The following is a 280217-nucleotide window of genomic DNA, read 5'->3' on the forward strand; positions in this document are numbered from 1 at the left end:
GCTAGTACTAATTCGCGGGCCCTTACGACTACACTAGCGATAACCTTCTATACTAGGTACTGTGCCGACTTGCCTAAGTAGGAGGTCCGTAGTCCCTAGATGTATAGGTCGATCGGCGGTATAGCGGTCTCGTGCTTAAGTATCCTCGTTAGTGTCGACTTATATACCCCGGTGACCTTCCTTAGGCATTAGTTTTAGATCTTCGCTAGCGGCGCGACGAGTCCCTTCGATAGGTAGTAGAGGATAATATAGTTTTCGTAGATATACTACTATAGAGATAGAGCCGTCCGAGGACGAATAGCGATCTAAAGGGGGGAGTAATATTACGGTTTACTACTACCGTAACGTCGCGCGCCTTAGCGTTTCCTTATATATCTCGCGCGCTTCGCGCTTCTCTTTTATAGCCTTACTAAACAACGCTTATTTTACGGCAACCCTATACTATCGTCTTATAGATCACTACCCGTAATATCGGACGAGCGGTACTTACCTTTAGCTTCTATAGTAGAATAGGTAACCTTATTAACATTATTATCTTCTAATAGTATCTTAGAGTCTAATACGTCTTCCTAGGTCGTATAGGCCCTTATAGGCTTCTTACTAGAGGAGGCCTATTACGGGCGACCCGCGCTACTTTACTACCGAAGCGTCGGCCCGGCTAAACCGCGGACCTTCCGTATCGGGTTAGCGCGGCTTAGCGCTTCCTTATAAGCCCGCCGCGCCTCGCGCTCCTCTTTCGTAGCTTCGTAGAACAACAACTATCTCAATCAGACTCTATAGTACGCGCGCCCTTATAGTTTGTTCTACTACCCTACCTAGATTACGGATTTAGGTAAGGGACGCGTAACAATAGGATAGAACTCGAATCGCGAGAGCGCGATACTCTAGAACACGGTAAGGCGTATTACGTATAGATGCCTAGAGAGCGTAACGCGGCGATATTATTAGTAGGTAGTCGCGCGTTAGTAAATAGTTAGGATATAGGCATCGTTACGCCTCCCCCGAACAACCTAGACAATATGACCTTATAGACAGATAGCGGTATACCGCTACCCTAGAAGCCTAATTAGAAGGGTAAAGGCAAGTAGTAACGCACCTCTCTTTTCCCCGACCTCTCCTCTTTTAGTTAGAGTTAGACATAGGACGATAACCGGCGTGTTATAGTTAATACCGGTGTCGCGTTATAGTAAGAGATTGACGAAGTATACTAGAAGGCTATCGACCGAGTAGTAGCTAGCGAGATTAACTTTATAGAACTGTTCGAGTTTAAGCTCGAAGAGAACCCTAACGACCCCGACGAACTAGACGAGGTGTATCTGTCACTCGACGAGGCAGAGCATATCCTCGTATCCGAATACTAGAATGTCGATCTAGACAAACTCGCGAACCTCGATTCCTAATACCTAAAGACTACCTACGATTTAGTGCTATAGGTAGTCAATACTATAATCACTAAAGGCTAGTAACTCGATATAATAGAGCGAGCTAATACCGTCTAGAACGACTAGTACACTACGCTATATACCGAGTACGACCGTATCTATAAGATGCTATAAAGCGAAGAGGCTATAACGTAGAGAATAGCCGCGGACCTTAAGAGCAAGAAGGATTACGACCTAGCCAAGTTACAAGAGGTAGAGAAGAAGTATAAGGAAGCTAACAACTTGTATAAGCAGTTTAGTAAGATCTACGAGAAAGAGAAGAAGAAGGCATAGGATGCCGAGGCAAAGAAGTAGGACGCTAAAGCAAAAAACCTAGCCCTATAGAAGGAGATCGATGACTTAAAGGCTCGACTCGAAGCTATAGGCACTATATAGAACGAAGGAGGTAATCGAGGCCGATCTAGTCGCCGACCCTCTCGTTCCCGCCTACGTTAGACTTTACTCGAGTAGCTAATACGTAAGTACCGCGAAGCTACTAGTAGAGACGGGGGTAGTAGTAGTAGAGATGACGATAATAATAGTAATAGCGGAAGACGTAATAACCGCCGCGATGATCGCCTACGCCTAGATAACCGCGACTCGAGACTACGTTCTAGTCGTATATAGACACTACTTACGGACCTCTCTAAACGCCTATTTACTATCGACCGTACCCTAACTCGCGGTATAGAGATTAGGAAAGGCGTACTAGATCCTAGACACTTCAAGAACGATAACGATCTAAATTTCGATAGCTAGTATAGTAGCGTGCTCCTAAAGTTAACTATAGCTACTTTCCGTATAGAAGTAGATAGTCTACGCTTTGTATACGGATAGACCTAAGGAGATCCCTAGCGAAGTATTAAGCCGAGGATCCCTATACTAGGGCAATAGTCCTTTAATAAGTTTAAGACGGGCGAAGAACTATTAGATTAGATAACACGCTAGTATAGCACCCGTAACGAAGGAACTAAGGCTATAGTTAATATCGCTACCTATAAGTAAGAGTAGGGCGAGACCTTCGTAGCCTTCTACGCTCGCTATTCGAAGCTACGTGCCTAGATAGAATAGAGCGATAAGACCGAGCTTATACTATTCCGTAACCGACTAAACCGTAAGTACTTTATTAAGACCTTCGGTGACCGCGAAGTCGACCGTCGACTATATAATATATAGGACGTTATCGAAGAGTACACTGCCCTAGACGAGAGCTTCTACGAAACAGACCGCCTATACCCGTAGAAGGAGCGTCCTCGTAGTAACGGTAACGGCGGCTAGAATAACTAGAATAGCTTAGTAGCTACTAGTACCGCTATAGGCGTAGTAGGTGCCGTAGTCTAGCGTCCTCCGTAATACGCCGGCACTAAGAAGAAGGAAGGTCTGCCCGTTCAATTGTAGAATCTACTATAGCTTAACCGTAAGTAGCGCGAAGAACTTAAGAAGCAAGGCAAGTACTACCGCTACCGTATAGGCTCGTATATATCGACTAACCCCGAGTGCCCGATGTACGGTTACGATAGCGACTATCGCCTACCGCGACTACGAAATAACGCGAACGCCAATCCGAACCTTAGCTCCCTTACTATAGACCTATAGTAATAGGGAAATAGCACGACTGCTACCTAAGCGTAGTAGATAGCGGTCAACCGAACTTCCTAGGTCAGAAAGAGTATAAGATTAAGAGACACAGAATGTAAGAGGCGGACTATAGTAAGGGCGAGCTAAGATTGTTAGCTTGTGTACTAAAAGGACAATAACTAGATATATATCCTTATATAGTACTACTAGTAATAATATAATATAAAAAGGCTCGAGGCCTATTAGATTCTACGAGTACATCTCTCTTTCTTAACTAGAAATTTATACGCAAACATATAATACCCCTCTTCGAGCTAGTAAAAAGTAAGAGGCTTACGCTAGGAGATAGAAAGGTAAGTATACGGCGCATTACCTACGTAGCCTTAATCGACGTAGTTATCGGTAGTCATTACGAGCAAATAATATGCTACGTAACCGACCTCGAGTACAACATCGTCCTTAGACTACTATAGTTAAGCTAGTACAACCCTAACATCTTCTAGGCTATAGGTAAGGTGGCTTTTAGATCCGACTACTACTTTAGTCATTATCTACCTAACCGGACATCGACAACAGTATAGTCCCTAAACTACCTTAGAAGGTAGGTATAAGTATAATACGGACTAGAGCCCTTTACTAGAACCTCCGGTAGGTTTATAGTAGGAGGGGCGGAGTTGAATGTCTTATCGTTTAGTATAGGCGACGAAGAAGAGGTGGACTACTAGGGCGTTTCTTAACGCGTATAGGAGATGTACGCGTACCGGCCTAGAGCTAAGTGCTTCTATATCTTACCTACGGGACGTAAGGACGAGGGCGGCGACCTAAAGCTAAGTGCTATAGCGGCTAATGACCTAGATTAGTTCCTAAACAAGTAATTCAACCACAATCCGAAGGAGAAGCTCCTACAGATATATCATAATATCGCGGACGCCTTCTCGGCGAAAGATTATAAGGGACTCCTACCTTATCGACCCGGGATAGATCACGAGATTTATATCAAACCGGACGGGCCCTAGGAGCCACTATATCGCAAACCCTACGGCTTAGCTAAGAAGGAAAATGAAGCTGTGAAGAAGTAGATACTAGAGCAATCCGAAGAAGGCAAAATACGTAAAGTAGGCCAAAAGATAAGTCACTCGCCTACGCCGGTCCTAGTTATAAGGAAACTAGGTAGAGGGCTACGAGTATATATCGACTACCGCGGCCTTAACGCTATTACGATTAAGAACAGATATCCGATTCCCCTAATATAGGAGACGCTCAACTATATACACAGTAAGAAGTACTTCACGAAGCTAGACATTATAGTAGCCTTTAATAAGTTACGTATTATAGAGGGGTATAAATAGTTAACGGCGTTTACGACACGGTACGGTATATACGAATGCCTCGTATTACCCTTCGGACTATATAACGGCCTAGCCTCGTTCTAGTCTTATATTAATAAGGTGTTATAGGAATATTTAGATAACTTTGTCTCCGTATACCTAGATAACGTGCTAATCTTTAGCGATATACTAGAAGAACACATCGAGTATATACGTAAAGTCCTTATTAAGCTTAGAGACGTAGGGCTGACGGTAGACATCGATAAGTACGAATTCTATTAGTAGCGAGTCAAGTACCTAGGACTAATTATTACGCCTAACGGAATTGAGATAGATCTAGAGAAGCTCGAATGTATATAGACATAGGAAGCACTAACAAACCTGAAAGATATATAGGCCTTCCTAGGCTTTACTAACTTCTACCGCCGCTTTATTAAGGCCTTCTTACGACTAGCCGTACCTTTGACCAATCTGACAAGAAGCGAAGGACCTAGCAATCATAAGAATCGGAGAATCGACTAGACAGTAGATTGTTAGCGCGCCTTCGACGTATTAAAAGCTACGTTTAGCAAAGCGGGTATACTCGCGTATTACGTTCCGGGTAGACAGACCGTAGTAGAGACGGATTTCTTAGACTTTATAAACGTAGGAGTGTTATTATAGTATAATAACGAAGGCGTTTTACACCCGGTAGCCTTCTATTCGAAGAAGCTTAGTCCGTAGGAGTATAATTACGAGATTTATAATAAGGAGCTCCTCGTAATTATTAAGGCCTTCGAGGAATAGCGACTAGAGCTAGCCTATAAAGCAGATGATAGTAGCGAGCTAGTTAAGGTATTCACGGACTATAAGAACTTAGAATACTTTATAACGACGAAGTAGCTAAATCGTCGGTAAGCACGGTAGGTAGAGTTCCTATCGTAATTTAACTTCTAGATTATATATCGCCCCGGGGTATAAGGAACTAAGCTAGATAGCCTAACGAGACGTAGCTAGGACCTTCCGTAGGGGGTAGACGATCCGAGAAATTAGTACTAGCATCAGACATTACTTCCGCCGGAGCGATTCCTTAAGATCGACTCTATATAAGCTACCGTCGAAGATACGCCCGAGGAGGAAGACACGACTCTACTGAACCCTAAAGCCGTAGAGTTCATTCTAGAACCTAAGCTAGCACCGTAGTTAGTATAGCCTACGTATAAAGTCTAGATTGAAGCCGAACTCGAATACCGTATAACGACCGCTTACGCTTTAGATAGCGAGCTCAAAGTAGCTATTAAGCTACTATAGAAGGATAGTAGTACTATCCCTCCTTTGTTATAGAAGGCGAAGATACACCCTACGTATTATAAGGTGGATAGCGACATATTATATGTCCGTAATTAGTACGAAGGTTAGAGCCTATAGGTACTAAATGACTAAGCTCTATAGACTCGATTAATTAATATGAACTACGATGCTCTAGTAGTAGGACATCTAGGGCGGGCACGTATATACGAACTCGTAGTACGTGAATTCTACTAGCCTAGGCTAGTAAGATCCGTACGTAGATACACCGTAAATTACCGTACCTACCGTATATCGAAATCTCTATATACCTAGCTACTAGGATTATTGCACCTACTTTCTGTTCCGGACCGACCTTAGAGACATATCGTAGTCGACTTCGTCGTCGAACTTCTAGATAGTACCGTTAACGGCATAACTTATAACAATATTATAACCGTTACGGACCGACTGACTAAAGAAGTCGAGTTGATTCCTATCGGAGCTATAATAGTATAGAACGCGGCAAGACTTTTCCTTAAACACCTCTTTTACCGTCGAGGCCTACCTAACACTATCACCTCGGATAGAGGGCGGTAGTAGATCGCGACTTTCTAGAAGAAGCTCTATAAGATATTACGTATTAATCGTAAGCTAAGTTCTTCCTACTACCCTAAGACTAACGGACAGTCTAAGCGTACGAACTAGGCTATAGAACAGTACCTACGTATATTCGTTAACGAGGCACAAAGTGATTAGGCAGACTAGCTTTATCTAGCGCAATTCGTAATTAACAACTATATCTTAGAGACCACTAGCGTATCTCCTCTCTATACTACGCTTAGCTATAATCTAGAATTTACGGAGCGTATCGACGTATAGGTAGGCAAAGACCGATAGATAACGACACTATAGCGATTAGATAGCAAATCTGCCGAGACGTTTATTAAGCGACTATACAGCCTATATAAGAATCTATAAGAGAATATAAGAATGTCGTAAGCGCTATAAGCTAAGGCCGCGAATCGCTATCGAAGTATCCTACTAGATTACAAAGTAGGCGACATAGTATACCTTAGTATAAAGAACATCCGTACGATACGGCCGTCTAAGAAGCTCGACAGACATTACGCTAGTCCCTATAGAATCACTAAGGTAATGCCTACTAGACTCTCGTATAAGCTAGACTTATTAGATATAATAGTAGGGCTCGACAACTGCTTCTATACCTCCCTTCTATAAAAAGCCGACGACCTAAACTTGCCTCTACTCGAAGACTAGTACCTCGTACCGCCGCCGCCGGTAGTTATCGAGCCCGATACGGCCGAAGCTAATACGATCGCCGACGTAGTAGCTATACCTACTTCCCCGATATACGAAGTAGAGAAGATTCTAGATATATATACTCGTAAGCGAGTAGGTAAGGTGAAGAAGGGACAGAAGCGTAAGGTAGACACTTAGTACAAGGTGAAATGGCTAGGATATTAGAATAAGGAGGATAGTAAGACCTAGTAACCGGCTAAGGATATATTTAAACACGTAGCCGCCGCTATTATAGACTTTTACTATAACCGGCCGGAGTTGTCCACGCCTATAGGTTTCGTAGCTCTATCCGACTAGTCTCTACTAGCTACTAAGGTGCTTAGGCTCAATACGATTAGGGTTACTTAGTAGAACGACACCGTCACGAATAAGTCGCCTCGAACTATGCCTTTAATAGAATCTACTCCGTATATATTTACTACGTACCGCTATACTAGCTAGATTACGGGAAAGCCTATCGTCGTAACTAGGGTTACCGGTCTTATCTACCGCCCTTAGCTCTACGACAGTACTAGTAGTTATACCGATGCTCTAGTAAGACCTATAGAGCCTACAATAATACCTAACCTTAGCTATAAGGATTATACGCGAGTACTAGCCGAAGACAGACTTAGGTCTAGGGCAAGCTAGCTAACTAGGTAACATATTTCTCGAAGGAAGCCGGTCGCGGATAGGCTAAAGGATAAACTAAAGGTGGATTTGGAGACAGAGGTATTAATAGATAAGAACAAGGCTCTAGAGGATAATTAGGCTTTCGCGAGACTATAGAGCAGTATAGGCAAGTAGCCTTATAAGATAGATAACGCTTAGAGGACTAAGGCATATTTTGGGAGGGGGGGTACTATTACGAGCGACCCGCGCTACTTTACTACCGAAGCGTCGGCCCGGCTAAACCGCGGACCTTCCGTATCGGGTTAGCGCGGCTTAGCGCTTTCTTATAAGCCCGCCGCGCCTCGCGCTCCTCTTTCGTAGCTTTATAGAACAACAACTATCTCAATCAGACTCTATAGTACGCGCGCCCTTATAAGGCCTTTAGCTTACGGCTCTCCTTTATCTACTTTATAAGGTCCGTTATTACCTTAAGGATATCACGAAGGTTTAGTAATAATGACCTCCTACGAGGTAGTAACGGTTATCTCTTAGTAGGGTAGGTAACCCTAGCTAGTTTGTCCTTATTCCTAATAGCCTACTAAGCTATAGAAAGGTATAGGCACTTGCTTATAAAATGGTCACTATTATAGAGATAGTACGTAAGCTTGCCCTAGAAACCCTTCTTAGCGAACATAGCTATCCCTTAATAAATTATTAATTCTTACTTCTCCCTAAGAATTATAAGATTGTCTTATAGTAAGAGATTTACCTAGGCATTAATTGTATCGCGAATTGAGCCAAATAAGTCTAGTAGAGCTACTAAGAGTTACTAGATCTTTCTGTCCTTAGTCTTAATGTCTTAGAACTAAGGCGAGATTGAAACAGCCCTCCTTATAATTAAGCTAAGCTCCTACTAGGCGTTATCTATTAACTAGTCCTCTATTATTACGAAATTGGTGTATTGCTAAAGCAAACTTCTTCTAGTAGCGAGAAGTCTTCTCTTATATTTAGCTTTAGCCTATTCCTATAACTCCTTCGTATACTAGATCTCGTATATTATCTCTTAGTTATCTATCGACAGACAGATATACATCTTATATAGGGCCGTTATATTATGCCGTCTATACGATGCCTTCCTTATCGCTTGATCTAAAGGAAGGTATAACTCCAATAATATAGAGGGTGTTACTATAGATAGGGTTATAGCGGGAATGTCCGTAATAATATCTTCGAGGACCTAGTCAATCTACTTTAATACTAGGTGTATTCTTATTAGCTTGAACTATATTTTGTAGTTCTCTCTTATTAGAATAGGTACTACTCTCTTTCTTATAAACCTAGTCTCGTTCTCTATTTTTTATAAGTTAAGGGACAGGTTAGCTACCCTTAGGTAAAAGGATATATTTGGTCGTACGCGATCGGATCGAAATAGGATAAACTAAACGCGAGGTTAATGGCGGAGAGGATAGCTATCCGCCGGGAAGAGGAGGAAAGTCGGTCGGTAAGGATCGTATTAGTACTAAGACACTATATCGTATTAGTACTAAGACACTATAGCGTAACTCTCTTAGTAGAGGGGGTTTCTAAGACACTACGGCTCTCTTAGAATAAACAGTTAGTCGATACGAACGCGATGTCCGGAGAGCGACTCTTCTTAGTAAGCTCGCCTACTTATCTAAGGTATTAGTATAGGCTCCCTAACTCGGAGTCTAATAGTGCTTTACTAGGCTCTTTTACGTCTTATATATACCTATAGCACGGCTATAGCTTCCTATATAAGGCGAGTACGGCCTCTAGTCTACCTTCCTTTTGTTCTAAAGAGGAATAACTCTAATACGACTTTATCGAGGGTGAAATACCGAGTTACTAACCCGGGCTTATAACCTATTAAATAGGTACGAGTTACGTAGTAGTAGAAGACGGCGGGTTATACGAAAGACAAAGAAGGACCTAATAGGATAGCGTGTATCTATATATAGTATCGCTAGTATTAGTATAGGTAGATGCTAGGTATCCGGATGTTTACTAGCCTATAGGCTAGTAAACCCTAGTTACGTAATCTAGTTACATAACATACCTACACCTATATACTTGTCCTACGGCCTATATGTTCTTAATAACTACGAAGTAGCTAAATCGCCGATAAGCGCGATAGGCAGAATTTCTATTACAATTTAACTTCTAGATTATATACCGCCTAGGTATATAAGGAACGAAGCTAGACAGCCTAACGAGACGTAGCTAGGACCTTCTGTAGGCGGTGGACGATCCGAGAAATTAGTACTAGTATTAGACATTACTTCCGCTAGAGCGATTCCTTAAGATCGACTCTATACGAGCTACTATCGAAGATACGCCCGAAGAAGAAGAGACGACTCCCCTAAATCCTAAAGCAATCGAGTTTATTCTAGAACTAGAATAGGTACTATAAACATAGCTAGCACTAGCTTAGGAAGTATAGACTACAAATAAAGCCGAAGTCGAAGCTAAACTCGAGTACCGTATAACGACTACTTACGTCCTAGACTAAGAACTTAAGGCGGCAATTAAGATACTACGGAAAGATAGTACTATCCCTCTACTCTTATAGAAGGCGAAGATACACCCTACGTACTATAAGGTAGATAGTAACATATTGTATATACGAAACTAGTACGATAGTTAGAGCCTATAGGTACCCGATAACTAGGCCCTACGGACTCGGCTTATTAGAATAAATCATAACGCTCTAGTAGTAGGACATCTAGGACGAGCTCGAACCTATAAACTCGTAGTACGAGAATTCTACTAGCCTAGCTTAGTAAGATCAGTACGTAAATATACCGTAAATTACTATATATACCGTACGACTAAATCTCTATACTCCTAGCTACCTAGATTGTTATACCTACTTTTAGTACCGGACCGACCTTAGAGGTATATCGCGGTAGACTTCGTAGTCGGACTTCCTAATAGTACCCTCGATAGCATAACCTATAACAACATTATAACCGTAATAGATAGGCTAACGAAGGAAGTCGAGCTAATTCCGATCGGAGCGATAACTATATAGAATACGGCAAGACTTTTCCTTAAGTATATATTCTCCCGACGCGGATTTCCTAATACTATTACTTTAGACCGCGGTAAATAATAGGTTACTACCTTCTAGAAGAAACTTTATAAGATGCTTTGTATAAGTCGTAAGCTAAGTTCTTTATACTACCTAGAAACTAATAGACAGTCGGAACGTACTAACTAAGTAATAGAATAGTATCTCTAGATATTTACTAACGAGGTATATAATGACTAGGTAGAATAGCTTTATCTAGCTTAGTTCGCGATTAATAACCACCTTTCTAAAACTACTAGTATATCGCTATTCTACGCTACTTTAGGCTATAACCCTAAGTTTATAGAGCGCGTAGACCTAAGCGCTAGAAAAGAGGGAGGACTAACTACTCTCTAGCGACTAGATACGCGATCGGCTAAAGCCTTTATACGCCGGATTTACGACCTTTATAAGCACCTTTAAGAAAACATACGGATATTATAAGCTCTCTAAGCTAAGATAGTAAACCGCTAGACTATAAAGTAGGCGACTAGGTATACCTAAGTACTAAGAATATCTATACGACTCGACTATCTAAGAAGCTCGATAGAAGATACGCTAGTCCGTACTAGATTATAGAAGTTATACTAGCTAAGCTCTTATATAAACTGAGATTATCGGACGCTATAGTAGGACTCGACAACTGCTTTTATACCTTATTACTTTAGCGAGCCGATCATCCCGACTTCCTACTACTCGAAGGCTAGTATCTAGTACTACTACCGCTAATAACTATCGAGCCCGATACTACCGAAGCCGATATAGTTACTAATATAGTCGTAACACCTATATATATATATAAGGTAGAGAAGATCTTAGATATATATACCCGTAAGCGAGTAGGTAAAGTAAAGAAGGGATAGAAGCGTAAAGTAGACACTTAGTATAAGGTAAAATGGCTTAGATATTAGAATGAGGAGGATAGTAAGACCTAGTAACCGGCTAAGAATATATTTAAATACGCGGCCGCCGCTATTATAGACTTTTACTATAGCCGGCCGGAGTTGTCCACGCCTATAGGCTTCGTAGCTCTATCTAATTAGGTCCCCCTAAGCATTTCTTAAAGGGAGCCGGTCGCGGATAGGCTAGTTATAGATAGACTAGATATAGATATGTTACTAGACGATAACAAGGCATTAGAGGATAATTAGACTTTTATACGGTTATAGAGTAGTACGGGTAAGTAGCCGTATAAGATAGATAACGCTTAGAGGACTAAGACGCGTTTTAAGAGGGGGGGTACTATTACGGGTAGCCCGCGAACCCTTACTATAGCTACGTCAGCCCGGGTGAACCGCGGACCTTCCGTATTAGGTTAGCGCGGCTTAGCTTTACTTTATAACTTCGCCGCGCCTCGCGCTCCTCTTTCGTAGCTTTATAGAACAATAACTCTCTTATTCGGACCCTACGGTACGCGCGCCCTTATATTATTAGACAGGCTATCTAAGAGGAGTACGAGGTACGGAAAGTTAATATATAAGCCGAGGTATACGGGCCGGCCCGTACTAAGTTACGTAACCGACTACTATTTACTAGACGTCCGCCTAGGCCCGTAATACTACTTTTAGTTACCTATTATCGTATATAAAATATAGTACTAGAGAGCTAGTAACCGTCTTAAGGGGAGGCGTAAAGGGTATACGCCTATATCGATAGCGCCGTATTACTAATACTTCGTAGCGTAACCTTTTAACGTCGCTCTTTCTAACTAGCTCTATTTTGAAGCTATAATATCGCTATCCGTATTATCGTATTAAGTATAAGGTAGCTATATATAGATTTTAGAGTTCTTTACCGAGAATAGGTCTAAATCTACTAGCGGGTATATACGTAGCTAATTATAAATTTCTAGATTCTTTTTAACTAATAAGAGCGTACGCTCTAAATTATCTCTCGACCCTATATAGGCGAGTAGCTATAGTAGCTACCGCTACATTTTAATCTCGTTATAATTATAGATAGATAGATAATTCATTTACCCGTTATAGTGCCCTCCGGCCTATACGAGTTTATGTCTATATATATTACTATATAAGGTAGGAAACCTGTTCCTAGGTAAAAACCTCCTCTCCTTCTCTAATAGCTTCCTTACTATAAGTTCTTAGTTTTCCTTCTATTAGGGTGCACTAGTATCATAGTAGTTAGCCTCTGACTACCTTGTCTACAACCCTAGAGTTGTCCCCCTCTTCCTACTCTCCTCCTCCTTCTTTCTCTCCTTAATCTATCTCTCTATTTCCCTAGTTAGAGAGAACTACTCTAAAAATCCTTAGTAGATAATCCACCTTATAATTCTCTAGAGGTCTCCCTTATTACTAATTATAGCTTAGAAGTTTCTGTTCCTTGCCCTTACCCTCTATTCACCTCTCCCTATACTCTATTCTTTATAAACTAGAAGTCTATATTCGATATTCTAGGATAGATAGCCGTATAGGTAACTCTTGTCTTCGATACCTAGGACTTTTCTCTAATATAGGTATGCCCTAACTCCGATGTGTTTAGAGCGGATTTGTATTGCTATACTTACTTTCGTTATAATTATAGTTATCGCTACGGGCGCTTTCTAGATACCTTCGCTCGCTAACGTTATTAACCTACGGTCGTAAGCTCCCTACGGTATAACTAGCGCTCGCTCTCGGTACCTTCTAAGCTACCCTTCGCTTAACTAGACCTCTATACGTTTTAATATATAAAGCTTATTTAGCTAGCGGAATTATAATAAATACTAGCTCTAGTGGTATTTAATATACGCGCGAGCTTTTATACTATATTCTATAGCGATAGTAATAGTAAGGCGCGTCCGACCACTTTTGTGTATACAATCGCTAAAGGTGCTAGATATGACCTCGAAAATGCACCGAAAGGCGCGGAGAAACACCCTCGGCATAAAGTTTGCCCGATCAGCTGGCTTGCCGAATCAGGAAGGAGCTGATGATGGCCTGAACTTCGGCATCAATGATGTCTCCGCCTATCGACACCACGCGGCACGTACCTGAGGTGGAGAGCTATGCATCACAAGTGCGGTTCGGCGTCTTGCATCATGCCATCCCGCTATGATTTGATACCATAGAACATTGGTAAGCACGTAAGGTACTCTTTGACTTGTATCCTACACAACCCTCCCCTCTCAGTACACCACAGCAGCAGCAGATCCTACAACACCGCTCGAACCATGGGCGGCGGACCACCGAAAGACCATCTGCTCGCAACTCTCCCCTTCCCCGAGCCCAAGGACATCTTCTCTTCCCTCCAGAAGAAGTTCCCCTCCCTCACCATAACCTACCACCAAACATCCTCCAGCAGAGAAGCAATCGAGCTCTACAATGAGGTTCCCAAACACCTTTGGCACACTGCAACGATCCTCGTAACCCTCTTTACATTTCCTCAGGACGCGGAGGAAGTCCCCAATCTCGAACTCGTCCACCTTGTATCGGCCGGGAGCAACCTACTCCAAGGCCAACCGTTATGGACGGATAGCGATGTCACCATCACCACAAGTACAGGTATCCACGGCCCACAAATCGCGGAATGGGTCATCATGACCGGGCTAGTGGGAAGCCATCATTACAAACAACTCTACGAATTGCAGAAGGCACATCGATGGGGGGGTGGCAGTGACACAGGCTATCGCACAGTAACGGACAAAGTCGGACAGAAAGTGGGGATCTTGGGGTATGGGAGTATCGGACGACAGGTCGGACGAGTCGCAAAAGCTATGGGTATGAAAATACTAGCTTTCACGGCGAGTGAGAAGGACACAGCGGAGAAGAAGAGAGATAATGGATATGTTGTGCCCGGGACTGGGGATGTAGACGGCAGTATACCAACAGAATAGTATCATGGGCTGGATAAGGAGTCACTACACAACTTCTTGAGGCAGGATATCGATTGGCTTGTGGTTTCTGTGCCGCTTACGGACCAGACACGGCACTTTCTAGGGAAGGATGAGTTCAAAGTGTTGAGTCAGGACAGCAAGAGACCAGCTTTTGTCACGAACATTGCGAGGGGGTCGATCGTTAAGCAGCAGGACTTGATCGAGGCTCTCAAGGATGGGACTTTGGCGGGTGCCGCGCTGGATGTAACGGATCCGGAGCCGTTGCCAGAGGATAGCGAGCTTTGGGGTCTTGAGAACGTAATCTTGACACCGCATATCAGCAGCAGTAGTGGCGCATACACGAAGAGGACGTTTGATCTGCTGGCGAAGAATTTGCAACGGAGGACTAATGGTGAGAGGCTTATAAACGTGGTGAATAGGAAACGGGGTTATTGATCATGCAGGAATGTCGAAGGTATGGTCGAGGTTTAATGCTGACTGCATTGCACTAGCCCATCTTATGCAGGTACGGTATAACATGCCATGACCCAAACCCCGAAAGCACATGCGCCATCCGCTCAATCAGGCAGGAGTCACCAGAACAGTTGCACAACGTATCGCTCAGCCTTCGCATGCCCAGGCTTCTTCCCGAGCTGAGAACATATGTACTGTGCTATGTCCTTGCCGCACGTAATGTTGTCGCCCCATACCACGCCGCGGAACTCACATACATGACAATGATACTAACTACCTTTGTTACTTACTTGATAGCCCTATCACTCACCAGTGCTCTGGACCATGACAAACCCCCCACAGCGTTATGGACATCATGCTCCAGCTCAAGCGACGATGCCCTGACCTATGGCAATACCCCTTGGCCAGACCTCCCAGCATTCCTCCACAACGCAACCAAGCCTCAACATATCTCAACCACCGAGCAAATCCGCAACACCCTCGCTCTCTATCCACTCACGAGGGCTGATGACAAAGTTGATTGTCGCTGAGCGCTTCGACTCACCATTGAAGCTCAGGCCTTTGCTTCAACACGCTGGCACGTAGCTGAGTAGCGAGGTCCGATTGAAGCAGTCGAGGGTACAGCGCGTCGACATATTTTGAATTCATAATATGCGTTTCTCTAGCAGCTCTCTAGAAGTGAAGTTGACAGAGTTGTGGCGGTAACATACCTCGCCACCAGCCCTCGCTCATCATCGACGCCAAAGCTTTCGATCAGCTCGATCTCAGCTTCACAGGAAATGTCATCGCCAACTACTCTAAACCACTCGACGTTTCCTCATTTCTGTCGGCTGTCAGGGCGGGTGTTGCGCTAGGTCTGGCCTCTGTGGGAACGCAGCATAATTGCGGGACGTAGATTATCGATATATTTGATCCGTGTTCGGCTAGATTGGTGACTTATGCTACTGCTACGCATCTTGGGCTGGGAGAACATGAGTGGCAGATCTTGACGGCGTGTATCCGGCGTAGAGATGTGTGGATGTTGACTTGGGAGGGTTGGGAAATCAAGGTAAGGACGGTGGTGTATATGGTAAGTGTAGAGTGTTGTCATCCCAAGATGTTGTCCATGCAGACTAGATATAGGGATCATCTATTAGCAACTTTCCGATCTTCTCGTAGGAACGACGCCTCCAGTGCGCTTATCTTGTTCGCTAATCTTTGGTATGCACCAAGACATACCCGTAGCACGTTCAGATATCTCCCGTCCTTAACTTAAGTAGCGTCTTAACCTCGAACCAAAACATACCAGAGTACATCAACACCATACCCCCCAAGAACAGCACCGCCATCCACCCATCAGCTCCAAAACGCCGCCAACCTCGCTCACTCCTCACACTCTTCCACCATGCCCTTATCTCAGCTTTGTGCGCAGGCCACGAGTCCACCCCAGCGGCTTCCAGGTCCTCCTCCGAGAGCTGCGGCACAACCACCACCTCCTGATCGAGTACCGGAACGTACAGTACTAGCCCGCTGTGGAGGAGATACTTGACGATGAGACCCACGAGGACCGGGAATGTCACTAACGTGAACGAGTCAATAGATTTGAGTATGGTCAGTGCAAATTCAAACCATGTAGTGGTGGTCGCGAGGCTGTAGCGAACAATAGCTGCTGTGCAAATGGCGAAGACTCGGCCTGACCAGATTGCGCGGGTGTGGTAGGTCTCGACCGATTGGAGGGTGTGGTCGGTTCGGATCTGGTCGTGTTGCTCTGACAGCATGGGCGACTTCTCAGTCATGGTCGTGGTGGGCGTTAAGATGCTTTCGCCCTGTGCTGGGGGGTAGATGCTCGGCCTTCTTGTTGTGAATATTGTGGACTCGTGTGTAACGCAGCGAGGGCTGTAGTCTGTGATCGGAAAGCGATCAAAGAAATGGTCAAAAGATGTGCGAAAGTCAATATTCTAATCCCCAGTCGAGGGCACCGGGTACCATTATCGACCATACCAGTGGTCATGTGTTGCGCCGTCCACTTCGGCGACATGATAAATGCATCCAGCACTCTGTACCCATACGGCAAACAATAGTCCATTCACCTCCTGATCCTCTCACCTCCTCACGTCCCCAAATGCACTCTCCCATCCTCCCCTACCCTCCCAGCCTGCTCCCGCGCAGCCTGTCCACTCTTCTTCCCACTCGTATCATGGATCGCATCCGGCACCACCTCCTCCACCTTCGTCTGTAAGCTCTGGGCCACTCGCTCGGGGACTATACTGTGGCCTTTGTCGTGGGAGTATTTGTCTGGGTTGCCTGGGTTGATGCTTTAGCAATGAAGGAAGGGAAGGAGAGGAGAAGGGGGGGGGGAGGCAGACCGGTATCGTGGATGTTGTTGGGGAGGGCATCTTCGACACTTTCGGGCAGGGTTGCTTGGACTTTTGGTGGGAGGTTGGAGGTTGTGGCGGGATCGATGGCGTGGGATTGGTTTGAGGTGTTGGTAGTGGTTGACATGGTTGTTCAGCTTTGAATGGACGTGTGGTAAAGTGGTTGAGGCTTTCGGCGCTTGTATGTGCTTGTGCTTGGTGCTGTGTCCCAGATCTTTGAGTAGTACTTCGTGCTCTGTTCTTTCAAGATTCCAGAGTAGTTGCTGTACGAACACAATGACGTTTTGCTGATAGATATAATCCTTGCATACAGGGATTGTATCCACCATGATATCGCGAAGCATGCGCGACCTTGATGGACACGCGCTGAAGCATTGAAAAGGCAAGACATCTGCAACTCATCAGACACTACAACATATACACTTTCGACTTTACAGCTAGAACATTACAATGCCGCCCATCTCGAGCATATTTGCTCATCTTCGCCAGAACATCGTGCAAAATAAAAAGTCCACCCACCAGTCCTCTAGCTGTTATGTCGGCCGTCAAGGTGAAGGAACAAGTAGAAGCACTCGTCGTGGCAAGCCGTTGATTCTATCATCTAGTGAGAATGACCATGATCGTCGTGCGAGTTGTCATTGTTCTGCTGCTCAGGCGGGCAGCAGCTCTTGCCGCCGCCGCAGTTGTCGTTGCACTCTAGCAGACAGCTCTTGTCCATGCCGCGCATAGAGCCACTTCGCGAAGCGTCATTCGAGTTCTCTACGTTTCCGCGGCCGTCGTCACTCTCCGAATCGTGGTGGAACTCTGGCTGGATGGTGAAAGAGTGGATGCCGTACTCGTGAAGGCACTCGCGGATGGCGGCTGCAAGCTGCATGTATCGTTGCGATCCTTCGCCCTTGAAGTTGAAAGTGACTCTGACATGGAGACTGGCAACGAGCTTGGTGTCGCTCAGCTGCCAAACGTGCAGGTGATGACAGCTCTCAACACCAGACAAGTCCTCTATGTCATCCCGGATGTCATCGACCTCAATGCCATGGGGAACGGCCTGGAGAAGGATTCTCGAAGCGGCCTTGCAAAGTGGAATTGCTGATGCCAGAATAATGCAGGTGATGACAAGCGAGATGGCAGGGTCGAAGTAGTAACGACCCTCAAACTTGGTCAACCAGATGATGAGCGCAGTTGCAATGACACCGATGTTGCCTAGAGCATCGCCCACGACATGCAAGAAGATGCCCTTCATGTTGAGATCGCCGTGCGAGTGACCACCGCCTCCCTTGCCGGCTTCTCTTGGTTGCGAATGCTTGTGGTCCTTGTGCTCGTTCGACTTGCGTGGTGCAGCAGAGACACCACCATAGCTGATCTTCTGGGCAGTTCCAGCCATCAATGGCTCGTATGCACTAGTGGATTCCACGCCTTCACGATCTGGCACGATCTCGGGTTCGCCCTCGTCAGAATCGATTGGTTCCATGTTGCTTGCGGCAATGATTGAGTTGCGGAAAGCTGCTGGACCAGGGTACTCGTCGTAGTTGATGAAGCCCTTCGAGCCTGCTTTGCTGTGTCCGCGCTTGCGCGGACTCACATCGGCTACAGCAGTAGAGCCACTAGCGTCTGTACCTGCCTCGCCGTGCGAGTGATCATGAGGCTCGTCTGTGTATGGTTCGTGGACGTGTCCAGCATGTCCCTCTTCAGCATCTCTTGCATCATGGCTGTGACCCGCTTCCGGACCGTGACTGTGTCCTCCATGGGCGTGGCCGTGATCGTGGAAAAGCGCGAGGCCAACGATATTCGAAGCAAGACCCAGGCATCCGACAATGAGCACGAGCTTGGGGTTTGACACGATCTGTGGCTCCACAAAGCGCTGAATGGCATCCAGAAAGATGGTCACGCAAAGTGCCACTAAGAAGACACCGTTGACCAATGCTCCCAATGTCTCCGCGCGCTGGTATCCGTATGTGTACATCTTCGGCGCCGAAGTTTTGTTTGCCATCTTGACTGCCCAGAGACCGACACAGAGGGAGAGGACATCGTTAAGCATATGGAAAGAGTCGGCCACCAGGGCCAGAGAGTGTACGGCATAACCGGTGATGAGTTCGAGGAGGAAGAAGGCGCTGTCGATTACCAGCAGGATGATGATTCGCGTCGACTTGGAGAGGGCCATGTTGGTGTCGTTGGCGACCTGCTGGGTGGTATGCGCTGGCAGGTGGTGGTGAAGAGGTTGCCGAAGAAAAAAAAGGGCTCCAAGCTGGAGATGGAGGTGGAGGTGGTGAGAGTCGTATCGCAGGGAGCAGCTGTGTCTCTTTGTAATTTGTTTGCCCCCTGCTGTCGTGTTTTATCGAAGGACAATCCTGCTGTCTGCGTCAATGGTTGTTCCCGGTACCATGTTTTACAGAGCCACATACCAGTTTTTGCAGAAACTCAAATGCGAGCGCATCGAACGACTTCAAACGGCTCCGGAGGCGACCTGCCGGTGTCGCTGGTGACTGCCGGATGACTAAAGCTGTGCAATGTGCAGTCTGAAGTCACGATTCCAAAGCATTTGATCGTTCCACTCACTGCATTGAATGCTCGGTGTAGAATCTTCGTCGACATTCACACGCCTGCCGCTGACAGTGTCTTGCCCCACCAAGAGCGCGTTCAGCAGCTTGCCATCCCTTTCAAAACTCATCCGCGCTTGGCAGTTCGTCTACTCTGCAGGGATTCCTGGTATAGCGACAGTCCGAAGGTTCTGATTGTACAAATAAGCGAGCAGCTCTGTTGACACTCTAATCACGGAAACCTTCAAAGGGCAATGTTGCCTGCTCTGCGACGCAAAAGTCGACGTTGACTGGATTGCGTGATCGTGTACAACACTTGAACAACACCTTCACCAAGAATCGCCATCCAGTACGCTGCCACTAGTCACGGATGATACCGGCTTCTGCCTACCACAGACCGCTACTAACACGCTGAGTACAACCTCAAGCATGGTTCTTATGTTTCCACGTTCTCCAGCCAAGCTCGATACTGTAGACTGTCCCACGGTCTTTGACCGAACATCGGATAAACTCCATCGCACCGCTTACCGGCACGAGCCCTTGCATCAGTCACATGTAGAAAGATGTCGTCCGCGGGGAGCAGCAGGCCGCAAACGGTGCACCTCAGGCGTTGATGAAAGTGAGGGAAGGAGCATCACTTCGAAGAACATCACGACGACCACCGGTATGAATTCAGCATCGGCAGTAAATACACCTCCATGACAACACCACCACCACCACCACCACCACCATGGAGCAGCGACCCTCCCAACAGATCTCCGGAGACGCAATAAGACGAATTCCAGAGCCAGAACCAGTCCACATCCCCGACGACGGACGAGAAGCAATCAACCTCCCCCAAGTCGCGGGTCCCGGATCCAGACACAAGAACAATCCAAATCCACCATCCGCAGACATCGCCGCTCATCAGCACTGGTATGACCTTGTCCGCAAGTTTTGGAGGAACCATGTACGACTGTCTGTGCCTCACGTCGATTGCAGAGATCACCTAGGTAAGTGGCCGTCATGGTTATACTCAGCGCTGCATCAGGAAGGTTGCGAGCCTTCCGCAGCGGAAGCATACACACTGCCTGCCTATGTCATGACTTGCTTCGGTGAGCATTTCATACGTTCAATGCTTCTACTGGTCTGTTCTCAGCTGGGGCATCAACCATCGAAGCCCTACATATAGGCTATAGCGCCTGAAACGGACTCGCGCCCGATCCTGGCATGGCATCCTAGGCCATCGACGGACGAGTTTCAGCATGGCAGGCAAGCGACTCCTCGCCCCGTCTGCAGACTACAGCAGACTGTCTTGGAACTGCAATGCGCGAAAACTCGAATTGAGACACCAGGAGCGCCTTCTCAAAATCCTCCCTCGAAGTAAACGCCAAGCTCAAGTCCAAGCACTTGCTACTGTCGTAGCGTCGACATCTGAGACAAAAGACCATATCCCTACCCATAAGACGGACTGCACTCCGTTGCTTGCACCCTCACACTACATCCGGGACTGCACTCCTTTACTTGCACATCCACACTGCATCCGCCTCCTTCACCCGCTACTCCCTCATCAAAATGAATCAACCGTACTAACACCTCCCCTCCCAGCCAACGAACGCACCTTCCTCGGCTACCTCCGCACCTCCGTAGCCCTCTCCATGCTCGGCGTAATCGTCGCCCAACTCTACCGCCTCCAACACCACCCGTCCCCCTCTCCAATCTTTGGCTACTTCATCCTCTCCAAACCCATCTCCGCCATCCTCCAATGCTCAGCCCTCGGCATGGCGATCTTGGGCGCCATCCGCTACTTCCGCCAACAGGCCGCGATGGCACGCGGGAAAGTTCACGCAGGCGGTTGGGAAGTTATGGTGATTGTGGTGTTTTCAAGCTTGGTAGGTCGGTATTGGTGTTGGGTGGTTCGAAGAGAGTTTGGACATTTGAAGTGACATGGGAAGCTAATTTGCATGACTTGCGCTTTTAGTTGTTGCTTGTGCTTTTGGCGCTGCATGTTGCGGTTGACATTTACAAGGCGGGATGATACCGCTAGGGTATTGGAGTACTGCGGTGCGGTCAGATTGGATGGTCGATTTGGTTGGATTGAGGGTCTCGGGCGGTACACTGCAGGTTTAAGGTTGTCATCAATCAAGCATTGACTTCATCCTTCACTCGTCCGCGAGGAGTTGCCCTACAAGTGTTCCAGCGTCATACTCTTGATCTTTGCGACGAGCTGTGCCGATCTTTGGCGTCAAGCAGGATTGCAACGGTCAACTGCATTGTTGAGATCCAGGGAGAGCTGCAAACGCTGACTTTTGGCGACAAGAAAGATGTCGGTCCAAGGACCAGTCAGTCCTCCGGAGCTCTGATAAAGACCGCCGCAGCAAGTCATTCGTCGGTTCATGGACTGACATCACGCAGCCGTGGCAGCTTCGTCACGATCGATGGCAAGAAAGAGCGAACTGGACGACAATGGTATTGGATGGTCCGGGGTCTCGCAGCCCTATCTTGTGGGTTGCAACCAGATCCAGTGCCGAGGGAACGGGAGTCGGTTGACTCCAACGTGTATCAAGGGAAAGCTCCAGTGCTTGGGCGGAACGACAACGTTGTTCTAGCCAGTGCGATGATCAATGCTGCTTCTCGTGCAAGCCCCGACGCCTGGGTGTACAGTGCCCAAGTACCAGCGATTGACTACTCGACTTCGGCTGTTGCATGCAGGCCAAGCTCTGTATGCCGCGTAGTTGGATATGCATGGCATAGCATCAGTAGGACATGGATCTCAAACGATCCAGGAAAGCCTCACCTTGAGCAACGAATATGCGTGTCATGGCGGCATTCAAGGCCGAGTTTAGGCCTGATTAACATCCACTCGTCACCGATGGAGCCTCCTCGCTTTTCGGTCCATGTGTATCGTGCCGTGGAAACACCAGTCCGCAGACCAAGCGCAAGCGATAACGTGATCGTCATCTTGCCGTGGTGGAGGCAGTGGAGGCACCGGGGAACGACATGGATGCGCATCCTGGGAAAAAGTTACCTAAAGTCGGACACGATCGGTCGACGTCTGTTGGGCTATGTGATTGGGAGAACGAGTGTGACGAGTTGTGTTCTTCGCCAGCGCGTAGAAGACTGTTGTAGCCAACGACGTATGTTGCATATTGAACATGACGCCGCACAGTGCAATTACCGAGACAAGTGTCTGCACGGCTTGGACGTTGTGTTGCATGCAGTAGTCATCTTACCAAAACTGGAAACGTGTTCCTTCGTGCTTTAGTGGCATAGAAAAAGTGAGGCCTTCCCGGGCCATAGTCGCCAAGTATATTGAAAGTCCTGGAAAAGCTGTTGTCGATAGTTGCCATGCGATTTGGACGTCCTGAAATTGACGATGAAGCGTTCAAGGCCGATGCCCAACTCAGCCAGTACGGCGCGACGTAGTCATTCTGCAAGATCGATTGGGACTTTGGAAGGACGTGTCTGGCACCAATATGAGTGCTTATAGGGCTGCAGGAGCAGCTATTCGACCACGCGAGATTGCGCTAGGAGCACGTTAGCAGGCCAGACAGCTCAATGTGGCGTCACTCAGGAACGCGACAGAGGCAATTTTACCCGCCATGTCAAGGCGCGCACAGCTGGTGATGAATTTGGCGTGTCGACGACTCAGCGTGCATGTTGCGGATGCGCTTCGATAACGCTACAGAGTACAACATGCCTGCTTGTGACGCGCTGCGTTTCCGTGAGACAGCCCCACCTGCTGTGAGAGGCATGTTTGGCATACGAAGCTGGTCCGGATGTGACACTGGATACGATCAGACGCACGGAGGTGCCAAATCCTTTTCGCGTGGAGGCCTTGGGTGGGCGTGATGCGTCAAGCATTATCGTGGCTCGGTAGTCGCAGATCGAGCCGCTCGACGGCAGCAGCAGCGTCTCTCCAGATCTCATCAGCGGCGGACGCGGCAATGCGGAAGTGTAGGCGCCTGCGTGCATTTGCATGAGGAGGCTGCCTGTCACGACGGACGTCGAATCGGGATGTCCAGTGCTCCCGAAAGAGACGTTCGAATGAGAGGTGCCAGTTGTGTTTTCTTCGGAATGCAGGGATTGATCCTAGCGCCGCACGCTAGAGCCTCGGCATTGGCAAGAACGCTGAGTGGCTGCGATCACGACGAGTAAAGGTCCGACGTGGGCAGTTTTGCGTGTGGCCAACATGGCTTCGCACTCCCCCTCTGCGTCAACAAGGGTCGTGTCGTCTTCACAGCTCGACTGGTATGGAAACACAGTACCTCCCCGTCCCGTCTGTCTGGGCCCTGCGGCGCGGTCTCATCCTGCTAACCCATCGCAGCGGTGGCAGCGACATGGTAGGTCGATATGCTCCTAGTTTGTCGCGTGCAGGAGGCGTGCTGCATCCATTGAGGCGGCTCACATCACTTCCTCTGCTCTTACTGACTGTCAGCTACCTGTCGCTCGCTGAACGCATCATACTGCCCATTCCCTCTCACGGTCCTTCTTCAGCTACGCTCGTCGTCTGCTCAGACACCACCTTCCTTTCTTTTGGGGTCTTGCAGTATCCGTGTTCTGACCATATACACCCTGCGGTCCTGACCGACGCTTCATTCGACTCCATCCCACGATCTGTAATATCTGGCCTACGACCCTGGACCTCGCCATACGATGGACGATTGAGAACGAGTTCGATAGACTGGTCTCCAGCGGCGATTGAAGATCCGGATGTGACATTGGCTGACATCAGCACTTTTACAGCTGGGCTGGATCATAAGTCTGACATCGCACGGGAGTCCAGTTGAAGGCTACGGGCCGCGCTGAGGCTGGGAGCTGAAAGCACAGGGTTTGGCATCAGCATTTTCATGAGTCGACATGGCGCGCAACTCGACCGTGTCTGATCTTTCAGGCAACTGCGTTGCGCCTTTCTTGGATGCCTCGAAGTTTGGTGACAATGGATGTAAGTATTCATTGGGAAGTAGCTTGGCTCAGGACTGATCATCGAAAGTTGTATCCGGACGATTCTGCGCCACGATAGGCGAGCTAGCAGCATCACCATCATGCTGTCTACCTTGTCCAGCAACCGAATGGGCATACTCTACCAGGTTTCATACCTACGGCATCGTCTCAGAATGGCTCAACGTGGTCGGCCTTATACTTCTGGTATTCATGCTGCTATCTTATGCCTTCTTGCCAGCTCAGGAGACACGGAAACACTACCTCAGCGTCTGCTTGGTCATTGCTCTAGCGATGATCGCACTGGGCTTTACCATACCACTTAGCGCAAAGCCCGATCAGTGCTATGATGAGATAACACCCAACGACATGTACTCATCGCTGGAATGTGCGTGGTCTGGTGCTTTCATTATAGCCGGAGGCCTCACGGCAGGCATGTGGATCTTCCTTCGCGCGCTATCAATGAACTTGCAGATCTGCTGGGACATTGTTCCCGGACGCAAGTTCTTCTATGCTTCGCAACTAGCTGGCTGGGGCATTCCAGCGGTTCTCTTCGCTACTACTATAACGGTGACTGGAGTCAGCTTTCGCTTCGGATCGGCATGTCATGTCAACCACAAGAACTCCATGGCGGACTTCTGGGGACCTTTGCTGGCCATGGCAGGTGGCGCCGGGTTGTTGCAGCTCTACACCTTCGGCTACTGTATTCATGTCTACCTCAAGAACCTCTGGTCCGACCAGGCCGACATGTCCACCAATGCATCTAGCAACGGTGGTACGTCTCGCGTCGGGAGTGTACGCGCGCAGACTGCTCGGGCCGTCTATCGCCGCCTCAAGAAGGTATTGTGGCTACAGTGGCGAGGCATCTGCATTGTCAGCATCATCCTGATCGACGTCATCTTCTTCTCCATCGTGTTTGTCTATCTGGACGGCATGCAGCAGAGCGCCGTGAACGACCTGGTCAGAGTCAGGCCATGGCTTGTGTGCTTGGCGATCAACCCTACGGACAAAGACAAATGTCTCCATCTCGTGCAAGGTTGGCTGGTCAACGAGTCGGTGGTAGCGGCTGTGTTGTTCATGCTTGCGCTTGCTGGACTACAGGCCTTCGTCATGCTGACAAGGCCAACAGTATTCGTGGCCTGGGTCAACTTCATTCGATCGAAGGTCACGAACAAGAGACAGGAGTTCGTGAGCCTCGATGCGAAACCCGACATCATGCGCAGCAACTCCAAGCATCAGCTCCTGCGCCTACAGCGAGGCCATCAAGCGACCACGTTCGAGATACAGGGCAAGCCAGACCATGTGATCACGATGGACGAGCTGGATATGAAGACCTTCAGCCCGATTAACTCACCCGACGAATCGTACAAAAGTCCGATCCACGGCTACCGAGACTCACCCTCTCTGGACGAGTCAGGGCCATGGGACAGCAGTCAGACGATGTCATCACATCAACAAACGGCACGAGGGCAAATACCATCACAATATGTAGACCGCATAACACCCTCCCCAGCTGGCAACGGCCCGCCCAGCCCAACTGCTGCAACATATTCCTCACGACTCGACGTTCAACGAACACCACAACACAACGACTACTTCGCACAGAACACAAGAGCGATACCGAGCGAAGGAAGACGCTATAACGCACCAAACTCAAGCTTCTCAGCACCCAACGCTCCTTCAAGAGCAAGCAGCACGAAATCCGTAACCTTCGAGCCGAGAGAGTACTACTACACCCACGACCTAACCCTCAGTCCACCCAGCGAAGCAGGCGAAATCGAAGACATCTCCTCGCAAGGCTTTCCCATACGTCGAAACTTCGAGAGGCGGTGATATAGATTACACCTAGACAGCGCATACATGATACGATAACGTTCGAAGACCGAGAGGATCTACCTGTCTGATCTGTGCGAGAGAAAAAGGAATGGCTGTCACGATTGAGCGAAACCCCGAAAGTGTGCATGTACCCCAGGGGATGTAAGCAAAAGGTGGGGGCGACGATACACTGCACATATTACGATAGGAAATGGAGCAATCCATGGAAAAGGAAACGGAACGCGATGGAGGCATAGAACTGGGCAGAGCTATAAGGCAGGGCAGGACTGAACATGTTGGAATAGGATAAGGATGGAGCTAAGAGATGATTGAGATGTTGATGAAATATGATACCCCTTCATGCAACAACGCCAACGCCACCAATTGTTTCGGCTATTTGTAGATTTTCCCAGAGATCGAAACGAAAAAGTATCCTTCAAAATCACAATCACTTCACACTTCAGCTTGACATACAGCATAGTACACAGTTCTTACAACCCCTGTCATCCGACTTTACCCTTGCGAGTACCAAAAAGCTCGCTTCAGTTACTTGAACAGGTATAGCAGCACGACAGGGGCTGTAAGATCTCTGCACTGGACTGTAAATGAGCAATCATAACCTTGAGAGGAGAATCTGTATTGCATTACACATCCAAGCAAGAAACGACACTAACGTACACATCCATCTTCACACACACACGCTCAACTACACCTCCTGTCATATGCATGCATGCCATAACAACCACCCCGTCGCCTCCTGCGCCACATACTCCGCCCAGTGCAAAGTAGAAGAGCGCCCATATAGTACCACTGAGGAGTATCTTCTGTATGTAATAAGACATGAGTAGTCGCCACTTGCCATCCTACTCGAACCCAATCGAGCGGAGAAAGAAGCCTCGGGCGTAATATCCGTACATGAAGGGACGCGCTTTTTTCGCCATCTGCACAATTTTTCCTCGTGCGCAGTCGCTGGGTATAAACATCAAAAACAGAGCATTAGACAAGACTAAGCTGTTCAAGGCTTCTTCTCGCCATCCTTGCCCTGTCCTTGCTGGCCTTGCTCGCCAGATTGCTGCTCGCCGGATTGCTGGTTGGCCTCACCGGACTCCTGACGGGCGCGGTGCATCTTGTCGAAGAGAGTGAGCGATGCGCTCTGGAGGTCATCGGTCTTCTGCTTCATCTCCTCGGCGGTCACTTCGCTCTCGCCAGTCTGGGTCTTGGCGATGACCTCACGGAGTGCGGTGATCTTCTCGCGGATCTGGTCAGCCTCGGTCTTGTCGATTCTGTCCTCAAACTCCTTGAGGGCCTTCTCGGTGTCGTTGACGACGCTGTCGGCACGGTTGGCGGACTCGATAGCCTCCTTGCGGCCCTTGTCGGCGGCGGCGAACTTCTCGGCGTCGTTGACCATGTTCTGGATCTCGTCGTCGCTAAGACCAGAGCCAGATGCGATCTGGATAGATTGGTCCTTGCCGGTAGACTTGTCCTTGGCGTGTACGTGAACGATGGAGTTGGCGTCAATGTCGAAGGTGACCTCAATCTGAGGCACACCACGGTGGGCAGGTGGAATACCAACAAGCTGGAAGTTGCCGAGAAGCTTGTTGTCGCGGACAAGCTCACGCTCACCCTGGAAGACCTTGATCTCGACAGCGGACTGGAAGTCAGCGGCAGTGGAGAAGGTCTGCGACTTCTTGGTTGGGATGGTGGTGTTGCGGTTGATCAGGCGGGTGAAGACACCACCAAGGGTCTCGATACCGAGAGAAAGTGGTGTCACATCGAGGAGGAGAATGTCGGTAACCTCACCAGCGAGGACACCACCCTGGATGGCAGCACCAATGGCAACAGCCTCATCTGGGTTAACAGACTTGGCTGGGTCGCGGCCGAAAATGCCCTTGACGACTTCCATAACCTTTGGCATACGGGTCATACCACCAACGAGGATGACGTCCTGAATGTCCTTTGCCTGGAGGTTGGCGTCTTTGAGTGCCTTGCGGACAGGGTCGACAGTGCGGTCAATGAGAGGTCCGACCAGGCCCTCGAGTTGCGATCGGGTCATCTTGGTGTTAATGTGCTTTGGTCCAGAAGAGTCGGCAGTGATGAAAGGCAGGTTGATGTCGGTCTGCGATGAAGACGAAAGCTCAATCTTGGCCTTCTCGGCTGCCTCACGAATACGCTGGATGGCCATGCGGTCACTTGAGAGATCGATGCCTTGCTCCTTCTTGAATTGCTGGACGAGATGGCGGACGAGGGTAATGTCGAAATCCTCACCACCGAGGTGAGTGTCACCGTTCGTGGCCTTGACCTCGAACACACCAGCGGAGATCTCGAGAACGGAGATATCGAAGGTACCGCCACCGAGATCGTACACAGCCACGACTCTGTCGTCCTTCTCAAGACCGTAGGCGAGGGCTGCAGCGGTAGGCTCGTTGATTACACGGTGCACGGTCAGACCAGAGATCTGACCGGCATCCTTTGTAGCTTGTCTCTGCTGATCGTTGAAGTATGCTGGAACGGTGACGACGGCGTCCTTGACGTTCTTGCCCAAGAAACCCTCAGCAGTCTCCTTCATCTTTCCAAGAACGAAACCACCGATCTGCGATGGAGAGTATTTCTGGCCGTGTGCCTCCAACCACGCATCGCCGTTTGTGTGCTGGACGATCTTGTATGGGACCTGCTGGATATCGCGCTGCACCTCGGCGTCCTTGAACTTTCGTCCGATAAGACGCTTGGTGGCGAAGAGGGTGTTCTCTGGGTTGACGACTGCTTGTCGCTTCGCGGAGATACCGACGAGACGCTCGCCCTCTTTGGTGAAACCGACTACTGAAGGTGTTGTTCGTGCACCTGTTTGCCATCGTCAGCCATCTGTTTCTTCCATACAAATGTGATCGCCTCTTGCTTACCTTCCGAGTTCTCTATTATACGTGGCTGCTGGCCCTCCATGACTGCCACAGCAGAGTTGGTGGTACCCAAGTCGATACCGATGATTGGGCCCTTGACCTTCTCGCCGGATGCATTGGTGTCCTCCGCATATCCTCTTCGGAACTGCGATGTGAGAGGCGCTCGGTATGCTGATGATCGGAAGGTGGATGTGGCGCGCGGGACAGCCTGTTGATCAGGTCAGTCTTGATGCTTCTTGCTGCTCGCGTGATGGAGCTGTGGTGGTGTTTGTACTTACGTTCCGCATTAATCGTGACGAGAGCATGATGGCGGTATTAGCACACTATGATACACACAACGAAGGAAGGATGAATTGATGGGCGCAAAAGGTTGATGGAGCGCAAAGGGAGATGGAAAGTGATGAAGCGACTGACGCCGACGAACTTTTACGAGCATCGTCAAGGAGCTGCAGCGGAAACACCCGGCACGCCAGTTCTCGGCTTCGGCTTCCTTGCCACGACTTCGATGGTTCTATGAGTTTCTTTGCGCTCGCTCCGTCGCAGTCCATCACAACATCATTGCAGTACTAATGCGCCGTCGCTCTGGACACGATATACCACTGGTGCAAGCATTTGGCAACACTGATTCACAATTAGCTCAGCCGTGACAGCGACAGCGACATCACATCTGCTCACTGCCGGGAATAATGCACCGGGAACGATGCCGAAAGACCTCTGATGTTGTCTTCTGCAAGGCATATCGAACATGACCTTCGCTAAATGGCCAGGTCTCATTGTAGAAATGAGGCTGTACCAATCCGGTACTTATGCTGCATCAAACAATTGTCGTCGAACAGTACATCGAACGAGTCCTCGCCTCCAGACTGTCCTCTCTTCCAGGCCCTGTATGTTCTTGGTCCAGGGAACTGCGAGACCATCGAAATCGTCTTGCCGGCCACCCTCTGGAGTGTAAGACCTTTTAAGCAGTGTTGTCTCGCCTGCAGCAGCGTTCTGGAAGTGGAGAACGTGGAGGCGACCTTCGTCCCAAGAGATTGCAGCGATTCTCGGATCGTCAAATTTGTTGAAAGTGAGATCTTGATGATACCATTGCTGCGCATGGTAAGTTTTGAGCTTTTCATGTCGAGGAGAGAGTCACAGAGGTGGCCCGTGGTGCTCCTTGGCGGTAACGATGCTCTTGCTGCAACACAGAAGCAGGCACTCCGAGCATAACCAATACAGGTGCAATAGTCATACGGCAGCTCGCTTACTCGCCTTCGAGTGCACTTAGAAGCTCGTCCAAACTGCTTTGTGATTTATGGTGGCAACCACAGTGGCTAAGTGACTGAATGATGATATTCTGGCTACCGTGAATCCATACGACCCAACGCTGTCCTACCCCATAGTCAGATCGAGTGTATTTACCTAACACGACGCCGCCACCATGTTGTGGCACACAGCAGCTTCGAGCTCAGCTATGATGTACCGAAGCACAAGCTCAAGCTCTAGACGGTGATACCACCCGTGGCTCACAAGCCTTGCTTGTAACTATCGAGAACAACCTGTTCGCCACTCTCCCCCGCTCTTCCACGCTCCTCCTCAGGCGTAACATCCCCCAACACCTCCCAATCACGCCACTCGTTGTCTACCAACATAGCAACCCGCAAATCCCCCTCAGCCTCAATCCCAAACACAGCAGAATGGCCCTCACCCCAGCTGACAGCCTCTGGCGGACTAGCAAAGTCCGAGCCAAATTTATCCCAGGCGGTCCAATGATCCCCAGCCCAGTACTTGTGGTAGTAAGAACCGTTCGACAACCCGAAAAGATCAGTGTGACCCGCGGACCAGTGGACCGCTTTCGGAGTCTGGTCGAAACGGATGTTGTCCGTGATATTCTCCCACGGGAAGAACTGATTCGCAGGAGCGCCTCGCCAGAAGGTGTGGAAGAGGGAGCCGTCTTCGGCGAGGGCCCAGAGGTCCCAGGATCCGTCTTTCCAGGTTGAGGCCGTGAGGGAGGAGTTCTCTTTCCAGCCGCCTTCGGGCGCTTTCCAGGTGAGCTGGTCCCAAGAGCTGTATTGCTCACCATTCCAGTAAACGTGCACGATCGTGCCGTTCGAGAGTCTGCCGACGAACACATCGAAATGGCCTTCGGCGGGAGCGATGATGATAGGATCCGTCTCGAAGGTGGTGGGACTGTTCCAGGGGTCTTCCCAGCCTACCCATTTGTCTCCGTCGAAGTTGGGGTAGTAGTAGAGGTGGAGATACTTTCCCTTTGGATCTCTTGAGACGACGTCGATTGTGTATGGGCGACGACTCGCGGTGGCGGGTGCTCCTTTCAGGTAAGTATCTTCATCCAGCCCCAGATCGGTCCATCCCATCCACTCGGTCTCGCCAGGGTCCCAGTATATGTGTGACAGTATCCCATCAACCGTGGCGAATAAGTTAAGATTGTCCGGGCCCCATGAGAGGGAAGATACGTCCTCGTAGGAGGCTTCAGCGTTGATGGCAGGGCCGGCGAGGCTTTCGAGTTTGTTATGATGAGGTTCCCAGCCGCCGTGAGGTGTATAGAATTTGTGCCAGTATTCCGAGTATTCCTTTTCCAGTGGGTAGAGGCCGAAGACATCAAGGCGTTCCTCGCCCCATGATGTCGCTGTGAGAGCAAGAGCGGAACGTATGGCGGTCAAGGAGAAGATGGTGGTGGTGTATGGAGACAGCATTGTGCTAGGGAGGAAATTGAGATCGAAGTGACCTACCGAATGTTTTACCAAGGTGTACACGAAGGCTCTTTGTACTCTTCATGAGTCCTCAATGCCCGCGAGGCATTCATCCTCCGCACAGGACGCCCTGAAGCTATGGTGCTCGAGCTTATAGATCTGGTGACACGACATGATCGTGGCGTGCCTGGGCGAACCATAACCAGCAACGATTCCGAGCAAAGCGCACATTAGACCTCACCGCAGCTTTGTCGCCTGCCGTGAGCTAGCTGCAGCACCAATGCTTCGCAGTGTGGCTCCTTTGGCTTACTGCACCAACATTATTATGGGCTTCCAGATAAATCAGTACATCCCAGTTGAGTGTAGTGCACGCCCAGACTTGAGCTATAGAAGTCGAGCTGTGCTGGAGATGCTCGGGATCATTCGTCGACACTGAATGTGCTGCCAGTCTCCACTGTGAAGGCAGCCACCATAGGCACCTGTTGGACCGAGAGCTAAATGGAGTGGTTCATGAGCTATCCAACATGCAGCTTCAGACAAGGACTACGCAGGGTCACTGGACCTGGTGCGGGGAGGGTGGCCGCAGGGAACGAGGACTATCAACACCGTGAGCACGAACACGTTACGTTATGAACAGCAGCTCTGTCGGACAGAGCTTCGCCCCTCACGGTGGAAGGAATGGGATGTGGGAGGGAAGGGAAGGGAATTGGCAATCAAGCCTCACCTGCCGTGAAGCAAGATGGGCGACACCTGATTGGAAGCAAAGCTTTCCATTTGCTCTCAGAGCACGAGCTATCTGCGGCATTCGTGCAGCGACATCGTTTGGTCGAGATGCTAGTAAACGCCAGAAATGCGCGTCGTAATCGTGGTCGCGTGGTGGAGAAGCAGTCGCTTAAGTGCGTGGGTTGCGGTCGTTGAAGCGGCGAGGACGCTCTGCAACCTGCTGCTGCTGGACTGCCACGACGTTGACTGGGATGCTGTCGAACTGTGGGGATTATTAGCCATTGACCTCGGATCGCATGTTTTGTGGTTGTGTGCACTTACGCCAAGCGACTTGAGAAGGTCCTTGGTCTCCTGGTCGACGTCGAGCTGGCCGCTCTCGCTGTTCTGGGTGAAGTCGAGAGCGGACACCTCTGGAACGTACTGATCCTTCCTCTCACGCTCCTCTTCTTGCAGCTTGAAGGAGATACCGCGGACTGGGCCTCGCTGGATACGCTTCATCAAGTGTGTGGTGTAGCCGGCAATCTGTACACAACCCGTCAGTATCCTGTCCTCCTCTGTCCTCTTTGTTGTGTGTGCCCACCTTGTTGCGCAGACGCTTGCTGGCGATAACGGCGATCTCATCGCAGATACGCTTGTTGGTCTCGAAGTCGAGGGTGAGCTTTGGGTAGTATCGCTCAATGATGACCTTGGCGGACTTCTTCACGGTCTTGGTACGAACGCGACCCATTTTGGCGGTGTTTCTGGTTGTCGAGGAGGGAGTTGGCGGAGAAAAGACTTGTCGTGTTGCTGAAGCAGCAAATGCGTTCGAACAATCTGAGATTGGAAGAATGGGAAGGTGCGAGCGGCCCGCATATGCTTGGCACCGAAGTTATTCCGGCCCGAGGCAGAAACTCGACCACTTCCGCGATCACCAACAACACTGCTCCATCATGACAATGCTCTGAACACCCCGATATGCGAGCGATAGACCTTTTCATGCTCAAGAAATGAGCATTCCTGCAGGAGCGCCGCCAACATCGCCTCACCAGGTTGTCCCCACATCGTGACTATCTTAAGCGCTCCCAGCGGCACAGCCAGCGGTTACACAGAAGAGACCACTCACACGCATACCAGAACCTCTATTTCCATGCGTGTAAGCGGCAAAGCAGCGCCAAACGTTTCACATGCTCCTCGAAGGTCAATGATAAAGCAGTCTGAATGGTAAGCCACTTTCCAATCACAATCCTATCCATTCTCTCCTGCCGTGCACGACTCTCCGGCTTCCTTCCTGTCCATACCATTCCTTCTCTTCATACAATTGGCTGGCCCAACTATGATACCAACATGCTCTTCAAATACATCCTCTACACTTTTCTCTCGGCAAGTTCAGCAGTAGCCAGCCTGGCGCTCGGCACCTTCAACGATGGCGTACAACAAGTACCGATTGGCGACGAGCTTGACGAACGGGAGACCCTTACTTTCACTTTCACAACCACAAGGACAAGATTAGAGTTTGAGTCCCATACCAAGACAAGAACAAGAGAATATGTTGCCACTGCAACGGTGGAACCCACGGCGAAAGCACAACCTACTCCTGCTATGAGAAACTTTCCCCTGGCTGCGAAGATGCTGCAGGCAAAGGAGAGACAGAATACGTGTGATGAGACGGCCTGTGCGGTGTGCATGTGGTACTTTCAGTGTGGAAGGGGTACTCCTGAATGGTATGTGATCATGTCTGGTCATCTTTGATAAGCACTGATGTGTTGCTCAGTTTTCAATGCGACACCAAGCCGTACTGCGAATGTGGCGAGCCCTGAGATATCGGTCATAGTGCAAATATTGCATGTCGCGCATACTTATACACCACAAGAACAAGGGATGGCTCAATATCGCTTGCCATCATGGTGCTTCTGCTTCCTTCGCCTTTTAACTGATCCCGCAGACGAAGTAGAAGTTCGCTTCTTTGTCGCTGGTCTGTCGGCTGTAGCGTTCTGGGCATCATCGCCGGGTTTTGACTGTATGTTCGGGTCGCGCATGGCCAGCGGCTGGCTTCCTTCAACTTCTGACATCGTCAGACTGCCTATCGACTCTGTATCCGGACGTCTCTCTGGCGCCGTCAGGACAATTACCTGTGGAATTAGTTGGGACGAGATGATTCTTTCAGGCGTGTTAGTGGCACTTACCAGTCGCCTCCATATTTGTGTTATGTTTTGAATGGCAGCTTCCCACCTGGTGCACTCGCGCCCATCTCCATCACGCCCTCTCCAATCGGGATTATCTCTCTCCCACGCACGCAGAGCTCGACCCTTGCGCGAGTGGTCTTCATTACCCGAATCCGAGTCGTCAGTCTCTTCCTCTCCTTCCGATTCGAACTCACCATCGTTATCTTCAGCCAGGCCGGCGAAAAATTCGCTGTCGATAAAGTCATCGAGACCCATCTCGAAGCCCGCACCAATCTGCTTGCCCTCGGTAGTGGCAAAGTCCACGAGCACTATTTTCTCTTCACCGTTGGCCTCGAAGTTGCCATAGTCGCCGTGACGATCTATACGTCTTCGACCAAACTTCTGCAATTCTATAACGCCAAGGTTAAGCGTGACATTCAGCTGCAAGCACAGCTTCTGCAACTCGCCCAGCAGGAACCGCTCCCCAGCAGGTAGCTTACCAGGTTCCGGAACGACCTTGCTGCTGTAGTATCCCAAGGTGTGGATGAGCGTTCGAGACATGGTTTCACTGTCTCGCTGCTGCTCCACCCACTTCGTCAAGCAACTCTTCAATCGTGCCTGTTCCTTGGCAGCAATTGGGGCTTGGCGACTGGGTTGCGGCACATCGACATCTACATCGTAGATGAGAGAGCAGTAGAAGCCGCTTTTGACCGACTGTAGTTCACGAAGCACTCCAGGTCGCACTAGTTGGAAGTGGACAATGAACTCGGGCTTCGGATTGGTCGCCTTCCAGGCCCATCCTTCGTGGACACTTTGCCGTATACCTGCTGCCCTTTGACATGGTATGTCAACAATAAGCGTGAAGTTCGAAACAGGACAGGTCGTGATGAATGATTTCGAGACCACCTCTAACCCTCGGAGCTTGACAGATCGCAGTACGCTCTGCCCCAGGTTCATCGCCGAGAGCATGTCGGCGGTGACTTTCTGAAGCCTGGTATCCCAGGCCGGGCTGTGGATCTTGAGTAGCTCTAGATCGATCTGCACGGCTTCACCTCCAGCACTGTCGGCCACAGGTTTTCCTTTCTTGCTGATGCAACGGGCTTCCCTGACAGAGATGGGACTGCTGATGATGCCCAGCCCACGTATCTCTATTATAGGATTGGGTAAGTCGGTCATATTCCATGCTATCACGGGCTCAATCCATGTCGGCACACGCTCGAGTTCTTTCTCGAGTTGGAACTTGAAACTGGCCATGCAAAAGTTGCTCAGCGCGTTGGCGTAGCCATCTTGTTTCGTGCTGTTCGTGGATTGGGCTACCGACAATGCCTCGATCCTCGATTCGATCAGCCTCCACAAGCTGCGTGGCGATATGTGCTTCGAATCTACGCCGTCTTTCGATTGTACCACATAGTGAGGATTCTTGTCGCGCCAATGGGTCACCTGCCTGCCATGCTTGTTTACTAGCTCTCTCAATTCGTCTGCACGATGATCTTCGAAGTCGCCTGAGATTTCTACCGTGGTGTTCGCCAACGCTTGCGTATGCAATGACATGCTGAACGTAAGGCGAGCAGCTTGTTGGAAGTTGTTGTGGACAAGATGAGTGCTGGAAGTCGCGCTGAACGCGCCGACAGACTTTGAGAAGGACCGCGCTATCAGGTGACGCTGTGACCAGGATCTTGCGTACCATTTCGCACAGATGGAAGGGTATAATACACTATTTGAACATCTGTCCAGCTCTTGATGGTCCAACCTATGATAAAGTAACGTGTACACAGTAGATGCTGCCCTTGTCCGCATCAACACCTCCATTAAGGTAGCTTGCGCCGTTGAACTCCTCCTTGGCGGTCTCGATCCAGTATTTGCAGAAGTCTTGTGCTAGGTCATCGCTGGTGATCTGTTCCAAGCTCTGTTAGCTGTTGATCACGTATGGCACCGACATCTTCCTCTTGACTTACAGCACATGAGCACTTGCCCTCCTCGCAGTGAGCATCGCCGAATCTCCTCATCGCCTCGGCCTGGACAGCCTCATTTGGTGTAACGTTCACACCCTTAGCTCTGATGGCTGGAGCAGAGCAAGGCTCCTTGCAAGCATCATCCGAGGTGCACTGTGTCGAAATAATGTATCAGCTTCCTGTCTGACTGCCAGTGACATGAGATGTCCGTACCGTTCCTCCCGGCTGCTGGCGCACGAAGAGACCGCTGGCGAGAGCACCACCAGCGAAAAAGACTTGAGCGAAAAGGCGTGCTGAAACCATGTTGACTGATCAATGTGGGTACGGGAGTACCTGTTTGCAGGATCACCTTTCCACGAGCAGAGAGCACCAGGCTATCTATACCAGTTCATCTTTCCCACCGCCGTTCAATCGACTTCGAAGCCATCGCCGAGATTGTTCAGGCTCATCAAGGATGTTGTTTCGTTAGGCCTTTGAGATGCCTCTCTGAAGTCGAGCTGTGCTGGTGCCTGAATCGGAAGAACTGGAAGGCTCAATGGCCCTGGCAAAGCCACGAGCGGACTTCGGATAGTGCGTACACCTATAAGACCTAGTGGCGTATGTGGTATAGACGCTCTCTGTATAGACTTGGCCAGAAGAAATTTGAGACATTGGGACTGGCCAAGTCGCGTGCACTTGCGTTGGCATCTTGCTCAAGCGGCCTTTGCAGTACCAAGAACAAGGTAGAGTCTTGCTGTTGCACAAAGGCTGTGACCTACTGTGGAGCATGCCGAGCATCTTTCGGTGCAAGGCCGCGCATGATAAGATGACCTTCGTGGCACCACGGAGCGAGCCCCTTCGGTACCTGTGCCGACTGTTCTCTTCGCTTGCTGGCGACGCAGTTCTCCCCGACGCAACCACCCAAGACCCAGACTCTTGTCACAATGCATGCCAACAGGAACGTGATGATTCTCGCAGTGTTTGCAAATGGTGTCGAGGCAGGGCTAGGAGAAGGTTCTCGATTGATGTCGGTGACGTCGCAATGGTTCGATCATGCGGCGTGGAGTAAGAGAACCGAAACATCGCGGCGGGAGCGGTGCGTACCGAAGCATGATGATGTGGACGTTGGCCATTGCGCACAAATGTCTTACAGTAGTAACAGTACGTTGAACCACATCCTGATTATGTGAACGTGCATCAGCGGGACCAAACACGAAGCATCGACCGACGTTCGCCAGCACGTGATACCGCGTTTTTGCCAGTTCACTTCCCCGTCAAAATCTTCATGTTTTCGTCGCTCATCCTCCAAGATCGTCGATGCAGCCTACCGTGGCACTTATGACTCCAGCCTGACCACATTGTTGCATTGTGTGAGTCGTGCTCGAGCTCGAGAAGGTGGTGGGGCGTGCAGAAAGTGCCATCAATGAGATGCACGCTGGACTTGCATGGCTAGGACTCGCACCCAAAACGGCCAGACCGGCCAAAATTTTCCAGTCTTGTACGCGGATCGCTGACTTTAAAGTGCCTCTCGGCCATCCAGTCAGACAAGCTTCCCCCATGGCAAGCTCATCGCAGAATGTATCCGTGTCAATCCAGAGCAATGGCGACGACAGGACGTACGAGGTGCGGAACAGTGGAAGTCGATCATGACCCTGGCTAAGTATGACAGCAAGCAATGGCAATACTGGAGAGCCGTCGACGGACTAACAGACCCTTGACGTCTGCTGATAGTGCACCAAAGAATCGCGGCGTGCCCAGCAAGGTCGGCATGGCAGAATGGCTCAGTGCATTGGGACATACAGTATGAGATTGTTTTTGAGTACTATGGCTGGCGCTGACCCGCATTCTAGGAAGCCGATGTGAATGCTCTCAGCATAATCCATGTGGCCGGTACAAAGGGCAAAGGAAGCACCTGTTCGTTCATCGAGTCCATGCTGAGAGCACATGCATCGCGCACCTCTTTTCCCAGGAACATTGGACTTTACACGTCGCCACACCTCATCTACCCCGAGGAACGGATCAGGATTGGTTTCCAGCCTCTGTCCCGGGATCTCCTAGCCAAATACTTCTTCGAGGTCTACGACTTACTACCGCAGCTGGCTACGGAGCTGGACATTTCCAAATCACCAATAGAGCGTGGGCCACGGTACTTGCAACTGTGGGCCTTACTTGCGTTTCATGTGTTCATACGTGAAGGCGTAGATGCCACTATAGTAGAGACCCACAGCGGAGGCGAGCACGATGCTACAAATGTGGTGTCGAAGCCTGTCGTGACAGCGGTAACCTCACTAGGCATGGATCATATTGACATGCTAGGTCCGACGTTCGAGGACATTGCATGGCACAAGGCTGGCATCTACAAAAAAGGCGCGGTCGCTCTGTCCACTACTCAAGCACCTTCAGCCCTTGATGTTCTCCAGCAGCGGTCGAAACAGGTCGAAGCATCCCTAATCGTGGTAGATCAAGATTCACGGTTACCAGCTAAAGCTTCGCAGCTCAACCCGTCTGTGCAGCGTAAGAATGCGAGCTTGGCGGCTGCGGTTGCTCAAGCGTTCCTTGAAAGAACTGCACCTGCTGGCCAAGGTGAGCTCACCGTGGAAGACGTCAGGATGGGAGTCGAGCAATGGAGCTGGCCGGGAAGATACCAAACTGTTACTCGCGGACAACATACCTGGTTCCTCGATGCGGCACACAACGAAATGAGCATCGCATTAGCTGCTCAATGGTTCGAAGAAACCAGTTTGGACTTCGCTGGACCGGAGAGAGGTGTGAGTCGTACTGTCGTCTTCAGTCACATCAATGAGCTCCGAGATGCAGATGCCTTGCTCGAACAATTAGCAGCGGCGCTCAAAGCCTGTAGCGTGGACGTGCAACATGTTGTCTTCACCACCTATGCCGACGCTGTCGAGTCCGCAAGCAAGGTATCGGAGAGCTCGCTATACTTCGAGACCATTTGGCGAAGGTATCTACCGAACACCTTAGTCACGCACGAACCGACCATCACGGGTGCGGTTAACCGTGTGAAGACATTCGCGGCAGAAGATCGTGTAGCACACACGCTGGTCACTGGAAGTCAGTCTCTGGTCGGTCCAGTCTTGCGTCTTCTGCAGCACGACCATGCGGTGCGAAGTGCTACCGATTGACGCTGTGAGCCTCAGGCAGGCTGCGCCCAACTACAATGAGCGAGCGTCTGCGGGCAAGGCACTGAATCATTATGTCGGTACGGTGCCGTTTGGTGAGGTCTCGTCGAGCCTCGCGACAGATGTACGAGCGTACACTGACAGACCTCAACATGGACGCTGTGGTGCCCGGCACTCGTCTTGGTCAGCTGCGATACATCTTCGCATTCCAGGAGCTCTCAAGATGGTCCCATGTCACCGAAAGCAAAGCGAGTTTATACTGACGTCGCCGAGGGCCGGCTAGTTGTCCCTCGGGACGATATCGAAGGCATCATCACAGTAGGACTGCTGCTAACGCTCTGAGCACTTCGTGAATACCAAGTGTAGCTCGAACATCAGCACGTTGTACGACAACCTCGTCGACTGCGAAGCTCCCGAAGCGGGCACATACGAATGCTGCAACATGGCGTCTGGACGAATTCGACGCTTGGATTGGCTGCGAGAGCATAAGAAATTCGCTGGAACAATTCATGCCGAGTGCCGAGGCTACATCGTCTCGGTTGTGTACTAGCAAGAGCAGCAACTACCACACTGTACGCCGTGGCTCGACATACCGCAGCATTCTGTTCACCTTCCCACTTCAGTCGCTGCACCGAGCCTCAGCAAGGGTCCACGCAGCACAATCGTGACAATCTCACTAGCGCATCGCAGACCGTCCGTGCTTGGTGCGGGCTGGGCCGCACGGCTCTGCTACACTTGAATTCAAGCAAGTCTTTCTCGGCCAACTCGAGCCACTGACCTCACCAACAAGCACGCACAAGACCCCACCTTAGCCTGCATAAGCTCCGCCGAGCACAATGTGTGCGCGATAAGGGCTGTTCGATTGGCTCGTTCCTGCTTTTGTGCTGCGACTGTGCCTCCAAGCGGTGTCGCGACGACTGTGGTGCCACGTTCTAAAGCAGATGTGCAGACGAGTCGTAGATAAAGTATAGACGTCTCCATCGTGTAGCGAGACTCAGCTTCGTTATTACTTTTGTGTTCTCCGATCCCGCAGAATAGGGTACCGATTCGTGGACTGGACGTCGCCAACAACGATCCGAGCACGCAGCAGACCGCTCTCCGCGATGTTGTTCAGACTCATCGCGGCGGCAGCACTCTACGCTGGCCTGAGCACAGGATGTGAGGACCATGACTGGACCACACCGGTCATGGGAGGCTACCTCATTCACAATCTCATGGCCAGAACGCAGCCCGGAGCTTTGGAGACCTTGCCACAGCAGATCAAGGACCTTCACTGGGGCCAGATCAACTTCCTCTCCACGACGGATACCCATGGTATGTACTGAAGGATAGGAGGCATCGTTTGTCTCAGACATGCCTGGCGCCACCTGCTGAGACATAGCCACGGCGTACTTGAGTACAGCTAACATTTTTTCTCTTTGGCAGGATGGTTGGCAGGTCATTTGTTGGACGAGAACTACAGTGCCGACTATGGCGATTTTGCCGACTTCGTTAGCAAGATGAAGGCAAAAGCCGATGTCCTGGGAGTAGACCTTCTTCTTGTAGACTCTGGTGATTTGCACGATGGCACTGGCTTTGGTGATGTGGTAAGGACAGGTCTTATTTCTGCGTCATCGAGCAGCAAAGCTGACAACCAGACAGACTACGCCCAATGGCAAATTCACCCTGCCAATCTTCAAGCGACTGCCATATGATCTACTATCTATCGGCAACCACGAACTGTACACCACTCAAATCGCAAATGATACATATCACAACTTTGCGCCGAACTGGGGAGGCCGCTATGTGACCAGCAACGTCGACATCTACGATGGCGGTGTACAGAAGCCGTTCTCCGAACGATATGCCTATTTCGAGACGAAGATGGGAATCCGCATCATGTCTTTCGCGTTCATATTCAACTTCACTGGCAACAGCAACGCCTCCGTGGTCACTCCAGTCGGCACCGCAGTGCAGCAGTCTTGGTTCACCGAGCAGGTCCAGAGGAAAGATATCGACCTCTTTCTAGTCTCTGGCCACATCACCCTTCGTGACTCTGCCGAGTGGAACCTCATCTACAATGCTATCCGCACCTATCAGCCAAATACTCCCATCCAAATCTTCGGTGGTCATCGCCACATTCGTGATGCCGTTGCGTGGGATGCCGCGGCTATGGGCGCGGCAGCTGGACGATATTGCGAGACTGTAGGCTGGACGTCGATAGATGGCCTGCCATCCAATGTGACTAAAGCAAAGTCCCCGATGGGAGCAGGCGATATCAAGATCACTGCCAGCAAAGCCACGAACTCCACCGGAGGTGTCAGGATTAATGCCACCAGACTTGCATCGTCAAGCCTAACCTACAGCCGCCAATTCCTGGACTTCAACAGGCCAACCTTCGAAAAGCACACCGCATCCCTCAACCAAGGCCTCGACACACCCTACGGCACAGGAATCACGGCAGACATCACCAAGAACATCTCCTCCCTACCACAACTCACACACCTCATCGGCTGCGCCCCAGACAACTACTACCTCAACTATGTGCCCGTAACCTCCTCCAACAACCTCTTCAACTACCTCACCACCAAAATCTTCCCCGCCGTAGTCTACGCCCAAGACCGCAACGACACGCCCCGCATCATCATGACCAACACCGGCGGCTTCCGCTACGACCTCCTCAAGGGTCGCTTCACAGTCGATAACGCCTACCAGGCAAACCCATACACGAACGGCTGGCAGTATATGACCGCACCCTGGTCCGTAGCGAAGGATATCCTCGCAAACATGCAGACCGACACAGTCTATAAGCGTCAGGAACTGCCCGAGACGACGTACGATAATGCCACTGGCTTGTATGAAACTGCTGGCTATGTCACGAAGGATGACTTTGGGACTGAGGGTGATAACACTATCCACTACAACCAGGGGTACTACAGCGCGCCGCACTATGTCGCTGCCAACGTGTCGACTGCGAATATTACAGATGACTCGACCTTGGTGGACGTCTATGTCACGACCTTCTTCGCTGCTGCGGCGGCGAAGTACTTACAGGGCAACACCACGAATTGGGTAAATGTGACAAACAGCACTGGCGGCGTCTTCACGAGTTATGCGACGATTCCAAAGTATGCTGAGTTGTATTGGAGCAAGGACTGTTGATTGTGGACCCATACTCTAGCATCCAATGCACATTACATATACATCTACGTAGCATCTCGAGACAACGGCATCGGTACCATATCTTCTTGTACATCATACGTCGTCGAAATAAACATCTATCCATCCTGCACCTTGATGGACGACAACACCAGCGGCGAAACCCAGCCTGAGCTCCACCTGGCACGGCTTCACACTAACTGACCACCGTTTGCACCCTAAGCCGGCATGAACTGCCCACAATCCCTCACCGCACGAATTCGAGTCGGAGAGCGAGTCTGCAGACTCCAGTCGTCCGTTCTCCATAAGGTCAGGCAGCAAGACACGCCAAAATTGCCACAGGAACGACCATGTCATCACCCTGTCGAACCCGATCGACTTGAATGCCACGAAGAATCTGCTGCTAAATGCACGCCCAAGCGGCCACGATCAAACATTCCTCAATTCACTACAAACCACCTCCCCCAGCTACACAAACACAACACCAACCAGCCAGTGGTATACCAACTCCAACCCCCTCAAATCCTAAAAATGAATCATCAACATCCCACGCCAAAGAACGCCCAGCACGAACCAAGTCAAGTCAAAACAATTCAAGAGACAAATACTTTCGGCACTCATCTACCAATCATCATCCCTCTTATCATTGTTCATAGCCTGCTGCCGTGCCTTCAACGCAGCAGCCAAACCACCCGCCAACCCGGCACCACCACCTCCACCTTGCGGTGTCGCCGCGCCGCTGTTCCCCCCTGACGCACCTCCATTCGTGCCATATCCACTATCTCGCGGTGTTTGTGGTGCTGGCGCTGGTTTCCTTCCGGCGGGCCGTTTCGTTGGTGGCGCCGGTGGGACTTTCTTGCCTGCGCCGACCACGCCGTTGGTGATGCCGCCATTGGACAGCGGTGGGCCGGGGGGCGGTGGTCGGCTCTGTGTTGGCGGGGGTAGTGGGGGTGCTTGTTTGACTTCTTCGAGGTATGCGGCGGGTGTCCAGCCTGAGCCGGAGCTGTCTAGTCTACGGGCGAGCCACCAGCCTAAGGAAGAGTCAGTAATTGAGTACAGGAACGTGCTGTGAGATGACTTACCGTTGCCCTCCTTCTGTGTCACCACAATGATCTCACCTGCCTTCAGACTCATCTCACCGTTGGTCTGGCCCTGGAAGTCATACAAGGCCTTGAACTGATCCTTCGGCGCCGCAGCAGCAGCCGGCGGCGGAGGTGGCGGGGGTGGCACGCGCGCTGACGAGGCCGACTCATTGCGCGAATGACCATTGGGAATAGCTGCAACAGGCTGTGGGACAGCGCGAGGTTGCGGTGTCGCTACTGGCTGGAACGCAATAGGCTGAGGCACCACACGTTCGGCGGGTCGTGCATTTGCTCCAGGGAGTGGCTGCGCTTGAGGCACTGGTCGGCCAGACCTTTGCGCCGCTTGTTGAGATAGCTTGCCGCCAGTGCTCTTCTTGAGGAGCTTGCCGCTCGTGATGGCCTTTCCTGGCACGCTTCTGCCCTTGGGTGTTGGCTTGCTGACAGAGTTCGGCGGCTCACCTGGCCCGGTATGGATCGTTCCACTCTTGTATAGATCGTCTCTCGGTACTTGTGGATCCTTGACAACTTTGATGGTGGCTGGCTTTCCAGGCTTCTTGTTGTACTGTATGGTTTCGGCGAGCTGGATTTGTGTGGCGCCTCTCGTTACCTGCTTCAGCTGAGTGAAGAACTCGGTTTTGAAGACACAATTGAGAAGAGGATCTGGTTCCTGGGGGCTTCCTACCCCAAGCGCAAACCAGTCATCCTTGAGCGTGCTCGTGCTGACGAATTTAATAGCTCCCACAGGTATCGTCCGCTCGGCCACGATCTGCAGTTGCTTGTTGACGAGTGCTTGCTTGACAATGTAGACTGCTCGATTGGTGAGTACCAGGAATCGTGACTCAGGCTTGCTTGATCGTCCGAGCTTGACGACGAGAAGTTCTGCTCGACACGAGAAGTATGTCTTCTCGCCACTGCCGATTCCAGCATTACTGCGAATGAGCGAGCCAGTGCCTCCTTGGTTGTCGATGCCAAGGTAGTCACCCATAAAACGTCTGTAGCCGACCAAGGAGTACCGCCTGCGTTCTTTGCGGCCTTGCAATGTTCTGTGACCTTCGTCCCTAAGCTCGATGAACTCCCTGCCGCCCGTCTTCTTTCGCCAGAAGCGTTGAATCCTGGTTGCGACTTCCGCACGGTAGCGCAAGTAGTTTCTCCAAGCTCGCTGAATTCGGATAGCCATGTTGTGCCAGTATCGATCTCTCATCGTTTCCAATGCGAAAAGCGTTTCTGGCGTTTTGATGAATGCCTTCGAGACACCCATCTGCCATTCTTCGGCAGGGATTGAGGTGTCCTTGAGAATCTGCTTGACACCAGACTTGGCATCGCCTGTCCAGGTATACTCACCAGCGTAGCTACATTTTGGCGAAAGCAAATAGAAGCGCTCGACGAACTTCTCAAACGTTTGTCGATAGGCGAAACCCGCTCTTCGAATTCGAACGTTCTCTTGCAGACCAAGGTACTTGATTTGATGCAGCACGTTTGGCGAGTTGTATTCGGTCGGGCTCTTGTTCTCGTTCGGCTTAATCGTTCGGATGTAGCTGGGCGTGCACTTCATGAGAGTAGCAACGAGATCGTTAGCAGACGCCTTGATCTTATCACCGGCCGTTGGTGGCCTTCTCCTGTTGTCCTGGTCCACCTCGTGCGGGAATATGGTGTGCACAAAGTTGTTCCCACTTTGTCCAACCAGGTTCAACAAGTCCTTCAGCAGCTGGTCTTTGTTCTTGTCCGTCATTCCTTCCACGGCGTAGCTCACATCACCGGCGTAGTGCTTGATGACGAACTGACCTTGCCTTGGCGCGAAGTTGGGGTTGCCCGACAAAGCGTTCAACCTTTGCACGAAAGTGCCGTCTGCAGCTGTGGGATCCGCGTGCGCCGTCGCGCAGGCATCGTTCAAGGCTGCAAAGACACCCGGCGGCCTCTTCTCCTCAATAAGCTCGCACACCACCTTGTTGTCGAAGTACTTGATCGGCGTCCACTGAATTTGTTCCCTTGCATACTCTTCTTGTTCTGTCTTCAACGTCAACTGAATGAAGATCTGCTGTAACTTCTCGTTCACGTAATTGATGCAAAGCTGCTCAAAAGAGTTCTTCTCGAAAATCTCGAAGCCGTAGATATCCAGGATTCCCACGCTGTGTGACATGGCGCCTCGAGCTTTCAAAGCCTGGTTCACGCGCTGCACGATCCAGTCGAACATGTTTGTGTATATGGCCTTGCTTAGGGCATCCCTGACTGCGGTCGCTTGTGCAACGTTCATCGGCGAGTCGTAGACCGAGCCTCTTCGCCCACCTCTGCTCGTCTCGATGATTCTCGTTGTGAAAGCCTTGTTGACATGTGCGTTATCCACTTCCAGCAAGTATGCCACGAAATCGATCACCGACTGGTCGCGCACTGCTGCATTGCCTTGATCGTCCTCCTGGAACGAAACATTACCGATCCACAGGATCGCAGCTAGCATCCGGAAGATATCGTCCTGTTCCGCCTTTGTCATGCCGATGACCTTCATGGCATCGGTCGTGTCCTTTAGATCTGCCACATCATCGATGCCTGGAACATCATAACACTTGCTCTTTGCGGTGTAGGAATATGTCGTCGGTTGCTGCACTCCGAAATTTGTCCTGTGCTCTTGACTCGCTGCTTTCGTAAACTGGTAAAAGATGTGGAAGTTCCTCTCGTCTTTGATCTGCCCAACGACTCTGCTCTTTTCTAGTAGGTAGTTGTTAATGTTCGCTCCGACCGGCTCGCCCTGCGCGTTGAACTGAATCTCGAGGTACTTTCCGAATCGTGAAGAATTGTTGTTGCGCAGCGTCTTTGCGTTACCAAAGGACTCGAGGAGGGGGTTCGTGGCCAGCACCATGTCCTTGATCTCCTGAATCGACGAGTTGCTGCCTCCTGAAACGTTTGCAATGTACTGCATGATCCGCTTGGCTGCCTCCGTCTTTCCAGCTCCGGACTCTCCGGAAATGATGACACACTGGTTCTCGTTATATGCCTTCATGTTGTAGTATGCGCTCTCGGCGATCGCAAAGACATGAGGCGGCATCTCCAGCCTGTTCTTCCCCTGGTAGCTCGAGAGCACCTGATCTGTATAGATACCCAGGTCTCTGAAAGGGTTGACAGACACCAGCACGTGTCCGATGTAGGTGTATATCTCGGCATTCTCGAATCGCTGCTTCAGGTTGTCGTTGATGGCCTCATTGCTAATCTTGCTTATCAGCGTCAAGTCTGAGACTCCGGCCTCCTTCTTCTTGTTCGTCTCGTAGGCAGCCTTTCGGATCTGTGGTTGACCGCCAGCTTGCGGTTGCGCCTGCGCTGCATCCTTCTTGCGCCCAGCGCGTTTTGTGACGGGCTATAGCACTGTTAGCAAATACCACATCGCTCTCACCATGACCCCCTTGCGCACCATGTTCGCGGGACAGATGTGTTTCGGGGAGCCCTTCTACTGGGCAAGCTGTTCCACCAGCACCAGTCTACGAGGCTGAGTCTGGTCACCCGTCGTGGAGGCAAGAATGCGCTATGAGAACAAACAAACGCTTCCCAGCGGCAAAAATAGCACAGACAGGCAAGAAATGGTGTGTCAGAGCAGTGAAGGCTGTTGCATGGGGCAGTAGTCATTCTACCTGGCGAACGACATCATCCTCTTGGCGGAACAATGCCGGTCTTCCCTTCTGTACCGCCACATCAACGACCGGACGCGCGTAACCTTCAGGCTTCAACATTCTTCACTGCAGTGGCGACACACGGATGCATTCAGCGGATGCTCGTGGCATTGCCTCCGGGATGGCGCAGTCTGGAATACATCAACCATCTTCGCCCGTCCAACTCCACGCCTCCAGATTCGCATCCACACCCTGCGCACCTAATCTCAGCCTATCAGAACCCCTGACGCAAGCTCGCTTCGTTGCCCCATAGGAACAAGTCTAGGCTGTCATCAATCTCCAGCGAGCCAGACATCTTCCGCTTTGGCGCTCATCAGCATTCTCGTTGATCCTCGAAGGCATGCATCCACAACATTCCTTCTTTCGGACATTGCAGAGGCCAGAGTTCTACCAAGCATCGACTATGACGAGGCAAGTGATCAGTAGGTATTTTGCGTCTGTTACCTTCACCTCGTCCTTCTCCTTCACTGCACTCGTACGCTATAAACCAACAGTGTGGCGAAGAACTGCACACTGATCGATCGTTCTACGCCATGCGCACAGCAATACCAACAGCAGCATTGTACGCTGTTTCGGCTGCAGCACCTCCTCGACCCGATGCTTCCACACAGCAGCTAGTAAATGGAAACGACTTCGGCCTTCCACGACGCAACGCGACTTACGACTATGTCGTGGTCGGTGGTGGCACAGGAGGACTTGCGATCGCGTATCGCCTGGCTGAGGATGGCACGAAGTCGGTGGCTGTGGTGGAAGCTGGAGGATTTTACGAAATCGAGAACGGCAACATTTCAGTCGTGCCGGCTTACAACATGGAGTACAATTACATCACGCCAGATTCACAGTGGGACAATCCTCTTGTCGATTGGGGTTTCCTGACTACGCCACAGGCCGGCGGTATGAATCAGCAGTTTCACTATGGCAGAGGAAAGATGCTGGGAGGATGGTAAGTGCGGGAGCATGCAGATTCGGAAATAGCAGCTGACTTCGAGTTAGTTCTGCCGAGAATGCCATGAACTACAACCGACCAACTGTCGGCACCCTCCAGGCATGGGCTGAAGCAGTCGACGATGACTCGTACTCGTGGGACAACTTCCTCCCATACTTCCAATCCTCTATCGACTATACTGCCGCCAACACTTCACTCCGTGCACCAAACTCTACAGTGCCTATGATCAAAGGCGAGATTGGCTCTGCGCCACTTCAAGTCTCCTACCCACACTGGGCCTCGCCAATGTCTTCGTGGGCACAACTTGCGTTCCGTGAACTTGGCATTGAAGACACAGACGACCAGATCAGTGGTGATCTAATTGGATCTCAATACAACACCTTGACCATCAATCCGAAGGATCAATCGAGAAGCTCTTCGCAATCAGGCTATCTGGATGCAGCACTTCACAGCCGTAGAACAAACCTCAAAGTCTACACCCACACCCTGGCCAAACAGATCATGTTCAATCCCAACAAGACCGCGACCAGTGTGCGAGTCCAAAGTGGCGCATTACCGACGTCGTACTTTCTAAACGCTAGACGAGAAGTCATCCTGTCTGCCGGCGCCTTCCAATCCCCACAGCTACTCATGGTCAGTGGCATTGGCCCGGCCTCACAACTTGAGCAGCACAACATCTCGGTAATCGCCGATCTACCAGGTGTTGGGCAGAACATGTGGGACCACGTGGTCTTGAGCGTAGGACGCCAGGTAGGCGTCGAGACCTACGGACGTCTTATGAATCAGACTGCGGCAAGGAAAGCAGAAGCAGACTATGCCAGTCCACCACATACCGGCATCTTGACAAACGACCAGTCTGACTACCTTGGCTGGGAGAAGATTCCAGCTTCGTATCGATCGAACTTCACTGCCGCCACAGCCTCGGCCCTCGACGAGACCTTCCCGCGAGACTGGCCCGAAGTCGAGTACGAGATCTCCATATCACCATTCGGGACACCCTCATTCTCCACGCCCGAGGATCCAATCGATGTAGGCTACATCCAGCCTGTCCTCATCGCACCGCTATCGCGTGGCAATGTCTCGATCTCCAGCGCGGACATGTCCGACCCGCCCATCATCAACCCCAACTGGCTTACAGACCCCGTCGACCAAGAGGTCGCCATCGCAGCTTTCAAGCGAGGAAGAGCTTTCTTCAATACTTCCGCCATTGCACCCATCCTCATCGGAGACGAGCTCACGCCTGGTCAGGACTTGCCTGAGGGTAGTAGTGATGCGGAAATTCTGTCGTACCTGCAGCAGAACATCGGATTCAATTGGCACGCGAGCTGTACGTGCAAGATGGGCAGGGAGCATGATCCGATGGCGGTTGTGGACTCTCGCGCGAGGGTGATGGGGGTGCAGAGGTTGAGAGTAGTAGATGCCAGCTCGTTCGCTTTGCTGCCACCGGGACATCCGCAGGCGACGGTGTATGCATTGGCTGAGAAACTTGCTGCGGATATTCTGGCTGGTCGATGATCTTGAAAATGAACAACTCTGACACTGGGGCCAGCACAGACTGGAAAGTAGTAGGTAATGTCAGGTTCTTACGTCCGGTAAAGTATCGCACTAACGATGAACAGTGATCGTCTGCTCTTCGGCCAAAATCACAACTCCACCATCTTCACGTATGGCTTGGGGTATAATCTCCGCAACAAAGAACTCCTCCATATTCCCATCCCATCCCTCAACGCCTCATCAAGGCCCATGATAATAAGGCGACGCACTCGCCGGAACACCCGCCGGCCACCCTCCCGTCCTGTAGCCCTCAATCAGAAATCTGTTCATTCGGTCGCCTAAATGACAGCATGGTGGCCATCGTCGTAGGTTTGCTTACCAAGGACCAGCACTACGGAACGCCCTAACACACAGAAAGCACACCTCAGCATCGCCATCCATTTCGCAGTAAAGCAAGAGCAGGAGGGTGATGATCTACCTTCCAACAAACTCCCCAATGTCCACGTGAATGTGTACATTCTGCCAATACCAACTCGTCAGAACAGGCACTGGGTGGCAATGATTAGATTAGGTGGATCTAGATACCAGATGAACATAGGTAAAGCGACGGGGAGGTCTTGATTCTGATCCGGTGCAACGGAAAGATCAGAAGTTGTTTCTTTTTTGCCTGGAAGGAGAAAGAAGATGATTGACATACCTCATAACCCATACTCATATTCCTCCACATGGCATTCCTCTCCCTCCTCATCGCCTCGGGATCCTCATCTAGCTCCGCATCCGAGGGACCCACGAAGACGCGTTTAAACCAGCTTCTCGAGGATTTATTCGACTTCCCCGTTGCGCTGCTGGAAGCTTCCCGCGAAGCGGACTCAGTCGTGCTCGTGGTCCTTGTCGACGTCGCTGATGATGAAGGATCGTTGGAATTCCGGCTGGAGGAGCTTAGAGATTTCTCATCGTATGCACATGCACCTCCAGAAAGACGGCCATAGTCTGACATGTCTTCCTTTTTGTGTTTGCGGGACCATTTGGAGCGTTTCGATGAGGAGGAGGTGGTGGTGGTGCTTTTCTTGGAGGACTTGGAGGAGGAGCTGCTGAAGGGTTGATAGCTTTTGATGGCGGAGGAGTAGGAGCGGCTGTAGGCGGGTGAGAGCGGTGTTGCGAAGGACATTTTGTTGCTGGTGTGGGACATTATGTGCTATTGTTGAACAACCGAGAACGAGAAAAGTCTTTGGAGGAATCAGAGAGTGAGAAGTGTATGGTATGGTATATAGGTTGACTGATCAAGCAGTGCGAACAACACTGCGATCTTCGGTCAGCAACTGTACAGGTATATACCAGGCTCTCAGCCCTGGCCCGCATGGTTAGCAGCGACATCTCATGGTTCTACCCGGTTGGGTAGCACATGTCAGGTCTCCAACGTGCTGGCACGTTCCGGTCCCCGGAGGATTTCTTGCTTGGATGCAGATCCAATCCTCGCATCTCGCACGTTGCGCGGAAGCAGCACTGGTGCTACTGTACTGTGCTCAAATCAGCCTGCTCCGGCTCCTTTTAGATCTACAATACTGTAGCATGGCAATACCCACCCAATAGGGATCTCGAGGAGGATGGGGGCCATGTGTCAGCCGCAGTGATCGACAAAAGTCATCTCTCAAAGGCTTGCACGCTTGCTGACCAAGAGCAAAACACACCTCACACTTGCCAGGGTATAGCATGACACTGCCGGAACCTTGTACACAGGAACTTCCCGAAAGCTTCTCTGATTCGTCAGTTCTCGTCTTTAACCAACAACATCCTAACATCCCGGACCCTATTTTCCGATCCTGCGCCATCGTTCAGGACCAAGCGCACAAAGTCTCTTTGACAGCAGAGTTGATCCTTTGGGGTTTGCAGACCTCACTCGCTCAACTTGGAGTGATCGTTGGAGGAGGACTGTCTCAAGCCACTGCTTCCTCCACGGCGCCTTCCAGGAGCTTCTTGTGAGGGGTTGAATCCTCAGCTTGTCGTGCAGCGTCGTTCAACATTTTCATCGAGTTGCAAATCTGTGTGTTCCACCGCCAGAAGGCCCATCTCTTCCATCATTGAACCGAGACACGATACTCGGTATCGCGCGTGCGAATCCGAAAGTTGCGAATTGCAGTGGCATGATTTGGTATAGTAACTTAGTAAGAGCACGTTGGGGTAAGACCAGCGCCGACGATCTCGGATTTCCACGCGTGCGCGCCACGCTGTCCGGGTCCCAGTTTGATTGTCGTCTGACTGCTGATCATCAGCCACGACAGCACAGAGAAGACTGTAGTCTGCAGCGAGCAACGCTTACAGATGAGGCAGGTACGGCTGGCCCTAAAGGCGCTAAAGTGCCTCGTCCGTGCCTATGGGAATGCTTCATGATGTTGTTGGATGTAACGTTTGAGGTCCAATTGGAGACTTCATCCTTTCGACTTCTTTGTTGTCTGTTTCGCAAAGCGGACATGGTCGAGTCTTGCGTCTCGTCCATGTCCTCGTGGTCGCAGCGACTCACAACGTAAAGCGTTGCACTAAGACCTCCATCTTGTACTGTCCTACGATATCTGCCAGCGCTTTTTCGACAACCTCGCACCTTCCTGCTTGTCAAGACCCAGCGGCAAATCTCGGATCGGAAGCAGTTCGCGATGAGTGTGCTCGAGGCTCCAGGGTGGGCCGGTCTGAGGATCATGCTTAAGCTGGAGTAGTGGTGGGAGCAGGCTTGAGAGGAGTGTGGCTCGCCTTCGATGCGGAGGGAGCAGGAATCAAGGGTGAGGGTCCCTACAACGCGATGACTGGTTACTGTTAGTCGATGATGACGGAGCAGGGTCTTCGTGGAGGGTGGAGGGATAGGTAAGGCGCACCATTGTGCTCAGTGGCTTGCATCCGCAGCGTTACGTTCGAGCCCTCATCAGAGCCGCCATGCGTGACGGAACCTCCTTCGCCAGACTCTGCTCGTAGTCCTGCCCATTACGGCTCCAAAATCTGGATAGAAAGGCGTGCGATGATCAAACAGATTTCGTGTTCGTACTGTCTCATGCTGCAGGCATAGTATCTGTCGCTTGTGTCCGCGCAGTATGCGCACACTGTCCATCCAGCGTACCTTCAAAATGCAGTCCCTTGGGTATCTTTCGCGAGACCTGCCTCGCATCCTGTTTCATGTCCCATCCCCACCTGAACGCCTTCGCTATGCAGTACCTGGTAGTCCGCGACCTATGCACATCCGCCTGACCTCCCAATCATGATGACGCTGCCGCTCACCTTATGATCCCTCGACCTCCTTGCTCCTCTTATGCAGGAAATCTGCCAGCCATTCAAGCGGCTTCTCGGGCTCATACACCGCCAAGTACTTCATTCCTTCCAGCAAATGCGGGGTGATGTTGCTGTTGAGGTATTGCCTCGTTGGCCCACCGTGCGCGACTGGCTTGTCAGGTCTGGCTGAAGGCTGTGGTGGCATTGAGCCGGGTCTGGCAGAAGCGGTGGATGCCACTGGCGGTGTCGCAACCGCTGGCGCGATGGTGGAGAGGTGCTCAGGTTGCGAGATCATGGCTGGGTTGATGGATTGTGTTGCCTGTGGAGGAGGATTTGGGTCTGTCGGATCCTGCTGCTGTGCTGGCGCCTGTGCTTGTGTGATGCTAGATAGTGATGTCTGGAAGCCGATGAGCATCTCGTGTAGGCGAGCGGCATAGTCGGAGGGTATTCGTACCTCGTTCGGTTCTTCTTTCATCTCCACGTCAGCATTGTTAGCTGTGCCATTCGTTCCGTGTGGTAGATCCGCCATTGTGAGAGATTTTGCATGTGATGGTGTAGAAAGTGAAGCAACAGCCGAGATCGCGTCGAGGCTTGGGAGCGCGTCGCGGGATGTCTTGGCAGGAAGCGACTTCACGCTCCGCTTGCATCGGTCTCCCCCTTCTTCTACACCTCACGACACGAATGCACGATCAATGTTCCTATTGAATGGCCGCGGCGCGCTCTATCAATGCTCATAGCTGTGCCAAAGCTTGCCGTATTGTACCGTTCCAGGATCTGAAATGCCTTTCCGAGAAAACGTTAGAAGGGGACCCTATTGGCAGATGATACTAATGCCAGGACGTCTATCGAGATCATGACATGCCAGTCAAGCAGCATCGAAAGATGACGACTTGTTCCACAGTCGTAGGAGCAAGCGGAGGACTATCACTCTTTCAGAGCATGAACCAGCGGAGTCGCGCCAGACTATCCGTACACATGAAAGGTAGGACATCCAGAGGAGACGCCAGACATGCAAAAGAAAAAGCATGACTTCATGTACTTTATGTACAAATTGATGGTAGCCATCGAGGACTTCGAACAAGCCGACATCTTGCCCAGAGAGGACAACGACTTCAGCTGGCTAGTGCAGCTCTCAAGTTGAGCTTCAGGTTCTGCTGGCTATCGTTAGATCCCACCACTTTCGTTGACGCAAAGCCGCTCACTTTGGCTCACTGAGCAGACTCTCTCGTCACAAACGCTGCGAAACCTCTCCAAGATCGCTGCTCATTGGTCCCATGAGCGCGAACGAGCAGTCACAGGCTCACTTGAAGCCTAACATCAAACGTGTGAGCTTGGCTACGCTAACCTTTCCACTTGGATCTCCGCTTGCCACCTCTCCATCGCACCTTCTCCACAATACAGACACCAACCGCGCACTGATAGCGTAGTGTGTTGACCACCTCCATTGCTCTACGGTAAGCACCCTACAGCACAACAGACTTCAAGAAGCACAACATATCACTGACCATGCTCAAGTCACTACCCAAGAAGTCTCTGGCGTACCAGATTCAACAAAACGTTCTCTCCAACCGCACCACTAAGTCGAACAGCTCCGCCAAGATGCCGCCAAAGGACGCAAAGGTCAGTCAGCTGCATGGTGGCAGCAACGTTCGCTCACACTTTCACAGAAGCCGAAGCCTGCGAAGGAGGAGCCCTCCACTCCCGAGAAACCCAAGGCCAAACCGAAGTCAAAGGTAGAAGCTCCAAAGGTAGAGACTCCGAAGAAGGCCGTGAAAGCCAAAGACGAGACACCCAAGAAGCCCGCGAAAGTCAACGATGAGACGCCCAAAAAGACTTCGCAGAAGAAGAAAGGAGATGCCAAGCTCGACACGAGTGAGTTCCTGGTACTGCAGACCGATACCACTGGTGGTGCGGTCCCTGTCGAGATCAAGATTAGCGGCGAATCTCTCCAGGCCGACTACTACGAGAAAAGCAAAAAACACACGAAGATTTTGCAGATCCGCGGCGAGGCTGGCTTCGCCTTCACCAAGACCGTAAGCACACTCTCCACCGTTGTGGAGCGTTCCATGCCGCTAACGCGCTCTCCAGGTGATGCTCACCGAGGGCCCGTATGCCGGTCACCAAGCTATCTTGCTCCGCCCCGCCAAGGCGATGGAGTTCCTCAAGTTCCCCGACGAGGTGCGCAACCGCATCTATCGCCACTACTTCGCCTGCCAGGCTGTTCAGAACGAGGAGATTGTCCTTGATGGCAAGCGCAAGGAAACGAAGGAGTCCTATGCCACGTTTTATGCCAAGACCTACTGCGAGAAGCAGAAGGACCGCGTAGCGCTGTTGCGCGTGAACAAGGAGGTGAGTATCTGCCACTTCTCCCACCAAACATTTACATATGCTCAATGTTATACAGGTCTACAATGAAGCGCTTGGCGTCTTGTATGCCCAACCCATCAAGTTCGAATCCACGCAGTCTGTCAGCGACTTCATGAGTCTCGTGTCCAAGGACGTCTCGCCGCGCTTGCGCCGCCTTGAGATCGTCAATTACAAAACCAGCTCAAGCCGTAACGCCTGGCACTTCCTCGCCGAATGCAAGAACCTGCGACGCTTGACCATCCACTCCGGCGTCTTCGCCGAGGGCGACCCAGTCAAGGCCGCGAAAATCTTCCACGCGGACACCTACAAGTTCTTCGCCGCTATCGGCACGGCTAAGGGCGACAAGGCCGCAGGTGTTGATCTTCTTCACTTCTCCAAGGGCGCCTTCACTTATCGTGACGAGAAGAAGGTGACCAAGAATTGGTCGGAGGAGATGGTGGAGGAGTTCAAGGACAATCTCAAGAAGAAGCTGAAGTGAGTACTTTTTCTTTCATGACCCCCGATCGACGGGCACCAGACTGATCGAGGTACCTGATCACAGCCCCAAGCCCATCGCCCCCAACAGCTTCACCTACTTCTCCAACCTCGAGGCTGAGGTCAAGGATGAGGCCAAGACTGTCACACCAGCACCTACCACTCCCATCCCAGCTCCACCTGCACCGATCTCGCATGACGGCAAAACCCCTGCACCAACGTCACCAGACTCCACCTCTGCATAAGCTAACCAGAACGCCACCACAGCTTCTGGGCCCTATCATACTGGACCTGCATCTGCGGCTCCGAGGATCCTGGCCACGTGTGCCAGGACATCATAGGCGAGCGGTTGAAGCAGGAGCGGGATAGAGATGCGTTGAAGCCTTTTCATGAGGGTGCTTTCCGACAGAGTCAGATGCTGGCAGTTTCCTAGGCCATGCATGGCTCGGAGTTACATGCGAATCATGGAAGATTAGACGGAAATTTCAGCGTAGCAGCTGTCTGTGACAGGCTGGAACGGCAAGAAGCCACTGTGGATAAGGAAGTCTACCAATTATGGATGTGCTCGAAAGGCTCCTCTGCTTCGTTGTCGTTGACCGTGCCACGCGGTGATGCGGCATCATCTCGAAGGGCGGTTCTTAGCCGGGAGGTCAGTCAGCTCGTTTCGAGTCGCACATCGGAACACTCGTGTGAGCTTTCTCTCTGGTATGCGGTCTACTTCCCTGTTGCCCACGAATCATGGCTACATGCCCACGCATTTGACACCTGCTCGCTTTCGAGTGCCATGAGAAAGCTTGGTGGACACAAGTTCTTGAGATCAATCGTAAGGGCCTTTCCAAACACTCCTTGCTTGCAACCCACTACCTCGGTCATAAACATAACATATACATGCTCTGATCGTCTTCCTCAGAAGCACAACAGGGGAGCGTTTAGTCCACAAAAGGAAATGCTCCTCTCAACGCCATGCATCGCTTCCAACCCAAAAAAATGAAAAGCCCCAAACCCTTCACGAGCCGAGCCTGTACACGAAAGGTCATAACCCATCCAATACCCGCCTCTTTCACTAAGAATGAAACGCCGCCCTTTGGAAGCTCTCCACCGGCACGTCACCACCCTTTCCAGGAGGTAGTGTGGGGGCCTTCTTGATCTCCGCCTTCTCTTTATCCGTAATCTTCATGCTGTTCGCCCGACTTTGCGCACCGGCGGAGTTTGTAGTCATGATGTTGAGTCTGCTTCCCGCTTCGCTGCCTGGCGCACTCTTGGCCGCGATCTGGGCCTGCTGCGGCCGCCTTTGGATTGTCTCGAGATATGGTGATGGGAGATATCCTACGCCCCCGTCTCTTGCTCTGCAGCGCCACCATTCTGAGGGCTGACCCATTGGGTCTGATTTCGAGAGGACTGCGACGAGGTCTCCTTTCTTTACTGCCAGGTCGATGCCTTCTTGGAAGGGCTGGCCAGGCTGGGTTTGTGGTGTGTAGTCGTAGATGACTCGGCAGAAGTCGAGCTTGCTGGGATCGAGGGATTGAGGCTGGCCGTCTGGACCTATCAGTTGGCCCTGCTGCTGTTGCTGAGCTTCCTGCGAGGCTGCAAGGGCGCGGATGAGCTTGCCCATGAGCCAGGGTAGGCCGAAGACGGCAACGACAAAGAAGATGAAGGGTTTGCGGGAGGGCTTGAAGGCTGGCTGACCATCTGGGCCGGGTGCGCCGCTGAATTGGGCGAAGTTGGCGGGCGTCAGCTCTTTCGACGATGCTGGTGGAGGCCGACCGGTGAGCTTAGCAATTGCTGTCCGGATCCATCGCATTATCGTGAAGATGCCGAGGACTGAGCCGAGAGTCTGCTTGAGGGTGCCAAACTGCTCGGCCACACTGACCATGGCGAAGAAGGAGGAGTGGGTGGCCATATATGTGCTCTCGAGCATTTGCGCAAACCCCCCAAAGGCGCCTACTATGCTCTCGATCATCTGGAAGGTCGCTTGGGTGCTGTTGCTGAAGGTTTGCGTGAGACTTTGCGGTTGACCATCTGAGCCTACCATGCCTGGCTGCCCGTACATCCCACCGCCGTATCCTCCCATACCTCCGTAGCCTCCCATTCCGCCGTACATGCCTCCCCCATACATGCTGCCCATGCCGCCCATGCCGCCACCAAACCGGCTGTAGAGCGAGCTGTAAGACGACATGCCGCCGTATCCACTCATTCCGCCCATGCCATAAGGCGGAGAGTACGCCGACGACATGCCGGGTCTGCTGTATGGAGAGGAGTAGTTCGACGCTGTGCGTGTGGCGACTTGGTTGAGGGCGTCGGTTCGTGCTGGCAAGACTGGAGCGCCGGTTGACGATGGCGCCGCTGCCGTCGCAGTGGTGGTCGATGTCGGCACTGCGGCGGATGATGTGGCACCTCCAGCGGCTGCTCGTTCCCACGGTTTGGGCGGTGATGCCATAGTTCTGAGCGATGCTACAACATGTCGCGTCGTGGAGAGATGGAGATGTGGGCGTGAAAGATGCGATGAGTGATGCAGTCACCGTCAACGCCCTCAATGTGACCGAAAGCGACCGAGCCTCGGCAAAGAATGAAACTCGAAAGTCTCTCCAGCCACAACACTGTCAACACACAAACACACGCCTCTATCATCACAACAAGGCCGAATCAACGCCCTCAAACAATGATGTTGGGCACGATGTACTGTCCAGAGCGCAGATTGCACGTCCCGGAAGAGCGTGTGCCAGGAAGCAGACATGTCCCATCGATCGTCCACCACGACCAACAACGAAAGCGAAAGTACATTACGGATGCTTCGTAGACACGCAGTCCTGCCCTCAACAACGCCCGTACATATCACAGTCATCACCTCTTGCTGCCACGAAGGTTCGCGCCCGAGACTCTACAGTCACAGGTGGCCCTGGTTCTGCACAGCGATGGCCGGCAGAACATGCCTGGGACATCTTCCTGATCTTCTCTCACCCTTGCCAGTAAGTCATGTCACTAAATCTCCTTATCGCAGGTAGCGAAGACAAAAGACATGCGACACGCCGCTCCCGATGCGGTCTTGCTATCGGCTCACGATGCTGCTGTCCGTCCACTCGGTACTTCTACTCGGCACAATCGCGAGCGCACAGTTTCCGAAGAAACCAGATGGCCTTACTTTACTTCGATCTCGTTTCAACGACAGCGTAACAATCAGCTACAAAGAAACACACATCTGCGAAACGACACCAGGCGTGCGGTCCTTCGCTGGCTATGTATCCCTACCTCCTAACACGACCACCGAATTGGGCATCAACCAATCTTTTCCCATCAACACTTTCTTTTGGTACTTTGAGGCCCGCAACGATCCCCAGAATGCACCGCTATCTTTGTGGTTCTCCGGCGGTCCAGGCAGCTCATCGTTTACAGCTATCTTGTCCGAGAACGGACCATGTTGGGTGAACGCAGACTCCAAGACGACGAGGTTGAATGAATGGAGCTGGAACACCGATGTGAATATGCTGTACATCGACCAGCCCGTTCAGCCTGGCTTGAGTTTTGATGGACTGCACAACATCACGTATGATTTGCTATATGACGAGACTACTCTCTTGAACGACACATCGCCGATCCCAGCGCAAAATGCAACATTCGTGGTGGGCACTGGGCCGAGTGGGAATGAGAATAAGACAGCCATTGGAAGTGTTGCTGCAGCTGTGCACGTTTGGCACTTTCTACAAGTCTGGACCCGGGAGTTTCCAGAGTACAAGACGAGCGACAGTCGCATCAGCCTGGCGGCAGAATCATACGGCGGTAAACACGGACCAGAGTTCTTTTACTTCGTCCAAAAGCAGAATGAGAAGATCGCAGCAACCACGTGCAGCACGATATGTCCGCTGCAGATCCTCAATCTCGACACTCTGCTCATCGTCAATGGATGCGTTGGCGATGTGCAATTGCCGTCGTTTCCGCAATTTGCATACAACAATACTTACGGCATCCAGGCAGTCAACAAGACTACGTACGACAACATGACATTCAGCTACACGAGGAAGGATGGCTGCAAAGATCAGGTGGAACAGTGCCAAATGCTCTCTATCCAGTATGACCCGGACTTAGTGGGCATCAACGACACCGTCAACGACATCTGCCACGACGCTTACATCTTTTGCGAACAATACGTAAAAGCTCCTTATCATGACTCTGGACGCAATTGGTACGACGTGACTGCGTTAGATCCAGTCTCGATGACCCCGCCGTTTTTCCGGGGGTACATGCAGAATCCATTCGTTCAAGAGGCCCTTGGAGCGCCAATGAATTAGAGCGGTCACGCCGACCAGGTTGCCTATGCGTTCAGTGCCATGGGCGACGCTTATCGGCCTGGTCATCTCGACAAGCTGGCCTACCTCTTGGATCACGGCATCAAAGTTCAATTCATGTATGGAGACAGGGACTACATTTGTAACTGGATTGGTGGCGAGACGGTCTTGCTCGCCATCGAGTATACCGATGCGGCAAAGTTCAGTGCTGCCGGCTACGAGCCCATACAGACGAACGATTCCTACGTTGGAGTTCAGGTCCGCCAGTAAGGGAACTTCTCGTTCGCCCGCGTGTATCAGGCGGGCCATGCTGTACCCTTTTCGCAGCCAGAAACTGCATACCGGATCTTCTCTCGCGCCCTCCGAGGTCAAGTCATAGCTACTGGCAAAAGCTCGGCCAGCGTCGATGGAGAACCATATGCAAGCAAAGGCCCGAGCAGCACCTGGCAGTTCAAGAATGATCCTCCAGCGCAGCATATCCAGGCCGTCTGCTACACATGGTACGCACCAAAGACTTGCACAGATGAGCAACTGTACAGTCTCGGTAATGGTACTGTGCTGGTTCAAGACTATATTCTGGTTGACAAGAATGCGACGCAGCTGTATCCAGACATTGTCGGAGGTGGCGATATAAGAGAAACCGGCTTCATGCGATAGCTCACAGGTGAGCGAGAGCAAACCGTGGTGCCGGTTGGCGATGCTCGAATGATTAGTCAGAGTCACACTGGAGTGATTTGCGACTACTTTGACATTCCAATTGCAAAGCTTCTTACAGTACTGACCAACTAGTGTAGCGCACACATCAGTGGTCGCGGACGGCAATGTGTGCAGCGATCGACAAGCCTGTAGCTGGTATAAGAAGTACGTCCGCCGACATGATACCTTCCTAATTCAGCTTTGCGGGCATCGGAAATGGCATTCGAGGCTTGAGTCGTTTGCTCACGCGCAAACATTTTCTGTCGAAACTGTGTCCAGGCAATGGCATCATGATGCACATTGAACGTCTACCAAACCTGCCCGGAGTCGACGGCAAGACGCAAGAGGTGGGCGTTGTGATCAGAAAACCTTTGTGGAACGGCAACACAAAGCGAGTACTAAATTGAAGCTTATGGAGCCATCATATGGCGTTCCGAGGGACCACCAATCATGCTTATAGGGCTGATATTCCTCGTTGCGTCCAAGCCCTAGCGTATGCACGACCGAACTATTGCTCTGATGAAGTCGCCACCTGTGCGACCAATCACAGCCAAGCTACGCACAACACACCAGATGTGGCTCAAACATTTGCTATCTCGCTGCCGGACAACTACTATCATGGCAAACACTCTAAAGAAGCAAGATCCATCGGTTCCTGCGGTTATCGGAACGTTGGCCGCTCTTCCTTGCCGCCAACGCTTGTCCGATCACCTTCCATGACCGTTGACTGGCTTGCACGTGCTGCACCGTCGACTACTGTTCAGCAGCAGTTCATTGCGACCCACAGCGGATCGAGTCCTACAAGCCATCTAGATGCCAATGATCGCCGGGTCGACACTCAGGAGTCCAGAGTCTGCACGGTAGTCTACCAAGCACGAGCTGCTCTTGAACTGGTAGACACACGGCTTGCATGCATTTCATTTCGGCCTCATAGTGTCCCATAGCGAGTGCTGCAGCCACGACTCTGCCTCAGCTACCTTGCACCGGATCATGCCCAGCCTCGGCCGTGACATCGGCCTGCTGGTGGTGCATGCTTTGCAAGTGTGGACTTCTGCTGATGCCGTTCAGCAGACCTTGACTATCGCCATGTGGAGACAGGGGACTCCAACAACTGTATACATAACTGCTCTCACATCCGCTTGTCAGTATGTGTTTACAATCTTCACCACAGTCTTTTCTTCATCACTTTCGTTAAAGCTCCTTGGCCAGGTTGCCAATCACGCATACAGCTATGCATTCGTTCTTCACGGCCATCTTGGCAGCGACCTCCCTCATCGGCAGTACCTTAGCAGCACCTGTTGTGCACCGCGCTGATGATGCTATCACACCAGTTAGCCCCGGAGGCGTAGAAGATCTCGTCATCACGGCAGAGAACACTCTCAATGCCACCAACTCACAGCCCATCACCAACTCAACCACTGGCGCAAAGCCAGAGGAAGACATAATGAGCATCCAGGCCAACCAACGCCTGCCCCTCGCCCTCGTCAACAACATGGGCGGCGCAGTCAATGCGTACGTTACCGGTCTCGATCCCTCGGGCAAAGTCGTCTTCGTCCAAGGCAACGGACAATTCTACTACCCACCCTGCGACTCCTCCTACACCTCCCCCAGAGAAGTCAACGGCCCCATCGCCATCCCTCTCAACACCGCCCAAGGCAGCACCGTCACAGTAACCCTCCCCGACTACATCTCATCCGCCCGAATCTGGTTCGCCCAAGGCAACCTGCACTTCTACTCCGTCTGGAACCCAGCTACAAACTCCCCCAGCCAAGTCCAGCCCTCATTCGCAAACCCACAGGATCCCTCCGCCGGCATCAACTGGGGTTTCGTCGAACTCACCAACAACCAAGGCGGCCTCTACGCCAACCTCTCCTTCGTCGACTTCGTCGGCCTCGCCCTAGGCATGTCCATGCGCGCAGGCTCCGGCGCCACGACTACAGTCCGCGGCCTCCGCCCAGGAAGCGTCAGCACAATCTGCAACGCCCTCCAAAGCCAGCAGCGCGCTGACGGACAGCCATGGGGAAACCTCTGCCAGGCGGGCGGAAACGGACCTCTCCGTGTCGTGGCACCGAACATCTACGTGAGCTCCGGCAACGGTGCGTTCGGCAACTACTTCAACTCTTACATCGATCAAGTCTGGTCGCGGTACACCGGTAATACCCTCTGGCTGGACACCCAGAACAGCCACGGCAAAGTCGCCTGCCGCGTTAGCGGCTCAACTCTCTCCTGCAATGGCGATAACCGGGTTTACAACAAGCCCACCGCGGGCGACATTTTCGGCTGCAACTCTGGCCCCTTCGCGATCTGGGGGAGCGACAACGACGTCCATCGTGCTGTGGTGCCGCGTTTGTGTGCTGCGTTCAACAGGGGGACGTTCATGGTTAACGGGGGTGATACCCAGCCGGGGCCGCATGCTGATCAGTACTATACTACTTCGCCGAACAACCAGTATAGCAAGATTGTGCATCAGCAGGAGGTTGATGGACGGGGATACGCCTTTTCGTACGATGATGTGAACCCGAGTGGAGGGGTTGATCAGAGTGGTACGCTGGCTGATGGGAACCCGCAGTTGTTGACGGTGTTTGTGGGAGGGGCTTAGATGGTGTTGACCATGGATTGGGGTGTGGAGGATTCTTGGATATAGTTTCGTAGTAGTGTAATGCTTTCTTGTCGCGCAGTGCTCCTCGTGTCGTCGTCATGTTCAATTATGATGCTCTCGTGGCCGATGCTGAACATTCACCTCAAACCGCGCAATATCCGAAATTTTCAGATAAGGCATGTGATAGCCTATCCCTTGCCATCCCAGCGCAAGGAGTAGATGTTCCTGTGCAACACCACCTTACCCAACAGACAAAACCAATGAACTGAAAAGCAGTCGCTCATCGTCAATCATGCATGACTTGCTCCAAGTTACCTCTTTACCAAGATGTCTTCTACCAGAACAATCATCGTCCCTATCCCGAACCAGCACTTCCAACGCACAGAATCGTTCCACACGACAATTCTCCCCTTCACTCTTGCGAATGCAGTGGCACTGTGTCTCATTAAGCGTAGCGACCGAGCGCTAGCCACACCGGAGTACGAGCTTGCGAGTACGTAGGTGAGGCGTCAGCGAGGGAGTGAAGCTCTATACCAGCCCTCAACTAGCCTTGGCGCCCGCTCTGATTGGTCAACTTTCAAGTTTTCGGGTCACGTGACCTACCGCACTGTGCCTGTTGGCGAACTCGCAAACATATACTCGTCGCTAACGCCTGTGTCGTCGTATAATAAGCACTGTACGTCGGGTAGCGGTAGCGTGGATCGCACGCTACTTTGCAGTCTAGAAGGGTTGGTAGAGAGCTCCACTCCGCTACGCTTACCTTTGGAGGTTCACAACCGCCAACAGCACATTTTCTGGCAATCGCAGGGAAAGCCGGACGGACCCGACCCCAGGATGAAAATTCTGGTCCCAGCGGAACCTCGTTTCCGCCAAGACGGCAGCAGGATTCACGCCACCGCACACGGCCGATAATGAGCCCCAATAATGTTGAGCTTTATATTCAACCAAGCACATTGTGCCTCAAACGAGTACCTCGTTGCCGGGGTAGCTCAATCGGTAGAGCGTGTGGCTCTTAGCTACTATAGCGAGATCACCTCAAGGGTGTGTTTTACCACATCCTGCGCTTCTGCAGACTGGATGCTAACGAATGACGCAGTCGTGGTATGTTCCTACATTCATACGATCTTATCCAACCATGCACATGCTGATTATCAGATCAGGGTTCGAGCGTAAGCATTAACCGATGTTCTCCATGATTAGAGCATGTTGTTAATCAAACTCTTGAAGCCCACCTTCGGCTATTCCTATACAAAGTCTTCTGACCTTGACACTTTTTTGCGCTTTTGTTGTGGAGTTTGAGAGGTGTGGAGAGAGTGATTGTGTGGACGATGATGCTTTTCCTTTTGGGACGGGACAAGGCGTGAAGTTCGTAAAGGAGGCTTTGAGGCGAGGCGTGAGACTTTTCGCAGCAGTAAGCGCCACGGAACATGAATTTATCAAGTCAACAATCAAACCTACACATGGCGAGGAGAAGAACTTGACAAGGATATCTTTCGAGAGTGGGAGATTAATCTGAATCGTTCCTTTTTGATGTGATATGTTGGCATGGATACGCAGCTGGGGTTTTCAGACGACTTTGGTCTATTGACAACCATTCTGGGTAGGTGTGCTTCCTACCCCGGGCGAGATATCTCAAAGATGCGAGTTTCGTACATCGACGGCGTGCCTCTCAATGATCTGAAGAGCCATGTCAGGGCATGGTTGCATGTACGAATCACAGAGACTCAAACAATGTTCTTCGCCAACCACTCCTCCCAGTCTTGCTTGCTGCTACTGCTGCCAATTCCGTTCTCGACTATGCCCTGCAGAATTGTGAGCGACAATACCTCACTGTCGTCGATGCACACTTACATTGAACAGTACTGTCGGCGTTACATGAATACCCTGCAAGCGGTTGTGCTTTACGAGAGGCTTCAAGTCGTTGGTGACACCATTGCCGACATTCAAGCTACCGTCCTTGCCTGGCTTCGTGGAGATTTCGAGCTTTGAGTAGATGGTGTCTGAGTCCACGCCAACGGTGCCAGCAAGCTTGGCCAGTCTTTCATAGGTCTTGTTCCTGGTCTCGTTGACGACATTCACATCGAAGTACTCAGTCTGCTTGTCGAAGAGAGCTTTGGAGAATTCCCAGAACTTGTCCGGCCTGGTCTGGAGCACAGCCACGCCAGCCTCGTGGACTAGTGTAGACGATGGATGCCATGGTTGGATCTGTTGGCGGAAGATGAATTGCACCTTGTCTGCGTACTTCGACCTTGCCGCTGGGAGGACATCGTGGTAAACTCTGTCGAACATCTTTTTCGAGAACTGTCATCGTTCCCGTCAGTCATGTCATCAGAAAGATGCTCGGATCGAGCATACTGGGCAGACATAGTCCAAGACTGCCATCGTCGCATCAGCACATGTCGAAGGGCATATCAGCGACACATGTGTAAGACATACAGAGCTCGAGAGTGTGCAGCGTTTCTGGGTTGGCAGCAGCAACCCACTTCTGGCCTGCGTACTTTGGTGCGAGCGCCATGGTGAGTTGTCGAAGATTGGATTGCAGTGATTGATGAGATGACAATGTTGTTGTTCTTCCCGGATGGATTGCACCATCCTACATGTAAGTTGTAACATGGATGATTGCATGATGGTTGAGTTTCCGGATGGCGTCATTTGGCTCGGATCCGAACCCGAGGAAGGAGCTTGGGAGCGCGTCTCGACGCGTTCCATCTTCTTTTCTACCACGTCCACGCCGCATCCTGGCGATATGGACATTTCTTGACGAGTACTCATCACCTTCGATACGGTTGCCACATCACTCGCGCAAAAAGACTTCCCAGGACGATGACAGAACATCACGATGGCCATCGAAGCGCTTCCGCAGACCACGGTCAGGGCGTTGGGAGCCACTCAGGTACTGACTGATCCAGCGGCTGTAGTCAAGGAGCTCATTGACAATGCACTCGATGCGAAAGCTACGTCAATCGCGATTGAGATCCACAGCAACACCCTTGACATCATCCAACTTCGAGACAACGGCCATGGCATTGCACCTGAGGATCGTCCGCTGGTGGCGAGACGGTATTGCACAAGCAAGTTGTCCCACGACGATGAGCTGAAAGACATTGGCGGCTCTTCCCTTGGCTTTCGAGGCGAGGCACTCGCAAGTGCTGCTGAGCTGAGCGGCACACTCACCATCAGCACCCGCATCGAGGGCGAGCAAGTGGCGGCAGTGCTGAAGATCAACCAGCTCGGCGAGGTTGCTAGTCAGGAACGAGGATCGCTACCCATCGGCACTACCGTCAGGATCACGGACTTCATCAAGGCGAACCCTGTCAGGCGACAGGTCTGCTTGAAGAACTCGGACATCACTTTGAAGAAGATCAAGCGCACCCTCCAAGCTTATGCCTTCGCTCGACCAAACGTCAGGCTAGCATTGCGTGTGCTCAAAGCGAAGAACAGCAAAGGTGACTGGATGTATGCTCCGAAACCCAATGGCAACGCAGAGGATGCCGCTTTCAAGATCGTAGGCGCGGCATGTGCTTCGCAATGCACATGGTCTGTTCTCGAACATGAAAGCTTCACGTTCGAGGCCTTCCTCCCACGTCCAGACAGCGACCCTGGTAAGGTCAAGAACATCGGCTCCTTTGTGTCTCTCGATCGTCGTCCAGTCTCAACCGCAAGGAATACTTTCAAGCAGACTGCAAAGATCTTCAAAGAAGCGCTCAAGAGCTCGAACACGCACTTTGCTGACATCAAGGATCCGTTCCTGTATCTGAACATCGACTGTCCAGTCGCTAGCTACGATGCTAATCTGGAGCCGGCCAAGGACGACGTCTTGTTTGAGGATCCAGGCAAGGTAATCGAAGTGGCTAGGCTGCTATTCGCGGCAGTCTACACCCCAGCCGTCGAGTCAGAGAGAGCACAGGACCAGAACGCTCAAGAACCTGAAATCCCGACGCAACATGCTGGAATGCTCGATGATGGATTTACCACGTTGTTTGATCAACAGCCAGAAGAACAGCACAATAACGAAGTTACTCAGCATGATGGTCTGCCGATTGCTGGTGAAGAATTTTCAATCCTGCTAGCAACACTCAATCAAGAGGCTCTTGATGAAGGGGCTGAGCAGCCAAGGAGAACGTTCCGATCCAACATGTATGGCTGCGACGAAGAAGATCTGGATCATGTCGATGATCGCCCACCTACTGCGCAGATGGAGGCTGACCTGGAAGAGCTTCGGCAAGCAAGGAACGATGTCAATGCCTCAAACCCATGGGTACTTGCGAAACTGAACTCCTCAACGCGGAAATCCTTCGGACAGGAACATGGTGAATCGACTACGCCTCAAGCTTTTACTAGCATCAATCTCTCCAGTCCACCGTCGAAGCGCCCAGCAGGACCCAACTGTATTTCAGGCCTTCCAACGCCTCGGCCGTCATCTCCTCCACTGAATGCAGAAGGGTTTCATCCATCGAACCATGTGCCTGACTTCCGCTTAGCCAGAGACGGCCGCGTGATCGGATCGTCATCTTTACCTCCACCACAGCTTTATACGCCGATGCCATCTAGCGATGTTCGAGCTGTGGAGGATGAGCCATCGTCTCTTTCGCGACGAGGACGACTAGAGGAGTATGACCTAGGTCCGCACGACCCGAGTGGCACTCCACTGGAAGCAATACCGGATGTCAGCGCGAAGCGGCGCCGGCCAAGGGAGCAGCCTGGACACGGAGGCGTCAACAAACCCTTCGTGCCTCCGATGAAGAGCCGGCAGCCTGCTGAGCAGGTTTGGTTCGATCATCTTCAGGACGTGGACAATCCACGACCACCTGCGAGCAGCAAGCGAAGGCGCCAGAACGTGGATGTTCCTGGCCTTGTGTCTCAAGGCGAGCTCGGTGATCTTGTTGATGATCCAAGACCGATGACTCCACCACGACGCAATCGCGACATTCGTGACTTTGCGCAGCGACATGCAACGGACTCTGTCGCTGCTATGGTTGAGGGACGAAACTACGGACGTGCTGAAGCTGCAGCTCCAGCTCAAGAGAACCAGACTACACCTCATCCTCGCGAGACCGGTCTCCTACAGCGTCGCGGCTTCATGCCCGCGAGTGAACTTGCTAATCTTGAAGCACATCTCGGATCACCAGAGAAGCCATCAGTATCTAAGGCCAAGCGCCGCAAGACCGGTGAGAGGCCAGCTCTGCAAGAGCTTGAGCCTAATGCTCCAACATCGAACGCTACTCGCGATGATGTTGATGAGGAGTGGCGACCTGCTGGAAATGACCGAGCACCCTCACGCCGAAAGAGTTCGGGAAAGCTGGGTCGCACGAAATCGTCAAAGGTGAGTGATCCACGCAGAGCCAACAAGAATCTAATACTGACTTGCAAGTAGCTTCCACTGGAACGTGTCCCTGCTGGCCAAGGTACACACAACCTTCTCTACAACAATAAGCTATCTCTGACGGGCATATCGCGTCTCGCCGGCAAGCTCGACGAAAACACCTCGTTACTCGGTTACAACCAGCCAGCACTCGACCCACCTGGCATATTCCAGTCCGGAACGCTGAACATACACGATCTTACGAACAGTCTTCACGACCTCCTCATCAAGGCAGGTTCTGATGGCGAGCCTCCTGCTCTAGACAGTCTGTTCAAGGAACTGCAAGCTGCTTTTTCACGGCACGATACGACAGGGATTGAGGACGAGGTTATGTCCTCTGCATAATTATGGCAGCGTTAGTACTGTTTGTCATTGCTTTAGCGAAGGCGCTGGAAGAGGAGGATGATGATACCCATGCTTGCTCGATTTTGCTGAATCTGATCTGTAGGCGTCGATGGCACGATGTAGCTAGCTTGCTTACGTCGTACAAACAATATCCACATCTCCCGATCAGGCTCTTACCTCTCAAGTAACCTGAAATCGCCAGTCTGACCGTCCAGCCCGCGACCTGCATCTTTCGCGTCTTCAACATCACTCCCTAGCCCGCTTCGCCCTCCACCACTTCTTCCCCACCCTGATCTTAGGAACAACTCTCCCCCCAGCACTCTCCAAGCGATGCCTTCTCATGTTCGCCTCCATCGTCCCTACCTCCATCGTCTCAACCTCCATCGTCTCAACCTCCCCAACACCCCCTTCAATCCGGAACAAAGCCTCTTCGAGCCGAACCCGCCCAGCGTTGCGAACACTTTCTTCCCGAAGCCGGACCCTGTACGCGCGACAGAAGGGCGTCGATAGCGAGGCTATGGGACCCCATCGATCGAATTGCAGTTCATTGTGTAGAGCAGTGGAGTCGTCGATGATGTCTCTCCAGTATCGGCAGACTTGTTGGCATGTGCGCAGATGGGAACGCTCGCTTGTGCCGAAGGTGCTGGGGAGATGGAGGAGGATCTGCTCGAGGAGCTCGTAGGTCTCCAGGACGGCTTTGGCGGCTGGGGTCATGATGGGTGAGATGCTGTTGTTTGTTGAATGGGTGGTATGTGGACAGTGCTGTGGGTTGGGTTGGCGTTTGATGATGGAGTCTGTCGTCGCTTCGAAGGCGTTGTCGTGCTGCGTGGAAAGGTAGACTGGCGAGGGTTGCCTGAACGTTTAATAGTCTTCCGACTTTCTTCCAAGATGGCTACATCCTGCCGCATGTTTCGCGGAGCAAGTATTTACCCTCAAGACAATACCGAGACATGCTTCCTATCGAGCACTTTCCACCAACACTTCCCTGGGTTCGACCCTCCAGACATCCACTTCCACAATAGTTCCAAGAGACTGTCTTCCGAGATTTTCTTCAAAAAAATCACTGTTTAGATCCTTAGTCAGTCGCTGAGATGTATCTTATGCACGTCGTCCTCCACACCCATCACCCCAATGGCCCAATTAAGTCGTGCCTGGGCTTTCTTCTTCACAAGCCGTCTGTCCGTATCATCCATTTCGTTCGGCTGGGCGTTGGGGTCTAGCCTCTCCCAGCTCCCATTCAGACGTGGGTCATGTGTGAATTCCTGAGGTCGAGCGATTCTTTCGTATGGTGGTCCTCTTCCTGCTGCGGCTGCCTTGACCCAGGCAGTTTCGCATCCATTCGCAATGAGCTCCGCGCTACCCCAGCCGGTCCGCTTCGCGATGCTCCATATTCGTGTTACGGTTTCGCGCCGTTGGTGAGGATCTTGGTATTGTACTGCTGCGAAGAAGGAAGGCATGCAGCTCTCACACAGCGCTGCGCCCAAGCTTGGGTTTAGGGCTTGCTCAGGAGGTCCCGGCACAATGCCTGCTGCTATCCTGCCGATCTCGTTTGCGAAGAATGCTGTCTCATGAGCTGCGATGGCTGCCGCGACATGTGCTGCCGGAGGCATATGTGGGTGAGCCCGGATTGCAATGATGACGGCCATGTTGTATAGTGCCCACATGCAGCCAATGTCGTAAGACCGATAGACCAACGCTTGGCCGAAGGCGGTCATTTCGGGTACATAATAATCTGGGCCAAGCGGTTCAAAGTCCTTGCCGAGACTCGTTTGGAAAGTGTGCAGCGCAGCACGAATACGTCCATACTCCTCCAATGCGGCTGCGGTCTGAGCTTGGAGGTCGCCTTCGAATGGGTCGTAGGGACGGGCACTCTGGGGCGAAGTCGTCGGCTGGGTCGGCCTATAGACTGACGGCATTTGGACATTTGCTCTAGGTGGCGGGGCCATACCGAAGAATTGTGGCATAGCAGGCGGTTGAGGACCTCCAGGGGGACCTCGAGGCGGTATGGTCGTGCCTGGCATCGGAAAGCTGTTCGTGGCAGAGACAGGCGTAGGAGGGACCGAAGGGTGTTGTGGCGGGCGTGGTATGTTCATCTCTGGTGCTGGCCTCCAGTTGCCGCCGTTGGCTTCCATCTGCTTCAACTTTCGCTCGCGATCTCTTGACGAAAAGTCTGCGATTCTTCCAAGCAGAAGAACAAGGTGATCAAAGGTTCCATGAACGGCATCTCCTCGTCCAAGAGGTGCTCGCGGAGGACAATTCGCCCACCGACTGAAGTCCATGCTGTGCAATGTCAGTGGATCTGCTTCTAGCACGAGGAATCCAAGGTACTCACAGGAGATGGTTGCCGCTCACGATGCTCTGGATCACATCTTGCTTGCAGTACCACCAATAAAGGTCCTTCAAGATCTCGAATTTGCTCAGATCCAAACCAGGAGGTATATTGACACGAGGTGTCTCAATACCACCATGATCGTCATATCGGACTTCTTTACCCACCATATGGCTCACCACCCGCTCATCGACATCCATCGTCTGGTCGAGCAGGTCGTCCTGCATCCAAGGCTCTTCCGAGCTATGTCGCCGCAAGTGCCGTGTAGCTTTTCCACGCTTCAGTCGTCGGAACTCCTTGGTCATGCTAACGAAGTCTGTGTCGACAAACAGCTGTTTCGACCCTGCCAAGTGAGCGTTCCATTTCATGTGATCTGCGGTCATCACTTCGTAAAACCCAAGCAACATGGTTGCTGCAATGGTTGTGACCTTGAGTCTGCCTTTCGGCGTGGCCACAGAGTTATGGATACGCTTGAGGGCCCATGCATAATGTTGCATAGATGGCGTGACCGACGCATTCTGCAGTCGAGCAATGTGCAGGCTGGCAAGTGCCAACATCGCATGCAGCAAGCCTTGGTTGCGGAGAGCCGCCACCGGCAGTGTGTATGTCCATAACCCTTGTTGTGACAGCGGTATTGAGCTCTCATTGAACATCATCGAAGTGTTTCTTGGGTGCCGCTCGAATATCGAAAGGCTTGGCCCTGTCGCAGAGATGAAGTGTGCGAATACCCTCGCAGTCGCCGGATTTTTCAGTGGACTCGCCACTTCTTCTACCTTGTATCTGGCCAGTATTCCGGCGTATATGAAAGTATCATAGCGGCGCATCTGCACATCGTGGATGCTGATCTGGTTGAGCGCAAGAATCCTACTCAGCTTCCTCTGCCGCTCAATGCCATACTCTGGAGAGGCATTTGTATCCACATCCATCTCATCATCTTGTTCCACATCGTAGTAATCGTCATCTTGCACCTCGACCGCAGCGACGTTGAGCATATATGTAGGTGTCGCATACGGAGCAGCGTGTGCCTCGTGCTCGTAGTACTCCGGCGTAACATGATCTCCATTTGCGGAAGGTTGAGGTCCGGAGAGGCTTGGGCTCGTCTGATGGTAGTGGTTTTGCTCAATGGGAGGGGCGTGGTCGATTGGACGAGCGACCTCCGGCTGAGGAACGTAATGATTGTTTTCCCTTTGTTGCCTCACCGCCACGGCAGGTGTCTGGGAGAAGGACAGCGTTCGACTGGACGTGTCTGACACGGGTGTCGGCACCACGATGTCCTGTTCGGTGCCTAGAGGCTTAGTATTCGACCATACTTGCATATGAGCGCGTTCAAACTTGACATTGTGATGAGGGTCGACGGGCTCATGTGCTGATCTATAAGCATCAGAGATATGTTCAGTAGGCATCGTCACTACGGGTAACATCTGGCCGTTCTGTTGGTTCGACTGGTGAGGACTGAATAGTCCGGCTGTCGCAGCCACAGACTGCAAGCTTGCGGTAGCGTAACCGTTGCTGAGTTCAACAGCTGGTGCAAGACTTGGTACGTTGTGTGCAGCTTCTTGTGTCGTGTCCAGATACTGTGCTCTGAAAGATGGCTGCTGGGCCTGGTTGAAGGGGTGAGCCGCGGCCTGCGGAAAATGAGGCAAATGCTGGCTGTGACCGTGTGGTATCGGGGGCTCCATGTGCGCTATGATCTGCTGACGAGGCTGCTCTATGGTAACGTATTGCTGGAGTTGCGTGTCGAATACTTGGATGTACTGTTGGGCATGTTGTTGCTGTTGCACATGTGCAAATGCCGATGGGTCAAAGCCTGGTGGGTGTATGTCTGGGTGTGAGCTCGCTGGGCCTGCCAGAAATCCCGCCTGGAAGGTAATGTGGGCACCGCCATGAGGAGCTGGTTGGTAGTCGAAGGTCGGCTGCTTGAAGATAACACGCTGGTTGTATCCTTCGCAGAGCCGTTTGCTCTTGATACAGTTCTTACACACCGGGCGTTCCTCGCCGCACTTGATGCGACGCTTGCGACATGTCAAGCAGCCCGTCTTGGTTCGCTTCCGGGATAGCTTTGCCTTCAATGCGGCCTCAGCAGCCGAAGTGTCAGCTGTAAGAGGTCGCCCATTGTCGTAGGCGAAGTCTTCCGACTTGATGTCTGGAGCCATGCGGTCGGCCTAGCAGGAAAGTAAGCCTCTATATCGCCTGGGTCCGCTCATGGTCTGGTCTGAGGAGGTGAGTAAGTGATTGTTTTGCAGGAGATGTTGTAGGCTCAAGGTCGGGACGGCAGCCGGAGTGAGATGCAGTTGACACGACAAGGTATCTAGCCGCCTTCGACAGGTCGGGTTCGTCAGCAAGAGACTAGCAAGGCTGTATGTGGCACTATTTGTCAAGGATCTTCGTGAACAGTCCTGGTCGGAGGAGATCAAGACCAGGTTGAGCTCCCAGGCGTGCTTCCAAGAATGGACCCGAGCTGTCGGAGACGCTCGCGGGCGGAAGGGTGCCGAGAGGTGCAGAGAGGAGTTTATCTTGACGACAGCAGATCTCGCAGCAGTGTGTGTGTCGCGTAGCAGTGGCAGAAAGAGGGAAAAGCAAGCGATGAGGCAGGCGCCACGCCGATTAATGACTCTGAGGACGGTAGAGCCTCAATGCTGCCACTAGCGAGCGGGTGGACACTGCAGGTCCGACGGTGTGGAGTGTGTCTTTGACCCCTCTCTGTGTTTGGCGTGTTGTTCGCTGCGGGATGCCGTGAGCAGGGCACGGCGGGGTGTGTGCGCGATGCCGCGATACCAGAGATAGAGCTTGCTGCTAAGGATAGGTGGTCACTGGTGGTCAGTGCCACTGGTCACTGGCCGTGTTTCTTATGGCCGTGCCTCGTGGCCGCTGGGTTGTTGACTTGTTTCTAGCCGTCGGCTGCGTGGCAGAGTCGTCGGGAAGGGTGAGCGTGTCTGTAAGAGAGCAGGGCGGCGCCCAAATGGTCGTCTGCTGGGCCTCTTTCGGCGGCGTCAGACCTGGCTATCGTTACATGTGTTTCGATTCCGACGGCTCTGTTCCAGGGACCGGGCCAGCCCAATCTACTGGGCTCCTTAGCTTTGCCGTATGCAGAACACAGCTGGGGCCGGATATGCTGGCCCAAGGTGTTCCGATTTGACAGAGACTCAGGCGTGGATGGTGGACTGCCTCGGCCGCTGAAAAGCGTTGCGGCCTTGGCTGGAGGTCAAGGTCGCGGCGATACTCGGTTGGGCAACAACAGGCAGATACCGCACGCATCGCCCGCCAGCTACACAGTGATAGTACGAGCACACACGCACTACACCCAGCTGTGATGCGATGCTGTCGCGACTCTTGTCAAGGTTCGAACCAAACGCAAGGATGCCACGCGCTGCGCCGGCTAGTAGATAGAGGATTCGTGATGCCAGGAGGACCGCAGATCAGGGCCACGAGGGAGACGCCTCGTGGGCTTTGTGGATCCCGGACAGCGTGGCTGGCTGATGTACCGCCGGGCGGAGAACTCTCTTTTGATGACTCTCTTTCTTTTTGGGCCGAACCCGATCTTGCCATCAATCATCACACATGATCACAGTCAATGCGAGCTGAAATGACGCACCGGCGCACGCTTCTTCGTCTTCGTGATGCGCTGGCGGACATCTGCGATCGCAAAGCACATCCACCGCGCATCACTACTGGCGCTGCGTTCATTCGCGATGTTTTATGCAGACGATATGCAGGGAACGCCCGGGTAGGGTGGCGCTCTGCACGCTGGAGCGCTGGGATCGGGGCGGCTAGTGCAATTGGCAGTCGCCGCGAGAATTGTGAGAAGTGAGCTGCGCGAACGTGGTACAAGAAAGGCCAGAAGAAGAAAGTACACCTATCTGGAGGGCAGATCTGAATCACACATTGCGCCTCGTATCCAGACCATCGGAACAGAGTTCTGTCTTCTCCGCATCATGCGCCGTCGAACGCTTAAGTGCAAGGCTGGTCGCACACTCACATGTATCTTGTACCACGGATCAAGGCCTGGACGCCCTTTTGTTGGTCGTACACAGTGCCAGCTTCCGTGCTGACGGCGGTGCTTATCGCTGCGAGGATGCTCGAACGGCATGAACTGTGGATGCGAACCATCCAGATGTCGACCTCATTGACCTCATGATGACAGGAGCGATTATGATCAGCATCTTTTTGAATGGACTACCTCGTATGTCGACGTCTCAATATACAACAGTCAGGCGCATCACATCACTGTGAAACGACGTGCATCATATGCGAGGAGCCAAAACCGGGAGGGAATGCCCATGTCAGACTCTGCTGAGCCCCTTGAAATTCAAGACTCCTTGCTCAGTCTGATGCTAACATCAACCATTGAACAGTCGCAACGTAATGCCCCATCGTCATCCACCATCCCCCGGCTCCCATTCTGCTTTCGCGCCCTCGAAGCTTCTGGCAGTCTTATAATGAAGATGTCTTGTTCCACTCAGGTCGTCTTGGTAGTCTTCTGCGGTCCTTGACTGTCTTGCTCCAAAATCTTTCCATCCTCGGAAGTTGTCTTCTTGTCCGACGACGTCTCAGCCAGTGCTTCTTTCTGCATACCAAGCGCATTCCCAGACGTTTTCGATGGCAGCTGGAATGTCCTAGAGAATTCCTTGAGATCGTCGCTAAGCACGCTGCGCTCTCCGGCCTTGTCCGGCCTGGGTGTTTGGCTCCATCTGATCTGCGTTGGTTGGCTGCTCATACATCGCTGCAAGGCCTCATCGCTGGCCTGCTTGGGTGCTTGGTAGGCTCCATGATTGTCGGCACAGTGGTTGGTAGGTTTATGTCTTGATTATTGCATGAGCAGATTTTGTGGGTACATTGAAAGGAGAAGAGAGACCGGCAGAATTTGAGAAAGGATTTGAAGTGCGTTGGGGCAAGTCATGGATACTACCTCGATATCATTCGTCTAATGTTTCAAGACTCTTGTTGACTTATGCTGACCAACTTCCACCACAGAAAATACCTTGAAGGATCTCTGTCACTTAGCGTTGGCCCCATTCCACCGAAGTAGGCTGTACTCGAGCCTGCCGTTGAGTGGGCTGCAGGATAGACGGCAGCAATCTGCACAGGATATGGCGACCTTCCTTCCCTTGCGCACAGTAAGGCTCCTCAATGTCCTTGCTGTTGAGAAGCCGCCCGCCCTTGTGATAATGCTTTGTGTCATGGATGTAGAATGAGAACATGATTGGCGCTCTTTCAGTCCAACAACATTCTCAATCTCGGAGAGATGACCTCAATGCAGTCGGCTTCCATACCTAGGAAACTGGGAAGGGTATCGACATGAACGCTGCAGCCCGCTTCCCGTACGAAAGGACAGCACTTGTGGAAGGCGCCAGTGAATGTTGGAGCCTCAGGCAGGAACGGATACGTCCGCCGCTAGTCACGTGTAAGACCTGGGACTCTGGGAGTCAAGTCACTCTTCCGGCGTGGGAGCCAACGAGTGCAATCACGCAAATACGTCCACGCTCTTGTCCTGCTCAGCGGCAGCGGCATACTCTTGTACAGTCGCATTGCGTTCCTCTTGCGCGCTTGTGGGAATAGCTTCAGAGTGCGCCGACCATGGACTCATCAGCGCGCAAACGCAAAGCGTCCGCGTCCAACGCGACCGCATCCGAAGGGGCATCGTCGAAGAAGATCAAGTTGCTGGTATGTAGTCGCCCTCATTTTCTTCCGCAGTGGCGTGCCTAACCATGGCGGGCTCGGTGACGCGCACGAGATGCGCGCCTGGCAGAAGAACATGAAGGTGCAGTGCGGATGTTGGGGCGGAGGTGTCGCATGTTGTTGTTGGAGTTGGGAGGGAGCTACGCGACGGGTGAAGTGTCGAGCATGGGCGGCGGCACCATTTCAACCCACTTGCAAAGCACCTCCGTCATCGCCAGGCCCTACACCGCACTGCATTGCACACCAAGCCGCCAGCCTCGCTGCCAGACCGTCGCTAACAAGATGCGCCGCACCGCAGAACTCCAACCCGGCATCCAAGCAGAACTCAGCACCGGACGTGCAGCAGGTTGGCTACAAGCTGCTCGAGTACCTGGGCAGAGCTACCGACAAGACGTATGTTTCCGCCCCGTTTGACGAGATGGCAACACACCATACTGACTGCCATGCAGCGGCCATGCGATCGCAGGCGCGTTCCTCGTACTACCACCGCGCGATGAACTGCCAGACTACTATCAACAGATCAAGCTGCCAGTGGCACTCGACATCATCAAGAAGAAGCTGGATCAGAATGCCTACCCAACCGTCACCACCCTCGAAAGCGACATGAAGCGCATGATCCAGAACGCCAAAGACTACAACTTGCCCAAGAGCGAAGTGTATGAAGATGCAGAGAGGATACGCAAGCTCGTCTACAACTACATGAAGCAGCACAATCCTGCATACAACGACCCGTCTTACACTTCGTTCGCCACTCCCATACCAGACGGCCCACCGCCGCTGCCAACTCTCAAGCTCACGAATGGTGCAGCACGGCAGACTGAGCCTGTCAAGCATGAACGCGAGAGCAGAGACGGTAGTGTCAAGCCCAGGCACTCCACTGCACCGAAAGCATCCGAGCCACCCTCAGAGAGAAAGTCCTCAGTAGCACCAAGTGCGGCGCCAACCACGGGTGACGCAGATGATGAGAGCATGGACTTCACAGGCAAAACTTTCCAGGAAGCACAGGAAATGATCATTGCAGAGTGCATTCGCTACACCGACGATGAGTATGTTGATTCGTCCGTCGCTTTGTCTTCTCGCCGTACTGACTTCCGTAGGGGCGAGGCCATCTTCTACCCTTTCGTGAACCTCCCCTCCCGGAAGCTCGAAGATTACTACAAGGTCATACGACATCCAGTCTGCCTTAAAATGCTTCAAAAACGAATCAATGGCATCCATGGACGTGCACCTCCAACCGGCGTGACGGACTACAAGACATGGGATGCATTCGAGGAAGAGACCAGCTTCATCTGGAAGAATGCAAGAGTTTACAACGAAGATGGTAGCGACATGTACACACTCGCAGGAGAACTTGAAGAACACTTCAAGTCTCGACTTGCTGAGGCGAAGGAGAAGGTGGAAGAGCCAGCAGCAGCACGAATCAGGCTTGGTGGTCCAAAGCCGCCACAAACAACAGCAGCACCCAAGTCTGGCATCACACTTAATCTGGGTCAGCACCGCAACTCGCCAACACCCGGCGTGAGCGTGGACAACGAAGCCTTAGCACGACAGCGGGCAATGGTGTCAGCGGGTGTCAACGGCCAGCAGACACAGTCGCGGCCTGCTCCCCATGTCAACGGCATGGCCAGATCATCCTCACAGCTATCCAACACAGATGCGCCACGGCCTGCGAGCAACGCCAATGCGACCAGCCCCTCTGGCGCCAATGTCAAGTATGAGAAGATGTCCACACTGTCGCCAGCGCCAGCACAATCGACCGCGGCTGGGGCCATACAACCCATCACCAATGGCATGATGCCACCACCAGTCCTGCGACCCACAAGCAGCAGCCCATACCCGACGGCGCCAGGCTACCCGGGTGTGACCAGCTATCATTACACTGCGCCGGCACTACTTCCCCCGACGCCAGTGCGATCGTACCCAGCATCTGATGCGTTACTCCCTGTTGTCAGCATATCAACACATCCACAGCTCTCGAAGGTTCAGTACAGGGAGAAAATTCTGCCACATCCAACGCTCTCGCACCAGAGCACGACCATCACGCTGCCTTCAACACACTATTGGCTGCAGATCGCACCTACGATCTCGCGCGAGCTGTCTATGGGACGTGCTTACAAAGTGTTTGTGAGCGTCAATGGAAGTCGTATGACTCAACGGGATACCCAGTATCATACGGATGACGGCACGCGGACGCATATCTACGAAGGAAGCTTGGCATCGGGTGTAAACAGGATCGAGGTCGAGGTCGTGGCAGCGAAACCCAACGAAGAGAAAGGGTTGGACATTGAGAAGGTCACTGTGTTTGCCAATCTGACTCGGCCATAGTGATTGACTTAGAGCGTCCTATCGTGAGTTTTCCACAGATAGAACCGCATATGTCTAATGCCAACGTTCTCAGACAGGCGCGCTGCGACATTTCGCTAGACAGGACTCCATCCCGGTTCGTGCAACGCCACATGAAGCAGCGACCTGCATGAATCCGCAACCGCAGCGAGGTCGACTCCATTCAGTGCGGATAACCATAGCCTGAACGTGTTGAATCCCTCGTGAATTGGAATGTGACAGGACGAATGAGACTGGCGCTGACGGTATATGATCCTTGTCGTGCATGCTCACTGCCGCTAGCGGCCTGTGTCACGACAACGGCGCCTCTTGCGGCAACCATGCAAATACTTCCACTTCAACCTCACTTCCCTCTTCTACGACAATCGACTACCTCAAGCGGGCACTATGGCACCGAAAATACCACTGACTGGTCGCTATGCGCGATACAAAGCAGGGACCAAGAAAGTCATGTCATGGCTTGTCACCACTGCCAATCACTGCTGCGACATCACGAACATCATAACCTCGCTGCGGACCACGAAAGATCAGAACAAAGCCACAGCCACAGCCAGAGCCACGGTCGATCTCAAGACAGCAGAACTTGTCAAGCTGGCCGAAGCCATCGCCGGAGCCGATCCTCGAGTGCCAATCCCTGCCGACATCCTCCTGACCTGTAGAGATGTCATCGAAGGTAGACAGAGAAGTGCGGACCACCACGTGGCATACGCCTCATACAAAGGCATTGCGCTCACCGAAGAAGACAAGAATCACCAACACTTCATCGACGCGCTGCAACGAATCTTCCAGGTACTCGAGTCGGCACGAGCACCAGACGATCCCGCGGAGGAACACTTTTGCCCACAAAAGGTCGCCAAGCGTGGCAAGAAGACTAGGAAGACTACAAGCACCACGAAAGCGCCGCTACAAGCCAATCCGTTCGAGACACTCACCGTCGAGGAGCCAACGCTTATCGAGGACTGTACTGGCAGTGCTGAACCACCGACAAAAGTCTCCCTCGATCTTGGCAAAGCCGAATTCAGGCTCGAGAAGGAGGTGGAGGATCGCGCCTTCGCTTTGTTGTGCCATCTCCAAGACCTGGACGACGTACGCCTTTACGTGCGCGACTCCTGGATCCAGTACAGCATGGGCGACATCTCCTTCGCGCTAGCGAGCATGACTACGGAGGTTGCTTTTGGACTCCTGAGATGTGCTGATGAAGAGTTCGCAGCAATGTGTCCTGAACTTGACGATTACGACAAAATTCTGCAGTTTCTGCACTTGGAGATCGTTGCCTTTGACAATGTCCCCGTGGCGTATGTTGTCAATACTGAAGCAAGGGAAGTCGGTCGTGATGCTGCATCTTACTTGAACATTGCGGGGCTGCTCTTCCCCTTGGGCGCCACGATCTTGACCATCCATGGCGACAATGCCACGCGGTTTGTCCGCAACGAAGCTGCCGCAAAGAAGGGGAGACCGCAGGAGTTGGAGCTCGCATGCGCCAAGATTTGGGCAGGTGCTGACGGCTTTATCGATGTCATCGTGCGAAGTACGTTACGTCTTCTCATGGCCCAAAACGCTCAGCAAGACAGGATGGACGACTTTGTTCGGGGGCTCAAGGTAAGCCGCTGTGTCACCAAGTCATGCTTCCAGAATGGACGTGTTGACCTTATATGACAGGAGATGCCGCAGTCTGGAATCCGCCGCTTGTGGCTCGCTGTTGCTTGTGAGATATACGTCGACATCTTCGCCATTCTAGGCGATCACGCGCTGATCGGGACACAGTCGCTAAAGGATACGATACAGTCGCAGCTCGACATCTGTGACTTGATACTCCGCCGCCATAGTGATGATATCCAGAGACGCGTGGGTGTTATGGACGAACGTGCCGTTCAGTGGACGGATTGCATAAAGCATCAGGCCCCGCGGGCACTGAGAGAACTTGACCTCATCACCAAGGACATGGACCGCCACGTTCATGGTGCGGCATTCGAGGCAGACCTCCAAAGGTGGACACGCGGTCGAAGCCTTTATCTCAACGGCCTCGAAAGTCGGTTCCCTGTTCAGGCTGGTGGTTGTGCTTTCTTGCTCAAGCTGCAGCTGGCAGATGCTGAGACGTACATCGTCAACCACGGCCTGTTCATCCATTCCATGGCGTACCTATACAAGGCTGCACGGCACTTCGGTCTATTACACCACGAATGGCACGACGTGGATTTCGTCATCCGCTCGCAGGCACCAAGTGGCGGCACTCACGGTCCTCTGGTGCCCAAATTTCGTGCAGGCTGTAAAGTCAGTGCGTACGCGATGGAGTTTGCGAAAGCATGCGGCATGGAGTCAACGGCCGAAATGTATCGCAAGCATGGCAAGCCTAGTTTCAATCTGTGGGAGGAGGGAAAGCAGATCTTCCTCTGCGGTGAGTTTCTGGAGGCTTTCATACGCAGTATCGATCCCAAAGAGAAGAACCAGCCTTTCGGCCGAGGGAATCATAGCAAGATGATCGAAGTCATGCTGCACAAACTCACCTCAGAGCATGCGGCTCGGCAGGGGCAACGCACCTCAGCACAGCCATCATCACAACGGGAGATGTTCAACCCTCTCGAACTCCTTACAACATTCGAAAAGTCCTTCAAACAGGACGAGCCTCTTCTAAACTTCCCATATGTCAGGTTCTGGTCGACATGTGCGGAGCTACTGCGAGCTTGTTGGGATGCGATCAGAGACGAAATGCCAACTCAATTCCAGAGTCTCAGCATCCACAATGGCTACCTCCACGCCGTAATGGTCTGGTTCATGCTCGCTCAACTCGGGAAATTCGACGACAACCCCAGAACCTCTTACATCAAGAGCACTGCAGACAGCATGCTCGCGAAAGCCGCCAAAGCCATCGAACCCTACATCATCTCGCACGGTAAAGACTTCAGCGAAGCCGCCTACGATAGATCCAGCGGCCGGATACCCAAACATCTCCGTCCCGGGTGTTCCACAAACTACCTCGAAAAGCTCGCCACCAAGCGAGACCAAGCGACGACCCTCGAACGCGCCGGTACAAGCGTCGCATTCTCCGGCACTCTCACATCTCTCTACCACCCTCACTTGACCGCCCTCGACATCACAGCCGCAGTCAAAGCCTCCCCAGAAGATATCGGCGAGTACGCCGTCCCCTTGCCCGAGTACATGAAGCACGGCGGGAACTCCGTCTCTCTGGGAGATTTCATAGCGCCTGCGAAAGTCTGGATACCGGAGTATGACGATGAGGCTGAGCTACGACGTCGGCTAAAGGAGGTGGAGGAGTATGTGAGGCAGTGTGAAGACAATGGGGAGGAAGAGAAGATTAGTCAGGAGATGTGGACGAGGCTTGAGGATATGCAGAAGGTTGTGGCGAAGGTGGAACGTGGTGGGACTGTGGGTGCGGAGACGTTTGATGCTAGGACGAAGGAGTATGTTGATACTTATTGTCCGATGATGTGAGGAGTTTGAGAGATGGTGGCGGTCGGGCTGGTGGGAGGAGTGGTTGGATGATGCGAGCAAGCAAGCTTGTCGACGAAATGGTCTGCACGATAGGCTACAGCAGTGCAGATGCCACTTTGATGGGAGTAAATAGATGGTCAATTGAATATCTGGAGTACTGGTTCCTCATCCCATCTCAACGCTCGCTATACACCACAATCCGTCGTCTTCCTCACACCCCAACCATCTCCTCCTCATCACTACTCTCCCCCGCCACCCTCTTCTCCGCCATCACCACATCCCGCTCCTCCTCGGGAAAAGACCACCCAGGATGCCACACATTCAACACCACACTCGCAATCGCGCACATCACACTATCCAACCCAACAAACAACCTCTGATTCCTCAAAATATCATTCTGCGGCCCCCACCCCTTGGCCAGCTCCGCAAGCCTGTACGCACACCGGATCAAAATCACCGAATACGCCAGCCAAAGCGCCGCGCAGAAGAGCTTGAACTTCATCTGTCGCCTCAACGTCGCCGTGGCAGGGTTGAGGTGCGCGCGGTTGCGGTAGATGGCGAAGCAGTAGTCTGCCGCGAAGAGACCGAAGGCGAGCATGGTGGCGACCTGAGTCGCGAGCCCGGCTATCATGATGTTATCGCCGATCTTCAAGACTTTCTCGTCTTCACTCGCGGACGCCGTCGCGCCTCCGGCAGCTTGCAAGACGATGCTGAAGACGTCGCAGCTGATGAAGACCCACGTGTAGAGGCCGGGACGCAAGCGGCTGAAGCCAGCGCCGAAGGTTAGGCAGATGTGCTTGAGGGTGTAGTAGATGCCAGCGGAGTAGAAGGCGGGTGCGAAGGTTAGGAGGACTACGCTCATCTTGAAGCCGGCGTCCGAGAATGGGTCCTTCCAGAGTAGCATTTTGGCGACGTAGCCGAGGAGTTCGCTGAGGCAGCCGAGGACCATTGCTGTGGTGAAGAAATTGGTTTTGGTGAGGATGCCTTGCCAGGTGTAGATGAGGCCGGAGAGGGTGAAGAGGATGAGGAAGACGAGTGTTGCGGCGAGGTTGGGTCTGTAGCCGTAGACAGATTGGGACGGGTCGCATGTTGATACTGTGCAGCCTTGGTTGGGGTTGGCCCGGGGGAGGAGGTGGAGTGATTCCATTGCGAAGGTGGCTGTCAAGACCAGTGTGTTGATGATTGATCGCTTGGGGTCTGAAGTGCTCGTTGAAGGAGTACTCTTCGCCTTGTAGTCGCCTTGGTGTCGGGAGGATTCTTCGGCCGTAGAGCATGGCGAGCTCGTGGCTGCTCGTGCGTCATTAGCCTCATGTGCTTCTTTGTCTTTGCGGCAGGCCAAGGAGCGAAGGATTTAATGCGCTATGCGGTTCGGGCATTGAATGCGAGGTCTTTGTTGTTGCACGACAGTACCACTCCCAAACGGCCGAAAACTGAGATGCTGTGCAAAATCGGGATGGGCTCAGGATGTAGACTTCTTGCTATTGTGACTTTGTGTGCTCATCGCATACCTCCTATTGTCTTGGACGTCCGTGCTCAGAGTCCAGGGATGAAATCTTTCGACGCGATTCACGCGTGATCGTTTCGAAGGCGGTCCATCAGTGAGTGAAGACGGCTCGATATTCTGCCAGCAAGAGCATTGCTGTCGTCGCTGCCGCGTCTCGAGGTAAGGCGGAGTCGCATTTGGGTGTTTCTGTCTGTCAGACTTCGTGGAGCTCCACCAACTCGCTCTTGCGGTGGGCCAGACGGCGCGATGTGCTGCTTCCACATCTTAGTGCAAGGCTTTGACATGGCGCTGGTCGCGAAATGAGAACAGTTGATGTAGCTTGTTGAACAAACCACACCTTGCAACAGAAACCACGATACGCAGCTGACTTTAGCCGCCGGAACGTCATTGCCCGATCTACCCACTTCAGCGGCAACAATCGGTCTTTGATATGCTCGCAGAACATTGAGCCAGAAGGTTGAGCGAAAGTAGTCTTACCTACATCACGAGTTGACACTGCCACAAAGCGCATGTTGAGTGAAGTTGAGCAGACTGACAGTCGAATTGAACGCCCGAACGACAGATCAACAGCTAGATCAGCAACAGAAAGAACACCAACAACATGGCTGACACCAAGCCCGTCATCGGCTTCGCAGGCCTTGGAGCCATGGGAGGTGGCATGGCAAAGAACTTGGTCCAAAATGGCTTCACAGTCTATGGCTACGACGTCTACCAGCCTCTGGTTGACAGCTTTGTGGAGGCAGGTGGCAAGGCAGCAAAGACGCCCAAGGAAGCTGCAGCCCAGGCAGACTTCTTCGTATCGATGGTGGCCAATGCAGCACAGAACTCAAGCCTGCTTTTTGAAGGCGAAGATGCTGTCATCAAAGGTCTTGGACAGGGAAAGACTTTCATCTTGTGCTCGACCACCCCTCCAGCTTTTCTACACGAGCTGAGGGAGAGACTCGATGAGGAGGTTGGACGATCCGATATCAAGCTACTGGATTGTCCTGTATCTGGAGGAACGATTCGAGCAGCAGATGGCACGCTGTCGATATTTGAGTCTGGGCCAAACGAAGATCTTGATAACGCGAAGCAGGTACTTCAGACCATGTCTGCTAACCTCTATCGCATGGGTGGCATCAGCTTCGGAACGAAGACCAAGACAGTCCATCAGCTTCTCGCAGCCACCAACATCATCTCAGCATCCGAAGCCGTGGGTCTGGCAGCGACCGTAGGCCTAAACACCCAAGCCGTAGTAGACCACGTCAACACATCCGACGGCGCCAGCTTCATGTTCGAGAACAGAGCACCACACATGCTCAAAAACGACTGGCACCCCTACTCAGCCCTCGCCATAATCTGGAAAGACGCCGCCATCGTCACAGACACAGCACGAAAAGCCCTTATCCCCACGCCGGTCGCAGACACCGCCGAGCAAATGTACATCAAAGGCGGCCAAGCGGGCCTAACCAAAGTCGACGACGCAGCCCTCGTCCAACTCTACCTCCCCAAATCCCAACCCCACCTCGTCAGCCAAATGACCTCCGCCGACGTCGCCATGAATTCCTCCCACAAAGTAAGCAAAGACACGATCGTCGACCTCCTCGCCGGCATTCATCTCGCCGCCTCGATAGAAGGGATGGCGTTCTGTAAAGACCTAGGCATGGACCGCAAGACGTTGTACGAAATTATCTCGAAAGCAGCAGGTTGGAACGCGATGTTCACAAAATACATCCCCGCCATGCTTGAGAAGGACTCCTGGACCCTCGCGGACTGTCCTGGGGCAGCTGAAGTTGGGCAGAAATTGGCCGACGCTGTGCAGAAGGCGCAGGCGATCAAGTACCCGACTCCCATGGCGTCGAGTGCGTTGCAGCAGTTTTCTTTTGCTACGCTTGTGGATAAGAGTGTTAGTGGGCAGGATCGGCATAGTAGATAGAAATTCGACGGCCATCGTCCTAGGAAACGCCTCACGCTGAACGCTACAGAAATACACACCAACATGGATCTCAATTGAATCCAATAATCCCCTGTCCAACCACCGCACGATCCTGCACGAAAGAAACCCTCCTCCCAATAACCCCATCCCCACCAACCCCTAAATCCAGCACCGAAGCCAAAAGAAACGGCACCCTATCCCTCGCCACAGCCGGTAACGCAAAGCGATGCAAGATCGACCCTTCTCCTAACCCTTCAGCCCGGAGATCTCCATCGCGACTACACAAACCATCATCATCAACAACAGCCTTCATAGTCCATTCCCTCCCGATGCTGCTACTACTCACTGAATAACAAAATGACTCCCCCGCCAACTCCCCTCCAGCCCATCAACAATCGCCATCGTCCCTCCATTCGCTGCGTCGGAGGATAAGCGTAATGAGAGTTCTCTCCGAAGCAAGGGGCGGCCTGAGGATGAGGATGAGGATGAGATTGGTTTGAGGATAGCGACGGTGCCGCCTTGGCTGGCTCGGCCGGGGTCTCCGTTGCACATTGTGCTGCAACGATTGTGGTAGTGTAGATAGATGTATGGGATAGGTCTTGGCACGATGGGCGCAGAGGCTGAGGTCGCTGAGTTTAATGGTATCGAATGTAGTATAGAGATATTATTCGCTGCTGTGAATGACGTCGAGGTTACTGCAGCATACCATGAACAGCAGCCATCGAGGTTATATCATCAAGGTAGTTGTAGTCAACGTTGGTCGGCACGTGACCTGATTGTCTGCTCAAACTTACTCAAAAACATGCTCACTGAAGCTCTCACATGATGTGCATGATCCCACTGATTGCAGACACAGCCATTTCATCACAACATCTTCTTTCTATTGTATCATCTTGCAACACTACATGATACTACACTCCACTCCTCTTGACACCTTAAGTGTTGAATCTCCTTGATCCATCCGTGCCATGCCACAAAATATCGCCAGGTTAAATTCCTCCCCGGTCTCTCCAGTTGAATGGGGTATCTCTGTAAGAAAGACTGCTAGAACGCCAATAATCCTACTTTTTGCCGACTTCTTGTTGAAGAAGAAGTCGTGCTCACTCGTCTCCAAGTGAGCTTTGAACGCCTCGCTAAATGCGCACGAAACACCCTGCCCATATGCTCTATCATCTAGTTCTTCAGCGGGCTGTTGGAGGCCGCTTTGTCCGCACCATTGACGGCGTTGTTACCGTCTGGGACCCCGTTAGATTCTGGTAGGGCGCCATTTGTTTTGGGCTCGTCGTGATGCCCGTTGACCCCGTTCGTGACCCCGTTCGTGGCCCCGTTCGTGACCCCGTTCGTGGCCCCGTTAGTTACAGCGTTTCTGGTGGCGGTATCGAAGCCAGGCACTGTGAGGCCCTTGAACAGGTTGAAGATGCCATTGTTCTGGCGGAAATCGTTGTGCACGATGTTGACCAAGTACCAGTTCTGGGTGATGTCCTGGACCAAGCTTCGGCTGACGCTGCCATCATCGTAGCACTTGCTCCACTCCAAACCGAGGTGGTAGAATTCGTCTCTCCAGGCCAAGAAAGAGACGGTCTCAACGATGGTAGGCTGGACAATCTCCTTGCCAGGGAACACACCCCAGGTCACAGCGTTCGGGCCGCCGTCGGTGGGTGCGTTCGTCTTGAGCTCACCAGAGCAGTTGACCGCGTAATATGTCACATCTGGGTCGCGGTTCATGCGCTCGACGACTTCGTCGATCAGCTCTGGGGCCACCAGGACTTCGAGGTACTGCTTTTGATAGACATATCCGTTTTGTGGGCCCCAACCGTATATTGGATGGTTCGACTTGGCACCATCGACTGCAGGCTGAGAGTTGATGGTGAAGATACCGCGGCTGTTGAGGTCGACGAGATCGTCGACAAGCGTGTTTGCCTCTTCATTGATGGGAGACTCCGACCAGGGCAAAGTCTCAACTTTGCCACGCACGTAGCCGACGAACAAGTCTGAGATCTCCTTCAATGTCTTCGGCTCGCCCCACAGTTTACGGTTGTGCTCGTTGGTTCCCTTCAGACCAACACCATACTCGTCAAGGCTACCGAAGGCAGGAGATCGACTGTCACCCCAGCGTCCGTTGGGAAATTCATCCCAGTCTTGCGTACGTGCGACGTATGCTCGGTTGCGGTTCCGCCAGAATATTGGCCGCACGTTCTCGTCTCTTCTGTTCTTGCCAAGCGATTGTCGCCATGGAAGCGGCTTGAGGTCTGGGTTCGCACTTGTAGCAGCTGGCAGGAGATCCAACTTCTCAAGGACCATTTCTACGGCTCGTGACAGGTTCATGGTGTAGAAGTGCAGGTGCATGATACCGGAGTCCATCAGCTTTTGGCAGAACTCCACGATCAGGTCACAGCCAACCTCCCTGACCGCGCCATCGTCATTCTTGATTGGTTCGAGGGCCTCGTGCCAGTGAGGTGGGATTCGACATTGTGTCCAGTTTGCTCGTCTGATGAATGCTGCGTGTGTTGAGATTGGCATGATTCCTGGAATGATCTTTACCGACTCTGGAATACCAGCGGCACGGCACTTCTTCACCCATTCGATGAAAATATCTGCATCGTAGCACATCTGCGCTACAATGAATGTGCCTCCAGCATCGACCTTTTCCTTCAAGTACTTGATGTGCTCATCTGCACTTGTCTCCGGGTCTGGGCCTTCTGGGTAGCCTGCAATGCCGATATCGAAGTGGTCACCATACGTCTTTTTGATATATTTGATCAGATCTCGGGCATATCTGAATCCTCCTTGCGTTTCCACCCACTTCTCTTGCTCTCGTGGAGGGTCGCCTCGTAGGGCAAGAATATTTGTGCAACCAGCATCGTATGCATCTTTCAGGGCACCGTCGACCTTGGTGAGCTCCATGTCGGTACACGTCAAGTGCATGCATGTCTCGAGACCGTACGCAGCTTGTGCCGTCTTGACCATGTCGACGGTCAGATTTGAGTGACGTCCTCCAGCCCCCCAGGTGACATCAATGAAGGCAGGGCCAAGACTGTGCATCATGTCCATACGATCGTACAAGTTCTGTACACCTTGAGCGGTCTTTGGAGGGAAGTATTCGAATGAGAAGGTCGGCTGACCCTTCCGGTGGGCAGCGTCCAGCTTGTGTGTGATATGCATGTTGGCGGTAGCGATTGTGCTTGTAGGTTATGTCGTTCGTGTATGTGTATGTGTATGAGGTGGCGTTGAGGGAGATACGTAGGAGAGCAGCTGCGGAGTGAAGTGGTTAGCGTAGTGGTCGGAAAAAGCCGCAGTATGGTAGATTATGCATTGGCGCTGTACTGTTCATGCTGGCAGCACAAGCTTGCAGCAAACAAGAGAACAGGGGAGATGCTGTCAACGCACATTGTCTCGCACAGTGCACTGCGTGGGAGGGTGCAGCGTGGCTATGGGCTGCTTGGGATTGTTGCAGTCCTTTGATAGTGAGAGTTTAACAATGCTCCGAGGATGTTGCTTTGAAGTCTACCAACTCCTGTCCGTTGTACAATGACATTACGCCAGGTACGGCTACTAACACAGGAGCGGGTGAGGGCGTGAGGTTGCAAACATATTCGGTTGAGGATGTAAGAAGGAAAGCTTCGATGATCTGCTCGACTTCTGAGGTGACACAAGGAAAGTCCACCCCCCACTTCGGCGATGACGGACCCTGCCAACTGCGGAAGGATCGACCGGGAGGTTTCAATATACGCCGAGAACAATACATATCCGGTCGAACACTATCGTTCGATCGCAGTCATTAACATTATCATGCTACTACACTTGACCATCAGGACACTTCCTCACCACAGACAACAGGCGGTGGCATTTTCAAGACGCTATTGCGATGCACGTGCAGTCAGAGCGTACCTTATGCTCTGGGCTGCAAAGCGGCCCGAGTGCAGCTCTTGAAGCGTGTTCGGCCATCAAAGAGGCCTTCCTGTGGCTACGACGGTCCGCGAGATGCAGAGCGGTGCTTACATACATTTCACGCATCGACGTGAGGTACCAGGAGGAAGCATCGTGTTGTAAGCTTGGATAGACGGCTTCGTGGCATGCTCAAGCTTGACCGGCGTCGTGATCCTCGACAGGGAGCGCCATATCGTCAAGACTCAAGAGCGACCGTCACCAGCTGACACGAACACTACGATAGTTCGGTCTGGGCTGAATCGCTGTGTTAAAGACCAGCCATCTCTCGCGATCTGCTCAATAGTCTCTCATTCTTGACATCCACAGACCAAACTAACAAAAACAGACGTCGACAAGACAGCTTTCGAAGCTACTTGGACAAAGTCGTCCGCAGAAGACCCGAGAAGCCCTCACTCGGAGCGGTAGCGGAACAGCGCTGGAGCGCCTGCATTGCAAGAGGCGGTATAGATGGTATTCACGGCCCAGATCAGGTCATCTAGATGCTCATGAGGCTCATCAACCATACACGTCTTGCTAATGTCCACATATCACCTTCACCCCCTCCTGTCCTAGTCGAGCATTCATTCTCTGCTTTTCAGACGCCTCGTATGTCTCTGCTAGGACTCTCTGAACCAGCCATTCGCCCTGCCTATGTCTCAGTTTGGTGCTTTGGTGCAATGTGTATACGCGTGGGCAGATGATGAAGTAGATCGTCGGCGTTCTTCTGTAGCCCATGTATGGTGGTCTGTATATCTTCCTGCTCTATACGTTACTCGTATCATCTACCTCTTATGACCTGAGCATGTGGCCGGCTATCGATCGCATCGCCCACATGGTGGAGATCCATCATCGTGGGGTCGAGTCTGGCAGCACTAGAGCTCCTGCGAGTACGCGTTACCTGCTATCAGGATTGTACGCGAATATACTTCCAGAAACCATGATGGACATCGCGAAAGATCATGCTCATCAGCAAGTTGTCACAATGTTTTGTGCTTGAAGGAGGAAAGGAGAGGGAGGGAAGCGGCCGGAAGAACTTTCTTCAAGACCGACAGATCTTGCCAAGTGAAAGTAACACTGCCCACTACCAAGAAGTTTCTGCATGCCCACAGCGCCATGATCCAGACATACTTACGATTTGTGAGCTACCGGAACTACACTGCTCGCAGGACGGAACGCATTGGGCTGGTTTTGAGCAAGGCCTTGGCAAAGAGGGGCTTTCACAAGCAAAGCTCTTTCGGCCTCATTTTCATTGAGTCATAATATTCACAAGCAAGAATAAAGTTCTCATCAACACATCCGAATTGGTGTCCGATATGGTCTAGTGGCTAGGTAAGTGTTCAGTTGCACCTTGTCATCCACGACTTGGCCGCTAACATCTCTCAGGATACCTGTCTCTCATTGCTTGCGTTGAACGCATCCACCGATAGCCCACAGGTGGCCGGGGTAAGCAACGCTCTACAATAACCACCTTCTGGTCCATCACTAACATCCGCAAAGGTTCAATTCCCCGTGTCGGAACTCTTTTTGCTCTGCTCGGGAGATTCAGTATGTCCACGGGGCATGGCCGTTGTTTTGTGCTATTGAACACCATATGCAGTCAGGAATGTATATCTATACCCAGACACCTTTGCTCACTTTTTTTGAGCCTCGGGCTCTTGATCGAATGACCTGTGCATATACCTTCTGTGTGGCATACAGTATACAATTATTAATATTGAGACCTGGGGACTGTACACTTGATATAGGCATCAGGGTAAGTTTTGGGAGTAGGCATCATTCCACGTTTCCAGCAAAGCCAATGCGAGTAGCTAACCAGTATTCGGACTCGCACGATAGCAATCCAACAACTAACTCTCTAGTTCACTCGGTTCTCGTGATGTTTGCCATGGAGTGCAAATCGCCCATGGACTGGTCACAGATGGCATATTGCAACAAGAGACGGACAAGTCGACCGCTGACCTCTGGGAAACAAAGGCAGACCTTTGATCTGCACGGCTCCACGCTCGTGGGGATGCCAGACTGGCGATTTACTGGGTCATATTCGGTGACATACGTGGCACTCCGGACTCGAGCATCGTTTCAGGCTCGGGCAGAGCACGCCAATCAGGCCAGTTCAAGAGTTGCTTTCTATTTCTTCTTCGTTTGTCTTGGTGCTTTGTTTCCAGCAGCTCGAGGGTATATTCCACAACTTTGAGCACGATTAGACAGCTCTCGTATAAGACCGACTTACTGCTGAACAGATCACTTCTTCGTACGACAGCAGTGGACAGTTCGCTCGCTTGCAAGCCAGACCGCCACACGTTCATCCGGGAACTCCCAGAGCAAGGTTTGCTACGGCAAGCACTGGCCTTTACTGACCTTTGGAGTGATGGGCACTTTTCGAGCATGGCCGCTGCGGTCTGTAACAGACATCTTGTGCGAAGCATAGCTGCTGGATAGAGGTAATCTGTTGGGACTTGTATTCTCTGATGGGATAGTGTACCTCGTGGCGTCGGCGTCTGGCGGCTCATCAGTTTCTATACGAAGCCAGCTGCATATTACGCCGAGATGAGCCCGGGGTGTGCCATGGGGAAATGAGGGGTGTTCGTTTTTGTGTTGCAGGCTTCTCCAGATCGAATGATGATGAGAAAACAATGGCGGCACTTGTGTGTTGGTTCTTCGTCAACGGGCAACGTCGCTGCCTCTTCCAACGATGGCCAAGCATTGTCAAGAGATCCCCTCTCCACACGCCACGACAGCCATCAGGTCTTGTGCATCACCACACTTCCTCTCTTCGCTCTCCACACTACTCGCTGTTTCACCAGGAGGGTGCGGGTCTTGTGCGGCGGGCAAGAACCACCGACCGCGAAAAGCCAACATGAACTTTGTTGATACTTTGCTGGGTCCACTGACCTTCTAGAAGGCCTGCTCACGACTGACGGAGCCGTCCTTCCCGCTCTCATTCGTCTGGAGTGCATGGGCAGCTGCAAGCGCTCCATCGCACCACATGGTGAGAGTAGTGGCGCCCACACGCTGGCCGACAGCACGACGAGGGTGATGGAGGTGCCCCTTTGGCGAGAGATTTACAAGCCACCAGCCCGGTAGGGCGTCATCGACTCTGGTTCGTCCTCCCCGCAACGGCAACCACAGATCGTGTACATGTCATCAGCTGCTTCATCAAGCCCAGGTATCCAGATCGCGCTACACTGTATGGCCAGACTCCACGCCTCTTCCCCGCCTCGTGACGATCAGCAGCAACACGGCACGGCTCTACTCTATCGCATCCTGTGGTGCCTCTTCGCTTCACAGCAGCGCCCATCTTCCAACAACCACAACTTCTTCTTCCAGCTCGCAGGACGCTTGATGTTGGCTCAGATCCCAAGTGCCGCTGTGCAAGCATGTTGCGTGCGATCTAGCAAGGACATGGTGCTTACGCGCACCTATTACCGTCATTGCAAGCGAGCTGGCAGACGGGCAATGGCCGAGTGAAGGCAAAACTCAAGAGCAGGAGCGGCGTTCCAAACTCTATGCCACATCTATTCGGGCCGTCAGCGTGTCCAGACAAGCTTCACCTATTATTGCTTAACACCACGCCTTTTAGTGCTTTAGAGCTTCGAGCTAGACGAGCTGGCCTATCAATGGCTTTAAAGTCCCCTCTGCTGGTGCACCATACCGTTGCAACGGTCCTTCGACGAGGGTAAGCACATAAAGTCGATGCTCGCCTGGTAAATTTTCGCCCCATCTCGTGCTCCACCTCGAGAACCTCAGATCGTCCTTTCACGATCTTCTTTGCATTGAAGATTGTTCACACCCACCATGCCTGTCGTCATCAAGCCTCCGCCTGGAACGCCTGGCAAAGCATGGCCGGCCATTGCAGTTGGCTTGTTCGTGGCCTTTGGAGGTATGTTTCGCTTGCGAGACTTGACGACGCTTGCTGATAGCTCGGGAAGGTGTGTTGTTTGGATATGACACTGGAACGATTGGTGGCATTTTGGCGTAAGAAGCTATAGTATAACTTGGGCTTAGCTTTAAGCTGATCAAAAACTCAGGATGCCATATTGGCTTAAGACGTTTTCTACCGGATACACCAACCCAAAGACCGGCGGACCTGGTATCACCTCCAGCCAGCAGTCAGAGATCGTATCACTTCTCTCTGCCGGTACATTCTTCGGCGTGAGTAATCCTTTGGGGAGTACATACAGTTGTGGTGGAGCTAGCAGTGTCTCAAAACTGCTTGATCGTCTCGTACAAACGACAGCACGCACGACAGCACCCCAACAAGGTGTCGCCGGGCGGGACTGACAAGCTCTACTGCGACTGTGTAGCTCTCGTCCTTCTTCCCGATGATGTACTGACTGCCTCATGTATTAGGCTCTAACAGCAGCACCAACTTGCGACTACTTCGGTCGTCGACTTGGCTTGATTATATCAACACTGGTCTTCACACTCGGTGTTATCCTCCAGACCGCAGCAACGGACATTCCGCTTTTCGTTGCAGGCCGTTTCTTTGCCGGCTATGGCGTTGGTATGATCAGTGCATCAATCCCGCTCTACCAGTCTGAGACCGCACCGAAGTGGATCAGAGGCACAATTGTCGGAACTTACCAGCTCGCCATCACCATCGGTCTCCTCCTCGCAGCCATTGTCGACAATGCCACAAAGGACCGTAACGACAGCGGATCATACCGTATCCCAATCGCTGTGCAGTTCGCCTGGGCCATCATCCTCATCGGTGGCATGCTCGTTCTTCCTGAGACACCTAGGATGTGGATCAAGCGTGGCAAGCCAGAGAGGGCAGCCAAGTCGCTCTCTACACTACGACGACTGGACGTCGACCACCCTGCCCTGATCGAAGAGCTAGGAGAGATCACTGCCAACCACGAGTATGAGCTTTCGCTCGGCAAGTCCACATACTTGGATTGCTTCAAGGGCAACCTCGGAAAGCGTCTCGCGACTGGATGTCTGCTCCAGTCTCTGCAGCAGCTTACAGGAGTCGTACGTCAACCCATCATCACCCACTCCATCTCACAATGCTAACAACACCGCAGAACTTCATCTTCTACTACGGCACCTCCTTCTTCAAAAACTCCGGCATCAACAACTCCTTCGTCATCAGCATGATCACCTCCGCCGTCAACGTCGGCTCAACCTTCCCCGGCCTCTACCTCGTCGAAGCCTGGGGTCGTCGCTCCCTCCTCCTCTTCGGCGCCATCGGCATGGCAGTCTCGCAATTCATCGTCGCCGGCGTCGGCACAGGAGCCGGAGTCGAGAACGAACCCGCGCAGAAAGCTCTCATCGCTTTCGTGTGCATCTACATCTTCTTCTTCGCCTGCTCGTGGGGACCGGTTGCATGGGTTGTGACTGGTGAGATTTTCCCACTGAAGGTCCGAGCCAAGTCGCTGTCGATGACGACGGCGAGTAACTGGTTGTTGAACTGGGCGATCGCCTACTCCACACCTTACCTCGTCGACGATGGTCCAGGCAACGCCAACTTGCAGAGTAAAGTCTTCTTCCTCTGGGGCGGATTCTGTTTCATTTGCATCTTCTTCGTGTGGGCCATGATCTACGAGACCAAGGGTAAGAGAGCCTGTCCCCCCCATCACATCACAAGTGTTTTGAACCTTTTCGCTGACGCATCATCAAAACAGGTCTCTCCCTCGAGCAAGTCGACGAGCTTTACGCCAAGGTGCCTCACGCCTGGAAGTCATCCGGCTTCGTGCCTACCGTCTCCTTCCAGGATGTGCAGGACATTGGTGGTGACCACCGCAAATCGAGCTTGGCGGATATTGAGAATGTTGCCATGCGCAAGAAGTCGGTTGGGCATGATGAGGAGGTTACTGGTGAGAAGTATTAGATGTTTAGTCTTGGCGGGTGGGATGCACAAGGGGTGGTGTGTATTGCGTTCATGCGATGACGGTATTATGCATATGTTAAATTCATTATGATACCATGACACATCGTCGAGCTTTGGGTTGTCAGGCTACTGATGGTAGACCATCTTGGCAACGAATGCGTGTATTTTGCATATCTAATGACTGCTACCAACCTGGCCAAAAACTGCGACTACGAGTGCCTGATAACCACGACATGCACGAACGCCTTTCTTTCTTCTCCATCTTCTTCTGTTTCTTCTGTAGCTTTTTCCTCTCCCCCACAACCTCTTCCCGCATTTCCTTGTCCTTCCCTTCCCTCATATCAATAGCCGCCTTAATCTCCTCATGCAACTTTTGGTTGGAAATCGTCAACGCTTGCATCCAGGGATGTCTATCATCATAGTACCGACGCGTCGTAAGAACAATACCCGCGGTGATATTCAACATTTGACTCTTATCAGAGGCCAAGCGGATGTTGAAGTGAGTGTCGTAGCACATCTTGAAAGCCAGCACTTCCAGCCCTTTGGGCGCCCAGAACGTGTCGATGCAGCCGGGGTAGAGTACGGTCAGTCCTTTGGTGTAGCGGAAGTAGAGGAGGATAGACGATTCGACGGCCTTGAGGTTGAGGCCTAGTTCGTGTGCTGGTTTGCGGATGGCGTAGTCCAGGTCTGGGTGGGCAGGGTGTGTTAGTAGGAGGACTTCTGGGAGTAGTGATGATCGAAAGCCGTACCTGTGATATCATAGATATCCTTCAGCCCCTCGTCGCCAGGCACGAGACCACCGTAAGAGAGAGCAACCCCAAGCCAGTGTATGTGTTCACAGTCGGTGAGCTTCTCCGTAAGAGGCAATCCATAGTCGGCTGACATGATGCGCCATAGTAAGTCCAGTAACCAGCGGGCATGGGCTGAGGTACGAGTCTGCGGGCTTCTTCTGAAAAAGACGTCGATTTCGGATTGGACGTCCGGGTCGAAAGGAGGAATCTGCGGAACCCGTGTGTCTGGACCTGTAGCAGTATCGTCCTCGGCGTTGGAGGGCCCTGGACCTGTAGTAGTATTTTTCTCGGCCGTGGAGGGCTGACAGTGAATGATGCGGAAGTACTGGTCAATCACCTGGGAAGACAACAGGCGTTGACGCTCGGCTTCTTCAGCATCTCGTTGGTCGTTCAGCTGACGTTCGCGCTCGATGCCTTCCACAGTAAACAGCTGGGCCGCAGTCATGTCAGCCATGCTGTCGCCGTGACAAGACCGGTGCGACAGCGTATGGAGATCAATTTGTAGGCGGCAAGCGGATGATGATGGTGATGATGACCCAAACCCAATGATTCATCTGTGCTGAGTGTATTTGCGATAGTGTATGGTGTCAAGTCGCAGGCGATGGATCTCGCTGGTCTGTCTGTCGTACTGAAGAATTGCTGATGATGATGATTTCGATGATCTGCGATGAATACTCAGTGTGGTGTGTTTGTACAACGGACGCTCGATGATTGAAATGTGCAGGTAAGAGAACACCATGCGAGTAAACATTGTCCCTACCACCACCCCCAGCGTCTTGCTGCTTCCATGCAGACATCCACTCTCAAGGAATCCACCACCAACCACGCCTTCCTACCCATGCACTACCGCCCACACCTCAACTTCATACAACAGCTCCTTCTTCGCCAAACTCGCAACCCCCAACACCGTATCCGGCGGCCTATGCCCCTCCGCCTCACGATCCATAAACTCCATCCAATGCTCCCCCCACCCCCTCTCCACCACCTCAATCCTGTCCACCTCAGGGTCCCCCGTCTCGGTCACAATGTAATGCCTTACACGGATGATATCGCGAGGATGAGCACCAGCGGCCCTCAGTGCTGCGTGAACGGTCTTGTAGGCTTGTTGGGCTTGCTTGGGGATGGAGCGAGAGGCGACTTTGCCGGTTTCGGGTGTGATGCCGGTTTGGCCGGCGAGGGTGATGAGCTTGCTGGTGTGGAGGAGGGGGGTTATGCAGACTTGGTTGTATGTTGGAGGTGGTTTTGGGACGTCGTCGGGGTTGAAGGCGTGGGGTTTGTCGTCGAAGCCGCGGGAGCTGGCCATGTTGGTTGACTGGACGGCGAATTGATTGGTGCTGTATCTGGTCGAGCTACGGTGTCAGGCAGTGCCAGGTTGAGACGGTATGGCCACTGTGTCGGTAATTATGTGTTACTGCTCAATGTGCGTTCGACAGTGACGTCCATTGTTGCTTGGAGCTGAGAGCTATCGAGGCGGGGAGTCAAGCTATGACGGCCATCAGCGCTGCTTTTGTAAATTACATGTATTCCTCGCGATTCTATGCACAGCATGGGACTCCCTATAACGGCCAGCGCGATGGTATGTTTGAACGCATTCCATCTGCTCTCGGTATTCTTGGCACCTGCTGCGGCTTCACAGCTTCTGCATGGCCTTCTTGCCACCAAAGTACACTGCTTGTATAGGTCTAATGCCGTTGTTGGTACTCCCACAGCCATGGCAGCGATTGCACCGGCCACATACGTTGGTACCGTAGCCATAGCGATCATTGTTGTGGAAGACAACACATCCTTGGGCTCCAGCCTGCTGTCCGAGGTTCCCAGTGCCGTTACCAACAGGATCGCTGCAAGCACGCCACGATCTGGACTGAGACTGGATGTGCTTATCGCCGGTAGTTGTCATGATGTCGGCTGTGGCGCGTGATGGACGACTCGGCGAGTGCAGGATGTGCTGTGACGAAGACGAAACGCTCCCCAGGCTTGGTCTTGGTCACAGCTAGATTCTTCGCATCGGGATGCTGTGTTTGACTGCGAGATGCCTGGGTGCTGAATACATCAGATATCAGCCCGACCTACCTATATACCTACTCCTCGCGATCGGCGGCAGACCAGGCCGCAAGAAGATGACTGTCTTGCCCGTCCCAATCAAGTAACCTCTGCGCGCAATCGTGCTGTACGGTCTGCGACGGTCGTTGCCGTATCTGCGACGTTCAGATCCTCCATTGATGCCGAGCAACACGAGGCTGGCGTGGCGACTTTGTAGAGGACGTGTTACGTGTACATGTACCTGCAGCAACATCGTGCAGCAGGGTCATGCTCGAAATAGAGTGGCAATGGCTCCCCAGATGTGCGCAACGGCCGGCTAAAGCTTCACAAAGGACTGCATCGGTCGTCGACAGCACGAACGGCTCAGCACCACACGCGTCGGCAGTAGTGGCCAACACTCGCGCAAAGGGTGAAGAGGCGCGGCGGCCATTCACACGGCACAGCAGTCACACGACATGACGACAATCTCCCGCTAGAATCACACAGCAGCAGTCTACGCTATGGAGTACACGAGTACATGTAATGTAATGAAGGCTTGCGGAGAGGCGGCGTGTGATTGGTGCGGGCCTGCTAAAGTGCCAAGCGTGTCGCGGCAGAGGCAACCTTGAACCCCTGGATGCAGTGGATGGGCGCTTGTTTCGCGCATCCAATGCAGCAGCTTTTGACTCTCGCCCACCTCTGCGACGACCACCTGTGGCAGAGGCAGTGCACTCGTTCTCGCCGCGTCCGCTCATTATCCACTGCTGACATTGTCACTTCCTGCCGCTCGCTCACACGACCATCACACATGCGCCCATCACCACCCGCCGTTGCTTGCCTCCCGCCTGTTTGTTATTCTCACAAACCGCCGACGAATCGCCAGCGCTGCACCGCCTTGTCAGACCACAGACAAGCACCCGCGACCCCGAGATAGCAGCACTCCTACAGGCCTTACCCATACCTCTTACACACTACATGCTCTGCTAGCGAGGTCAGAAGAGGCGTTGACATCACCCGCCGCATATACATAATACACAATGGGTCCGCGACCCGCCGACCTCAACGTGGGCCAGGACCGCCCGGATGCCTTTGAGCCGCCCAGGATGTTTGCACACAGAGACCTACCGTCGCCGCGGGCGGGCGAGATTCCGCCAGCGTTGTCACCTCTCGATGCCTTCGCGATGCAGTCGCGGGCGCTGCAGAGGAAGTTCAAGGAGCAGCAGGAGAATGGTAGGAGGATGAGCAGGCTGCCGCCCATGATGGTGCAGAAGGAGATCTCGAACAGGCCAGGCTATTTCCGAAGCATGAGCGGGGAGAGCAAGATGACAGATTTGATGGAGGGAGACGAGGAGTCGATGCCAGTGTCGTCGCACGGCAAGGTGCCAGAAACACGTCCTACAGACCAGAGACCGACGAACGAGAGGCCGGTGAGCTATTATCCCAGATTCAGCACTGCGACAGAGCCCGAGGAAGAGGAGCCACCAGTGCCGACTCCATTCTTCGATGCGCCTGGGCGACGCGCACAGACACCGCAACAAGCAGCAAAAGCAGCTGCAGACTACTTTGGCATCTCAGCGCCAAGAGCATCTTCGCCAGAACCCGTGGACTCGACCTTCGTCAATGTGCAGGCGCCGTCTCCAAACGACTACCCCAGTTTGACAAACAGCATCGATACCATTTCCTCGCATCCACGGACCATGACTATCGACTCGCAACGATCGAATCGCTCCAACACTCAAACATCAGAACGTGGTCTTGCCGTACCTCAATCGCCGCGGTGGCCCAGATCGCCGCGCAGCTTTCAGAGCATTCGTTCTGTGCCGCCCGACAGCGGCGATGAGGACGGCGCTTCGACAACAGGCTCTCATGCCGTGTCTTCGTCGCGAAAATTCTCCGGCAGCAGTGGCGTATCACGACCACAGTCTCCATTTTCACCATGGATGCAACCCGTACACAGATCACCTTCTATGACTTCGGAATATTCCATGAACGGCACGCAAACTCCGCAGCGACCAGTACAAAATTTCTCGAATTTCTCGCGGCCCATGAGTAGCTCTGGCAGCCGGCCCTCTTTTGACGCCAGACCTTCTCTGGATGGTCGCCCGTCGCTCGACAAACGACCAAATCTACCACTAAGGCAGGCGTCTGGTGCCAGCAATAGTACAGAGCATTCATCAAAGTCGCCACTATCACGACAAGCGTCTGCTGACGACTACGATGGGAACAAGGATGGCGAGTTCTCTGACATCCATACGCCCGCATTGCTCGAGCATTCACCCTCCTCCTTCGCGTTCCCAATTGACAAATCCGGTGATGACTCGGGCTCGCACATCTATGCCAAGTATGCTCTTCCACGTGGAAGGCATATCGATCGCGACTCGAAGGCATTTCGAGATTCATGGATTCAGAAGCAGTTCAAGTGGGACATGGAACATGGTGCATCCAGGCCGGTGCAGCACGAGAGGACTCATTCCGACAGTCCGGCATTGGAGCAAGCGCGTGAGCAGGCACGCGAGAGAGTCGCCAAAGCTCAAGCGGATCCTCGAGCTGAAACTCCTGATGTTTCTCGTCCCGGTCGAACTGTGGCAGCGGCGCCCAGTGAGATTAGAAGTCAATCTGTGGATCCTCGCGCGCTGGAGAAAGCGAGACAAGAAGCCATACATCGATCTTCGCCGTCTGTGAAGACGACCAGTACAGATCGCACCATCAAGGCGACCCCACTGCACAAGAAGTCCCCGTCAGCTGACTTGACACCGGAGGAACACCTCGAGATCGGGATTGCATGCCATGAGTCTGGAGAGACAAACAAGTCGACATACCATCTACGCCTCGCCGCCCTAGCTGGCCAACCGACTGGCATGCTACTGTACGCCATGGCGTGCAGACACGGCTGGGGAATGCGAGAGAATCCCGAAGAGGGTGTCAGATGGCTGCGCAAGGCTGTCGACATTACAGGCCTCGATGTCGCTGATGCTGAAGAGGGCATGAAGTCTCTGGATCTCGCTGAGCGCAAAAAGCGTAAGGCTCAGTTTGCCCTTGCAATCTATGAGCTTGGCACCAGTGCTAGACACGGCTGGGGTTGTCCCAAAGACAAAGCGCTGGCTGTTCGCTGCTTCGAGATTGCAGGTAGCTGGGGTGACGCAGATGCTTTGGCAGAGGCAGGCTACTGCTACACTGAGGGCGTCGGTGTCAAGAAAGACTACAAGAAGGCGGCTTCGTTCTACAGACAAGCCGAGAAGAAGGGGTATTCTATGGCTGGTAACAGCTGGTATGTTGAGCCACTTTTTCCCAATACATCATGTACTAACGTCTCGCAGGATCTACAAAGAGAAATACCAAGATGACACCGAAACACAACCCAAAATGCCAGACACACCCAAGAAGCGACCCGGCACCTCGCACTCCTCGAAGACAGAGAAACCCGAGGAACGCGAATCTCGTAAAGACGACAAACCCGCTGGTCGACAACGATCCAGGAGTATATGGGGCAGATCCAAGAAGGAGAAGCCACCTTCCCTGCCCATCTGATCGCTATTCCATTTCTTTCTGTCAATTCTTATTATCTCATCCCATCATCGAATCTCCGCTGGGCGCTGGGCAGGCGATTTAGCAAACAAGCTGCTGCTGCGGCTAATGTATATTTTCACGTCACGGCCGATCTTGCATTGGTATTTTTCTCTCCTGGATGTGGGGAGTGGGAGGCATAATTTCTATTACGCGGGACGATAGGAGCTAAGGAGATTGTAGCCTTGATGGCTGAGCTGAGCTTTTAGGCGCAGACTGAGGCGCTTTCTCAGGTGCATGGAGGTTGTGGAGGTGGATAAGGATAAGCATGGCGCTGGGGAAGCCTGTGGAATGTTTTTTTTCGAATGCTGTGGATATAGCAGAGAGCTGTACAGCTTTATCGATTGACCCTTGAGTGGGATGTCAGTTGAAGACGACGGTGTCTGTGGACTTGCTCGGCTTGATGTCTGTGATGCTTCCACGTTTCTGTGCATGGAGATCTGCGTGATTGTATACCACGGACCAAGGCAGACGGTGTCCGGAGTCTCAGTCCTGTAGAGTGGTGAAACAGGTACAGCTTCCAAATTCTCGGCTCGAAGTCCTTGATATTTTCTTAGGCAACTTTGACCGGCATGCTGATCGGCCGCTGCGATATCGCGGCGTACCAGAGAGCAATTGGTTCTCCGCGGCACGACGGCTGTTGTTGCTTCATAATCATAGCCCTGTAGCTATCGACATCGCCTGGCGTCAAGAATGCCTGCCTCATGCGTGACAAGCACATGCAACAAATCCCACTTCCGCACAAGAGTGAAGTCGCCAGCAGACCCCACGAGCTACGCGTGCTACGATAAGCGAATCAACACTTCACAGCTCAGCGTGCTTGCTTGCTTGGGCTAAGGCTTAGCCAACGTGTCCCTAATCACCACGGCCAATCGACACACAGAGCCAGCATTCATGCTTTTGTAGACCAAGCACAGCAAGCTTGAGAGGTGCATGTACATACCAAGGCGAGGTGTGGATCCTGGATTCTGCCCAGTGACGTAGCTGCAGAGCTCTCCTCATGCACTAGGTACTGATGTGTGACGGTTGTCGCAACTCGTGATGAATCCTCTGCTGTTAGCCGCGTGTGTGCTTCGGCAACGACCAGCAAAACGCCATCGCTGGCCCAGTCGAGGCACGCGAAGCAGGATCCAAGCCTGCGTTGTTGGTATGCGGCGCAAATGGCGGGACAGGCGGCTAGACGAGGTGCTGAGCGCTGCCCATTGACGTAGCTGCTCTCGTGCTCAAATTCCTTTCCATCTCGAGCCCTCCGCGCGCCGGTGCCTCATCCTATCGCTACGAGTCGGACGTCCCTCGCAAAGAGCTACGTAGCTGCTGCTGCTGTTGCTTTATAAAGACGTGCTTGTTCCGCCTGCACGCCCGTGAGTCAGTGGACCTGCAGTGGAGCGCAGTGACATAGCAGCCAGTACCGTTTGATCCGAAGGAAGAGGATTTGTGCTTAAGGCTGGACACACCCCGGTTTGGACCTGACACTTGACATCACTTCTGGAGCTCGCATTTCGTTGGAAAGGACCTTGTATTAAAGAACGAGCGATCTACCGTTGCGTAGCAGACGGCAGACCTTCACGAACCAACAAGATGGCAGAACTCAACGACACCACCTCGCAGAGTAAGTGAAGTGCCATCTGCCGTTGCCAAGCTGTCAACCTTGCTTGTTTGTCCACGAGTCAGGTCATGGCTAACCATCCATGTTCTTCCCAGATGTTAGCGGCAACGCCATCCACCAAGATGGCACTGAGCACATCAAGGACCAAGTCTTTGATGCGCGACAGACAACAGGTACGACTGGCGTCTCCTCCAACCCACCAGAGCCCATAGCACCCGCCCAACCACCAGCGAGCAACCCCGGCGCCGACGATGCCACTGCTGGCATTGGCAAGGACGCGGGAGGCGTGAGCAGCACCGCACACATTGAGAGTCCCGTCCAGGAGTCCGGCCAGGAGGGCGAAAAGGGGACTGTCGGGACCGTGCTGGGGTTCCTTGGCATGGGCACCAGCACCAGCGTAGAGCCAGAGCGTGAGGCTGCCGATGTTGATGCCAGGAATGCGGGTACCGCTGGATCGGCAGCAGCGACTGAGGCGGCCATTGCTACTGGCGCTGCGGGAGCTGTTGCGGGAGGCGTGCTTGCTTCTTCTTCCCACGGCCAGACTGTTGAGATCCCTGATCGGACCAGATCTTCTGCCGTTGAAGGTAGTGCTGGTGGTGTATCCGAGGGCACCTTGAATCGCTACAGAGGAGACAACAGCACTACTACGGACAATAGCACGACCGCGACCACAGCACCGATCGCGGGGCAATCAGCAGCCGCACACACAGACCCCAACGCCCCAAACACCACAGCTAACATTCCCACCCTGACAGGCTCCAACGACATCGTAGGCCAGAACGCCGACAGCACCGTCCGCGACGTCCCACAAGGTGGCCTCGAACACGAGAACACCCACAACAGCGCTCGCGACGACACCGAGAACAAGAACCTCCCAGACAGCGAGACGTCGGGAGAGAACGAGCACAAGCCCCTGCAGCATGAGCAATCAGGAAGTAAAACTAAGGGTAGCTCCATGGAGAACCGCGAATCGATCCCGTCTGCTGGTGGGCAGAAGCTAGGAGATAAGCACTGGGGCGAGAGCGCTATTGTGCCGGAGGTGCCGCCGAAGAGGGCGAGTGAGGCTGGGATTGCGAGTAAGGAGGGTCAGCCTACTGGTAAGTGGTGATAGAACTTTGGTGGAAGTTGAGTATGAAATGAATGTGATTGCTGACGAGGTGACAGGCGAGACCGCGAACAACACCGCGGCTAACACGGGTGGCGCGACTGGTGGGCCAGGTCATCAGGGTGGTGGTGGTGGTGAGGAGAAGCAGAAGTTCACGGATAATCTCAAGGATAAGCTGCATCTTGGCAAGAAGGAGTAGAGGTTGCGAGATGGGTGGATGGATGGGGAATGACTTGATGAGTTCAGATGATGATTGTCCTTGGATTGGCTTCTTTTTCATGATACCTTCTGCAGTACGGCTTCAATCTATTGATGATTGAAGAAGCTCAAGTGTTCGCCATGTTCGAGCCTTCTACCCTCGACCTGCCTTTCATCCGCATGATTGGACGTGCTACCAGTTGTCGCCTACTCAGTACCTCAAGGCAAGAAGGTACAGCTCGATTGGTGAGTTCAGATGATGATTGATTTGGAGAGCCTCTTTTCTTATGACATCTTCTGCAGTATGATTCAGTCTGCTGATGATTGAAGAGTTCCGGTACCGTCCTTGTCCGTCCGTTGGCGATTTTCAAGGATCCCAGTCTCCAGCTACCCAGCTTGTGCTTCTTGGGGGCGGTCCGGGCGGGCTATACGGGGGAGACATGTACCTATGGATAATCAGCATCAACAGCCCAGTTATCATGGCGGGCGAGATGGATGACCCACGCATCGCGCCGACTCTTCGCCGCTGCCTTCTCGCTCTCCATCTTCTGATTCTCGCGCTGGACCACTTTCTTGAACACCTCCAACGCAAACTCTGGGTGACGCTCCAGCAATCCACCACCCTCTGCAGTGTGGAGCTTCCCAATCTTCCAAGCGGTGATCTCGACAACCGCATGACGTACCTCATCAGGTACTGCCTCCGCAGCGCAGAGCTTGTCGATGACCGTTTCCAGCTTGCTTGGCATGTCGCAGTTGGCGTAATTCTCGATGTGAGAAATGGCCAAGGCCTTGAGGGGTTGGATGTTGTACATGTCTGCCATGGCAGCGATGGAAAGGAAGAAGTCGATGCCGTGGTTGGGATGGGCGTCGCAGTCATCCCACTTCCACTCGAGTGCTTGCTCGAAGTTGTGCGCCATGGCGGCTTGGCGAAGATCTGGCCATTCAAGCTCGTCGAGGGGGGTCGTTAAGCGGGTAGGTATAGGAGGTTGACTGCCGTCCTCGTCGTCGTCGCCGTTGCTGATGTTCAAATCCTCGACTTCCTCAGCAAGCTCCGTAAGTATGGTGTGGCCGCCGCAAATGCTACCCCATCCCGGTTCCCTCTTGGCTTGCCATTGGAGTGGCAAATCTTGACGGTAGAGGTAGCGGACCAAGGCATCGACAAGCTGTGCATCAAGGGGCTTGCCGTTGAGGTCGTTAAGCTCGGCGCGGCCTGTCTTGCTCTCTATGAAGGTAGGGCTGGAGCTCATGGTGTAGAGGACATCGGAGTGCATGAAGAGGACGACTTTGTGGACCTTCCACTCTTTGCCGCCGTCAGCCACAAGGGTGAAGTCGGAGAGGTCGTTGCCATCTTCCATGAGCCTAGTCAATGGTGTCAGTATGTAATACGGGAAGAGCGGTTGAGGGTGTCGTTGATACTTCTTCATGCCCTTGACGAGTGCTTGTGCGGGTTCAGTGTATTCCCATGGCATGTCTTCGCCAGCGTGAGATACTGGAGTTGATGGTCTCGTCGACATGGCTGGTGGTGGTCTGGTCTGTGTATGTGTGATAGTATCGGAGATGAGAATAAGCAAGGTGGAAAATCTCGGTTGCTTAAGTATCAACAGCTGAAGTGAGCGAGTAAACGCTGGAAGCTCGTGTGAGCTTTCATTCACTTTGACCCTCACATGCTATCAGCCCCACCCAAACTCGGTCCGCCCGCATCTCTTGGTCAACGGGGCAGCAAGCAAAAGCATGCAGCTCTCGCTCGGATGACGCGTCGTTCTAATTCAGATAAAGATGATTAGTACCTACCGAACTACTGTCACGAACTGCCCACTCTTTTCACGAGCGTCTTAGTCCACCTTCTACTACCACACCCGTGTTGGCCAGGTACTTTCAACAGAATTACGCCGACGAGTTGCTGCCTCGCGCGCTACTTCAGCCTTCTTCTCTCTCTCGATGCGCCGATGATCATCCCTACCCAATTTCTGGAACACTCTTTCCTTGAATTCTGGGTGGTCGTCAAGAGTGCCAGTCTTGTGGAATCTTCCAAGCTTAGATGCTGTTGCATTCACCACGAGCTTTCGCATGCGTTCCGTCACAGTGCCCGCGGTACAAATCCGTTCGACGACAGCATCGAGCTTGCCTGGCATCAGGCAGTCTTGGTACTCATCCACTACCTGCTCAGCCATGTACTTCAGCGCTGGGATGTTGTACATCTACACATATATGGTCAGTACATCTTTCCCCTCAAAGTGTTGTATCTGTGGTGGAGATCCTACTTGAGCCATGTTGGCCATTGTGATCAAGAAGTCGAGACCTTCGGTAGGGTGATAGACGCAATCGCCATGGATGACCGGCTCTTTTGGTTTCTCCTCCCCATCGTCAGGTGGTACTGCACTGTCAGCATTAGAGGCTGGAAGATCAGCACCCTGGTTCAATACAGCGGTCTCGGCGTCTTCTCTTGCCCTGGTCTCGCTCCAACCATGGCATTTGGCCTGTCCAAAGAAGACGCTCTTGCGAGTCCACGGAGTTACCAACCGCTGCTCATACATGTACATAACGAGTGCCTGGACATAATGGGCGTCGAAAGGCTTGTCTTCGAGGCCATGTAGCGTAGTGCGGCCAGCTCTAGAATCCTAGGAACCAAGAGTCAGTACATGTTTCCTATGAACATTGTAGACAGTGGTGGACATACTGGGAATTCTCCGTTACTGCTCATCTTGTAGAGAACATCGGAGTGCATGGACAGAACGAGCTTATGAACTTTCCACTCCTGGCCATGAGCAACGAAAGCGAAGTCTGATGATGCCTGGTCCAGGCGTAGCCTGTAATGAAGCGTTAGTGACTTGTCCGGAGCACGTGCAGCGAAAGGGAAACTTTACCGTGACAGACCGTCTCTGATTGCATCGGATGGTGAAGGAGGTCCGTACCCAGTCCAGTCGACGCTGGACCCATGAGATGATGCTATGGACATCTTGTAGTATGTATCGTCAGGTGCAACTCATGGTCGGACTGGTACGGGCGCATGGTGGAGTTATGTCTCAACCTCGTAGAACAACCCAAAGTTTGTGCGCGTTTGCTCTTCACATGTAGCTCTTTATAGCCTGCAAGGATCGATGCGATTTCGCATTAATCCTCAAAAACCAGCCTACCATGCAGGAAGCAACAGCAGAAGCTCGAGCGAGCTTTCATTCACTTCATCTCTCACATGCCAGTCACTCTGTCAAGACCAATGCTTTCTTCACTGCCAGAACCATCACTCATCTCACTCAAAATCTTGTCCAAAGACATCTTCACTACCAATTGGTGTCTGGAGGATGTTCTCGAGGCCAGTCCGACGTAACAGAGCTGGAAGACATGATCAGTTGGGAGTCAAAGCATCAGTCAATTTAGTCCGAACTCTCGTACTCAGTATTCCGCTTCGGCCTTCCCACCTCGGCACGTAGGATACTCCCGTGCCTTCTCACTCCAACGCCTTCATGTGCTCGCCTTGCCAAGGCCTCGAGGACATCATGGGCGAAATCAGGGTGGCGGTCCAAGATTCCGCCTTTGAGTGGGTGAAACTCTCCTATTTCCGCTGCTGCATAGTCGGCAATGAGCTGCCGCATTTCCTGGGGTTCCGTGTCTGTTGCGCAGATATGCTCGATCATGGCATTGAGCCTGCCGGGCATTTCACAGCGCATGTACAGGTCAAGTTGGGTCATGGTGTAGCGCTTGAGTGGCACGATGTTGTACATCTAATTGAACGTAAACTTTGGTCAGTATTTTCTCTTATAGGCGACTGATGACAGGCAGTCATTCAATCTTCTTACCTCTGCAAGGTTGCCAAGCGAGATCAGGAAGTCGACATCGGAGATTGGGTGCGTCGCACAGTTCTCGACGACTGCTTCTGCCTCTGCATCGTCTACATCGTCTACATCGGGAAGCTCCGAGTCGTCGGAACTGGAGTCATTGTCGGCATGATTTTCGTCCCGTGCTCGACACTGATCCGAAGTGTTTCGACGCCCAGACCACGGCCATATCAGCTCCTCGTCACGGATATACAAGTACTGAACGAGGGCTTCGATACAAGCTGGATCGAAAGGGACGCCATTGATATCCTTCAGCTCCGCTCGACCAGACTGGGACTCCTACGACCTTGTCAGCTTCTGAGTCACCCTGGCCTGTGTGGACATGAACATACCGGGAATCTGGGTGAAGTACTCATCGTGTATAACACGTCAGAGTGGGTGAAGAGCACGACTTTATGCACTTTCCATTCTTTGTCGCCAGAGCCCAGGGTGAAGTCGGCAAGAGTATCATCAGTTCGCAGCCTATTGACCAGAATCTGTTAGTGGTAGCCAGGTCGTGAATGATGTGCGCACACTCACTTTTCCAAGCCCCGTTTCACGGCCTTGTATGCAGTTTCACGACTACCTGCTTTTGACATGTTCTCTCGTCGTGCCAGATGTACAGCACCTGGAGCAGATGCAGTGCTATATGAATGGTCTGAACAAAGAGCACCAAAAGCAAACGGAGAGTCCTACATTGTTTGCTCCAGCTTTCTTCACTTGCAAGACCGTTGACAAGGATCTTCTCAGTCGGAATTTCGATTAAGCAAGGCCATCAGACCCATCCAAACTCACTCAACTTCCTCTGCAACCCCAACACAGGCCGACTCCACACCTCCCTCTGGCCCTCCGTCACCTTCTGATCCGGCGCCACCTCCTCCGGTCCAACGACCCTAATCGCCCTCTTCAAATTCTCTCTCCTCTTCTGCGCTTTATTCTCCCTCCAAGAGTCCAGCACGTTCCCTACTATACTTGGCCTCCCCGCAGCAGAACCGAAGCTATCCGCGTCCACGAGGCCGTTCTTGCTATCATCTAGTGGCTTCGGCGGTCCAATGATGTGAGTCAAGTTGTGGCCTGACGGGGGGTGAGTCGGGGTGTGAGCTTCGTCGAAGAGGTTCTTGGTAGAATCTGTCCAGCCTAGGTAGGGCGCGGTGCTCTTGATGGGATTTGGGAAGAGGTGAGGAGAGTCGGGCGAGGGGACGAAAGCGCCTGGGCTCATCAATTGAGACGAGCTTTGTGATCTATTCGATGATCTCCGTCGACCTTTGGCTACATTCTTGGCGACACGCTCCCACATTGGAACCTTTCCCTTCTCTGTGACGTTACTTTTATTGGTCGTACGCCAGGTTGATGGACTGTTGGCAAGAGGCGAGGTGTTGGGAGTGGAATCGGGGGTTCTCAGCTTGAGCGCAACAATATCTGCGGCAAGTAAGGGCGTTCCTGGTTGCATGCTTTGCTTCAAGTCATCCGCCCTTTTCTGCTCTTCCTTCTTGGAGCTCTTGCTGCGTATGTAGCGCATCCCTCTTTCGAAATGTGACTTCGACCTTGGTGGCGTAGTCCGATTTGTCTTGACTCTTCCAGAGACATTCGTAACGATGGGTGGAGGCCGACTTCTCCCAGGGTTATGATCATCCGGTGGTGATATGGGAATCATACCTGTGATACTGCTCGCCCGAGTCGACGTTGGCGGGGACAAACGAAGATGAAATCCTGTCGATCTCTTCCCCGAGGAAGCACTGCTACCGCTGTCGTCTCGCCTATGGCTACCTGGTACTGATAGTGACGACTGACTGCCATAGGAATCGGCAGGCTGCCTCGTTCCAGGAATCTGCTTTGTTTGGAACAGCGGCTGCGGGATCATCTTCATTCGCGCTCTGACGCTATCATCCGAGTCCCACCCCGATGATTCTGATGCCTGCCGAGTCTGCTGTTGCGTGAGCATAGAATGGTATGGCTGTGCCAACGTGTTGGCCTGATCAACATCGCGGCTACGTTTTCGCTCCCTCCTCCGGCCCCGCGATACATCACTGTCGTTGTCATGCGAAAACAGCCCGACATACTCCCTCGACACCGTCCTCGCGTGAGCTACGGGTGGGGTAATGTTCCTGACCGGACCATTGCCCACGCGGAAAGCCTTAGCATAGGGTAGACTTGGCTTAGCACCAAGGGGGTACTCTTTCGCGGGCGTTGTGACTTCAATCGGCGGCGTCAAAAGTGTCCTCCGCCTTCCCTGTGTATCGATCAGAGTCGCAGCCGGAGGTAGATGAGGTGCTAGCTGAGGCGCCTTTCCGAAAATGTCGATGCTGTCAAGACGAATTTGCCCTTGTGATGTCGTCTGCTTGAGAGCTTGTGCTCGTAACCCCTCGTCTACATGAGGTGGCAGCTGAGGCGCCTTCCCGCCCACAGAAAAGATGTCTATGCTGTCTAGACGGATTTGCCCTTGAGATCTCCTCTGCTTAAGAGCTTGTGCTCGCAACTCCTCGGGTAGTAAGGGCACCGCCCCCGGAGCCTTCAGTGCCTGCTTCGCCTCTTCAAGTGAGATCGTCTCAGCTTTGGGACGCTTAGAAGCCATAAGGCTTTGATGCGACGATTTGGACGGTCCCGCATTTGGTGAAATACCTGACAGTGGCTCCGGATCCACACGGTCCACAGTGATTGTGCTGACGGTAGGCGACGGACTGATGATGAGTGGCGAGTACACTCGGGGCTCGAGGAGAGGAGGCGTATCATTTTTGTGACTCAAGTCGGGGGTGCTGACACTATACGCTATCGGCTGCAAGAGGAACGGTGGGAGGTCTTCAGTTACCCCGTCAATCTGCCACCCAGGGATCGAATCTGCGTCCAGTTGACTTGGCGTACGGCTGTAGATACTTGATGAACGTCGGAAGTAGGAATCGATAAGTGATTCTCCGGAAAATTTGGCTGCTAGCGAAGGGGTAGGTGGTAGCGGCTTGTCGGAGGAGTCCTTGGATGGAGTACGTTTGACAAAGCTTTGAAAGGACGGCACCGTTTGCTCGAGGCCGCATAAGGAGGAAGACGACGAACCTGAGCTTGGGAACTGTGGTCGCTGAAGTGACGTTCGAGACCGGTGACCAGATGAGCCAGAAGTAGGAGCGGCACTGCCGATTGGCGGTCGTTTGAGCTTTCCTGGCGACAGTGGCGGTATGCTCCAGCCTGGCGTGGGCTGGTATGTCGATAGTGGCCTTGCCTCGATATACATGGCTGCTGTCCATGATGTCTAGAAGGAGGCGTCACTGAGATGCTAAAGGTCTGGGGTGTCGAAACAAAGAAAAGCTGACATAGCTATACTCCAAGCTCGTTGCGGCAGACAGGAAAACCACGAGCCAATTCCAACAAAGAATGCCATGAACCCGAAGCTCGATCCGGACCTTGAGACTGTGTCATCCGGTATATTCTGAAGTCCGCGTTGTGCACAGGAACCAAATGAAGTCGCCGTGATCGGCTTTCACAAGACTTTGCAGGTTTCGTGGCCAGCGAGCAATTGCCCTCTGGACCGGCGTATAGTGCCCAAGCCTGCCATTGCACTGTCAGTATTGAGTACCATAGCAAAGCACGCAACGAAGAATTCATCACTAGCGACACATCAGTAGTAAAACCCAGTCGCCATCACATCAACAACAGACGTTCCAACCAAGCCATAGAGAAATTGGTCTGTTCCCATAAGCTCGACGTACCATGCTGCGCTATGATGGAATCTGCATAGAAAGCCTGCACTTTTAAACGTGTCGGCTACGCCTTTTCCGAGCCTGAGGGAGCCTTCCGCTGGTCATCCTCAGCAGCCGTAGTGCGCTCAAACTCCGTCGATGAAGGGTCTTCAGGTATGTTACCCATAACAGCTGGATCGGACTTGCGCTTGTTACCCAGCTCTGCACGTAATTCGGACACTCGCTGTATGCTGTTCAGCAGCCTTCACCCAACGCCCACCGAGATGGCAGCACGCATACATACCTTGCGCTCTTCAGGATTCAACCCGTGCTTCGCATGAAGCGCTTCCAGCGCGACAGCCTCTGACCGCCTCCTGCCGATCTCTAGAGACACCTCTGTACTGTCGAGTTCAATGGGTTCATTATTGATAGATGCAGCGGATAACGTCAGCTGTGGCCCTCCTTTCGACGCCGTCACCGGAGAAATTGGCGTATCATTGCTTCTGTCCATGTTTGCGAGATGCGATGCGGTCCTTCTGGGAGACCTGTATACTGGCCGGATCGCGACGGGTTGCTGCTTAAAGGGATTTCATGGATTGGGAGACTGGATTATATACTAGTGATGTGCACGATCAGCGGTATAAGACGGTGTAGTTAAGGGGACACGGTGACTTCACCCTGTCGAAATGAGTCGTGATCCCTGGAAAGGTGTTGTGTTCAAGAACGAAGTCGGAAGGATCCAAGCGGGCCCCGCTCGAGCCCAATGTCTAGGGGCAGTACCATCGGACAGTGCCCTCGGGGACTCCATCAATTGCCCATTAATTTTAATCAATACGAGGAGGCCCGACTTTTTTTGAAACATACTGCCTAACCCTCCCTAACCCTCCTAACCCCTCCCTAACCTCCCTAACTACTGACCCTTACCCTCCTAACCCTTTACCCTACCCTCCCTAACCGCACGGGCGTTGTGTATAGTCAAGACTTGGCGGGTTGTTGTTAAAGCTCGATTACGAGCGGATACTATCCAAATTCAGGATCCAGTTCTCAGACTTAGGGAGAACCAGCGCAATGGAAGGTATCCCAGGGCACTGTCCGATGGCACTGCCCCTAGACACTGGGCGCTCGAGCCCGCTCGACGCCAAGAGAAGTCACGAGCTGAGTAAGACTGACTGTTGTGCTCGACCAAGACGAAGAGGAAGATTGTCGATGAGAAGATAGCCGTGTCGGTGCCCATGCACCCGCGAAGCGGGTGTTGGACAACCCAGTGATATTGGACACCTCAATAAAACCACGCTTTCCAACACGCGTATCTTCCATTCAACACGCGTTATCTCATCAATATGGTTGCTTCCATCTATCGTGAAGAAGAGGAGCTCATCAGTGAGGCCGTGCAGTGGTACTGCGACGCGTCAAATCCAGGTCCTGTCAAGCAGGTAGCCGCCAACTGGGGTGTCGATTACCAACGCTTCAGAAGACGACTTCTCGGTCACAACTCACGCAGCACACGGCCGCGTACGCACACGGTGTTGACAGACGATCAAGAAGCTGTTCTTGCAACCTACTTGAGGAGGTGTGACAAGATAGGCGTATCCGCGCGACTCCGGATGGTCCAGATCAGCGCAAATTCGATCCTCAAGCGATACCATACTGGACCTAGTTCTTGCATGACTTCGAGGCCTTCAGAAGGCAAGCAATGAAGCCAACAACCATCATAAGCGGCTTCGAGAAGTGTGGTATCTACCCCTTCAATCCGGAGCCAATATTGGCTCGTGCAAGGCAAGACCTAGCTGCTCTTCGATCGAATAAACGAGTCTCAACACCGGAGCCGATTGTCAACGATAAGCAGCTTCCAACAACAGTCAGGACCTTCGGTCGATACACTGCTGCGCTTATAGCTGATCCATCGATAGATGAGTCTATTAAGCAGCGACTGGAGCCACTCTTCCGTGGAGCCCAGATTGCTATCGTTGAGGGCGCCGAAGCAGTAGCTGAATTGAACAACACCACGGTCCGCCAGAACGCTCGCAATGCTCGCAACACTCAGAAGAGACAACACCTTCAGCGTGGAGGTGTCATGAAGGCTATCAACGCAAGAGCTGCTATACAAGAACGTGAAGAGAACACAGTAAAGCAGCTTGAAGCCCAGCTAGCACGTGCAAGAACAGGTGAATTGAGACACCGGATAAGCAAGATTATGAGCTATATCAAGGGCCCATACAACAGACCTGCTTATCCAGTGGAGAGACGGAAGATTATGCCAATATGGCTTGCCTGTATGAACGATATAGCCAATAGATAGTTGAAAACACCTCATTGATATCGTTGAGGTGTCCAATATCACTGGGTTGTCCAACACCCGCTTCGCGGGTGCATGGGGACCGACACGGTTAGGCTCTTTTGAATTGTGGTAGTAGATCGCCCTATGGTATCATTGCATGCGTCGCTTGTAAATGCAAGACATGGCCGTTACACATCCGCTGCACCCAACTTTTCAAACAAATGCTTTCGTACATCATGACTGCCCATTCTGAGTCTCGCCCTCTGATTCCGCCTGGCCTCCCAAATTGTGGATTGCCGATTGCAGCGCACTAGTCAAGTCGATGTGGAAGAATGGCCTGTTCAAGCCATGCACGACTGCAACCTTGACATTGCTTTGACCATACGCCCTCGACTTCTGCAGCTGCTTGTCGATATCGGTGAATGAGCTGGCTTCAGAGTGGTTGATGCTGTCAACCTCTCTTTGCCCAGTCTCGATATCTGTGCGTTGTTTGTGCAGCTCTCTGTTCTCCTCTTCTTCTGCAGCAGCAGCCGCGCTCCAGTTACCACCAAGTTCGGCGACGCTGAAGATTGGCTTCCACCGAGAGTAGCTGCCGTCAATAGCGGTTGGATATCCAAAGCCTGCAGCGACGAGGGCACGTTTCGTCCAGCGATTGTTGATGCAAGCAAAATGCCATTGTACGCGTTCCGGCGCGGTGTAGCGATCGAGTTGGTTGCGGACGTCAATGAGGTTCTGCACTGATGTGAGATCAACATTGTTGACCGACGAGAAATCGAGAATGATGGCTTTGAGAGTCGGTCTATGGTCGTCCTGCACCACTTCCTTGCCTGGCTTTGGGCCGGGGTCATTCCAAGGCCGGTCGCCAGGTCGCGCGTAGCCGTGGGGATTTGTGCGTTGCGTCTCTTCGAAGATCCTGTGAACCATGTAGTCCAGATAGTGGTTTGCGTTGGGGTAGTTGAAGCCTTCTGAGAACCTGTAGATGAAGATGCCAGGATACGGATGCTGGGCACGAATGGTCGGGTTTGAGCCATCTTCGTGCTCGATTGGCAGGAAGATGTTTCTCGCAGACTTGTTGGGGTCGCTATCCTGGCCAAGTCTCACCGTGCCGGGCTTATTGTCTTCGCCCTCAATAAGATGATCACCAATCACGGAGTGCACCTTGACGCGACCAAGGAAGCGTCCTTGAGCTTTGAATACTCTGAAGAGCAGGAGTGCCATCGAGGTCGCGATTGTGACGTAAACACCGATGTCGATGGACGTGAAGACAGTGACGATAACACCGGCGAAGAAGATGATGACCTCGAGTGGTGAAACTCGCCAGAACTGGTAGACCGTGTTGGGTGGGGTGATCAGATCGCCGACAGCATGGATGATGACAGCGCTGAGCGCTGAGTTCGGGATGAAGAAGAACACTGCTGGAAGTGCATAGATTGCGAGCAGCACAACAAGCGCAGTGAGGACACCGGCGAATGGCGTGCGCACACCAGCTTTGGACTTGATCGCGGTTCGAGAGAAGGAGCCAGTAGCTGGATAGGCGCCCAAAAACGGGCCCAGCAGGTTCGACACTCCGATAGCGATTAGCTCTTGCGACGGGTCGATTGTGTAGTTGTTGACTCTGCCGAAGGACTTCGAAATGGAGATGTGCTCAATGAGAAGCACAATGACCGAGACTGGGATCTCACTCGCGAACAGACTGACAATGTGGCTGTTGACAGTTGGGACCGCGGCGTGCTTGAATCCTCTGGGAACAGGTCCAAGGAGTTTGACGGGCGATGATTTAGCAGACTTGGTGCTGTGGTCCGGTAGGTTTCGGTTGATCAGGTAGCTGATCAGGGTGTAGAGAAGGATCACGAAGGCGGTTCGTAGCGTATTGCAGAAGAACCACAATTTCTTGCGTTGAGGCTGTCGCTTGGCAAGCTGGTTGAAGGTGAAGCGGACGAGATACAGCATTGTCAGTGCCGTCAGGCCCAGTGCTGCGTCCAGCTTGGTCTCTCCCAGGTGCTTCAGCGAGTTGATGACCACCAAGTAAGTCGAAGCGCGGTTGTTCACGCTGCTCAAGCCCATCAAATTTGGTACTTGGCCAACAGCGATGTTGATGGCGGATCCGGTCATGAATGCAGAGATCGAGGTGAGTGAGATCAATTCGACGAGCCAGCCGAGGCGTACGAGGCCAATGAAACAGACGATACCTCCGACGATAATTGCAAGAGCAGATGCAACCACCTCCGGAGCCAGATTTGGATCTTCTGCTTGAACCTTGAGGACGATGTTACCGACGATGGTAGACATTACAGCGACAGGCTAGAACAATCGTTAGCTTTTTGATGGCGCATTATGATCAGACATAACTTACGCCGATGGTAATATCTTTTGATGTAGCGAAGAACCAGTAGATGAGTACACCCATGAAAGAGGAGTACAGGCCAAATTCGACAGGAAGCTCGGCAAGTTTTGCGTATGCCATGCTTTGTGGAACGACGACAGCGCCGACCGTGATGCCAGCAACGAGATCTCCATACAGCCATTGTAAGTTGTACCTCATAATCCAGTGTGTGAAGGGGAACAGGTTACGGAAGTACCGCAGTACCCCAGGTCCATCAGGCAAGACTTCGCGGATCCAGTCCGCTGCGGTAGGCTCCTCCTCGATGTAGCTGTTCGAACTGTCGACGGAGAATACTGACTCGCCACGGCTCAGTTTCGAAGCTCCAGTCTCGTTGCGATAGTCCAGCTTGATGCCAAGTGCCTTTGCAAGGCCGTGGCCGACCTTGGTGCTTGTCGACGCCATAATGCTGACAGGGCAAAGTTGGCAAAGCTTGACGCTCAGTGTTGCAGGTCTTGGATTTTATATGTGCTGAGCACCCACCGCACCCAGGACTCTAACGATAGGAGCGAGGGAGGTAAGCCGCCCGCGACGGGTTGCCGCTAAAACTGAAGCCACCCGCGATATGCAGAGCTGTGCAGGATCCAAGAGGGCCTAGGCAGGGACGTAATTGGCCTGTGGTGAGGCAGTTGGGAGCAGACAACGGCTGGGCGTCGGTCGCTAGCAGCTTGTTCTATGGCGAATAATCACGACAGCGTCGAAAAGCAAATGGAGATACCCAATATGCGCCTCGCCTCTGATCTTGATGTCCTCAAGGCGTGTGTCCTCAGGTGTGTGTCCTCAACCGATGACACCACTGCTTGGCCTCGAGGTATGCTCGCGGGATGTAAAAGGTGTCGTTCTGCGACAGGTAAAGTAGTAATGGGAGTACCCGTGCTGAACTTTGTAAATTGTGGGATGTCGGCCAGGCGCTTTCAGGATGTAGCCGGTCGAAGCAGGATGTAGCCGGTCGAAGCACCAGGGTTGTCGATGTATCAAGGAAGCATGATCACGAATGGTCGCCAACAATGCACAGAAGGCTCAGAGAAGGGTTTTGAAGGCATTGACGTAGCGGTCCCATCACGATCTCACGCAAATGATCAAGTTACGCAGCGTTGCGGGTCGTCGGTCGGATCTGGTTTGACAGATGGAGTCGAGCGTCTGACATTAGGTTTAGTCCCTAGCACATCATCCGAGCTAACATCGAGATGTGCGAGGTTTAGTCCCTAGCACATCATCCGAGCTAACATCGAGATGTGCGAGGGTCCGGAAATGTGTGCACGTGCGCCAAGGCAAATTGGGGAGGATGAGAGGCTGAGCAGCCTATGAACAAGGCCGTGAAAGGCGTGCTTGAAGCCTCTGACCGCGGGTGCATTATTCGCTTGTGCCGGGCTGCTTGTCGCGATGGTGTTGTTGAGATACAGCTGAGGTCGCGTGTCATTTCGGATTCTCAGCATCTCGGAAGCGTGTCAAAAAGTACGCCGTTTTGTCAGCCGACGCATCCTTGTCAAAAAGTACGTCGTTCACACTCGTTTTGTCGTGAGAGGATATACCCGCGCGCTACCGCATTGTGGCTGTCATCGCAGAGCCGCGGCCGGAAACAGGCGGCAAAGCACAAGGGACTTCCAAGGTTCAATGTTGTGACCCGACATCTTGTCGCGCGTCGACGTTACATGTACGACACTGCTGCTGTCATCGTCGGCCAGTCCAGAACGTGTGAAGTGCATGGATGATCGAGTCCGCTTTGGCTTCATCGTGTCCGAAAACTGTCGTGCATGAACGTTCAATGTTGGCGTCTTCTGCCACGCGTGGCGCGAGGACAGAGCACGTGTTTTCAGCAGCGCCACAGCTTGGCCTGGCAACCGAACGTTTCACATACAGTATGTGGCTGAACATGAAGTTGGAAGGCGCGTTCATGACACGACCCATTCCAATTCTCCTGCGTGTATGCGTTGAACACCACCAGTCTGCTACACGTAATCCGCGCGTCCGATGGCTCAACTCGACACTCTGCTCCAGCAGGGCCCATTCAGCGGCGACCACATTGCCGGTCTCGACGAGCTGAGGCGCATAGTGCTACTCGATGGCATCCCGTCCAACAGCGATGGCATGGCACGTAACGCATTCGTAATCCATGGTGTACACCGCTCAGCTAACGTCAAGTCAGTCCGAGCTGCGCATCTATGTCTGGCTGATTCTTCTGAATGTCGCACCGCTGCCAACAAACACCTACCTGGACCTGGTCGAGGCAGGCGCATCTCCAGCATATGCCAAAATCAGAAACGACACCTTTCGAACCATGACAACAGATCCGCTCTTTCGCCGGCGTGTCACTGAGAACAGTCTGACTCGTGTCCTCAATGCCGTGGCGTGGAAGCTGCACGAAGCCGACGAAGCACGCATCAACGGCTGGATGTCGCCTCCAACCCTCGGCGTGCCCAAGAGTCTCGATGGATCAGACACCATCTTCCGCTCACCAGCATCTGTCAGTACTCGCCACACGCGAGGCTCAGTCGCAGGCACGGAGGATTCCGACGCTGGCGATAATCCCACCAGCCACATCGGCTACGTGCAAGGAATGAATGTCATGGCTGCACCATTCTTGTACGCTGCCCGAAGTGAGGCGCAAGCATATGCTGCCTTCGTGCGCTGCATCGAGAACGAATGCCCAGGCTACGTGCGAGGCAGCATGGAAGGTGTGCACAAAGGTCTCGCCCTGGTTGACCAAATCCTGACCATTGTCGATTCGAAGCTGGCATCACATCTCACCGCGAAGGGCATGAAAGCAGAAATCTATGCTTTCCCCAGCGTTCTGACATTGTGTGCCTGCACGCCGCCGCTGCCTGAAGTCCTCCAGTTGTGGGACTTCCTCTTTGCGTACGGACCACACATCAATTTGCTCTGCATCGTATCCCAGCTGGTATTGATGCGGGATTCGCTCCTCACTAGTAACACGTGCGTATAACAAACATCGAGCAAGCTTGGTACCATTACTGACCACTTGTCTAGGCCTAAGCCAGACTTCAAGCCGTTGAGAGCACGAAAAGTGATTGAGTACACGGTGAACTTCGCACGAAAGATTCCAGATGATCTATACGAGCAGATGCTCGTTCATGCCAAATGAGACTGTGGTCTTCAGCGCAAATTCGCATGTTGAGCCGCGGCTTCAACAAGTCCAACAGTCGAATGCTCGTGCGCGTCGATGTGCAGACATTTGGATCGAGGCCAGACCGCAGACTGCATGCCAGTAAGCAACTAGCACAATCTGTGGACCAGACCCTGCCGTCGAAACCAGGCACCCGGCGTACAGCACGGATGCTTCGTTCATGCAGAGGCGCATACCAGAAAGCCAACAAGTGGGGCGTGGTCAGAGCACGCCATAACGGACCAGCAGGCCTCGGTCGTTCTCGACATCACATCGCATGGAACTCGATCCTGTCGCCAAGTATCCTCATATACGACATCATAGTTCGCCTAAGATCACCACTCGTAGTTCTCGTTGCTGCAGATCTAGACCTTGATCTCACTACAAGTCCGCTTGATCGCGGATACGAGCAGGCAATACTACGCACATCCGGTGCTCTTCCCCAATCATGCAAGAATTTTACACCTGAGGAGTATTGGTGGCAGGTACTGGTGTGCTCCCCTGGGCTGAACGACTTCAGTGCCATGGCTGCCAGTGCAAAACAACGACTCTGAGTGGTTCCCGACCACGATGCACGGCACATGCATAGAACCGTCTGAACCGCACGACGCAAACGATCATGCCGCATGATCTGCCTGCTCGGATCTCATCAGCAGCGACTATGGCAGCAGTTCACTGGTGGATTCCTCTCTGGGTCGCATCCAAGCACGACAACCTACTTCGGCAAGGAAATGTTTCGTAGCGGCATCGGAGTGGACATGAATGCGATGTAGCAATGACTACTAGGTCTCATCAGGGAGCCTGCTTCCCGATGGGGCGCAATGTACCTCGACTTCCGACTGCATCGCCTCTCGTAGCAAAACTCAAACTTTCTCATCTCCAAAGTCCACCTTCTCATGCTCACCATGCGTCCTATCCAATGCTTCCCACTCCTTCGATCCAAACGCCCTTCCCATACGACCTTTACTATAATTCAACGTCCCCTTTCCCTTCACCAGAGGACTCATCCAGACTTTCTTCCCACCGACCTCAACCTCTTTCGTCGTGGCACCGAGACCTGCAAACCAGTCAGCGATAATCTCATTTCCATACTCCTTGGTCCCAGGAGACGTACCAGTCGGATGATAATTCAAATAAATCCCCTCCCACGAATTCCTCGGACACGCAAACACCTCATGCATAATCCCAATATGCTTCAAACCCCCCTCCGCACCCGTCCACCACTCCAGCGCCTTCGTATGCAACGGCCCATGCGCGAAGTCGTGCAATTTCTGCTCGTTCTCGAAATGGAGAAACCCCATGTTCTCGCTACTCGTCTCCCGATCGTGAGCCCTCAGCCACGAACTCGATCCCAAAAACCCCAACGCCGTAGCATTAGCGTTCAATTCCGAAATCATAGCTTTGAAGAAATCCCCCGTCTCCTTGAAGCCGGGGGCGAATATTCCTAGTGGGTGGTTTGAGCGGACGGACAGGAGCATGGCGCAGATGGTCTGGCCGGCGGGCGTGTCTTGGGCACCGCCCTTCTCATTTGGGAAGACGGGAACGGTGCGATAGTTCAGCACGCCGTCCATACCCGGATTTGGGAGAAGACCGAGACACGTCAGGGCTAGGCGGGTGGTTTTGTAGATTAGGAGGCCAAAGGCTGGGGCGGTGAGGGTGAGGTTTTTGTAGGGGAGGAGGAGGATTAGGAGGGACTGGAGGACAGCGCCGAAGAGGAGCCAGGTTGTCAGGGAGAAGTTGGCGCGGAGGGTCTGGGGGTTGGTTAGTAGTTTTGGGATGGAGGGATGGGAGGGAGGGGGGTGCGTTACGTGGAGGAATGGGATAAGGGAGCCGGCTCGGAGGGCTTGAGATTTGGGTCGTGTGGTGAAGGGGTTGAAGATGGGGTCGAAGGCCATGGTGGAGAGTTGAGATGGATAGGTCGAGGTCGTGAGCTTGGCTTTCTCTTATAATCAATGTAGCAAGTGCGATAGCCGTATACTCCGTACTTCCTAAGAACCCTTATCTCGCCTGCTCTCACTCACAGCCAGAACTAGCGCCTAACACAAAGACACTGAGCACGGGGACCAAACGCTTATATACCAAACACAGCACCTCACCACCGGGCCTACAATGGGCTACATAGTATCGTTTCATCCTCAGTCAGCTCATCATCCACTTCTACCGTCCGTATACCATCATCCCACTCCACAGGTCTACCCTATGACAAGCAACCTCTTCATGAACGTTACGGCCGACAACCCCGGGCGAACACGCTCATCTCGGTCACCTAGGAACATCGAGACACGCACAAGCCCTACTGCCTCGAGCTGCAAGGCGTTCAGTCTGGGCCGCTGAGGCCTTGCCTTTCATCAGCCACGTACGAGGTGACTTGGATGCAGCCTGCTGTTATTGTGATGAAGGATGATGGAAGCGAGTTGCGGGAATGACTACGGTGGGATTAGGGTTTAGCAGCAGTAGTTGGGAGTGGCTGGAGGTCGAGCGCTATAACAAGGGCCGGGACCGAAAGATATGTAAGCTATCACCATCATTCATACAAGGCCGAGCAAGCCTTACAAAGTTGCATTACAGGTGAAGAGCGGTCTGATGGCCTGCGTCTTTGCAATCAGCATTCTCGTCACTCGAAACCCAGCTCACCTTCGAACGCCAACGATAACAAAAGCTCGCCGCCACACCAGACGACGCCACTGGTACAGCTGTGCCATCAACAGCATCGATAATATATCGCTCTTTGATCTACATAGTCAGCATAACCCGTAGGCACGCCGCAGATTGCCCTCCACTCAGGCCCTGATGCCCTGGTATCGCTCAAACGCAGACCCTGTTCCCTCTTCCTTTTGCAAACGTCTCTTCGTCTCTTCTGACCCGACAAGGCCTTTCCCGATGCCATACCGCACCTTCTCCGAACTCATCAACACCTCGCCTCAATCTCATCAGCCCGCAAACCTAAACTTGGTCGCCTCCAATCGACCCAGTCCCTCCCGTGGTGCAACATTACGCCTCCGATAGCTATTCGTGAAGTCCTGCAGCAGGCTACGGATCTTCCTGATCTCTTTCCCATCGATACGCTGCTGGATGTTACGCAGCAATCTCTCCGATTCTTGTGGTGCAATACTGCCAGCTGGCAACATCTGTACCGTTTTCGCAGTCCACTGCGCCACCTCGTTGGGCATCATCTGGAAGAGCCCGAGAAGAACTCCTGATGCGTCTGGAAAGCAGTCCTGAGGGAAAGTGTACATCATGCCAGTCATGCTGCGTTGCACGAGTGTCTCGCCCTCTGCAGCGATAAGGCTCTTAACAGTATCGCGGATCTGGGGAGGGTTCGCTCGAAGACTGTAGGTACCATCGTTGGCATCGAAAGAAGGCGAGGGCATCTCCTCGCCACCATACGAAAGGAAGTCGCGAAGGAAGTGGAGTGTAGCTATCAGCGGCTCTTCCTTCAGCAGCGTGAGCGACGTTGACGCAGCTGACAATATCGGCGACATCAGCGCGGATGCGACAAGCTTGCTTGGGTGGTATAGTAGCACGTCCGTAGTCAGCCGGAAGAAGTCCTCGATCACATCCGGAAGGTCTTCGGGTGGCAGGTCGTTGAGAGCGCGCAAAAAGGTGGTAGCTTGCTGCTCGTAGAAGGCGTATATGCTGTCGGTAGTTTCACGCGAGACGTAGTCGGAAACATCTGAAAACTCCCGCACCACGCTATCAGTCGCCCACAAGAAACAACCCTGTCTGCTAGTACCAAATCCGGAGGACAGCTTCTCGGCGAGTTGAGGTAGAAGAGGGGCAGCGTGAATGCGGTACGACAGTACCATATACCGCCAGCATCTACAGACTCTCTCGACAATCGGGACGAAATTGATGAAGGCATCGCAGATGGTGGCCAGGGTTGGGAAGATCTCTTGGCAGTACTTCACTGCCGGATGGGGTTGTGATGGCTCAACCCAAGGTGTGACCCATTGAATGATGATTGTGATGAGGTTCAGGTGGTCGGCGATGGCGAGCTTCTGCTCCTTTTCTGTTGCATTGTTCGCCATGACCATCAGTCGCTTCAGTATTGGATCGCAGCAAAGCTTCATCGAGTCGTAGAGAGTGTCCAGCGGCTGCTTCGTGAGGACGGATGCGACACCTTCTGTGGTCTCCTCTTGGCTGGACGATGGGAGACTATCGAGGTTCTTCTCGTAAAACGACTGTAGTTGTGGCATGTAGCCTGATAGCAGGTCTGCGCAGTCGTTGCAGAAGAACTTGAAGCTGAGTGCGGCTGCTCGTACGACTTCCTGAGAGGGATGCGTGAAGGCTGCAAGGATGAAGTTGAGCTGATCTTGGAGAGTTTCTGGATGTTGCGCTGTCCATTCTGTGTATCGACCCAAAGCCATCACAGCTTGGAATCGCACCTTCTCCTGATCGGGGATCTGAACGAGCAGCGGAATGAGTCGTGGCAGCATGATGTTCTCGTCGGATGGCACTTGACGGCCCATGGCTCGCATGCTGAAAAGTGGTGCTTCGAGTGCCTGCCAGTTCGGTACCTTGCCATCGCTGGCTTGAGATCCATACTGGCTGACCCACTGTTCGATCTTGACGAAGCTCTTCTGTAGGCACTCTGTAACACCGATAACTTCGCAGCAATCCTTGAGAACATCTCCCAGCTGGTGTCTGAACTCGCGGAACCTGTCTTCTGCCTCTCGATCGCCATCGAAAAGGTCAGAGTCGTTGCCATTCTCAGGCACAGGGTACTGCAGATGGTGGATCATGATGTCGACCAGGTTGGAGTAGATGTCGACGTATTGCAGTCGAGCTTCCATATATCGCTCCAAGGTGATGTATTGCTTGAGCTCGTACCAGAAGTTGAATGTCAGTGACACAGCTTCTCGGTCCTTGTCTCGCATACAACACTCGAGCACAGCCTCGACAAGCCCACGGAAGTCGCCAGGCTGTCTCGCAGCTAAGATGACCCAAGCCTCTCCTGCTTCTGCGAAGATTCGTGTGATGCCCTTGAAAGTCTCCCAATCCTCTTCCTCTGCGACCACTGCTATCCGCGGCTTTAGTGCTGCTAGTCTCGGAAACAGTGCCTTGATGGTGTTCATGTTCTCGTCGACTTCTCTCGTCTCCTTGAAGATGGCGCAAAGCGTCTCGACAGCCGCATCGAAGGAAGTGTCGGATTGACTGGCGGCCATGACGACGTCCATGAGCGGCGAGTTGACAATGTCGTTCAAGGGCACCTCGCGGATCCACGATGTAATACACTCCAGGAGTTGTGGGTTGTTCGGTGCTTCCGGTGTGGACTGAGCGTACTGGGTAAGCAAGCGCAGAACGTGTTGCCCATTTTGCTCCAGCAATTCCTCTTGCCGCTCTCTCAGCTCATCCTCTGCCAAATTAATCTTTCTCCCCTCTGTCACCTCTTCCGGAAGCACATGCAGGAACTCGAGGACGCAAGATATGCCGGACTGGTCGCTGCCCAATGTCGAGACGACCGTCTGCAGCACATTCTTCCAGTCGAGCATGAGGATGGCGAGGTTTGCTAGACAGACGCATAGCTGTGTTCGAATCGGCTTGGGGCCTTTGGCGTAGGATGCGACAACCTGGAGGAGAGTCTCCCGGAGCTGCGGCCACGACTCTCGCGGTAGCTGGTGAAAGTCGAAGACTATCTGTTGAAGCATTGTAAGTCAGAATCGCCTCCCTCGCCGCCTCTGACCCGCCTTACCTTACCTTTCCCTTCAACGTCGTCGCAGCGAACAGCTTCGCTTCGTCTGTGGAGCCTGCCGACTGCAGGATCGCAAATGTGGATGTCCAGGCCTCGGCGGATTTCTGGAATTGCTCGAGGAAAGTGTGGGCCTGGCTCTTCTGTGACCGGTCCACGTTACTAGACATGGTCGCGAGTGCAGAGAGGACCGGCGCAAAGGCCTGCTGGGAGCCGTTCATCGTGGCCGCCGTCGCCATGTTGGTGTTGCTAGTGTGTGCGCTGGTGGGGTGTTGTGCAGCTGACCATCTCCCGTTAGCAATAACCTTGGGATGAGATCGAGCAGTGAGCAAGGCAGCGGTGTTGGCGGGATATTGGTCTTTGTAGCAGTTGTGCGGTGGAAGTTGAATGTCTAAACAAAAGAGTGGAAGCCCCGCTGCCGCTTCACATGAGCCTCAGCCAGACGAGAAAGTGCGCACAGACACATCCCCAAACTTTGACAAGAAGTTCACTTTGAAGACCGCGAGTCAATGCAGCACCACAACCACGCTCAACACCCATTCACCGCGCCACCATCCGAGTCGCATACCACATATCACACTACACCGTGATCGAACTCCGCGCGACTCCACCAGGAACACTTCCATCGCCGCGCACTACCAGAAGCACGCGACAACCACCCTCACAATGTCCGGACGACCAGGCGGCCAGCGCAAAGTCCTGCTCCCACCCATCAACTTCATTTTCAAGCTCCTCCAACAGCACAACACCGTTCAGATCTGGCTCTACGAGCAGCTAGGCATCCGCATCGAGGGCAAGATCCGTGGCTTCGATGAGTTCATGAACTTGGTGATTGACGATGCGGTCGAGGTCAAGCAGCCCGGCAAGGGCCAGACGGAGGAGGATGTGAAGGGCCAGAGGAGGGAGTTGGGTGAGTACATAGAAAGAGACAGCCAGGAGAAATAGGCTCGGAAATGGAGGCGGAAGACAGTGTGCTAACGATGCGGCAGGTCAAATATTGCTCAAGGGCGACAATGTGTGCCTCATCCAGAGCTTGACATAAACGAAACGAAGTATGGGACCATGAGAAGTGAGACACGGCCAATGGAGAAGTGCACCTAAAGAGGGGCGAGCATCAAAAAGAGGGCACAGTGCGTCCGCGATGCATGGCCGTCATACTGCCACGATACGAGTGATACACCGCGCGTGCGCTCCCATGGCCGACAGCGATTCGACGACGGGTGAAGAGGAAGCAAGCAAAACACCAAACGACGAAAGTAAGTAGATCACAAATGAGCTCTAGTGAAATGAAATGCTCATTGGGTATCACAAAGCCAAACATCGAAACGTCACAAGTTGTACTCGACAGCATGCAGGCTTCCGTCGCCTGCCGCTACAGCGTCAACTCTCCAGTCGTGCTCCTGCATTACGATCTGTCCAGGGTCGAGCAGCTGTTCAGCAAGGCACAAGCCGACTAGCGAAATATTAGCTCACTGTCCCTCAGTCTCCATGACTTGGGAAGACTCACCTAAATATGGCTTCTCCCTCTTACCATCCGCACAGTAGCTACTCAAGTACGCATCATAGAATCCAGCACCATGCCCAGTCCTCGCGCCTTCACGATCAAAAGATACTCCGGGAACTACAACCATATCCAATCCTGGCGCTTCATCACCGCTTGACAGCAGTCCCAGGCCACCGATAGCATTCTCCCGCGCTTCAACACTCGACGCTGCCAGACTTGGGATCCCCCAAGAATCGTGCTCGAGCGTCTCATACTCCCTCAGCGAAGTTAGACGGAGCATGTCCATGATCTTTCGCTTCTTGCCTTCAGACCCAGATGAGACGCTGTGAAGGTAGGGAACGAAGACTTTCTTGTCGTTGTCGAAAGCATCTCTGATCAGGAGATCTGTTTGAGCTTCTGATTTTGGCATCGAAAGGTAGATCCCAACCCGCTTTGCGTTTCTGTACTGTTGCATGGAGAGAATTGTTTCCTGCGCTTGTTTTGACTGTGCTGAGATGTCGTCTTCACTGAGTGCATAGAGCCGGTCTTTGATGTCTTTCCGGAGTGCTTTCTTTGCGTCTTTCTCTGAGGTCGATGCCATGTTGCGTGCCTCTGATCCTATGCCGAAAGCCTTCGAAGAAACAAGTGGCGTGGGATTGTTGAAGCGGAGTCGTTGGATAGAGCGTCTGGCTAGCATGCCTACCTCAACGTTGATGGTTGTAGCTAGGGTGAGATGGACGTCACATGTCTAGTCTGTACGATATCGGCAGTATTCTCGTACCTTGCAGCGTTGGCACGCTTGATGCGGGTGGCTGAGAAGGAGCCATCGCCAAGATTTGTAGAACGTCAAGGGTCGCGATTGCGTCGCCAGCCAGACGTTCAAGCAGACTTCCAGGGAGACATCGAACACACTTCACACACTCGCTTCTGACTCTGCAACACTCCTCACCACAGGCGCAACCCCACGAACATCTCGCATCACCATTCACATACACCAACTCTGATCTTGACAGCAAACAATTCCATTGCACGAGCATCTCGAGCGCAACCCGCACCCCGTCCCAACAAACAACCAAGCACACGCCGCCGCCACGAACTCCCACGGCATAACAGCGAAACATCGCACATAGAGCTGCTGTGCAGCGCAACACTCCATCATGCTGCTCTACCACTCCCTGGCCGCCGCGCTCTCCTTGGTTTCATATTCAAACGCGCAAGCCGCAGCAGCAGTGCCCGCAGGTCAGGCAGCCGCTGCAGCAGCGGCAGCAGGAGCACCACCGCCGGCAGGAGGAGCGGCGTTGGGAGGAGCAGGAGCTGGAGCAGCAGCAGCATCAGTCACGCCAGCGGCAGCCCCAACGGCAGCAGCGAATCCAGGCGCAGGCTCACTCATTGGAACATGGTCGACCAAGTCGAACAAGACGCTCACGGGGCCTGTATGTGAAAGCGGGCGTTGCATATATCTAGACGGTGCTAACGGTTGTGGTAGGGCTTTTATGATCCTCTTAACGATAGACTGATTGAGCCAGAGCGAACAGGCTTCTCATACTCTTTCACTGATGATGGTCACTACGAGGAGGCATACTACCGAGCGATCGCGAACCCACAGAACCCAGCATGTCCGGCTGGCATCATGCAATGGCAGCATGGAACATATGAGGAGAACGCGAATGGCAGTATCACTTTGACGCCCATTGCAGTGGATGGACGACAATTGTTGAGCAAGCCTTGCGACTACGACAAGGGCATCTACACACGATACAACCAGACTGAGATGTTCAAGGTGAGGATAAACAAATCTATGTTGAGAAAGAATGACCTGCTGACACGCGACACAGTCCTGGGAACAACTCACAGACCCCTACCACAACATCCCACGCCTGAACCTCTTCAAATTCGACGGCTCACCCATGGCGCCAATGTACCTCGTCATGTCTCCGCCCCAAATGCTCCCAACCACCACCCTCAACCCAACCACACCCGCCTCCGCAGGCGCGAAGTCAACAAACAAGGCGAAGCGAGGTCTCGAGCACGAGGTGCCGCTGAACTGGAAGCCTCAACTCTTCGACCAAAGCCACGGCGATGTGGTGCATAGCATAAACGCAGAGCGACTCTGGTGGGTTGGTCTCACTTTCACTGGAGTCGGTGGATTGCTATACTTTGGACCAAGACGGCTGGGATTGAGATTGTGAGCATGATGAGGACAATAAAAATTAGCATAATGATTGGAGTGTATATATAGAGATGTACAGCACAAGGAGCATGGATATGGCGTACAGCAAGACATGGCGTTTCGGGATTGGAATGGAATCGGGATCGGAAGGGATGGGATGGGATGAAGTGATATCAAGGCTTGACAGTGGGTGATGGCTAGTGTCAGTGATGAAATGGCGAGATATGAATGCAATCTGTGGATATGCTTTCCCATCATTATAAGTTTGTCCGTAAACCACAAGGTGTCGAGGAGTGCAAAACTTCAGCTTGTACAGCAGCAGTCATAGTAGTGGTCGCTGGGATCAAGAATAAGGCAGTCTTTCACAGTCTAGGTCAGCCGATGCAATGCGGATTGAGAACAACAGTGATTCTGCGACAGCGAGCAAAGTTCGGGGTGTAATCGTACATTCCATACCTATGAACCTATTCCAAGCCGGTTGCTGGCTCGGTCTTGATTCCAAAGTCGGTCTCATAAGCTATAATACAAACTCATCCTGTCGTAGCCTCATGTCTCGGGTCTCGTAATCCATGTCGTCGTCAACCCATATCTCCTCTCTTGTTGCCTCATCTATCTTCATAGCAGCACATACTGCCACTTCCCAGAACTGCCCCACTCAGGATCCCTCTACTTCTTCCTCAAATGTGGCGCGACCGCCTTCTCCCTCACATGCTTCGGAGCATTTCCCTTCCCCGGCACCGGAGCCGCCTTCCTCATCTCATCATTCAACCGCTTCGCAATATCCAGATCACCGCCTCCGCCCCAGGTAGGGGTGGGCTTCTTCTCGTCCTCGTCTAGCAGATATGTACCCAGACCATTGAGACCCTCCTTAGGAATGGCAGAGGCGCGGGAAGAGGTCTTGGGACTCTCGTTGAAGGATGGGTAGCCGGCCTGTGTTGGAGCGCGGGCAGCATCGCGTTGCTTCTGGTCGAGAGCGGCTTTGCGAGCCTTGGAGTCGATCGCGGCTTGTTTCTGGGTGGCTTCCTTTTGGAGCTTGGCGACTGCTGCTGCTACGTCGGAGCCGTCTTTTGGTGGGGAGGGCTTGACGACCTGGACGGCGTTCTTGTCGATCGTGCCGGCTTTCATGGAAGTCTCGTGGGTGCCGCGGACTGGAGGAGTGGCAGGACGGGGCGGCATGAACTGCTTGAGCTTGCGCTCTTCCTTCTCGTCCAGAGCTCCAGCTTTCATCTCGGTGTCTGTAGAGTCGCGGATTGGGGGCGTGACTGGGCGCTTCGAGCCTGTCTTGCCAGAAGCCTTCGCGACACTGGGGTTCTTGCTCAGCTTGACCAGAGTGTCGAGGAGTTTGCTGTCGAACTTCTTGAACTCGAGGTACTCCCACCAGAGTCGCATGCCCGGCTCAATTTCCAAGTCAGACTTGGTAAAAGATTCGAAGATGGCATCCTTCGTCAGGAACGTCACCTTCACAAGAGCGTCCTTCCCCCAGTCCTTGAGCCGCTCGGCGTACGCGGCGAGTGCCTTCGTGACGCGTCTCTCGATGCCACCAGCGCTGTCCTCGCCAGTGGCGAAGGTGGCTGGCGTCTGGAGAGCCGAGTCAGTTGGTGTAGGTCCCTCGTATTTGGGGCGCTGCCAGAACTGGTCCATCAACTTCTCAGTTACCCATCGGGGACGACCAGGGTTGCTGAGCTGATCGGCCCAGTAATGACGAACATGCTCTGGAATCTCGGTCATGAGGTGATCGTAGTCCACTTTGTCCGAAAAGCGGGTCTGACTGTACGAGCCATAGTACTTATACTCGGCAGAATCCTTCTCCTTGATGAAGACAGGGCATTTCTCGTAGTGCCACTCGTACGGAGCCTCGCCGGGAAGGGTGATGGTGTCGTTGAAGAAGGGAGTAAGCTTGGCACCATTCTTGCCAGGTGCTTCGGGAAGGTATGGCTCGTGCTCCGAGTCCAATATCCAGTACGCCGAGCCCTCTTCGTTGTTACCGGCCTTGCTGTTGAAGTAAAAGCCAGAGGACCATTCCTCGCCTCCAAACTCCTGGCGGAGGAACTCCTTCGAGAACGTCACAGTGTTGCTTGGGATCGTAGCAGTTCGCTCTTTCATCTGTGTGACGGCGAACGGGACCCACTTTGTGCCGTGCTGCGACTGAATCGGGACCTGAGACTGAACTTGGATCTGAGAATGATCCGAGGCTTGAGGTAGGGCTGCAATTGGGGCTTCTGCCGCGACCTCAGTCCGATCTGTGGCCTGAGGCTGAGGCAGAGGCTGAGCCTTGGCCGCTGCTGCAGCTTCCTCCCTGGCTTCAGGCGCTTTGCACTTCTCGTAAAGTCGGGCCAGTGTCTCTTTGGCCCCAGACGTGGCTTTGTCGGCAGCAGGCGCCTTAACCTCAAGCGCCCTCGACTTTGAGCTGTGTGGGCGTGGCGCAGGTGCATGTGTTGGAGTGCTGTGAGAGCCAGTGTCGGAGCCAAGTCGTGGCTTGACAGCATCTGGATGTGCCTCCTTCACGTGCGCGAGCAGCTCGTTGATATCGCCATAGGCTGTCTCGCAGCATGCAAACCCAATCACCTTGGATCCTGGGGTTGGCGGAGCTTCAAGTAGCTTGTCAGCAGGCGCATCTTCCGCGCCAATAATGATGCCCTTCAGCTTATCGGCTTCTCTTCTCAGCTTGAAAGCGACGGTTGCCATGATATCGGCCCGAGTGAGATACTCTTCAGCGATTTGCTCGGTGGCAAAGTTGTCAGTCATCTCCTTCCGTGGTGACAAATCCATGCTCAGAAGCTCCTCGTCGTCGGCTTTGAGCATCCTATTCATTGCTGGAACAGCACTGGTTCCGCGATTGATTACGGTGTCATCTGTCTCGGCATCGTCCTCTTGCAGACTCTTGATCCGACCCTCCAGAATCCGCAGATCACGCTGAAGCATGCTGCGAAGCTCTGCGACTTCTTTGGCAGTGCCGCGAGCCATCTTCTCCAAGCGTACGTTATCACTCATGTGTGACACGTTCATGTCCACGAGATACTTCCGCATCTTCTGCATGTCAGGCATCGAAGCAGTCCGCGGCTCGTGATAGCGCTGCATGTCCATGCCGTTCGGCTGGAAGCTGGGGGTCGATGGGTCGTAGGATGGTGTCGGCATGTGGATGTTGGCGTTGTATCCTGTGGACCACTGAGGCTGGATGTAGCCGCTTGGGTATGCCATGTTGTGGTAGTTGTAGGCTGGATGCTCTGACGAGAACTGATGACTAGCCATGGTGGTAGAGTATGTGTTGTGAGTCGGAGGTTGATGTGAGTGGTAGAGTTGGTTGAAGTTCCTTCAGGTGTGGATGAAAAAGTCTGCCGAAGTGATGACTGCTTGTAATTGTCCTGTGACAATGAGTCCGAGCCTTGTGCCAAGAAGAGCCTGCGGTAGGAGTGACAAACCTGTGATAAAGCGTCCGCGATGAAGCAAAGCGCCGCGTGCCAAAGTAGTGACTTCTGGAATGCTCTCATTAGTGAAATTCCCATCTGTATGGAAGCCTGACCGACCTTTTAGCAGATGGGTGTGTTGGCCAGTCGCACTGGTGCGAGCTCTAGGCGAGATGCTTTGCGGTGGCGGTACGGTCTCTGCTCGCAGGTTTGATAGTGACCTTTGTCAATAATCAGCGGTGGAAGGGTACGTGTCGATAAAGGAAGAAGTGGTCTGGATGGAAGATGCTGTCTTGATGTGTGTTATCAAGAGGAGGATACAATGGGGCTGTAGAACGGAATTTGTAGGCAGCCCTGCAGGGTTCCTCGTGCGCATGTGCATAAGAGTTAAACCTTTTACGCGGCAAGTGAGGGTGACTTGAGGCCGCAGATCCCGCTTCATGACAGCCTGGTGAGAGATCTCCATGGACAGGTGGACATCCTCTGTACAGAATGTGTTCGCTTCATGACTACAGCTCCGCCCATCAGGCCCAGCGTGAGAAGTCAAGGAGGTGTTGGGATGATCGTCTGGAAACCGTGGCAGCTTTCTAACACTCAGTACTGCAACGGATGCTCTTGGCGCATGGCATGTTGATCAAGATCGTTCGGACTACTCTCATGGCGCGGGCTGAGATCCTGTTGCAGCAGCGCTTCCATGGACACGATCAAAGTTGGGACTACTTGCCACAGACTAGAATCATTTTACAGTGACGCTGCGCAGCCAACTGTCAGACCAGGCAGGACTCGAGAGGCCGAATGTGGCGGGATTTCCTCGTACATCCGGGGGTCTTTTCACGAAAGCCAAGCGGGTCTCATGGATCTGGCCATATTATTGATACATTTGATCCTGTAAACTCCCCGCACGCCTGCATGTACTTGTAGAGACTCTGCTGTATTGGTATGCCGGTCCCTAACACTGCAGACTGGCCCAGCATCCTCCTGAAGAGCGGCAATTGAGTGGGCACGTTGATCGAGGCGGCTACCATGCTTGAGCTTTCCAGTGTTAGGAGACGTTGCATGGAAAAGTCCCACGCGCGTAGGACGTTAGAGTCGTGTAATGTTGAAGACAGTGTCGTGAAAGGGAGAGTTGTGGTTGTGGTCGAGCTTGCCTCCCAGCGCCGCCACAAGCTTCGCCGCACCCCAGCAATCGCCGCACCCCAGCTCGGATTCTCGCGTTCCGACACATGGTGTTGCTGGCTTGTATCAATTGCCACACACGCTCAAAATACACGATATGTAGCTCAAATTGCTCAGAATAGCATCGCGAATACAGAATAATTATGTTTCATGTTGATATATCGCTGCGTTGTGGTGTTGTTGATGGGCTCAGATTGAGGTGCGAATTCTGAAGCCGCATCGGCTGAACTTCGGGTCCCTTTCCCAGCTTTCCCAGCTTGGGAGCTTGAACCCGGCGCCAAGCCAGAGATATGGGCTTGGGCGACGACGACACTGCACCGCAACGACACGGTGTATCAACACCAAACTTACCAGGCAGCCAGATATAGGCGTGAAGATGAAGCTCAGGTAATATGAATGTCATAGGGCAAGGGTCTTTGGGGGGTGGTCGAAAATTCCCGTCTCCAAGCCCGCTTACGACATCAGCGCGATAGCAGCGCTTTCTCACCACCTCAAAAGCAGCGGCGAAACCCCTGACACACGTTGCAACGGCGCGATTGCGCGCATTTCCAGCGACAGCCAATGAGAGCGCTGGAAATAGCTGTCAATCACATGCGAATACTCACTGCAGTGGGTTCCTACCACAGCTCTTGCCAAAGCGTGAAGGATTTGACGCGTGTACGTAGCTGTCGTCATAATACTGCTGCTGCTGCTAAGGGTGAATGAAGTGCTGCATAGGCGCAGTGGACGCGTAGCCGTACGGTTGCTGCAATAGTCGTTCTTGCTGCATGTGATACTGCTGATCTCGCTGCGCCTGTTGAGCCTGTTGTTGTTGTTGACTCACTAGCAGCTCGGTGAGCTGCTTCAACTGTCCTTCTAGTACGTCCATTCGATCAGGTGGTTTCGCTGCAGATGGCCCTCTAGGTGATATAGCACTCGGATTGCCTTCAACGTTGTCACAAGCAACATCTTCCTTGTGATACTATGGACCGCAATTGCGTGTTGACTTCCGACACGCGCACGCTCGAGTCGTACAGCCAGTCTTGTAGTTGCAGAACACACCATCCGGTGCCATAGCCTTCCGCTACGAAGCAGTGGGTTGAGGTGTTGGTAGAAAGCTCGATAGCCGTGGATCCTTAGCCTTCCGTACGCCATTCCTGTCAGTAAGCTCGAAGGCTGTATTGCCACGGTATGCGCTTGTGACACCTGCTGTTGGATTGCGAGCAGGTGGATCAATTCTTCTACGCTTGTTGGATCGTCGATTGGGCTCCATCAGAGGCTCATGTAGTGTGGTACCTGCTGCAGCGCGATCGATATGCCAGTGAATATCGAAGTCTGTCATCTGCAGAACACCTCCCCTCTCAAGTAGCTGCATATTGCGGTGCACACACGGCAAACCAGTCGTACGGCGATAGCAGCCGTCACACGTGCAAAGATGACACGCACAGGTGAATGCAGAGTGCTTGCATGGCTCGCCCTTCTCATCTCTTTCAATGCGGAGCCTACGCATGGCTTCGGCGACTGTCTTCGTGACCTCCTACAATGCGTAGTCGTGGATACCGTAGACACCTGTCTTAGACACGATAGGCCTCACTTTCGAGTAGAAGTCGCCAACCAAGTTGCTAGCACATGCTGATGCTCGTCCACGCAACCTGCGGTGGTTCTTGCAAGCCTGCTGCCACATGGGCTGGAGCTGACTGAACATGTTGTATAGGTCATTCCGAGCACTGTAATTGAGCCAGAGCTTCATCCAGTTATGAGCACCCTCACAACGCGATGTAGCCTTCTCGTTGTAGTGACAGACTTCCGAGGTATAGCAATAAGCAAACCGCCTTGCATATGGCCACCACTAGGTCTGAAGGTAGGTCACCATCGATGGATACTTCTAATGAAGCTCCTTACGCTGTTCCTCGAATGACTGCTCGTCAGTGGACCTCAATACAACTTGCCAATCACTCATAAATTGATTGCTAAGCTCTGACTCAATCCAATAAGTCCTACCCGCCACATCTTGCCTTGGTACCTGTGCGAAGTTGCCGCCGAGCTTGTGAAGCTTAGCCTGGATGTCCTTATTGATATGCCATTCATATAGGATCGTTGGAGTCTCTGGAAACACCTCATCGAGTGCGTTGAGCAACGCCTCTTCACGGTCATTGAGTATTGCCTTCGGCATAGGGAGTTTGCGCTCCTCGAAGTAGGCTCGTAACCACTATAAGTGAGGGAGATAGTGCTCCTTGGTCATGCCGTCTAGCATGTGAATAGACACCGGCATCGTGTTATTCATGGGCGTAGCTGACACCACATTCAGCACGTTGCGATTGTAGACATTCGTCTTGAAGGTCACATCCATAACCAGTAGCTCTAGTGCTTCAGCATACACCTCAAGGCAGTCCGGATGGATGACATTCAAGCTTCGCAGCCTGCCAGCGTTATCTCCTTCAGTGAAAGTGTCGTAGCCCTTAATGAAGCCCTTGTCTTCCAACAGTCGCATACAACGCTCAGCTTGAGTCGCTTGCTTGCGGCCATTGAGGTGGTGTCGCCACTTCAGGTTCTTGATGTCTCCCTTGTGGATAAGAACACCAGGGTAGTTATCGTCGATGAAGGCCTCAATCTGAGCAGGGCGTACGCCTATTCGAGACAGACCCTATATCTGACCAAGAACACCGATTGTGTTATTACGAGAGTTGGTGCGGGCTCCAGGCAAGACAATAGGCTCAGAAGGAGGGTGGTTATGCTCTAGATGTTGAGATTGAGAAGGTAGGCGTAACTCATAGGGCCCAGTGACTCTTCCATCAACGACAGGTGAATTGAGCTGTGTAGCAACAGCAGTAATCTTCCATAGACATCCACACTTATTGGACCGGTGCTTGCTTGGCTTAGCAGCCTGTTTGGCTTGTGATCGCTTGTCAAGTGAACCCTCACGATGACAGCGTATCTCGAGCCTATATCGATCGCCTAAAGGACTATCGTTACCTGTCTTCTTCCACTTCTGCTTCTTGAGGTCGAAGCCCTGTGCAAGAGCCCATCCTGACAGCCATAGCATAAGGTCCTCGAATGAGTCGAAAGTTCTGTTGTCTGGTGGTGGCATCTCTTCAGGCTCCTTCTCTTCATCCACATAGGCAAGCGTAGGAGGACATGATGCTGAGCGGTGTATTCGGACAGGTGTGAAGCCCTTAACAGCCGAGTTTAAGAGCCTTCGAGATGGGTGTCGAGACGGGTGTCGCATAGGGAATATAGAGGGTGTTGTAGGTGTCGTAACGCGCTGAATCGGACGAGCAGCATCAATATCATATAGCAGATCACCCTCATATTGAATTTGAGAGCCTGTGGGCACTATAGTGGGCTCCATGGTGTGTTGTTGTATGTGGTGAGGTGGTGAGAAAGCAAGAAACGCGTGAATCTCGACACGGGCGCATGAAGCTTTGGTGGGGCTCTCACCAAAATCCCATGCCGAAGCGTCAACACCAACCTCTCGGCAACACAACGTGTTTTTACGCGATATGAGAAAATAGAACATAGAAACAGATAGCTGCGAACACATTGGGAAAAGAATCAAGTTGATATGAGCAATATTGGTGGTGTTGATGATAAAAAGTCACTGGGGTGCGGCGATTGCTGGGGTGCGGCGAAGCTTGTGGCCCCAGCGCCGCGGTACACAAACATGGCGCGGGCCGCCAGGCCCTGCATGGTGACGCATTTTAAATTAACCCGAGCTCAGTCGCGTGTCTGAGGAGAAGCGTTCGTCAGCAGTCTTCCTTGTGCTGCATTGACAAACTATTACCATACGGAACCCGTTGCATCAGACGACTCGCCATGATCGAAAGGTCCCTACTGCCAACGCTAAGCTCAAGTACAAGCAGAAGATAACGCTCCAGCCACCTCTTGTAGCTCGCGACAATGCCTCCAGCGAAATCCTCGGACGCGAAGACGAGCGCCTCGACTGTACGAGAGCGACAAATAGCTGCTGCAGCCCATGCCCGGAGCATGAAGAATGGTGCGCAGTCGCATCAGAACGGTGTTGGAAGTAGTAGCCTCAGAGAGTTTGCGTTACTCTCGACAGACAATAGTGCTGTGGCAGGAGCTGGTCAAGGTCCTGCAGTGAGTAGCACGACCCTACGCTGGGTCTGGAGGCAGACTGCTGACTATTGTATGTGTAGCTTAATTGGCCGAAGGAGTCCTTGGAACTCCTCAACACGTACCGAGTCTCGCACAACCTTTCAACGCCAGCCGCCTTTACGACGCCTTATCGACAAGCCCTCTTAACGAATCCTGGCATTGGACGACAATCGCCCACTATGGCTCGCAAGAAAGACAAGAGACGGGTTGCAAAGGATCAGTTGGCGTTGGCTGTACGGAAGAACTTTAATGGAGCTGCTGTGAATGAGATCGATGTTGTGGTGGACATGGTGTACAAAGTGCGGAATCAGGGTGAGTGCCGTCGACTTGTGGTCATGCTGCAGAGGTGAGCCTGTACGAGCGCAGTCATACTGACAACGATTCCAGACAAGGTTTTTCGAATGCGATCGACGCCTGCTGGAGTAACGAAGAAGCAATAACGAATGTTGCAATGCATTGGATGGTGTAAGGCGTTTGGCGATGGTAACTTTTGGTGCTTATTTCGGATCTCGGACTGTTGATGATGGACTGGGTAATGTATAGGGTTGAACAATACCACTCTGTTGACTGATGATCAAGAGTGCTCAGCGTAGCATAATTCGCAAGTAGTGCTGCTCAAGGCAATGCTTTCACGACCGAGTCCTTCATGAAATATCGATTTGAGCCTCGGTCAAATTCGCATGAGTTATGTAAGCGGATATTTATCGATAACTTTTTACCTGCTGTCCACCACTGTCATGTGCCAGCAACATGATTGAAGGTGAGTTCCACGATCGTCTTCAGTGAGCATACATCATGGCTAGCGAAAACAGCGCGAAGCGACGCAGAATCGACGACGGCGACTCGGACCATCTCAGCATCAAGCCGCAAAGAGCACGACCAGACCGACCGCAAGATCGCAATGGCGGACCTCATGTTTCGAGATATGGCGATGCGACGCCGCGCTCATATCGAGTTGAGGGCACGCCGCCTCGCGAAAAATTCGAGGGGCCGGAAAGGGGTGTAAACAATGAGGACTCGGCTGCTCTAGATCGTGACTGGTATAATTACGGCGAAGAGGGAGCAGTACTTGGTGATGATTCGCATAATCCGTTTGGAGGCACTGAAGATACAACGTATGCCGATCGCATACGTGAGCAGGAGCTGCTGGAGAAGAAGCTGGCAGTGAGGTCCAACGTTAATCCCAAGTTTTTGCAGCGACAGAAGGACAATGATGCCTGGGAGACGAATCGCATGCTGGCCAGTAGCGTCGCGCAGACGAGAGACATGGGCATGGATTTTGGTGAGGACGACGAAGAGACCAGAGTCCATTTGCTTGTGCACGACCTGAAGCCACCGTTTCTGGATGGCAAGACTGTATTTACAAAACAGCTTGAGCCAGTGAGCGCTGTCCGAGACCCGCAGAGCGACATGGCAGTGTTTTCGAGGAAAGGCAGCAAAGCCGTGAAGGAGCGTCGACAGCAGAAAGAGAGGCAGAAGCAGGCTCAGGAAGCGACATCTACAGCCAACACAGCACTAGGAAACATCATGGGAGTGAAAGAAGAGGACACAGACTCGGCTGCTCCGAATGCGAATGGTGAGGAAGAACCCAAGAACAAGGGCAGCAAGTTCGCAGAACACATGAAGAAACAGGACAAGGGACAGTCAGACTTCTCCAGGACGAAGAGCTTGAGAGAGCAGCGAGAGTACCTACCAGCTTTTGCGGTGCGAGAAGAGTTGCTGAAGGTCGTGCGGGATAACCAAGTCATCATCGTTGTTGGCCAGACAGGTTCTGGCAAGACAACGCAGCTTACACAGTTCTTGTATGAAGATGGCTACGCTAGAAACGGGTTCATTGGGTGTACGCAACCACGACGTGTTGCTGCCATGTCCGTCGCAAAGCGTGTCAGTGAAGAGATGGAGGTTCCTCTCGGTGGCAAAGTCGGCTATGCCATTCGTTTCGAAGACTGCACGAGCAAAGAGACCCAGATCAAGTACATGACGGATGGTGTCCTGCTAAGAGAATCGTTGACGAATCCTGATCTTGATCAGTACAGCTGCATCATCATGGACGAGGCTCACGAGCGCGCGCTCAACACGGATGTGCTGATGGGCCTGATCAAGAAAGTTCTTGCTCGACGACGAGATCTCAAGCTGATCGTGACTTCGGCAACCATGAACGCGGAACGCTTCGCTCGCTTCTACGGAGGTGCGCCAGAATTCTTCATACCAGGAAGAACGTTTCCAGTCGACATCCAATATTCGCGATCTCCTTGCGAGGACTACGTGGATAGTGCGGTACGACAAGTCCTTGCCATACACGTGAGTCAGCCTGTCGGAGATATTCTGGTGTTCATGACTGGACAAGAAGATATCGAAGTCACTTGCGAATTGGTCGAAGAGAGGCTGGCTCAGCTGAATGACCCTCCCAAGCTCAGCGTTCTGCCAATTTACTCCCAGATGCCTGCGGATCTACAAGCCAAGATCTTCGATCGTGCTGCACCCGGCGTGAGAAAGGTCATCGTGGCGACCAACATTGCCGAGACGTCGCTCACAGTCGACGGTATCATGTATGTCGTGGATTGTGGCTTCAGCAAGCTCAAAGTCTACAACCCACGCATGGGCATGGACACGTTACAGATCACACCGATCAGTCAAGCCAACGCATCGCAACGTGCTGGTCGTGCCGGACGTACTGGGCCTGGCAAAGCATTCCATCTCTACACGGAGCGAGCCTTTCGGGACGAGTTCTACATTGCCACGATACCCGAGATCCAGCGGACTAACCTTGCGAATACAGTTCTGCTTCTGAAGTCGCTTGGTGTGAAGAATCTTCTGGACTTTGACTTTATGGATCCTCCACCGCAAGACACCATTACGACCTCGCTCTTCGACCTATGGGCTCTAGGAGCGCTGACGAACCTGGGAGAGCTAACTGATCTTGGTCGTCAGATGACATCTTACCCCATGGATCCATCACTCGCCAAGCTCGTCATCATGTCTTCGACCACTTATCACTGTGCGGAGGAGATGGTGACCGTTGTTGCCATGCTCAGCGTACCCAGTGTCTTCTACCGCCCGAAGGAGCGTCTCGAAGAAGCAGATGCAGCACGTGAGAAGTTCTTCGTACACGACTCAGATCATCTTACGCTGCTCACTGTGTACCAGCAATGGGTCGCCAACGGACGGAGAGACAACTGGTGTGTCAAGCACTTCCTCCACCCCAAAGCACTACGCCGAGCAGAGGAGGTCCGCACTCAGATCACGGATATCATGTCCTCCAACAAAATGGAAATTGTCTCCTGCGGCTATGACCTCGACGTAGTCCGCCAGTGCATCTGCAGCGGTTACTACCACCAAGCAGCAAAACGAAAAGGCCTCGGCGAGTACGTGAACCTCCGCACGAGCGTTACCATGGCCCTACATCCTACCAGTGCCCTTTACAACAGCGGCGATCCGCCTGACTACGTTGTCTACCACGAACTCATCCTCACGAGCAAGGAGTATATGAGCGTCGCTACTGCCGTGGATGCGCATTGGCTTGCTGATCTGGGGGGTGTTTTCTATAGCGTGAAGGAGAAGGGGTACAGCGCTATTCAAGGAAGGAGAGAGATGGAGTATAGCAAGAAGGCAGAGCTTGAGGAGCAGATTAGGAAAGATAGGTCAAGGCAGAAGGAGGAGGAGGAGGAGGATGAGCAGAGAGGAGTCTCTGGCACGAAGAGTAGCACTAATGGGCCGGCGAAGAGTGCTGTGAAGAAGGTGGGAGGGTCGAAGGGGAGTGCTGTTGTTAAGCCGGTTATTGGAGGCAGGCGGAAGAGGTAGTGGTATGGAGGTGATTACCATGGTCGTACAGCATCTGTTAGCAGCGGAGTCACATTCTCTTCCCGAGTATCCTAGCGAAATCCAGGATTCTAGCAAATCAGCCGGCTTCGTTGGCAGCGGCCGCTAAAACCAAATGTTACTCCGCTGCTGTAAGACGCTGTACAGAGCGACGGTTGCATACAGGCATCTTTGGCGAAGACGGCTGCCGGCACTGATATCAGATCTTGGCACACTGCCCAGCCGCCTGTTCCGTGGAGCTGGGCCTGGTTGAAACTCATTCAGTCAGGCTGACCTCCATGAACATGACCTCTGCCCATCACGAGTCGGGGTAGTGGAGACAAAGCGTGGGCTGAGATGCTGCCTCACGATAATCTTCAGTCATTGAGCACACTCTCCAATCCAGAGTCAAGTTCGCCGATACCATGAAGCATGATGACGAACGACCGCCTCCAACTTACGAGGCTGCCGTTAGACAGCCACGTGAGCGAGACTTGCTGACTCTTTCCACTGCACATCCTGAACACCAGGCAGCGCTTGAGAGATTAGAGCACGAGCGTTTGATGCGGCAAGTTGATCTCGAGAGGATAGCATATGAGCGCAGAGTTCGTCTAGGGGGAGACCGTCAGATTCCTGACGCCACGAATGGAGCACTCGAGCAAACCATTCAATCGAAGTCTTCGACTCTCTATGCTCCAACATTCTCCCAAGTCCTGGAAGCTATCCATCGGGTGCCCTGCAGCAGTTCAACACTGAAGGAGTGCTATGGACAGCTTTCACAAGATGACACCGACCTTCGCATGCCGCCCTTCGACGTAGCATTGCACCAAATGTGCCAGCGACCCGACTACCACCGGCCCATAGGTGGCCTGTCGGAACAAGCCACGAGTCTGAGAGATTTCCTGATCCGCAGTCTCGAGCGAGAGTACATACATATAGCTTGCAAAGAGGACCCCAAACACCAGCACTGGACTGATCTCGCCACACTAGTCCGAGATAGTAGACTTGCTTTCAGGCTGCGCACGCTCTCTGACGAAAAGCTCTTGCAGATGTCCACAGAGTTGCAGAGAGAAGTGTGGCGGCCAGCCACCGAGTTGGGACTGCTGAGAGAGGAAGTTGAGGAGAGTATTCTGGCTTACCGAAAGTGGAGTGCATGTGGGTGTGTGCATGCTGTGGCCTTGCAGAATGGGACTGATACGGTCGCGGTGAAGTTGTGTTATGATTGGTATAGGGCTAGGCTGTTGGTGGAGGGTGGAGATAGGAGGGAGGGGTTGTTGAAGGGGATTAGAGGAGTGGCGGGGATGTATCTCCCAAGAGGACATTCTTGGCGGAGGATGATGGGAGAGGGCAACATCGTTTAGGGCAGCGCTGCGCAGTAGGTCGTGGCTGAGGGTGGGATGAAAGATATGTCTCGGCGAGGATGGAAGTGAGGTTGAAAATGGCAACGGCAAAAGTAGCCCGGATCCGTTGCGCGCTGATATCCAGCCTTGCCTTTAACTCTGCAACAGCTTAGCTGCACCTTTACCTCACCCATCGAAAACACACAACCACGAGCAACACGCTATCTATCCTACACCAAGATGGCCAACCGAAAAGACATATTCCCTTTCTTCGAACTCCCTCGAGAAATCCGCGACGAGATCTACACATTATGCACAGCGACCTACGCTCTCTCCCAGAGCCCATCCGCCAACGGTTTCCCTTCAAAACTCTTCAAAATCACCGTCAACCACGCACCTCTCAAGGCCTTCCAACTAGTCAGCCGCCAATTCCGCTTCGAGTACATCCAGCGCACCTGGAAAGCCGCAGGCATCATCATCCACGACCACTACGCCGCCCAATCCCAGCTGCCCCTGCTCCCACAGTCCATGAGTCGCTACCATCTCCACGAGATCCGAATCATCTACGCCACAGAGAACGACACGCGCCGGAATACGACCTGGCTCAGGGAGCTGCTCAATGCGGTCGGGTCGAGTAATGTGGTGATCAAGGCGTTCGTGGAGCGCAGTCATTGGATTAAGCCAGATGTTCTACCGCAGTGCTACAGGATTGGTTTGCGGGAGATTTCTGAGATTGGTGGTGTGGGCGGGATTGAGGTGTATTCGTATAGGCATAGTCCGTGGCCGAAGAGTCCTGCGTTGATGAATAGGGAGGTGGAGGGGATTATGGAGAGGCAGCGGTGGAGTGTTGGGAGTTGGACGAGGGGTGGTGGGTGGGTATGGGAGGAAGCATGAGTTTTGGAGCGCCGTGAATGACAGTAAGTGAACGAGTAGAGTCGGAAAGGCATTCGCACTCTTACTTATGTGTTAGTGTGACTCACGACACTTACCGCTTGCACTCCACTATACCACCAAGGACATGCTTCAACACCCTCGAATTGCTATCTGGACACCGACGAACACGGTACGGTTGGCAAATCAACACTGCTACCGCGCGTACCAGCTCGTCAGCGCTGATCGTCGACCGTCGACTACAACTCACAAATCTCTACTCCGACACTAGCATCATGCAACCTGGCGACGGTACGGAGGTCGTCTCGATCGTCCTCGCTGCCGCATTGTCGATCGTGATCGGCTGGGCCATCTACTCGCTCTTCTATTCAGGTCAAGGCACGTGCATCACCTCGAGTGCCGGCAACAAAGCAGCACCCAAGCGTGAGGATAAGGACCCGAAGAACATCTTTCCCTTCTTCAAGCTACCAGCCGAGCTGCGCGACGAGATATACACATTGTCGACGGTCAAGAGGCATGCCAAGCCCTCCATCATACCAAATGAAGAGGAACCGACTACTTCGGACTTTCTGTAATCAACGGACCATCGACATCGCTGGTCCTCGTGAGCCAGCAGTTCAATAATGAGTACACAGCGCGCTGCAAACAGTTCGCAGGTATATGCCTCGAAGACTTTGGCGATCACCGATCATACTAGAGCAGCTCAAACCTTTACCACTACGACGCGTGAGCATCCTCATGTTCAAGGACGCGCGCGAAAGAGCTATCGATCTCACGGAGTGGATCGACGACATCGAAGACGACATTGACGATGAAACTGAGGTGAGGATCTATGTCCAGCTGGACATTCACGAAGCCATGGACATGATGGAAAAGCTTCTGGTCCTTTAGCAGGATCTAGAAGGTCTCCTGGCAGTGCAAAATGTTTCCAAGCTGAGTGTGCTCACCTGGCGGTACAGCTCAGACGTGCTCCGCCGTCGTCCTGCTTTACTCGAACGGGAGGAGGACCAAGTCATACAGCATGGCGGCGAGTTTGTCGGTGCGTGGTCGGGGGCAAATAGCTGGGCATGGACCTGTGCGAAGGAGAGCTCGAAGACTTTGACAGACACAGAAGCACGTGAAGGGTAGTTAAGGTTAACCGCGGGATCTTGACGACAGCGTTCGTCCGAGATGAGCGTTCTTGTTTGAACGGACTACGTCAAGAATCGCTAGTCTTCATGTCGCCCGCCGCGATAGTGACCAAGTATGAAATAGCAGTTAGCGCAGCGAAGTATAGCAGCGTCGCTTGTGCCTTTCGTGTGACGTGAACACCTCACCATTCTGTCCTCGCGGCTTGTGGTGTGGCCCGCGCTTCATGTGCAAAGTTGGCATAACACATGCAACGCCTTCATCTCACGATGCCACTCAATGCTCACTCGCCACATCACCACATCGTCGCCATCATCCACCCTTCACAGCACAGCTCGACGCCCTCTCGTCACATCACAACAACATCGCCATCAACTCCAATCCACCGTGCGACTCGGTGCCCACTCTCGCATCACCACATTGTCCGCATCGACCACCACCACCGCCTTCTTCGACCTACCACCACCGTCGAGATGTCAACTTCGAGGAACGTCTTCCCCTTCTTCAGGCTTCCAAGTGAGCTTCGCGATGAGGCCTACGAACACTCGACCACAGCGAAACAGCAAGTCAGGACTCCAGCCTACACCCTGAGACTGTTCGTCCGCAACAGCCCAATCAAAGCGCTACTCGTTGTCAATCGATAGTTCAAAGATGAGTACTGCGAGCGTGCATCGAAAATGTCCAGCATCACTCTGGACGACTGGTACGGCTGCGATCTGAATATTCCCAAAATTCCGCCGCAACTCTGTGGATATCCCTTGAGTCAGATCTCATTCTTCGTCTTCTATCCCACTGTCTTAAGCAACATACCAGCAATCAAGAGATGATGCGACACGAGATTATGCGACACAAGATACCCTCCAAAGGTCTGCAGATTAGCCTCTACATCAAAGATGCCGAGGTCACTTCCCGTGCCGAGATCGAAGCAGTGGCGGTGCTTCCCCAGAAGTTACAAGCAGACTCCAGACTGGCCGTATACAGCTGGCAGCAAAGCGAAGATTTCAAGATTCTGGGGCGCAGTTTGCAAGAGCAGGAGGTCGATCAAGTACTCGAGCGGGAGGAGACGCCAGTCGGTGCTTGGAGTCGCGAGGACGGTTGGTGGTGGGAGTCGACTTATGCGCCATAACGATGCCTTGGGAACGGTCTGCGAAGAGAGTAGAAGGATCTGGTGGCGGGCAGCCCAGCATGTCACCCCTGGCTTGGAAGTTCTGCGAGTTCGATGGGTTGCGTTGTGGCAACGAAGAGGCACGGGTATGACATGCGAGAGTGACAAGGGTCGTACATACAGTCCCATGCTTCCAACTCTTCTGAGTGACGCCTGGTCTTCTCTTCGCCAGGGGATGTCTCACAAAAGCCTACAAAGTTCGCCTTCAATCGGTCGACAACTGAGCGTTCCTACCTTGTCCACTACTTTCTCCTCGCAGTGCTCACTTTAAGTTGTCTTCTTCGTACAGTAGTGTAACAACTGGCTCGTGTGGCTTAATGTGACAGGATATTGCTCCATTAAGTGAGTGCGGGTGAAGAACTCCATTCAATGTTGATGATGAAGATGAAGATGCTCGTCGACCCTCAAGCGTGTTGTCGTTGAAGCGGGAAAAACTAAGCACGGGCCATGCCGAAAAGTGGACCCCTGTCAAATCGCACGGCGAAAGAATTGCTAGCCGACAACGACTTTTTCGAAGCTCACAGCGGGACTTAATACCTGACGTCCACCACCAACTCCCTCACCTAACCACTTCTCCCCCAAACACATCCAACATGGCAGACGAAGTTTACGATGGCGCGATCGGTACGGCTCTCACCCAGCGACGAGCGGAATCGGAAACACAATGCTGACATTGGTGTGCGATTGCAGGTATTGATCTTGGTACCACCTACTCGTGTGTGGCCAACTACGAGGGTGCCAGCGTCGAGATCAGTATGTTCCGCCCGATCCTCCGCCGCGACGACCTCACCACTTCCTAACACAATGCCTCGCAGTCGCCAACGAGCAGGGAAGCTTCACCACCCCATCTTTCGTTTCCTTCACCGCAGAGGAGCGTCTGATTGGTGAGGCCGCCAAGAACCAGGCTGCTATGAACCCAGAGAACACCGTCTTCGATGTCAAGTGAGTGCGATTGGAAGAGAAGACTTGGGGAAGCGCATTGGGCTGATAACATAACAGGCGTCTGATCGGTCGCCGATTCGATGACCCGACTGTCAAGAAGGTATAAAGCTGCTGGCATGTTTCCGTGTGGTTCTCGAGTAATTAACGGATGATAGGACATCGAGTCATGGCCCTTCAAGGTTGTGGAACAAGGCGAGAACCAGCCACACGTTCAAGTTCAGTACTTGGGTAAGTGAGCTACTGGTTGGCTCCTTCCTTCGACTTCGGTACACGTGCTCACATGATGCAGGCGAGACCAAGACATTCTCTCCACAAGAGATCTCCGCTATGGTCCTTGGAAAGGTAAGTGAACAGGCGGATGTCATATGCCACACTGTGCTGATCATCTGTGTAGATGAAGGAAGTTGCCGAGACCAAGTTGGGCAAGAAGGTTGAGAAGGCTGTCATTACCGTTCCCGCCTACTTCAACGACAACCAGCGTCAGGCTACCAAGGATGCCGGCGCCATCGCTGGTCTCAACGTCCTCCGCATCATCAACGAGCCGACCGCTGCCGCCATTGCCTACGGCCTCGGTTCTGGCAAATCTGACAAGGAGCGCAACGTGCTCATCTACGATCTCGGCGGAGGAACCTTCGACGTGTCTCTCCTCCACATCCAGGGCGGCGTCTTCACTGTGAAGGCCACTGCCGGCGATACCCATTTGGGCGGTCAAGATTTCGATACCAACTTGCTCGACCACTGCAAGAAGGAGTTTCTCAAGAAGCAGAAGAAGGGTCAGTGCTACTCCTATACTCCGCGCGACCTTGGAACGCTTTCCGCATTGGCGAGAGCGATTGGCGCCTGGGATTCCAAATGCTAACTCCATTGGCAGACATCTCCGGCGACGCACGTGCCCTCCGTCGTCTACGAACTGCTTGCGAGCGTGCCAAGCGTACCCTGTCCAACGGAACTCAGACTACCATCGAGATCGACTCCCTCTTCGACGGCGAGGACTTCAACACCAACATCACCCGTGCCCGTTTCGAAGACATCAACGCCAAGGCTTTCAACGGCACCATCCAGCCAGTCGAGCAAGTCCTTAAGGACGCATCGATCGAGAAGAGCAAGGTTGACGAGATCGTGCTTGTCGGTGGTTCTACCCGTATTCCAAAGATCCAGAAGCTCCTTTCCGACTTCTTCAACGGCAAGAAGCTTGAGAAGAGCATCAACCCCGACGAGGCTGTCGCATATGGTGCCGCTGTCCAGGCTGGTATCCTCTCCGGCAAGGCCACTTCCGCCGACACCGCCGACCTTCTGCTCCTCGATGTCGTCCCACTTTCGCTGGGTGTCGCCATGGAGGGCAACATCTTCGCTCCAGTCGTCCCACGTGGCCAGACAGTCCCTACTATCAAGAGTGAGTTGAGCCCTCCCCTGCACCCTTTGCGATATACTAACGATCTCGCAGAGGTACACTACACTCAGTTTCTTCTGTTTTCTGTTTCGTATTTCTTCTGTTGCAAAATTCTCACTGCCAGGAAATCTGGAGGACCACCGAACATCTGCGAAATCATACCTATACCGGTCTGGACAAGAAGAACGCCACCGCCGCATTGGCAGGTCAGAACTAGTGATTTTGAGTGAGATCATCCTCTGCACGACGCGCTCTATTGCTACCATGGAACGTTCTTTTCACTGCCAGCAATTCTGGAGGATCACGGGAAATGTGCAGACTCATACCTACACTGGCGCTCACAAGAAGAAGGCCGCCGACGCATTGGCAGGTCAGAATCAGTGATTCTGAGTGGGATCATCCTCTGCACGACGCGCATATTGCTAACAAGCCTCTCGTCTGGACCTGGCCCAAACACCGTATCACTACCACCATCTGGCTTACTGGCGACATCACTGGCATCAATATCTACCTCACTGGCGCCTTCCTATCTCGGATTTCTCTGTTTCATTTCATTTCACGACTTCAGCATCACCAGCACATGTCGACATACTTGAAACATACTAACATTACTCCTTTGAACAGCGTACCTTTACCACGGTTGCCGAGTGAGTCGAGAAGCCTTCCCTTCCATTTGAAACACATACTGACTATGAGGCCAGCAATCAACAAACCGTACAGTTCCCGGTAATTCGACAGAGCACCCTCCCGTCCACAACATCTACTGACTTTGTGGCAGGTCTTCCAAGGTGAGCGGGTGAACTGCGAGGACAACACCTCCCTCGGAGAGTTCACTCTCGCACCTATCCCACCAATGAAGGCTGGTGACGCAGTCCTCGAGGTCGTCTTCGAAGTCGATGTCAACGGTATTCTCAAGGTCACAGGTCAGTATCACTTCAAAGAATCTTCCATACAACCACTGACTTTTCGAAAGCAACTGAGAAATCCTCTGGTCGTTCCGCCAACATCACCATCTCCAACTCCGTCGGCAAGCTCAGCAGCGCCGAGATCGAGAAGATGGTTGAGGATGCCGCCAAGTTCAAGACCAGCGACGACGCTTTCAGCAAGAAGTTCGAGGCCCGCCAACAGTTGGAGAGCTACATCAGCAGAGTCGAGGAGATCGTGTCCGACCCGACAATGAGCATGAAGCTCAAGCGTGGCCAGAAGGAGAAGATTGAGAGCGCTCTGTCCGACGCCATGGCTCAGCTCGAGATCGAGGACGCAGGCAGCGACGACCTCAAGAAGAAGGAGCTTGCGCTCAAGCGTGTGGTCACCAAGGCCATGTCCACCCGGTAAACGGGTATGAGGGTATGACTTCTTTCTGCTTGGGTTCGGCGTTTTGCGGGCAACGAAGAGGCAAGGCATAACGAGCGGCATTTCGCTCTAGATGCCGATTGGGCCTCTTTAAGCACGCATGGTATAGAGCAATGATGATACGGCCCAGAGGCAAAAAGTCAAGATTGATGTATGATCAGCATTCGGGGCCAGGATGTCACTTAGCGTACGCAACGTCCGTAGCCATTGATTCTGTGTTCACCTCACGTCTCCAGCACTGTTTCTCAATCCTAGCTGTCTTTAATGCTATTCGACTCGAATGTCGTCTCTGTATGTGAGTGTCCAATCAGAGGTGTAACATCGGCATGTGAATCAAGGTGCAAAGCTTCGACTGGAGCTTGACATCACCCTCAATCGTGCATCTACAAAATAAACTAGTGGGACATCACACCGCAACTATTATCACGGTCATTACCATCTTACTGGGCTATGATATAATATTCTAGATGTTGGAGAGCGGAAGTCGTGCTCGAAGCGCAAGCATGGAAACACAAAGTGAGCACTTTCTGCATACATGAAGTCCGCGTCATGGAAACTGCATTGGATGTTAATGGATTTCGAAGACGAATTTAGGATGTATACTGACAACATGAGCACAGATAGGCCTGCTACAGGCACACTATCCGAAAACGGCCTCAAACACTTCAAGACGTATAAATACTCCTCAGTGGACAAGTCGCCGATATCACACTATGTCTTGCGGCACTATGTACGCAGCGCCTCCGCAACGGGAACGCAAAAGTTATATTTTGTACACTAACACCTCACCAGTGGAACTTCTGCGTCGAATTCCTCCCCCTCTGGCTCGCGCCAAACATGGTAACCCTCATCGGCTTCTTCTTCGTCATCGGCAACGTAGCCCTCCAACAACTCATGGACCCCTCCCTCAGCGGACCTCAATATGCCTGGGTTTCCTACTCCTACGCCTTCGGCGTCTGGGCTTACTCCACTATGGATAACATCGACGGGAAGCAAGCACGACGGACTGGAACATCCTCTGGCCTTGGGGAGCTCTTTGATCACGGAATTGATTCGCTGAATTGTACCCTTGCCAGTCTGCTGGAAACGAGTGCGATGGGGCTGGGCGCGACGAAACTTGGAGCGCTGACGGCGCTGATCCCGTGCTTACCGATGTTCTTCTCGACGTGGGAGACGTATCATACGCATACGCTGTATTTGGGGTATTTCAATGGGCCTACTGAGGGGTTGCTTATTGCTTCGTTGATTATGCTGGCTTCGGGATTCTATGGACCGCAGATCTGGCATGAGCCTATGGCGAACGTGCTTGGGAATGAAGCGATGTTGGGGACGTTGAGTGTGAAAGATATATGGGCTCCACTTTTGCTGGTCGCGTTCCTGGTCGCACACTTACCGTCCTGCGTCCTCAATGTGGTGGCAGCGAGGCACGAGAAGAATCTTCCCGTCGCACCGGTCTTTCTGGAATGGACGCCTATGCTTCTCTTCTGCGGATCCCTTGTTGCGTGGATCGGATCGCCTTACTCCACTATCTTGACAGAGAACCACATAGCTCTGCTGTGTCTTACCTTATCCTTCGTCTTCGGGCGGATGACAACTAAGACGATCCTGGCCCATCTGACACGACAACCATTCCCGTACTGGACCTCTCTACTCGCGCCGCTCGTGGGTGGCGCGGTCATGGTCAATCTGCCATATCTTGGATTCCAGGCTGTGTCTCCAGTGGTACAGCTCTACTATCTTTGGGGGTACTTCTTTTTCGCGATGGTGGTTTACTTCCGTTGGGCCCATGTGGTGTGCAATGCTATCTGTAGCTATCTAGGCATCAACTGCCTTACGATTCCGGATGAGAAGTGGAAGACGTTGCAAAGGGAGAGGGCGAAGAGTGCTTGAGGTGGATATGGAGGTGGGAAAGTCGGGTATGTTTGAAGGAGGTTAAGGATGAGGCCCGAGAGCAGTCGTCGTCGCTGTCTTACGCGTCAGTCGTTGGATCAGATTGCGAAAGTGGAAAAGCCGGGTACGTTGGATCCTTCCTTGCGGCCGTGTAGGGCAATTGAAAATGGAGAGCAACCATGTTACCATCGTCACCATCTCACCATCTCACGCGTCAGTCAACAGTAAGCCCTTCTGACATCTAAGAATGTGTTCAGTCGAGAGCAGGTCTTGTTCCATTGTTCTCGAACAACAGATAGCAGGGCTTGTCCATGTTCTTTGCAGATAATCTTGCCACTGCGATAGGGCATAGCGGTGCGGATCCCATCAACAGACTTCACATAGGCGAGAACACATTCTAAGGCTGAAGTTACTTCGCTTGCTCCCAAGCTTCCATAACCTTGTCTACTGACAGCACACCACAGCAGAAACTTTAAAGAGCGCAAGCACCTCGATGTGCGGGTTGACATGCCGCGCTGCTGCTCAGAAGCTCGTGGTTATACGAAAGCGTGGCGGTACGGCGACCGTTGAGACGCCGGCTGCGCCCTCGGTGGTATCATCCTGCCGTTCAATGATATGTGAAGGATGTCAAAAGCAAAGAAGGGCTTTTGTGACAAACAGGAAGGGCTGAAGACGGCATTCTGAAGAGGGCGAGAATGGCCAGGCACAATCTGCTGCAGCATATTCGAAGCTTTCTGCTTGGTGGCGTGATGATGTTCCTGGCACTGTCTACACAGTGCTCTTGTCTTGCCCCTGTGATGTGTCGACGAGTTTGTGGTGATGTGTCGATATCATGAATGATATTTCTGCTCTTGCCTGTGGACTGGCGTTGTCTCGGAACCGGGCCGTGAAACAGGGATGACGGTACATGTAATTTCTATTCCCATCACGACTGCACATGTACAGTCCCTGGCATGGTTCTTACAACCCCTGCACTTCCACCTTCCCTAATTAAGAAGGATGTCTCCACTGCTTGGCGTAGCTTACTACCTAGTATATTCTCTATTGTTAGTAACTACTATATTATAGCGCTCTCGTATACTTCTATAGATACAGTATATATCCTCCTTTAATAGCTTACTCTATTTAAGCTAGATTATAGCTATTACTACCTCTTGTATTATAGGAAAGTAAGTACCTACCCTATACTTAAGAAGAGCCTATAGGTTCTTAATAGGGTTAAGATCTAGTAAGATAGCTAGCTATTCTATAAGAAGTAGGCCCTTCTCTTTAAATAGACTTACTATTACCTTAGCCCTATAGATACTAGCGTTATCCTATATAATAATATAGTCCTATTAACCTATTATCTCTCTTTAATACTAAATAGCTATATAGATAAGGGAAAAAATCTACGTTCGATATACCTTACCGTTAATAGAGCCCTTATTAAATATATAGAGCTCTAGAGGCCTATCTACTAAGATATAGCCCTATATTATATAGGCTAAGAACTTTCGAAAGCGTATAGTAAGGTAATTGTCGTTAAAGGCCTTATTAGCTATCCTTATTACGTAGACCTATCCGAATAATCTATACCTAAATAGAGACTTAACCGTCTAGAGGACCTAACTCTATTACTAATTAGTCTAGTTAATATAAGCCCTTACCTATCAAAGCCGTATCTCCTTATATTTCTTAGTTAATAGCGGCTTCCGTATTACTATATATTATACGGATCGACTTATATACCCCGGTAGGACGTAGAGAGGAGAGCGGAATATCGACAAGGACTATTTATTCGATAGCCCTTATTAAGACGAGCAATCTACTCAAGTAGTAGCGACCCGCCTACGCTAGCGGCGGCGTAATCGTAGTATAAAGAACCCTAAAACTAAGGTTCTGTTCCCCTAATAGTAGACCCTAGAGTTACGGAGTTACGGAGGACAAATACCTAATTAGAAAGCGCGACCTCACCCCGAATAGTAGCGAAGAATAGTAACTAACAAGAGCTATAGCCTTACGAACATTCTATACTAAGAGCTAAACCGGGGAACAAACTAAGAAAAAACCTAGAATATAAGCTAAGGCCTACTATATAGAAAGTAGAGTATAAGGGCGCGCGTACTATAGGGTCTAAATAAGAGAGTTGTTGTTCTACGAAGCTACAAAAGAGGAGCGCGAGGCGCGGCGAAGTTATAAAGTAAAGCTAAGCCGCGCTAACCCGATACGGTAGGTCCGCGGCTCACCCGGGCTGACGTAGCTATAGTAAGGGGTCGCGGGCTGCCCGTAATAGTACCCCCCCTCTCAAAACGCGTCTTAGTCCTCTAAGCGTTATCTATCTTATACGGCGACTTGCCCGTACTACTCTATAACCGTACAAAAGTCTAATTATCCTCTAATGCCTTATTATCGTCTAGTAACACATCTACATCTAGTCTATCTATAACTAGCCTATCCGCGACCGGCTCCCTTCGAGAAATGCTTAGGGGGACCTAATTAGATAGAGCTACGAAGCCTATAGGCGTTGACAACTCCGGCCGGCTATAGTAAAAGTCTATAATAGCGGCGGCCGCGTGTTTAAACATGTTCTTAGCCGGTTCCTAGGTCTTACTATCCTCCTTATTCTAATATCTAAGCTATTTTACCTTGTACTAAGTGTCTACTTTACGCTTCTGCCCCTTCTTCACTTTGCCTACTCGCTTACGGGTATATATATCTAAGATCTTCTCTACCTTATATATATATAGGTGTTACGACTATATTAGCGACTATATCGGCTTCGGTAGTATCGGGCTCGATAGTTATCGGCGGTAGTAGTACTAGATACTAGCCTTCGAGTAGTAGGAAGTCGGGATAATTAGCTCGCTAAAGTAACGAGGTATAAAAGTAGTTGTCGAGTCCTACTATAGCGTCCGATAATCTCAGTTTATATAAGAGCTTAGCTAGTATAACTTCTATAATCTAGTACGGACTAGCGTATCTTCTATCGAGCTTCTTAGATAGTCGAGTCGTACGGATGTTCTTAGTACTTAGGTATACCTAGTCGCCTACTTTATAGTCTAGCGGGATTCTTCGGTAGCGGTTTACTACCTTAGCTTAGAGAGCTTATAACATCCGTATATTTTCTTAAAGGTACTTATAAAGGTCGTAAATCCGGCGTACGAAGGCTTTAGCCGAGTACGTATCTAGTCGCTAGAGAGTAGTTAGTCCTCCCTCTTTTCTAGCGCTTAGGTCTACGCGCTCTATAAACTTAGGATTGTAGCCTAAAGTAGCGTAGAATAGCGACATACTAGTAGTTTTAGAAAGGTAGTTATTAATCGCGAACTAAGCTAGACAAAGCTATTCTACCTAGTCATCTTATACCTCGTTAGTAAATATACGGAGATACTATTCTATTACTTAGTTAGTACGTCCCGACTGTCTATTAGTTTCTAGGTAGTATAAAGAACTTAGCTTACGACTTGTACGAAGCATCTTATAAAGTTTCTTCTAGAAGGTAGCAACCTATTATTTACCGCGGTCTAAAGTAATAGTATTAGGAAATCCGCGTCGGGAGAACATATACTTAAGGAAAAGTCTTGCTGTATTCTAAATAGTTATCGCTCCGATCGGAATCAGCTCGACTTCCTTCGTTAGCCTATCTATTACGGTTATAATATTATTATAGGTTATGCTATCGAGGGTGCTATTAGGAAGTCCGACTACGAAGTCTACCGCGATGTACCTCTAAGGTCGGTCTAGTACTAAAAGTAGGTATAATAATCTAGGTGGCTAGGAGTATAGAGATTTAGTCGTACGGTATATACGGCAATTTGCGGTATATCTACGTACTAATCTTACTAAGCTAGGCTAGTAGAATTCTCGTACTACGAGTTTATAGGTTCGAGCTCGTCCTAGATATCCTACTACTAGAGCGTTATAATTTATTCTAATAAGCCGAGTCCGTAGGGCCTAGTTATTGGGTACCTATAGGCTCTAGCTATCGTACTAGTTTCGTATATATAACATATTACTATCCACCTTATAGTACGTAGGGTATATCTTCGCCTTCTATAAGAGTAGAGGGATAGTACTATCTTTCTATAGTATCTTAATTACCGCCTTAAGTTCTTAGTCTAGGGCGTAAGTAGTCGTTATACGGTACTCGAGTTTAGCTTCGACTTCGGCTTTATTCGTAGTCTATACTTCCTAAGCTAGTACTAGCTATGTTTATAGTACCTATTCTAGTTCTAGAATAAACTCGATTGCTTTAGGATTTAGGGGAGTCGTCGTCTCTTCTTCTTCGGGCGTATCTTCGATAGTAGCTTATATAGAGTCGATCTTAAGGAATCGCTCTAGCGGAAGTAATGTCTAATACTAGTACTAATTTCTCGGATCGTCTACCCCCTATAGAAGGTCCTAGCTACGTCTTGTTAGGCTGTCTAGCTTCGTTCCTTATATACCTAGGCGGTATATAATCTAGAAGTTAAATTGTAATAGAAATTCTGCCTATCGCGCTTATCGGCGATTTAGCTAGTTCGTAGTTATAAAATATTCGAGGTTCTTATAGTCTATAAACACTTTGACTAGATCGCCGTTCTCGTCTACTTCGTACGTAAGCTCCGGGCGCTACTCTTCGAATGCTTTAATAATCGCGAGGAGTTCCTTATCGTAGATCTCGTAATTATACTCCTAGGGGCTTAGCTTCTTCGAATAGAAAGCTATAGGATGTAATACTCCCTACTCGTCGTATTATAAGAGCATACCTATATTAATAAAGTCTAAGGAGTTAGTCTCGACGACGGTCTATCAGCCCGGTATATAGTATACTAGTATACCCGCCTTACTAAACGCTACTTTTAACGCCTCGAATGCCCTCTAGTAATTATCAGTCTAGTTGATTCTACGGTTCTTATAATTGCTAGGCCTATCTGACTTCGTTAGGTTAGTTAATAGGGATGTAATACGAGAGAAGGCCTCGATAAATCTACGGTAGAAGTTCGCGAATCCTAGGAAGGCTTAGACATCCTTAAGATTAGTTAGTACTTCCTAGGTCTATATACATTCCAATTTCTCTGGGTCTATCTCGATGCCCTAGGGTGTAATAATAAGGCCTAGATATTTTATACGTTCCTAGTAGAACTCGGACTTATTAATATTAATAGTAAGCCCGGTATCTCGTAGCTTAATTAACACCTTTCGTACGTGTTCGACGTGTTCCTCTAGAGTGTCGCTAAAGATAAGGACGTTATCTAGATATACTAATACAAAGTTATCTAGATGTTCCTATAGAACCTTATTAATATACGACTAAAAGGTTACGGGTCCGTTATAGAGGCCGAACGGCAATACGAGGCATTCGTATATACTATAGCGTATTACGAAAGCTATTAGCTACTCGTGCCCTTCCGCGATACGTAACTTATTAAAGGCTACTAATATCGGGCATTCGACGTAGCGTATATCTACGTATAGAAATACGACATATTCGAAAGCTCTTATTAAGGCCATTATAACGATATATAAAGTAGGCTACTGCCCCTAGGACTAAGGGAGTTCTACCTTATTTATTCTAGACAGCTTAAAGCTCTCTTCACCCTGTTTCTTTAGCTCTAAACGCCGCGGAAGTGCCTAGCTACATTAGGCAACTCCTAGGCAATAGTAGCCTAGGCTACGGTACTAACGGCGCCTACGGCCCTATAGGCGAAGCTCCCCTAAGACAACTAGTAGCAACTTATAGAGGACGTAAAAAGTATAGAAACTAACGATTAGCTCCCTTACCGGTCTCTATAGGTAATGATCACTTAGCTACGCACGGCGCTTATACTGTCGTATTACCGAGGGCAATAAGAAATAAGGACGACGTCCTAGGCGATTAGTAAGGCTACCCGGAATTAACACCCCTATAGCTAGGAATCGGTCGCGGCATCGATACTAGGCCCCCGCCTAACGTACGATATAGTTACGATCCGCATTATAGTAAAGGAAGACTAGGCCGAAGTTACGAAGCTATCGAATAAGGAGCTCGCCTAACGAATTAACTAACTAGGGGTAGTCGTAGTGAACTAATAGTCTAACGGCACTCTATAGATCTATACTAGCTCTACTACTACTAGGAGGCACCTAGAGGCATAGCTATAGTAGGCATCTAAGGTTACGGTATTAGCGAAGGTCTTAACGAAACAATTTACGATCCTAGTCTACGACATACCTAAGGAGTTCGATCTAACTAACTAAGGTCACCTACGCGCTCTCTAAGAGGACAACCCGGTCACTCTTAACTCTCTAATCTAGAAGGCGACTTGGCTCTATAGGAAATGGCTAGAAGGTAAGAAGGCCTCGGCGCTAATAGTATAGCTATAAGACGCGAAAGCGGCGGATCTAGCGATAGAACAAGGCCTAGTCTAGTAATATAGCCTCAAGATAGTAGAAAAGCACTCCTTATCCTTTCGTGTCCTCTAATACTTCAAATGCTAACAGTATAGACACCAAACCTATACGTGTATAAACAAGCAGGCCCACTCGAACTGTATAGGAGACTATATATCTAGGGACTTTATATCGACTACGAGACGGTACGCGAACTATCCGGGGCACTACCTATCGTATAGTACGGAATGCCTATAGCGGAAACTAGCGAAAAACAAGGCAATTACAAACAGAACCGTCGCCCTAAGATTCTACGGCGACCGTAAGGCTAGCCTATACCGGAACTAACTAGCGGCGGTCGGGTATAAGCGCCCTAGAGCCGAGAACGATATAAAGGATACGTAACCTAGGGCGTACGGGAGGCTACGTACTCTACTAGCTACGGCGAGGGAATCTAACTAGGCCCGGCTCCCCTTTAGTATATAGCCGATAGGCGTAGACTAGGACGTATAGGGTAGTAGGATATAGGACGCTATAGAGGAAATGATTGTCGATGCCGATAACTAGCCTCGATACGCTTAGTATTATCTAGTATAACGTTAACTATAGCAAGGATATAGTCTAGAACCATTTCCTATACGAGGCGGACCCGCGCGTCTACTACGTCCTTATAATCTAGGAGCTATAGATTAACCCGTACTATAAGAGACTAACGACCTATAAGTTACTAGGCTATACGATATACCTACGAGGCGACGGCAGACCCCGTACGTACTTCTATGTTAGTAAGGACATACTAGAATCTAACTAGGAGGTAGTATACTACGTAGACGAAGAAGGCGGGGGCGATATTACCTTCCTCTACGTAGGTAGCACCTAGATATATAACCTATATATATAACCGCTAGCCTCGAGGTCTAGCCGCGACCTAGGGGTCTATAGACACCTAGATAGTGCGCTTAAGAGACAAGGGTGCTATATCGTAGTAGGAGACTTTAATATATACTACCCTTCCTAGGAAAGCCTTATATAGCCGTACCCTATAGCCGACGAAGTACTCGACTTAATAGCGAGCAACGTAATTACCCTTAATACCCCGAAGGACCTAGGCACCTAGAAGAGAGGGGGACTCTAAGGCACGATCGACCTCTCTAAGATCTTAGACAGCCACTACTATACGGTAACCTACTATAGGATCGAACATAAACTCGAGGCGTCGTTAGACTATATACTAGTTAGGACTTCTAAAACGATATAGATATAACGTACACTAGCGAGAACCCCTAAGCTAAACTAGGGAAAGGCCTACTAGGCTAACATCTAGGCGTATCTCGATAACTCTAAGAGGCTAGTCTAGATTGCGTAGTAGTAATATAATAGTAAAGACGAGATAGACGAGGCAGTCTAGGGGTTGACAGACGAAATAAGAAAAGCGACCTTACTTTACGTTCCGCTTACCTAACTAACGATATAGTCTAAACCGTACTAGACGCCGAAGTATACTACGGTAGTAAGAGAAGCAAGGAGAGCCCGCCGGGTATAGACGAGTAGCTATAGCGAGGAGGCCTAGAACGTATATAGGGAGGCATACTAATAGAAGAAACCTATAATATAGAGGGAGAAAGTAGTCGGCTAGAGGGCTATAGTAGAAGAAATCGCCGGTAAGCTAGAGAGGATGTAGAAGCTAGCAAAATAGGCCCGACAGGACCCTATATAGGGCCCCTCCTTGTCTATCCTAGCGCTATAATCGCCTAGTGGCCCGGTTAGCGACCCTAAGGCTAAGGCGCGTCTACTAGCTAGCAAGTTCTTCCCGCTCCTAGTCGAGGCTAATCTAAGCGATATAAACAGCTCTACTCCCCTAGCCCCTAGTATCGCGGTCTAATAGGAGGTGTCCGAGGGAGAAGTTGCCGCTATACTAAGGAAGCTACCGGCGAAGAAAGCCCCGGGGCCGGATAGGATCCTAAACGAGCTACTAAAGAAGTGTAGAGATCAACTAGCCCTAGTAGTTATAGCGGTCTTTAACGCCTACCTATAGACCGGATACTACCCGATAGCTTTTAAACAATCGACGATAGTAGTCCTACGTAAGCCGCAAAAGGAAGACTATACGTAGGTGAAGTCGTACCGCCCAATTACGCTCCTTAACACTCTTAGGAAGGCGCTTAAGAAGCTAGTTATAACGAGACTCTCCGAGGCGGTAGAGGAATACTCCCTACTCCCGGATACCTAGATAGGTACGCGCCTATAGCGATCGACGCTATCCGCGATAGAACTTATCACCTCTTAGGTAAAGGCTATCTAGTATAAGAATAGGGACAAGGTAGCTTCCTTACTTAGCCTAGACATATCGGGAGCCTTCGACTACGTGTTATACCCGCGGCTACTCTATATCCTAAGGTCGAAAGGACTCCCTAAGTAGCTTATTAACTTCGTACGGTCCTACCTCTAAAACCGTAGTACGTCGATCCTAGTCGGCTAGTATAGAAGCCTATTTTAAGTAGTCTATACTAGAATCCCGTAAGGCTTAACGCTAGTACCTATTCTATTCCTCTTCTTTATAGCGACGCTACTCCTAGCCCTAGAATCCCAGAACACCGCTACGAGCGGCTTCGTAGACGACATAAACATCCTAGCGTAGTCTTCCTCGACTAAGGAGAACTATAGGCTACTAGAAGAGAAGCACAAGATCTACGAGGACTAGGCTAGGAGGTACGGGGCTCGGTTTGCCCTAGAAAAGTACAATCTGATATACTTTACGCGCCGGCTACGGTTCTATAATATATAAACTTCTATCTAGATATAGGGGTATACGACTAACCCGGCAAATTAGCTTAGGATCCTCAGACTATAGGTAGACCCGGCGCTACGGTAGAGGAAGTACGTATAGGCAATATTACGGAAAGCTAAACAGAATATAGTATTATACTAGAGGCTTACTACGTCTATATAGGGGGCGGACTTCCGGTAGTCACGACTTCTATATACGGCTATTATACGGCTAGTCCTTACCTAGAGTAGCTAAGTGTAGTCCTTAGGCGAGAGGGCCTACCTATCGAAGGGACTCCTCGCGCCGCTAGCGAAGATCTAAAACTAATGCCTAAGGAAGGTCACCGGGGTATATAAGTCGATACTAACGAGGATGCTTAAGTACGAGACCGCTTTACCGCCGATCGACCTATATATCTAGGGACTACGGACCTCCTACTTAGGCAAGTCGGCATAGTACCTAGTATAGAAGGTCATCGCTAGTATAGTCGTAAGGGCCCGCGAATTAGTACTAGCGTATAGGGGCATTCGACCCGGAAACGAGCCGAACTATAGGGCAAGGGACGAATAGCTAGTAACATAATAGGAAGGTAAGAAATCGTTTATAGAGCAACTATAGAAAGAGAGGTGGAACAACTAGGTTATAGGGCATAGTGGACGCCCTTAGCTAGCGGGACAACCTAAGGAATAGTTAGCTACAAAATCCGCGGTCAAGCACCCCCCGAAGCTCATCTACTACCGCCTTACGAGGGTATAGAGTAGTATAGCAACCTAACTACGAAGCGAACACATCGGCCTCTAGGGGTACCTATTATAGAGGAAGGTTCTAGGATACACGAATACTAGCTACCCCTACGGCTATCGCTCCTAGAACGTACGGTACGTACTCCTCGTCTGTCCGAGGTAGTCGCTAGGAAGGGGGGAGTAGATAGTAAAGGCGAGGAACCGGACGATTAGGGCACTTCTTAATAACGATAAGGACCTACGGCGTATTACGAACTAGATACTAGAGAAGGGCTAGCTAGAACAGTACCGCCTAGTAGGAGTAGTATAGGAAGAGAGGATACGACGTAGCGCGACGAGACCGGCTAGGAGCGGGGGCTAACGGGGTAGTGATATAGACTACGTACGTTTAGAGGGAAAGCTAATCTAGATAAGGAGTAGTCGGGGGCGGGAAGGGTTTTCACCTATTCGGGTTTCCCTTTGTATATAACAATAGATATATACCTATATAGGCCGGATAGGGTCCTAAAATAGGGGAATAACAAATCTATCTATCTATTAAAGGCTACTATAATATCTAGTTTCGTAAAGTACTTCTTTCCGTATATACGGTTAAGCGTTTCCTATATTAATAGAATAGGATAGCGATTCTTAATAGTAATAGCGTTTAGCCTACGGTAGTTAATATATACTCGTAGCCCTCCTCTAGGCTTTCTTACTACTAATACCGGTGCCGGTAAGTAGCTTATTTTCTAACCGGCCTTACGTACCTTACCTTCTAAAGTCTATTCGAGTAACTATTTCTTAACGGCTTCATTCTCTATCTCGGCTAGTCTATATAGCTTTCGATATAGCGGTTCTTTAGGTCTACCGGGTTTGATATAAATCTCGTAGTCGATACCTAGTCGGTAAGGTAGGAGTCTCTCGTAGTCCTTTACTAAGAAAGTATCTATAATGTCGTAGTATATAGGCGGGAGCTTCTCTTTAGGATTATAGTTATACTGCTTGTTTAAGAACTGATTTAGGTCATTAGCTACTATCGCGCTTAGTTTAAGGCTATTATCGTTATTATTGTTATCCTCGCGCCCCGTAGGTATAATATAGAAACACTCGGCCCTAGGCCGGTACGCGTATATCTCCTATACGCGCTACGAGACTTCCTAGTAATTTACATCTTTATCTACCTCTAGAGCGGACATATCTAGCTCCGCCCCTCCGGCTATAAATCCTACTAATTCGCTAGTAAAGGGCTTTAGTCTATATTTCGTTCTACCGATATAGTTTAGAGATTATACTATTATCGATGTCTTATTATATAGATAGATAGATGATTCATTTACCCGTTGTGGTGCCCTCCGGCCCATGCGGGTTTATGTCTATATATGTTACTGCATAAGGTAGGAAACCTATTCCTAGGTAAAAACCTCCTCTCCTTCTCTAATAGCTTCCTTGCCATGAGTTCTCAGTTTTCCTTCCATTGGGGTGCACTAGTGTCATGGTGGTTAGCCTCTGACTACCTTGTCTGCAACCCTGGAGTTGTCCCCCTCTTCCTGCTCTCCTCCTCCTTCTTTCTCTCCTCAATCCATCTCTCTGTTTCCCTAGTAAGAGAGAACTGCTCCAAAAATCCTTGGTGGATGATCCACCTTGTAATTCTCTGGAGGTCTCCCTTATTGCTAATCATGGCTTGGAAGTTTCTGTTCCTTGCCCTTGCCCTCCATTCACCTCTCCCTGTACTCCATTCTTTGCAAACCAGAAGTCTATGTTCGACATTCTGGGACAGGTAGCCGCATGGGCAACTCTTGTCTTCGATACCTGGGACTTTTCTCTGATGCAGGTATGCCCTGACTCCGATGTGTTCAGAGCGGATTTGTATTGCTATGCTTGCTTCTGACCTGGTTAGGTCTGAGTACAGTAGGTAGTTGTGGCTACCAAACTGTTGGAGTGCCTTTGGGGTTCCTGGCCTCTGTGGGGTTCTTGTCCATTCAGTCTTCCAGAGGAGTCCTGCCATCCTTTCAGCTAGAGACTGTTGCCTCTTCCCTTGGCTGGCTGCTGATCCTCTCCCTTGAGCCCTTCTGTCCTGTTCCTGCTGGGCTAGGTGCAGCTGTTCTGTTAGCTCTTTGAACTTCTGCAGGTCCTGCTGCTTCTGTGGGGCTGGATTGGGTCTTGCTTGTCTGTGCCTTCTTGTGCACTGGCTCCTGATTTTGTTGACTGCCTTCTGGATTACTAGCTGGGCTGGGTATGCAGACGTCTTTCCTGCATACTGGTATCTCAACCCTTGAAGGTAGAGCTTGGCTGGTGGGGAGCCAGACTCCATTTCGACCACCCTTGTTGGAGTTGACTTGTATGCTCCAAGCACCTTTTTCAGACAGGAGGCTTGGGCTCTGCTGATGGGATCTGCAATTCTCTTTGGGATCTTGTCTTGGGCTGACCAGATCTGGGCTCCATATAGCATGGCTGGCTTCACAATGGCCTTGTACATAACCTTTGCTTTCGCAAATGTGGCTCCCCATGTGGAGGCTGTAAGCCTGTCAATTGATTGCCTGTTGTTGTCTGCTCTTGCCTGTGCTTTCTTGACCTGTGGTCCCCAGCTAAGCTTTGGATCCATCCATATTCCTAGCACCCTTAATTCACTAGAGGGTTCTGTTGTGTGTCCCTGAATAGTGATTGGGGCTTGCATATTGTGTCTGTTTCTGGCTCTACTGAAGTGGATGAGTTGATACTTCTCTGGGGCAAATCTGGCTCCATGTTTCCTGGCCCATTCCTCACATTCCTTGTGTTTCTTCTGCAAGATTCTGCAGTTCTCTTCTGTGCTGTCTGACCAGGCTAGGATGTTTGTGTCATCCACAAACCCTGAGGCTGATGTGTTTCTGGAGTTTAGCTTTGCTGGCAGGTCTGCCATAAAGAGGAGAAACAGGATTGGAGACATTGTTGATCCCTGTGGGATTCCTGTCTCTGTAGGCATGCTGTCAGATTTGTATCTGCCCAGTCTTAGTCTTGTGGTTCTGCCTTTGAGGAACGACTGGATGAACTGGACTGTCCAGTTAGGGATAGCCTTCTGTTTTAGGATGTGGATCAGCCTCTGGTGTGAGACATTGTCAAAGGCTCCTGATATGTCCAGTGACAAGGAAGGAATCGTATTTAGCAAGCTAGCTACGAGATAAGGTGACAAGTCTTAACCGCGCTTTCCCACTCATCTAGCACCACCGTGTAGCCTCGTTTCGAGAGGTTAGCCCGGAGCAAAAGCTTCCCTCTACGCCCTCCCTCCCTGTTTGCTCCTTAAGCCAATATCCACCTCCATAGGCCTAAGCCCTTTAGTGCTCTCTATTGACCGACATGCGCATCCGTCCTCTCGGGCTGTACAGACAGTGTCAGCCGTCGCTGCCAGTGTACACCACGCCCCAGGTTTTGACGCCCTTCGCGTTACCGCAGCCTATCTCTAGAAAGCGGCCGTCCATGCCTCGCAGGTTTGCTCGGGGCACACACCACGCCGGGCAGCGTACTCCTTGCGTTTCCACCTACTAACCAATATGAAGTTCCTTATCACCCTGCCCTCGATCCTCCCCGATCACAGAACTAATCCACTTGCATTGTACGTCTTTTCCCCGTCCTAACAGCCGTCTTTTCCTTGCTCAGGCTATCGTCTTTTCCTCGTCGCAATCTACCATGTCAGACTAGGTGCGTTGTGTAGCGGGACAGGCAGTGCCTCAGGCAAAACCCTCGTTCCCATACCGGGTGTTCAACAGGCCCTTACAGGCTTCGTCGCGTGTCCACCTACCCACCGCATTGCCCGCTGGCAAACACCAGATTGTTTCGTAGTCCGCTCGACGCCGTTGCATAGTCCGCTCAGTTGTTGTTCTGTAGTCCGCTCGTCCAATGTTCGTCGCTCAGCCCGCTCGGTTTGCGGTCTCCGGAGGTGAAAATTCTGCACTCATACCAGAGGTGTCCTGTCGAGCGTATAGGCCACGGTTCCGCGCCCTTCTTACACGTAGAAAGAAGAGGGACTCGCTCCCGACACGAGTACACGCTCGTCGGATGGTTTTCATACCCGTTTTGCTGGTAGTCCTCTGTTCGCCGCGGCTTCGCCTACGTTGCGCGCCCGTCGCGCCCACGACGCTCCAGCGTGAGAATACTTGGCTCTCTCGTAGCTAGACGAGAGGTTCGTAGCCGACACCACGTACAGGTGATTCTCGTCGTCGACCTTGTCTTATTATATAGATAGTAATCGAAGTAGTAGTTAGATCTAAACGCTACCTCGCTAGTTTCCTAGAAGATGTTCGGGTTATACGCGGAGAGCTACGGTAGTCTAAAGACGATATCGTATTCGAGGTCGGTAACGTAGTATAGTATTTGCTCGTAATAACCGCTAATAACTACGTCTATAAGGGCTATATATATGATCTAACGCGCTATAGCCGATCTATCTCCTAGTGTCAATCGTCTGTTCTTTATTAAAGAGATTAAGGGGGTTGTATATTTACGTATAAATTTCTAATTAAGAAAGAGAGAGGTAGAGGTAGAATCTATAAGGCCGCGAGCCTTTTTATATTATATCGTTACGGTTAATACTATATAAGGGTATATAGCTAGTTATTGTTTATCTAGTATATATACCGATATCTTAAGCTCCTTACTATAGTCCGTCTCTTATATTCTATATCTCTTAATCTTATACTCTTTCTGTCTTAGAAAGTTCGGTTACTAACCGCTATCTACTACGCTTAGGTAGCGGTCGTGCCATTTCCCTATTACTATAGGTCGGTAGTAAGGGAGCTAAGGTTCGGGTTAGCGTTCGCGTTGTTTCGTAGACGTAGAGGGCGGTAGTCGCCGTCGTAACTATATATCGGGCATTCGGGGTTCGTTAATACGTACGAGCCTATACGGTAGCGGTAGTACTTACCCTACTTCTTAAGGTCCTTACGCTACTTACGGTTTAATAAAGGCAGGTTCTATAAGTAAACCGGTAGGTCCTCCTTCTTCTTCGTACCTACGTATTATAGTAGTCGCTAGATAATTATAGCGGTCGTACTAGTAGCTACGGCGCCTACGGCATTACTACCGCCCTATACGCCGTTATTGTTCGAATTAAAGTTACTACGTAGGCGCTCCTTCTATAGATATAGTCGGTCGGTCTCGTAGAAGCTCTTATCTAATACCGTACATTCCTTAATAATATCCTATATATTATATAAGCGTCTATCTACTTCCCTATCGCTAAAAGTCTTAATAAAGTACTTACGGTTTAGGCGGTTACGAAACAGTATTAGCTTAGTCCCGTCGGTCTACTCTATCTAAGTACGTAGCTTCGAGTAGCGAGCGTAGAAGGTAATAAAGGTCTCGCTCTACTCCTACTTATAGGTAGCGATATTAACTATAGCCTTAGTTCCTTCGTTACGAGTACCGTACTAGCGCGTTATCTAATCTAGTAGTTCTTTACTAGTCTTAAACTCGTTCAATAATTATTGTCTAGGCACGGGAATCCTCGGCTTAATACTTCTCGAAGGGTCACCCTATATCTATCTATATATAAAACGTAGGCCGTCTTACTCGGAGCGGAAAGTAGTTATAGTTAGCTTAAGAAGCACGCTACTATACTAAGTGTCGAAGTTAGGGTCGTTATCGTTCTTAAAGTACTTCGGGTTAGGTACGCCCTTACTAACCTCGATACCGCGTATTAGAGTACGGTTAATAGTAAATAGGCGTTCTAAAAGTTCGGTTAGGGGAGTCTATATACGGGTATTACGCGCTCGAGAGTCGCGACCGTTATTATTATTATTAGGTCGTAGACGGTTTCTGTTACGTCCTCGATTGTTATTACTATTACCGTTATTATTATTATTACTACTACCTCCGCCGCCGCCGCCTCTACTAGTAGCTTCACGATACTTACGTATTAGCTACTCGAGTAAAGTCTCGCGTAGAGGTAAGTAGGAGGGTCGGCGACTAGAGCGACCCCTACCTCTATTCTATATAGTGTCTTTAGTAGCTTAGAGTCGAGTCTTTAGATCGTTAACCTCCTTCTATAGAGCCTAGTTCTTAGCTTCGGCATCCTATACCTTCTTCTTCTCCTTTTCGTAAATCTCGCTAAATTACTTATATAGGTTATTAGCCTCCCTATACTTCTTCTCTGCCTCTTATAACTTTACTAGGTTATAATCCTTCTTACTCTTTAGGTCTACGGCTATCTTCTATATTATAGCCTCCTCGCTTCGTAGCATCTTATAGGTACGGTCGTACTCGGTATATAGCGTAGTATACTAGGTGTTCTAGAGGTTATTAGCTCGCTCTATTATATCGAGTTGTCTGCCTTTAGTGATTACTATATTTACTACCTATAGCACGAAGTCGTAGGTAGTCTTCGGGTACTAGGATACGAGAATCGTAAGTTTGTCTAGTATAGTATTCTAGTATTTAGATACGAGAATATGCTCTACCTCGTCGAGTAATAGGTATACCTCGTCTAGGTCCTCTTCGAGCTTAAATTCGAACAGTTCTATAAAGTCAATCTTACTACCTTCTTCTCGCTCGAAGGCTTTCTAGTAAGCTTTATTAATTTCCTATTATAGCGCGATACCGGTATCTACTATCACCCGCCGGTTATCGTCCTATATCTAACTCTAAGGAAAAGAGGAGAGGTCGGGGAAAAGAGATATACGCTACTTACCTTTGCTCTTAGGCTTTAGTAGCGGTAGTATACCGCCGTTCGTCTATAGAGTTATATTATCTAGGTTCGGGGGAGGCGTAACGATGCCTATTTCCTGACTATCTACGAGCGCGCGACTACCTACTAATAATATCGCCGCGTTACGTTCTCTAGGTATTTACGCGCTATACGCCTTACCGTGTTCTATGTTCTAATACGACTCTACGCGTCCTTCGAGTTCTATAGTTCTGTCTATTCCTATTATTACGCGTCCCTTACCTAGATCCGCGATCTAGGTAGGGTAGTAGAACAAACTATAAGGGCGCGCGTACCGTAGGGTCCGAATAAGAGAGTTATTATTCTACGAAGCTACGAAAGAGGAGCGCGAGGCGCGGCGAAGTTATAAAGTAAAGCTAAGCCGCGCTAACCCGATACGGAAGGTCCGCGGCTCACCCGGGCTAACGTAGCTATAGTAAGGAGTCGCGGGCTACCCGTAATACTAAGTACGTAAACTAGACGCGTATACCTATACTACGGTACGCCGAAGGCGACGAAGTATAGGTAAGTACTAAGAACTAGACGATAGAGAGACCTTCTCGTAAGATAGACGTAAAGTAGTCTAGACCGTACGTAATTACGGAGGTACTACCGGGTAATACTTATAAAGTAGAGCTCCTACCTACTTTAAATATCGACAATCGCTTCTACTTATACCTTCTTATACTAGTTTATCCGCCGGTTATAGGACAGATATAACCCGTACTACTACCGATCCGAGTTATTAATAACAAATAATACGAAGCCGATCCCGCCGAACCTAATTAATAGGAAGTTAAGCAAATTCTAGACTATAAGAAGAGATAGCCGCGAGGACTAATACCGGTAGGAGGCAAGTAGCTATATTAGGAATACTTAGTGAAATATATTAGATATAATAAGCTATCCTATAAAGCTACGGACTAGGTTATCGAGACTACCGCCGCCTCTATAGCCGACTTTTACTATAACTATCCGAGAGCGACTAAGCTACCTAGTTTTTAACTACCTATAGACTAGATACTGAATAAGAATGCTATAGGTATACGTATAGCGCGCTAACTAGTATAAGTAGCGATAGCTCTAATACCGGTAGAACGAGGCCTCCGAGCTTATAAGAAAGAGAGCGATATATATAGTCTTATAGATAATAATGTTAAATAGGTATAGTATATATATACACGGAAGTTAGGACACGTAATAGGGAAGGAGGAAGGACTAATATAGTATACGAAGGTATATAGTATAATAGTATTTAGTACTAAAGGTGTCTCTACTATCGGTATAGAGACTACGTCTCTTATACCTATATAGAGGGATATTGCTCTAGTCCTAGTTCTGTTTTACTACGCCTTATCGGTTTTACCTATATCTTATCCTACGACGGTAGTTCCTCCGACAGTCTTGTATTAACTATCTAAGCAACTTTAGGTCCTCTAAGTCGCTCCTACTATTCGTACGGTATCTCGGTAGTATTACCGTACTATTGTCTCGACTAGCTTAGTATATACTAAGTTAATCTTAGTACCGTACGACATACCTACTAACCTATATTCGTAATACTCCTACTTAGGTCGTAAGGTAAGGAACGATTGTTCCTACTATACTAGCTATAGCTATCGTACGAAGGTCTAGAACTAGGGACCGGCTAGCGGTTTAGTTAAACTATCTACTACTATCTCCTTAGTATAGTAGTACTCTACTTTGATCTTCCTCTACTACTAGAGGTACCTAATATAGTTATAGGCAATATTAATATACTTAGATCTTTCGTAGATATAGGCGTCCTTAACTAAGGTTAGAGCCGCCTAGTTATCCTCTATAAGGCGTACTAGTCTCAGTTTGTCGGCGGTGCTCTTATCGGCTAGGACTATTAGTTAGAAAGAGTAGTCTCCTACTAGCCCCGGGTAGTTTATCTCTCGGAGGATAGCCGCTAGGAACTAGGATTGTTTCGCGGCGGCGTTTATCGCTATAAACTCTACCTCTATAGTAGAGGTTGCTATAGACTTTTGCTTCTTACTTATCTAGAATATAGGCGTACCGTATACTAGCTAGACATGTCCTAGAATTAAGACCCTATCTACTCGATCTATCGCGTAGTCGGAGTCTAAGTATCCGGTTAGGGCACCGCTACTACGTCTAAACATTAACCCTAGGTCGGGGAACGACCTTAGGTATCTCGAGACCTTCTTTAGTACTTTTATATACCGCTTTGTTAGATCCGCGACATATATACTAGTTCTCCGAGTAGGAAGGCTAGGTCCGGTCTCGTTATAGTCATTAGCTATATCTAGGTCCTACTATCGCTCTAGTAGTTATCCTTACTACATCTCTCGTCGTTCGGGGCTATAGGACGGAGATTATCGTAACTATCTATTAGCGAGAGTGTTAGGCTTGCCTTTTCTTTTACTATGTCTATTTTAGTAAGGGCCTTACGGATATAATAGCCCTAGTCGAGATTTAGGGTACCGTTACGCCTATCGCGAGTAATCTTTAATCCTAGTAGTTTCTCCGGTTCCCCGAGATCCTTAATCTTAAAGTGTTACGCGAACTACTTCTTAAACTATTAGATGTCGGTCAACCTTAGTGCTATAATAGGTATGTCGTCTATATAGATGGATAGATTATTTATTCGCCTGTTTTAGTACCCTATAGCCTATATAGGTCTCTCGCTATTTAGGTCTATTTATATAGGTAGGAAACCCGATTAACGGATAAAAACCTCCTCGTCTTTGCCCTCCTCGTTCTTTCCTATCTTGTCCTTTCGTTCTCCTTCCTTTAGGGTACGCTAGTATTATAGTTATTACCCTATAACTACCTTGCCCGTAACCCTAGTAATGTCCTCCTCTCGATTCCCTTTCTCCCTTTTATTTCTCCGGCTCTTCTCTCTCTCTCCCTCCTCTCTATCTACCTTTCCGTTTCTACTACTAGGGAGAATTGCTCTAGGTAGTCCTCGTTAAGGATCTATCTTATCACTCTCCTAATATCTTGTCTATTCTAGATAATAGCCTAGTATTACCTATCTCTTGCCTTCGCCCTCTACTAGCTTCTCCCTTTTACCTACTTAGTACAGTTTAGTACTATATACTCCGGATTTTAGGATAGGTAGCTATAGGGGTAACGTTTGGAATCGTATCCTAGGACTCTTCTTTAGTATAAGTATACTCTTAGCCTGATGTACTTAGAGCGAATCTAGATAGCTATGCTTACTTCCGCCCTCTTTAGGTCTTTGTAGATAAGGTAGTTATACCTCCCGAAGGTCCTAGCCGCTAGTAGGGCTCCTAGCCTTACCGATTTTTGGTTCTAACGCGTTTTATATAGGTGACCTACGATCCTTTCTACTTAGCTTTGCTTCTTTTTCCCTTTATCCCCTATATTAGCTTGCTCCCTTAGAGCTTCTCTCTATTTAAGGGCTACTAGGATTTCCTATAATGTTTTTAGGTCTACTTCCTTCTATAGGATTGTATATAGCCAGTTAGGTCTTCTCCTCCTCTCCTACTAGGTTCTCATCCTTTAAGTAGCTACTTAGATAGTTCCCTAGGCTAGGTATACTAATGTCTTCTCTACGTATTAACACCTTATGCCCTAGAGGTACTTCCTAATAGGGGCTGTACCTAATTCCATTTCTATTGTCCTATAAGGGGTTGACTTATATGCCCCTAGTACTCTCTTTAGGCAAGCTACCTACGCTCTATTAAGGGGGTCCTTAATTCTCTTCGGGATATGTTTTTCCGCTACCTAAATTGCTACTCTATATAGTATTACGGGCTTGATAATAGCCTTATATATAGTCTAGGCCTTTATAAAGGTCGCCCCCTAGGTTGACGTAGTAAGTCTCTCGATTAATTGTCTATTAGTGTCCGCTCTCGCTTACGCCTTCTTTACTTATAGTCCCTAACTAAGTTTCGGGTCTAGCTATATCCTAAGGACTCTAAGTTCTCTTATAGGATAGGTCTCGAACCCCTAGATTTTTACTAGTACTACTAAGTTATGTTTTGTCTTTACCTTACTAAAATAGATTAGTAAGTACTTGTCCGGTACGAATTTTGCCCTATACTCTCTTGCCCACTTTTCGTATTGTCTATGTCTCTCCTCTAGGAGTGCGTAGTTTTCCTCTATAGACCCCGATTACGCTAGGATATTTATATTATCTACAAACCCCGATACTAAGGTGTTTACTGTTTCTAGGAGTAGGGTCAGGTCGGCTATAAAGAGGAGGAATAGAATTAGGGAGAGTGTAGAGCCCTATAGGATGCCCGTGTTCGTAATTAGGGTCTACGGGGCTTTAAAGGACCCTAGGAGGATCTGGGTTGTTCTGTCCTTAAGGAATGACTATATAAAGTATACTATCTAGGCTAGGATACTTTTTATTCTAAGGATATATAGGAGCCTTACGTAGGACACGTTATCGAAAGCCCCTAATATGTCTAGTAAAAGTAGTAAGGCTACCTTATTGTTACTATAGTACTAGATGTGTCTAATTTGCTCTATAATCAGTTCGACTACTATAAGGGTAGATCTCTCTTATCTCCCCCCTATTTACGTTACCGGGAGGAGGTTATGTTCTTCTACTATTCCGGTAAGCCTTATAGCTACGACCTTCTCTAGGAGCTTCCCTAGTATATTTAGTAACGTAATTGGTCTATATGACTTCATCTTAGTATAGTCTTCCTTTTAGGGTTTCCTTAGGACGTAAGTTAGTAATTACCTAAAGGCCTTTAGGTAATACCCCTACTTTATATACTAGGTGAAGAGTAGCGTAAGTACTAGAGTAATAAGGCTACTACTAGCTTTTAGGTAATAGTTAGGGATCTTGTCTAGGCCTAGGGCTTTGTTGCCCTTTAGTTTCTTAATAATGTTTCCGATCTCTATAGTAGATACTTACTAGTTAGCCTCCCTTAGCGGAGAAATATATATTCCTAGGATATTACTTAGGTCTACCTCTACCTAAGTCCCGAAGAAGTGGTCTACGAATACTTTCGCTTTCCCTATCGGAGTGGTTTGCGTTTCCCCGTCTTAGTCCTATATTAAGGGAAACTAGGGCGGGGAGTTTCGTTCCTCGTCTAGTTTCCTAGCCTATTCTACTAGTCTCTAGATTTATTCTAGGTGTTCTATAATTATCCCTATAGTTAATCTCTACTCCTACGTCTTATCTCTTCTGATCTGCGCCTTCTTTACTTTGTACGCGTTGTTATAGGCTTCCTAGTTTACTTAGGTACGTCGTTACTCCTATCTCCTTCTTACTCTCCTTGCCTCCTTAACTTTGGCTATATACTCTAGTGTCTAGTATAGCTTCTAGTATAGCGACTATCTCTTCTTAGGTATATAGGCCTAGGCTGCCCTTTGTATAGCTTCTATTAGCTACTCTACTACTTAGTCGATCCCCTCCGTTATATATATATCGTTAATATTTACCTGTTCTAGTTCGCCTTCTAGCCGCTACTATACTAGTGTCCACTCGGCCTACTTCTAGTAGAGCTTCCTCTTAGGTTCCCTCTCCTCCTTAACTATAAGTTAGATGTCGGTTTGGATTAGATAGTGGTCTAATAAGGACTCTAGTTAGTTATTAACTATATAGCTTTCTACCCGTCGTGTTAAGGCGTAGGATATAAAGTATAGGTCTAGCGTACTAGAACTGTTGTTTCTAGCCTAAGTTTCTGTTCCCTTTGGCGTAATTAAGTCTATTTAGGCTGTTTCTATCTAACTAATAAGCCTCCCTACTAAGAAGTAGTATACTAGGGTAAAGTCCGATCCCTACTTTAGGTAGTAGAGGTTGAAATCTCCTATTACGATGTTGTAGTTTTGTTAGTCGATTACTTCCGGGAGCCTTCCTAGCGTATATAGTTATGTACTACTTCTAGACTCTAGAGGTAGGTTATATACGCTATAGATTAGGACCTAGCCTTAAGTTGTTTTAACTATATTATAGTAATATCCCTATCGGTTCTAAGCTAGGCCTACTAGTCCTCTACTAGTACCTTCTTACTAATATAGATATATGTTCGTAGGACTCCCTCGGTTCTGTTTATTACTACGTAGTATCTCGGGTCTCGTATAGTTAATAGAATCCTAGAGTATAGGTTGATCTACGGTTCCTATATTACTATAATATAGTGTTCCTCCGGGTCTAAGGCTTATAGAAAGCTCCTTTAGACCTTGTCTTTACTTCTATTCATATTATACTGAATGATTAATAGTCTACTAGTATAAGGCATTAGGACATATTTATGTCTAGGTCCGTTTAGTCTTACTATTAGTCTTACTATTAGTTTTCCCGTCCCTCCTCCTACTCTTCCCTTTAGGGTTAGCTCCCTATCATTTGGTTGACTCTTATTTGTCTATTCCTCTACGCTACCTTATATAAGAACGTTAGTCTTCCTATTACTAGCACTATTTATAGCTCCTCTTATAGCCGGGGTCTCTTATTCGGGTAGGTAGTTCTCTCTAGTTGTTTCTATTTACCTACTAGGAACCTAGTTAGTATTGTTACCCTTACTTCCCGCGCTCTCTACTAGGCTAATAGTCTAACTAGGCATTAGTTTAACTATACCGGGTGTTTTCTCCTATATACTACGTGTCTTATGTCCTCCTTCCGTTTTTAGTACTCTTAGGTCGCGTGATTACTAGTATAGTAGGAGTAGACTAGTATAGCTTTGCTATACTTTAGGGCAATATATCCGTACTGTTAATAGTTAAAACATTAAAGGATTCTATAGTTACTCTAATAGATTTCTATATCTAGCCTCTTAAAGTCCTAGTATAACCCTTAGTCTAAGACCTTGTTCGCTTGCTCTAGTATTATAACCTATAAGATTAGCGAGGAGGCCCTCTTACCCTCCTCTATCTTCTTCTTAACCTACGCTGTCTTTATGATCTATAGTCCTAGTACTATTACCTAGTTTTGCCTCTAGAGGTTTAGTATATCCCTTTATATATCAAAGGTTTGTAGGACCCTATACGTAATTACTATATACTATTAATACCCGGAGAAGAAGCGAGAGCTAGAGGGCCTAATAAATAAGGAACTTATAGATAGGATTGGCTAGGAGGAGATAGTAGGAGCCAAAATCGAGCCTAGAGGAGTAATACGCCTCTTTATAGTATAGGAGACAGACCGACAAAAGCTCGAGACCCTTAAGGACTAGATAGTCAAGGTAGCGAGGTCGGTAAAGGTCTCTTACTAGTAGTATACGGTAATAGCCTATAGGGTACTAAGGGCCTTTAGGGTAGAGAACGACCTCGCCCTACTCTAGATATAGAACTAGAACACCTTACCGGGAGTACGCTTTACTAAAGTAGCGTAGCTAAATAAGAACGTCGAAGCTATTAAGACGTACTCCTCTCTAATCGTCTAGATAGCTACCGCGGAACAAGCGAACTAGGTCCTAGAAGGAGGACTATTCTAGTAATACAAACGCCTCGACACGGAGATATATAAGAGCAGCTATAGAGTGCTCTAATGCTTTAACTACTAATAATACGGCGAAATCGCGCTAAAGTACACCGAGAAGACCCCTAAGTACCTATACTACGTAGGACCGTATTAGGGGAAATAATACCTATAGGAGGAATCGAGGTGCGCGTACTACGGCCGTAAACACTTGGTATACTCGAACTAATGCCCTATAGGGATAGTAGCGTAAGAAAAGGCCCGCTAGGCTAGGGTAACAACTCCGGCGAGGTACTCTATACTAACGCTCGGTAATTCCTAGTATAGAGGATTCGAGGCCGTAAAGAGGAAAAGGATAGACGAAGCGATACAAAATATATAGTAGAGTACTCACCTACCTCCGGGACGCCTAAGGGGGCTATAGAGGGCGGTAAATAAAGCTAGACAGATACGAATCTTCGGGTACCCCCTAACGACCGAACGCTAACTAACCTAATAGGATAGCGTAACAAACGATAGAGCTATATAGCTAACGAGCACCCTAATAGACCTTATCCTAGCTAGTCCGTAATGCTAACACAAGCCAACCTCACTATTATATAGTATAACGTTAATAAAAGTAAGGATAAGGTTCAACTCCACTTCCTCTAGGAACTCGACGACTAAAGGTATTATATCGTAGCGATATAAGAGCTATAGCTAAACCTATACACTCGAAGACCTACTACCTATACCGACCTACGGTACTATATAGCTATCGAGGGAGCTATAGGCTATACCCTAAGGATATATATACGTTAGTAAAGTATTACGTACGGACGCCTAGAAGGTAATCTCGTACCCGAAAGGGAGTTAAGGGGACATTACGACTATATAAATCACTACGAGTTAAGGACCTATCCGGATATATAACGTCTATAACCCTCCTCCTTAGGGAAGAACGAGTAGAGACCTCGGTACGCTAGTACGACTTGACTAGGTACTCGACTAAGGGGATATAAACTATATCCTCCTAGGCGACTTTAACCTCTACTACCTAACGTAGGGTCTAGAATTCACCCCCCCTTACGTATATCTAGGAGGTAAGCTCCTAGAGATTACGGAAAGTAGGGACATAGAGCTTGTAACCCTAAAGGGTATAGAGACGTAGAAGGCAAGAACAAGCGCGAGTACTATCGACCTATACTTTCTATCGAGGGACGTAGTAATAAGGCTAGTAGAGTATAGACCTAACCTTGCCCTAGAGGTAGGGTCAGACTTCATCCCTATCTAGATAACAATAGCGACGGGGATAGAAGAGGAGCTCCGGGGTGAAAAGCGCCTTAACTAGAAAAAAGCTCCCTAGGAGGAGATCCGGAATCTACTTAAATAGTACCTAAATAACACTAGTATCGGGGAGACGGAAGCCGAGCTTAATAGTACGGCAGAATAGATAATAACGACGATATAGTAGGCGGCCGAGGAACATATACTAGAACTAAGGCCCTCGAAGCACTAGAAGCCCTTCTAGACCCTAGAGTACTTAGCTAAAGTTAAGGATATAAGGAGGGCAAGGCAAAAATAGACGAAGGAGCAAAGCTAAGAAGCATAGGACGAGTACTAGGAAGCAAGTTAGGCAAAGAAGGCCTAAATACGACGAGATAAGCGATAAGACTAGAGGGCAACTATAGGTCTTATAATAGAGAACCCGGAGTAGATATAGCGGCTTATAAAGTAGGTAAGGGCCGGAGACGGGGATAGGACACTACACTTCCCCCTAATCTAGGATACGATAGGCATAATATAGATAACGCCGGAAGGGAAGGCGAAGGCGTTCGCCGACCACTTCTTTACGATATAGTTAATAGCTAACCTAACGGATATAGAGGCAACGATCTACCCGGAGCTACTCGATATATACTAGATAGTAGGTAAGGAGGAGATAAAGGAGATTATAGGAAAGCTAAAGGGCCGTAAGGCCCCGGGACCCGACGGTATCCTAAACCTCCTCCTTAAAGAATATAAAGAAGAAGTCGCCCTATACCTCGCCGAACTATTTACGGCTTGCCTACGTAAGGGATACTACCTACGGCCATTTAGGCGGTCCCTTATAGTCGTCCTAAAGAAGCTATAGAAGGAAGACTATACAAAGCTAAAGTCCTATAGGCCGATCGTACTCCTAAATATAATTAGAAAGATACTAGAGAAGGTCGTAGTAAGAAGAATTATATAGGTCGTCGAGGATAATAACCTACTCCTAGAGACATAGATAGGTAGTAGGAGCAAACGATCTACCCTAACGGCTATAGAGCTTATTACCGATTAGATTTATACTCTCTAGTACTATAGACGGAGTAGGGTTATATTACTATTGTCTCTCGATATCTTAGGGGTATTCGATAACGTCTCCTACGAGCGACTCCTCTATATCCTACGGCAAAAAGGAATCCCGCGGTAGGTAATAAGTTTCGTAAACTCCTTCCTTAAGGAGAGAATAACGTAGATTGTCCTTAGGAAGCGTAAGGAGGGCAACCTTATATATATAGAATGCGGGATCCCCTAGGGCTTAACTCTATCCCCGATCCTCTTCCTAATCTTTATAGCGGACCTAATCCTACTACTCACCTTACTATAAACGTCGGTCTCGGAGTTCGTCGACGATACGAACATCCTAGCCTAGTTAACGACGACCAAAGAAAACTACTAGCTACTTATAGAAAGACACGAGGTATACGAGGAATAGGCACGTCGACACGGCGCCCGTTTCGCCCCGGAAAAGTACTAGCTTATCCACTTTAGTAAGGCAATAACCTACTATAATATATAAGTAACGGTAACTATCTAGGGTTACGTAACGAAGCCCTCTCCCGAATTACGAGTCCTAGGAATCTAGCTAGACCCTAAGCTTAGCTAGAACCCCTAGATTAGGAAAGCCTAGAATAGAGCCTAGGTTAACGAGGCTATAATAACTAGACTCACAACATTAATATAGGGAGCTACGTTTAGTAAGGTAAGGGTTATATATAAGACGATCGTAAAACTAGTAATACTCTACGGGGCCTAGATATAGGGGATAGGAGGAGTAGGTAAACCGATCTCGAAGCGGATAGAGGGACCCCTAAACAGGACGTAGGCCGCGAACCTTAGACGGATACTAGGAGCCTATAAGACAACGCTAACGAGAGTAGCGGAAGTAGAGACAGGGTCCCCCCCGATTAAACATTATATTAAGGGAATAAGGATCTAATACGCTAGGAAGACGGCGGATTATCTAGTATAATAAGCTATTCGGGACTCTACGGAGAAGATCGCTAGGAGGTACGACCGACTACCTTACCTTAGGGTACATTAAAGCTAAAAGTAAGACGACCTACGTACATTTAAAGTCGTTAAGCGAACCTAGGAGTAGATAGAGAGGAAGGAGGAGGAGGAAAAGGCACGGAGGAAATAGGGTAATAAGGCAAAGATATAAAGCCTCGTAGAGTAGGTAGCGGGCTACCTTTAGGAATAGGAATAGAAAGAGAATTCCCTACCGAGTCGAGGACCCCTAGCCTTACGCCCCTTCTAGAGACATAACTACCTACTCTACCGTAACCTAATAAGGGCCGAAGTAAGCATCGCGATATAGATTAGGTCCGAATATATCGGGTTAATGGCCTACCTATATAGAAGGAAAGTCCCGGACGTATATAGCCTAGTATACTAGTATAACTACCCGTTATAGAACCCGGAGTATATAATACTACGGTGCCCGTAATAGGTAGAAGGACGAAGCTAGTAGAGAGCTAAGGTAGTAAGACGCGACTACTAGTTAATCGTAACGGATAAGCGAGACGTAAAACGGATAGTATAGTAGATACTATAGTAGGGCTTTCTTAAACAGTTCGCGCTAGCTAGCGAGACGGAGGAGTAGATAGAGAAGAGGCGGGAGGTTAAGGGGGTGTAGACAGGGTAGTTATTAGGGCAGGCCTATAATACTAGTGTACCCTTAATAAGGAAAACACGAAAGAAGGCAAGGTTAAGAACGTATAGGAGAGGAGAGGGGGGTTTTACTCTATAATACGAGTTTCCCCTTTATAACTAGAAGTAGGTAGTATAGCTATATAGGCTAACAGGCTCTATAATAGCATAATAAACAATATATATATATATACTATTAATAGTAGACTTTCGCTATACTCCCGATCTTTAGTGTCTACTCCTTGTTTATTTCGAGGGCCTTCTTATCCTATACGTATACTATAAACAGCTTGACCCCTTTATTATCTACCCTTGCCCCTACTATTCCCTTTACTCTAATCTTCTCGACTATCTCCCTCCCGGTCATCTTTCCTATCTCTTCCTTCTCTTTCTAGTCCGTAATATAGACTCGTAGTACTATACTCTAAGGGGGGTAGGTTGGCTCGCGATTGTTACCTAGGTCGTTAGGCCCTAGGTCTATCTCGGGTCTCTTTAAGGGTTATTTCTTACGTTTCGTATTACTACCTCGATTGCTATATTAATCGTAGTGCTTATTTATCGTTTAAGCGCCTTTAGTCCCCCGAGTAGTTCGCTTATTACTCCTTTTAGTACTCTCTCTAGAAATCTCCCTTCTTCTACCGCTACTATCTCTTCCGCCTTCTTATAGAGCGTCCTCTACTCGTCTCCCCCTTACTCTCGGTCGTCTACTACCGTCGTCGTCGCCATTTTTTTAGTAGCTTAGTCTATAGGCTATGTCGTCTATATAGATTAGTAGTATAATGTCTCTCTTAGTATAAGTTAGGAGATATAGGTCTACCTCGGACTAGTAGAATCCTATTTTAACTAACGTAGTAATATAGAGCTTGTTCTAGTCTCTAGCTACCTACTTTAGGCCGTAGAGACTCCGGAGTACCTTAAGGACCGTATTCGGTAGGGTTTCGACTTCTAGTAGGGGTTTTATATAGATATCTTCGGCTAGGTGGCTTTAGGTAAACGTATTATTAACGTCGACCTAGTATATCTCGAGATCCCGCTCGTAAACTACTACTATAAAGACCCTTAGGGTGTTATAGCGTACTATAGGTACGAATGTCTCTTTGAAGTTAACGCCGAATTTCTATAAAAACCCTCTTACGACAAGTCTTGCCCTAAACTTTTCGATTGCTCCGCTAATAAGTCTCTTTACGTTAAAGACCTACTTAGAGGTAACTATATTCGCCCCCCTTAGAGCGACAGCCGTTTCCTAGGTATTATTACTTAATAAAGAGAGCAGCTCGGTATCGATAGCGTCCTTCTATAAGTAGCCCTATTTAGGATCCTATACCGTAGCCTTGTATATCTTCGGAATAGGTACTTCCTATTAGTAGGCGATACCGGGTCCGAATATAGTAAAGGCGTATTCTTAGACTTCGTCGAACAGTTCCTCTACCGTAGCTATAAACATACGTTCGTCGGTATCGGTAAGTCTATTATTCACCTATAGTAGTTAGTAGAATAAAGCTATTATAGCTTTATAGTACTTAGCCTTATAGTCCTAGTCCTAGCCGTAGTTATTATTAGGATCCCTAGTCCTTTTCCTCCGGACGATTAGTTCCGGTAGCTCCGGAGTTTCCTCGATCTTCTTATAGTCCGTAATATTATCTAGTCTACCGGGAAGTTAGATATAGAGCGGTCTTAAGACAGTTAGTCCTTTGTCCTTAGCCGTAGCGGGTTCGGTCTCTACGTAGAGAGTAGGGATTAGCTAGGTCGGTTCTTCTATAGAGGACTCGGCTACTTTAGTAGTAGAAAGTTAGGGTATTATACTACCCGAGGATCGTGAGATTGCTATCGGGGCATCCGCTAGTCGCTAAACTAGTAGTAGTCGCGAGACCGCCGGTAGTCGACCGACTAGCCTTCGTTCGGATACCCTACTAGGTTAGTTCGTAAAGGAGATACCTAAGTCTAGATCTCCCCCTTTCTCGTTTTCGAACTAATCTACTTGGCTATACTACCTAATAGCTCGTATATCTAGCTCCTAGAACAACTATTGCTTAGTCGATTAACCGTATCTAACGAAAATAGCTTCCTTATCCCGGTTTATTAACTTATCTTATCGTAGCCCTTTTAGATATAATTTCGGTTCTACGTAAACCACTACTATACAACCCTATACTCTTAGGTGATCTACCGTCGGTACTTTACTAGTAAATACTTCTTCCGGTAAAAGTTAGATACCGTTAAGTAACGGTCCGTTTAGTAGTAGGTTACGTATAACCGCCTATACCTCTAGCGCTTTAGGCTAGAATTCTACTAGCATCCCCGATTCCTCGAGTATTACGCGGATCGCGTTCTCTGATACCTAGATTGACATTTCTACTACTCCGTTTTATATAGAGTTATAAGTATTCGTCGTATTGTATTAAACTCCCGATTCTTTCTCCTATTCTTTTAGAACTATTAGTAGCTTAGGTATATTATTATTCCGTACTACTCTTACGTAGTATTTCGATACTTTCTCTATAGTTAGCCGCTATTATCGTAGTGCTTACGGTACGTCGGATTTGTTCTTAAGCGGGATTACCTACTTCTTTCTTAAGAAGTTATCTACGATCTCTAGCTAGTATTTGAAACCTAGCCTAGATGTCGTATTTTCGAAGGGTCCGTAGATATCGGTAGATATAAGCGCAAGCCTTTCGTTCTTTCGTTCTACGATAGCGCCTTTAAACTTCCGTATATTTGCGATAGAGTATACCTTATAGTTATACTCGTCCGGGATAGGAATCGGGTCTTTCTTATTACTTACCCTATAGATGTTCCGGAGTAATCCTTTACCTAGGTATACGAATCTTCTATACTAAAGCTCCTACTAATCCTCGGTAGTTACCGCGGCTAGAGCTTCCTCGTATAGTATCTCCGGGGGTCTATTATCTACCTAGTTTAGGGAGTTAGATATCGAAGATACTACCGGTACCCCCCCCCTTATAGTACTATTCGTACGATAGGCTTTCCGCTCTTATACTTAAGTATAAAGTTTAGAGGTTCGATATCGAATTGCTTACTAAACTGCCTCTATAAAACTAGATTAACTCCGAGATTAGGAACAAATAAGACTTTCTCTAGCGCAATTTATTTCCCCCTTAGGCCTCCTATAGTTACTGTTCCTTTATAGAATATATCTAGGTACCCCCTACCGACTTTGATTACTTTCCTTCTCGCTAGTTTCCTAAGCGATCTAAATAGAGACTTATTATCAGTTATGTATAAGGAGGTATAGGAGTCTAGTAACTATTCGGAGGCGGGAAACTTGCCTTTTACTTCGGTAGTAGAATAGGCGACTTCGTCGTTATATATTTCCTCGGTATCGCTTTCTCGTAAGGTATAGGCTCGTATCGCCTTTGCCTTTATCTTGTTATCGGATTGGCTTCTCCTATCCTTCTACTGTTTCCTAGACTTCTTAAGGGCGTTTTAGGCCTTCTCTAGATCCCGGACTAGCTCTTCGTAGGACTTCTTCTCCGGTTACTTCTAGGTATTCTTCTTTTTAATAAACTCCTTTACGGAATCTAGTTCCGGGCACGATATAACTAGGTAGTTACTATCGTAGATAAAGTAGCCGCTCTTACCCCCTTACCTCTAGGAGTATAGAGCGGTCTCGCCCTTACTCTCTTAGATCCGTAATTCGTAGGATTTAAGTAAGGTTATAGCGGATTCCTAGCCTAGGTTTAGCTAGGCTAGAATAGTGTCCCTAGTACTAGCGTAGACGTCCGGGAGGCTACTAATACGGACAAGGCGTAAGACAGGGCGCAAACGTATCAATACCTTAGAATCGAATAAGTTCTACGAAGAGGAGAAGATAAGAAAGTCGCGAAGCCGCGATAAAGTAAACGCCGAGGTTAGGGTCTAGGGTCCGGGCGCGCTAGCGTACTAGGTTACGTAACACTAAGTATAGCCTTACGAGGTGAACCGTAATAGCTACTTAGTAGGTGCTTAAACCTCCGGATAGGGTCCTTATAGTAGGTCTCTTTACTATCTATTTCGGAAATCTATATAGATAGGTTACCTAGATATATCTACCCTTATCTAATTATCTAATCGTCCGGTAGCTTAAACGACACTAGCTATTTTATAAGCGCTACTACGTATGCCTTATAGACCTTACTATACTTCTTCTATAGAAGTTTCTAGATCTCTTTTACATCTCGTATATCTAAGATTTCTTAGTTATCCTCCTCGGACAAATATACTAAGATAGTATATCTCGCTATACCGTTCGCCTTCGAAGTAATCTTAGGCGTAACGGATTCTAGGAGATTAGCCGACGAGTCGTCGATAACCTAGAATACCTCCCGGCTTTCGAGATAGTCTCGTAGTATAACGAACTAGCGCTTCTAGTTCTTACGAGTAAGGGTAGGGCCGACCTTCCGGGGGCCCTCGTAACTCGTTAAGTCTTCTATAGCGAAGGTAGCCTTAGATATATAGTAAGCTCTACTTAACTACGGTAGTTAGAATAAGCTTAGACTCCCCGAGTCTATTAGTAGCGTTCCGTATAGTAGACTCCTAGAGTCTATTAGTACGTTACCGTACGGATTCCGGGTATAGAGTATAATACCCTACGTCGTACTTCCTTAGTATATCGATATCCTATTAAGCAAACCCGGGCTTATAACCTAATAAATAGGTATAGTATATATATATACGGAAGTTAGGACACGTAATAGGGAAGGAGGAAGGACTAATATAGTATACGAAGGTATATAGTAGAATAGTATTTAGTACTAAAGGTCGACGACGAGAATCACCTGTACGTGGTGTCGGCTACGAACCTCTCGTCTAGCTACGAGAGAGCCAAGTATTCTCACGCTGGAGCGTCGTGGGCGCGACGGGCGCGCAACGTAGGCGAAGCCGCGGCGAACAGAGGACTACCAGCAAAACGGGTATGAAAACCATCCGACGAGCGTGTACTCGTGTCGGGAGCGAGTCCCTCTTCTTTCTACGTGTAAGAAGGGCGCGGAACCGTGGCCTATACGCTCGACAGGACACCTCTGGTATGAGTGCAGAATTTTCACCTCCGGAGACCGCAAACCGAGCGGGCTGAGCGACGAACATTGGACGAGCGGACTACAGAACAACAACTGAGCGGACTATGCAACGGCGTCGAGCGGACTACGAAACAATCTGGTGTTTGCCAGCGGGCAATGCGGTGGGTAGGTGGACACGCGACGAAGCCTGTAAGGGCCTGTTGAACACCCGGTATGGGAACGAGGGTTTTGCCTGAGGCACTGCCTGTCCCGCTACACAACGCACCTAGTCTGACATGGTAGATTGCGACGAGGAAAAGACGATAGCCTGAGCAAGGAAAAGACGGCTGTTAGGACGGGGAAAAGACGTACAATGCAAGTGGATTAGTTCTGTGATCGGGGAGGATCGAGGGCAGGGTGATAAGGAACTTCATATTGGTTAGTAGGTGGAAACGCAAGGAGTACGCTGCCCGGCGTGGTGTGTGCCCCGAGCAAACCTGCGAGGCATGGACGGCCGCTTTCTAGAGATAGGCTGCGGTAACGCGAAGGGCGTCAAAACCTGGGGCGTGGTGTACACTGGCAGCGACGGCTGACACTGTCTGTACAGCCCGAGAGGACGGATGCGCATGTCGGTCAATAGAGAGCACTAAAGGGCTTAGGCCTATGGAGGTGGATATTGGCTTAAGGAGCAAACAGGGAGGGAGGGCGTAGAGGGAAGCTTTTGCTCCGGGCTAACCTCTCGAAACGAGGCTACACGGTGGTGCTAGATGAGTGGGAAAGCGCGGTTAAGACTTGTCACCTTATCTCGTAGCTAGCTTGCTAAATACGATTCCTTCCTTGCTAGACATATCGGGAGCCTTCGACTACGTGTCACACCCGCGGCTTCTCTACATCCTAAGGTCGAAAGGACTCCCTGAGTGGCTTGTCAACTTCGTACGGTCCTACCTCCAAAACCGCAGTACGTCGATCCTGGTCGGCCAGTACAGAAGCCCATTTCAAGCAGTCCACACTGGAATCCCGCAAGGCTCAACGCTAGCACCTATTCTGTTCCTCTTCTTTATGGCGACGCTGCTCCCAGCCCTAGAATCCCAGAACACCGCTGCGAGCGGCTTCGTAGACGACACAAACATCCTAGCGTGGTCTTCCTCGACTGAGGAGAACTGTAGGCTACTAGAAGAGAAGCACAAGATCTGCGAGGACTGGGCTAGGAGGCACGGGGCTCGGTTTGCCCCAGAAAAGTACAATCTGATACACTTTACGCGCCGGCCACGGTTCCACAATATGCAAGCTTCTATCCAGATACAGGGGCACACGACTAACCCGGCAAATCAGCTCAGGATCCTCGGACTATGGGTGGACCCGGCGCTACGGTGGAGGAAGCACGTACAGGCAATATTACGGAAAGCTGAACAGAATATGGCATCATGCCAGAGGCTCACTGCGTCCACATGGGGGGCGGACTTCCGGCAGTCACGACTTCTATATACGGCTATTGTACGGCCAGTCCTTACCTATGGCAGCCAAGTGTGGTCCTTAGGCGAGAGGGCCTGCCCATCGAAGGGACTCGTCGCGCCGCTAGCGAAGATCCAAAACCAATGCCTAAGGAAGGTCACCGGGGCATATAAGTCGACACCAACGAGGATGCTTGAGCACGAGACCGCTATACCGCCGATCGACCTATACATCCAGGGACTACGGACCTCCTACTTAGGCAAGTCGGCACAGTACCCAGTACAGAAGGTCATCGCCAGTGCAGTCGCAAGGGCCCGCGAATCAGTACCAGCGCACAAGGGCATTCGACCCGGAAACGAGCCGAACTACCGGGCAAGGGACGAACAGCTAGCAACACAATGGGAAGGTGAGAAATCGTTTGTAGAGCAACTATGGAAAGAGAGGTGGAACAACCAGGTTGTAGGGCATAGTGGACGCCCTCAGCCAGCGGGACAACCTAAGGAATGGTCAGCTACAAAATCCGCGGTCAAGCACCCCCCGAAGCTCATCCACTACCGCCTTACGAGGGCACAGAGTAGCATAGCAACCCAACTGCGAAGCGAACACATCGGCCTCCAGGGGTACCTATCATGGAGGAAGGTTCCAGGATACACGAATACTAGCTGCCCCTGCGGCTATCGCTCCCAGAACGTACGGCACGCACTCCTCGTCTGTCCGAGGTGGTCGCTAGGAAGGGGGGAGTGGATGGCAAAGGCGAGGAACCGGACGATTGGGGCACTTCTTAACAACGCTGAAGACCTACGGCGCATTACGAACTGGATACTAGAGAAGGGCTGGCTAGAACAGTACCGCCTAGTAGGAGCAGTGCAGGAAGAGAGGACACGACGCAGCGCGACGAGACCGGCTAGGAGCGGGGGCTAACGGGGTAGTGACATGGACTACGTACGTTCAGAGGGAAAGCTAATCTAGACAAGGAGTAGTCGGGGGCGGGAAGGGTTTTCACCTATTCGGGTTTCCCTTTGTACATAACAATAGATATATACCTGCATAGGCCGGATAGGGTCCTAGAACAGGGGAATGACAAATCTATCTATTTAGTACTAAAGGTGTCTCTACTATCGGTATAGAGACTACGTCTCTTATACCTATATAGAGGGATATTGCTCTAGTCCTAGTTCTGTTTTACTACGCCTTATCGGTTTTACCTATATCTTATCCTACGACGGTAGTTCCTCCGACAGTCTCGTACTAACTAGCTAAGCGACTTTAGGTCCTCTAAGTCGCTCCTACTATTCGTACGGTATCTCGGTAGTATTACCGTACTATTGTCTCGACTAGCTTAGTATATACTAAGTTAGTCTTAGTACCGTACGATATGCCTACTAGCCTATATTCGTAATAAATAAGGTGTTTACGAAGGTAATAAGAGATGTACTAGATACGATAGATATAAGAGGAGAGGAGAGTACTCCGGAGCGTACTCTAAGAGGGGGGGTAGTATTACCGTACCGGCGTACATTTACTTAAACCCGCGGGCACGTCTCTAGACCTCGCGCCCGCTAACTAATCCGACTAGCGGCTTAGCGCCCGTATATAACTCTCGCGCTCTCCGCGCCTCCCTTAGATAGAACATCTATTCGACTTATACCTTACCTAACTACGTACTTATACCTACTTATAATACTACCCTAGTCTACCTTAGGTAAGAAAGGTCCTTAGATCTTATTCCTAACTACTATCTTCCTAGAATATAATATATATTAAGAAGAAGAGAACTCTACTACCTACTTTAAGGAGGACACTAAGAGAGAAGTCCTCTATAGAAGAACTTAGGAAAATAGTAAAGAAACTTAGCTCTAATATACTATTACTCTAGAAGAACTAGGCCTAGTCTTATATCTCTAAAGTAAAGACGACTAGAAAAGGGGTTTCCGCCTAAGAGTCACGTGACTTATGCAGCTCATCCCTAGAGACAATGTCTAATAATAATGAGTATAATAAAGTAGCTTACTTAACTATAGAAGTCTAAGGCAAGTTCCCCTCGTTAGAGTAGTTACTTAACTCCTTTACTTTATCCTATATAGCTAACTAAAGCTACCTCTTTAGATCTATAACTCCCTTAATAAGAAAGAAATAGATTAAAGTAGGAGGAAGGTTTTTATCAACCACTTATATTAGGAATGTAGAGATAAGTAGGAGAGCTAGTAGAAAAGTTGTTTTAGAAGATGTCCTACTTATACCTAAGCTAGGAGTAAACCTAGTTTAATAGAACTAGTTTAGTAAGTAGTTTAGTGTTTAGCCTCTATTATTTTCTCTTATTTCCCCCTCTAGTAAGACTATTATCTAGATAAAGCTCCTTAGAGGGGTTCTATTTATTAATAAGATTTCTCCTCTCCTATAAGAACAGGTACATTACTCATTATATACACTACTAATAGAGAATGCCTTTGTAACTACTTAATTAGAGACCGACCTAAAGTAGTAGAAGCTTTAGTATAGAAGATTTATATACTTTAGGAAGAATTTGCTCTAGAATCTTTATAAGGTAATAGACTTAAAAGAACCTATTCCTATCCCTAAGGATAGCTTTTACTAGTATAGAGTATGTTCTATTAAGAATATATAGGCCGTAGGTCAAGTATATAGGTGTAGGTGTGTTATGTAACTAGATCTCGTGACTAGGGTTTACTAGCCTATAGGCTAGTAAACATCCGGATACCTAGTATCTACCTATACTAATACTAGCGATACTATATATAGATATACGCTATCCTATTGGGTCCTTCTTCGTCTTTCGTATAATCCGCCGTCTTCTACTACTACGTAACTCGTACCTATTTAATAGGTTATAAGCCCGTGTTAGTAACTCGGTATTTTACCCTCGACAAAGTCGTATTAGAGTTACTCCTCTTTAGAACAAAAGGAAGGCAGACTAGAGGCCGCACCCGCCTTATATAGGAAGCTATAGCCGTGCTAGAGGTGTTTATAAGACGTAAAAGAGCCTAGTAAGGCACTGTTAGACTCCGAGTTAGAGAGCATATACTAATACCTTAGACAAGTAGGCGAGCTTACTAAGAAGAGTCGCTCTCCGGACATCGCGTTTGTATCGACTAACTGTTCATTCTAAGAGAGCCGTAGTGTCTTAGAAACCCCCTCTACTAAGAGAGTTACGCTATAGTGTCTTAGTACTTATACGATCCTTACCGACCGAATATATCCTTTTACCTAAGGGTAGCTAACCTGTCCCTTAACTTACAAAAAATAGAGAACGTGACTAGGTTCTTAAGAAAGAGAGTAGCACCTGTTCTAATAAGAGAGAACCACGAAACATAGTTCAAGCTAATTAGAATACACCTAGTATTAAAGTAGGTTAACTAGGTCCTCGAAGACATTATTACGGACATTCCCGCTATAACCCTATCTATAGCGACACCCTCTATATTATTGGAGTCATCCCTTCCTTTAGATCAAGCGATAAGGAAGGTATCGTATAGACGGCATAATATAACGGCCCTATATAAGATATATATCTGTCTGTTAATAGATAATTAAGAGATAATATACGAGATCCGGTATACGAAGGAGTTATAGGAATAGGCTAAAGCTAAATATAAGAGAAGACTTCTCGCTACTAGAAGAAGTTTGCTTTAGCAATACACCAATTTCGTGATAATAGAGGACTAGTCAATAGATGACGCCTAGTAGGAGCTTAGCTCAATTGTAAGGAGGGCTGTTTCAATCTCGGCTTAGTTCTAAGACATCAAGACTAAGGACAGAAAGATCTAGCAACTCTTAGTAGCTCTACTAGACTCATTTGGCTCAATTCGCGATGCAATTGATGCCTAGGTGAATCTCTTACTATAAGACATTCTTACAATTCTTAGGGAGAAGCAAGAATCAATGATTTATTAAGGGATTGCTATGTTTACTAAGAAGGGTTTCTAGGGCAAGCTTACGTACTATCTCTACGATAGTAACTATTTTATAAGCAAGTGCCTATACCTTTCTATAGCTTAGTAGGCTATTAGGAACAAGGACAAACTAGCTAGGGTTACCTACCCTACTAAGAGATAACCGTTACTACCTTATAGGAGGTCATTATTACTAAACCTTCGTGATGTCCTTAAGGTAATAACGGACCTTATAAAGTAGATAAAGGAGAGCCGCAAGCTAAAGGCCTCCTCTAGTAAGAAGCCTATAAGGGCCTATACGACCTAGGAAGACGTATTAGACTCTAAGATACTATTAGAAGATAATAATGTTAATGAGGTTGCCTATTCTACTATAGAAGCCAAAGGTAAGTACCCCTCGTCCGAGTAGTTACTTAACTCTTATACTTCATTATATATAACTGACTAAGATTTACTATTTAGGATACTAAAGCCTCTTTAAAAGAGAAAGTGGACCAAGGTTAGGGGTGGCTATCTATAAGCTATATATATAGGAAGTATAGTAATAGGTAGTCCTTCTAGAAAGCAAATTATCTATTAAATAGGTACGAGTTACGTAGTAGTAGAAGACGGCGGATCATATAAAAGACGAAGAAGAACCTAATAGGATAGCGTGTATCTATATACAGTATCGCCGGTGTTAGTGTAGGTAGATGCTAGGTGTCCGGATGTTTGCTAGCCTATAGGCTGGCAAACCCTAATCACGTGATCTAGTCACATGACACACCTACACCCACATGCTTGTCCTGCGGCCTATATGTTCTCAACACTCCTACTTAGGCCACATAGTCTCCTACAATCCCTTTACGTAAGCTAGAGCTGCCTTATAAAGTTTTGGAACTACTAGCTATTAAGGGGCTTTATTAACCTATTAGTAGCTATGTCCTTTATATAGTAGTAGTCCACTACAATCTTCTTCTACCACTAGAGATGTCTGACATAGTTATATACAACATCAATATGCTTTGACCTTTTATATACATAGGCATCTTTAACAAGTGTTAAAGCGGCTTAGTTGTTACCTATAAGCTTGACTAGCCTTAGCTCGTCAACAGTGCCCCTACTTGCCCTTACACTCGGCTAGAAAGAGCTCTTTCCCACTAGTTCTAGGCACCCCATTTCCCTGAGGACAGCAGCAAGAAATTGTGACTGCTTTGCGGCTGCGTTTATAGCTATGAACTTAGCTTCTATTGTTGATGTTGTAATAGACTTCTGCTTCCTACTTATCTAGGACATAGGTGATCTATAAAGGAACTATACGTATCCCAGAATTGAGACTCTATCCACTTTGTCTATAGCGTAGTCAGAGTCCGAGTATCCCTAGAGATTGCCCCCTCCCTTTCTATATATAAGACCTAGGTCTAGGTACGACCGTAGGTATCGGGAGAGCTTCTTTAAAGCCTTTATATACTACTACGAGGGATCAGCAACATATGAGCTAATTCTTCTAAGGGGGAATGCTAAGTCTGGCCTTGTCATTGTTATTAGCCACATCTAGGTACTATTGTAGCTCTAGTAATCCTGTTTGTTACACCTCTTATCTATAGGTGCCGTAGGCACTAAGTACTCGTAGCTCTCTATAGGTAAGTAGGTTAGCGTAGCCTTCTCTCTAGCTATGTTCATCTTGGCTAAGTTAGCGTAGACATAGTGTCCTTGATCAAGCTTTAAAGTGCCTTAGGACCTGTCTCTTGTAATCCTCTTCTAAGGATCTTCGTAGGTTCACTAAGATCTTTAATCTTAAACACTTTTCCAAGCTTAGCCTTAAACTACTAAACATCTAATAGCTTCGGAGCTGCAATAGGTATGTCATCTATATAGGTAAGGACTATAAGGTCTCTATCCGTATAGACAAGTAGGCATAGATCTACCTAGGACTAGGTAAATCTAATCTTCTCTAGCTTCGTAACACAGAGCTTGTTCTAGTCTCTAGCTGCTTGCTTAAGCCTATAAAGGCTTCGTAGGACCTTAAACACTATGTTTAGAGGTGCTTCAACTCCTAGGGGTGGGATTATATAGATGTCTTCAAGGAGGCTGCTTTAGGTAAAAGCATTATTCACATCTACTAGGTGTATCTCGAGATCTCTCTTACACACTACTACCATAAATACTCGGAGAGTATTATGTCTAACAGTAGGTACAAAGGTCTCTTCGAAGTCAGCCCTATATTTCTATGAAAATCCTCTTATAACTAGTCTTGCCTTGAACTTCTTAATAGCTCTACTAATCATTCTTTTCACATTAAAGACCTACCTAGAAGTAATTAGATTCGTACCCTTTGGCGGTACAACTGCTTCCTAGGTGTTGTTGCTTACTAAGGCAATAAGTTCGTCCTCGATTGCCTCTCTCTATATATGTCCCTATTCGGGGTCTCCTACGGCTACCTTATAGGACTTTGGGATTGGCACTTCCTGCTAATAGGCTATGGCCTGCCTAATAGCAGCAAATGTATGTTCTTCTACGTCGTTCAGAATGTCCTCTACCTAGCTTATTGTAGGGTCTAGATGGAACATCTAGGCGATAAGAGCCTTATAGTGTTTAGCCTTATGCTATTCAGAGTTATCATCTCCGTCCCCCCTTGACCTCTTGTTACCTACAACCTGAGGTGGCGCTAGGTGTTTAGATAGGTCGAACTGAACGACATCTTCTTTTTCTTTTATTGGAGTACCCTGATCTCCAAACTTCTGGTATTCCCTAATGTCCTTTAGGGGAGGGGGAAGTTGCACAGACAGCGGTTGCTATAGTGTTAATGACTCGGGTAGGTTCTGTACAGATCCACCGTTATCGGCCTTCGACAGTGTTGAAACCGCCTCAATATTTTCTCCTAGCCTTCGTAACGGTGTTTCTGATAATCCCCTATCGGAAAATTTCGCCCCAAAGGGCTTCCTCCCAATAGGATTGCGCTGTGGCGCTCGACTCGGCTAGTTAGTGAAGGTGATACCAAGATCCATATCTCCCCCCTTCTCATTCTCAAACCAGTCGACGTGACTATACGCTTTTATAGCTTTTATGTCGGGATCCCAGAACAGCCATTGTTTTGTGGTGTTTTCTGAGCAGCCCACAAACACGGCTTCTTTTCCTCGGTTCATCAACTTGTCTCTCCTCAAGCCTTGAGGTTGGGCTCTTGGGTCTATATAGACCACAGCTTTATATCCCTAGACGCGGAAATGGTCGACTGACGGTACTTAGCCAGTAAAGGCTTCTTCTAGTAAAAGAGCAATACTATCAATGATCGGACCATTAGGCAGTCTGTTTCTGATCACAGTCTGTGCTTACAAAGCTTCTGGCCAGAACTTAACTAGCATGCCAGAGTCTTCAAGCATAGCCCGGACTGTGTTCTCAGAGGCTTGAATTGACCTTTCTACAGGTCCATTCTGAAGAGAGTTGTAGGCATCAGTTGTGTCCATCTGAGTGCCAAACTCCTTCTCCCACTCTTTTAGCAAGGCGAGAATTTCCTTTGCACCATCACTACGGATCGCAGACAGAAAGCACCTTGACTGCCGTTCTGCCTAGACCTTCCAATCCCGTAGGGCTGCAGGAGCGTCGCTCCTGGCCTTCAAAGGGATTACCCACTTCTTCCTAGAGAAGTTGTCTACAATCTCAAGCCAATATTTGTATCCTAGCCTAGAGACTGCGCCCTGAAAAGGCCCACAGATGTCAATAGAGATGAGGGCCAGCCTCTCCCCTTTCCTCTCTGTGGTAGGTCCTTTGAACTTCCTTATGTTTGCAAGGGAGTAGACCTTGCAATTCTGGTGTTCAGAAGGAACAGGAATGGGATCTTTCTTGTCAGTGACTCTATACAGGTTTCTTAGCAGTCCCTTGCCAAGGTGTGCACATCTTCTATGCCATAGCTCCTACTGATCTTCGGACTCAGTGTTAGCCATAGCGGTACCGTCACGTTCTTAAGAGAGTATGCTAGCATGCTGTGGCTCAAGAATTTCCGAGATCGAGTAGATAAACGGTACTCCTCCTCGAAGTTTAGTCTGGACAACGGGTTTACTAGACAAGGATTTTAGGGTGAAACTAGGTGGTTAGACAGCAAACTGTTAGCTGAATTGATTCCACGAAACAAGACTAACTCTAAGGCCAGGAACAAACAGGACATTTTCTAAGACAATTTGCTTTCTAGAAGGACCACCCATTACTACACTTCCTATATATGTAGCTTGTAGATAGCCACCCCCAACCTTGATCCACTTCCTCTTTTGAAGAGGCTTCAGTGTCCTGAATAGTGAATCTTAGTCAGTCATATGTGATGATGCACAAGAGTCAAGCAACCACTCGGACGAGGGGTACTTGCCTTTGGCTTCTACAGTGGAATGGGCAACCTCATCAACATCATCATCTTCTGATGGTATCTTAGAGTCTGATGCGTCTTCCTGGGTCGCATAGGCCCTTGCAGTCTTACTAGAGGAGGCCTTTGGCTTGCGGCTCTCCTTCATCTGCTTTGTAAGGTCCGTCATCACCTTGAGGACATCACGAAGGTTTGGTGATAATGACCTCCTACGAGGTAGTGACGGTTGTCTCTTAGCAGGGTAGGTAACCCTAGCTGGTTTGTCCTTGTTCCTAACAGCCTGCTGAGCTGCAGAAAGGTGTGGGCACTTGCTCATAAAATGGTCACCATTGCAGAGATAGCACGTGAGCTTGCCCTAGAAACCCTTCTTAGCGAACATAGCTGTCCCTTAATAAATCATTAATTCTTGCTTCTCCCTAAGGATTGCAAGAATGTCTTGTGGTGAGAGATTCACCTAGGCATCAATTGCATCGCGAATTGAGCCAAATGAGTCTAGTAGAGCTGCTAAGAGTTGCTGGATCTTTCTGTCCTTAGTCTTGATGTCTTAGAACTGAGGCGAGATTGAAACAGCCCTCCTTATAATTGAGCTAAGCTCCTGCCAGGCGTCATCTATTGACTGGTCCTCTGTCATCACGAAATTGGTGTATTGCTGAAGCAAACTTCTTCTAGTAGCGAGAAGTCTTCTCTTGTATTTGGCTTCAGCCCATTCCTACAACTCCTTCGTATGCCGGATCTCGTATGTCATCTCTTGGTCATCTGTCGACAGACAGATGTACATCTTATACAGGGCCGTTACATTGTGCCGTCTGTACGATGCCTTCCTTATCGCTTGATCCAAAGGAAGGGATGACTCCGATGATGTAGAGGGTGTCGCTAGGGTTGTAGCGGGAATGTCCGTAATGATATCCTCGAGGACCTAGTCAACCTGCTTTAATACCAGGTGTATTCTTATCAGCTTGAACCATGTTTCGTGGTTCTCTCTTGTTAGAAGAGGTGCTGCTCTCTTTCTTATAAACCCAGTCTCGTTCTCCATTTTTGTAAGTTGAGGGACAGGTTAGCTGCCCTTAGGTAATAGGATGTATTCGGTCGTACGCGATCGGATCGAAATGGGATAAACCGAACGCGAGGTTGATATTAGTGCTAAGACACTGTAGCGTAACTCTCTTAGTAGAGGGGGTTTCTGAGACACTGCGGCTCTCTTAGAATGAACAGTTAGTCGATACGAACGCGATGTCCGGAGAGCGACTCTTCTTAGTAAGCTCGCCTACTTGTCTAAGGTATTAGTATAGGCTCCCTGACTCGGAGTCTGACAGTGCCTTACTAGGCTCTTTTACGTCTTATATACACCTATAGCACGGCTGTAGCTTCCTATACAATGCGGGTGCGGCCTCTAGTCTGCCTTCCTTTTGTTCTGAAGAGGAATAACTCCAATACGACTTTGTCGAGGGTGAAACACCGAGTTGCTAACCCGGGCTTATAACCTGTTAAACAGGTACGAGTTGCGTAGTAGTAGAAGACGGCGGATCACACGAAAGACGAAGAAGGACCTAATGGGATAGCGTGTATCTATATATAGTATCGCCGGTGTTGGTATAGGTAGATACTAGGTGTCCGGATGTTTGCTAGCCTATAGGCTGGCAAACCCTAATCACGTGATCTAGTCACATGACACACCTACACCCACATGCTTGTCCTGCGGCCTATATGTTCTTAACATTGTCTTAGAAAATGTCTTGTTTGTCCCTAGCCTTAGAGTTAGTCTTGTTTCGTAGAATTAGTTTAGCTAACAGTTTGCTATCTAACTACCTAGTTTTACCCTAAAATCCTTGTCTAGTAAACCCGTTGTCTAGACTAAACTTCGAGGAGGAGTACCGTTTATCTACTCGATCTCGGAAATTCTTAAGCTATAGTATACTAGTATACTCTTTTAAGAACGTAACGGCACCGCTATAGCTAATACTAAGTCCGAAGATTAGTAGGAGCTATAGTATAGAAGATATACACACCTTAGTAAGGGACTAATAAGAAACCTTTATAGAGTTACTAATAAGAAAGATCCTATCCCTATTCCTTCTGAATACCTAAGTTATAAGGTATACTCCCTTGCTAATATAAGGAAGTTTAAGGGACCTACTATAGAGAGTAAAGGAGAAAGGCTAGCCCTTGTCTTTATTAATATCTATAGGCCTTTTTAGGGCGTAGTCTCTAGGCTAGGATATAAATATTGGTTTAAGATTATAGACAACTTCTCTAGGAAGAAGTGGGTAATCCCTTTAAAGGCTAGGAGCGACGCTCCTACAGCCCTACGGGATTAGAAGGTCTAGGCAGAACAGTAGTTAAGGTACTTTCTATCTACGATCCGTAGTAATAGTATAAGGGAAATTCTCGCCTTACTAAAAGAGTAGGAGAAGGAGTTTAGTACTTAGATAGACACAATTGATGCCTATAACTCTCTTTAAAATAGACCTATAAAAAGGTTAATTCAAGCCTCTAAGAATATAGTCCGGGCTATACTTAAAGACTCTAGTATACTAATTGAGTTCTAGCTAGAAGCTTTATAAGCACAGACTCTACTTAGAAACAGACTGCCTAATAGTCCGATTGTTAATAGTATTGCTCTTTTACTAGAAGAAGCCTTTACTAGTTAAGTACCGTTAGTCGACTATTCCCGCGTCTAGGGATATAAAGCTATAGTCTATATAGACCTAAGAGCCTAACCTTAAGGCTTAAGGAGAGACAAGTTAATAAATCGAGGGAAAGAAGCCGTGTTTATAGGCTACTTAGAAAACACTACAAAACAATAGCTATTCTAGGATCCCGACATAAAAGCTATAAAAGCGTATAGTCACGTCGACTAGTTTAAGAATAAGAAGGGGGGAGATATAGATCTTAGTATCACCTTGACTAACTAGCCGAGTCGAGCGCTATAGCGTAATCCTATTAGGAGGAAGCCCTTTAGGGCGAAATTTTCCGATAGGAGATTATTAGAGACACCGTTACGAAGGCTAGGAGAAAATATTGAGGCGGTTTCAACACTATCGAAGGCCGATAACGGTGGATCTGTACAGAACCTACCCGAGTTATTAACACTATAGCAACCGCTGTCTGTACAACTTCCCCCTCCCCTAAAGGACATTAGGGAATACCAGAAGTTTAGAGATCAGGGTACTCCAATAAAAGAAAAAGAAGATGTCGTTCAGTTCGACCTATCTAAACACCTAGCGCCACCTCAGGTTGTAGGTAACAAGAGGTCAAGGGGGGACGGAGATGATAACTCTGAATAGTATAAGGCTAAACACTATAAGGCTCTTATCGCCTAGATGTTCTATCTAGACCCTACAATAAGCTAGGTAGAGGACATTCTGAACGACGTAGAAGAACATACATTTGCTACTATTAGGCAGGCCATAGCCTATTAGCAGGAAGTGCCAATCCCAAAGTCCTATAAGGTAGCCGTAGGAGACCCCGAATAGGGACATATATAGAGAGAGGCAATCGAGGACGAACTTATTGCCTTAGTAAGCAACAACACCTAGGAAGCAGTTGTACCGCCAAAGGGTACGAATCTAATTACTTCTAGGTGGGTCTTTAATGTGAAAAGAATGATTAGTAGAGCTATTAAGAAGTTCAAGGCAAGACTAGTTATAAGAGGGTTTTCACAGAAATATAGGGTTAACTTCGAAGAGACCTTTACACCTACTATTAGATATAATACTCTCCGAGTATACATAGTAGTAGTGTATAAGAGAGATCTCGAGATATACCTAGTAGATATAAATAATACTGTTACCTAAAGTAGCCTTCTTAAAGACATCTATATAATCCTACTCCTAGGAGTTAAAGCATCTCTAAACATAGTGTTTAAGGTCCTACGAAGCCTTTATAGGCTTAAGTAAGTAGCTAGAGACTGAAACAAGCTCTATATTACGAAGCTAGAGAAGATTAGATTTACCTAGTCCTAGGTAGATCTATACCTACTTATCTATACGGATAGAGACCTTATAGTCCTTACCTATATAGATGACATACCTATTATAGCTCCGAAGCTATTAGATGTTCAGTGGTTTAAGGCTAAGCTTAGAAAAGTGTTTAAGATTAAAGATCTTAGTAAACCTACGAAGATCCTTAGAATAAGGATTATAAGAGACAGGTCCTAAGGCACTTTAAAGCTTAATCAAGGACACTATGTCTACGCTAACTTAGCCAAGATGAACATAGCTAGAGAGAAGGCTACGCTAACCTACTCACCTATAGAGAGCTACGAGCACTTAGTACCTACGGCACCTATAGATAAGAGGTGTAACAAACAGGATTACTAGAGCTATAATAGTACCTAGATATAGCCAATAACAATGACAAGGCCAGACTTAGCATTCCCCCTTAGAAGAATTAGCTTATATATTACTGATCCCTCGTAGTAGTATATAAAGGCTTTAAACAAGCTCTCCCGATACCTACGGTCGTACCTAGACCTAGGTCTTATATATAGAAAGGGAGGGGGGAATCTCTAGGGATACTCGGACTCTAACTACGCTATAGACAAAGTAGATAGAGTCTCGATTCTAGGATACGTATAGTTCCTTTATAGATTACCTATGTCCTAGATAAGTAGGAAGTAGAAGTCTATTATAACATTAATAATAGAAGCTAAGTTTATAGCTATAAACGTAGCCGTAAAGTAGTCACAATTTCTTGCTACTGTCCTTAGTGAAATGGGGTGCCCAGAACTAGTGGGGAAGAGCTCTTTCTAGCCTAGTATAAGGGTAAGCAAGGATACTATTAACGAGCTAAGGCTAGTTAAGCTTATAGGTAACAACTAAGCCGCTTTAATACTTGTTAAAGATGCCTATATATATAAAAGGTCAAAGTATATTAATGTTATATATAACTATATTAGACATCTCTAGTAGTAGAAGAAGATTATAGTAGACTACTACTATATAAAGGACATAGCTACTAATAGGTTAATAAAGCCCCTTAATAGCTAGTAGTTCTAAAACTTTATAAGGTAGCTCTAGCTTACGTAAAGGGATTATAGGAGACTATATAGCCTAAGTAGGAGTGTTAAGAACATATAGGCCGTAGGTCAAGTATATAGGTATAGGTATATTATGTGACTAGATCACGTGACTAGGGTTTGCTAGCCCTATAAGAACCTTAGCGAGTATAAATCTAAGATATAGAAAAGCTACCTAAGAAAACTCTAAATATAAAGCTAAGCGCTAAGCCGGCGGTATATTTAGATAAGAACGTTATATTCTTACCTACTAGACCCTAATATACCTATATTAGCCTTAGGCGGCTAGCCTAATCGCCTATATACTTAAATCGATAACAAAAAAGATCCTAAAGCTTTAGCTTCCTTCGTCGTAGCTTCCTAGCCTACGACCCTTTAGCTTACTTTACTCCGTATATATAACTGCCTTACGCGGCTTAACTCTACTACCTAAGCTTACTACGAGCTTACTAACCCCGTTAGATAACCTCGCCGCGAGCTTCTTACGCGTGTTCGCGCCTTCCTATATTATTAGAAGCTCGTAGTATTAGGTAGCTCGTATAGAACGTAAGTATAAAAGTACGCTCTTATTCTAAATTAATCTAACTACGGACATTAACCTTTAAGCTTACTAAGTCTTTAACAACCTCTTTACCCTTCGGTAGCTTCTTCCTTAACCTTCTTTAGCCTTAGCTAACTTATTCTTAATTAGATTAAGGTATATAAGCCGCGCCGCGGTATCGGCGTTAATATAGTAATACTAACGTGTTTTAGACTTCTTTCTTCCTTATAGCTTACTATAGCTCCTGTCCCGCGCTCTCCTTAAGGCGAGGAGTTAATAGCTTAGATAGACGCCCTTACCGTTACCTATACTTCGGCCGTATCTAATTTTTTCCCGCGGCTCCCCGTTCGTACTAAGACGCGCCTTCCGGATATACCTACCGGATAGTTAGCCGGTTAGTAGACTCGGCTCTACGCCTTCTAGTTTAAAGTCTAGTTCTCTCGCGACTTTATTAAGCTAGACGATTAGATCGCGCTATAGTTAGCCCGTATCGCGCGCTAGTATCTAAGGATCGACGGAGGATCTAGATTCTTTAAGATAATTTATATACTCCCTTCGCGCTATAGCCGCTTCTAGTTTAGCGGCGTTCTAAAGCTAGTAGCCGCGTTAGACTCCGACTTCGACGTCTTCGAAGAGGTCCCTAAGGGCGGTATTCTAAGGCAGCCTATCGCTTTTAGACCGTATACTATATAAACTAGGCTAGCGGCGATCGTCTTTAGCTACTATAGCGGCCGCTCTAGATCTATGCGATACGTATAAAGCTACCGTTCTAAGGGCGATGCCGAGCGTCCGCTAGGAACCTTTACTAAGTACTAGTAACTTAGCCTACCGAGTAGTAAGCTAGAGAAATACGACTAGGAGGATCCTAGGTCTAATACTATAGGCGACTTTACCTTTATCGAGCGCGGCGGCTATACTAATTATTTCTAGACTAGTAAGTACTCTACCTACGACCGTAGCCGCTCTCGTACTAAGTTTAGCTATACTAAGCGGTCTTCCCGGTCAAAGGACTCTAAGCGCCTAGTTACCCCTAGTAAGGTAGCTAACTTCTCTAATCTTCTCTAGGCCTACGATATTACTTAGGTTACGGAGTCTAGTTAGTTCTAGAATACTAAGTTTAAGTATCGTAACCTAGCTTAGATTAACGCCCCGACCCTAGCTATATATAGTCTAGTCTTCTAGGTCAGTCGTAAGCCTTATACTACCCGCGACGCCGCTAGCCGCCTAAAGGCCGCGTTAAAGGCTAACTTAGCTTACGTCCGCGCCTTTATTCGTAAGAACGCCGAGACTAATACGAATAGACCTAGCTAGGAGGAGAACACCTTAGATAAGGAGGACGACGGCTTGTTTATATTACTAACTAAGCCTAGTAAGTCCGCTAGTATACCTAAGGTACCTAGAAAGCCTCCTAGTAAGAAGCCCGTATCTTTAGCTAGTAAGAAGCCCGCGGCCTTAGCTAAGAAGAGGTCGGCTCCTAGGACTCGGCGTAGCCCTCGGTAGATATCGCCGCGCTATACCCTAGACCGTAACGAGCCGTAGGAGGGTCTAAGCGATACCTCCGACTACGTTAGGTAGCTCCGCGAGATTCCGGTATAGACGCCTCTCCTAGAAGACTCGGAGGGTAAGGGCGAGGCGGACGTAACCTCGCCTACGGTCTACGGTCGTATAGCTAGTCCTCCCGTTCTTCTAGTAGCTAAGCGGTTTAGGCGGTCAATCGCGACTAGACGTACTTTACGATTCGGCTCGATTACCGAGAGGCCGAGAGGGGCTATAGTTCTATCTAGCTCCTTAGCTCGTTCGCCTATACCGATAATAGAGGATGATAATAGAGAGGATCTAGAGGTAGTACCTAGTAATTTCCGGTTCCTAGGTTAGAAGTAAGGCTCTAAGAGCCTAGATAATAATAAGCCCGAGGCTACTTTATAATTTAGTACTACGTTCTTGTTTTATATAAGCGATAGGTAGCCGAGTAGACTAACTCAAAAGTACTATAGACTAATAACCCTAATTAATAATTCTTACGACCTAACTCCCTTAGCGCCGCTTCGGTAACTAGGCTTACTCCTATAGTTTCTTCTTCGTTATCCGCTACCTTAGTCCCTTTAGGCGAGCGGTCTTAGCTACTACCTCGGCTTCTTAAAGTAGCTACTACGATAGGTTAGCTTGTCTAACCTCCGGGTCTACTAAGTCCGGTATATCTATATCTAAAAGGCTATTAGCCGCTTTAGGTTCGGCTATAACTTCGTCCGCTACGCTTAATCTAAGTAATGTTCTCTAAGGTAGGGCTAACTCTTTTTTATCGGCCTAGGGATAGAGCGTCGAGCTGAACACTTTAATCTCCCTAACCGGTATCTCCTACGGGACCTTAGCGGGTTAAGCAAGGGTAGGGATAGCTTCCTAAGGACTTTCTTATTATAGAGGCTAACGATCTTCCTAAGTATACTTCTCGAGTAAGTAGTAGGGAATGTACCTAATCTTACTCCTTGCCTAGTCTTCTTAACTTAATCTAATAAGATCGCCTTTAAGACCTAAGTACTCTAGCTAAAGTCTTTTGCTCGCTTCTTTTCCTCTAAGCATTCTTCGTAACTCTTAGGTCTTACTAAACTTGCTCTAGTAAGTCAGCTTCTCTTCTTTAACCTTCCTCCCCTACTAAGAACCCTCGCGCTCCTACGTAAGGTTAGCTACGTTCTTTCGTAGTCTAGAGTTCAACTTGTTTCTTTAATTACTTAGCCTCTAGTATAGTTAAAAGGTCCTTTAGATCAAGACTCGTATCTTAACTAGTACCTAGAACTTTCTTAAGTTCTAGCTTATCTTCTGAAATACCGGACCTATCTAGAAGTCTCCTAGCTAGATACCGATACTATAATTTAGCTAGATCCTTATATACGGCTAATATAAGCCTATTCCTATAGACGAGATACCTTAGAATCCTACCCGTAGGGGTCTAAAGTATATACGTCCCTAGGAAGCTCGCTTTACGGATCTTATAGGGTCTAAAGTACTTAGGTTCTAGCTTACGCGGATCTAGGTTTATTAGTAAGACCTATTCTCCGACTTTACGTCTTAGCTTTACCTCCGGCGGAAGTAACTTTAGATTTATTTAGTTCCTAGTCTAAGCTCGAGAAAGTAGTCTTTTACTTACGAGCTAACGCGTATAGCGGACGCGGACGATACGCTTCCTATAGTCGTTAACTAAGACATTCTTAGCTCGTAGCTCGTTCTCGTCTTCTAGGATTCGTAGGTATTAGCTATATATAAGGTAGAAGGGGCTAAGGTAGGGTATTATATACTAGCAGTATCTAGTATAGTAGATCGCTTTAGGTAGGAAGGTATCCTATAGCCTAATATCGTTACTAATATATAGCTTCGTTAGTATCGATCCTAGTATACCGTTTAGGTTTTCTACCTTCCTATTCGTTATAGGATAATATAGGGATACTAGACGATAATTAGCCTTAAACTACTTTATTAGGTAGCTTATAACCCTACTTAGGAAGTTCTTACTTTTATCTAAGAGGAGCTAGCGGGGTAGCCCGTAGTCCTAATAGATTCTCTTATATAGGAATACTATAGTCGCTTTAGTATCCGTACGCGGAACGGCCTAAGCGACTAGCTAACCTATAGCGTAATCTATCGTCGTAATAATATACTCGTTTCCTAGTAGACTCTTTAGTAAAGGCCCTACGATATCAATCGCCTATCTCTCGAAGGGCCTAAGCTTATCGTTAACCTAGTAAAACCGCGGCTCGCGTGTTTTAGGCTTATTAGGCTTCTTTTTCTACGTTAGCTAGTATCTAGGGTAGGATTCGATAAACTTTCGTACGTCCTTTCTTATACTACAGAACGTTCGTTAACGTTAGCGTAGCGGAGCATACCGTAGTAGTTAGTGTTCTAGTGCTACTAGGACGCGAGAAGGTGTTTATTGCTATAGCGTAAAGTCTAGTAGTAGAGCTTCCCGAGTAGCTACCTAGTAGACGCGTAGCTACTACGCCCTATAAGGCAGGCATAGCGGCTTTGCGAGCGTTAAGAGCTGTTAAGAAGGCGGCATATAACTAGGTAAGGTCGACCGCTAAAAGTGGTGTTCTATTCGACCGTAAGTATTGCTTAGCTAGAGCACCATTCTACGGTGTGTACTTCTATACATTCGCTATATAGCTATCGGCGTATGTCGAAACGGCATTAACGATAGAAGTGAACGCTCTTATCTCGAGCTAACCTATTAGCCCGGGCGCTATAAAGTATCCGTATCGCTAGTATACGTAGTTTACTAGATCAAGACGCTAGGTTAGTACGAGGAAAGGCGCTATTCCCTTATCGTCTAGAAGAATAAAGCCTAATCTAGGTTCCTTAGACTCGTCGATCGGTAGGAGTAGCTCGAATTCCTCTTCTCGTACCTTAATTAAGCTCTCGAGGTAGGGACCGTAAGTTAGTATCTATCCCGTTAACTTAAACTACCTTATTAGTTTAGGGAACAAGTCGGTCTCGTTAGCTTTCAATCTTATAGCTACGAGTTGCTTAACCGGCTAAGCTAGGTTAGTAGGTCCTTCTCTAATAAAGTTAGGCCGACGGGAGAGCGTATCGGGAACGATCGCCTCTTCTCCCTTACGATATCTAATGTCTAAGTTATATTACTAAAACTCTTTAGCCTATCGTACGATCCTCTTACTCTAGCCCTTAGTACTATTAAGGTACCTAAGCGACTAGTAATCGGTTAGGATTATAACCGTATAGCCATTTTCTACGTAGTTGTCCTAGGTTCGGAGGGCTTCCTTAATTACTAGGCCCTCCTTTTCGTAAACTAGGTAATTTAGCTCGGCTCCCTAAAGCTTCTCTCTAGAGAAGGCTATAGGGTATAGCTAGTTATTAGCTCCTATTTAATAGAGAGTAGCGCCTATAGCCTATTTAGATACATTAGTCTTAATCGTAAAGGGCTTCTTAGAGTTAGGCGGGATTAGTATAGGCCCTAAGGTTAGCGCAAACTTTAGGCTCTTAAAAGCGTATACGTACTAGGCGTTCTATCGTACTAGGCGACGCTTTTTCCGCCAGAGGGACTCGTTGCTTTCCTTAAGAACATCTAAGAGGGGTACTACGAGTTTTACGAAGCCCTTAATAAAGCGGCGGTAGTAGCCTACGAGGCTAAGGAACTACCTAATCTACTATATATTAGTAGGCGTAGGCTAACTATTAATCGCGTCGATCTTGTCTTATAGTGGCCTAATCGAATTCTTCTCGATCTAATACCCGTAGAAGGTGACTAACTTGACTCTAATGTCGTACTTCTTAGGAGAGTAGAACAGTTTAGCTTTCTTTAGGCGGTCGAAGACCTCCTTTAGGTCTTTTTCGTACTATTCCTTAGAGTCTAAGAAGACTAGGATATCGTCGAGGTATACGACGACCTTCTTCTAAAGCAGATCTCTTAGGATCTCGTTTCTTATAGACTAAAACGAGGCTAGGGCGTTTATTAGCCTAAAGGGTATAACGAGGAACTCGTACTTCCTATCCCTAGTATTAAAAGTAGTCTTATACGTATCGGCTAAGTCGATTAGTAGCTACTAGTACCCTAGGACTAGGTCTAGTTTACTAAAGTATTTAGCCTTCGCGACCGTATCTAGGCACTCCTAGATACGTAGGAGGGGGAAGCCGTTTTTAGTAGTTACGGCGTTTAGGGCGTAATAGTCGATATATATACGCTACTAGCCGTCTAGCTTAGGGACAAAGAGGACTAGGGATCCCTAGGGTAAGGACGAGACCTTAATTAGTCCGTAATTAAGGAGCATCTAGATCTAGCGAGCCTGTTCTCGAAGCTAACTAGGGTTTAGACGGTATACGGGCTAGTTAATAGGTCTAGCGTTACTAGTAGGGATAGTATAGTCGAAAGCTCTCTTCCGTAGGAGTCTAGCCGGGAGCTAAGCTCTCTAGATATCTAGGAAGAGATTAACTAACGTCTAGAAGACCTAGTTACCTACCTACGGTAGCTAAGACTCGTCGTCTAGGTCCCCTACTATAGCTATAAGGCGTTCGTATACCTTATCTAAGCCGTGTTCCTCAAAGTCGATATGAACTAGAGTATCGTCGGGGAGTCGCCTAAGCGAGTAGAAGAGCTAGGGTCCTTCGTATCGTATAGCGAAGTCTACTAAATATATAGAGTTAAACATTTCTAGCTCGCCTTCGTCGTCCTTTAGGTCGAACACCTTAGAGTACGACCTGATCGTATAGTACCGGCTACGCCGGTCCCGTAGTCTAGTAGAGCTAGACTACTAGTTTACGTTAGGGTTGACTTCCTAGAACTACTTAAGGCCTAGGATAAGGTCAAATCCTTCTATATCGATAACCCTAGCGGGGACTATATCCTACTAGGTACTAATCTAATATAGTAGAAGGACACCCTAAGTAGAAATGATCTCCTTACCGTTTAGGAGGACGATACTTACTAGCGGCAAGTCCCTAAAAAGCGATCGAGGGAGTTACTTCGATTTTCGGGCTAAGAGGTATACTTTAGAGGCTACGTAGTCTAGGGTAACCTTAGCCCGAACCTAATTAGGTCCTAGGCGGGCATCGATAGTAAAGAGCCCTCCGCCTATCGCTATTAGCCTCTCTATCGTATAGTCGACCTCCTCTTTAGTCTCCGACTCGGGTTCTTTAGATAAAGATAATAATCTATCCTCTTCTACTTATATCTACTAAGTCTTACCCTTAGTAGCTAGGGTCGTCCTATCCTAGTAGGATTCTCTAGGTAGGGGGATAGAGGCGTCTAATAGTCCTAAGTACGTCTACCTCGATTATGACGTCTTAGGCTCTATTTTTTTGGCTTAGAGTAGTCGCGCGCGAAGTGGCCTGTCTTACTATAGTTATAGTATTCGTCTAAGCGCCCGGAGGGGCCTCTACGATGACCTCGCCCGCGTCTACGTCCGCCGCGGCCTCTACCGCGGCCTCTACCGCGCGCTAAGCTACCTAAGTCGCTCCGGAGAGCTATAAAGGCTTTAGTATCTCCGTCTATAAACTTCTCGACGGTTGACATTATTACGGCTAGCTTCTAGTCTCTTCCGCGGCTAAGATAGAGTCGCTAGTCGGCTATAATAGCCTACTAGAAGTAGACGCGGATATTCGTATTAGTCGCTCGGAAGTTACGATTATCTAGTTTAGCTAGTATATCGGGCTTTAGGCCGGCTAAAAACTTGCGTAGGTAGGTAAAGTTATCTAGTAGAGGAGTTATACGGCTCCTAGTTAGCCTAAGCGACCTAATAAAGGTCCTAATACTCCTAGTTTAACGGGTAGTCTCCTACTTACGCTAGATCTACTCCTAATAGTCTAGGTCGACTATAAAGTTAGAGATCTACGTAATTATGTCGTCGAAATCGCTATGCCTAAGATAAGGGGGCTTTAGGCGCGTTTCTTCGATAGCTTTAAACTATAACTAGTTAAAGTCGCTACCGACAAAGCTACTAACGAGCTCTAGTTTCTCTAGGTCGGAAAGGCGTCGTTTAATAATCCATTTCTTATTTAGGCTAATCTAGGCTCTATCAGACGATATCTAGTTAAGGTACTCGTCGTTCTAAGCGTTAGACTTTAGAACAGGGGGATCCCCTATCCTAGGCGCCTTGCCTCTACTAGCTAGCTCGTTATATAGGCCGAAGTTATCTTCGTCTAGGTAGTCCGCCCTATCTATCTCCGCGTCGCCATCGCGGTCAGGGCGGCGGTACGACCGAGTAGCTAGGGGTATAGCCTAAGTGGCCCTAAAGGTATCGTTTAGGCTAGTAGGCTAAGCCGCGTAGTTATTACCTAGGGCGTGACTATAGGCTAGGCCCTCTCCGACTAGATAAGTAGTAAAACCTTATTAATCCGGTAGGTAATAACCGCCTTAATTAGGGTATTAGTTAGTGTTCTCTATACTAAAGGTTTAAGTAGCCCGCCCCGTTTGTAGGAGCTAAGATAAGGTTAGTAAGGTTACCTCGCTTAGCTTTAGTACTAAGGTCGGACTAAGGCGTAAGTTAGAGACTTATAGCTAAGGAGATTCACTTATAGCCTGATTTAACCTAATAGAAAGGCTAAAAGGAAGGGAAGCTACTAGATATAAGAACCTTAGCGAGTATAAATCTAAGATATAGAAAAGCTACCTAAGAAAACTCTAAATATAAAGCTAAGCGCTAAGCCGGCGGTATGTTCGGATAAGAACGTTATAGCCTATAGGCTAGTAAACATCCGGACACCTAGTATCTACCTATACTAATACTAGCGATACTATATATAGATATACGCTATCCTATTAGGTCCTTCTTCGTCTTTCGTATAATCCGCCGTCTTCTACTACTATATAACTCGTACCTATTTAACATATTCAATAGTAAAGATAAAGAAGTATAAAGGCAAAGTTATAGAGAGAAGACCTAAAAGACTTGCCCTTATATCTATTAATATATATAGCCTACTACTAATCTTAAGACTAGGATTTCAATACTAGCTTAAGATTATTAATAACTTCGCTAGGAAGAAGTAGACCTTTCCTCTTAGGAAAAGAGAAGATACTCTAGTTACTCTCTAGAACTAGAAGATTAAAGTAGAGGGGAAATTATTAGCGTAGCTAAAAGTAGTAAGGCTTGATAATACAAAAGAACTTATTATATTAGTAAAGTAGTAGGAGAAGGATTTAGGGATTAGGCTCGAGCCTACTAAGGTATATAACTCTCTATAGAATAGACCAATTGAGAGGTCAATATAAACCTTAGAGGACTCTATAAGAGCAATGCTTAAAGAGGCTAAAATGCCGGTTAAATTTGGTCTAAAGTACTAGAGGCCTAAACTTATATAAGGAACAAACTACTAAATGGCCTAGATTATAATAGGTTTAAGGTTTTACTAGATAAGGCTTTTAATAGTATTTAACCGACTATTAACTATTTGAAAGTTCAGGGATGTAAAGCTATTGTCTATATAGACACAAGATCCTAACCTTAATAGGCAAGAAGTAACAAGCTAATAAATAGGGGTAAAGAAGTAGTGTTTATTAGGTATATTAAAAATATAGCTAAAGCCTAGCTCTTTTAGGAACTGGACATAAGAGCTATTAAACTGCATATATATATAGACTTCTTTAAGGACTAGCCTAGAGGTAATATAGGTCTTAATGTTCTAACATTAAATCTACTAAGTAGTATACTAGCTAGGAAGCCCTTAGGAAGGCCGAGGAAGAACGTATCCTTAGGACAATCTACCTACTATTTAGGCGTCTATTAAAGTACACCCGGAATAGATTAGCTAATTAAGACCCCTAAAGTCGCTTAGCCGAGAAAGCTGTTTATATAACTTCCCTAACCTCCGGAGAACGTAGGGGAATTTTAGAAAATCGATTAGCTAATTAAGATAAGCTCCCTAGATCCGTAGGAAATAGACGTTACTAGGTTATAAGTAGCGGTCCCTAAATTATCCCTTAGAAAGAGAAAGGCTGACTATAATGTTAAAGGCTATGATATAAAATAGAAAGCCCTAAAATCTATAGTCCCTAAGCCCGAACTAACTACTAAAGTAGGTATAGCGGTTTATAGTCGTGTTAATATAGAGTAGCTAGGTACGTAGGAAAGAGGAGCGCGAGGTGCGCCGAGGCTATATACAAGCCGAGGTATTACGCTAGTACGCGCGGTTACGTAACCTACGTACTAGCTATCTATTTACTAGGCCTAGGGCCGTGACACTACCCCCCCTCTTAAATCGTACTTAGTCCCTTAAGCTTATATTATTACCGCTACGAATACGGCATTATATTCTATATCGTTCTCTATATCTTCTATCTTATCCGTCTTCTTCGTTAGTCCGGTATATAATTGATTCGCGTAGCCCTCCTATAGTTACTAGGTTAGTCGTAGTTATTAACGAAGCGTTTACGACGTCTTTAGGTATATCCTTATTAGGAATCTACCCTAGTAGCGGCGTAAAGCCGGCTAGCCTATCCTTCGTAGAATAGTTATAGTAGAAGTCCGCGATAGAGGCGGCGGTAGTATCTACTAACTCCTTAGCCGGCTTCTAAGTAGGCTTACTATAACCTACCTATTATACTAGGTATTTATATCTTCGCTCTTTCCTCCTACTACGAGGTACTAGGCCTAGCGGTAGCGAGCTCCTAACGTCTAGTACCTCGTCTAATACCTATTACGCGCTCTTCTTACTATTATCGTCCTCTACTTCAATCGGGGTAGGCGGTAGCTAAACTTAACTAGGGACTAGCGCGTAGGCTAGTTAGAGTGGATTAGTATAAAACCCGTTATATAGATTACTAAGGGAGCGTAGTAGGTCTAGACGATACGTATCGTACGGTAGGACTTCTATAGTCGCGTATAGCCCTACGTAGCGGTAGTCGAGCTTCTTTAATAGTCGCTTCGTTCGCTAGTTACGCGTACTAAGGTAGACTAGGTCGCCGACCTCGTATCGTAGTATAATCGTACGGTAATCGTTAGTATAGTCTACCTAGCTTACTTATACTATTTCTATTAAATCCTAAAGTCTATATCTTAGGTCAGTTATACGGCGAGCGAATACGTCGGTAGATTGTACGTCGAGCCGTTATTTATATAGTAGTAATGCTTATAGTAGGTTAAGTTTAGTATTAGCGTATCGTAGGTTCTTACCGATATTTACTATAAACGGGCTTACTCCTATAGTTTTAGAGACGTAGTCGTTAGCGGTAAACTCTACGAGAGGTAACTAATCTAGCTAATCGTCCTATATATAGCTAATATATACGCGTAAATATTGTTCTATTATCTTGTTCATATTTTCGCTTTAACTATCGGTCTCCGGATAGTAACCCGTTAAGATCTTACGTTTGATCTATAGTAGCTTATAGAGCCGCCCCTAAAAGGCGGAGATCTACTAAGGCCCGCGGTCTAATATAATCGTCTTTAGTAGGCCGTAGCGTAAAAAGATGTACTTAATATAGATATAGGCGATATATTCGGCTTTTATCTCGAGGATAGGAATGTAATATCGCTCCTTCCCTAAGCGGTCCGTAACTATAAGTACGTTCTTATAGATCTAGCTATCTACCGTATACCTCGCTAGGGGTAGATCGACTATAAAGTCTATTACGACATCGTCCTAAGTATCGAATAGAACTAGTAGCGGTATAAGTAGCCCGTATTAGGGTTTATTAATACTACGGCTATTACGGTATATCCGATAGGCGCGTATAAGGGACCTAATAAAACGAGTTATTCGAGGCTATATATAGTAACGTAATACTAATCTACTCGTAGTAGTCTTCCCTAGGTGTCCCGCTACTAGCGTATCGTAGAAGGCTTTAATAATACGTATATAGATAGTGTTCTCTTTATCGTCTATAGGGGGGATAAAAAGGCTATATCCGCTATATCGGTTCTTAATATAGATTATACTATCGATTAGTATTATATATTTGTCGTCGATCTTGTTCTTACGAAGGAGCTTAACGGGCTTACCGGCTACTAGCTAAGTCGTAGCCTCTATCGTATCTTCTTGTTTATATAACTTACTAATGTCGGTAGCTAGTTATTTATCTATAACTACTCCTACTTCTAAAGAAGACAGTCGGAGAATCGTACTTATAGAGACTAAAAGGAAGTGCTCTAGTTTTAGTAGGATCCGGTCCTATTAAGTATACCTCGGGTCGGACTTGTCTTATAAAATTATATCCTAAGAGCGTCGTATAAGACTATCTAGCTTTGCCCCTTATACGCCTAGTCTATATACGATCTTAAAGAAGAACTGTAATAGGAACTCGGTCTATCTTGCTTGTTAACGATTTAGCTATTTCGAACTTATAAAGTACTCGAGGTTCTTATAGTCGCTATATACGAGTATAGGGCGGCCGCTTAGGTCTTATAGGTTTTCGAAGTCGGATTCTTTATCGATATTACCTACTATAAGCTTAGCTCTCTATTCTTCGAAAGCTTTAATAATAGTAAGTAGCTCCTTATTATAGATGTCGTAATTATATTCTTAAGGGCCTATTTTCTTAGATAAGTATATAATAGGTCTTAAAATGTTGTCCTTATCGTATTAAGACAGTACCGCCGTAGTAACGAAGTCGCTAGTATCTATTTTAAGGACGGTTCTACGCCCTAGAACGAACATTATAAGGATAGTACCTTCTACGTCGGTAAACGCTTACTTTAGCCTATCGAAGGCCTTTTAATACTCTTTGGTCTACTACTAAGGTATGTCTTTCTTAATTAGCTTTACTATAGGCAGTACTATCTTACTATAGTCCTTAATAAAGCGCCGATAAAAGCCGGAGAAGCTATTAAACGTAAGGATATCTTTGATATTAGCCGGTATGCCCTATTCTCGTATCGCTTACACCTTAGCCGGATCTATTAAGACTCCGTCCTTACTAATAATAAGACCTAAGTACTTAGTAGATTGGGTATAAAACTCGTACTTAGTAATATCGAGTTATAGGCCGGCCTCGCCGTATTTCTAGAGCACCTTCTTTATATATTCGATATGTTCTTCTAAGGTGTCACTGAATATTAAGATGTCGTCGAGGTATACTAAGGCGAAGTTATCTAAGAACTCCCTTAGGGTATTGTTAATATAAGACTAAAACGTCCCTAGGGCGTTATATAGACCAAACGGTATTATAAGGCATTTAAACTACCTATATCTCGTAGTAAAAGCTATTAGCTATTCTAAGCCTTTAGGAATCCGTATACGATTAAAGGCTACGATAATATCGAGTTTAGTAAAGTACTTCTTTCCTACGATATGGTTAAGGGTATCCTATATAAGGGGAATCGGATATCTTGACTTAATAGTACGTTCGTTTATACTACGATAGTTAATATATACTCGTAGGCCTTTACCGGGTTTCTTAACAATAAGGACTAGTAAAGAGGCATCTACTCTACCTTAGTAACGGCGTATACCCTTCTAGGCAAGCTGTTCGTTAACCTAATAGGCGATAATCTTATCTTCTTAGTTTAATATACGGTATAGTCTACTAAATAGAGGAGTCGCGCTAGGTTTAAGCTTAATCTCGTAATCTATACCTAGCCGGTAAGGTAGGAGCTCCTTCGCGTCTTACTTCGAGAAGCAATACGCGAAGTCATAATAGATAGGTAGGAGGTGATCCTTTAGATCGATAACTTCCGCCTTCTTCTCTATAAACCTATCTTTATCGGACTACGTATATATCTTATAGACGGAAAGTATCGGACTAATACGCTACGCTACTAGTATCAACGCCGCTATACGTATATCTAGCCGTTCGGTAGTCTTGTTATTAGATAGTATCCTATAGCCGGTATTAGGTATATAGGGTACGACATTACGTATATTTCGAGTACTTATTGTATAAGCTATTAGAGGGTCTATTATACGTAGATCTCCTAGTTACTAAGGTTCGCTCTTATTAAATATAAACATTATATAGGCTTTAGCTCCCTTTCGCTTAGCTATCTTCTCGATCGCTTCCGCGCTAACTTCCTAGATATTAATATCCGGTAGTATCGGTATAGTTACTTTATCGGCGGGTAGCGTAGTCGACGGCGATATCGAGTAAGTACGTAGGCGCGGACGCGGCTTTATAATTATACCGGAGGTCATTATCTATACTAGATCTCCTTTATTATCTCCCTCTATAGTAGCTCGGAAGGGTAGTCGTACTAGTAATATAGCCTCGAACTTCTACGTAGTAACTATAGGCTCTTATCCTCTATTATTAATACTTTAGGCCTAAACTAGCTTACTATTCTATAGGCAATATTCCTTATAGTACTCTAAGTTAAGTGTTATTATACTAGAGGTAAAGTAGATACCTAGTTAGTGTTCGTCGTACTAGGGCCTTCCGAGTACGATATCGTATTTAAGATAAGTTACCTAGAAAGTTCTTGTCTCTATATAACCGCTACTAAGTATAAGTTCTACGTTTATACGGTATTCTATTAAACAGGTACGGGTGGATAGTAGCGGAGTAGAGTAAGAGATTAATCTTTAACTGACTAATAGTACGAGTATATAGCAATATATTAGGAACCAATATGTTGATTATATTAGATATCTATCTAAGCTAAAGGGGAGAGAAGGTATCTCCCTATAAGCTGAGTTATCGTGTATGCCTTAGGCTACTAGATCACTTCCTAATTGTTAACTCCCTTTGAGATACTACATCTTAACATATTCTATTATTTCTTTAGCTATTAATCTATTTACTAACCCGCCGCTAAAAAGTACTAACTTATATACTTTAGTAAAGCGAAAACATACTATAATATAAAGGCGGCGGTAAGAATCTAAGGCTACGAGACTAAGCTATTAGCGGAGCTACGAGTACTAGGGATCTAGCTCGACCCGAAGCTTAGCTAGAATATATAGATTAAGAAAGCCTAGAGTCGAGCGTAAGTTAATAAAGCCTCGATAAAGAGGCTTACGGTATCTATATAGGGAGTAATATTCGACAAGGTAAGAGTAATATATAAGGCGATCGTTAGACTAGCTATATTATACGGGGCACAGATTTAGGGAATAGGAGGCGTAGGTAAGCCGATCCCGAAACGGATAGAGCACCCCCTAAACAGGACATAGGTAGGCAACCTACGTAGGGTACTAGGCGTATATAAGACAACGTTAATAAGCACGGTAGAAATAGAGATAGGAATACTACTAATCGGCTAGTATATCCGGGGAATAAGAATTTAATACGCGGCAAAGACGATAGGTTACCTAGTACAAACCACGATCTAGGAGGTAAAGAATAAGATAGAAAGCCGCTACCGAAGAGGGGTAGGACATAGGACAAGCCAAAAAGAGGATGACCTTACTACCTTTACGGCCGTATAGACAAGCACCGAATAGCTAGTACGAAAGAAGGAGGAGCGTAGGACTCGCTAGGCCGGCGGGAGTAAGGCTAAGACCTAAAGCCTAGCGGAATAGATAGCGAGCTGCCTATAGGAGTAGGACTAGAAAAGGAAGCCCCCTAAGACAATAGGCCCGATAGCGCTCCGAGCCTTCTAGAGACATAATTACTAGCTATATAGGGACCTAATAAGGGCCGAAGCAAGCATAGCGATCTAAATCAGGTCCGAATATATTAGATTAAGGGCCTACCTGTTTAGGAGACGCGTACTAGACATCTATAGCCTAGCCTACTAGTGTAGCTACCTACCGTAAAACCTAGAATATATACTACTACGATACCCGTAGTAGGCGAGAGGTAGGGGAAATTAGAGGCACTAAGCGGGAAGGAGAGACTACAAGTCAATTATTAGGGATTGTTAAGATGTAGCATCTTAAAGGGAGTCAACAATTAGGAAAATATAGCGCGAGATAGTAAGGATCGTACTCGAGAGCGGCCTCGGCGGTCGTCGAGTTACTTCTTAAGGTTATCTACCTAAGTTTACTACGACTTATTAAGCTACTCGATATCGCTCTAATAGGTCTAGGCTTCTATCTTATATATATTAAGGTCAAATTCGAGGGCCTTGATCTTTGAGTCGTTATTAGATAACTACTAAAGTACCTCCTTTACTTACTTCTTTAGGGTGTCGTTCTTTATAGTAAGCGAGCTAATCTCGGCGGTTATTACTATACTTAAGGATACTCTAGGTTAGGCCTTTAGGTTATCGAGTTCCTACTAGACCTAAGTAAGCTATTACTTAGCCTGATCTATTTCACCTCGTACCGTACCTAGGTCCTTCTAGAAAGCGTCGTAGTACTTAATAGTATCCTCCTTCTATATCTTCTATATATCGCGATCCTTAACTAGTTTATCGTACTCGTTACGTATCTACTAATCGTGACTCTTCTATCTCCTAAGCTCTTACCCTACTTTACCTAATTACTCGTAGAGTATAGTCGCTATTTGTACCGTATTCCTATACTCCTACTCGGTACGTCGTAGGATAAAGTAGATAGCCGCGGCCCTCTCGGGCTCCTATACGAGCTTAACGAGTTGATCGGTATCGAGTTATAGGAGGTTGTTAACGGGGATTCGGAGGGTCTTCGCGACTTATTATTATGTCTTACCTTCCTCTCCTTCGCCTTCTTCGGTAGCGCCGTCGTCGTCGTAGTTAACTACCGCCGTAGCTATACTATCGATATTCTAGATCTTATTATTAGAAAGAAGGTCGTATAGGTTAAGCTTAGGCGGTAGGTCGGTAACTAGTCGCTATAAGCTCTCGAGTTTATACTATAAGGCGTTATTAGTAGTTTACTACTACTACTATATCTGTCCTAGAGTCTATATATTATATATAGATTCGCGCTATACTACTAGTCGTATAGCTAGTAGTAAGCCTCGCTATCCTTAAGGGCGTACTATATTAGGTACTACTTAGCCTAAGGTAGTAGTCTCCTATACCGAGTCGTACGTCTTTTCTAACGTACGCCGTAATGTCTTTTTACGGTTATTAATAATCTATACTCTTATAGATCCTGTCGTAGCTCTTCTACGGATATAGAGACCTAGCTAAGTATAGCGGTTTATAGTCGTATTAATATAGAGTAGCTAGGTACGTAGGAAAGAGGAGCGCGAGGTACGCCGAGGCTATATATAAGCCGAGGTGTTACGCTAGTACGCGCGGTCACGTGACCTACGTACTAGCTATCTATTTACTAGGCCTAGGGCCGTAACAGTAGGAGAAGTAATAGACCTCTTAGAGAACTTTACTACTTTTTACTAAGCTTTCTTTATAGCTATATAATTAGTAGACAGTTTGATACTATAGGATAGCGAATTCCTAGAAGAAGTTAAGAAAATAGCCTTTATAGTAACTATAGAAGCTATTGTATATAAGTAAGAGATCCTAATTCTAAAATCCTATAAGGATGCTATAAACGACAAGAAATAGGGACATCTTTAGAAGGAAGCGATCTAAAAGGAACTAGATACTCTATAGAGTAATAATACCTAGGAAAATTCTGTTCTACTAAAAGGAGCAAATCTAGTTATATTAAGATAGGTCTTTGATATGAAGAGAAGTATTAGTAGAACTATTAAGAAGTTCAAGGCTAGACTAGTTATAAGGGGCTTCTTATAGAAGTTTAGTATTGACTTTATAGAGACATTTATACCTATAGTAAGAGAGGACACCCTTAGGGTATTTATAGCTATTATGTATAAGAAGAATCTTTATCTTTACTAACTAGATATAAACAATACATTGATAGAAAGCACTCTCTATAAAGACATCTTTATATTACTACTACTAGGAGATAAGCTTCTACTAAACATAGTGTTTGAAATCCTTAAAAGCTTATTTAGACTTAAGCAAGTAGCTAGAGATTAGAATCAACTCTATATATTAAAGCTTAGAGAGATTGGATTTATATAGTTAGAAGTAGATCTATACCTACTTATCTATAAGAAGAGGGAGATTATAATCCTTATATATATAGATAGAGAAAACTTTGAGGAAAACGCTTATCGATCTCTACGCCAAAACAAGACACATTCGAAAGCTCTTATTAAGGCCATTTTAACGATATATAAAGCAGGCCACTGCCCCTAGGACTAAGGGAGTTCTACCTCATTTAATCTGGACAGCTTGAAGCTCTCTTCACCCTATTTCTTCAGCTCTAAACGCCGCGGAGGTGCCTAGCTACATTAGGCAACTCCTAGGTAATAGTAGCCTAGGCTACGGCACTAACGGCGCCTACGGCCCTATAGGGGAAGCCCCCCTAAGACAACTAGTAGCAACTTATAGAGGACGTAAAAAGTATAGAAACTAACGATCAGCTCCCTTACCGGTCTCTATAGGTAATAATCACTTAGCTACGTACGGCGCTTATACTGTCGTATTACCGAGGGCAATAAGAAATAAGGACGACGTCCTAGGCGATTAGTAAGGCCACCCGGAATCAACACCCCTATAGCTAGGTATCGGTCGCGGCATCGATACTAGGCCCCCGCCTAACGCACGATATAGTTACGATCCGTATTGTAGTAAAGGAAGACTAGGCCGAAGTTGCGAAGCTATTAAATAAGGAGCTCGCCTAACGAATTAACTAACTAGGGGTGGTCGTAGTGAACTAACAGTCTAACGGTACTCTATAGATCTATACTAGCTCTACTACTACTAGGAGGTACCTAGAGGCATAGCTATAGTAGGTATCTAAGGTTGCGGCATTAGCGAAGGTCTTAACGAAACAATTCACGATCCTAGTCCACGATATGCCTAAGGAGTTTGACCTAACTAACTAGGGTCACCTACGCGCTCTCTAAGAGGACAACCCGGTCACTCTTAACTCTCTAATCTAGAAGGCGACTTGGCTCTATAGGAAATGGCCAGAAGGTAAGAAGGCCTCGGCGCTAATAGTATAGCTATAAGACGCGAAAGCGGCGGATCTAGCGATAGAACAAGGCCGAGTCTAGTAATATAGCCTCAAGATAGTAGAAAAGCACTCCTTATCCTTTCGTGTCCTCTAATGCTTTAAATACTAACAGTATAGATACCAAACCTACACGTGTACAAATAAGTAGGCCTACTCGAACTATATAGGAGACTATATGTCTAGGGACTATATATCGACTACGAGACGGTACGCGAACTGTCCGGGGTACTACCTATCGTATAGTACGGAATGCCTATAGCGGAAACTAGCGAAAAACAAGGCAATCACAAACAGAACCGTCGCCCTAAGATTCTATAGCGACCGTAAGGCTAGCCTATACCGGAACTAACTAGCGGCGGTCGGATATAAGCGCCCTAGGGCCGAGAACGATATAAAGGATACGTAACCTAGGGCGTACGGGAGGCCACGTACTCTACTAGCTACGGCGAGGGAATCTAACTAGGCCCGGCTCCCCTTTAGTATATAGCCGATAGGCGTAGACTAGGACGTATAGGGCAGTAGGACATAGGACGATATAGAGGAAATGATTGTCGATACCGATAACTAGCCTCGACACGCTTAGCATTATCTAGTATAACGTCAACTATAGCAAGGATATAGTCTAGAACTATTTCCTATACGAGGCGGACCCGCGCGTCTACTACGTCCTTATAATCTAGGAGCTATAGATTAACCCGTACTATAAGAGACTAACGACCTACAAGTTACTAGGCTATACGACATGCCTACGAGGCGACGGTAGACCCCGTACGTGCTTCTATGTCAGTAAGGACATACTAGAATCCGACTAGGAGGTAGTATACTACGTAGACGAAGAAGGCGGGGGCGATATTACCTCCCTCTACGTAGGTAGTACCTAGATACACAACCTATATATACAACCGCTAGCCTCGAGGTCTAGCCGCGACCTAGGGGTCTATAGACACCTAGACAGTGCGCTTAAGAGACAAGGGTGCCACATCGTAGTAGGAGACTTTAATATATACTACTCTTCCTAGGAAAGCCTTATATAGCCGCACCCTATAGCCGACGAAGTACTCGACTTGATAGCGAGTAACGTAATTGCCCTTAATACCCCGAAGGACCTAGGCACCTAGAAGAGAGGGGGACTCTAAGGCACGATCGACCTCTCCTAGATCTTAGATAGCTACTACCACACGGTAACCTACTATAGGATCGAACATGAACTCGAGGCGTCGTCAGACTATATGCTAGTTAGGACCTCTATTACGACATAGATACAACGTATACTAGCGAGAACCCCTAAGCTAAACTAGGGAAAGGCCTACTAGGCTAATATGTAGGCGTACCTCGATGACTCTAAGAGGCTAGTCTAGATCGCGTAGTAGTAATATAACAGTAAAGACGAGATAGACGAAGTAGTCTAGGGGTTGATAGACGAAATAAGAAAAGCGACCTTACTTCACGTTCCGCTTACCTAACTAACGATATAGTCTAAACTATCCTAGACGCCGGAGTATACTACGGTAGTAAGAGAAGTAAGGAGAGCCCGCCGGGTGTAGACGAGCAGCTATAGCGAGGAGGCCTAGAACGTATATAGGGAGGCATACTAATAGAAGAAAGCTATAATACGAAGGGAGAAAGTAGTCGGCTAGGGGGCTATAGTAGAAGAAATCGCCGGTAAGCTAGAGAGGATATAGAAGCTAGCGAAATAGGCCCGACAGGACCCTATATAGGGCCCCTCCTTCTCTATCCTAGCGCTATAATCGCCTAGTGACCCGGTTAGCGACCCCGAGGCCAAGGCGCGTCTACTAGCTAGCAAGTTCTTCCCGCCTATAGTCGAGGCTAATCTAAGCGATATAAACAGCTCTACTCCCCTAGCCCCTAGTATCGCGGTCTAATAGGAGGTGTCCGAGGGAGAAGTTGCCGCTATACTAAGGAAGTTACCGGCGAAGAAAGCCCCGGGGCCGGATAGGATCCTAAACGAGCTACTAAAGAAGTGTAGAGATCAACTAGCCCTAGTAGTTATAGCGATCTTTAACGCCTACCTATAGACCGGGTACCAGCCGATAGCTTTTAAACAATCGACGACAGTAGTCCTACGTAAGCCGTAGAAGGAAGACTATACGTAGGTAAAGTCGTACCGCCTAATTACGCTCCTTAACACTCTTAGGAAGGCGCTTAAGAAGCTAGTTATAACGAGACTCTCCGAGGCGGTAGAGGAACACTCCCTACTCCCGGACACCTAGATAGGTACGCGCCTATAGCGATCGACGCTATCCGCGATAGAACTTATTACCTCTTAGGCAAAGGCCATCTAGTATAAGAATAGGGACAAGGTAGCTTCCTTACTTAGCCTAGATATATCGGGAGCCTTCGACTACGTGTTATACCCGCGGCTACTCTATATCCTAAGGTCGAAAGGACTCCCTAAGTAGCTTATTAACTTCGTACGGTCCTACCTCTAAAACCGTAGTACGTCGATCCTAGTCGGCTAGTATAGAAGCCTATTTCAAGTAGTCTATACTAGAATCCCGTAAGGCTTAACGCTAGTACCTATTCTGTTCCTCTTCTTTATAGCGACGCTACTCCTAGCCCTAGAATCCCAGAACACCGCTACGAGCGGCTTCGTAGACGACACAAATATCCTAGCGTAGTCTTCCTCGACTAAGGAGAACTATAGGCTACTAGAAGAGAAGCATAAGATCTACGAGGACTAGGCTAGGAGGCACGGGGCTCGGGTTGCCCTAGAAAAGTACAATCTAATACACTTTACGCGCCGGCCACGGTTCTATAATATATAAGCTTCTATCTAGATATAGGGGCATACGACTAACCCGGTAAATTAGCTTAGGATCCTCGGACTATAGGTAGACCCGGCGCTACGGTAGAGGAAGTACGTATAGGCAATATTACGGAAAGCTAAATAGAATATAGCATTATACTAGAGGCTCACTACGTCTATATAGGGGGCGGACTTCCGGTAGTCACGACTTCTATATACGGCTATTATACGGCTAGTCCTTACCTATAGTAGCCAAGTATAGTCCTTAGGCGAGAGGGCCTACCTATCGAAGGGACTCGTCGCGCCGCTAGCGAAGATCTAAAACCAATGCCTAAGGAAGGTCACCGGGGTATATAAGTCGATACTAACGAGGATACTTAAGTACGAGACCGCTATACTGCCGATCGACCTATATATCTAGGGACTACGGACCTCCTACTTAGGCAAGTCGGCATAGTACCTAGTATAGAAGGTCATCGCTAGTATAGTCGTAAGGGCCCGCGAATTAGTACTAGCGTATAGGGGCATTCGACCCGGAAACGAGCCGAACTACCGGGCAAGGGACGAATAGCTAGTAATATAATAGGAAGGTAAGAAATCGTTTATAGAGCAACTATAGAAAGAGAGGTAGAACAACTAGGTTATAGGGTATAGTGGACGCCCTTAGCTAGCGGGACAACCTAAGGAATAGTCAGCTATAAAATCCGCGGTCAAGTACCCCCCGAAGCTTATCTACTACCGCCTTACGAGGATATAGTATAGTATAGTAACCTAACTACGAAGCGAACATATCGGCCTCTAGGGGTACCTATTATAGAGGAAGGTTCTAGGATATACGAATACTAGCTACCCCTACGGCTATCGCTCCTAGAACGTACGGTACGTACTCCTCGTCTATCCGAGGTAGTCGCTAGGAAGGGGGGAGTAGATAGTAAAGGCGAGGAACCGGACGATTAGGGCACTTCTTAACAACGCTAAGGACCTACGGCGTATTACGAACTAGATACTAGAGAAGGGCTAGCTAGAACAGTACCGCCTAGTAGGAGCAGTATAGGAAGAGAGGACACGACGTAGCGCGACGAGACCGGCTAGGAGCGGGGGCTAACGGGGTAGTGACATAGACTACGTACGTTTAGAGAGAAAGCTAAACTAGACAAGGAGTAGTCGGGGGCGGGAAGGGTTTTTACCTATCCGGGTTTCCCTTTGTATATAACAATAGATATATACCTATATAGGCCGGATAGGGTCCTAGAACAGGGGAATGACAAATCTATCTATCTATATAGATGACATTCTAATTACTATACTAAAGTTAATAGATGTTCTCTAGTTCAAAAGAGAACTAAGTAAGATCTTTAAGATTAAAGATCTAGGCGAACCTAAAAAGATCCTTAGTATAAGAGTCATAAGGGATAGAAAGAGAGGGATCCTAAAACTTAACTAAGGACACTTTGTTAGGGACAGCCTAGCTAAGATAGGAATGAACTATAAGAAGGTAGTACCTATATACTCACCTATAAACAGCTATAAGGCCCTCAAATCTTCAAGCTATATAGATAAGAGGTGTAATAAGGCAGAGTACTAGAGTATTAATAGTACTTAGTAGTGACTAGTAACAATTATAAGGCTAGACATTACTTTTGCTCTAGGAAGGATAAGCTTATTTATAAGTGACCTATCTACCTACTATATAAAGGCTTTAAAGAAGATCCCTAGGTACCTAAGATTATACCCTAATCTAGGACTTTAGTTCTTAAAGTCTAGAAAAGGACACCTTATTAGATACTATAATTCTGATTATATTATAGACAAAGTAGACAGAGTCCTAATCCTTAGGTATGTCTTCTTCCTCTATAGTGCACTAGTTTCTTAGATAAGTAAGAAGTAAATGTCTATAGTAATATCTATAATAGGGTCTAAATATATAGCTATGAATATATATAGATAGATAGATTTGTTATTCCCCTATTCTAGGACCCTATCCGGCCTATATAGGTATATATCTATTGTTATATACAAAGGGAAACCCGAATAGGTGAAAACCCTTCCCGCCCCCGACTACTCCTTGTCTAGACTAGCTTTCCCTCTAAACGTACGTAGTCTATATCACTACCCCGTTAGCCCCCGCTCCTAGCCGGTCTCGTCGCGCTACGTCGTGTCCTCTCTTCCTATACTACTCCTACTAGGCGGTACTGTTCTAGCTAGCCCTTCTCTAGTATCTAGTTCGTAATACGCCGTAGGTCCTTAGCGTTGTTAAGAAGTGCCCTAATCGTCCGGTTCCTCGCCTTTACTATCTACTCCCCCCTTCCTAGCGACTACCTCGGATAGACGAGGAGTACGTACCGTACGTTCTAGGAGCGATAGCCGTAGGGGTAGCTAGTATTCGTATATCCTAGAACCTTCCTCTATAATAGGTACCCCTAGAGGCCGATATGTTCGCTTCGTAGTTAGGTTACTATACTATACTATATCCTCGTAAGGCGGTAGTAGATAAGCTTCGGGGGGTACTTGACCGCGGATTTTATAGCTGACTATTCCTTAGGTTGTCCCGCTAGCTAAGGGCGTCTACTATGCCCTATAACCTAGTTGTTCCACCTCTCTTTCTATAGTTGCTCTATAAACGATTTCTTACCTTCCTATTATATTACTAGCTATTCGTCCCTTACCCGGTAGTTCGGCTCGTTTCCGGGTCGAATGCCCCTATACGCTAGTACTAATTCGCGGGCCCTTACGACTATACTAGCGATAACCTTCTATACTAGGTACTATACCGACTTGCCTAAGTAGGAGGTCCGTAGTCCCTAGATATATAGGTCGATCGGCGGTATAGCGGTCTCGTACTTAAGTATCCTCGTTAGTATCGACTTATATACCCCGGTGACCTTCCTTAGGCATTGGTTTTAGATCTTCGCTAGCGGCGCGACGAGTCCCTTCGATAGGTAGGCCCTCTCGCCTAAGGACTACACTTGGCTACTATAGGTAAGGACTAGCCGTATAATAGCCGTATATAGAAGTCGTAACTACCGGAAGTCCGCCCCCTATATAGACGTAGTAAGCCTCTAGTATAATACTATATTCTGTTTAGCTTTCCGTAATATTGCCTATACGTACTTCCTCTACCGTAGCGCCGGGTCTACCTATAGTCCGAGGATCCTAAGCTGATTTGCCGGGTTAGTCGTGTACCCCTATATCTAGATAGAAGCTTATATATTATAGAACCGTGGCCGGCGCGTAAAGTATATTAGATTATACTTTTCTAGGGCAAACCGAGCCCCGTGCCTCCTAGCCTAGTCCTCGTAGATCTTATGCTTCTCTTCTAGTAGCCTATAGTTCTCCTTAGTCGAGGAAGACTACGCTAGGATGTTTATGTCGTCTACGAAGCCGCTCGTAGCGGTGTTCTAGGATTCTAGGGCTAGGAGTAGCGTCGCTATAAAGAAGAGGAACAGAATAGGTACTAGCGTTAATCCTTACGGGATTCTAGTATAGACTACTTAAAATGGGCTTCTATACGCGTAGACTAGGATCGATGTACTACGGTTTTAGAGGTAGGACCGTACGAAGTTAATAAGCCACTTAGGGAGTCCTTTCGACCTTAGGATATAGAGTAGCCGCGGGTATAACACGTAGTCGAAGGCTCCCGATATATCTAGACTAAGTAAGGATACTACCTTGTCCCTATTCTTATACTAGATAGCCTTTACCTAAGAGGTGATAATTCTATCGCGGATAGCGTCGATCGCTATAGGCGCGTACCTATCTAGGTGTCCGGGAGTAGGGAGTGTTCCTCTACCGCCTCGGAGAGTCTCGTTATAACTAGCTTCTTAAGCGCCTTCCTAAGAGTATTAAGGAGCGCACTTAGGCGGTACGACTTCACCTACGTATAGTCTTCCTTTTACGGCTTACGTAGGACTACTATCGTCGATTGTTTAAATACTATCGGGTAGTATCCGGTCTAGAGGCAGGCGTTAAAGATCGCTATAACTACTAGGGCTAGTTGATCTCTATACTTCTTTAGTAGCTCGTTTAGGATCCTATCCGGCCCCGGGGCTTTCTTCGCCGGTAACTTCCTAAGTATAGCGGTAACTTCTCCCTCGGATACCTCCTATTAGACCGCGATACTAGGGGCTAGGGGAGTAGAGCTGTTTATATCGCTTAGATTAGCCTCGACTAGGGGCGGGAAGAACTTACTAGCTAGTAGACGAGCCTTAGCCTCGGGGTCGCTAACCGGGCTACTAGGCGATTATAGCGCTAGGATAGAGAAGGAGGGGCCCTATATAGGGTCCTATCGGGCCCATTTCGCTAGCTTCTACATCCTCTCTAGCTTACCGGCGATTTCTTCTACTATAGCCCTCTAGCCGACTGCTTTCTCCCTCCGTATTATAGCTTTCTTCTATTAGTATGCCTCCCTATATACGTTCTAGGCCTCCTCGCTATAGCTACTCGTCTACACCCGGCGGGCTCTCCTTACTTCTCTTACTACCGTAGTATACTTCGGCGTCTAGTATAGTTTAGACTATGTCGTTAGTTAGGTAAGCGGAACGTAAAGTAAGGTCGCTTTTCTTATTTCGTCTATTAACCCCTAGACTGCCTCGTCTATCTCGTCTTGACTATTATATTACTACTACGCGATCTAGACTAGCCTCTTAGAGTTATCGAGGTACGCCTAGATATTAGCCTAGTAGGCCTTTCCCTAGTTTAGCTTAGGGGTTCTCGCTAGTATACGTTATATCTCTATCGTAATAGAGGTCCTGACTAGTATATAGTCTGACGACGCCTCGAGTTTATATTCGATCCTATAGTAGGTTACCGTATAGTAGTAGCTATCTAAGATCTAGGAGAGGTCGATCGTGCCTTAGAGTCCCCCTCTCTTCTAGGTGCCTAGGTCCTTCGGGGTATTAAGGGCAATTGCGTTACTCGCTATTAAGTCGAGTACTTCGTCGGCTATAGGGTGCGGCTATATAAGGCTCTCCTAGGAAGGGTAGTATATGTTAAAGTCTCCTACTATAATGTAGTACCCTTGTCTCTTAAGCGCACTATATAGGTGTCTATAGACCCCTAGGTCGCGGCTAGACCTCGAGGCTAGCGGTTATATATATAGGTTATATATCTAGGTGCTACCTACGTAGAGGGAGGTAATATCGCCCCCGCCTTCTTCGTCTACGTAGTACACTACCTCCTAGTCGGATTCTAGTATGTCCTTACTAATATAGAAGCACGTACGGGGTCTACCGTCGCCTCGTAGGCATATCGTATAGCCTAGTAACTTATAGGTCGTTAGTCTCTTATAGTACGGGTTAATCTATAGCTCCTAGATTATAAGGACGTAGTAGACGCGCGGGTCCGCCTCGTATAGGAAATGGTTCTAGACTATATCCTTGCTATAGTCGACGTTATACTAGATAGTACTAAGCGTATCGAGGCTAGTTATCGGCATCGACAATCATTTCCTCTATAGCGTCCTATATCCTACTACCCTATACGTCCTAGTCTACGCCTATTAGCTATATACTAAAGGGGAGCCGGGCCTAGTTAGATTCCCTCGCCGTAGCTAGTAGAGTACGTGGCCTCCCGTACGCCCTAGGTTACGTATCCTTTATATCGTTCTCGGCCCTAGGGCGCTTATACCCGACCGCCGCTAGCTAGTTCCGGTATAGGCTAGCCTTACGGTCGCCGTAGAATCTTAGGGCGACGGTTCTGTTTGTGATTGCCTTGTTTTTCGCTAGTTTCCGCTATAGGCATTCCGTACTATACGATAGGTAGTACCCCGGACAGTTCGCGTACCGTCTCGTAGTCAATATATAGTCCCTAGATATATAGTCTCATAGATAGTTCGAGTAGGCCTACTTGTTTATATACGTATAGGTTTAGTGTCTATACTATTAGCATTTAAAGTATTAGAGGACACGAAGGGATAAGGAGTGCTTTACTACTATCTTGAGGCTATATTGCTAGACTAGTCCTTGTTCTATCGCTAGATCCGCCGCTTTCGCGTCTTATAGCTATACTATTAGCGCCGAGGCCTTCTTACCTTCTAGCCATTTCCTATAGAGCCAAGTCGCCTTCTAGATTAGACAGTTAAGAGTGACCGGGTTGTCCTCTTAGAGAGCGCGTAGGTGACCTTAGTTAGTTAGGTCGAACTCCTTAGGTATATCGTAGACTAGGATCGTAAATTGCTTCGTTAAGACCTTCGCTAATGCCGTAACCTTAGATGCCTACTATAGCTATGCCTCTAGGTGCCTCCTAGTAGTAGTAGAGCTAGTATAGATCTATAGAGTGCCGTTAGACTATTAGTTCACTACGACTACCCCTAGTTAGTTAATTCGTTAGGCGAGCTCCTTATTCGATAGCTTCGTAACTTCGGCCTAGTCTTCCTTTACTACAATACGGATCGTAACTATATCGTACGTTAGGCGGGGGCCTAGTATCGATACCGCGACCGATGCCTAGCTATAGAGGTATTAATTCCGGGTGGCCTTACTAATCGCCTAGGACGTCGTCCTTATTTCTTATTGCCCTCGGTAATACGACAGTATAAGCGCCGTACGTAGCTAAGTGATCATTACCTATAGAGACCGGTAAGGGAGCTAATCGTTAGTTTCTATACTTTTTACGTCCTCTATAAGTTGCTACTAGTTGTCTTAGGGGAGCTTCGCCTATAGAGCCGTAGGCGCCGTTAGTACCGTAGCCTAGGCTACTATTACCTAGGAGTTGCCTAATGTAGCTAGGCACCTCCGCGGCGTTTAGAGCTAAAGAAATAGGGTGAAGAGAGCTTCAAGCTGTCCAGATTGAATAAGGTAGAACTCCCTCAATCCTAGGGGTAGTGGCCTGCTTTATATATCGTTAGAATGGCCTTAATAAGAGCTTTCGAATGTGTCGTGTTTTAGGGCCCTTTCGAATGTGTCCACGGTGTTATAATAGTATTGTGCCCTTATAAATATATATATAAAGCAGTCCTAATTCCTAGCTTTACTACTAAGAGAAATAGATTGTCTAGAGTTAGTAGGACACTGTTCCTATTAACTAAGAATCACTAGAGACTAGGAGACTATATCAAATTTAAGACTAGTCTAATTAAGAGGTAATAATTAAGCTGCCCTTACCCTAGTAAAAGATATATATGTTTATAACAAGTCGAAGTATATTAATATTGCCTATAACGCCATTAAGAAACTTTAGTAGAGGAGGCTTAATACTATTAAGTACACCCTAAGCTCTAAGATAGTTATAGACGGGTTTATAAAACCAAAGACTAGTTCCTACTTCTAGAGGTTTATAAGCTAGCTTGACCTATTATAAAAAGGTCCAAGTACTATTAATAGGAAGTGACTAGACTATAACCTCCTATACGAGATAAGTAGGAGTGTTAAGATATAGTATCTTAAAGGGAGTTAATAATTAGGAAGTGATCTAGTAGCCTAAGGTATCTACGATGACTTAGCTTATAGAGAGATACCTTCTCTCCCCTTTAGCTTAGATAGATATCTAACATAATCAACACATTAGTTCCTAATATATTACTATATGCTCGTACTATTAGTTAGTTAAAGATTGATCTCTTACTCTACTCCGCTACTATTAAATCCGTACCTGTTTAACACTTTACTTAAATTAACTAACTTACTCTTACTATAGTAGTAGTAATACTAAGGGCCTAATGTTACTACTATAGATAGAGGAGGTAGTTATAATAGGGTATACGCGATTTCATAGGAATTAGCTTATTTACTCTAGCGTATAAGCTAAGGGGGTATATCGTGATCTAAGCGTATATATAGGTAATAGCCTATTATTAAAGCCTAAGGCTACGTACGCTAAGAATGAGATAACTAATTAGATAGATAGATAGATAGATATGTCATTAAGCTGTTGTAGTGCCCTTTGGCCTACATAGCTATACTATCTTGTTTTTGTATATATAGAGGGGAAACCGTATTAGTGAAAACCCCTCCTCCTTCCCGCCTGTCTTTTCCTACTCGTTGTCGTCTTAAATTTCCCTTATTAGGGGTACGCTAGTGTTATAGGCCTACCCTAATAGCTACCCTATCTATAACCCCCCTCGCTTCCGCCTCTTGTCTATCCACTCCTCCGTCTCGCTCGCGAGGCTAAACTGCTAGAGGTATCCCTACTATAGTATCTACCGAGAGATTCGGCGAATGTTACCTTTGTCCCTAATAATTGACTTATAGTCTCTCCTTCCCGCTTAGTGCCTCTAATTTCCCCTACCTCTCGCCTACTACGGGTATCGTAGTAGTATATATTCTAGGTTTTACGGTAGGTAGCTACACTAGTAGGCTAGGCTATAGATGTCTAGTACGCGTCTCCTAAACAGGTAGGCCCTTAATCTAATATATTCGGACCTGATTTAGATCGCTATGCTTGCTTCGGCCCTTATTAGGTCCCTATATAGCTAGTAATTATGTCTCTAGAAGGCTCGGAGCGCTATCGGGCCTATTGTCTTAGGGGGCTTCCTTTTCTAGTCCTACTCCTATAGGTAGCTCGCTATCTATTCCGCTAGGCTTTAGGTCTCAGCCTTACTCCCGCCGGCCTAGCGAGTCCTACGCTCCTCCTCCTTTCGTGCTAGCTATTCGGTGCTTGTCTATACGGCCGTAAAGGTAGTAAGGTCATCCTCTTTTTGGCTTGTCCTATGTCCTACCCCTCTCCGGTAGCGGCTTTCTATCTTATTCTTTATCTCCTAGATCGTGGTTTGTACTAGGTAACCTATCGTCTTTACCGCGTATTAAATTCTTATTCCCCGGATATACTAGCCGATTAGTAGTATTCCTATCTCTATTTCTACCGTACTTATTAACGTTGTCTTATATACGCCTAGTACCCTACGTAGGTTGCCTACCTATGTCCTGTTTAGGGGTTGCTCTATCCGTTTCGGGATCGGCTTGACTACGCCTCCTATTCCCTAAATCTGTGCCCCGTATAATATAGCTAGTCTAACAATCGCCTTATACATTACTCTTGCCTTGTCGAATATTACTCCCTATATAGATGCCGTAAGCCTCTTTATCGAGGCTTTATTAACTTACGCTCGACTCTAGGCTTTCTTAATCTATACATTCTAGCTTAGCTTCGGGTCGAGCTAGATCCCTAGTACTCGTAGCTCCGCTAATAGCTTGGTCTCGTAGCCTTAGATTCTTACCGCCGCCTTTATATTATAGTATATTCTCGCTTTACTAAAGTGTATAAGTTAGTACTTTTTAGGGGCGAACCGGGCACTATACTTCTTTACCTACTCCTCGCATTTCTTATGCCTATCTTTAAGGAGGCGATAGTTCTCTTCTATCGAGTCTGACTAAGCTAGGATGTTTATATCGTCTACAAACCCCGATACTAATGTTTACGGAGAGGTGAGTAGGGGGATTAGGTCCGACATAAGTATTAGAAATAGGATAGGGGAGAGAGTAGATCCCTAAGGTATTCTAGTCTCTACCTTTACCGGGTCGGACGTATACCTTCCTAGGACTAGGTATGTCGTCCGTTCCTAGAGAAAGGAGTAGACGAACGACGTTACCTACTAGGGGATGCCTTTCTACTATAGGATATATATTAGCCTTTAGTATAAGACGTTATCGAAGGCCCCTACGATGTCGAGGGATAGTAAGGACGCCGCTCGGTTCCTACCGTAGTACTAGAGGGTCTGAATTTGCTCCGTAATTAGCTCTATTACTATTAGTGTCGATCGCTAGCTTCTTCCCCCTATCTATATTACTAGGAGTACGTAGTTGTCCTCGGCTAGCTACGTAAGTCTCTAGTAAGGAAGGAATCGTATTTAGTAAGCTAGCTACGAGATAAGGTAACAAGTCTTAACCGCGCTTTCCTACTTATCTAGTACTACCGTATAGCCTCGTTTCGAGAGGTTAGCCCGGAGCAAAAGCTTCCCTCTACGCCCTCCCTCCCTATTTACTCCTTAAGCCAATATCTACCTCTATAGGCCTAAGCCCTTTAGTACTCTCTATTAACCGATATACGTATCCGTCCTCTCGGGCTATATAGATAGTATTAGCCGTCGCTACTAGTATATACTACGCCCTAGGTTTTGACGCCCTTCGCGTTACCGTAGCCTATCTCTAGAAAGCGGCCGTCTATACCTCGTAGGTTTGCTCGGGGCATATACTACGCCGGGTAGCGTACTCCTTACGTTTCTACCTACTAACTAATATAAAGTTCCTTATTACCCTACCCTCGATCCTCCCCGATTATAGGACTAATCTACTCGTATTATACGTCTTTTCCCCGTCCTAATAGCCGTCTTTTCCTTGCTTAGGCTATCGTCTTTTCCTCGTCGTAATCTACTATACTAGACTAGGTGCGTTATATAGCGGGACAGGTAGTGCCTTAGGTAAAACCCTCGTTCCTATACCGGGTTTTTAATAGGCCCTTATAGGCTTCGTCGCGTGTCTACCTACCTACCGTATTGCCCGCTAGCAAATACAAGATTGTTTCGTAGTCCGCTCGACGCCGTCGTATAGTCCGCTTAGTTGATATTCTATAGTGAGCTAGTCTAATATTCGTCGCTTAGCCCGCTCGGTTTACGGTCTCCGGAGGTGAAAATTCTATACTTATACTAGAGGTGTCCTGTCGAGCGTATAGGCCACGGTTCCGCGCCCTTCTTATACGTAGAAAGAAGAGGGACTCGCTCCCGACACGAGTATACGCTCGTCGGATAGTTTTCATACCCGTTTTGCTAGTAGTCCTCTGTTCGCCGTGGCTTCGCCTACGTTACGCGCCCGTCGCGCCTACGACGCTCTAGCGTAAGATTACTTAGCTCTCTCGTAGTAAGACGAGAGGTTCGTAGCCGATACTACGTATAGGTAATTCTCGTCGTCGACCTTTTTGTATATATAGCTATAACTCCTACTACAGTATATTTAATATTACGAAACTCAAATTATCGATAGATCTATATTAGGTCTATATTTCTAGAAATTTATATTCTCGTATCTAGCTATAATATACCCCTTTATATAACGAGTTTAGCAATAAGCCTACCCGGGCACGCATTTTATTCGTTACTAGTGTCGATTAAGAGTCGAATTCTTTTGTAGTTCGTAGTGTCTTCGACTCCTAAGGGGTAGAGTCCGGAGCTAGAGGGGTTAGCGTACGTAGCTTAACAACAAGCTTATCTATTACTACCTATAGATTGAATAGAACCAAACCAGCGCCTCTAAAGCTCGATAGGATGTTCTCCTGTCTAAATATAGCGTTATAGGCTACCCGGAAGGCGCGTAGGAACTCTACCTTATCGATATAAGTAATACGCTAGCGTAATAAGCCCGAGAGCTAAGTACTATATACCTTCTTCAAAGGCGAATAGCAACCTATATCTAATAGCTAGAGTAAGTACGAGGCGTGCGATAGTATATATAGGGCTAAGATCTTATATTCCTTATATAGATTCTAGAATGCCTTCGAACTATAGCTCTCGTAGCTATCGATAATAAGTAGTCTCTATATCCTAGTCGTACGAGCTATAGTATACTTCTAGAAATGCTCTAGCTACCGTATACCGAACTTATTGTTAGTCTAGCCGTTCTCTACTAGCCCGATTGTCTAGTCTAGACCCAAGTTGCCGTCTTAGTACTAGGTACTAATATGCTGTTTACCTATAAGGATAACGTAGGGTAGGAGCGCTATTCCGTCTATATAGATAGTCTTAATTACTATTGCCTATTGTCTATTGCCCTATTAAACGACCTTTCTCTTCCTACTACGCCTTTCTAAACCCGTAACGACGCTCTAAGACGTAATAACACCTATTATAAACCCTATCTCGTCGAAGTTGTAGGTATCCTAGTTAAGGATACTATACTTCTCCTTTATATTACGTATAAGTAAGAACTACCTCTCGATAACGTCTAGATCTTCTATTAGGGCTCGCTAACGATCGTATCTACGTGTTATATAAACCTTTAGCTTACGATACCGCCTAATAAACCTGTCTGTCTAATTAAGACTAGTAGGCTTAAGACCCTTCTCTTATAGTAATAAATCGGCTATTACTTATATACTAGCCTTTAATAGCGGGAAACCTCTAAGATCTAGCTCGAGTATATACTTAAGTATTACCCTCTCTTCTAGCTCTATAAGCTTCTTCGAATTAGGCTCGTAGTCACCCCGAGGAGGTCGTCTATTTAATCGATACCCTAGTATAGTTCGAGACGCGTCGTATACCTTTATAGTAAGTCGATTCGTAATTGTCGCGTCGCGTTTCGTAGCCTAGATAGCTAAGGTCAGTTTGGCCTCGTTTAAAGACAATATACGCTATAATAGTAGTTATATAGCTATATCTATAGAAGTGGTATAGTTCTTAGCAAAAGTAGCCCGCTTAGTAGTATAGCCCGCTCGGTAGTAAAGCACGTTAGCGGTAATTAAGTTTCTTTAATAGGCGCTTAGTATACTAGTTACGTATACTAAGGTATACTAGGTCTCCGACTTCGTACCGTAGTATAATCGTTCTATACTTATTAGTCTATTTAGCTTACGATACTTATACTATTACTAGAGAGTCTCGTAGCTTATACCTAAGGTCTATTATACGTTATACGAATACATTTGTAGACTCTACGTCTAATCGCTATTTATACGGAAGTAGTTATTTAGGGAGATTAAGTTTAGTATCTATATAACGTAGGTTCTTACTAATGTTCGCTATAAAAGGACTTACGCTAGTCGTTTCGGAGACGTAGTCGTTTGTAGTAAACTCTATAAGTAGGAGCTAATCTAGCTAGTTATCCTAAGCGTAACTAGTAAACGTACGTAGGTACTATTCTATTATCTTATTAGTGTTCTCGCTTTGACTATTAGTCTTAGGGTAATAGCCGGTTAAGATCTTGCGCTTAATTTATAATAACTCGTAGAGGCGTCCCTAGAAGGCTAATACCTATTAAGGACTACGATCCGACGTAATTATCTTTAGTAGACTATATTAGGAGAAGATATAGATAGATAGATAGATTTGTCATTCCCCTGTTCTAGGACCCTATCCGGCCTATATAGGTATATATCTATTGTTATATACAAAGGGAAACCCGGATAGGTAAAAACCCTTCCCGCCCCCGACTACTCCTTATCTAGATTAGCTTTCCCTCTAAACGTACGTAGTCTATATCACTACCCCGTTAGCCCCCGCTCCTAGCCGGTCCCGTCGCGCTACGTCGTGTCCTCTCTTCCTACACTGCTCCTACTAGGCGGTACTATTCTAGCTAGCCCTTCTCTAGTATCTAGTTCGTAATACGCCGTAGGTCCTTAGCGTTATTAAGAAGTGCCTTAATCGTCCGGTTCCTCGCCTTTACTATCTACTCCCCCCTTCCTAGCGACTACCTCGGACAGACGAGGAGTGCGTGCCGTACGTTCTAGGAGCGATAGCCGTAGGGGTAGCTAGTATTCGTATATCCTAGAACCTTCCTCTATAATAGGTACCCCTAGAGGCCGATATGTTCGCTTCGTAGTTAGGTTGCTATACTACTCTATACCCTCGTAAGGCGGTAGTAGATAAGCTTCGGGGGGTACTTAACCGCGGATTTCGTAGCTAACTATTCCTTAGGTTGTCCCGCTAGCTAAGGGCGTCCACTATGCCCTACAACCTAGTTGTTCTACCTCTCTTTCTATAGTTACTCTATAAACGATTTCTTACCTTCCTATTATATTACTAGCTATTCGTCCCTTACCCGGTAGTTCGGCTCGTTTCCGGGTCGAATACCCTTATATACTAGTCCTAATTTGCGGGCCCTTACGACTATACTAGCGATGACCTTCTATACTAGGTACTATACCGACTTACCTAAGTATAAGGTCTATAGTCCCTAGATATATAGGTCGATCGGCGGTATAGCGGTCTCGTACTTAAGTATCCTCGTTAGTATCGACTTATATACCCCGGTGACCTTCCTTAGGCATTAGTTTTAGATCTTCGCTAGCGGCGCGACGAGTCCCTTCGATAGGTAGGCCCTCTCGCCTAAGGACTACACTTGGCTACTATAGGTAAGGACTGGCCGTATAATAGCCGTATATAGAAGTCGTGACTACCGGAAGTCCGCCCCCTATATAGACGTAGTAAGCCTCTAGTATAATGCTATATTCTATTTAGCTTTCCGTAATATTACCTATACGTACTTCCTCTACCGTAGCGCCGGGTCTACCTATAGTCCGAGGATCCTAAGCTAATTTGCCGGGTTAGTCGTATGCCCCTATATCTAGATAGAAGTTTATATATTATAGAACCGTAGCCGGCGCGTAAAGTATATTAGATTGTACTTTTCTAGGGCAAACCGAGCCCCGTACCTCCTAGCCTAGTCCTCGTAGATCTTGTGCTTCTCTTCTAGTAGCCTATAGTTCTCCTTAGTCGAGGAAGACTACGCTAGGATGTTTATGTCGTCTACGAAGCCGCTCGTAGCGGTGTTCTAGGATTCTAGGGCTAGGAGTAGCGTCGCTATAAAGAAGAGGAATAGAATAGGTGCTAGCGTTAAGCCTTACGGGATTCTAGTATAGACTACTTAAAATAGGCTTCTATACTAGCCGACTAAGATCGACGTACTACGGTTTTAGAGGTAGGACCGTACGAAGTTAATAAGCTACTTAGGGAGTCCTTTCGACCTTAGGATATAGAGTAGCCGCGGGTATAATACGTAGTCGAAGGCTCCCGATATGTCTAGGCTAAGTAAGGAAGCTACCTTGTCCCTATTCTTATACTAGATAGCCTTTACCTAAGAGGTGATAAGTTCTATCGCGGATAGCGTCGATCGCTATAGGCGCGTACCTATCTAGGTATCCGGGAGTAGGGAGTATTCCTCTACCGCCTCGGAGAGTCTCGTTATAACTAGCTTCTTAAGCGCCTTCCTAAGAGTGTTAAGGAGCGTAATTAGGCGGTACGACTTCACCTACGTATAGTCTTCCTTTTGCGGCTTACGTAGGACTACTATCGTCGATTGTTTAAAAGCTATCGGGTAGTATCCGGTCTATAGGTAGGCGTTAAAGACCGCTATAACTACTAGGGCTAGTTGATCTCTACACTTCTTTAGTAGCTCGTTTAGGATCCTATCCGGCCCCGGGGCTTTCTTCGCCGGTAGCTTCCTTAGTATAGCGGCAACTTCTCCCTCGGACACCTCCTATTAGACCGCGATACTAGGGGCTAGGGGAGTAGAGCTATTTATATCGCTTAGATTAGCCTCGACTAGGAGCGGGAAGAACTTGCTAGCTAGTAGACGCGCCTTAGCCTTAGGGTCGCTAACCGGGCCACTAGGCGATTATAGCGCTAGGATAGAGAAGGAGGGGCCCTATATAGGGTCCTATCGGGCCCATTTCGCTAGCTTCTATATCCTCTCTAGCTTACCGGCGATTTCTTCTACTATAGCCCTCTAGCCGACTACTTTCTCCCTCTATATTATAGCTTTCTTCTATTAGTATGCCTCCCTATATACGTTCTAGGCCTCCTCGCTATAGCTACTCGTCTATACCCGGCGGGCTCTCCTTACTTCTCTTACTACCGTAGTATACTTCGGCGTCTAGTACGGTTTAGACTATATCGTTAGTTAGGTAAGCGGAACGTAAAGTAAGGTCGCTTTTCTTATTTCGTCTATTAACCCCTAGACTGCTTCGTCTATCTCGTCTTTACTATTATATTGCTACTACGCGATCTAGACTAGCCTCTTAGAGTTATCGAGGTACGCCTAGATGTTGGCCTAGTAGGCCTTTCCCTAGTTTAGCTTAGGGGTTCTCGCTAGTATACGTTATATCTATATCGTAATAGAGGTCCTAACTAGCATATAGTCTAACGACGCCTCGAGTTTATGTTCAATCCTATAGTAGGTTACCGTATAGTAGTAGCTATCTAAGATCTAGGAGAGGTCGATCGTACCTTAGAGTCCCCCTCTCTTCTAGGTGCCTAGGTCCTTCGGGGTATTAAGGGCAATTACGTTGCTCGCTATTAAGTCGAGTACTTCGTCGGCTATAGGGTGCGGCTATATAAGGCTTTCCTAGGAAGGGTAGTATATATTGAAGTCTCCTACTACAATGTAGCACCCTTGTCTCTTAAGCGTACTGTCTAGGTGTCTATAGACCCCTAGGTCGCGGCTAGACCTCGAGGCTAGCGGTTATATATATAGGTTGTGTATTTAGGTACTACCTACGTAGAGGGAGGTAATATCGCCCCCGCCTTCTTCGTCTACGTAGTACACTACCTCCTAGTCGGATTCTAGTATGTCCTTACTAATATAGAAGCACGTACGGGGTCTACCGTCGTCTCGTAGGCATGTCGTACAGCCTAGTGACTTGTAGGTTGTTAGTCTCTTATATTACGGGTTAATCTATAGCTCCTAGATTATAAGGACGTAGTAGACGCGCGGGTCCGCCTCGTATAGGAAATGGTTCTAGACTATATCCTTGCTATAGTCGACGTTATACTAGATAATACTAAGCGTGTCGAGGCTAGTTATTAGTATCGACAATCATTTCCTCTATAGCGTCCTATATCCTACTACCCTATACGTCCTAGTCTATACCTATCGGCTATATACTAAAGGGGAGCCATGCCTAGTTAGATTCCCTCGCCGTAGCTAGTAGAGTACGTGGCCTCCCGTACGCCCTAGGTTATGTATCCTTTATATCGTCTTCGGCCCTAGGCCGCTTATACCCGACCGCCGCTAGTTAGTTCCGGTATAGGCTAGCCTTACGGTCGCTATAGAATCTTAGGGCGACGGTTCTGTTTGTGATTGCCTTGTTTTTCGCTAGTTTCCGCTATAGGCATTCCGTACTATACGATAGGTAGTGCCCCGGACAGTTCGCGTACCGTTTCGTAGTCGATATATAGTCCCTAGATATATAGTCTCCTATACAGTTCGAGTAGGCCTACTTGTTTATACACGTATAGGTTTAGTGTCTATACTATTAGTATTTGAAGCATTAGAGGACACGAAAGGATAAGGAGTGCTTTTCTACTATCTTGAGGCTATATTGCTAGACTAGTCCTTGTTCTATCGCTAGATCCGCCGCTTTCGCGTCTTATAGCTATACTATTAGCGCCGAGGCCTTCTTACCTTCTAGCCATTTCCTATAGAGCCAAGTCGCCTTCTAGATTAGACAGTTAAGAGTGACCGGGTTGTCCTCTTAGAGAGCGCGTAGGTGACCTTAGTTAGTTAGGTCGAACTCCTTAGGTATATCGTAGACTAGGATCGTAAATTGCTTCGTTAAGACCTTCGCTAATGCCGTAACCTTAGATGCCTACTATAGCTATGCCTCTAGGTGCCTCCTAGTAGTAGTAGAGCTAGTATAGATCTATAGAGTGCCGTTAGACTATTAGTTCACTACGACTACCCCTAGTTAGTTAATTCGTTAGGCGAGCTCCTTATTCGATAGCTTCGTAACTTCGGCCTAGTCTTCCTTTACTACAATACGGATCGTAACTATATCGTACGTTAGGCGGGGGCCTAGTATCGATACCGCAACCGATGCCTAGCTATAGAGGTATTAATTCCGGGTGGCCTTACTAATCGCCTAGGACGTCGTCCTTATTTCTTATTGCCCTCGGTAATACGACAGTATAAGCGCCGTACGTAGCTAAGTGATCATTACCTATAGAGACCGGTAAGGGAGCTGATCGTTAGTTTCTATACTTTTTACGTCCTCTATAAGTTGCTACTAGTTGTCTTAGGGGGGCTTCGCCTATAGGGCCGTAGGCGCCGTTAGTACCGTAGCCTAGGCTACTATTACCTAGGAGTTGCCTAATGTAGCTAGGCACCTCCGCGGCGTTTAGAGCTAAAGAAACAGGGTGAAGAGAGCTTCAAGCTGTCTAGATTAAATGAGGTAGAACTCCCTTAGTCCTAGGGGCAGTGGCCTGCTTTGTATATCGTTAGAATAGCCTTAGGTTATTCTTATTAGGAGAAGATATACTTTACGTAGATATATACGATATACTCCGCTATTATTTCTAATACTAGGATATAATGCCGCTCCTTCCCTAAACGGTCTATAACTATAAGTACGTTCTTATAGTACTGACTATTTACCGTACACTTGGCTCTTAGTAGTTCGATAACGAAGTCTAAGGTAACGTCGTCCTACGTATCGAATAGGGCTAGTAGTAGAGCAAGTAGTCTATATTAAGGTTCGTTAATACTACGGCTATCACGGTATATACGGTATACTCGTACGAAAGATCTAATAAACCGTGTTATTCGTAGCTATATATAGTAACGTAATACTAACCGGCTCGTAGTTATCTTACCGGGGTGTCCTATAGTAGGTATATCGTAGAAGGCCTTAACGATACGTCTACGTATAGTGTTTTCCTTATCTTCGGTAGGTAGGATAAAGAGACTATAACCGCTATATCTATTCTTAATATAGATTATCCTATCGACTAGTATCGCGTACTTATCGTCAATCTTGTTCTTTCGTAGTAGTTTAATAGGTTCGCCTACTACTAACTAGGTCGTAGCTTCAATTATATCGTCCTGTTCGTATAGCTTACTAATATCGGCTAATAGCGCTTCGTCTATTACTACTCCTTTGACTTCGGATACGCTTAGCCGTAGGATTTAGCTAGCGCTAACAGATAAGAAGTGTTCTAGTTTAAGTAGTATACAATCGTACTATACGTACCGCGGGTCTAATTTGTTATATAGAATCGCGTCCTATAAACGTCTAGTAAGGCTATATAGTTTAGCTCCTTAAACACCTAGACGATATATAATCTTGAAGAAGAATTATAAGAGGAACTCGGCCTATCTTACTTGTCGTCTATTTAGTTACTTAGAAGTCATAAAGTATTTAAGGTTCTTATAGTCGCTATATACTAGTACTAGGTAGCCGCTTAGATTAGTAAAGTTCTTAAAGTCTAGTTCGTCGATATCGCTAGCTATAAGTTCGGGCTTCTACTCTTTAAATGCTTTAACGATAGCAAGTAGTTTCTTATTATAAATGTCGTAATTATACTCCTACGGGCTCATCTTCTTAGACAGGTATACGATTGGCCTTAGGATGTTGTCCTTATTGTATTACGATAGGACCGTAGCTATAATAAAGTTACTCGTATCCGTTTTAAGTACTGTTCTACGTCCTAGGACAAACATCGCTAATATAGTGCCTTTAGTATCGGTAAAAGCTTGCTTTAGTCCGTCGGATGCCTTCTAACATTCCTCTATCTATTGCTAAGGGCAGTCCTTCTTAGTTAGCTTTACTATAGGTAATACTATCTTGCTATAGTCCTTAATAAAGCGCCGATAGAACCCGGAGAACCTATTAAACGTAAGGACATCTTTTACGTTTACTATTATTCCCTATTCCCTTATAGCTTATACCTTAGCTAGGTCTATTAAGACTCCGTCCTTGCCGATAATAAGGCCTAGGTATTTAGTAGATTAGGTATAAAACTTATATTTAGTGATGTCGAGTTATAGGCCGGCTTTACTATATTTACGAAGTACCTTCTTAATATACTCTATATACTCCTTAAAAGTGTCGCTAAAGATAAGTATATTATCTAGGTATACCGACGCAAAGTCGTTAAGGGCCTCTCGTAGTATGTCGTTAATATAAGACTAGAAAGTACTAGGGGCATTATATAACCCGAATAGCATTACTAGGCATTTAAACTGTCTATATCGTGTTATAAATACGGTTAGCCATTCGGAGCCCTCTAATATTCTAATACGATTGAAAGCGGTAATGACATCTAGCTTAGCAAAGTACTTCTTACTAGTAATACGATTGAGTGTGTCTTATATCAAGGGTATAGGATACCTAGACTTGATCGTACGTTCGTTAACTTGTCTATAGTTAATATAGACTCTTAATCCACCTCCTAGTTTCTTAATAATAAGTACGGGTGATAAAGTATCTACTCTACCTTCGTATCTATAAATGCCCTTCTAGGCTAACTACTCTTAGACCTAGTACGCGATAAATTCGTCCTCCTAGTTTAATATCCGGTAGGGCCTACTAAAAGGCAGTATAGTTCCTAGCTTCAGCTTGATCTCGTAGTTAATACTAGGCCTCTATAGTAGAAGCTCCTTTGCATCTTGTTTAGAGAAGCAATATACGAATTCGTGATATATAGGGAGAAGGTAGTCCTTTAGATCGATAGTCTCCTCCTTCTTACGTATAAATTTGTCTATATCGGCTTATATATACATCTTATAGGTAGAGAGAGTCGGACTAACGCGTTGCGCTACTAGTACGAACGCCGCTATACGTATATCAAGTCGCTCGATAGTCTTGTTATTGAAAAGCATCCTATAGCCGGTATTAGGTAAGTATATCGCTACATTACGTATATTACGGGCGCTTATAGCGTAGGTAGTAAGTAGGTCTATAGCACGTATATCGCTAGGTTACTATAGCTCGTTCTTATTAAAGATAAACATTATATATACCTCTACTCCTTTCCGCCTTACTATCTTCTTAATTGCCTCCGCGCTAACTTCCTAGATATCGATATCCGGTAGTGTCGGCGTAGCTAGTTTCTTTTCGAATAATAGTTTAGCGGTTCGCGGGCGTTCCTTTTTAATTATATTAGAGGTTATAGTCTAGACAAAATCTCTATCGTCGTCTTCTTCGACAGTAGTTTAATACGCTAGTCGGGTCTTTAGGGCAGGTTCGAAGGTCTGCTTAGTAATTACCGGTTCCTACTTATCGTTAATACTCTATACCTAGACTAGCTTGCTATCCTATAGGTAATACTCCTTATAGTACTCCGAGTCGAGGGTTATAGTACCTAACGTAAAGTAGATACCTAGCTAGTATTTATTATACTAGGGCCTGCCTAGTACAATGTTATACTCTAGATATATAACCTAGAAGGTTCTAGTCTTCTTATATCTATTGCCGAGTGTAAGTTCTAGACTTATACGGTATTCTATTATTTCCGCGGCTATCGAGCCGTTTACTAACCTAAGGGCTAGTAGGTTATTAAGCTTAATTAAGGGCAGATTATGTTTTTACGTATAGGAGAAGTCGATATACTTAGAATTAGTACCGTTATTAAGGAAAGTAAATGCATTTTGCCTATTAGCTATCCCTAGTATTACGAGGTATAAGCCGATAATAGGGTTATATTCTATTTCTACTATCCTAAGAATATATAATAATAGCTTAAGCCCTTCGAGTAGCTTTGCTAGTAGTGCCTCTTTGTTATGTCTTATATTCTCCTTTTTATGTCTACTAGTTATTACGCTTAAGTAGTAGACTAGGCATTTTCCGCCGGTAGTATAACGGTAGTGCCGCTAGCGTTAGTACCTAGACGTACTAGTATCTCGTACTCGAACAGCTCGTAAGTACGCTACTATAGGCGGTGACCGGGCTTACGACACTTCTTATAGAGGCTCTTACGTATATAGCGAGTGTTCTTAGCTTCGTCTATAGTCTTACTAAGGCTACTCTTAAATAGTTTAGGTCGGGTAGACTAAGCCTTACGGGTCGGCTTATTAGAGCCTAAACCTACTAGCTTATCGTCCTTATTGTCCTTGTTACCGTCCTTCTTATCGTCCTTCTTATTATTCTTTAGCTTCTCGGAGCGTAGGTAGAGAGCGTCGAGGATCCTAAAGTCCTTATCTACCTAATAGAGATTATCGATTATCTCTTATAACGATTCGGAACGGAAGTTAAGATACTTATTAAGATAGCGGACAGTTAGCTTACGTTATAGGTTATCTATCGTATCTTTACCCTTAAGGCCTAGGATGTTAGTATTCTAGCGCTACTTAGGGAAGAAGGTCTAGAAGCTGTCCTTATTGTCTATCTTAAGGTTACTTAGGCGATTACGAGCCCTACTAATTAGGTTACGGTCTCCGTATCGCTTAGCGAGTTCCTTAATAAGGTCGTTAATGCCCTTATACGTCTTCTTACTACTAGTTAGGCTACCCGAGATAGTAGGGATCTTTAGTCTAACTAATTCCTAAGTATTACCTAGTAAGGCTAGCAGGTCGTATACAAACTTAAGTACTACCTTCTTGTCGCGAAAGACCGTATAGTCGATAATAGTCTCTAACTCGGAGAAGAACTTCTCGAGGGAGGGTCTAGATAGCTTACTATTAATAGTACCGACGAACTTCTCTAGCTTATCTATACTACGCTAAGTCTTAAAGGGCTGACTAAGGTCTAGATCGTACTTAACTAGAGACTCGAAGTCGTAGACTAGCTTCTTCTTCTTAGAAGAGCGGCGATAAGTACGAGTATCGCTATCCGACTCCGAGTCCTCCTCTAACTCCCTAGATAATAGATCGGAGTCGTTACTATTATCCTTACGTATAGACTTCTTAGCCTTCTTTCTAGTAGTACGGCGAGCTACCTTGTCCTCCTCGTCCTTATTACTAGCTCTATTATTATCCTTGTTATTGTCCTTAGATAAGGTTCGGCCGTTCTATAGGGTACGACGCTATAATATAGCGCGAGATAGTAAGGATCGTACTCGAGAGCGGCCTCGGCGGTCTTCGAGTTACTTCTTAAGATTATCTACTTAAGTCTACTACGACTTATTAAGCTGCTTAATATCGTTCGAGTAGGTTTAAGCTTCTCTTTTATACGTATCGAGATCGAATTCGAGGGTCTTAATCTTCGAGTCATTATTAGATAACTACTAAAGTACCTCCTTAGCTTACTTCTTTAGGGTATCGTTCTTTACGGTAAGTATACTAATCTCTACGGACATTACTATATTCGATAATACCTTAGGTCGGGCCTTTAGGTTATCGCGGTCCTTAACTAGGGTGTCGTATTTATTACATATCTATTAGTCGTGACTCTTCTATCTCCTAAGCTCTTACCCTACTTTGCCTAACTGCTCGTAGAGGATAGTCGCTATCTATATTACGTTTCTATACTCTTACTCGGCGCGTCGTAGGATAAAGTAGATAGCCGCGGCGGTCTCGGGCTCTACTAAGAGCTTAACGAGCTAGTCGATATCGAGTTAAAGGAGATCGTTCGCGGGAATTTAGAGGGTTTCCGCGACTTATTATATGTCCTCGCCCTTACCTTCCTCGGTCGCGCCGTCGTCGTCGTAGTCGACTACCGCTATAGTAACGCCGTTCTCGTCTTAGATCTCGTCGTCGTTTAGAAGGTCGTATAAGTTAAAGTTACTAGGTAGGTTAGTAACTAGGCGCTATAAGTTCTCGAGTTTCTACTATATAGCGTCGTCGGTAGTCTACTACTACTCTTACGTTTGTCCTTTAGTCTATATATTAAATATAGACTCGCGCTATACTACTAGCCGTATAGCTAGTAGCGAGCCTCGCTATCCTTAGGGTCGTACTATATTAGGTACTATTTAGCCTATAGTAGTCTCTTATACCGAGTCGCGCGTTTTTTTGTCGTACGCTATAATCTCTTATTACGGTTATTATTAATAGTCTACGCTCTTATAGATCCCGTCGTAGCTCTTCTACGGATATAGAGACCTAGCTAAGTATAACGGTTTATAGTCGTGTTGATATAGAGTAGCTAGGTACGTAGGAAAGAGGAGCGTAAGGTACGCCGAGGCTATATATAAGCCGAGGTACTACGCTAGTACGCGCGGTCACGTGACCCACGTGCTAGCTAGACATTGACTAGGCCTAGGGCCGTAATACGGAGGCTTTAAGCTCTAATAAGGGTAAGGAAAGAGTACGACGGAATGACTTAGAAGAGGATGACTTAAATAAGGGTACTATAACCTTAGGAATACCCTATAGTCCGGATATAATAGTAGCCTTATTTAGCTATCTTACTATTACTATAGAAAATGTAGGACCTCGCTTCCCTACTCTAGGGAGTTTAGAAAAGCCCCTCTTTAATAGTAGGAACGCTACTAAATTCTAGGAGAGGTTTAATGATTTTATAGACTAGTATCTACTAAGGCTATTAATTAAGAAAGACAACTTCTAGGGTCGTTTCGAGCGTAACTACGAGACTACTATCCGACGTTTAGTAATAAGGTTAGAGGGATAGTAAGTAAGGCGGAGTACCTTTAGGAGGTCCTTCTTAGCTAAATTTTCGAGATTCGATACCTATTCGATATTAGGAAGTCGAGAATAACTTAAAGAGATACTCCGGGCCGAGAAAGGGAAAAGCCCTAAGGAACAGGATATAAAGGAGTTTATCCGTCTCTTCGTGGCCTCTAGTAACCTAATTGATCCCGAAGACCTCGATAATAGCTCCCGTAGCCGTCTTCTACTTTAGGGACTCCTAGAGTTAGTTACTAAGGCAGTTTATAAGAAATGTAGACTCTATCCGAAGTAGCCTAAGAAGTTTCGGCGCTTTTAAAAGATACTAGACGAGGCGACAAGTATCGCTAATAGTGAAGAAGGATAGAAGGCCGTATATACGGACTTTCTACTTACTTTACCGTAGCTTTATCGGTTAGTTATAAAGTAGATGCCGCGCTTAATCCCTAAGATTAATATACTTAATAAAATAGCTATTTCTGCTACTATCGACAATAACCTTATTTAGAAAATAGTAGAAATAAGTATTCGAGCTTACTAACAAGGTCGCGCGGCGGAGGTTAGATCCTTTAACCCTAGTAAAAATCAAAGGTCTATATAACTAAAGAAGGCCTTATTACTAACGCGGTAGCTATCGAAGTAGATCGACGAGGACTATTCAATCGATAGCCCTTATTAAGACGAGCAATCTACTTAAGTAGTAGCAACCCGCCTACGCTAGCGGCGGCGTAATCGTAGTACAAAAAACCCTAAACCCGAGGTCCCTTTCCCCTAAAGGCAGACCCTAGAATTACAGAGTTACGGAGGACAACTACCTAATTAGGAAGCGCGACCCCGAATAGCGAAGGATAGCAACTAACGAGAGCTATAGCCTTACGAACATTCTATACTAAGAGTTAAACCGGGGAACAAACTAAGAAAAAACCTAGGACACAAGCCAAGGCCTACTATATAGAAAGTAGAGGCTAACGACAAATAATATAGCGTAGACGACCCTATATACGGAGGCGGAAAACTTACTAGGGGATAACGAACACCTAGCCCGGGTATATAAGAACACTATAGTACAGCTACTAGGAGCGCTAAAAGCGCTATTATACTAAATCCCGAAGACAATCTAATAAGTAATATAGAAGGTAGCCTAGAAACTAACTATATAGGCAATAGTAGTAGTAGGTAAGAATTAACCCCCTCCGAAGGCAAGTAAGGCGGTACGCCTATATATTACTAATCCGGCGGAGAAACAAGAAATCGTAGCCCTAATAAGCAAGGAGATTGTCGACAGAATCGGCCAAAAGGAGGTAGTTAGGGCGAGGGTAGAGGCAATAGGCGTAGTAAGACTCTTTACCGTATAAGAGTCTAATAGACAAAAGCTAGAGACCTATAAGGAGTGGACTACTAAAGTCGCGAAGTCGGCACGAGTCTCCTACTAATAGTATACCGTTATCGCCTACGGGGTCCCTAGGACATTTAAGGTCGAAGACCTTCCCTACCTCTAAGTATAGAACTAGAACACCTCCCTAGGAGTACGACTAACGAAGGCGGCATAGCTATATAAGACAGTAGACCGAGAAAAGACGCATTTATCGCTTATTATTTAGGTAGAGATAGCGGAACAAGCTAACTAGATACTAGACAATAGGCTATTCTAGAACTACGAGAGAATAGACACGGAGATCTATTAGAGTAGCTATAGGGTACTACAATGCTTCTAATGCTAACAGTACGGTTATATAGCCCTAAAATACGGGGAGAAGACCCTAAGGTATCCTTACTACGTAGGCCTATACTAGGGAAGGGAATGCCCAAAAAAGGAGAGTAGGTACGTATACTACGGTAGAAGGCACCTAGCGTATTCAAGCTAATACCTAGCTAGAATAGTAGTATAAGAACGAGCGAGATAAGCAAGGATCTCTATACTAGCTAGGTACCCCTAACGACAGTAGGAGGGACCTACCGTATATAAGGGCTTCGAGCCGAGTAAAAGGAAGAGGGTAGAAGAGACGAATAAGGGAACCTAACCGTAAACGTATCTACCTCCCGGTAGGCCTCGACACCTTAACCGGGCTACTAACAAACTAGGCTAAATACGAATCTTTAGGGCGCCCTAGCGGCCCTAGGGCTAGCCGGATAGCGAGATATAGGCTTAGGAGACATAGTAGGTCAGCACGGAAATAGACCTTACGGATAACAAATAATACTATACGACGACATTACTATCGTATAGTATAACGTAAACAAAAGTAGGGACAAGGTCTAGCGCCACTTTCTATAAGAGCTAGACCCGCTACGGTACTACGTTATTACGGTATAGGAACTATAGATCAACCCCTACGTAGGACTCCTAGCTACTTATAATGACCGGGGATACTATACCGTAATCGCGGGCTAACGAGGCGTTATCCCGAGGACATATATATACGTAAGTAAGACTATAGACCTTGAGTCGTAGAAGGTTATACTACCGTAGTAGGGCAACCTAGGAGACATAATATCAATCTAGATCGACACGATATAAGGCCCTATCTAGATCTATAACGTTTATGACCCGCTACCGCGGGGTCGGACGAGTAGGGAACTAGGAACCCTCGCCTACCTAGAGCGGACCCTAAGCTAAGAAATAAAGCAAGTACTTATCGGCAACTTTAACCTCTACTACCTATAGTAGGGACTCGAATTCACTCCCCCGTACGCGTTTCTAGGGGGAAAGCTACTAGACATAACCGTACGCTACGGAACGGCCTTAGTAATACTAAAGGGAATAGAGACGTAGAAGGCCCGTACTAGTATAAGTACGATCGACCTATACTTTCTATTACGAGAACTTAAAGAGAGACTAGTCTAATACCGACCGAACTACGCGCTAGAAGCCTCCTTAGACTATATCCCTATCTAAACGACGCTAGGGGTAAAGGCGATAGAGGAGCTAGTAAACGAACTACGCCGTAACTAGAAGAAGGTACGCTAGGACGATATAAGAGGCTTCCTAATAGCGAACCTACTATAGTATAGAGAACTCGAGACGATAGCTTAGCTAGATCAAGTAGCGGAACAGATTACCTCGGTTATATAGCAAGTAGCGGAACAATACACGCCGTTACTCCGGCCCTTAACGTAGTAGAAGGCCTTCTAGACCCCTAAATACTCTACGAAGGTAAGGGAGGCTAGAAGGGCAAGGCGATAGTAGACGAAGGAGTATACCTAAGAGACGTAGGAGCAATACTATCGCGCGACATAAGAGAAGAAGGCATAGATAAGACGCGATAAGCTATAGGACTAGAGAGCGACAATCGGGCTCGTTATAGAAAACCTAGAACAGATATAGAGACTTACTAAATAGGCACGACTACCTAAAGAGCAACAAACCCCTTACTTCTACCTAATCGTAGACCGCGAAGGGATTGCCTAGGCTACGCCCCGGGGTAAGGCAAAAGTATTAGCCGACTATTTCTTTTCGACGTAAGTAGAGGTAGACCTTACGGATATCGACCCGAGTATATACCCGGAACCCCTAGATATAGATTAGGCGGTTAGCTCTAATATAGTAATAGGAGTTATAAGTAAGCTAAAAGGACGAAAATCCCTAGGCCTAGACAGGATACTAAACGTACTACTAAAAGAGTATAGAGAAGAGATTACGCCAAGCCTTATAAACCTATTTACCGCGTACCTACGGCTAGGGTATCACCCGAAGCTATACAGAGAGTCTATAATAGTAGTGCTACGTAAGCTATAGAAGGAAGACTATACTTAGCCTAAGTCGTATAGACTAATAGTACTTCTAAATACGATAGGGAAGGTCCTAGAAAAGATAGTAGCCTAGAGACTTACGTAGCTTACCGAGGACAACTACGTACTCCTAGCAATATAGATAGGGGGAAGAAGCTAGCGATCGATACTAATAGTAATAGAGCTAATTACGGAGCAAATTCAGACCCTCTAGCACTACGGTAGGAACCGAGCGGCGTCCTTACTATCCCTCGACATCGTAGGGGCCTTCGACAATGTCTTATACTAAAGGCTAATATATATCCTATAGTAGAAAGGTATCCCCTAGTAGGCAACGACGTTCGTCTACTCCTTTCTCTAGGAACGGACGACATACCTAGTCCTAGGAAGGTATACGTCCGACCCGGTGAAGGTAGAGACTAGAATACCTTAGGGATCTACTCTCTCCCCTATCCTATTTCTAATATTTATGTCGGATCTAATCCCCCTACTTACCTCTCCGTAAACCTTAGTATCGGGGTTCGTAGACAATATAAATATCCTAGCCTAGTTAGACTCGATAGAAGAGAACTGTCGCCTCCTTAAAGATAGGTATAAGAAATGCGAGGAGTAGGCAAAGAAGTATAGTGCCCGGTTTTCCCCTGAAAAGTACTAACTTATATACTTTAGTAAAGCGAGAATATACTATAATATAAAGGCGGCGGTAAGAATCTAAGGCTACGAGACCAAGCTATTAGCGGAGCTACGAGTACTAGGGATCTAGCTCGACCCGAAGCTAAGCTAGAATGTATAGATTAAGAAAGCCTAGAGTCGAGCGTAAGTTAATAAAGCCTCGATAAAGAGGCTTACGGCATCTATATAGGGAGTAACATTCGACAAGGTAAGAGTAATATATAAGGCGATCGTCAGACTAGCTATATTATATAGGGCATAGATTTAGGGAATAGGAGGCGTAGGCAAGCCGATCCCGAAACGGATAGAGCAACCCCTAAATAGGACATAGGTAGGTAACCTACGTAGGGTACTAGGCGTATATAAGACAACGTTAATAAGTACGGTAGAAATAGAGACAGGAATACTACTAATCGGCTAGTATATCCGGGGAATGAGAATTTAATACGCGGTAAAGACGACAGGTTACCTAGTATAAACTATAATCTAGGAGGTAAAGAATAAGATAGAAAGCCGCTACCGGAGAGGGGCAGGACATAGGACAAGCCAAAAAGAGGATGACCTTACTACCTTTACGGCCGTATAGACAAGCACCGAATAGCTAGTACGAAAGGAGGAGGAGCGTAGGACTCGCTAGGCCGGCGGGAGCAAGGCTAAGACCTAAAGCCTAGCGGAATAGATAGCGAGCTACCTATAGGAGCAGGACTAGAAAAGGAAGCCCCCTAAGATAATAGGCCCGATAGCGCTCCGAGCCTTCTAGAGACATAATTACTAGCTATATAGGGACCTAATAAGGGCCAAAGTAAGCATAGCGATCTAAATCAGGTCCGAATACATTAGATTAAGGGCCTACCTATTCAGGAGACGCGTACTAGACATCTATAGCCTAGTCTACTAGTATAGCTACCTATCGCAAAACCTAGAATATATACTACTACGATGCCCGTAGTAGGCGAGAGGTAGGGGAAATTAGAGGCACTAAGCGGGAAGGAGAGACTACAAGTCATTTATTAGGGACAAAGGTAATATTCGCCGAATCTCTCGGTAGATACTATAGTAGGGATACCTCTAGTAGTTTAGCCTCGCGAGCGAGACGGAGGAGTAGATAGACAAGAGGCGGAAGCGAGGGGGGTTATAGATAGGGTAGCTATTAGGGCAGGCCTATAACACTAGCGTACCCCTAATAAGGGAAATTTAAGACGACAACTAGGAGGAAAAGATAGGCGGGAAGGAGGAGGGGTTTTCACTAACACGGTTTCCCCTCTATATATACAAAAACAAGATAGCATAGCTATATAGGCCAAAGGGCACTATAACAGCTTAATGAAATATCTATCTATCTATATAACTAAAGAACCCCGATCGAGTGCCTAAACCGTAGGTTTACTTAATATAGCGCCCGTAGTTATAGAACCGCGAGTAGTCTAAAGCGCTTAATAGGTACTATTATAACTATAGTAGTAGGGAACATTAGGCTAATAGGTGCCCCGCGATGCTATTCCTTATCTTATAAGGGTATGTCTTTTTAGCGACGAACAACTAGTAGTACCTAGGAAAGAAGACCGATCTAAATCCCCCTAAGTTTAACTTCCGACCGGACTATAGCAAGCCTAAGCTCCTTTATATACTTCCGTAGCTTAAGGAACACTATAGCCCGATTCTATTTAATAAGGATATAAAAATCCCTACGCTTCGGAAACAATAGATAGGTCGAGATTATACTAGTGTCTTAAGCGTAAAGCTTCCTAACTACTCTAAACCTCTACCTAATAACCGACACCTTATAGAATACGGGCCTTAAGATGCTAGATCTAGGTAGTAACCGACGGCCGCTAGTAGTTACTAGATCTAGTTTAAGGAAGAAGAAGAACCGGCTCTATAAGGGAGTAGGATTATAAACTACGACGAGGTTAAGGTTAAGGCCTACCTAATCTAGAGTAACAAATCTCGAGGCAAAGCTCTAGTAAGAATTATAAAGAACCCGAACCCTCGAACTAGGTCTAGTATATAAGTATTAAGAGTACGAGCCGAGGCCGCTAAAGCTATACGATAAGAACTCGAAGAGGAGATCCGGTAGGAAGAGCTCGGTTAGTAGGAGGTAGAGATAATTAGAGACGCCGGTTCTAGGGCTAGTAGAAGCTAGTTAACGTTAGCGTTAGGGGAGACTCTTAGAAGAAGGACGCCTAAGCCTCGAGCTAAGTCAAGGCTCACGCCCTCGGAATAGCCGGTAGGGCCTATTAATAGATAGATAGATAGATAGATTATTTATTCGCCTGTTTTAGTGCCCTAAAGCCTATGTAGGTCTCTCGCTATTTAGGTCTATTTGTATAGGTAGGAAACCCGATTAACGGATAAAAACCTCCTCGTCTTTGCCCTCCTCGTTCTTTCCTGTCTTGTCCTTTCGTTCTCCTTCCTTTAGGGTACGCTAGTATTATAGTTGTTACCCTATAACTACCTTGCCCGTAACCCTAGTAATGTCCTCCTCTCGATTCCCTTTCTCCCTTCTGTTTCCCCGGCTCTTCTCTCTCTCTCCTTCCTCTCTATCTACCTTTCCGTTTCTACTGCTAGGGAGAATTGCTCTAGGTAGTCCTCGTTAAGGATCTATCTTATCACTCTCCTTATATCTTGTCTGTTCTAGATAATAGCCTAGTATTGCCTATCTCTTGCCTTCGCCCTCTACTAGCTTCTCCCTTTTACCCACTTAGTACAGTTCAGTACTATGTACTCCGGGTTTTAGGATAGGTAGCTATAGGGGCAACGTTTGGAATCGTATCCTAGGACTCTTCTTTAGTACAAGTATACTCTTAGCCCAATGTGCTCAGAGCGAATCTGGATAGCTATGCTTGCCTCCGCCCTCTTCAGGTCTTTATAGATAAGGTAGTTATACCTCCCGAAGGTCCTGGCCGCTAGTAGGGCTCCTAGCCTTACCGGTTTTTAGTTCCAACGCGTTTCCTATAGGTGACCTACGATCCTTTCTACTTAGCTTTGCTTCTTTTTCCCTTTGTCCCCTATATTAGCTTGCTCCCTTAGAGCTTCTCTCTGTTCAAGGGCTGCTAGGATTTCCTATGATATTTTTAGGTCTACTTCCTTCTATAGGATTATGTGTGGCCGGTTAGGTCTTCTCCTCCTCTCCTACTAGATTCTTATCCTTTAAGTAGCTACTTAGATAGTTCCCTAGGCTGGGTATACTAATGTCTTCTCTACGTATTGACACCTCATGCCCTAAAGGTACTCCCTAATAGGGGCTGTACCTGATTCCATTTCTATTGTCCTATAAGGGGTTGACTTATATGCCCCTAGTACTATCTTTAGGCAGGCTACCTACGCTCTATTAAGGGGATCCTTAATTCTCTTCGGGATGTGTTTTTCCGCTGCCTAAATTGCTACTCTATATAGCATTACGGGCTTAACAATAGCCTTGTATATAGTCTAGGCCTTTGTGAAGGTCGCCCCCTAGGTTAACGTAGTGAGTCTCTCGATTAATTGTCTATTAGTGTCCGCTCTCGCTTGCGCCTTCTTTACTTATAGTCCCTAGCTAAGTTTCGGGTCTAGCTATATCCTAAGGACTCTAAGCTCCCTTATAGGATAGGTCTCGAACCCCTAGATTTTTACTAGTGCTACCAAGTTGTGTTTTGTCTTTGCCTTACTAAAATGGATAAGTTAGTACTTGTCCGGTACGAATTTTGCCCTATACTCTCTTGCCCATTTTTCGCATTATCTATGTCTCTCCTCTAGGAGTACGTAGTTTTCCTCTATAGACCCCGACCACGCTAGGATATTTATGTTATCTACGAACCCCGATGCTAAGGTGTTTGCTGTTTCTAGGAGTAGGGTCAGGTCGGCTATAAAGAGGAGGAACAGAATTAGGGAGAGTATAGAGCCCTATAGGATGCCCGTGTTCGTAATTAGGGTCTACGGGGCTTTGAAGGACCCTAGGAGGATCTGAGTTGTTCTGTCCTTAAGGAATGACTATATAAAGTGTACTATCTAGGCTAGGATGCTTTTTATTCTAAGGATGTGTAGGAGCCTTACGTAGGACACGTTGTCGAAAGCCCCTAATATATCTAGTAAAAGTAGTAAGGCTACCTTATTGTTACTATAGTGCCAGATGTGTCTGATTTGCTCTATGATCAGTTCGACTACTATGAGGGTATATCTCTTTTGTCTCCCCCCTATTTACGTTACCGGGAGGAGGTTATGTTCTTCTACTATTCCGGTGAGCCTTATAGCTACGACCTTCTCTAGGAGCTTCCCTAGTATGTTTAGTAACGCAATTGGTCTATATGACTTCAACTTGGTATAGTCTTCCTTTTAGGGTTTCCTTAGGACGTAAGTTAGTGATTGCCTAAAGGCCTTTAGGCAATACCCCTACTTTATGTACTAGGTAAAGATTGGCGTAAGCACTGGAGTAATAAGGCTACTACTAGCTTTTAGGTAATAGTTAGGGATCTTGTCTAGGCCTAGGGCTTTGTTGCCCTTTAGTTTCTTAATAATGTTTCCGATCTCTATAGTAGATACTTACTAGTTAGCCTCCCTTAGCGGAGGAATGTGTGTTCCTAGGATGTTGCTTAGGTCTGCCTCTACCTAAGTCCCGAAGAAGTAGTCTACGAATGCTTTCGCTTTCCCTATCGGAGTGGTTTGCGTTTCCCCGTCTTAGTCCTATATTAAGGGAAACTAGGGCGGGGAGTTTCGTTCCTCGTCTAGTTTCCTAGCCCATTCTACTAGTCTCTAGATTTGTTCCGGGTGTTCTATAATCATCCCTACAGTTGACCTCTACTCCTACGTCTTGTTTCTTCTGATCTACGCCTTCTTTACTTTATACGCGTTGTTATAGGCTTCCTAGTTTGCTTAGGTACGTCGTTACTCCTATCTCCTTCTTACTCTCCTTGCCTCCTTGACTTTAGCTATGTACTCTAGTGTCTAGTATAGCTTCTAGTATAGCGACCATCTCTTCTTAGGTATATAGGCCTAGGCTGCCCTTTATATAGCTTCTATTAGCTACTCTACTGCTTAGTCGATCCCCTCCGTTATATATATACCGTCAATGTTCACCTGTTTAAGTTCGCCTTCTAGCCGCTACTATACTAGTGTCTACTCGGCCTACTTCTAGCAGAGCCTCCTCTTAGGTTCCCTCTCCTCCTCAACTATAAGTTGGATGTCGGTTTGGATTGGATAGTAGTCTAATAAGGACTCTAGTTGGTCATTAACTATATAGCTTTCTACCCGTCGTATTAAGCCGTAGGACATAAAGTATAGGTCTAGCGTACTAAAACTGTTGTTTCTAGCCCAAGTTTCTGTTCCCTTCGGCGTGATCAAGTCCATTTGGGCTGTTTCTATCTGACTAATGAGCCTCCCTACTAAGAAGTAGTGTGCTAGGGTGAAGTCCGATCCCTACTTTAGGTAGTAGAGGTTGAAATCTTATATTACGATGTTGTGGTTTTGTTAGTCTATTGCTTCCGGGAGCCTTCCTAGCGTATATAGTTGTGTACTACTTCTGGACTCTAGAGGTAGGTTGTATACGCTATAGATCAGGACCTAGCCTTAAGTTGTTTTGAGCTACACTATAGTAATATCCCTATCGGTTCTCGGCTAGGCCTACTAGTCCTCTACTAGTACCTTCTTACTAACATAGATACATGTTCGTAGGACTCCCTCGGTTCTGTTTATTACTATATAGTATCTTGGGTCTCGTATAGTTAATAGAATCCTAGAGTATAGGTTGATCTATAGTTCCTATATTACTATAATGTAGTGTTCCTCCGGGTCTAAGGCTTATAGAAAGCTCCTTTAGACCTTGTCTTTGCTTCTGTTCATATTATACTAAATGGTGAATAGTCTATTAGTGTGAGGCATTAGGACATATTTGTGTCTAGGTCCGTTTGGTCTTACTATTAGCCTTACTATTAGTTTTCCCGTCCCTCCTCCTATTCTTCCCTTTAGGGTTAGCTCCCTATCATTTGGCTGATTCTTATTTGTCTATTGCTCTACGCTACCTTATATAAGAACGTTGGTCTCCCTATTGCTAGCACTATTTATAGCTCCTCTTATAGCCGGGGTCTCTTATTCGGGTAGGTAGTTCTTTCTAGTTGTTTCTGTTCACCTACTAGGAACCTAGTTAGTGTTGTTACCCTTGCTTCCCGCGCTCTCCACTAGGCTAATAGTCTAACTAGGCATTGGTTTGACTATGCCGGGTGTTTTCTCCTATATACTACGTATCTTATGTCCTCCTTCCGTTGTTGGCACTTTTAGGTCGCGTGATTACTAGTACAGTAGGAGCAGACTAGTATAGCTTTGCTACACTTTAGGGCAATATGTCCGTACTGTTAATAGTTGAAACATTAAAGGATTCTATAGTTGCTCTAATAGATTTCTATATCTAGCCTCTCAAAATCCTAGTACAACCCTTGGTCTAAGACCTTGTTCGCTTGCTCTAGTATTATAACCTATAAGATTAGCGAGGAGGCCCTCTTACCCTCCTCTATCTTCTTCTTGACCCACGCTATCTTTGTGATCTGTAGTCCTAGTGCTATTACCTAGTTTTGCCTCTAGAGGTTTAGTGTATCCCTTTATATATCAAAGGTTCGTAGGACCCTATACGTAATTACTATATACTGTTAATAGGAGACTTTCGCTATACTCCCGATCTTTAGTGTCTACTCCTTGTTTATTTCGAGGGCCTTCTTGTCCTATACGTGTGCTATAAACAGCTTGACCCCTTTATTGTCTACCCTTGCCCCTACTATTCCCTTTACTCCGATCTTCTCGACTATCTCCCTCCCGGTCATCTTTCCTATCTCTTCCTTCTCTTTCTAGTCCGTAATATAGACTCGTAGTACTATGCTCTAAGGGGGGGTAGGTTGGCTCGCGATTGTTGCCTAGGTCGTTAGGCCCTAGGTCTGTCTCGGGTCTCTTTAAGGGTTATTTCTTACGTTTCGTGTTACTACCTCGATTACTATATTGATCGTAGTGCTTGTTTATCGTTTAAGCGCCTTTAGTCCCCCGAGCAGTTCGCTTATTACTCCTTTTAGTACTCTCTCCGGAAACCTTCCTTCTTCTACCGCTACTATCTCTTCCGCCTTCTTATAGAGCGTCCTCTACTCGTCTCCCCCTTACTCTCGGTCGTCTACTACCGTCGTCGTTACCATTTTCCTTTAACGGTACCGGTGCTATATCACTACGTCTATAGGGCCTATTAATACCCTATCCGTATAGCGTAAACGGCTATAGAATACGAAGACGATAAGGATTAATAACTACGTCCGATAGTATAGTATAGGAGATAGGCCCGTTACTAAGGAGGAGGGAGTGACCTATTAGATTGATTAAATCCTTTAGACTACGTTTCTAAACGTTAATACCCGGGACTAGTTTCGGTATAGTCGCTAGTTTAAGACTGCCCTATTTAGGAGGGTAGTAAATACCTCTAATCTATAGTCTAAGCTTACTACCGTCCGTAAGTTAGCTAGCTAAGAAGGGACTAAAGTCTATACGAGTCATGTCGCACCCTATAAAGACGAGGAAGAAGAGGCTAATAAAGAAGTCTTTCGGGATGATTATTAAGCTCGCTATATAGGTATATTCTTAACGATAGTATATAGTACGGATGCTATCCCTACCGCCGAGTTATACGAGAACATTAAAAAGATCGGTCTCTCTAGTATACTAGACGATTTTGTAATAGTACCTAGCCCTTAGATAGTTACCGAGCTTAGGACTAGTAAAGGTTAGACTCGAGCCCTACTTAACGAGAGATCTAAAGTCAATATTATTAGCCCGAGGATAGTATATAAGTTTGGCTTGCCTATCGTACCTAGCGCCTACTTGTCCTTTCGAGGAGCGGGTAGAAGAGCGAAGTTTAAGGGGATAATTTCAAAGCTTAATACTTAGGTGTTTAGTATATACTACTAGATCGATATATTTGTCTCCGCTAATCTAGATTCGCCTACGATCCTTAGCCGCCCTTAGTATAGGAAGGTACGACTAATAGGCCGTAACTACGACGATAGATTATAGGAGGGAACAATCGCTAGTAGAAAAGGTAAAAGTATAATATTCACGGCTATTATAGGTACTAACAAGTACAAAACTCTTTAAGAACTTCTATAGTCCTCGAAAAATACGAACGCGGGTTAATTCACGGTAGTTAACCCGCTATAAGTATTAGAAGTCCGGTTTTGAAACAAGTCCGCTCTTCGAGTCTAGTCGGGGAGACCTTAGAAAATATATTAGGGGCGGAGTGTTCTAATAATACGGCGCATCGATATCGATAAGAAGGTATAACAAAGCTAAACCCTAAGTCTATAGATACGACTGTCTTCGACTACTTTAAGAACTACGGCGGCTCCGTATTATAATAAAGAGAAAATGTCCTCGACCTTAGCCTATATTCGAAGAAATTACTAGAACTACTCGGGAACCGCTAATACTTAAGCGCTAAGGTGACCACTAACGCTCTAGGAGAGTAGGTTATTATAAATATATACTCCGTATAGGGCGACTAGTGTATAGAGATCCTAAAATAGGGCTAGATTCATAGGTAGGCTTAGAAACGAGACGTAGGGTTATATAGACCCGGTATTAGGATACCGTATATATTTACTATATATAAGCGAAAGGCTAATAAGAAAAGACCTATTAATACGAGCGTTTACGAGAAGCCTTAGTCGAAAGTAGATAGTGATATAGATTAGAAGCGGAAGGCTCTTTACTAGGAATCTCTAATACTAGTAGGGTAAGGCCCGTTCGATAGGAGGTATCTTATTAAAAAGTTCTCTAGTATCGAGCGCGGCTCGATAATTATACCTAAAAGGCTTGCTAGTATTAAGGTTAGTATTGCTCTCTCGGCTAAGCAAAGACAGATATTTAATAAAATGCTCTTTAACCGAGAAGGTGTCCTAGTATAGGATTTTAGCTATATACGGTAGATTAGATATAATATTATACCTCCTTAGAAGATTATAACGATTACGTATAAACCGTAGTAGGCGCGGAACATTCGGTTATATCTAAGCTTAAGAGCGATTATAGAATAGATAATCCGCGCTCGAATTAAGAACAGAATTCTTAAGTATAGTTAAGGTACTTATACGAATGCTTAGTTCTTAGTAGCGAAGAAGGTCGAGCTAAATAGCGAAGCTATCCTATATAGGTTAATCAACTCCGCTATACTCTTAAACGAGGTGATAATAAGGGATACAAACATTCTCCTAGATACGGACGGGTTCTCGGAAGACTTTACTAGGTATAGAGTAGCCTCTTTAGTAGACTTGTTTTTAGGGTACGACTAGATCACGCTTAACGAAAGCAGCCGAGATTTGACGGCCTTTATAACGCCCCTTAGGCTTATACGGTATATAACGTTACTATAGGGTACGACGAACTTAGTTACTTAGTTCGTACGGGTAGTAACTAAGGTGTGAATAGACTACATTTCTTACCGAGCAAAACTATTTCTTAACGATATCGGCGTAAAAGGTCCTACTAAGGACTATAGTAACGCTAAGGTAGAGCCTAGCCTTTAATAATAGGTCGTAGAACACATTATATCCCTTAATCTTATTTATACGGACCTAGAGAGGGCCGGAGCGGTAGTTATAGGGGAGAAGTCGTAGTAGCTTTATAAGACCCTAAAGATCGTAGGCTATATTACTAGCCTAAGCGGCCGCTATCTAGATCCTAAGGTAGTAGCTAAGATCTTAGACTAGCTAACCCTAAAGTACGTAAAGGACGTTCGAGTTTATATTAGGATCTATATTTACTTCCGGATTTAGATCCCCTAGTTTATAATCGTCGCTCGGCTAATGTATAAGCTTTTAAGGAAGGACGTCGAGTTTATCTAGACTAAGAATAAGTAGTTCTCGAAAGAGAACCTAGTAAGATTCTTAGTAATAGTACTAGCGTTAGTAACTATCTCCTACGCCCTAGGAGCTAGTAGGATCTTCGTTTCTATTAACGCGAGTAGCATTAGGTAGGGTTATATAATATCGTAGGAATCACTAGATAACACTCGACGAAGACACCTAGTAAGGTATAAGAGCGGTACCTAGAACGTAAACGAGGCTAAGTACGATATAGGAAAGCGGGAGTGCCTCGGAGTGCTAAAGGGCCTTAAGAAGGTATAGCGCTACCTCGTAGAGGTAGACTTTATCCTCGAAGTTAATACTAAAACGCTAGTATAGTAGTTAAATCGGCTAGTATCTAATATTCTAAACTCTATAATAGTAAGGTAGGTTACTTAGATCCGGCTGTTCACCTTTAAAGTAAGGCATGTCGATAGGAAGAAGTACTCCGGACTAGATATACTGTCTCGTAAACTACCTATAGCTAAGGAGCTTACGGAACCTAACGATAATATTAATAAGATAATTAACGACAAATTCTTCCGTTACGCCGAGCTAGTTAATACTTTCCCCGTTATTCTAGAGCGTAAACGACTCCTCGAACCCTAGTATAGTAACAATTCCGAGCTTATAGCTTATATTCTAGTATATCGAACACGACCGGAAGGGGTTACCCGGGCTAAGTATCGAAACCTCGTTAAGAAGAGTCCTCGGTACTACTTAAGAGATAAGCTCTTATTTTATTAGCGGCGATAGGGTGCACCGATATAGCTAGTAGTAGACGGTAATAATGCTTAGAAAGAGATCGTAATATACTATTATAAAAAGCATAGTCACCGGAGTGCCGAGCTAGTATACAATCTTATTACTAGTCGGTATTACTAGTAGGGCTACTTCTCCGACGTATCGAATTAGGTAAGGACTTATACTCCTTATAACCTTCGCGAAGGTAACTAGAGAGTAGGAGAAATGTACTTATCGACTTAGTAGGTTATAGAAGAGAGGTAGTACTACGATCCCGTCTACGTATATAGAAACGGGTACTTACTTATTACCTAAGAAGCTCTAAGTAGGTAGATTAAGGCAAAGGTCGTACGGAAGCCTCTAAATTTGCGGGCGATTACTAAGTTCTTATACGAGATAGTATTTAGCCGGCATAGATACTACTATAAGATTATACTTAATAACGCTAGTATTAACGAAGAGGAGGTAGAGAGGATACTTATTAGTATAGGTATTAAGTATATCCGGATCTTACTCTACTATCCGTAGTTAAATATAATTATAGAAGTAGAATATCGACCTATTCTAGCTACATTAGCTTAGCTTACTAAGAACACCTATAAGTCCTAGGAACGATAGATTACTACGGTGCTTTAGGCTAATAGAACTATAGTATCTAGAATTACGGGTATAACTCCGGCGGAGGTCCTATATAGCTATCGTACTATTCTCCCGATCGAGGTAGAATACCCGATATAGGCGAACTATAAATAGGGATCTATTAGATTAACGGAGGAGCTATTAGCTATTCGGGCGCGTCAATTATAGGTGTGGGACACAAGTCTTTAGGAGTTATAGTTATAAAGAGTAAGGCTTCGTACCCTAAGTAAGGGATACTTCGATACTAAACGTAGTATTAACCTCTAGGGGTTCTAGGTCGGGGATCTTATAGTCAAGTTCGACAAGCCGTATAAGGATGACCTATCTAGAAAGATTAGTTACCGCTAGCTTAGGCCGTATTGTATAGCTAAGGTGTACTCGGGGTTTAGTATATACGTCCTCGAACAGCTTAATAGTACGAGGTTAAAGGGTATATAAGCCCGAGAGAACCTAAAGCTAATCCTATAGTTAAGACCGGACCCGGAGCTTGATCTTCCTAAAGCTAAAGACATTATAGCACTAGAGGATAGGGTTAATGTCGCGAATGTCGAAAAAGGCGATCTTCTGAACGAGAATAGACCTACTACGTCCGAATCTAACGACGAAGAGGATGACGATATACTTCTAATAGGCATTAATAGAGCTACTACACTTCTAGAACTAGAATCTAAGCCGACGAGACTATAGGTACGGCCTTATAACCTTACTACGGAGGAGATAGCCAAATTTACTAGGATTTAGGTCAAAGGAGGGATAGGATTTCATTGTTTCTTTTTTTAGGCGTAAGGAGTTCCCTAACTTATAGTTTACTAGTACGATAGATATATATTAGCCTTTAGAAAAATGCTTAGAAGGATGCTCTTACTTCCTAGTCGTGCCTCCTTTACTAAGGAGTTCACTTAGTAGTTTTGGTTTCTAACCTTAATTTAACTAGCTTCTAGTTCTAGTACCTAGTTTCTAGCGTACTTAACCGATTTCTAGGCTATATCCTTGATTTGAGAGCAGGCTTACTACGAAGACTAGACCTTGAGTTAGCCTCCTTAGCCCCTTATAGAACGAACTTACGATCTCCTTAATATCTCTAGACTAACTACTTAACTAGACGCCGGATCCGCCTTCCTTACGTATAACTTATAGGTATAGTTTCTCGGTGTATATTACGCGTAGCGGAGGTGAAACTAGGGACAGTTCTGTAATAGGGGAGGATATATTGACGAGCTAAGGGTCTCCTTTAGACCCTGAAATTTACGCGTCGAATCTCGTTAATCTTTAACGGTTAATTACGTAGCGGGAGTATATAGGGGTACTACTAAGATATATATAGTTAGGAGGCGACCTTAGTAGGAAGCTAGGATTCACGAAGAATCTCTCTATAAGGCGAAGATACGGGAATCTAAAAAATTCAGATTTATTATCTTTTCTTTAGGATCACTATATATATTTCACGGCCCGCGGACCGATAAGTATATATACCTACGCGTAAGCTATCCTAGGGTTACTAGGCGCGCCCTTACTTACTAGGGTAGTTAGCCGTCTATACTATCTAGCAAGTCTACTTAATAGGTACGTACGTTATACCCCGACTCGCTATATCGCTTATAGCGTCGTAGCCTTAGTACTAGCTAAACACTATCTAGCAACTCTCTACTTACTTCCTACCTCCTAGTATCCTCTAGAGGTATTAATTGCGACGCCTTATCGAAGGTTAGAGACCCTCTAGACTAAATGTACTTACGCTTTTGTACTTTCCGCTATATAAGGGCCTCGTTAGACTTACGTAGCTTACTAATCTCGCTTCGTATTAGAGCTATCTAATACGCTATCTCTCTACTCCCTCTCTATTACCCTATGAAACGATCTTCCTCTTTCTACTACGCCTTTCTAAACCCGTAACGACGCTCTAAGACGTAATAATACCTATTATAAACCCTGTCTCGTCGAAGTTATAGGTATCCTAGTTAAGGATACTATACTTCTCCTTTATATTACGTATAAGTAAGAACTACCTCTCGATAACGTCTAGATCTTCTATTAGGGCTCGCTAACGATCGTATCTACGTATTATACGAACCTTTAGCTCATAATACCGCCTAATAAACCTGTCTATTTAATTAAGACTAGCGGGCTTAAGACCCTTCTCTTGTAGTAATAAATCGGCTATTACTCGTATACTAGCCTTTAATAGCGGGAAACCTCTAAGATCTAGCTCGAGTATATACTTAAGTATCACCCTCTCTTCTAGCTCTATAAGCTTCTTCGAATTAGGCTCGTAGTCACCCCGAGGAGGTCGTCTATTCAATCGATACCCTAGTATAGTTCGAGACACGTCGTATACCTTTATAGTAAGTCGATTCATAATTATCGCGTCGCGTTTAGTAGCCTAGATAGCTAAGGTCAGTTTAGTCTTATTTAAAGATAATATACGCTAACGTGCTTTACTACCGAGCGGGCTATACTACTAAGCGGGCTACTTTTGCTAAGAACTATACCACTTCTATAGATATAGCTATATAACTACTATTATAGCGTATATTGTCTTTAAACGAGGCCAAACTGACCTTAGCTATCTAGGCTACGAAACGCGACGCGACAATTACGAATCGACTTACTATAAAGGTATACGACGCGTCTCGAACTATACTAGGGTATCGATTAAATAGACGACCTCCTCGGAGTGACTACGAGCCTAATTCGAAGAAGCTTATAGAGCTAGAAGAGAGGGTAATACTTAAGTATATACTCGAGCTAGATCTTAGAGGTTTCCCGCTATTAAAGGCTAGTATATAAGTAATAGCCGATTTATTACTATAAGAGAAGGGTCTTAAGCCTACTAGTCTTAATTAGACAGACAGGTTTATTAGGCGGTATCGTAAGCTAAAGGTTTATATAACACGTAGATACGATCGTTAGCGAGCCCTAATAGAAGATCTAGACGTTATCGAGAGGTAGTTCTTACTTATACGTAATATAAAGGAGAAGTATAGCATCCTTAACTAGGACACCTATAACTTCGACGAGATAGGGTTTATAATAGGTGTTATTATGTCTTAGAGCGTCGTTACGGGTTTAGAAAGGCGTAGTAGAAAGAGGAAGGTCGTTTAATAGGGTAATAGAGAGGGAGTAGAGAGATAGCGTATTAGATAGCTCTAATACGAAGCGAGATTAGTAAGCTACGTAAGTCTAATAAGGCCCTTATATAGCGGAAAGCACGAAAGCGCAAGTATATTCAGTCTAGAGGGTCTCTAACCTTCGATAAGGCGTCGCAATTAATACCTCTAGAGGATACTAGAAGGTAGGAAGTAAGTAGAGAGTCGCTAGATAGTATTTAGCTAGTACTAAGGCTACGACGCTATAAGCGATATAGCGAGTCGGGGTATAACGTACGTATCTATTAAGTAGACTCGCTAGATAGCGAAGAATCTAAAGAGGAATTGTCCTCCTAGTAACGATTCTATAGGATGTCGTCGTGTTAAGATACCGTCGCAATTAAAGTAGAAGTAGTATAGTTCTTAGTAAAAGTGGCCCGCTCGGTAGTATAGCCCGCTTAGTAGTAAAGCACGTTATAATAGTAGTTGTATAGCTATATCTATAGAAGTAGTATAGTTCTTAGTAAAAGTGGCCCGCTCGGTAGTATAGCCCGCTCGGTAGTAAAGTACGTTATAAATAACGTAATAATATAAGTATATAGTTTATACGGTTGATAAGACTGAAGATAGCAACACTATCTAAGATGGACATAGATAGCTGGAAGGGGCTAGCGTAGGTGCAGGGGTTGTAAGAACCGTGCCAGGGACTGTACTTGCTGCTTAATTGACCACGCGGCGTTGCTGCCGAAACCACGCGCTATCGCGAGCATCAAAGAACAGACTTCCGAGACGTTCACCCCTCTCATTCGTTCGCAGCACCAAGAAGACGAAGCTGCACCTCTCCTCCCAACCCTACGGCCGATCGCCGACGGGCATTTGCAAAGCATGACCCTGGCGTGGCACCTGCAGCCATGAGTCTGCTTTCGAGAAAAAGCAGCCCCTCGCGGCCGGTTCTAGGTTGCCATATCGACAAAGCGGCTGGATGTCTTGGCCCGGTGTGCCTCAGCGTCTGCCAGGGCGCCAAGGACGCCGCACCGTCTGCACTCGCATGCATCACGCAGTGCTGTGCTGTCTTTACTGCCGGCCCCCGGGATACTCGCGAGTCGTTTGCGAGCACACGGGACAGTCTACAGACTACAGTATCAGTAAGCTCAGGTACTCAGCCTACGTGGCCTCAGCTTCCACGCTATACCGCAAGCGGGCGCGAAGCTCACCTACGCTTTGGGAGCCTTGACCTGTTCCTATTGGGCGACGAAGCGAGCTTGGAGTAGGGGTTTTGATAGGCTGAGACTACAGTCTCAGACACTAGCCTGCCGCTTTGGGCTCAACCGAAAGTCTGTAGCCTGATCAGGATTCTGCAGAATAACGCATGGGCCACGCAAGCCATTCACGATACGCGCTAGCCCGGCTGCTGGGCCGTTAGCACATGTTGAGCCGCAAGCCTAAACACTCTAGGGCGCCACGATGCAACTCAACCCTTCACTTCACCCCTTCCAGAGAGCTTCTGAATGTTCCTCCGAGACCACCTACCTTGCGGTCCTTGCCCCAACATTGACACCTGCGGGTACGCAGGATCAGAAAATCACTTCAATACTGGGTCGGCGCAATCGTGCGTCGAGAATCTCCGATAGATGAGATCAGCGATGCTGGCCTGGTGGGTCTTGCATTCTCAGGCTTGTGTATTGGCCAAGAAATAAATTTCAAGCAAGACTTGAGGCGTGACTAAATTGCTTTGTGCTTTGCTGATAGACAGGTCGTTGTAATGAGCCGGCGAGACAGGAGCGCTTGAAGCTGCGCGGCAAGGGAATCATCAATCATAAGTTCTCCTATCCCAGATCGTGCTGTGCGTTGGCACGAACTCAGCATGCTGTACCTCTCAGCGTCAAATAACGGCTCAAGCGAGATAAGAGATCCACACATGGCTGATTGACGACCCACGGGCACTCTGGCCATGCTCAGAGAAGACGGTCGGCCTTCAGCCTTACTCAAAGTGGCATGCACAGAAGGACTCTGAACTGACTAGGACATATGCCATAACTCTTCGAGCATGTATCTTCTACTTCGAGCTTGTTCGAGACCTGGTCTGCCGCGTGCTGCCGTCAGCAGTGGTCTCTTCAGCATCTGGTATATCTTGTTTGTCACATTCCCGGTCCCGAAAGATCATCGGTATCATCTCTTAGCTAAGCATCAGGAGATCGCGATCCGTGCGAGTTGGCTGCCTGGAATGTTCTTGCATGTGCTCAAACGGTACTGGCAACGTGCGCGGGTACTTGCTGTGATCCACGTTGCTGGCCGTGGCGCTTCCCTAGCTAAAGGCACAGTCCACCGCAAGGTATCTGCAACCGGCTCGTGTCATCCTTATGCAGTCCCCTTTGGGCAAGGCAAATCTCTCACAGCTCGATGAGCGGCATGGCATCCTCAACGAGATACCGCGACGTGGGTGGCAACGACTGGCAAGCCATTTCGAGTCTCGGGTCAGACGCTGCGAGCTCAGCACATCGGCACCATTCTCTCGCGTGCATCCCCATCCTGCTATCACGCCTGGACTCAGCATGTCTTTCGCTTAAGGCAAGAGGCTCACAGCTTCGCAGCTCTTGTCAAGAGTGCTGTCATCCCTCGTAGCTCGTTTTCTGCTGTTGTATAGCGCGTCGAGTGCCATTTGGCACAGCACATCATGGGCGTTATGGGGATGATTGCTTCGTTTGCGCTTTGCATTGCCTTGGGTACAGCATACAGATTCGACCCAGCCTATACCGAGATCAATCTCAATCAGAACCAGACTGCGGCCCACTCACTGGACTTCTGGGGAGAGTGGACTGGACACAACTATACAGCTTCGCCAGATAACTGGCGGTTCCCATTCTACACCCTCTTCCTGGACAGATTCGTCAATGGCGACCCATACAACGATGACATCAATGGGACTGCTTTCGAGCGTGTCACGGATTCCAATCAGATGCGCCATGGTGGTGACCTCCAAGGACTCGTCGACACTCTGGACTATATCCAGGTAAGTAGCGAAGACTGCCCAACATCATCTCCTGAGATGCATCGAGTCCACATTATCGTGTACTTTTGGACTTCCGCTGACATTTTCTTTGTAGGGCATGGGCATCAAGGTCAGTAGTACGTTGGAACGCATATTGTCGTTGCTAACAAGCCACAGGGCCTGTACATTGCTGGCTCTCCCTTCATGAACCAGCCTTGGCAGTACGATTCATACTCGCCGGTCGATCTATCGCTTCTCGATCCTCACTTCGGCTCGATCGATATGTGGAGGGTTGCGATTGACGAGATCCATGCCCGAGGCATGTACGTGGTGCTTGATAACACCTTTGCTACGTTGGGAGATCTCATCGGCTTCCAAGGATATCTCAACGAGACCACGCCGTTTCTGCTCAAAGAGCATCAGGTTCTATGGAAATCTGGGCAACAGTACTGGGATTTCGACATTGGAAACGAGTACGATGAGAGCTGCACATACCCACGCTTCTGGAACGAGACTGGCTATCCCATAGATCAGGCGCTCAAGGATGAGATGAAGGGTTGCTTCACGTCAGATTTCGATCAGTACGGTGACACCGAAGCCTTTGGCGTCTACCCTGATTGGCGGCGTCAACTGTCCAAGTTCGCTAGCGTACAGGACCGCTTGAGGGAGTGGAAGCCCTCTGTCCGAGAAAAGCTAGAGAACTTCTATTGCATGGCCATTGCACAGCTTGATATCGATGGTTTTCGATACGACAAGGCGGTTCAAGCTACAGTCGATGCCATGGCGGACATGAGCGCGGCGACAAGAGTCTGTGCGAGGAGGTATGGCAAGGAGAACTTTTTCTTGCCAGGCGAAATTACTGGAGGCAACTCTTTCGGGTCCATCTATCTCGGTCGTGGTCGACAGCCAGATCAGCTGCCGGACAATATAACCCAAGCAGTGACGCTGAACCGCAACAACTCGGACAACTACTCAATTCGAGATAAGGACGGCGTGGCGCTCGATGGCGCGGCATTTCACTACACTACCTACAGGTCACTTACAAGATTCCTGGGCATGGACGGAAATCTTGAGGCAGGTTATGACACGCCAAAAAACTGGGTTGATCAATGGAACACGTTCCTGCTCACCAACGACATGGTCAACGCAAACACCGGTGTCTTCGACCCTCGCCATATGTTTGGTGTCACCAACCAAGACGTCTTTCGCTGGCCGGCAATTGACAGAGGCATAGAACGACAGCTTCTGGGTCACTTCATAACTGTTCTTCTCATGCCGGGGATCCCAAAACTGCTCTGGGGCGAGGAACAAGTTTTCCATACTCTTGACAGTACGAACGACAACTACATCTTCGGGCGACAGCCTATGTCGACGGCAACTGCCTGGCAGACTCACGGCTGCTACAGTCTCGACTCGACTCAGTATTATCACATGCCATGGGGCCCTGCGAGGCACAGTTGTAACGATGATAGCGTTAGCCAGGACCACAGAGATCCCGCGGCTCCAGTACGGAACATTCTTCGCCATATGTACCAACTGCGAGAAGCGTTCCCGGTGCTTCACGACGGATTCTTCTTGCAGCAGCTCTCTAACCAGACATGGGAGGTGCAATACGCTGGCTCAAGTGGGGTGGCCACGGAGACTGGCCTCTGGAGTGTGATGCGCAACAGTCTAGCAGACGTTCAGAACCTCACAAGCATCCATAACGGATATCCCAACCAGACTGAACCAGCGACCCCGGTTTGGCTGGTGTACACAAACCATAATTCAAGCCAGACTTACCAGTTTGACTGTCGAGACAATGCCACGGACCTCAACTCGACGTCCTTGATCGCGCCGTTTCCTCATGGAACCACAGTGAAGAATTTGCTGTACCCATTCGACGAGCACAGGCTGGTAAATAGCACCCAGTTTCTGGGCATCTCAGGTTCAACAACTTCCAATGGCTGCCTCAGCAAGCTCTCCATGAAGGCCTATGACTTCCGTGCCTACGTGCCAATTAGCCGCTGGGTCGGACCCAAGCCGATGATTACGAAGTTCTCGCCAGGACATGACGCTCGTCTCCTGACCGTCAACGCCGACTCCAACGGCACAGAGGATGTTCAAGTGGCTGTGGAGTTCTCTGTTGACATGGAATGCGATACCATCACAGACAGCATAAGCTTCAGCTCTACGACAGCAGCGGGACTGTACCCTTATGTCGATCGAGACACGGTCAGGTGTGATCGATTCAACAATCCTGCAGACTCATCGTCGTGGATTGGTGGAACACCATCGGGATTTTCCTGGTCGGCAACGCTCAGGAACGTATCGCATGGTGTTCATCGCATGTCGCTCGATCGACCTCACGCTAAGAAGCTGGGACCAGGACAGACACGCAATGTCACAACCGAAGCGCTCGACCACTTCTTGTTCCGCGTTGGTCAAACGGACAACCCTATGGTCTTCACAAGATCCGCGAACTACTCCACCACGCTCCTCAGCAGAGCCTCGCATGGTCAAATCACCTTGAATCATTCCGCTGCTGGAGCAGATCTCTTCAGATACTCCACCGACTTTGGGGCTTCATTCTCCGTCTGGGCGCCATATCAACACGGCTTACACCAGGTGTCAGCGTACCCGACTGGCAGTTCAGACAGGAAGACTTGGAACGGAGAGCATGTCCGTGTTGAGTACTTCAGCCGTCTCGCTGGTTCCAGCAGTCACGTCCAGCAAGGCGATCTCCACGCGAAAGCACGTCGTTTCCCTCACATGTATCTGAACGGGCCCTATAATGCTTACGGCTATGATGCCGGTCTCGACAATAAAATGAAGCTTACAGAAGACTACACGTGGGAATTCACCTGGAACAGAGAATGGTCCAACAACGGCACTATCGCGCAGATCAACGTCTGGGGTATGGGTCCAGACGGGAAACCTGACAGCACAAAGGTCCTAGGAGATATCGATGGCGACTCCGTACTCGATCAACTGCCGCCATCATCGCTTGCTAAGCTCGTGCTCAACGTCACTGCACCACCTCCGAAGCCATTTCTCGCCTGGAAATTCATCATCAATGATGGCAACTTGCGCTTCCGGGTGGAGCCCACTGGCTCCATGTGGTGGCAACTTGCCCTTTACGTGGTGCTATGGATCTCGCCTATCATCATGGCTGTAGTGTCCACGTGGGTCTTTGTGGGTAGCTTTTACAAGATCAAGTTCAACAAGTTTGGAGTGTCTGAGAAGCTGGGGCTTCTCGGTCTTCTTCCAAAGTCGTTGAGGAAGCTACTACGAGGGAACTCGGACGAAGCAAATTCGGGTCTTCTGGCGAGACTCAAGCACGGGTCTCGAATCTTCTCTCGGGGGTCACAGATCTGGTCGCGCCGAGGCGATGCTATTCAAGCCCAGTCGGACTCTCGTCGGACTGTGTTGATTGCGACTATGGAGTATGATATCGAAGACTGGCACATCAAGATCAAGATCGGTGGTTTGGGTGTCATGGCTCAATTGATGGGCAAGAACCTTGAGCACCAGGACTTGATTTGGGTTGTCCCTTGTGTTGGCGGAATTGAGTATCCTCAAGACGAGCTGGCCATGCCGATGACGGTCGCCGTCATGGGAAAGGTTTACGATGTCAACGTCCGTAAGTTGCTGTCACTCTGAGGTACAGTCTGAGACGACTTGGCTAACGATGATGTCTAGAATACCACAAGCTGCGTAATATCACCTACGTTCTGCTGGATGCACCCATATTCCGACAACAAACCAAGGCAGAGCCATATCCAGCACGCATGGACGACCTCGATTCGGCAATCTACTATTCCGCATGGAATCAATGCATCGCCCAAGCGCTTGTTCGCTTCCCTATCGATCTCTACCACATCAACGACTACCACGGGACAGTGGCACCGCTGTATATCCTGCCTCGCACAATACCGGTATGCCTGTCGCTTCACAACGCCGAGTTTCAGGGCCTTTGGCCAATGCGTAACCGTAAAGAGCGAGATGAGGTGTGCTCAGTCTTCAACTTGCCACCGGACATCGTTTCTGAGTACGTCCAGTACGGAGAGATCTTCAATTTGCTGCATGCTGGAGCGTCCTATCTGCGAATACAGCAAGAAGGGTGAGTGTCAAATGTCTTTTGCCCTGCATTGGTTCGTGGTTTGCTGACAAGTCTACAGTTTTGGCGCAGTCGGTGTATCGAAGAAGTACGGTGCCCGAGCGTACACTAGATATCCTATCTTCTGGGGCTTGAAAGAAGTACAGGCGCTGCAGAACCCAGATCCATCGGATACTGCAGTCTGGGACAAGAAGCTGCCTGCTGAGACAGACATCCGTATTGATGAGGATTTCGAGAAGACGCGTCTCGAGGAACGAACGCAAGCTCAGGAATGGGCTGGACTCGAGAAGAACCCCAACGCCGAGCTCTTCGTCTTCGTCGGCAGATGGTCAATGTGAGTCGTGCGAGGCAGCTGGATGATTTAGCAGACGACTAACACAATCGATACAGGCAAAAGGGCATTGACTTGATTGCGGACGCATTCCCAGCTATCCTGGAGTCGCACCCGAACTCTCAATTGATCACTGTCGGTCCTGTGATTGATCTATTTGGCAAGTTTGCCGCCTTGAAGTTCGAGAAGTTGATGGAACTGTATCCGAATCGAGTGTGCTCGAAGCCAGTCTTTACTGCGTTGCCGCCCTTCATCTTTTCAGGCGCAGAGTTTGCGCTAATTCCATCTCGTGACGAGCCATTCGGCCTAGTCGCAGTGGAATTCGGCAGGAAAGGCGCCTTGGGTGTTGGTGCCAGAGTCGGTGGACTGGGTCAAATGCCAGGATGGTGGTAGGCCATGACGGAAGGTATCGATTTCCGTGAGGTCTATGCTGATGACGTTACAGGTACACTGTCGAGAGCACTACCACGGCGCATTTACTTCATCAGTTCAAAGACGCTATACGCGGCGCGCTCAGCTCATCCACGAAGACCAGAGCCCTGATGAGAGCTCGATCGGCCAAGCAGCGCTTTCCGGTGCAGCAATGGGTGGAGGAGCTCGAAGTATTGCAGTCGACTGCCATCCGCACACACGATAAGGTCGCTGCCGAGAAGAACTCCTGGTCGAGCAGCATTATCACCCTAGTCCACCCTCACCCAAGCATACATCCTACTCTAGGGTCGGGCGCGAAGCAAACACCTCGTGGCTCCATGTATGGCCCTAGTCATTATTCTTGGGACGGCAGCCAGGTTCAGACTGTGGAGGAAAATGATGTTATCGTTGGCGACAGAGAACCACTTCCACCAATGGCCACTGAGATTGTTCGCGAACTCAGACACAAATCCCATCCCTTCCCAGGTCTGCGTGGGGATCATGAGGAAGAGGAGGAGGAGGGAGATGACCGATCCATTTGCTCGATACATACGCCGGCACGCTCATCTTCGCCAGTCCAGCCAGCATCGCCGATAACGACGAAGTCACCACACAATAGCACCAACCGGTCCAGCATGACCAACGTTCAGACAGCCAGATCCAGCATGGCTCACCCATACGCATCCACTGCGCGAACCAGTGTCATCCCACGTTCAGTGTCTGGCCTCTCCATGCAGAACATCGTCGGCGAGAAGACAGACTTCAACCTGCAAAACGTGGATCCCTTCTTCACAGACAACAATGGCCACTTCTATCGTGCCTTCAGCAAGAAGCTCGACACCCTCAACGCTGCCAACTCTGAATCAACAAACTGCATTGAAGAATTCCTAGCCAAGTCTGAGAAGGAATGGTTCACCGAGTTCCGAAACGCAAAGCTCGGTATGCTCAAACGTGACGGCACAACGACACGTCCAGTCAGCATCGCACCATCAGAACCTGCAACGGCAGACTCCTCGTCCGAGAAGTCGCACATTCAGGTCAATGAGTTCATGCTAAGAGACGAGTACAAGCCGCCGACCGGCTTGCGCAAGTGGATGCAAGTCCGCATTGGATCCTGGCCTCTCTATGCTTACTTCATGGCTCTGGGCCAAATCATCGCGGCCAATAGCTACCAGATCACACTCCTGACTGGAGAGGTCGGTCAGACGGCGACAAAGCTCTACATTGTCGCTTCGATTTATCTCGTGGCTTCGATGCTGTGGTGGCTATGCTTTAGACGCTTCGCATCCTATGTCTCGCTCTCACTGCCGTTCCTGTTCTATGGTACGGCGTTCTTCCTGGTTGGCATAGCCCACTTTGCCCCGACTGTGGATGGGAGAGGATGGGTCCAAAACGTCGGCACTGGATTCTATACCCTGGCCTCGGCCTCTGGAGCTCTCTTCTTCGCTCTCAACTTCGGAGATGAAGGCGGCGCCCCAGTCAAGTCCTGGGTCTTCCGCGCTTGCGTCATCCAAGGCTCGCAGCAAATCTACGTCGTTGCTCTCTGGTACTGGGGTTCCTTTCTAGCAAAGCATCGAGCACTCGGCTACGAAGCCAGCCAGGACTCCGTCGTTGGGACTTGGAAAGTCACAGCCATTACTCTCCCTATCGCAGCTTTCCTTTGGATCATCTGCCTGGTCATGTGGCTCGGCTTACCATCCTACTACCGCCAAGCTCCCGGGAAGATGCCCAGCTTCTACAGATCGATTGCGAGGAGAAAGGTTGTGCTCTGGTTCTTTGTCACGGCTCTGGTTCAGAACTTCTTCCTCTCCGCACCCTATGGTCGCAACTGGTCTTTCCTCTTCAGCAGTATTCACGTACCAGCTTGGCAAGTCTTGCTGCTTGTGGTGCTGTTCTTCGTCATTGTGTGGGCGATGTTCTGTGGGCTGTTCGCATACCTCTCGAGATCGCACTCGTGGATTCTACCCCTGTTTGCAATTGGACTTGGTGCTCCTCGTTGGGCACAGATCTGGTGGGGAACGAGTAATATCGGAAACTGGCTACCTTGGGCTCCTGGAAGCATTGAGACCGGTGCGATCTACATCTCGAGCGCTCTGCTGTCGAGATCTCTCTGGCTATGGCTAGGTGTCCTCGACGCCGTCCAGGGAGTTGGCTTAGGGATGATTATGCTGGGAACACTAACTCGCACTCACGTTGCCTTCGCGATCACCGCAACTCAGGTCCTTGGTTCGGTGGCCACAATGCTAGGCCGTGCTGTCGCGCCCAATAGACTTGGACCTGGACCTATCTCACCAGATATCAGTGGCGGCTTGAGTACCGGCCTTGGGCAGGCATGGTTTTGGGCAGGACTTTTGGCGAATTTGGCGCTTTGTATTGGGTTTTACAAGTTCTACCGCAAGGAACAGTTGCAGAAGCCGTAGTTGGCTGGTAGATGGATGTAATTTTGAAGAGACGGACTATAGACATGTTTGATTGGTAATAACTTTTTGATAGATAGCATTAGAGCGGTGAAATACTCCCATATCCCTTATTATGTCAAAAAGTACCCCTATGTCCTTCTTATGTTAAAAAGTTCTCCCGTAGCCCTTATATTGTTACAAAAATACTGCGATATCCTTCGTCTATATATAGTAGTCGTAGTATCGCGGGAAAAACGCTAGGGTATATAGAATATACGTTTTAGAGGGTTTATAAGAGGTAGAACTAAAGAAAATTATATAGTAATAAGTTATAAGTTACTATGAATCTAATAAGTTGTTCCTTAAATTCTTAAGATCTAAAATTTTCAGATTGTAAGCTTTATATATAAGTTAACTAAGTTATAGTAGTTATAATATAATATATATATATATATATAGAAGCGTATATCTTATTATATAAAGACTAACTATAACTAGATATAAGAAAAATTAAAAAAGTCTAAGAATCGCAAGTTTAGATTATACCTAGGTTATAGCAGTACTTTCTAACACAATAAGGGTTATAGGAGGACTTAAAGTAACACGGCGGTATTTTGCGACACAATAAGGGACATAGGAGTATTTCGCCGGCATTAGAGCGCTGATAGATAGCAATATACCCATGATTTCGTTTTCGGCCTGGGTGCATCTTGATATGATATTGCGAATCCTGGCGCAGATTGACCGAAGCAAGACACCGAGCAGGATCTGGACTGAGAGCATGGTTGGTGGGGGCCAAAATCTCTGGTGAGAGAGTAGCAGTCGCTTCGAGATCAGCTCCTTTCTAACCGAGATCTGTTCCAGTGCCATGGCCCTGCTGCCAACGTCTTGGCCAGCATAGCCATGCCTCCACTTCGCAGTCAGAGGAGATAACAAATTGCGGTATCGACACAGTGTGTGGCATAGCGACCCACTGTAACAACACCTTATCAGTCAATTCAGCAGTCACAGCCCGTCCACAGCAACGAAGCCGGAAACAATGCAACTGTAGTCGTACAGATAGCATGAAGCATTCCAGGGCATGGCAACTATTGGCAATAGCTATTCCTGGTCGTGCCAATGCTGGATTGGGAGGTTGCTGTGTTTCAATACTCAAGGCTGAACCGGTGTGATGGCAACCCTCGAGAGACGTCGAAGGGATTGTTTTCATTGGTGCAACAACCTGACCATGCACGACTCTGGGGCTGTGCCCATTGCAATGCCCTCGCGCTTTCGATGTACTAAGGCCGTCTCTTTCGCTCTTCCGGTCTTGACCCTATTCATGCTTCGCACCGCGAGTCGTGCTCAACAGCGCCATGGCGGCTATCAAAGACCTTTTTTTGGTCGTGACAACTACGACCCTACTCTTCTTGCGAATCGTAGTCTCCTCGCCAGTACCTTTAGCACAAGATGGTTCAATCCCAGACCCACCTTGCGACCCGGTCTCGACCTATAGCCCGGAATGGTTTCTCGCGAATGTCAACGACGACTATCGAAGGAACTCTTCCGTGTTCGAGAACCGGCTCCTGTTCTACACAAGGCGCTGCACAGACGATGCTATTCGGCTCAGCTGCAGCAGTGACGGCTTCTATATCACGATCTGGAATGTCTGTAAGTTAGAACCAATAGGGTCCTGCTCTTTTGATGATGGAGCTGATGCCGAACAGGGCCCCAAAGCTTCTACAACAACGAGCACACCGAGCCAGAGCTCGAGCGATGCATCTTCTCCAGCACCACGTACACTCAGGAGTACTATGAGAACATGTCCGCAGCATTTGCACGTCTGGCAAGAGGAAGCGCAACTGTGATGCACGATTCGGCAGACTGGGCTGATCCTCCCATGGATGGCATATTTGGGAGGATAGAGGTACCTAACATTTCGGAATACACCGATGTCGAAGAGGTAAGCCAGATCCTGAGGTCTTGTCCAGCGTGTGACCAAGGAGCTGATTGTTTGGGTAGTTATGGGCCATCAATGATGCTACCAGCAGAGCTGCGATGCGTGGTGACATCTACAGCTTGCCATCGTACCATAGATCGCTGCGGATGGCACAGCAGCGGATGTATAAGACAGATATGTCGCTGCGAAAGCAAGGTCTCTTGTCGAGGTCGGAAGCACTGTTCGAGAAGCGTGCCGCTGAAGATGTGGATTGGTGTCCTGGAGCGAGAAATTGGAGGCATGAACGAACACAGCCACTGCGACATCTGATGGATGGGTACGATTTGTCCTAGCGATATTACAGAAGCCCTGGAGTCGTAAAGTACTTCATCAAGGGGTTCCCAGAGTCAGATATGTACTGTACAGTATCTTGCCGCAGCTTCAGTTTTCAGCATCGATGTGTTGGTCGCATAGCCGTCGCCTGAAGATGGAATCGATGGAGATGTTCCATGTACAGATGCGACGATTTGGTCGTTGCTATGGAGGAAATGGATGACCTTTCGAGGGTGCCTCAAACGTCGAACGCGACAGCCTCGGCATCGTCTTCGGTCGGCCTAGTAGCCTGATATGTCACGTTTATCAAAAATGACGTATTAGTGGGTCGGTTGGTCGATATCTCGATTAGTCGATATATAAGGTAGTCGATATGTCGATATATCGATATGTCGATTTGTCTATATATTAAGCACTTTCTTATAGTACCTATTCTAAGCTACTATAAGTAAGTACTTACTATTGTCGATACCGTATTCGGAAACTACGTAATTATTAAAGTTAAACTTTTCCTTAGCTACTTGTATTATAAGTAATAATAATCTACCGGTTACTAATAATAGATAGATATGTTAAATAGGTACGGGTAGATAGTAGCGGAGTAGAGTAAGAGATCAATCTTTAACTGACTAATAGCACGAGCATATAGCAATATATCAGGAACCAATATGTTGATTGTGTTGGATGTCTATCTAAGCTAAAGGGGAGAGAAGGTATCTCCCTACAAGCTAAGTCATCGTAGATGCCTTAGGCTACTAGATTACTTCCTAATTGTTAACTCTCTTTGAGATGCTATATCTTAACAAGATAGATAGATTTGTTATTCCCCTATTCTAGGACCCTATTCGGCCTATATAGGTATATATCTATTGTTATATATAAAGGAGAGCCCGAATAGGTGAAAACCCTTCCCGCCCCCGACTTCTCCTTATCTAGATTAGCTTTCCCTCTAAACATATATAGTCTATATTACTACCCCGTTAGTCCCCGCTCCTAGCCGGTCTTATCGCGCTACGCCGTAACCTCTCTTTATATATATATTGTTTATTATACTATTATAGAGCCTATTAGCCTATATAGCTATACTACCTACTTCTAGTTATAAAGGGGAGACTCGTATTATAGAGTGAAAACCCCCTCTCCTCTCCTATACGTTCTTAACCTTACCCTCTTTCGTGTTTTCCTTATTAACGGTACACTAGTATTATAGGCCTACCCTAATAACTACCCTATCTACACCCCCTTAACCTCCCGCCTCTTCTCTATCTACTCCTCCGTCTCGCTAGCTAGCGCGAACTGTTTAAGAAAGCCCTACTATAGTATCTACTATACTATCCGTTTTACGTCTCGCTTATCTATTACGATTGACTAGTAGTCGCGTCTGACTGCCTTAGCTCTCTACTAGCTTCGTCCTTCTACCTATTACGGGCACCGTAGTATTATATACTCCGGGTTCTATAACGGGTAGTTATACTAGTATACTAGGCTATATACGTCCGGGACTTTCCTTCTATATAGGTAGGCCCTTAACCCGATATATTCGGACCTAATCTATATCGCGATACTTACTTCGGCCCTTATTAGGTTACGGTAGAGTAGGTAGTTATGTCTCTAGAAGGGGCGTAAGGCTAGGGGTCCTCGATTTGGTAGGGGATTCTCTTTCTATTCCTATTCCTAAAGGTGGCCCGCTACCTACTCTACGAGGCTTTATATCTTTGCCTTATTACCCTATTTCCTCCGTGCCTTTTCCTCCTCCTCCTTCCTCTCTATCCACTTCTAGGTTTGCTTAACGACTTCAAACGTGCGTAGGTCGTCTTGCTTTTAGCTTTAATGTACCCTAAGGTAAGGTAGTCGGTCGTACCTCCTAGCGATCTTCTCCGTAGAGTCCCGAATAGCTTATTATACTAGATAATCCGCCGTCTTCCTAGCGTAGTAAATCCTCATTCCCTTAATGTAATGTTTAATTAGGGGGGACCCTATCTCTACTTCCGCTACTCTCGTTAGCGTTGTCTTATAGGCTCCTAGTATCCGTCTAAGGTTTGCGGCCTACGTCCGGTTTAGGGGTCCCTCTATCCGCTTCGGAATCGGTTTACCTACTCCTCCTATTCCCTATATCTAGGCCCCGTAGAGCATTACTAGTTTTACGATCGTCTTATATATAACCCTTGCCTTACTAAACGTAGCTCCCTATATTAACGTTATAAGTCTAGTTATTATAGCCTCGTTAACCTAGGCTCTATTCTAGGCTTTCCTAATCTAGGGGTTCTAGCTAAGCTTAGGGTCTAGCTAGATTCCTAGGATTCGTAATTCGGGAGAGGGCTTCGTTACGTAACCCTAGATAGTTACCGTTACTTATATATTATAGTAAGGCTACGGTAACGCGAAGGGCGTCGAAACCTAGAGCGTAATATATACTAGTAGTACGATACATTCGAAAGCTCTTATTAAGGCCATTCTAACGATATATAAAGCAGGCCACTACCCCTAGAATTAAGGGAGTTCTACCTTATTTAATCTAGATAGCTTAAAGTTCTCTTCACCCTATTTCTTTAGCTCTAAACGCCGCGGAGGTGCCTAGCTACATTAGGCAACTCCTAGGTAATAGTAGCCTAGGCTACGGTACTAACGGCGCCTACGGCTCTATAGGCGAAGCTCCCCTAAGACAACTAGTAGCAACTTATAGAGGACGTAAAAAGTATAGAAACTAACGATTAGCTCCCTTACCGGTCTCTATAGGTAATGATCACTTAGCTACGTACGGCGCTTATACTGTCGTATTACCGAGGGCAATAAGAAATAAGGACGACGTCCTAGGCGATTAGTAAGGC

General features: G+C 48.5%; 59 protein-coding genes across 59 annotated transcripts; 28 read left to right on the forward strand and 31 right to left on the reverse strand.

Annotated features, from left to right (window-relative positions):
• Positions 1–13767: 13767 nt before the first annotated feature.
• CLAFUR5_07935 (D-2-hydroxyacid dehydrogenase) lies at positions 13768–14865 on the forward strand (the record flags this gene model as incomplete). The annotated part of the gene is made up of 2 exons (XM_047907083.1): positions 13768–14403; positions 14431–14865. The coding sequence occupies 2 exons, from the start codon at positions 13768–13770 to the stop codon at positions 14863–14865; spliced, it is 1071 nt and encodes a 356-aa protein (XP_047759381.1).
• Positions 14866–16112: 1247 nt separating this feature from the next.
• Positions 16113–16658, reverse strand: CLAFUR5_07936 (uncharacterized protein; the record flags this gene model as incomplete). The annotated part of the gene is made up of 1 exon (XM_047907084.1): positions 16113–16658. One exon carries the CDS (start codon positions 16656–16658, stop codon positions 16113–16115), a length of 546 nt encoding a protein of 181 aa, XP_047759081.1.
• Positions 16659–16972: 314 nt separating this feature from the next.
• Positions 16973–17364, reverse strand: CLAFUR5_07937 (uncharacterized protein; the record flags this gene model as incomplete). Its single annotated transcript, XM_047907085.1, has 2 exons — positions 16973–17166; positions 17229–17364. The coding sequence occupies 2 exons, from the start codon at positions 17362–17364 to the stop codon at positions 16973–16975; spliced, it is 330 nt and encodes a 109-aa protein (XP_047759080.1).
• A 474-nt stretch (positions 17365–17838) lies between these two features.
• Positions 17839–19395, reverse strand: CLAFUR5_07938 (Zinc homeostasis factor 1; the record flags this gene model as incomplete). The annotated part of the gene is made up of 1 exon (XM_047907086.1): positions 17839–19395. One exon carries the CDS (start codon positions 19393–19395, stop codon positions 17839–17841), a length of 1557 nt encoding a protein of 518 aa, XP_047759086.1.
• Positions 19396–20501: 1106 nt separating this feature from the next.
• Positions 20502–21696, forward strand: CLAFUR5_07939 (uncharacterized protein; the record flags this gene model as incomplete). Its single annotated transcript, XM_047907087.1, has 2 exons — positions 20502–20763; positions 21359–21696. 2 exons carry the CDS (start codon positions 20502–20504, stop codon positions 21694–21696), a joined length of 600 nt encoding a protein of 199 aa, XP_047759085.1.
• Positions 21697–24610: 2914 nt separating this feature from the next.
• Positions 24611–26524, forward strand: CLAFUR5_07940 (uncharacterized protein; the record flags this gene model as incomplete). Its single annotated transcript, XM_047907088.1, has 2 exons — positions 24611–24695; positions 24744–26524. The coding sequence occupies 2 exons, from the start codon at positions 24611–24613 to the stop codon at positions 26522–26524; spliced, it is 1866 nt and encodes a 621-aa protein (XP_047759294.1).
• A 997-nt stretch (positions 26525–27521) lies between these two features.
• On the reverse strand, positions 27522–29705 carry CLAFUR5_07941 (Iron-sulfur cluster biogenesis chaperone, mitochondrial; the record flags this gene model as incomplete). The annotated part of the gene is made up of 3 exons (XM_047907089.1): positions 27522–29344; positions 29404–29608; positions 29679–29705. 3 exons carry the CDS (start codon positions 29703–29705, stop codon positions 27522–27524), a joined length of 2055 nt encoding a protein of 684 aa, XP_047759296.1.
• A 1200-nt stretch (positions 29706–30905) lies between these two features.
• CLAFUR5_07942 (uncharacterized protein) lies at positions 30906–32093 on the reverse strand (the record flags this gene model as incomplete). Its single annotated transcript, XM_047907090.1, has 1 exon — positions 30906–32093. One exon carries the CDS (start codon positions 32091–32093, stop codon positions 30906–30908), a length of 1188 nt encoding a protein of 395 aa, XP_047759279.1.
• Positions 32094–32982: 889 nt separating this feature from the next.
• CLAFUR5_07943 (40S ribosomal protein S17) lies at positions 32983–33540 on the reverse strand (the record flags this gene model as incomplete). The annotated part of the gene is made up of 3 exons (XM_047907091.1): positions 32983–33075; positions 33135–33335; positions 33394–33540. 3 exons carry the CDS (start codon positions 33538–33540, stop codon positions 32983–32985), a joined length of 441 nt encoding a protein of 146 aa, XP_047759393.1.
• A 596-nt stretch (positions 33541–34136) lies between these two features.
• On the forward strand, positions 34137–34609 carry CLAFUR5_07944 (uncharacterized protein; the record flags this gene model as incomplete). Its single annotated transcript, XM_047907092.1, has 2 exons — positions 34137–34513; positions 34564–34609. 2 exons carry the CDS (start codon positions 34137–34139, stop codon positions 34607–34609), a joined length of 423 nt encoding a protein of 140 aa, XP_047759391.1.
• Positions 34610–34675: 66 nt separating this feature from the next.
• Positions 34676–36763, reverse strand: CLAFUR5_07945 (uncharacterized protein; the record flags this gene model as incomplete). The annotated part of the gene is made up of 2 exons (XM_047907093.1): positions 34676–34921; positions 34976–36763. 2 exons carry the CDS (start codon positions 36761–36763, stop codon positions 34676–34678), a joined length of 2034 nt encoding a protein of 677 aa, XP_047759392.1.
• A 1550-nt stretch (positions 36764–38313) lies between these two features.
• Positions 38314–40028, forward strand: CLAFUR5_07946 (Folylpolyglutamate synthase; the record flags this gene model as incomplete). The annotated part of the gene is made up of 3 exons (XM_047907094.1): positions 38314–38508; positions 38555–38686; positions 38736–40028. The coding sequence occupies 3 exons, from the start codon at positions 38314–38316 to the stop codon at positions 40026–40028; spliced, it is 1620 nt and encodes a 539-aa protein (XP_047759208.1).
• Positions 40029–41128: 1100 nt separating this feature from the next.
• Positions 41129–43166, forward strand: CLAFUR5_07947 (uncharacterized protein; the record flags this gene model as incomplete). The annotated part of the gene is made up of 3 exons (XM_047907095.1): positions 41129–41339; positions 41451–41611; positions 41667–43166. The coding sequence occupies 3 exons, from the start codon at positions 41129–41131 to the stop codon at positions 43164–43166; spliced, it is 1872 nt and encodes a 623-aa protein (XP_047759264.1).
• A 618-nt stretch (positions 43167–43784) lies between these two features.
• Positions 43785–47645, reverse strand: CLAFUR5_07948 (Myosin-1; the record flags this gene model as incomplete). Its single annotated transcript, XM_047907096.1, has 3 exons — positions 43785–44194; positions 44246–47588; positions 47643–47645. 3 exons carry the CDS (start codon positions 47643–47645, stop codon positions 43785–43787), a joined length of 3756 nt encoding a protein of 1251 aa, XP_047759599.1.
• Positions 47646–48431: 786 nt separating this feature from the next.
• CLAFUR5_07949 (Patulin synthase) lies at positions 48432–50359 on the forward strand (the record flags this gene model as incomplete). The annotated part of the gene is made up of 2 exons (XM_047907097.1): positions 48432–48841; positions 48892–50359. 2 exons carry the CDS (start codon positions 48432–48434, stop codon positions 50357–50359), a joined length of 1878 nt encoding a protein of 625 aa, XP_047759601.1.
• Positions 50360–50874: 515 nt separating this feature from the next.
• CLAFUR5_07950 (uncharacterized protein) lies at positions 50875–51527 on the reverse strand (the record flags this gene model as incomplete). The annotated part of the gene is made up of 2 exons (XM_047907098.1): positions 50875–50961; positions 51036–51527. 2 exons carry the CDS (start codon positions 51525–51527, stop codon positions 50875–50877), a joined length of 579 nt encoding a protein of 192 aa, XP_047759889.1.
• A 2073-nt stretch (positions 51528–53600) lies between these two features.
• Positions 53601–54119, reverse strand: CLAFUR5_07951 (uncharacterized protein; the record flags this gene model as incomplete). The annotated part of the gene is made up of 2 exons (XM_047907099.1): positions 53601–53987; positions 54045–54119. 2 exons carry the CDS (start codon positions 54117–54119, stop codon positions 53601–53603), a joined length of 462 nt encoding a protein of 153 aa, XP_047759960.1.
• Positions 54120–55096: 977 nt separating this feature from the next.
• CLAFUR5_07952 (uncharacterized protein) lies at positions 55097–56676 on the forward strand (the record flags this gene model as incomplete). Its single annotated transcript, XM_047907100.1, has 5 exons — positions 55097–55210; positions 55258–55623; positions 55679–55939; positions 55995–56431; positions 56499–56676. 5 exons carry the CDS (start codon positions 55097–55099, stop codon positions 56674–56676), a joined length of 1356 nt encoding a protein of 451 aa, XP_047759912.1.
• Positions 56677–57494: 818 nt separating this feature from the next.
• CLAFUR5_07953 (Peroxisomal membrane protein PAS20) lies at positions 57495–58868 on the reverse strand (the record flags this gene model as incomplete). The annotated part of the gene is made up of 1 exon (XM_047907101.1): positions 57495–58868. The coding sequence occupies one exon, from the start codon at positions 58866–58868 to the stop codon at positions 57495–57497; it is 1374 nt and encodes a 457-aa protein (XP_047759901.1).
• A 622-nt stretch (positions 58869–59490) lies between these two features.
• On the forward strand, positions 59491–61368 carry CLAFUR5_07954 (Carboxypeptidase S1 B; the record flags this gene model as incomplete). The annotated part of the gene is made up of 3 exons (XM_047907102.1): positions 59491–60681; positions 60715–60865; positions 60983–61368. The coding sequence occupies 3 exons, from the start codon at positions 59491–59493 to the stop codon at positions 61366–61368; spliced, it is 1728 nt and encodes a 575-aa protein (XP_047759951.1).
• A 1270-nt stretch (positions 61369–62638) lies between these two features.
• Positions 62639–64006, forward strand: CLAFUR5_07955 (Glucan endo-1,3-beta-glucosidase; the record flags this gene model as incomplete). Its single annotated transcript, XM_047907103.1, has 1 exon — positions 62639–64006. The coding sequence occupies one exon, from the start codon at positions 62639–62641 to the stop codon at positions 64004–64006; it is 1368 nt and encodes a 455-aa protein (XP_047759950.1).
• Positions 64007–65730: 1724 nt separating this feature from the next.
• On the reverse strand, positions 65731–66521 carry CLAFUR5_07956 (uncharacterized protein; the record flags this gene model as incomplete). Its single annotated transcript, XM_047907104.1, has 4 exons — positions 65731–65808; positions 65858–66307; positions 66362–66381; positions 66443–66521. 4 exons carry the CDS (start codon positions 66519–66521, stop codon positions 65731–65733), a joined length of 627 nt encoding a protein of 208 aa, XP_047759959.1.
• Positions 66522–66845: 324 nt separating this feature from the next.
• Positions 66846–69713, forward strand: CLAFUR5_07957 (uncharacterized protein; the record flags this gene model as incomplete). Its single annotated transcript, XM_047907105.1, has 2 exons — positions 66846–69329; positions 69381–69713. 2 exons carry the CDS (start codon positions 66846–66848, stop codon positions 69711–69713), a joined length of 2817 nt encoding a protein of 938 aa, XP_047759955.1.
• Positions 69714–69959: 246 nt separating this feature from the next.
• CLAFUR5_07958 (uncharacterized protein) lies at positions 69960–70427 on the reverse strand (the record flags this gene model as incomplete). Its single annotated transcript, XM_047907106.1, has 1 exon — positions 69960–70427. The coding sequence occupies one exon, from the start codon at positions 70425–70427 to the stop codon at positions 69960–69962; it is 468 nt and encodes a 155-aa protein (XP_047759491.1).
• A 365-nt stretch (positions 70428–70792) lies between these two features.
• CLAFUR5_07959 (uncharacterized protein) lies at positions 70793–74195 on the reverse strand (the record flags this gene model as incomplete). The annotated part of the gene is made up of 2 exons (XM_047907107.1): positions 70793–71993; positions 72046–74195. 2 exons carry the CDS (start codon positions 74193–74195, stop codon positions 70793–70795), a joined length of 3351 nt encoding a protein of 1116 aa, XP_047759490.1.
• Positions 74196–76498: 2303 nt separating this feature from the next.
• On the reverse strand, positions 76499–76756 carry CLAFUR5_07960 (uncharacterized protein; the record flags this gene model as incomplete). Its single annotated transcript, XM_047907108.1, has 1 exon — positions 76499–76756. The coding sequence occupies one exon, from the start codon at positions 76754–76756 to the stop codon at positions 76499–76501; it is 258 nt and encodes an 85-aa protein (XP_047759811.1).
• Positions 76757–77616: 860 nt separating this feature from the next.
• Positions 77617–80043, forward strand: CLAFUR5_07961 (uncharacterized protein; the record flags this gene model as incomplete). The annotated part of the gene is made up of 4 exons (XM_047907109.1): positions 77617–77703; positions 78017–78111; positions 78168–78764; positions 78816–80043. The coding sequence occupies 4 exons, from the start codon at positions 77617–77619 to the stop codon at positions 80041–80043; spliced, it is 2007 nt and encodes a 668-aa protein (XP_047759340.1).
• Positions 80044–80448: 405 nt separating this feature from the next.
• CLAFUR5_07962 (uncharacterized protein) lies at positions 80449–83511 on the forward strand (the record flags this gene model as incomplete). Its single annotated transcript, XM_047907110.1, has 2 exons — positions 80449–81660; positions 81721–83511. The coding sequence occupies 2 exons, from the start codon at positions 80449–80451 to the stop codon at positions 83509–83511; spliced, it is 3003 nt and encodes a 1000-aa protein (XP_047759812.1).
• A 211-nt stretch (positions 83512–83722) lies between these two features.
• CLAFUR5_07963 (Efflux pump himE) lies at positions 83723–84658 on the reverse strand (the record flags this gene model as incomplete). Its single annotated transcript, XM_047907111.1, has 1 exon — positions 83723–84658. The coding sequence occupies one exon, from the start codon at positions 84656–84658 to the stop codon at positions 83723–83725; it is 936 nt and encodes a 311-aa protein (XP_047759813.1).
• A 958-nt stretch (positions 84659–85616) lies between these two features.
• Positions 85617–86930, forward strand: CLAFUR5_07964 (L-threonate dehydrogenase; the record flags this gene model as incomplete). The annotated part of the gene is made up of 1 exon (XM_047907112.1): positions 85617–86930. One exon carries the CDS (start codon positions 85617–85619, stop codon positions 86928–86930), a length of 1314 nt encoding a protein of 437 aa, XP_047759799.1.
• A 1173-nt stretch (positions 86931–88103) lies between these two features.
• CLAFUR5_07965 (Methylenetetrahydrofolate reductase 2) lies at positions 88104–90092 on the reverse strand (the record flags this gene model as incomplete). Its single annotated transcript, XM_047907113.1, has 1 exon — positions 88104–90092. The coding sequence occupies one exon, from the start codon at positions 90090–90092 to the stop codon at positions 88104–88106; it is 1989 nt and encodes a 662-aa protein (XP_047759805.1).
• A 4560-nt stretch (positions 90093–94652) lies between these two features.
• CLAFUR5_07966 (Major facilitator-type transporter ecdD) lies at positions 94653–95138 on the forward strand (the record flags this gene model as incomplete). Its single annotated transcript, XM_047907114.1, has 3 exons — positions 94653–94737; positions 94787–94832; positions 94886–95138. The coding sequence occupies 3 exons, from the start codon at positions 94653–94655 to the stop codon at positions 95136–95138; spliced, it is 384 nt and encodes a 127-aa protein (XP_047759806.1).
• Positions 95139–96874: 1736 nt separating this feature from the next.
• Positions 96875–97935, reverse strand: CLAFUR5_07967 (uncharacterized protein; the record flags this gene model as incomplete). Its single annotated transcript, XM_047907115.1, has 2 exons — positions 96875–97377; positions 97440–97935. The coding sequence occupies 2 exons, from the start codon at positions 97933–97935 to the stop codon at positions 96875–96877; spliced, it is 999 nt and encodes a 332-aa protein (XP_047759809.1).
• Positions 97936–98313: 378 nt separating this feature from the next.
• On the reverse strand, positions 98314–98784 carry CLAFUR5_07968 (uncharacterized protein; the record flags this gene model as incomplete). Its single annotated transcript, XM_047907116.1, has 1 exon — positions 98314–98784. One exon carries the CDS (start codon positions 98782–98784, stop codon positions 98314–98316), a length of 471 nt encoding a protein of 156 aa, XP_047759797.1.
• A 327-nt stretch (positions 98785–99111) lies between these two features.
• On the reverse strand, positions 99112–99378 carry CLAFUR5_07969 (uncharacterized protein; the record flags this gene model as incomplete). Its single annotated transcript, XM_047907117.1, has 1 exon — positions 99112–99378. One exon carries the CDS (start codon positions 99376–99378, stop codon positions 99112–99114), a length of 267 nt encoding a protein of 88 aa, XP_047759326.1.
• A 1159-nt stretch (positions 99379–100537) lies between these two features.
• On the forward strand, positions 100538–103028 carry CLAFUR5_07970 (Mitosis inhibitor nif1; the record flags this gene model as incomplete). The annotated part of the gene is made up of 2 exons (XM_047907118.1): positions 100538–102768; positions 102818–103028. 2 exons carry the CDS (start codon positions 100538–100540, stop codon positions 103026–103028), a joined length of 2442 nt encoding a protein of 813 aa, XP_047759913.1.
• Positions 103029–104642: 1614 nt separating this feature from the next.
• CLAFUR5_07971 (uncharacterized protein) lies at positions 104643–105974 on the forward strand (the record flags this gene model as incomplete). The annotated part of the gene is made up of 3 exons (XM_047907119.1): positions 104643–104673; positions 104766–105767; positions 105835–105974. 3 exons carry the CDS (start codon positions 104643–104645, stop codon positions 105972–105974), a joined length of 1173 nt encoding a protein of 390 aa, XP_047759712.1.
• A 445-nt stretch (positions 105975–106419) lies between these two features.
• Positions 106420–107487, reverse strand: CLAFUR5_07972 (uncharacterized protein; the record flags this gene model as incomplete). Its single annotated transcript, XM_047907120.1, has 2 exons — positions 106420–107332; positions 107390–107487. The coding sequence occupies 2 exons, from the start codon at positions 107485–107487 to the stop codon at positions 106420–106422; spliced, it is 1011 nt and encodes a 336-aa protein (XP_047759711.1).
• Positions 107488–107820: 333 nt separating this feature from the next.
• On the reverse strand, positions 107821–108929 carry CLAFUR5_07973 (uncharacterized protein; the record flags this gene model as incomplete). The annotated part of the gene is made up of 4 exons (XM_047907121.1): positions 107821–108171; positions 108235–108591; positions 108651–108780; positions 108838–108929. 4 exons carry the CDS (start codon positions 108927–108929, stop codon positions 107821–107823), a joined length of 930 nt encoding a protein of 309 aa, XP_047759710.1.
• Positions 108930–109344: 415 nt separating this feature from the next.
• On the reverse strand, positions 109345–110384 carry CLAFUR5_07974 (uncharacterized protein; the record flags this gene model as incomplete). Its single annotated transcript, XM_047907122.1, has 4 exons — positions 109345–109692; positions 109768–110085; positions 110139–110268; positions 110326–110384. The coding sequence occupies 4 exons, from the start codon at positions 110382–110384 to the stop codon at positions 109345–109347; spliced, it is 855 nt and encodes a 284-aa protein (XP_047759724.1).
• Positions 110385–110560: 176 nt separating this feature from the next.
• Positions 110561–113005, reverse strand: CLAFUR5_07975 (uncharacterized protein; the record flags this gene model as incomplete). The annotated part of the gene is made up of 1 exon (XM_047907123.1): positions 110561–113005. One exon carries the CDS (start codon positions 113003–113005, stop codon positions 110561–110563), a length of 2445 nt encoding a protein of 814 aa, XP_047759720.1.
• Positions 113006–113535: 530 nt separating this feature from the next.
• On the reverse strand, positions 113536–113961 carry CLAFUR5_07976 (uncharacterized protein; the record flags this gene model as incomplete). The annotated part of the gene is made up of 2 exons (XM_047907124.1): positions 113536–113694; positions 113755–113961. 2 exons carry the CDS (start codon positions 113959–113961, stop codon positions 113536–113538), a joined length of 366 nt encoding a protein of 121 aa, XP_047759714.1.
• A 2001-nt stretch (positions 113962–115962) lies between these two features.
• On the reverse strand, positions 115963–118513 carry CLAFUR5_07977 (Sulfate permease 2; the record flags this gene model as incomplete). Its single annotated transcript, XM_047907125.1, has 2 exons — positions 115963–118029; positions 118082–118513. 2 exons carry the CDS (start codon positions 118511–118513, stop codon positions 115963–115965), a joined length of 2499 nt encoding a protein of 832 aa, XP_047759713.1.
• A 1566-nt stretch (positions 118514–120079) lies between these two features.
• CLAFUR5_07978 (Mitotic check point protein BUB2) lies at positions 120080–121211 on the forward strand (the record flags this gene model as incomplete). Its single annotated transcript, XM_047907126.1, has 3 exons — positions 120080–120199; positions 120255–121042; positions 121097–121211. The coding sequence occupies 3 exons, from the start codon at positions 120080–120082 to the stop codon at positions 121209–121211; spliced, it is 1023 nt and encodes a 340-aa protein (XP_047759731.1).
• Positions 121212–122095: 884 nt separating this feature from the next.
• CLAFUR5_07979 (Monooxygenase) lies at positions 122096–123127 on the reverse strand (the record flags this gene model as incomplete). The annotated part of the gene is made up of 3 exons (XM_047907127.1): positions 122096–122289; positions 122347–122983; positions 123041–123127. 3 exons carry the CDS (start codon positions 123125–123127, stop codon positions 122096–122098), a joined length of 918 nt encoding a protein of 305 aa, XP_047759729.1.
• A 1035-nt stretch (positions 123128–124162) lies between these two features.
• CLAFUR5_07980 (uncharacterized protein) lies at positions 124163–127160 on the reverse strand (the record flags this gene model as incomplete). The annotated part of the gene is made up of 2 exons (XM_047907128.1): positions 124163–126868; positions 126930–127160. The coding sequence occupies 2 exons, from the start codon at positions 127158–127160 to the stop codon at positions 124163–124165; spliced, it is 2937 nt and encodes a 978-aa protein (XP_047759022.1).
• Positions 127161–127587: 427 nt separating this feature from the next.
• CLAFUR5_07981 (Small nuclear ribonucleoprotein E) lies at positions 127588–127963 on the forward strand (the record flags this gene model as incomplete). The annotated part of the gene is made up of 2 exons (XM_047907129.1): positions 127588–127831; positions 127911–127963. The coding sequence occupies 2 exons, from the start codon at positions 127588–127590 to the stop codon at positions 127961–127963; spliced, it is 297 nt and encodes a 98-aa protein (XP_047759509.1).
• Positions 127964–128249: 286 nt separating this feature from the next.
• CLAFUR5_07982 (5-formyltetrahydrofolate cyclo-ligase) lies at positions 128250–129101 on the reverse strand (the record flags this gene model as incomplete). Its single annotated transcript, XM_047907130.1, has 2 exons — positions 128250–128374; positions 128429–129101. 2 exons carry the CDS (start codon positions 129099–129101, stop codon positions 128250–128252), a joined length of 798 nt encoding a protein of 265 aa, XP_047759020.1.
• A 460-nt stretch (positions 129102–129561) lies between these two features.
• Positions 129562–130593, forward strand: CLAFUR5_07983 (uncharacterized protein; the record flags this gene model as incomplete). Its single annotated transcript, XM_047907131.1, has 3 exons — positions 129562–129837; positions 129891–130184; positions 130240–130593. 3 exons carry the CDS (start codon positions 129562–129564, stop codon positions 130591–130593), a joined length of 924 nt encoding a protein of 307 aa, XP_047759021.1.
• A 647-nt stretch (positions 130594–131240) lies between these two features.
• CLAFUR5_07984 (uncharacterized protein) lies at positions 131241–133823 on the reverse strand (the record flags this gene model as incomplete). Its single annotated transcript, XM_047907132.1, has 1 exon — positions 131241–133823. The coding sequence occupies one exon, from the start codon at positions 133821–133823 to the stop codon at positions 131241–131243; it is 2583 nt and encodes an 860-aa protein (XP_047759025.1).
• Positions 133824–137018: 3195 nt separating this feature from the next.
• Positions 137019–137624, reverse strand: CLAFUR5_07985 (uncharacterized protein; the record flags this gene model as incomplete). The annotated part of the gene is made up of 2 exons (XM_047907133.1): positions 137019–137342; positions 137400–137624. The coding sequence occupies 2 exons, from the start codon at positions 137622–137624 to the stop codon at positions 137019–137021; spliced, it is 549 nt and encodes a 182-aa protein (XP_047759026.1).
• Positions 137625–139030: 1406 nt separating this feature from the next.
• On the forward strand, positions 139031–139689 carry CLAFUR5_07986 (uncharacterized protein; the record flags this gene model as incomplete). The annotated part of the gene is made up of 3 exons (XM_047907134.1): positions 139031–139231; positions 139291–139561; positions 139637–139689. 3 exons carry the CDS (start codon positions 139031–139033, stop codon positions 139687–139689), a joined length of 525 nt encoding a protein of 174 aa, XP_047759023.1.
• A 355-nt stretch (positions 139690–140044) lies between these two features.
• Positions 140045–143050, forward strand: CLAFUR5_07987 (Pre-mRNA-splicing factor ATP-dependent RNA helicase prp16; the record flags this gene model as incomplete). Its single annotated transcript, XM_047907135.1, has 1 exon — positions 140045–143050. One exon carries the CDS (start codon positions 140045–140047, stop codon positions 143048–143050), a length of 3006 nt encoding a protein of 1001 aa, XP_047759024.1.
• Positions 143051–144627: 1577 nt separating this feature from the next.
• Positions 144628–145853, forward strand: CLAFUR5_07988 (uncharacterized protein; the record flags this gene model as incomplete). The annotated part of the gene is made up of 2 exons (XM_047907136.1): positions 144628–145145; positions 145358–145853. The coding sequence occupies 2 exons, from the start codon at positions 144628–144630 to the stop codon at positions 145851–145853; spliced, it is 1014 nt and encodes a 337-aa protein (XP_047759027.1).
• A 1376-nt stretch (positions 145854–147229) lies between these two features.
• CLAFUR5_07989 (uncharacterized protein) lies at positions 147230–147532 on the forward strand (the record flags this gene model as incomplete). The annotated part of the gene is made up of 1 exon (XM_047907137.1): positions 147230–147532. The coding sequence occupies one exon, from the start codon at positions 147230–147232 to the stop codon at positions 147530–147532; it is 303 nt and encodes a 100-aa protein (XP_047759520.1).
• A 632-nt stretch (positions 147533–148164) lies between these two features.
• CLAFUR5_07990 (Ribosome-associated molecular chaperone SSB1) lies at positions 148165–151238 on the forward strand (the record flags this gene model as incomplete). Its single annotated transcript, XM_047907138.1, has 13 exons — positions 148165–148195; positions 148262–148324; positions 148387–148513; positions 148571–148613; positions 148669–148741; positions 148803–148855; positions 148908–149286; positions 149385–149906; positions 149958–150109; positions 150528–150550; positions 150605–150629; positions 150682–150826; positions 150877–151238. The coding sequence occupies 13 exons, from the start codon at positions 148165–148167 to the stop codon at positions 151236–151238; spliced, it is 1998 nt and encodes a 665-aa protein (XP_047760044.1).
• A 485-nt stretch (positions 151239–151723) lies between these two features.
• On the forward strand, positions 151724–153146 carry CLAFUR5_07991 (Cholinephosphotransferase 1; the record flags this gene model as incomplete). Its single annotated transcript, XM_047907139.1, has 3 exons — positions 151724–151772; positions 151841–151986; positions 152049–153146. 3 exons carry the CDS (start codon positions 151724–151726, stop codon positions 153144–153146), a joined length of 1293 nt encoding a protein of 430 aa, XP_047759035.1.
• A 114437-nt stretch (positions 153147–267583) lies between these two features.
• Positions 267584–275159, forward strand: CLAFUR5_07992 (Cell wall alpha-1,3-glucan synthase ags1; the record flags this gene model as incomplete). Its single annotated transcript, XM_047907140.1, has 7 exons — positions 267584–267919; positions 268014–268028; positions 268076–271520; positions 271580–272000; positions 272059–272331; positions 272388–272717; positions 272774–275159. 7 exons carry the CDS (start codon positions 267584–267586, stop codon positions 275157–275159), a joined length of 7206 nt encoding a protein of 2401 aa, XP_047759037.1.
• Positions 275160–276493: 1334 nt separating this feature from the next.
• Positions 276494–277409, forward strand: CLAFUR5_07993 (uncharacterized protein; the record flags this gene model as incomplete). The annotated part of the gene is made up of 3 exons (XM_047907141.1): positions 276494–276788; positions 276845–277080; positions 277140–277409. 3 exons carry the CDS (start codon positions 276494–276496, stop codon positions 277407–277409), a joined length of 801 nt encoding a protein of 266 aa, XP_047759036.1.
• Positions 277410–280217: the final 2808 nt, after the last annotated feature.

This window comes from Fulvia fulva, chromosome 3 (assembly GCF_020509005.1).
Source record: "Fulvia fulva chromosome 3, complete sequence".
Lineage (NCBI taxonomy): Eukaryota > Fungi > Ascomycota > Dothideomycetes > Mycosphaerellales > Mycosphaerellaceae > Fulvia > Fulvia fulva.